We start from the raw sequence: 281,228 nt of genomic DNA on the forward strand, positions 1-281,228 counted from the left end.
CATTCTGGGGAATAAACCAAAAGTTAAAATGTCAAGGAATCTTTTCAGCTGCAGCAAATGTGTATAATGAGATGACATTCACCTTCCATGAAATACACACACACACACACACACACACAAAAAAACAACCTACAGATACACAAAGACATAAACTTGAATCCTTGAATTTTATGCTACTTATTAAAACTTATATCTGTTGACTTCACTCTGCCTTTAAACCTCACCCTGCAGTCGTTAACCTGATATTCTGACCCTAAACCAACCTTTCCTTGGCAGACATCTTTATGTAGAGTTTTTTGGGAACTTTTGACCCCACAAGGCACAATAGACGTAGACGTCTCTCTATCTGTCCCTGTGTTTCCAACTCCTCTTTCAGCATAGACACCTCTCTTAATGACTCGGCACATCAGTTCATTCTGTCAGGAGGACAGAAGCTGAAATATAGATGGACGGTTTTAACGCTAGTGTGTGTATAAATGTGTGTGTGCATGTGTGTCCCTCCTGAGGAGACCAAGTGTTTAACTGGCGTGTAACTTAATCAATATTACAGGGACATTTGCCCCTGTCATTACACTCCAAGAGAGTAGAAGCTTTCAGACTTCCTAATTCAGTAAGACGCATTAGCACTCAGTATTAGAGAAGAAGTTCGGTAAGGTATAAATGGTCCCCATGTTGCATTTAGGGTTGTGTTTGGTTAGTTTTCTTCACTTTTGTGCATTAAAAATCTCCTTTCACCCATTTATTAGGTGTTAAAAGGGTTAGTCCAATACGTATTAAATGAGTAAATGCATTTCATACAGCACATTGTAACACATTTAACATAATAGTAGTATAAACAATACAAAAACTGTGAAAATTTTAATGAAGTTTTGTTTGAATGTGAGATTTATTTGAACTTAAATACTGCACAAACTCTCCAACTTAATCAACACTGACTATTTTGCCGTGAGTAGAGGTAGTAATAATGATCAGAATGTTGCACTTGTCAGGGTTAAAGGTTTAACTCCTACTGGGCCAATCAATGCTAAAAGGTACTCAAAGGCACTTTGGCTAAAAGCATCCACAAAAGAAGAAGGCAAGATCTGAACTTGCGCGATACACTCTGAGAAAGCTTCATAAAAAATCTTCTTTGAAAAGCAGACGGGGCTCCATCCGTTCCCGGGATGGCAGCTGAATAATGGAGAGCATCGGGGTGAGCAGGTGAGAAAAGAAGAGAGTTTGACACTCACACACAGAAATGGACACCATACAAAGGCTGAAAAAGGTAAAAGAACAGAAATAACTGACAGAGCAGCATGTGTATCTTGAAAGGAAAAGAAAAAACGCAAGCGAGCAGAGGGGAAGTGTGGCGTTATCAGGGCGAACCAGACCTCACCAGATATAATGTAGCAGTACAGTAACAGGCAGTATGGTGGAAACCCCATTTGCATTCAATGAGAGGCCTCAGCCAAAACCTGCTGGCTGGACACGCATCCAGATGAGGAGAAACTCACAAAAAAACACCTTTCTTTCCTTATTCTCTTCTGTCACAGACTTCTCTGTTTCTTTGTCTTATCGATTGTGTCATTATCTGTTCCGTTTCCTCTCATTTTTGTCAAAGGCAATGGTTGACAGAGATCTAATGCTACTCTCACAAAGTGGTGTGTGTAACCATCTGTGTATTAAACTCTTAGCGTTGCACCAGCATCTTCTCCTTTCACCAAACTGGGACTCCGACTGTTTTATCCCTGTAGGAGAGAGAGATGAATGGAAGTCAGAGAGGGAGAATGAGACAGAAGAAAGAAACCTCATAACATTTGTGACAAAGAGAGAGATGCTGGGATATAAAAAAGGTGCAGGGGGAAGGGGAAACTTCTGAAATACTGACACAAATACAAACCCAGGATCCAACATTTCAATAAAAATAAAGCAGGGTATGATTTGCCTTAAGGGACACATGATTTGAAGTACTTAACAAGGAACAGTTAAAGGGGACATATCATGAAAAACTCACTTTTTCAGTGCTTGTGCACATACGTTTGGGTATCTGGAGTGCCTACCAACCCACAAACTGTGAAACAAGACAACCCAGTCAGTTTTTTGTGGTCTGCCTAAATCAGAAAACATGTGATTCAACGAGCCATTCAGATTTGGCTACCCTTCCTATGTCACATGCAGGCTCTTTAGAATATATCGCCCCCATCTGAGTATCTCCACCCACGGTTCGAGAACTACCTTTGCAAAAATGCACCATATTTTTCTCGCAAGCCAATCAGTGCAGACTGGATTTTTTTCTCGGGAGTTTTTTTTTTTAACATGAACATGTTCTAGTAGAAACCCAAAATACAAGTTTGAACCTGAGAATGAGTATGCTATGTCCCCTTTAAGGGAAAAACCAGGATAGGCAATGTCTTTTCCACTGTTCCAGCCTGGTCTCCTAAAAAATGAGTTCCCATAAAACGAAACCGCATTGTCAATTACGTTACGAGGGAAATGTAGTTTCTTCCCGTTCACGTTTGTTTTTGACATATCACAAATATGTTTCTAACCATAGTCTGCATAAGTCGACATAGGGATGAGGTCGAGGTGGACGGGTGGGTCAAACAGACACAAGACATTTACCGAAGAGGCCGCTGTTTGTGTCCCATGTGAAACCAAAAGTCAATGTTGACGTATTTTAATTTATGTCCATGACTTAAAGGCAGGGTGGGTGATGTTGAGGAAGTAGCAGGAGTACACTGGATTTGTAAAAATGATCCAGCCAAAAAACCAAGCCCAGTGTTGTCAACTCTTTTCCAATGAAAGCAGCTAGCAGCACTAGCTCCAAATTACCCTAAATCTAGAGAGCAAGTCCTCAAGCTGGCAACACTGACAGCCCGTCCCTTCAGGTATCCCTCCAAATCCACTCCCACGCAATTATCATTATGAACATAAACGTATCAATGAATGTGAACGCAGAACATGGCTATTGTACTCACAGCTGCCAAGCTAGCAGCTTGTGGAAGACTCCGGTGATGCCCAATGAGTGCACAGGCAGAGTGCGTGCAGGTAGGTAGACACGTCCAATCATTACATTCGGGTTTTAATGAAAAGATTGGGAGTGTTTGTTATAGTCCTGCGACAGCCACAGGTACCAGACTTTTTTTTTTTTTTATCAGAGCATTTGATTTATTGATTGCTGTCGGGATGTAATGAGAGTTTCAACTAATATAACAAAAACTGTTTCTAAAATCTTTAGACACCCTGCCTTTAAATAACGTAACAAACATACTAACTTTAAGCCAAACCATGATGTTTTACTAAACCTCACCAAGTGGTTTTGTTGCGTTTTCATTTTGTTAAGTTTAAATTTTGCGTTAACCATGTGTTGCGAGCGTAAAAAAAATAAGTTTCCCTCGAAACGTAATTGAGAATGCAGTTTAGACAGGGATGACTCTCCTTTGCAGAAGGGTTGCATATGTATATCTCTGCTGTATTATCTCAACAGACAGACAGAGAACAATGAACAAGATATGTATATCATAATGTAAGGAACATATCAGCATAATTCCTTTGACTCTGTCTATATATTTGTATAGATAGATAGATAGATAGATAGGCTACTGTGCCATTAAACCAGTGTCTCATGATTAGACATCTGTGAATCTCCACACTGATTACTTACCTAATGAAATCGTTCCTGGTTAATTGAGTGAATTGACTCACCAGCCACAGCAAAACTATAAACCCGATGAGCCATTCAGCAGATTTTAACGTTTCATGACACTTAAATGTTCTTCAGAAACAGATAATCTAAGAATGTAAATATGTGCATATAAAAGCGGGTCTACAGCCATCAAGTTGTTTCTCCAACAGTGTCATGATAGGCAACTATACTCTGGATCAGAAAACCGTGTTTTACTGAAAGTGTCATCTTACCTTGATTAACGATGTACGGTTGCACATTAATTATTATAAAAGAATTGCGTGAACATTACGTAAGTTGCTAAGTGCAGTTCATGAAATGAAGTGGAACGCCAAGGTGAGTCAATGGGCACAAAAATTACATATTTTTTCATCATAACTCTTCTGCCACTATTGTTTCCTAGACATTCGCTGTCAAAAACATGCACTTGAATGTGAGTAATGGTAATAACCCCAAACTGTCTTCTACGAACTGGAAACAGATTCACACCGAGAGAGAAGTGACAACTGACTGCAAATTAGAAAGGGTGATAGGCTGACTGGTTCCAAGGCCTGCGTATTAAGAAATCTAAACTAAAAACCACTTGATGCCACATCAAGGACCCACCAAGGTTCATTTAGCTCAGAGCTGAGAGCAGAACACAGTTCCACAGAGTGAAAAAGAGCTGGGAGCTTATCGAAATATTTTCATTACTGCCTGAGCTCTCTGAGGATTGTCTTTTATGTTATGGATCAACAGGCTTCCAAAGCAAATGAATAGAAGAGGGAGTGTGACTGAGAGAAATTGGAAGGGAGGGAGAAATACACAGTAGAGGGAGAAAGAAACAGTGTACATGTTAATATATTCTGAAGATACACTGTGTACTGCTCACAGTAGGACATCATGCTATCATATTGAGAGGCAATGTCAAGTAGAGGTCAGAGGAACTCTGTTAAATACATGTTCCTTACCATCAGTGCAGATTGGACACAGTCCACCGACAGATTCCCTCACATTCATTCTTAAAGGACTAATGTGTTGCTGCATCTACTGAATGTACATTTCATACATCTCATAGTATTTCATTTTGGTGTTAGGTTAAATTCATTCATTCTTTTTTATAGACTTAACGTAACTAGTTCAGTGTCCGTTCAAAACATGCCTATTCAGAACGGGCCGAATGCTTGGCCTGTGGTGTTGCTGCTTGCAGCTTCCTTGTGAAACGCTCATAAAAACAACTTCCCAGTCAACACTGCACTTCCTTGGGTCCTGAGCAATACACCTGCCATGACATAGTTGCATTACACACCCAAGTTGCAGCTACTCACAGTCAGAAACATCGGTGAAATACACTCTGGTTCACGGGAAACAAAAACACACCCAGGTTGCGGCTACTCACAGTCAGAAACATCAGTGAAATACACTTGACAGTGGTAATTTCCAAATGGGTGTATTAGTCACTTGCTTTGACATAACTACTGCGATTATAAAGTGGACTGTGGATAGATATATTGCCGGTGGTAACATTATTAGTATTTTAAGTTAGTATTAAGTCTTACACTGGGGAAATACCGTCTTAAAAACACACCCAGGTCACGACCGCTCGGGGGGCGTGGCCGTTTGGAACAGTCCGGCTACCGGTTGCCTCCCAGGATTGCTGCTTACAGGGTTGTCGGGGGATTGTGCTCGTTTGGACTGCGTGCCCGTTTGGAACAGTCCAAATGCTTGTCTTCCAGTAGCCTGCCATTATTGCTGCCCGCAGCGTTGTCAGGAGCTCGTGCTTGTTCGGAGCACGTGGCCATTCGGAGCGGACTGATCGGCCCCAAGCGAGTGCTGCTGGCAGCAGTGTGGAGAACCGCTCGTTGACTCCAGGGAAGTGAAGAAGAGCTCGGTTGTAACGTTATCCAGCATTCGAGTAGTGTATATCCAGGATCCAGCAGCAAAAGTGACCGCTGACATCCGCTGACGACATGCTTCATGCTTGTCTCAGTCTGCAGAGCCCTGAAGCCCTGCCCCCCGCTGCTGAACGGAGCACTGTTCGCTTGTTTATTCAACTCAATTCAATTCAGTTTATTAATATTGAACGTGTCCCGGGTCCAAATTGCACCAAATTCGATAAAGCACTCTCTTGGGTCCCCAGCAATCCACCCGCCAAGTGTGAACTAGATCTGATAAGCGGTTCTTGAGATATGTGAAGGACATACAGACATACAGACAGACAGTGATTCCTCGCTGTATAGTTAGATATAGTGGTTATTGCATCAATATCTGTTGCTCACAAAACCACTTTCACATGATTTTAGAAGAAGACCACTACCTACAACCTGATGAACGTCTGCAAGGGTTGGGTATAGCTAGTGATCCTGCTAAAAGAAAATGATACAATTTTGTATTTTGGTGTTTATGTTAAAGAATTTCCATCTTGAATGTATAAGCATGAGGGAACAAGAAATGCATCTTACTGACACTCTCATGGAGATTACTCTGTACTTTTCTATATTTACTAAAACCAATATTTCACAGCTTACTGGAATAATTGAACGAATGAATGTGTGATTAACTGAGAGCTGTTAATCTGTGACACTGTCACATGATTGACTGTGGGGAGTTGTGGTAATCTTACATTTTCATCTATTTAGTTTCACCTCTTTGAGCTTCACCTCTTTGCAAATATAAATATGTTCAAATATACATTTTGATAATAAGAATAATACATTGTATTTATAGAGCGCTTTTCACACGGATTCTCATTTTTTAAAACCTCTCTAATCACATTTTTCTTCAGCACACTGGGCAACGGGATATAAAAAATGTGACATTTATCCCAAATTGACTTTTATTCCTCTGTGATGATTCTGACGTTCTTTGAAATTAGCACATATCATTTAACAGAAATAACAAGATGTGAAGTCTGTAATGGATTACGCTGCCAAAGTGTCCTCACAATGTAAAACTGTTGAAATGATGGATGAGGACCATCAATAGGAGTTTAAACCGAGGACACGCACACACACACACACAAGAAACACTGCAGAGAAACACTTATATTTTTATAATTTAAATCAGCTTACCCAGACACACACAACTCTGGCTGGTGGTTAATTGCTGCCTCATTAAGTCCCTGTAAGTTTGTGATCACTCTATTACTGAAATAGACACAGCGGAGCAATCAAAGAGTGACAGAGTGGAGGATGGATGGATGGATGGATGGATAGATGGACGGATGACAAATGGCAAAAGGACACTCACATAACCAAATCAGTAGAGAAGAGAAGAGCAGAGCGAAATAGGGAGGTGTAAATGGTGCGAGGATGAAGGAGGGGGTGATTTATGATGAGGGGAGGGTATACAGTATAAGATAGTAATGGGTAGTAGAAGAGAAACGGCAACATAAATTCCAAAGATGGGGCAGAGACAGACAGCCAGAGTGACACACAGAAATAGGGAACGGGGATTCAACAAAAAAAAAAGAGTAGCAGTAAGAGAGTAGCAGATCATTTCAGGCCAGCTCGTGCTGTAATACCTCGGCGAGAGAGCCCCCCTGCCGAGCCGGTAATCCCCTGCCTCTACAAAACAGAAAATAGAGAAAAGTTTGAGAAATGGACTAAATGCTGACTCCAGTGCCTCTTCGAAATAAGAGGGTCCAAAATATTATTGGATTATTTATCTGATTTCACAGAGAGACAGGCCGATACTGAGGGTTTTGTTCAGCAAACATTGCACACTCTGACCTGCTTACCGGCGTTGCGTTTGACTATTTCCAGCAAAAAAAAACAACACTCAACAGAGATGTTAGGAAGCTGCACGCATATAATCTACTCAGCAGCACTGATGCATTTACTGTACCTGCTTAGGTGAGTCATATCACATGCATCCTTATATTGTCTGTTGACTTCATGATTTAAATTAATATTCAACACTACCTAAAGAACAATTTTAGATAGAGTCTGACACCACAGCCCACCTAACAGAGTTGGTGACCTGTGATTATTCTGGAGCAGCTTTTTACATAATTTTAACTAGTAAGATACAGACTGTGTGAGGACAACTTGACATTCTTATTAATTAATTTCCCATTTGCATAACTGGTTCAAACTTTGGTTCACGGGAAAAAAAGCACACCCGGGTCGTGGTAACTCGCAGTCAGAAACATTGGTGAAATACACTCTGGTTCATGGGAAAAAAAACTCCCAGGTCGCGATTACTCACAGTCAGAAACATCGGTGAAATACACTCTGGTTCATGGGAAAAAAAATACACCCTAGGTCGCGGTCACTCTGAGTCGTAAACATCGGTGAAATACACTCTGGTTCACGGGGAAAAAAATACACCCAGGTCGCGGTTACTTGAAGTCGGAAACATCGGTGAAATACACTCTGGTTCATGGGAAAAAAAATACACCCAGGTCGCGGTTACTCTGAGTCGGAAACATCGGTGAAATACACTCTGGTTCACGGGGAAAAAAATACACCCAGGTCGCGGTTACTCGCAGTCGGAAACATCGGGGAAATACACTCTGGTTTACGGGAAAAAAAACACACCCAAGTCGCAGCTACACGCAGTCAGAAACATCAGTGAAATACACTCTGATTTACGGGACAATAAACACACCCAGGTCGTGTATACTCATGGTCAAAAACAGCAGTAAAATACACTTAGCTGAGGTAATTTCCAAATAGGCGTATTAGTCACTTGCTTTGACATAACCATCGTGGTTATAAAGTATTGCATGGATAAGTATATTGCTGGTGGTAACATTATTAGCATTATAAGTTAGTATCAAGTCTTACACGGGGGAAATACAGTCTTACTCGATGGGGAAATATTCAGCAGCAACAATGGATTTACTGTACCTGCTTAGGTTAGTCACATCACATGCATCCCTATATTGTCTGTTGACGTCATAAAGGACATTTATATGCAACACAATACCTAAACAACAATGTAAGATACAGTCTGACACCACAGGCCCCCTAGCAGAGTTGGTGACCTGATTATTCTGGAGCAGCTTTTTACATAACTTTAAATGTTAATTAGAGGGGAACACAATTCTGTTGGAATTACTAATTGTTTTAAGATACAGACTGTGTGAGGACAGCTTGACATTCTTATCAATTAATTTCCCATTTGCATAACTGGTAACATTCAGTGCAGTATATCATTGTTATGGTGTGACATTAGGCAGCTCAAGTGCCTCTTGTCCGCTTTTATGTGTGCTGTGGACATGTAGTGTTGGCAATTCCATTTGTAAAGCGTCTGCTTCTCTTCACATGGGGAATTACAGTTATAGGTGAAAGTGAGGTTACGGCTGACTAATCCACTGGCTCAGTTGACCATGGAAGATAAACATTTGCCCCACATGGTCATCACAATGATCGATATAACAACCAGCTGCAGTTAAAGACCACCACGGTGCCATAAATCAAATTAAAGGACATGTAAAGATGTGATGTATTTTGTTCATGTTGAGTTAGATTTGACGGAACATTTGTCGTGATAATGCGACCGTAATCACCGTGATCCTGTGTGATCACGTGTCAGCTGGTTGAAATATTTACAATATTTAGAAATAAATCTCTGCACACCAGAATGTGTGACAGGTGCGTTGTAGGGAAGTACAATCTTGAAAACAATGAGAAAAACTCCCTGCACACTGCCCGCTTACTGCTGTAATATTTCTTAACTAAACGTTTCGGTCCGTCCAACCTTGAAGGTCAGACAGTTGTTTTGAAAATCTTAAAATAAAAGTGGAATGATGAACAAAAAATGGCGTTTGTGTGATTTTAGAGAGGTTTATATGGCTGTGACTTCACCAAATAAAGTGACCAAAATATTATGGAACACAAGTGCGGTGAGCTATTGACCAACTGACAAACTGATTCTTGGCACCAATCTCGCTGTGTGCCACTGGATTGGCATCGCCACACTGTCTACCACGCCTCCTCTCCCACTGTGGCGCATGGGAAGTCACCAAGATGCTGCCAACACCATCCCTTCAGACCCCCTTAGGTTTTTGTTCTTCCTCAAGGCCAAATCCAACTTCTGGCAAGGGGAAATATCTACGTGGCCATGGGGAAGGAGGAGTCATGTGAGTTTGAAGGACACTCTTAAAGGCCTTTAAGCAAAGTTCACACTACAAGACTTTCAAAGTCGTCAGATTGCTGTACTGTTCACACTACACAACTTGCTGTCTTGTAATTGGGAGTCTTTAAGTCATTGTGGTTTTCACACTACATGACTGAGAGGAGACAAGGCGTAAAACACTACAATATCTGTCATCTTTCCATTCGCGAGACTAATTGCTGCTGATGTTGTTGTTGACACGTGTGTACAAAATAGCCTGTTTCCACACTATTTTTGACTATTTATTCCTCTAGGGGCAACAACAAATTTGCTCCGTGTTGCAAATGCAACACATTCCTATTCCTATTGTTACAGGCGATCCCTCCTTTTCCAGGTTTCCCCTCAACCCGTGTCTTGCGTTCTCATTGTCAGTCCCTGAAAGGTCCAGATATTTAGCATGCTAGATATCTGGAATGTGTCTGCGAGGCATCGGCGAACGTCTTTGAACAGTTCACACATGACGCTTGAGCGCCGATGTGCGATTGGCGAGCCAACGCCGATTTTCCTCTGATCTGGGGCTTTTGTCGAGGAGCTCCAAAAACTGTCGGGGAGAGGAAAATCAGGGTTAAAGTTGTGCAGTGTTTACTAGGAATTAGGCTGAAGAGAGAAACAGGTCAGGTGTCACCTGGCAAGCTACTTGTGATAAATGGACTGATCGCATTGCAGCTGAACTACTGTATATTGTTTGTTTTCGAAAGCCCAGAAAACTTGTTAAGAAGCAGTTTTGGTTACAGAGAGTCTGAAATTTTTGAAAGGCAGTTTAGAGTCTAACCAAACAAACAGTTTTTGTGTCACTGGATTCAAGCTTTTATTCAATTAATCAGTTGATAAACCTCAATGCAATTGGGTGGGGGACTTCTGCTTGGAGTGTCAGGGTGATAATATGCACTCTGATTTGAAGAGCAGGATTGCTTTGCATTACGATATTTTTCCATTTTCTTCATTGACAGTTTCAAATTATTTTAGTTTTTGGTCAGTTCCTGAGATTTTGATCTAGTAAAATAAAGGAAATACAAGAATTGTCATGATAGGGTGTTAGGTCACCAACTGCCCCATGATCTTGTGTATTATAAAGTATTAATATTCACACTTCAGTCACTTGGTGAACTCACTGTGAGTGATAAGTTTTGCTAATCTAAGGATAAGAGTTTTGTATCCTTTCCATGCTCTGACCATTTGATGACCCCTCATGCACATGTCATTGAACAATACCTTCCCAATAACAATACAATTGTTTCTCCATATACTGCAGAATAAATGTTGATTATTCAGAGTTATTTTGTATTTGTTAACATTTACTTCGCCCCTAAGGATTTCAGTTGGGATAAACTTTGCCTGAAAGTGCACTCCTCATAATAACAGAGATGGTGATGTTTACTCCATACTGTATGCATAGAATAGTCTGGTTTGCTGCTGGCTATTTCCTATTTGGGTTCTATTGGCTACAAATATTATAGCAAGAAAAACTATTTAATGACTCGATGACTTGAAAAAATTGTTGGTGCATTCAAGGACACTCCAAATTCTCTGTTCTGAGATTTGAGTCGTATGATGAAAATGAGCATTCAAGGGCTATGTTATTGGGAGGACAAACAATAACAAAAGGCACACATGGACTTTGGAATGGAATTTGTTGTTCCTTGGCTGCTGTTTGACACTCTTGAGTCTATAAAGTGAAAAATGGTGTTGATGTCGGTTTGCTTCAACAATATTTTGTTGTTGAAGTAAACTGTTTGCAGACTGACCTCTTTGTGTATTTAACCACTACTGTAAAGAAACACAGCCAGCTGTTTTGTCAGATGAGTCCTTAACTGTGCTGGGAACACAGTGAGGGATGACTCATCTGACAGTGTGTTCATTGCTCTGTATGTTTTTACAAAAATTCATTCACTCAAGTGCATATTTAAGTGTAATAACCAAAACATCCCTCTCCATCTCACCTGCTGATTGAGACTTGAGCAGCTCACTTCACTCTGAATGTCACTCATCTTCCCTCTCGTGTTTGAACAGAATGTTGCACAGTCGATAGTGCAATTAATGATTTAATTAAGTTTTCCACTCAGCAACTGTTGCTGGTGAAGTGGTTTTAATTTGTGTAGACTTCGTCACTGCTGCTCTTGCTACAGAACATATGCCCCAGCATAGTTGGATTTAGCCTGAACGAGAGCTGAAAGGTTATTCTTTTTTTGAATTTCATTCATTTCATTATCAGCTTGCCTCGCTAATAAGGTAAATTTTGGTATATTTTCCTCATCCAAACAATATTCAAATGAGTCTGTCCATAATTATTAGTTATCGTGTTATTATATCAGTTATTATGACCCTAACCCTAAAGAGTTAATTGTTTATATATATTTTGTTTTGTGTTACTAAACAGACTGTTATCCAAGAGAAGCTGAGCCCCCCCGACATCATCACCAATAAAAATTACAAATCCTCAAACAAAATCAAGCGGGCGAGCAAATAGATTTTTGACTGCAGTGAAAATGTTGTTTTTGAAAGGCTAAACGCCGACAAATATGGATTGAAGCAGAATATTAGTTAGACTTTGCTTTTTAGTAGCAAAACAATATATATTTTGAAATAGTTTTATACACATACTTTTGTATAAATCATCCAGTAAGTGTGTTACTGTGATTTTAGTTTTGTTACATGTGCAAATCTAATTTTGACAACTTCGGAGCAGACAAATCCTGGCACACGCCCTGTGATTTTAGTAGATTAAATTGAAATGCCTGCAAACACATCTTCACGATGTATCTGACTCTTAATTACAGTGTGAGTCTGTGGCTTGTCGCTGGGTTTGTTTTACATCATGTCCATGTGGCACGCTATACCCACATTTGCCTCATTAGAATAAAGTAATTTAGCAGCTTCAACAGCTTACATGCAGCTTATCGCCCAAAAGCTCCTTCCTGTTGTTTACCTCATCGTTTGTCCGTTTCCAGGAGCACCTCTGTGAGACGAAAAAAAAAATATTATTTTCTGTTAAATGTGTTCCTGACTGACTGGATTTCAAGCTCAGAGTCATTGACACGTGCCTCAGATGGCGGAGGAAACACATTAACACAGTGGGGGTGAGGTAGCATAATCCTCTAACCTGCCAAATTTATTGATTAGAGATTGTGTCTAATTACTGTGTGACTGTGTGTTTGTGTGTGTAATTCTGTCCTCGCTCAGGTTTTGCATCTATTTTTGGTGAAAATGACTCAGTAATGATGAGAAATGAAATTGGGGTAGAAAATCGACTTTGCTTCCCTTGATTCAAAGGAAGCGGTGCAGTTGCTCTCCAGTGCATAGTGTGCAGAGTAATGTTTTTGGCAATGCTGAGTTATTGGCTTGTGAAAAAAGCATGTGCTGGAGATATGGTAAAGTTTGGGGGTTATATTTTCACTCTCCAGGCTCTCACACCTAGAGGTTTGAATCAAGAGTACGTCAATCATTTTCTCTAAAAAAAATAACAGTGGTTGTACTATGATGGCTCTTACTATATACAGTTATATTTATATATTTTTCTAGATTCTGACACAATTATTTGTAAAAATGAAAAAGAAATATATATAAATACAACAGGTGTTTCTTTTTTTCCATATTGGGATTGGGATTTCTATACATGTTTTAAGGATTTCTTCTTTTCTTTTTCCTCTAACTTGTTATATTTTTGAACGTAGGTGATTCATATTCTGATATACAGTATGTGATGATGAATATGACATGTTTATAAATAACATGTTTGATATTTAGAAGTTTGGCTTTTGTATTACTGTTTTTATGTACTTTTTCTATGTACGTCAAATTGTTAACATTTTGTAGATGTTTTATCACACTGGTGTTTTGGATGAACCACACCTGCCATCATAGAGCCTGTTTGCATCTTGTGCTTTATGTATAAATTTTCAAACACTTTGACCTGACAAAGATCCAAGTAGGATCGAAACATCGTCAATAAAAATATTGGGGCTTGAAGTAGTGTGAAGGCGATACCTTTTTCTTTACTGACACCGTTCTGGTAGCTTTGCATCCACGTGCGAGTATAATTAATCTTCTACAACAAAGTTTGGGGGGTTGACAAAAACACAGATTGTCAGGCCTATGGCCATGAGTGTTTTGCTACACACCTCCCAAAACATGCTTTCTGTTTTAGTGTTTGGCATGGTTTGGTTTTACACGTTGTACTAACGCAAGTTCTACAGCAAAATATCTTATCCCTGGTACAGGGACTGCATACGTCTTAAGCCTTTGCATAAGTCTCGTGGTTTTACTCCGTCTCAGAGTTTACCCACCAATTAAATATTTCTGGGTATGGGTCCACAGTCTCAGACAGCTGTGTTGGTTTTAGCTGATGGGATAGTGCTTATTGTCAATGACAATCTGTCTGGATAAACATCCTCTCATTATCCTGCTGGTCACATGCAACCGCTCTCTTGTACATATAGTGCACATAAACACACCGATACTGCTGGCAGAGCATATGGAAGTGTCAATAACACAGACACTTATGCATATGCCATAACATCTGTCCAGTCACCCTCCAGCACAAGTATAGTAAGTTCCCATCTGGGAAAGATTTTTTTTTTTTTTTATCTAAAGAAAACAGTGTGTAACTTTCTCTTTATTTTGCTTTCTAGGAAAAATCAGATTTTTAAATGGTTTTCTGCAAAGCAATCAAATCTTAATCTTGGCAAGTTTTCCTATTGTGTCCCAAGATAATCTTCTACTAATATTTAAAAAAACAAAGCATCTATTCTTTTTTCCATCTTCTCTTTTATTAACATGGTTTGGTTACCAACTGGGAAAAGTTGGCAAAGTGGGCAAAGTGAGCCAATGTAAATTTGCCAAGCACTAAAAGCACTAAATAAATGACCTGCATTATTACATAATATTGAAACCCATTTCGTAGAGGGACTCTGAGTAAAAATCTAGTTTTAAAGCCTTTATTGTTTCAGTTATTCAGTTACAGTTATATTATATGTCGTGTCTACATGCATATTCCTAAATACATTGGTGCTTAAAGTTATCGCAAACTTGGGCTCAATGGAGGCCCACAGCTCATCTTAGATTTGATAAATATATTTCAAAATACTTACTTGCTGACAATTTAGCCTAGCTTTTTCTTACCTTTCTCTTTCTGTTTGTCATTGTGGCATGTGACTTGTTGCCGGAAGAGACAACATTTTTAATATCATGGGTGAATATTTAGCTAATTTCGACAATATGGATGTGAAGCGAGGTTTCAGAGCGCGGCTTTATCTGAGCGAGATGCACTCTAACAAACAGACAGTCACAGTACGGCACTGTGTCCAGATGCCTTCAGACTTTTTGTAGACCGGACTGAGTTGTTTTCAGTGTTTTGGGTTGTCTGTACCGTGTTTTTACTCCTGTGTTCCTGTACTGGCTTTCCCTCCTTTGCCCATTTACACACCTTCTCTGAATCAGTCTCGTTAGTTCTTCCAAACCAATCAGTTCTCTGCCAATTCCTCGGCCTAATCACCTCATTCCCCTCACCTGAGCTTCTCCACCCATCTCTCCACCTGCACTTCATCCTCTCGTCAGATCAGTTTGTATGTAAGTCCTGTTTTTTATTGTTGGATCCTTGATTTTGTTATGAGAGTTTCAGTTTTGCCTCGCCTGCATTGGAGATTGAATTAAAATTATTTCGCCAAGTTCCTGTTGTCTTTGATCTTCTGCATTTGGCTCCACCTGCTCCACTCTCCCTGACACAGACCAGATGAAGCCAAAGGTAAGACAAATGTTTAATTTCTCAATTTAGGGTTCTTTCCATAATGTTCTCAGCCATGTATTACAACAATCTGAGCCTGTCATGGCAAAAACAAGCACTTTTAGTGGACGTAAAGTGACGGTGCCAGATTGCCCCAAGTGATTACATTACAGCTTGTTTAGCGGCTGGCAGCTGCAGTGTTCTCCCTCAATACTGGACACATTTCAAAAAACGTTGTCACCATTAGTCACTTAGGCACAACAACATGGAGAAATAGGCTTTGAGTTGAAAAATACCGAAGTTAACCTTTAACAAGCCTTTAGTCAAAAGTCTAAGCCTTCCAGTACATATTAAGTGAGTCATTTAGGGAGACTTTCCAGCATTTGGGGTTGTAATTACGAAGAAAATACACATTTTGAGCTTCTTTAAATATGTGACAACTTCATTAATAGAACACCACAGGAGTTCATAATGAGACTGTAATCTTTATCAAATATGAAGGAGGCATACCAGTGTCCCAGCTCAGCTCCATGTTTGAACAATAATGATTCGCTGTCTGTGCTCCTCCTAAAACACAGCATGCTGCAGCCGGCGTCAGCTTCAACCTTTCCAAAATCTCCTGTGTCATCCGCTTCGTAGATCCCCTCCTTTGGAAGCACTGAGAGGGGATTGACACCTGCATATCTCCGGGCCATGATCCAGCCCTATAACTGTATACCTCCCGGCCATAATGTGCCCAAACCCATCAGCCTTGTGCTCTGCATTCTGACACTTCTTTTCAGACGGGCTCGACCTCTCTGCGCACTGCCAATGGTGTACTGACCTTCCCACTCTGCCTCTCAAGTATACTTTTTAGACATCTTGTTTAAGAATTAAAGGCAGAATGACAAGGGTTTTCCAAGAAAACAATGTAGACTCAAACAAAAATAATCCCTCTGAGACATCACTTATGACCCACTAGAAGTGTGTGGCAGTATCTGTATCTGCAGAGAACCTGCCCTCTGCCTGTATTTTCTTATTTTGCTGTGTTTCTGGGCATCAACCTCTATAAAAAAATGGGCCAACTTTCACTGTTGTGTTTACAAACCACATTGGTCAAATTCTGCTCATTCTGCCTCTAATGATGTCCTTCTCTCCAATGGCTACTCTTTTGCCTTAAAAAACCTGCTCTACCTGTCCTCCTCAGGCGACAACCTCCGGTTCTGAAAAGTGAAGCCAATGCGAAAGTGTCATAAACATGCATTCTTTCTAATAGCCAGCAGGGGGCGACTCCTCTGGTTGCAAAAAAGTAGTCTGATTGTATAGAAGTCAATGAGAAAATGACCCTACTTCTCACTTGATTTATTACCTCAGTAAACATTGTAAACATGAGTTTATGGTCTCAATCGCTAGTTTCAAGTCTTCTTCAAACCAGCATGATTTTCATTTAGTAAATTATGGTCCCATTTAGAGTAAAATAGACCATAAAGCAGGGTATGCTTTAGGGCATGGCTACCTTGTGATTGACAGGTCGCTACCACGGCGTTGTCCGTGTTTTCGTCAGCTTAAACCCTTTCACAGTGTGTTTTCATTTCATGAAAGTTAATTGTAACATTTTGGTCGCCTAAAAATGTCTTATTCAGTGTTCGGTTGTATGTAGCTCCACCCTCTGGTTGCAAAAAAACAAGATGGCGACGGCCAAAATGCCAAACTCGAGGCTTCAAAACGGCAGTCCACAAACCAATAGGTGACGTCATGGTGACTTCGTCCACTTCTTATATACAGTCTATGGTCCTGTTATATTCAGTGAGTTTATTTTAGAACTACATTTACTTCTGTCTTGGCGTACATGGATGTTTTGTGGTCACAAATATTATACTATTATACTAGAATATCATTCCGGAGAGCGCAGAGCTTTGCCAAAGCAGGTTTCCTGACGTCAGGCTGAGCGGAATTATTAAAAAAAATTCCCGAATCCGGATCTGGATCGCCATCAAAATCAAATGAATTGTTCATTGTGCCACACCCCACCCCTCCAAAAGATTTCATTCAAATCCATCACAGACTTTTGGAGTTATCCTCCAAAGAGACAAACCAACACACCAACGCCAGTGAAAACATAACCTCCTTCCTAGGCCTTCATCCTTGGTGGAGGTAATAAGGGCATCAAAAAAATTTCAACATTTTTCACAACTGAAATCAATATATCAATCCTTATTTGCAGAGCACACTTGATAATACATAAAGAAGAATAAATAAAGATATAGCATAAATAATTAAATCAGCCATGACAACATGCATTCAACAACATCAACAATTAAAACACTGAATTAATTCAATATATTTTCACTTTTCCTCATATTTAACATACAGTATACAGTGTGCTTGGACATTTCAAGCTGAGCGTTGTGCTGGCTCATCTCTCCCAGTAGAATCATTTGTCATGACAAGCGATCCATCATCTTCGCCAGGCGACATCACCTCTGGGGTTCACCATTGCTCTGATAGGCCCCATCCTCATTTCCCTCTCCATGCATCTACTTTGCAAAATAATGTGTATACATGCTGCTTATCTCCTTCAAATTGCCATACACACCATTCCCAGTTCTGCATCTCATATCATACAAAATGTAGAAACATCGAAGTGCTGGAATGTGAAATAGAGTGTAGGAATGTAGAGGTTTTGAGTTAGTCGATTACTTTGCATTGAATATCTGGTTTAAGAAAGTAGTGTCATCTTTCTTTCTTCAGTTGACAAACGTGTATTTCTCAGACAGGCATGGCTCAAATGTTCTCTTACCATACTGTTATCCATTGTCATTTTGGCCATCTCATTATGATGTGAGTTCAAGTGCCAATATTAGCATTCTGTCCTTATGAAGAGCTTTGCCCTTTTTTATAATAGATAGTGACATGATTCTAGCGATTGGCATCGAAGCTAACGTCAGCATGAGATTAGCATCAGAGGGATGATGGCTTCTGGTCTGTGTCAATATTAGCATTCCCTTGTCTCTGCCGGTGTCATCTGCCGGATAAACGAAAATGCACATGAGCTAGTGTAATAAGCATCTCAGCGAGATGAGTGAAAGGTATTGATCATGAATTGCTGATGTTTGCAGAAGCAATTACCTAACACAGTATGGATCACGACGTGGCATTTTTTGGATGAGACTGCAGATTTTGAACGCTTTGTTTGAATTTAGTATGAATAAGTTGATACATAGCAGATTATTCATGGCATAAAGGTACCTAAAGGACACACACGGGCTCTAACTATGGGACAGTCTCTTGTTGCTGCAATGAAAACTATCTTCTTCCCAAACAAAGTTTTTATACTGATGCCATGAAAAAGTGAAATGGGCAACACTTCTCTCTTCAGATACAATAAACGTATATTGGTGCGCACAAACACACACACTCATACAAACACCAAGAGCTTTAGTAGGTAGTGGTGAAATATAGGTCATTGCTTGCCCACATTCTCGAGAACAGAGTTGAATAGAAACCTTTAGTGACTACCATCCTGTATGTGGTAAACCCTTCCAAATAATGCATAATGAGCTATTTTGCATTAAGTAAAATCCATAACATTCATATTTAACATTTCAACAAATTGTCCACCACCTTGTATGAACATCACACTATTTCCTGCATTTACATGTTATGCATGACCTGCGCGTTAAGCAAGTTGATCGGTTGATTCATCTCTTGCCAGGAGGCAGTTTGAAATGGAGATGGAAAAAATTGTTAGCTGTTGAGATTTGGCCGGTAGTAGATCGGTCCATGGGGACTTGGCTTGGGAACCGGAGGGTCGCCGGTTGGACAACATACGGAGTGTGGTAGCTGGAGAGCTGCCAGTTTGCCTCCTGGGCACTGCCTACGAGGCAGCCTCTAGCTCTGGCATCTCTCCATACATTAATACATGTGTTTAGGTGCATGGTGTGTATTTAGGGCCTGGGTGTGTGTAAACAAAATAATAACAGTTTAAATAATAAAATATACCTTCTTCTTCTATATAACAACATGCCATGTCTGAGCAACTCCCTTACACATTCGCCTGCATGCAGCGCAGAGAGGCTTACTTCCATCTTAAAGGGATAGTTTGGGTGTGTTGAAGTGGGGTTGTATGAGGTACTTGTCCATAGTCAGTATATTACCTAGAGTAGATGACAGTCGGCACGCCTCCAGCTTGGAAAAAACAGACAGGAGTACCGCTTCAGATGGGACCGGCAGCAAAACTTCTTTTAGCCACCTAAAATAGAGGCTCACCTAAAAAAAAATCAATATTCGTTTAAGTGCATGCTATATTTAGAATATGTTCCCACTGTCATCTGGTAATACACTGACTATGGATAAGGACCTGATATAACCCCACTTAAAAACACCCAAACTATCCCTTTTAAGTGTGAAGTGCAGTGTGCAGCTTCTTTGTTAAAAGTTGTGTTTCTAAGGTGCAGAAAAATGAGAAAGGGCAGACTTGAGGGGATAGGTCAAGAATTGGGTCGCAGCAGAAAATGCCCTGCCCGGACTTCATTCTACTTTCACAGACAATCTTTGACTCCACTCAGGCACTCCGACATTCGTGCAGTGTAAATGGATGAGAGGAAATGAATAATTGGGCTCATTCCTCTCATGCCCGAATCTAGCACTTTGCTTCTGCAGAAATGTATGAAGTGCTCCTTATCATCATCAAATCAAAGAGCTTTAAATCGCTCACTGAAATCTTTTATCTTCCCTCAAATTTCTGCCTCCTGAAAAAGGCTGAAAATACCACAATTTATATCCGCTTACTGTCTTGAGTATTATATTATTGTTCTGAACTTCGTATCATACCTGGGAAGATCTGTGATTTCTTAGTTTAGGGATCATTTCCAAACCGGGATTAGATCCCTTTGTTTATAAAATGGTATTACATTGGTTTTAACATCAGCGTCTGAGTCAATGGGCTTCATGCAGGAAACGATATACAAACAAATGGCTTCATTTTTGTTTGTATCGACGATTTGTACTTATTTTGTAAGTACCCATTGACTTCTGGGATTCACCAATGTTTTCTTATTTTTGCTCTTAGATAGGAGAACATTTCTACAGGTGGTCGAGAGCACTCTTTCCAAAAAAATGTTTTGCTTTCACAGTCCCACAAATTGTTTGTTCAACTCAATGAAACAAAAGGTTTAACTTTGAAACATGTGTTTTAGAGTATTTATAATAATTGAATTATTCAATTTGTGGACTAAATAAATACAATTGGTCCAATGATCCCAATTAAGATTAAAAACCCTAGAATAACATTGTGTGAAACCCCATTACTGACGCTCTGGAAAATCACATGTCTACATTGTTTAAGTTTATTTAACAATACCAGTAACACTAATATAAGACTGTCTATTTCAATGCAAATGCCGCCACTTCTTCTTCTTACAGTATTATTTGCACACGGCACAACACCTGCCCCGTAATGTTTAGGAGATGCTTTGTATGCTAATGCCTGCCCTTATGTAGTGTTTAGGGGGTGTTACCCATGCTAACAATAAACAATCGGCCACACGCCTCCAATTTACGATCAAGTGGGATTCATCATTCAGCACACCTGTGTAAGAGTTTTGGATGGTTAAGATTGTTGGAGTTCTCTTATTTTTTTTCTCTCAACAGAAAATATAAGACAAATTTAAGAAAGTGTTGCTGCATGAGGCCCATTGTTCAGTCTTCAATAATTTGGCTGTAGTGATTGTCTTGTCTTGTGTGTCTTTGCTCCCTTTGCTCATTTGACTAAATGAAAATTGGAAAAAATGTGGATGAGCGTAAAGGTAGAAAACAGAACGTTGAGGGTAAATAGAAACAAAAATAAGACCAGGCAGAGGAGATACCACAACAGGACTCCTGGTCTGTGTGGCACCATGCTGTCCTTCGGGTGGCCGGCTGTAAACAAGGGTATTGTTCACCTCTGGCGAATCTGGGTTTTGTAATCTGGGGCAATGGTCCAAAGGGGGACTGACAGAGACTGCCTGTCTGCGAGATATAAAACAGAGCTTTGGAGTGAAGGAGCGTTGTAGTTTAATGCTGATTAGATTAGAAAATAGTTAAAAAACAGACCTTGCCCCTTTTCACTCTCCTGCTCCTCCTCTGGAATCGGCATATGTCTCATGTGTGTTTCGTCTTCCTCTGCTGCCGTCCCAATTCTTATTCCTCAAATTATCTCTCTGCCCCTCTTGTCATGTTGTATTCTCATTCAGTCTCAACACAAATAGGAGTACGATGACTCCAAACTCTCAAGGTTATTTATGAAACTGGATCCCAATCATCCCAACCTGTCATTTTATATGATCTTGTTCCTTACTTTCTTTGGATTCCACTAAAAAACAACCACTGCAGATTCACTGCTGTATTATACTACATGTGTGTTCAATCTTGCACATTTAGAGGGCTAGTTGTGTTGCATTTTTTTATACTGTGACCAAGACTATATAATTATGGCCATTTTCAAACAATGGATAGAAGTCATCTTTATACTATAGTGCTGTGTCCATACAGAAGCACCGCTGAGATCATATCGCAAATATTCTTAAATGGGTTTCTTTTCCATATTCGTCCTCCACTATTATCATGAGCGATAGCATGCATAAAATGGAATGAATGTAAATTGTTCTCCGCTTAAAGAACGGCTTTTAGCCAGGTTTTTCTATTCATGAGAGGTGCTGCGTGAGGTGTAGTACACTCTGTACATTCTTACATGTAGAATGAGCTCCTTAGTTACTCGATGTGTGAAATATGGTCCCTTCATCAGTAGAAGCAGCACACCGTGACACTTTGAGCTCTAGAGAATGAATACATGGTTCAGTGAAGATGTTGCAGTAAAAACTGCATAATGGAAACATATGGATACGCTGCTGGAAACCACTTTAGTTCTTGTTTTTTGGCTCGAACGCTTGACCTTGACAGAGAAGTGCTGTAAAAATTTGACTGATTGATTGCAAGCCAGTATCAGTCTTTCATTTCTTTTATCCTTCTTTTCTGAGAGCGTTGGCTGTGAGCGAAGTGGTGGAAATCCAAATTTTGACATTGTTTACTATGCACTACATAAGTCTGATTTCCAATGAACATGCTTCATCACTCAACAAACACCTAATTATGGATTTTTCACCAACAACAACAGCAATCCTTGTTTTGCTTTCTAACAGCAACTGCCTCGCTTGGTTAAATCCCTTCATTTGAGACTCACGAGGGAGGAAAACGACATTGAAGAAAAGTGCGTGTTTGTGCGTGTGATGCATTACAAGACCTACTTGTAACAGAAAATAAAACTACTCTGAACAATAGTGATATGTGATGTGGAAAAAATCAATATTTAGAAAGCAAAAAGTCACTTCATAAGTTATGGATTTCTCAAAAATTATATAAAGACAATCTCGTAAAGATACGTAGTTACTTATGGAGCATGTAAATTAAAAAAAAACATATTATTCAGACCTTTAAATGTATAAATAATCAATTGTTGCAAGCTTTTCCTTTCTTCAGATGCCCATTTCAGCCTCACAGAGGACAGTGGCCTGCATTTGATCATGTAAATCAATGCACCTGTATGCATGGGAGGATTTGTGGTATGTGTGATCTCTGCATGTTGGTGCATTTAGACCCGTGTGATCAGGTGTGTGTCTAATAGTTGCTCTATCCTTGGGTTTTTTTTTGTGTGTGAACCTTCAAGTTCCATCTGTTCATAAGCCCTGCTGCTGGAGAGGGAATTGAACCGTGGAGAAACTTGGTTGGCAGGTGTAAGGGTCAGAGAAGTCTGCAGTACAGCGAGCGGACTAACTGAGAGACGGGTAAGGGAGGCAGAGCAACAGACGAGCAGACAGTTACGCAATCATGCTGACAGAGGAGGAAAAAAAGAGACCGGTGAAGGAAATGGTCAGCAAATCAGACAACCAAAGCAGACACTACAGGGGCGTGGATGAATATGCAATCTGACTAGGGGTCAAACAGATATTCAGACAGGGTCAAAAGAGAGTGCAGACTTAAAGGTGTCCCGGCCATGTAAAATCAGATGAGCTTGCAAGCAGGGAGACAGGAAGACGTCTGGCAGGTAAAAGCAAAGACGGAAAGTTAGATAAAGAAATCAAAAAGTGGACAGACAGACAGACAGACCGGCAGCCAAGAAGGAAAACGAAAAAGCAAGAAAGACAAAGGCAGTGCTCGGAAAACATTTTCATATATGTTTTTTTAGGTTAAAGTGGGGAACTTCTAACTGGTTATGAAACAGCCTCAGTTTAATACTGATGCCTCTATGTGACCTACATACAGTAAGTAAACAAGACTCTCAGCGAGAAGATTGTCTATTTCAATATAGTTATTCTTAATGCTTGTCATCGGTGCCATCGGGTCCAATTCCGAAACTCTTTGTCACAGCCATCAGTGTTTGATACCTCTTCATAAGGCACTCTTTAGCACCAGTATGAGACTGTCAGACCATGCTGCAGTTAAATGAGAGGTTTCCTAAAGGAAATATGGTGCTCGGAAACATTGTTGTCCACAGGGACTGCCAAAATCAACAAAAAATTCAGGGTTTTATGTAAAAAAAAAACTAAAAAAACTTAAACTTAAATCCCAAAGCCAAGGTTTCCTCATGACGAGACAATGGCATTTATTTTCCCTAAGGGATGGAACAAAAATGTCTCCAGAGAGCTGAGCCAAAGATCTGTCGGAAAGTGTCTAATGTCCTCATGCTTAGCGCTTTTGAAAAAGAAAGGGAAGCCAGCAAGCTCTTGTTTGACGCAAAGCTGGTTTGGTTTTACATAAAATATGTAGGGCCTACACAAATCTCTACACATCTGTATTACAGTTGAGCTAACTGTGGAAGAACGAACAACAAAGTATGTGTGTTCAGATCTGATCTGAGGACTGCTAACATTGAATTTCATGTTCAATTTCACGTCACTGATCAGTTGAACAGGTTAGCAACATGATGCTAAACCTGAATTACAGGGGAACTTTTAACGTCAATATACTAGTCCTATCTGCAATTTTCTTTTCTAATATAGTGAATATAGTTAAGATGCATAGTGAAAAAATTACATGTTCCTTGCTAGAGATAACGCTCAGTCACTCAAAACTAATAACATCCACATGTATTGTGTTTTAAAATATCTAATATATTGTTTGTATAAGCTTTCAGTAGATTGTAATGAGGAAAATAAATGTAATTTGATCTCTTTTAAGTAAAGTAAGTCTCACAAGGGAAGGGTGAAATAAAACCACTCTCCCAAAAATTCAGGCTACTCTCCCTTGAGCAAAAAATAAAAATTACAATTCCCTCCCCCATTCCCCCCATAAATGTTAATACAGTCCCTAAAATGTCCCATGAGTGGCCCATGGGTTGAAAAAACATTTAAAATGTGTGAACTTCCTCCGCTGAGCTCAATTCAAGTGGCGGAGGTAATCTTCAACATTTTGTGTGATTAAACTGTCTTTTCATCAAGAGCTGGAATTAGAATTAACACTCAGACTCTGAAGCCTTTTTGAAAAGTCCTATATGCAGCGGCTGCCTGATATCCCGTTGCTCCGCGCAGTGCAAAAAATGTAATAGCAAAAAAAAAAAAACGGAATTGCTTTTTTGGTGCAACAACAACTATGATGGCTCTCTCAAAGATTCACTCTTAAATCTCACCTTGAATCTTTCGCTCAATGCAATTTTCCCCTTTTTTTTTAGTCCTCCCTCTGTTTGTTTCGTCTTCTTCAATAAAATACCTTTTCTCTTGTATTTGTAATACCCTCGATTCTTTAAAGGGGTTGCAGCTCAAGTAGCCTCTTTCCTCGCCTCTTCACTTGTTCTCCTCTTTCCTCTTCTTCTGTACTTACAGCTCCTCTACCCTTCCCTACCTCCTCCTCTTTCTCCTCCCATAAATCCCCCCCCCCCCCCCCTCCCCCCATTTCCATCTTTACCTCCTATGCTTCTCTTCTCCCTCCATCACCTCTGCCTCCTTCTCCTCGTTCTCCCCCAGGCCCCTCTGGTCACCTCCTCCTCCTCTTCTTCCTCTCCTGTCAAAATTGCCCCTCTCTGTCTCTCTCCCGTCTTTTCTCTCCCAGCCCCATCCAGTGAAGTCATGCTGTATCAGATCGATCGGGGTCATTGATCTTCCAATATCCTGGTAGGCGTGCCCCCTCTTTTCAAGACAGACCATTAGCCAATCATTAATCTAGATCAGACCATTAACCAATCATTAATCTGGGTCGCTATTTAAACCGAGGCTGCTGATTGGGTCAATGGTAACCTCTGACCTGTGGGTAGCAACATGAGGCAGGTCGGTTAAACAATCCTTCCTTCAGCAGCTGTTAATGACCTAATTGGGTGCCCTTAGATATGATTAAATAAAACAATCTTATTAAGAGGAGGTGGCTGTCTAGTTTTGTTCAAATTGGCTGAGCACTTGCACACACACTGTCGTGTTTACATCACTTTAGAGGACATTGCGTTGACTTGCATTAATTTCCTGGAGACTTACCCTAACCCTATAACCGCTACTTAACCTAACCTTTACCGTAACCTTAAACAAAGTTGTCACCCTAAAATGTAATGGTTTACGTTATGGGGGTGTGCATTTTGTCCCCAAAAGGAAGGGGAGTCCCCATAACGTGAGTGTGTTAACAGATTTATGTCCCCAACACATGAGAAAACAGGCCTACAAACACACACACACACACACACTGCAAGCCTTATCTTCAATAAATCTTACAAATCTTCCTATATAACATCTATGCATCAATGTGTTGCACAATTTAAGTTTTGGGTTTTTTTTACGTTTGGATTATGCATGAAAAATGAGCTCATGCTGCTTTTAAAACCTGCCACTCTCTCTACACATGCACTCTATAATTCATACAATTTCCTCCCGGCTTGGTGGTGACTCTTTTTTAAACTAAATTGTGACATATGTGGAGCTTTAAAGCAGCATCATCAGAGGAAATTCTGGCATTTGCAGAATGGTATTTTATGTTGTAACACAATCTGGGAACATGTGTTTAAGAAACACAGTTTAACATGTGAGATTGACCCTATTTTCAAAAAGCTTGTTATTTACTGAACAGTAGAGTCACAGACATCATGTTAAAGGGGAACACCAACATGAGCTAGTCTTTCTCAAAGCCAGAAACCAGAGAAGTAAGTCTCATACTTGTGATGTCATCGGGTATTAAGTCTGGAGCTGCTCCATAGACAATGTATAGGAGACTGAGTTTGAGGATCCAAAGAACGTTTTTTTTCTTTTCTTTTTTATAGCTTTATTCTATGGTAATTGCAATTGTTGTCATCTATAACATCTCTCCCAATACATTGTCTATGGAGCAGTTCCACACTTTATACTCTACGACATCACAAGTTTGAGTTTTACCACTCTAGTTTTTGGATTTGGGTGAGAGTTGTTCACGTTAACTGATATTTTGGACTGTCTTAGACCATAGGAATAACATGTTTGAATTTTGAAAATGGGTGCAGATCCCCTTTTAAATCCACTATAGGTTGGGAGCAATACAGGCGCTGGACACATTTGTATGAGTACAATCTTCTACATTATATAAATGGCCCTTTTACAAAGGTTAAATTGTTACAAGCTTTCGTTGCGACTTTAACAGAAGGGTTGATTTATCTCTTTGGTGGTTTGTTAGGCCAGAGTGCAGTATTGTGTTGCATTAGGCTCAGGCTTCCAGGTGTTATATGCACACATAATGCCATTCGGAACACAATGCACATTTATGAAACTGCAACCTCGGGTCAATAAAGATGACCATAAATCTGAATCTACACCTCTCTGACAGACAGCTTTCACAAATTCTATTCTTTATTGCAAGGTTGCTGTATATGAATGCATTATGGTGTTTCTTGGTTAATGGTTGTCAAGTTTTAGTAGACCTGCACAGGTGATGTTATACTTCCATAAAAACAGCAACTGTAAATTCAACCATATATGCCTGCTATAGCTAAAGTGATTTGATCTGATGCATCAGATCTGCATCCAGGCTCCCCCTCCATCCAACCCAATGATTTGTCATTTGCATTTTCCTATACAGGAGCGTTTTGTTTCTTATGTCTATCCATCTATCTATCTATCTATCTATCTATTTATTACTTGTACATTCATCACCAATCCTCCTAACAGTGTTGAAGGGGGTTGGGTGGGGGGGTAAAGTGAGGACGGGGTTAAATCTCATTGGAACGTGCGCAGAACACCGCGCTCTCGTGCCGGAGGTCTCGCCGGCACAAGTGTCTGTACAGAGGTTGACTCGAACCAAGCAGCGCGCGCGCGCGCTCTGGAAAGCTTCTCGTTGTGTTTACTGTAACAAGAGGGAGAAAAAAAATAAACATTTTTTTTTTATTTTTAAATCTTTTTTCATCTCGAAGTAACGTGGCTCCTGCGCTCTGGATGATAATGGGATACATTTCCTTTCGAAGCCATCAGATGTTTCCAGTGGTGGATTTCACTGTTTTGGAATGTGTTTGATGCGCATTAACGTTTTTTTTTTCTTCTCGACATTTTCCTCATCTGGGTTTTTGCCTATACACGCTCTGCTTCATATTTTTCTTCTTCTTGCCACTGGAAAAATATGTGTGGATTTTACCCGTTTTTTTTATTATTATTCCTGCGACCTGTTTCATTAATCTAAAAGGGCTTGAATGAATGATGCAAATCTTTTGAGATGAAAAACAGCACTTTTGGGGATCGTTTTTTGCTTGTGCGCGGCTCGTGCCCAACCTCGCGCCTCAGCAGCCTGTTGTTGTCAGTGGAGAAACGCGCAACTTTGCCTCGAGCTGGAGCCGGAGTTGGAGTTGGTGCAGCAGCTGGTCTGAGCGGCAGCGGCGCACCAGGGCGACGCGCAGGGTGCCAGGAGGGGGACCGACGGAGCGGCCCCGGTGTTCCGCCGCCGTTCTGTGGTTGGACGGTGCAGCTGTGGAGCACGGATGAGGATGAAGATGGTGGTGATGATGATGATGAAGAAGAACGCAGCTCGAGCAGCAGCAGGCACCGGGGTCTCGCCACCATCATCATGTTTACTGCTTCTGTGCGCTCTCGTCTTTCTCCCGCCGCTCCCGTGCGCTCACTCGCACCCGCAGCCGTGCCAGGTGCTGAAACGCATCGGCCACACGGTGCGGGTCGGCGCTCTGCACGTTCAGCCGCGCGTGCTCTCCTCCACCGGCAGCAGCACCGGCTCTGAGGAGGACTGGGACTCGGACCGAGGTTGGACCGGAGAGCGGCGGGTGCTGGAGTTGGAGAAGAAGCAGGTTAAAACAACAACAAGTGCCGGCGCGCCTGGATACGGCAGCCTCAGGACTAGGACCAGGAGTAAGAGCCAGCAGGCTCGGCAGCGCGAGGAGAACAACACCTCGAGGGAGAACCGCGTGTTCGCGCCAAGAGACTCGGTGCTGCTCGCGGTGGAGGCTCTGAACCGGGCCGGGCTGCTGCCATACAATTTGTCCCTGGAGGTCGTCATGGCTGTCGGGTCCGGGCTCGGAGAGTTGCCCTCCTTCTCCTCTTCCTCCTCTACCTCCTCCTCTTCCTCCTCCGAGAGCGAAGACCCGCTGTCGTTCTTGGAGAGCGTGTGTCACACGGTGGTCGTGCAGGGGGTTTCCGCCATGATCTCCTTCCCACGGAACCGGGACGAGTTCGTCAAGTTGGAGTTCGTCTCGCTGGCGCTTCAGGTGCCAGTAGTCAGCGTTGTGCAGAGGGAGTTTACGCGCCACAGTGAGGTAAAAACAAACAAAAAAAGTTAATCCTCCTAAATTACGTGTGAGCTGATGATTACTGCGCATCTGCATACAGCTGTTGCAGATGTTGTATACAGAAAAATACTGTGACAAGTCAGTCAAATCCAATAACATATGGACAGAAAGCAGTTCCACATAACTAGATATTTTTGTGCCACCAGTGAGGTAATACAAAAAAAAGTTATTCCACCTAAATTGCATGTGAGCTGTTGATTACTGCACCTCTGCATACAGCTGTTGCAGATGTTGTATACAGAAAAATACTGTGATAAGTCAGTCAAATCCAATAACATGAACAGAAAGCAGTTCCACATAACTAGATATTTTTGTGCCACCAGTGAGGTAATACAAAAAAAAGTTATTCCACCTAAATTGCATGTGAGCTGTTGATTACTGCACATCTGCATACAGCTGCAGTGACTGTTGCAGATGTTATATACAGAAAAATACTGTGACAAGTCAGTCAAATCCAACAACATATGGACAGAAAGCAGTTACACATAACTAGATAGTTTTGTGCCACCATTGGTCCACATTATTAGACAGAGGCTGGAGGGGGGAACACTTCCTCCTTGGTCTTTTTCCCTCTTTATCCTCCTCTTACTGGTTTCAAATGAAGGACAGAACACATTCTTTTGTCTTCCTTTTCTTGTTCAGCATTCATTTCACCACTCTTGGTTTAAATTGAGCAAGATTAAGCTAAATTGCTGACACAATTTGTGACACAAGCTGATGTTCTTGCATCAAATTGGGGGGAGTCTGCTGAAAAAAAAGCTGCAGCTGCTTCAAAACTGAGACCAAAATTAAAGGGGCATAGAGGAAGCACACGCAGGCTCTGTCCATGGTGCTGAAATCTACCAATAATAATAAGAAGAAAAAGGGACAGGGTGTCTCTTTGCAGAATAGGAGAAGAGTGCATTCTCTCTTCTGTTATAAACAAGGTTTCCAGTACAAAAACAAATGATTGAAGGCTATATGTGCACCCAGCAGCACATGCCCTGAGGTAAATATGCACAAACAAATACTTTGCTGGGATTCAGCATTCCACAAGCAGAGGTTTGACGCTGTGGAGAGAGAGAGAAAGAAAGAGAGAGCACAACAGTATAGGAAAAGAAAGTTAGTTGGAATTGGAACTCTAACCTCAAGCTGTGTTGACATCTACAGTATTGATCTAACGTCTTTCTTTACAACAAATAAATGATGGACTGCCCTTTCTCAATCAGAAACACATATCATAATCATACATTATGTCCAGATGTGAATCCCATACTTGCGGGAGCTGCTGCAGCAGCACCACCAAGTCTAAAGTCAAATCTCTGACTAGATTCTGGCCTATACTGGTATGTCTGTACAAGAAAAACCCATGTTTGCTGAGCCAACCCATAAGCGAGAGCAAGTTGGATAACCCTTTTGGCATTTGGCCTAGTCCAGTGAATGCACACTGAATAGCACACAAGTCAACTGTAGAGAAAATGTTGAAAGCATTTCACTGCTTTTACATTAAAATCAACATTGTTCTTCCTTACCCATTCTGTTGGGTGTTTCGACTACAGTATATGTCCAGTTCTCTTTTAACTAAACATACACAATTGGCAGGAAAACATCATCATAGGAACTTAATCAGTCAGTATAATATAGTCTGACTCTGCAGTGGTATTATCATGTTTTAAATGGCAATTACTATCATATTTGGCTTTAATCAAGAGTTATCCTTATGTAAAGCCAACCTTTGACATAGTGATATGGCATTTTCTATTCAAATGAACTCTCTTGATATGTCATGTGTCTCTCTCTGTAGCTTATCTTGGTTTAATTGCTGTTGTATAATCTCTCATCCACCCCCAAAACATCAAACGTCAATCTGAAAAAAAAAGTGTTAGATTGACAACCTTTCATCTTTAAAAAAGTGCTTTAATCTTTAAAATGGTTTGGTTCACAAGCTGAGGAACTTTGGGAATGTGACGTGTTTGAAGGCAACGATATCCACATAACACACACAGTAGGTTGTTGTCAGTGCCCTCCAAAAGCATAGCTGTTCCAAAATGATCTAACATTATCTGAATGTGATAACACTGATAAAATGCAGCCACGAGATGTCACATTCTCCCTCCCTTGTTCCATTGCATTCACTTCACAACAAGTCGTTGCCAGGCACTTACCGTCAATCTCAGCCATTTATCCTTTTTTTTTCCAACACTAACTGACGACCCAGATACCACGTGATACCAATGTCATTTGACTACTGCCTCACAAGCCTTGTTAGAAGCGGGAACCAAACGTCAGATATTCCTCAGAGAGGTTGCCCCGATAGCTCAGTTGGTAGAGCAGGCGCCCATATATAACAAGGCTGAGTCCTAACCGCGGCGGTCCGGGTTCAAATCCGACCTGCGGCCAGTTCCGCATGTCACCCCCTCTCTCTCACCCTTTCTAAACTGCCTACTGTCCTATCAATATAGGCTTGAAAATGCCCAAAAAAAAAAAGATATTCCACAGAGATAAACAAAACGTTCATTTTGGACACACCAACATTTTTTAAATGATTCATTCACAATCATAATATATATATTATTTTTGTTTTTCAGGAAAAGCCATACTTATATTTGGCACCTTTCTAAAGGCTCTATATAAAAATAAAAGAAAAATGTTAGCAATAAGACCGTTAAGCAATGGCAACTACTTGGTCTAGGATAGGGAAAGATTGCATTCATGTTTGATGAAAATCAATGATGGATGGTAGAAGTCAGGAAGTGTAGCTTGGTGAATTTCATGGATTGAAATTCATGAAACTCTTGTGCCAAATACTCTTAATTGACGATTGTCTGTAGAGTCTGCAGCTGGAATGCGAGAGAGAGAAAATTAGTTAAGTGTAAACACTCTAAATTAATCACTGGGACGGTTCATCAATAACCATTCTCTGGAAAAGACACCTGCTGAGTGTGTGTGTGTCTGTGAGTGTGTGTATTGGTTTGTGTGTACGGTTAGAAATGTCTCATAAGTACAACTATAGACACTCACAACCACAAAATGATTAAATGTAACTATACACTGTAAACCTCTTTAATTGGGTGGCTCTAACAGGGTGGTTATTGCATATCAATGAGTAGCAGTTAGAGTGTGTGTGTGTGTGTGTGACTTTCCACGCACAACCTTCCTGGGAGGGGCAAAGAGCTTCATTGTTTATTTATTTTCTTTCCTACACACACACAGACACACACACACACACAGACACACACACACACACACACAAACACACAAACACACTCCAACCATTAGTTAGACTGAAGGGTTCTGGGACCCTTGCCACCTACTGAGCTATAGTAACGAGTGTGTGTGTGTGTGTGTGTGTGTGTGTGTGTGTGTGTGCGTGCGTGCGTGCGTTCTAATTTCCTGCCCTGTGCACAAGGAAGCATTAGGCTGTAAGCAGTCAGCAGGTGTTTAAAGTCCAAACTGGTTCTTGGAAGTTAAATAACAGGTACAGATATACTGTATAGCAGACAAACCAATAGACAAAGATCGATACAGTGATGGATGTACAGATGGTTAGTTGAATGGATGGGTGGAAAAATGTACTTGGCAATAGACAGGCAAACAAACAGACTGTGCAGAACTCATGTGTGACTTTTGGAGCGATGGCTTAACTCCCCTCTGACCCAATCTAGTTTTACTGGCAAATCCCGACTGAAGGCTGACAGCAACTTCTACGAAACAGAATTATCAAATTGTGAAACTTTTTGAATGTCTTGAGAGGATCTCATTAGTGTTTATTTGGTGACCTTGTCTGACCTTGATTTGTTTGCCTCTAAAACTATAGGTTGAACAAAGTTCACTATTAAAAAATAATATAATGTACCGATGAGCAACCTCTGACTCTGTATCCATGCCCACATTATGTTACGCAAGTGTCGAAATGATGAGGCTGCATTAGAATTATGGACCAAAATATAAAGCGACCTCGGGGTAAAGGGACTAGGTGGGTTGGGAGTAGGTGGTGAGAGGCTTCGGAAGTAGCAAAAGGTTGAGGATTTAGCATATAAAAAGGACTGAGAGACTCCCGGGGAAAGGAGACTCCCTGGGAAAGACCAGTTGTCTCCGATAGGAGGACCGAGTTTTAAAGTGGAAAACTATCTGGCACCAGAGCTTGAGTTAAATTTAGATAGAGCATCTTCACCCACAACTTGAAGCATTTATATATGCAAATATTGGCTGCTACTTAATCCAATTATGTACAAATGTATGCTTTCGCTTTGCATCAAAATTGAAATGTGTTGCAGATATTCTCATTATGTCGAAGGGCATATGTAAAGTACTATATGTGGAATGTGTGCAAAGTAAAGTACAGATGTTTATGAGGTATACACCATGTTACTTGTTCATTAGATACATCTTTAAGATCTAAATTGATGTATAAAAGCTGTGCAATAAATGCCACTTTTGCTAAACTTACCATGTTAAGCTTTTGCAGACAGCATCAGACAGGTGTTCAATTTTTAGGGCTGTGGTTAGTGGTGCTCTACTGGACTGTGTTAGTTTTTTATCAGCTGCAACCAGCAGCTCTACGGCTCACTCTGTCGTTCGTTCGGACGGTCCACTAAAATGTCCCCACCCTTTGGCGGTCACACTTTTCACCCTTGGAGGCTGGAATTTGGCATGGAGGTCAAGTGTGTGGGAGTACGTGGGTGTTTGTGTTCATGCCAATTGGCAAAAAGGGGGTGCGGCAGCGAGAGTGGCCTTAACAAAAAGGCGCATAACTTCTAAACGGATTTGCATACCTTCGCCAAACTCATGAACCATTTGTCGTAGACTCGTGGGAGGCATCATAGCATTGCCCAGCCCCTTTACGTTAGCCCCGCCCCTTTCATAACTCATAAACCATTTGTCCTAGACTCATGTACTATTTGAATGAATGCAGCTGAAGTGCAGGCTTCCTGTCCTCTGTGACAGAAGAGCAAGGGGGAACACTGGAGCACATGCACATAGAAACACACAACCCATTTTCATCCATGTCAGGCAGACGCTTTGAACCTGACAGAGCTAAATCGGGACTTGTGCCTCGGTATCAGACGCTGAGGTACGTGACAAAGTGGTGGTATTTGACGACCTGAACAGGCTGCACACCCTGCGTGCTGTTATTGGCTGGAGATTACACCCCCACGTGGGGCCCAAACGCTCTTTTCTGACGCCCCAGAAGAGTCCCGAACACAACAAAATAAGAAGAAAAGAGAAAAAAACAGGCAGAGGTCAGGGTCTCCGCAGATACAGACACTGCCACACACTAATCGTGGGTCATAAGTGATGATTGAGAGGGATTATTCCTGCATATTAATCCTTTTTAAGCCATGCCCCCTTTCATAACTCATGAACAGTTTCTTGTAGAAACTTGTGAGAGGCAACATTGGTCTCAGCAGAGAGTTCCTTTTTCGTTTTGCCATAGATGTCAAGTGTTTGAGAGGTTGTGTGTGTGAACGCATGCACATACGGATGTGTGTGCGTACGTGGTTGTGAATTTGTGTTTGTTACAAGTGTTACTAGAAACTACAGTGTATAAAATGTTGCAGTCTGAACATGTTTTTAGCAGGACAGAGTCGACAAAGTGTAAACACTTCATTGGCTTTGGAACAACTTCATCACAGTTACTAAAGCTGTCTCACAATTGGGCCATATTGAACGCCATTAATCAGAATTTGTCAATGTCAAATATAGCAATTAGCACTTTCCTTCTACTCAGCATGCAGCACCTTTACATGACCCACCTTTGTAGTTCTTTCAATAACAAATTAAGTAAAGTCCTGTTCCATGACCATTTTTGTCTAACCTCTGTGTTGGGTGTGTGTGGGTGAGTAGACGTGTTAGCTTTCACGTGCTTCACATATCCAACAGTGAGTTTAGCCTAAGGGGCAGCGGGCTCTGTGATGGAAGGGTGGTAGTAGTAACTCAGAGATGGTTTTTGTAATGCATATTTTAACCGTGAAACAAAACACACTTGTGTTCTTTTCAATTAGATGCTGGTAAATTAATTTGCAGATCACGCTGATTAGGATATTGGGGGTAATTATGTCCTCAGAATCTATCCAGGGATAGCAGATGAATGATTTGCTTTGCTGACAAAGGGGGAGAGTAAGTGGAGTTTCTCATTGTCCCTTCATAAATAACGCTGGCAGTGACATAATGAGGCCAGTAGGATGAATGTATGAGAGCTATGGGTAGGTCTAGATGGTGTTAGGGGTTGAGGCTAAGGAACAATAGTGAAACCCTTAAGATTTGAACATTTTGCAACATTTGCAAGATATATTGTTTTTGTTTTTTTTGCTAAATCAACATTTTTTTGTAAATTATTCAAAGGACGGGACAGTGTTCTATATGTTTACTTCTGCAATCTTGTAAAAACAAAATACCAGAAACCCATTTAAATCAGTTTTCACACTTTCCCCACAATGAATCATCTAATCAAGGAAAGATCAATACCAAGTAATTTATTTGATTTGTCCACTGGGGCTCATGATTCTGCCAGTCCCTGCAGTTTTACCATAAAGCAAGGCATGCAAGTTTCTTCACGTTAAAAAAAACAAACTCACAGCAAATGTATTTGGGCCGCGGAAGTCACAGATTTCTGAAGAGAGAAGAGTGATGAAAGAGAGCAGAGTGACAACAAAGCTGGGATTTCCCAGTTCGGCGAAAGCAGCAGATCTCTGTATTTATGAAAGAGAGCAGGCATCCGCATTCCCTGGCAAATTTCTGTCTGTTTATTTACACGAGGAACAAAGAGGGGGTTACAGATTTTATGGTGATCACAGTGCAGAAGTGCTGGAGCTGAGAATAAATCCCCCAATCCTCCTGGGGGATGAGAGGAGGTGAGAGTCTGATGCCCGGTGGACTGCATTACCATTTCTTTCCCTGAAACAGGACTTCTAAAACTGAAATAAAACACATAGTATTGCGTCTGTTGGTGCTTTTGTCGCAGAAACAACCCATCCGTGAATAGGCTACACAATAAGCAGATGAATAAGAATTATCTTATTTGCATGCCCATTGGGTAGAGTGATTAATGGGATAAATGAAATTAACCAATAGATTAATCTAATGGACTTTTAGTGCAAAGCTTGTGGAAAAGTTGTAAAGTCAATTAAACAGAGATGCTGAGGGCCTTTTAAGTGTGTGTAGTTCTGTGTGTGTTTGCGTGTGTTTGTGTGTGTGTGTGTGCGTGTGTGCGTGTGTGTGTGTGTGTCTGCGTGTTCACGTGTGTGTGTGTTCAGTGTGCACGTGTGTGTGCAGGTGTGTGTTTGGGTGTTTGGGTGACATCACAGCAGTGGTGACATCACAGCAGTGGCGACATCATCAGTGCATGGTGACATCACCAGATGGAACACTGATGGATTAAAGGAGTGGTGACATCAGTTGTGACATCATAAAGGAGCGGTGACATCATAAAGGAGTGACATTCAGGAGAGAGTCCCAGAATCACACAACTGTAGTTGAATCTGAAGACTCGATCAGACGAAACACATCGACTGAGAGAAGCAGTTCTCTCAAGAGAAAGAGGTATGAATTTTATGAATGCATTGCTTTAGATTAAAATTAGCCTCAACATTTAAATGCAGCTTACATGTTAGTTAATAATAATTAGGGCTGCAACTAACGATTATTTTCACTCATCAGACTATCTACTGAGAGAAGCAGTGCATTTCTCTCCAAAAACCACAAAGCATCGACAAGAATTGACCGTAAATCAGCATCATGGTATCATCAAGAACTTCCCAGCCAGAAGCCATCATGCCCGAGTTCAACGTCCGTCGCGCTGTTTCCAAGCTGCTCAACTCCTTCTTTAAGGGGATGACAGCAGATCAGTGGGGATTTTTGAAATCCGGCAGCCCCGACGACGCCACTATGACCATGATGGGAGAGTTGCTGTTGGACATGACAGCGGCCTTGACAAAAGCTTTCCTGAAATCTCTCGGGAGCAGGACCCTGACGTCTGAGGACGACGTCCAAATCAATCTGGGCAACACCATCTCTCAGGGTTTTGCCGAAGCTCTGGGCATCGACGTCTCGGTTCAGTGTCCAAGCTCCAAAAGTTTGACGACATTGATCTCTGAAGAGGTTTCAGAGAGCGTCCGAAGTGCCCTCTCCAGCCCCGAGGGCATAGTTCAGCGCCTCACTCCTCCCAGCAGACTCAACAACATGATTCTGCACGCCTGCAAAATGTGCCAGGCGTTCATCGGCAAGATGAAGTCGGTGTTCTCGCCTCGACCGCGCAAGCAGAGGACCATCTGCGAACAATCAGATGTGGAACCGGAACCCTCAGACGCCGAAGACCGCCATGCGGCGACGCCTTTGTCGGACGTCGTGATTGCGATGGAAGACATCATGTATGTCAAAATCATCATCAAGACGCAGTTGAACGACATCACCGAACCTCTCTTGGTTGACGTGCCGGACTCCGAGTACACGGTGCTGCAGTCTCAAAACTCTCGGGAGATTGAAGACGTCGCAGAAGAAATCGCTCGGAGTATTGCCGAAGATGCTATAAGACCGACTCCGTCGGCGCAGAAGAGCAAACGCTCCAAGAAAAGCATCGGAAGCAAAATTAAGAAGCTTCTGGCAAAGTGCTTTGCCAAAACGTGCATCCATCGCATCGTGGCACAGATGAGGAAAAGATTCCACCGGGGATCCAAAGTTCACAGCCGAGAGTCGGCAAAGTCTCTCACAAAGAAGATTAACGATCTGATGAAACAACCAGAAAACCGTGATCTTCTGGGACTCGGCACTCCAGTCATAAACATTCCCCCCGGTCGTGTCTTGGAGTTCACAAAGGTCTTAAGTGATCTCCTCTACACACATATCACACACGGGCCAGAGATCATCCCCGAGCCGGTGATACGTGCCAACATGCGCGCCGACTTGCAGCGGAAGGTGCTCGGTTTCCTGTGTCTGGCCAGATGGTGGCAGATCTTTCAGTCCGACGACTACGTCGACAATATGAGACACGCCATACTGGGGACTAAACCCAGGGCCAAGAAACCTTTGGCAATCGCTGCACCACCTGCCCTGGAATCCATGACGAAGATTCGTGATGACTATGCAAGGCGAGTGCGGAAAGAAAAAAAAAAAAACTGCGTCGAGGTGATCTTGGAGAGGCTGGTCACGCGGATCTTCAAGAAGGCAAAAGTGACCTGGACCGTTTCAAACGTCCAGGACATCATCCACCGCCTTTTTGAACAAACGTGGGCCGAAGTCGAGGGTCTCGATTTCGATTCCAGCCCAGAAGCATTGGAAAACCTCGAAAAGGCCATTTACCGGGACCTGATTAAGACGTGGGGCAATGCGATGTGGGTGCTAGTGTCCTTGAAAGGGGATCAACCGGCAGTCGGAGAGCGTATCGCCTCAGCCGTCAAAGGTCACCTGATGGCACCACCGAGACAGAGGTGCTGCATGTGCAGGTGCTTCTCTTCTATGCTCACCGCCATGACGAGGTGGTAAGGTGTTTTTTATGGGTTTTCTCCGGGGGCTCCGGTTTATCCCACATATTGTGAATAATTGGACTTATTCTATAGATAAAAAATGTCTTCAATGTGTCATTCATCTTGAAGGAAAAATTGAATTTTTTCTACAGAATGAATGCGAGGGCTTGAGCTCTCAGTGCCACCTCAGTAGTTAGTGTTGTCTACTGTTGTGTTACGCACGGGTTCGATCTGGGTGATCCAGTTCTCCCACAATCAGTGCATAATAATGAACATCTAATTAAAAACAATAAATAATAATATAAATAAATAATATTCATTCATTTCTGCTCATGTCTCTCATCATTTGCTGTAAATATTCAACTCAGACTGAAGTTCTGCTGATTCAGTGAACTTGTATAAAGTGCAAAAATAAAGTACAAAGAAAAGTGTGTTTTGCACACTCTCTTCCATCATATACACTAATCTTAATTATTGCTAATTTTAATGAGTTTACCTGCCTGACTGTAAACATGTAGAGAATTATTGTAAAGGAGAATCAGGTTTCTTTTCTGTATTAGCTCATACAGTCTGGAAATAGCTATTAATATTTAAAACCACGTCTATTCCTGACCGATCAGAACTGTTGTAATTAAAGGTCATTAAACCTTATTTATTATGTTTATATATTTATTTACTGACACCTTCACTGTAAGGTGTATCAAGACATATCACAATGATGGTGTATTGTTTTACTAGGAACATAAATGCACTCTTATTCAATGACAATAAACAAGGTTATTTTAAGGAGACGTGTGTTTTTAAGTGTAAAGATAACTCATACATTTGTTTGTTCAATAAGCCTATAAATGTGGGGGACCACAGCTGTCCACATTCTGCAGACAGGTTCAGGTGAGTTTACCAGGTCAAAAAGTGACCGTGAGAGAGCTGGAAAGCATCTCCATCACTCAAGGCGGAGGGAGCACACACAGTGACGGTGTAAAGATGGACAAAACAATCTAATACAGGAAGTGATTATGTTGATGTTGTGCTTTTATTATGTTGTGCTTTTATTTTATAATGCAGTTAGGGCCCAAACGAGACCTTAGTGTGTGTGTGCAGATGTGTGTATGTGTGTGTAGTGTGCACGTGTGTGTGTGCATGTTTGTGTGTGTGTGTGTGTGTGTAGTGTGAGCATGTGTGTGTGAGTAGTGTGTGCGTGTGTGTGTGTGTGTGTGTGTGTGTGTGTGTGTGTGTGTTAGTGCATGACAGATTGATTGCCTGGGTGACTGGTATGTAGGGTACAGTATGCCAAGGTACACCGGAGCAGATCTATCTGGCAGCTCAGTATTACAGGGATGACCGTGTCAACTGTGAAACGTATCAGCTCTGATCTTCTGGCTTACTGTCATCCTGTAGGTGCAATGCACTGTGTGTGTAGAGTAGGTTTCTGCTCCGATCATAATGGCACTGAAGAACTCAATGGACCCTGTCGATGGTTTCAGCCAATTACCTACAAATCGTACGCATTTTGTATTACTGTCAAACATTTATTATAGCATAGAACCATTTTTTTTTAAGATTAATGTCCAACCTTGTAGAAAGTGAGGGTGAGGTATGAAAATTAGTGCTTAACTTGGTTTAGTCACCTTTATTTCAATATTATTTTCTGTTTTTGGAATTATTATTTTCAGTTGCAGTTTGGTTAGGCTTAGGCACCAAAACTACAATGTTAGGTTTAGGGAAAATACACATACAGTACATATACTTATACAGTATCTATGTGTGTCCAGGTCAGGTGCAAAGTTGTTGGCTACGGACACCTGGTTGCTTGTCTCTGCCATGCTACAGTATATACTAGGGATTTGATGGTGAGGAAATTTTCCCACCGGTTAATAAACTTGTGATAACACTGGTGTTACCGATTACACAGGACATTTTACAAGAAATGACAACAGTCAACATGTGCAATGCGCTTACTTTGATCTTTACCGTTGGGTGGCAGTGTGTCTGGTCCAGCTTTCGCTGCGGGGCCGCAGGTTTAACACGGGACTGCACCCCAGAAAGCGTTGTTTGTGTCCTTTGTGAAACCAAGTCAGTATTGGCTTATTTTGATTTTCTTTTGTTACCTAACTTACATACCCCACCTGCATAAGTTATGTAAAAAACATACTTATTTTACTTAACATACATACTTATTTTAACCCAAACCACAATCTTTTCCTAAATCCAGTCAAGTAGTATTGTTACCTAAACCTAATCAGTTCAAACATACTCATTTTAACCCAGACAGTGATCCTTTCTTAAACCTAACTAGCGTCTGGAAACGATGCTGATGAGAGCGGAGATAGTGAACCAAAACAGTAAAGTTGTGGGGTGAAAACAAATATTTGAAAGTTGGGTAATAATTTTATTTGCTTATCATTTGTCTCCTGGGTTGATCCTCTGATAACATACAGTAGTTATCAATGCAAAAACCAAGAAGACTTGTGAAATCGGTCCTTGCTTTCAACCTTACACAAAAGATAACATCATCTCTGACCTAAAATAAATAAAGGCGATGGACTTTTCATTGCCGATTAGCTATCTCAAGCTAATTTATAGGCTCTCAAAGGTGATTTAACAAACTGAAATTAAATCAAATCAACTGTAGCCTGGGAGGAGGAAAATCAATCTAAAAGGTACTATAGAGTTTGGAAAATGGTCCGCAACAATATAGAGAATAAAGAACTTGTCACTGATGGGCTGATTCATGTAATTGTAAAAACTGCATGGTCCTTTAACAGGATATAGTCTATTGTTGTTCTCTTCTGAAGGTGGTAAAGGCCAATTTAAAACATCACTTACAGAAAGCCCCAAACTACAAGGCAAGCAAGCACTCAGCCTCTTATTTTATAATACAAACTATAGTGTAATAGTAATGTTGGGATCCCGCTTATTTCAGAATCCCAACATTATACCATATGCATATCTTTGGTGAATATACTGCAGAAATTTATGTTGGATATAAAACAGAGCATATCAAGCTTCTCATTTTAGTATCTTTGTAGAGCATTAAGCCATTCGATGGATGGTTTCATCATCACAGCACCTGACTCCACAATGGGACCACACTTTTATCATTCCTGGTCCAGGTGGAAATCACACACACCACTGCCGTTCTCATTGATCTGTCCAGGCCTCATCAATCAACTGATGAATTCATGAATCGCAAAAGCGGAGGTGTGAATTAAATGAAACGGAATTGACCAAGCACAGTGTATGAAAGGCCCAGTTGAGTTTCTCCAGGTTTTAGGTGTTGATTAAATCACAAATACAATACACGCAAAAATAGATGTAGCGTGTTCCTCATGATGTGAATAATGATATTCATGGGAGCAGGTAAGTGGAGGCTGAAATCCATTATATCCAGCAGACTGTGTTTGTTCTCGAGGAACCAAATTGAATTCTAGGGTAGAAAGTAATTCTGCAGTTGGATTTATAACCTTTTCTGTCTTTCTTTCTTTCCTTCTTTCCTCCGCTCTACTACATCTGTTTCTCCTTCCTGGTGCCCCATCTTCCTATTCTCACTCCTCTCTAACCTTCTCCCCTCTTCCTTAATGTTGCACCTAACCTACTCCTCCACCATCCCGCCATTGTCCTTATTTTGCCTTTTCTCCATCTCATTTTGCCATTTCTCGCAATCCCTTCATTCCAAAAAACATCCTCTAATGTTTTTCTCCTATCTCTCTGCCCTTTATGAAATCCAACTGACCTTCACCGACCTTTTGTCCTCCCCATCACTACTTGTTTATCACTCCGGTCACCCTTACATTTCCAATCCCTCTATTTCCTCCTGTTTATTTAACTGTCCCTCATCTCTATCCCAATCCCATATGCCTCAATCTCATCCATGACTTTTACGATCTCTTAAATCTTCCTCACCCTTCTCCGTAATTCCTTTCTTTTCCCTTCCCCCAAATCACTTGCCCATTCACCCGTTCCCTTTTTACAATCTCCCCGCAGAATCCTCTCCATTTTCAACTGGCGATGCGGACTGTGGAGGCCCCGCCATCCCATCTCCTCTCTAACCTGCTGATGATGAATGGCTGGTTGGACTTCAGTATTCTGCTCTGTCAGGAATGGGACATTAGCGACTTCCTCCTCCTCATCAAGAACAATACCCGCTTCCACCTGGGCACTCTTGTCAATCTGACAACCACCGCCTCAACCTTGTCGCCAGCTTCATCTTCATCATCACACTCAGGAGCGGCATCAGGCATCGCAACAGGAGCAGAGTCATCGTCATCATCATCATCATCATCGTCGTCTTTGCCTTACTTCTCCCCCGCTGCCTCATCCTCCTCTTCTTCTTCGTCCACTTCCTCCTCTAAGTCGGACCAGCAGCAAGCTCTCATGCGGCAGTTGGAGCGCCTGAGGGAACCTTCGTCCACAAGGGGAGTGGTGACATTTGGGTGCGAGATTCGCGAAGTGCGGCGTCTGTGGACGCTGGTGAGTCGGATGACGCTCCCGGAGTTTCACTGGGTTTTGGGGGACAGCCAGAATGTGGCCGAGCTGAGAACAGAGGGGTTGCCCCTGGGGCTGCTGGCGCACGGGATCATGGGGTCCCCTTCTCTGGATCACTACGTTCAAGACTCGGTGGAGCTGGTCGCGCGGGCGGTGGGCAGTGCAGCCCAGGAGAATCCTGCCCTGGCACTCATACCTGGGACTACTAACTGTATGGATGTACAACAGAGCAACGGCAGCTCGGGGCAATACTTGTCAAGGTAGGGAACCATAATTTACTATCATTAGAGGCAGAGAAAATATTGTTTTTAAGTTTTAACAAAGTTGCTGTTGTGCAATGATTTGATTGAAAGCCAGACTGAAAAGGTCTACTTATTGAGATAATATGACAATTGATCATACATTAGTTTTTCCCAATACTTTTTCAGACTAAGTAGTTGAAATTGATTTGTAGCTATTGAGTTCAAGTAAATCGCCCCCGTGTGCAAACATTTCCATATGGTAGGTCAACCCAAACTCATTGGAAGACGTTTAAATAGCACGACATTGCAAGGAAATTCTGCGTGCCATGAGAACGCATTTTATGCTTTTCGCAAGTGGATTTAATGCCACGCAGCAAAATTACAATAAGTTAGGTTTAGGCAACAAAACCACTTAGTTAGGTTTAGAAAAAATGTCATGGTTGGGCTTGAAATAAGTATGTAAACTAAGTAAAATACATATGCAAACAAAGTAACAGAAATACGTAAAACACGTCATGTAACTAACGGAACTTCAAAATAACTCAAAATTTTTTGGGACACATACACCAGTCTGCTGGTTGAAAGTCCTGTGTTTGTTGGACCCATCCATCTCCCCATTCAGTGTATTATTTTGAAAAAAAAAAATTCTCATTCAAGAATTGAGTCAAAGCGAATGAGAAAAACTGTAAAATCACACCAATAGAAGGATCAGGCATTGCAATTTACTTGCTAACTTTGTCCGTCTACTGTGTGGAGTTGCCTGGGGATCATACAGTGGGGTTTTTAGATCAATTTTGCTGAAAACAGCTGCCTGTCGCATTCAAAAACCTGGGTCATCTCCACCCAACCGCTCTCACTCTCCAATACTTCCCACCCCTCACACCCTCTCTCTCCAAGGTGCTGTTTGTGATTCAGCTTCCTGTTTCTACTTTATCTCCTCTATAATCCTTTCGTTGTGGGAGACTGCTCTTCTCTCACAACATGCAGAATTTTGGTTTACAGCAATGTCAGTCTGCAACTTGCCACAGAAACACACATTCATTCATACACATCTGCGAAAGGCGCATGCATGCACGAGCACGCAGCGTATTCGAACGCACTCTATATACACTCAGTAACTGCAGCAGTGTGGTGAAAGGATAACGTGTGATGAATTGCATTTAGCAGCAGCGCCGTAATCTGCAGCTGGGCCACTCTACTTTATAGTGCTACAGTAAGATATGAGTGATGGAGAGTGTGTGATCACACACCACTACATTACCATAAGAGTCTGACCTTTCCTACTGAGATTCTCCTCAAAACACCTGAATCAGCAGAGTGATCGTCCCAGGAAGAGGATTATTTGAACGTGATGAGCTTGTTGAGGCTGGAGGAGACTTTTGATTGTGTTTTTTCATTTCTTTGGTTCATTTTAAGCTGATATTAAGTGTTGATTAGTCTGCAAGTGTTTTACATAATATCACCTTTTACCAAGTTTATAAGAGCCCTGTTCCTTGAACCTGTGAAGGCAGGGGATTTACCCATACAGGTTTAGTTTCCACTGTTTGGAAATTTGTCTAATCCAAGCTGTTACACACACCAGCAATATATGATATACTCTGACTAGCCGTAGATGCTGGAGAAAAGGGAAAAGGATGTAGGTTTGTATGTAACTTAGGGCTGCACAATTAATCAAATATTAATCACGATCACGATTTTTTGGCTGCCCACAATTAAATGAACATGATCGACTGCAATGTTTATGTTTAAAATGCATGCTCTGTTTTGGCTTCACTTTTGGAGAGCTGTCATGCCCATAGACTGTATAGAAGAAGTGGACTTAGTCGCCATGACGTCACCCATTTGTTTGTGGACTGCCGTTTTGAAGCCTCGAGTTCTGCATTTTGGCCGTTGCCATCTTGGTCTTTGGCCGTCGACATCTTGGTTTCTGGTTGTCGCCATCTTTGTTTTTGGCCATCCGCATCTTGGTTCTTGGCCGTCGTCATCTTGGTTCTTGGCCGTCGTCATCTTGGTTTTTGGCCATCCGCATCTTGGTTCTTGGCCGTCGTCATCTTGGTTCTTGGCCGTCGTCATCTTGGTTTTTGGCCGTCTCCATCTTGGTTTTTGACCATCGTTTTTTTTGGAACAAGAAGTGACACAAGAGGGTTGAGCTAGGTACACCTGAATGCTGAATAAAAAATTTTTTGGCAACCAAAATGTTACAATTGACTTTGATGACATGTAAACACATTGTGAAAGGGTTAAAGTTCTAAGACAAACACACAGACAACTCCCAAGCCCGAAAGTGTTGGTCCAAGTTGATTTTGCTTCTAGGAGATGCACTGTGAATAAGGACCTTTAGGCGTCTTATTTTGATGCAAAGATTTGTAAATTACCAGAAATGTAGCTCAACATGGAAAGGAAAGCAGCACTCTGTTCATTTATTTGTAAAAATGCAATACAAATAATTTGTCCCTAAAATCAATGAATGAATCGTGATTAATAATCGTGATCTCGATATTGATTAAAGTAATCATGATTATTATTTTGCCCATAATCATGCAGCCCTAATGTAAACTGCAAAAATCCCAAAAATCTGTTTATCATCAGAATGTTATTCCTTTTTTGTAAACCACTTTTTGTAAAGCTGTTGGATTGTGTGGACTGCCCCATCACATTCACGCTACAGGGATTAATAGATGTTGACTTATTGTCCTTTTTCCAATTTTCCGTGTGTCTCTCTAGGTTATAAAGATTGGCGATAAATTGAATCAGGGTCGTGATCATCATCTATTACCATTAAATTCTGTTGTGCAGTCTAACAATTTCAGTGGTTTCCTTTTCTTTCTGAAATGGACCTTAATCTGATTGTGGAGGCAGCGTAGTTTAGTTGTCAGATACACTGAGCTGTCACCTGTATCTCTTTTTCACCTATAAAAGAGTCTGATTCCTGTGGAGTTTCAATGCGGCACCACCTGTGGGTGCAAGGAGTTGTTTTACGTGTTTCTTGTGCTCACCAATAAGCTAGAAACCAGTGTTTTGGTTGTCGCAAATACAGCCATACACTACTCCACACCCTATCTATTGTTTTCTACTAAGCACATGACTGCTTCATTAAGTCGTAATACTCTTCACAATGCCAGAGGGCTCACGGGGCTGGAGACCGCCTGAGGGAGAGAGAAATATATGAATGAGTCGAGGGTGCAGGCGAAAGGTCGGAGTTGACTGTCCTCCAGTTCTGCAGAGGAAGAAGCTGCTATTTGCACATGGAAGTTGCTGAAAGTCAGACATTATATATTTTGAAAGCAATTTTGACTTATTTTGCCTCAGGGCTGACATTTAGACACAGGAGAAGTGCTCGGATACATTAAAGTTTGATATCATTCTAGAATAATGCGATTTTTATTAAGTCAGTCGGGGGACCTGGGGATGAGAATGAGATGGATGAAAGTTTGGAAAATAATAAATTGAATTCATTTGATGAGATTTTAGAGAAGTTATGAAGACCTTCAGGCCCATATTATTTTAATTTTATACAATATTAAAGCTTAAAATCCTGTTTTTCACAGTGCTTACAAGATGTTAGTTTTCCAATTGTTTCAAAATAAGTTATATAATGAAGAGATATTAACATAAGTTAGAGTGATCAAACAGGGGGTGATGTAAGAAGAACCTTTGGTTGAATAAAGGCATAAATGCATCACATCACAGTGCACAACTACAACTTTTGAAACAACATACATTTTCCCTATCGCTGCTGTAATACAGGAAAATAAGTACACAAAGATAATGGCCTAAGGGATATAGCATGGGACATTATATTACAAGAAGTTGTTAGACAAACATTTGACATTGGTGCAGTAGCACGTTTAGGTGGAGGAGTGTGTGAGGCAGTGTGCAGGACCGGAGTGAGTCTCTTTAAGCTCCATTGACTTCAAAATCTCCACCTGTTACCAGCAAATTGCTGTGGCGGCACAGTTCTGCTGCAACAAAGAAAGTCACCGAACTAATTAACTGGTTGTTTTCACCTTGCGAGTCTGTCTGTGTGTGTATGTGTGTGTGTGTGTGTGTGTGTCATCATAGTTAAATGTGGTCCTGGGGACACATACTGTAGTGGGAACCACCACAGAGGTGGTTTTGAGTACTTTGCCAGGTGTTTAGTGCTTTGGTGGGGGGGGGTGGCCCAAGAAAGAAACAAATCATTTTATATACCTAATTTATGTGCAGTCGTTTCATTTCAGCTCAGTGTTTCCTGTAGCGCTAGTTTCTCTCCTTTCTCCTCTCCTTTGGTGTTTCACCGAGGGACAGCGAGACGGCATTCAAACACTCGGCAGTCTGATAACTTGTGGCTCTCGCCTGTTGCTCCGTTTCAACAATGTTAGGCTGCAAAAACTTGCTTGCATTCTGAAATTCAACCGTGGTGCTCTGTCTGGAAATGATGTGACTTAAACCAAGTAAGATAGCAGAGGAGCTAAAAGGTGGGCGCCCCAGTAGCTCACTTGTTAGAGCAGGTGCCCCATATACCCAGCCTGAGTCCTTACTGCAGCGCCCAGGGTTTTAATCCGACCCCCTGGCCCTTTTGCTGCATGTCATCCTCTCTCTCTCTCTCTCCCTTTCACAACTATCACTGTCACTATCAGATTTTGTCACACCCATGCAGGATGCAGTCATGACACTTTATAGGTGTGTAGTTGAGATTAAAATGAAGGCCGAGTTTGAAGTGTTATCCAAGATGCAAGATGGTCTCTAGTTAGACACTACAATTCCAAAAACATAAGTCTAGCAACCTCTATCTAGTCATCTATATGACTTCTATTGTTGCGCTAGTTGTATCTGCAGAAACTGAAATTCTCCTTTACAGGTCTTGTTAACAGTCTCACCAAGATTAAGCTGATTTAAGACAAGGAATCATATTGTCACACAGAATGATTGTTTCTAAAAACACTGATGATGACAAGTTAGCTTAATCCTATTGTGTAAGAAAGTAAATGAAATCAGTGGCGTTATTATAAAACTTGAAATGAAACAATGAAAGGGCTGAAAGAAGGTGAACATCTCTTGTCCACCATTTAGGTCTTGTTTTGAAATCTAGAGATGAAATATGGCATTTAAGAAAACGTTCCCTTTTTCTAGATTAGTTTCTCTCAAAAGCACTGGCATTACATTGTTAAAAAATCAAGTTGGTTAGTCATGATAAACATTTAAACTTTTTCATTTAAGAGCTTGTCGGCTCTTTTCGTCAGCAGTGGTTCCCAATGTTTTGGGTTTCTGGCCTCTGAAAATGAAGCAATGTCTATTTATGGCCTCTTTTCATAGGTTGTGACCAGTAAAGAGCAATATTTGCTTCTCAAAATGTCTGGAAGGTAAAATTCTAAATTTATTTAAAGATAGTTTGTTTATAGATTTGTTTATTTCCTACCTAGTAAATCATCTGTTGAACCCTAAGATTTCTCTTGTGACCCCCACGTTGGGAACCCTCGTCTTACACCCTGCTGTCACTTTCAGCCGCTTCAGACATTTCCATTGCAGTGAGGCGACTGCCTTCGGTTTGGTATTAGAGCTGTGGTATTATGGTGCTTGTTGGATGAGCTCACCTGGAAGGAAGTGCTGTCAATAGTGTTGAAGCCAGAAAGCGATCTGACAGATGAGAAACAGAAAAGCTTTAGCGGTTCTCAAGCTAGACATTGAAACCCTCCGGGGAATCTATTGCATGATTATTATGGACTTATGGTGGCAGCAGAGTCGCTGGCCAAGCAAAAAATCATTCATAAGAGGAAAAAGCTGATGACTTATAGAGGTGTTTGTCATCAGATAACTAGAATATTATGGCAGGTGAGGTATTGTAGAAACCACCAGCTAGGTGCTAACCCACTTCCAGTATGACCAAGCAAGTTTGGAGCCAGATGTTGTTCGCAGGAATCCACACAATTAGCAGCTGCTTGAAAAATGTTGATGTTTGAATGGTGTTAAAACACATAAGTAAAACATATTTTCCATCCATCCATCCATCCATTAACTTCCACTTATCTGGGGCCGGATCATATAAACACATTAACAAAGTAAAATTGTTATTGCCCCAAAAGATTAAAAAATGCTAAAAAAAAGATAAGTAGCCACAAAAAAATAAACAATCAAGATTGTAGATCAAGGCCTAATTAATTTGTACAACCACTACAATCCACATAGCAACTGCACAAAGATGGATGACAAGTTGAAGAGCAAAAAAAGAAAGAAAACAATTTGGCCAGATATTTACGCAGATGTTTTCCTCCAGGCTATGTGGTAAAACAGGTGTGCAGCTGTCAGATAAGGGACTTCCACATGGATGGTGAATATGTAATAGATGGAGGGGGTTACTGGGGAATTTCAAATACAAACGGAGAGTAATTTGAGGTCAAATAAGTGTGTGATCCTCATTAATTAAGGTGCACCAGGCAATGTTGTTATTTGAACAAAAACTCCAGGTGTATCAGACAAGCATGTGAACCCCCCTAATTAACACACAGTAGGTTGGTTATACTTGTCCAACTTCTACCTGTGCTGGTGTTTGGGGGTGTATTTTCTCCATAGAGTAAGTGGTAAATCATAACTAACAGCTCACAGCACAAGTTGAACCAACATTACATGTTTTTCTGCCAATATGAAAATGTGTCAGGTGGCAACCCAGTCGCCAGAAAAAATGTTGGCATTGGACGCTTTTGCAAACCACGCATTGAATGTCAACGTTTCAGAACCAAATATACATTTCATAAATACGTTTCATATCAGCCTTGTATCGCCCTTGCAGATATGCAATGCCATGTGGTTAACATTGTGAAACGATTGGTCAGGTTTAGGCAACAAAACTACTTGGTTAAGGTTAGAAAAAATATCATAGTTTGTGTATAAATAATAATGTAACAACTTACCAACCTTACATAACAACACAATAAAACCATTATAGTTAGGTTTAGGAAAGAACTACATGGTTGGGCTTACAACTTCTAAGTTTGTACAGTGAAAATGACACTGAACATTGTGAACACGGGACACGAACAAACAGCTGATTGTAAACGGTTGTTACTGCAAACGTTTTTAGCTCGATACAGTGACATATTCCCCAGTGAAATGGAATATTTGAGTGGTGTACAGTTACAAGAGAGATTTAAATCAAATCCTTTGCATGTGATTGGACCACTAAAACGTGTGCGGGCTTAGAACGTAGCGCGATACAGAGCTATGTACAGAGGACTGTGGCTCCACACACACCTCCCTTGTCTAAAAGTTGCAAATTGATTGATGGATGGATGTCATGGTATTATTGGTTAAAACTGGTTGGTACTAGCTTACGTAAGCATACGTCACACGTTACAGGAAGAAAAGATGATTGGATTTGGATATAAAAAATACGGATATATTGTTAAATAGGTGCATAGTGTGACCGGGGATGCTCTAAAAGGGTTAAAAAAGCATTTTTTTCATTTTCATCTTTACATTAAAAATAATTCAAAATGCATTTTTCGCTTGTATGTGAAGAAATTGTCAACTTTTAACAATTGAAATGTTTGATAATGACTTAAGAGTGATATGTGTATGCATGTGTGTATGTACTGTATATATGCGATGTATATAAATGACCTCAGTGTATGGAAGATGGATTCTATCAATTCCCAACTGTAAATGGCTTTAAAGGAATCTTGCCAAATCTTTACGACTGCAGAATATGTAAAATGTCCCAAGATCAATGTTCTTCTGCATGATTAGAATATTTATTGACTAAATATGCTGACATAAATAATGTATGGTATGGATGAAAAATGAAACAAAACTAATCTAATAATGTAGAAAGATTAGCATTCCATTATGATAAATCAGAGGTTTAATTATTTTTTATTTCAAATAGGGTTAATAAGTCATCGCCGGCTTTTCTGCTTGGCTATTTTATGTATTTATTATTACTTTCATTCCAATCTCTCTCTCCATTTGCTTTCACAGGCTTTGATCGGGCTGTACCATAGACACACTCATCATCCTGATGGTCACACTACAGATCTGTTTATTATTATTATTATTATTTATCACTTGGTTCTATTTGCTAGCATACGTTTTGGTCATTCATTCAGTTGGTCTTGTGGGGAAAAAAATCATTCAAGGCACATCACTTACCATTATATTTATAAAATAGCACAAAGGGACACTGGAGTATACTGTACATGGTGCAGCAGAGCAATGGCACATTTATAGGAACCCCACTAAAGTGCACACCACACTGAAATGCTACTGGCCTTGGAAGTAACGTGGGGCTAGATTACTGTAGTCAGCAAGCTAGTTAATCTTCAAAGCTATAGGTGTGTAAACCTGATTTCATCACAACTTTTCCCTACATGGGGACCAGAGCTTCCAGACAACACACATCACTATTGTGCCTCCCAGCACAACTTCAAAGCTGTAGCGGTGTAACCCTGTCACCTTTGATGTGCCTTTACCTACATGGGCCTTGTTTATACTGCCAGCCCAAATCTATTTTTTGAGAATATCCAGATTGTATCCAGATAGATTCTAGAAAGTCTGTACAGCAAAAAATAACAAAAGAAAACACATGAAATACGATTTTTGCAAATCTGATCCAAACCACATCTGGAGTTTCCCCTTGCTCCGGCTGGTGGGCGGTGCTTAGTTTTGGCTCGACTGTTTTGAACATGGAGGCCGGGTCACAAACTTTCTCATTTTACAGTTAAACAGTACACTACAAGATGTTTCTGAAAACATTTGAGGCAAGAAATAGGCATTAGAGTAACAGAATATTGATTCACATTTGATCAGCACTGCCTAGTTTGACCGTTTGATCGGAGTTTGTAAGTTTCCCGAGCAATGATTGGTGGTTTTCTTTCGGGTGGTGAAATCTTGCATAAGGAGCACTATAGGGACACACATGAACATGATTTTTTTCACAGATTATCTGTCTCTTGCACTACTGTCATGATACAGTTTCAGTTTTATAAAAACAACTTTTTATCATATTTGCTCAAAGTTACCAACTGCAACTTTAAAAGGGGAAAAGAACAACACGGTGTATGCTATTGCAGTAGTATCTGTATTTCTATAAGCCTATGAGAGGCGCTGATAAGGTTTGCCCAGTAGACTGAGAAGCTGAGGGAGGAGAGGTAAATGGCAAAAGATGTGATAACAAAGCAGTGGAAGAGAAAACGTAGGGTGCAGAACAAGAAAGAGAAAGACAGAGTGGAAAATAAAGAGAGAAAGACATTTTCACGTTTACTGTAAATAACCCCTGGAGGGGCAGATACAGATATACTACAGGGGGCAAAAGTCTTGTATGAACAGATAAGATATACAGTGGCAGGATAAATATCAGAAGCTTATCTTATTAATTTGTTCCCCCACCAGAGACAATCCTTCGTGATAAAAATCATTTTAAAGTGATGGATACCCTCCAAAGCCAAGTAATAGTACCCTGATGTGCCAGCCAGCTGGGCTATAAAGATAGAAAATGCTATATAATAAATGTCCCCTTTGAGGTTTTCTGTACCAATGTAAGTAAAACACTTTCTGTTTGCTTCAGGGAGGGATTGGTCTAACAAGGACAGATGCTCTTGGCAGACTTTTATGCTGCAAAACATGCAGCGGCATGCCCTTATATCTGTATCTTTTCGTGTTAAGAACAAGATGTTTTGACACTAACCGAAAAAACATCTTTTAATGTTGTTGATTCATTTTTTGCGAGTAATATAAGATATGAAAGTTTGAGTGCATTTCCATCCCTTTTCATTCAGCTTGCTTTTTTTTTGCTCACTCACTCCCCGTTCTAGTACGGCCAGTGATGTGAACATGAACACAATGTTGCGGTTATACCTGCATGAGGCTAAAAAATTGTTTTTTAGAGTGATTCATGAGGAAAGAAAACGAGGCGGACGTTAGATTAAGTTAAGTGTCGCTGGCTGCGTAATAGATGTGATTCACCCAGACGTCACTCGTGACTCAAATGCCACCATTTTTCCATTCATGGGGTGGAAATGAATCACGTCGCATTGTATAAAAAGTTAAAGCATAGCTTCTATTTAGAGCGTAGGAGGTGCCATAGCCGTTCCAGAGGAAGTCCGTGTCTTGTTTAACAGTCAACGACCCTGAAGAGAAAACCCCTGAAAATGTGAAAATGTGTCCAACACCTGTCCTTGCATGAGTCATCAGCTTGTTGGACAAAAGCTTTTTGACTTAAGAACTTGAAGACTTTATATCTGCTCAGACAACATGAGCTATTGGCTAGACACCTCACATAAAATCATTTTGAGGGTGTTTTCATGCTTGCATTTTTGCTTTTGCATACATGGAAAGTGTACCATGACAACACACTTAAACTGCTGTTGTTTGAGTAGTTAGGAGAACAGCATATTCACAATTGCATTATTCTTTGAAAGGCACTTCAAAGCTCAATTTCATGTCATTCACTGCAAAATAATAAGTGGTGGAGGGAAGTACTCGGATCCTTTACCTAGGTAGCACTACTACATTGTAAAAATACTAGGGTTCTGAATAGTATAAAAGCTTCATTCGTAACGTCGACATTCAAATTATTATTATTAATGACTTGCATGTAAAAGTCAAAATGTATAAAAAAACAAGATAGATGTAATTTCCAAAATTCCCAGCATGTCTATATCTAATAAAATATTCTGCTTCAATCCATATTTACTGGCGTTTAGCCTTTCAAAAACAACATTTTTTTCATGGCAGTGAGATAAATAAACAAAACTGTTTGCATCGAAAACATTAAACATTCAAAGGCTTCATTTGAAAACCTCAATAGAAGCTTTGAATATAAGAAAAAAAAGACATTTGGTACAGCCCTAAAAGCATTAAAAAAAAGTACTGTAGAAATGTTAAATAAACAGAATATTTTTGGCATCATTGGGCCAAAGTGCTCTGAGAGATAATTAGACTATTGCACCTCCTCATAGCTCTGTTTTCCCGTCACGGGATGAAAATCCATCCTGCGACGGGAGACTTTTGCCAATCACAGGTCAAATCAGAGAGAGCGTTCTTATTGGCTGTGCTCTGGCTGGTGAGCGGTGCTTGGTATTTCCTCAACTGGTCTCAACATGGTTGCCGGGTCACAATCTATTCTCAGTTTACAGCTTAACAGTACACTACAAGGTGTTTCTGAAAACATTTGAGGCGAGAAATAGGCATGAACTTAACAGAATATTGATTCATATTTGATCAGCGCCGCCTAGTTTGACCGTTTGCCCGGAGTTCGCAAGTGATTGACTCACGGTTCTCATAGATGGCAGCTGGACGACAGACTCCAGATCAGCTGGTACATAAGTGTTAATTGTGAAATGTACTTTGTATCAAAAGTAAAAGCATTGATACCATGCCTTGCAAATATTTTTAGTAACATTTGCGTAGTTTAAAGGGATAGTTTGGGTGTTTTGAAGTGGGGTTGTATGAGGTGTCTATAGTCAGTGTATTACCTACAGTATAGATGACGGTCAGCACTCCCCCAGTTTGGAGAAGCAGACAGGAGTTACTGCACAGAAGCAAAGCAATGTACTGCTGTGAACGTGGCCGGCAGTAAAAACATATTTTAGCAAAGTAGTGTAGAAGAAAGAAAGTGTAAAGTATAAAACGATAATACTCAAGTAAACTTTAAATACCTCATTATTCTACTTACTTGTGTAAATGTGTAGGTAAATCCAACCGCTGGAAATGAATAACACAATTACAGAACAGGAAATGACATCCCCATTGTCTCTGCTGCTTTCTCCAGACTGTGAAGGTAATGCAACATGCATGTTTCGGTTTCTAGACCATACCTGAATTCACACAACACCCTAAAGTCGTCACTGGCACAGCAGTCCTGTGGCGTCTGCAAACCGGTCTGATTAGAAGAATTCAATAGTTCATTAATAAGTGGAGCCAATCAGGATCAAGCCCGGATGTAATTAGCACCCTGGAGTTTGGATTATGTGAGTGGAGTGGCTGCAATTTCTGCTCCACAGTCAGCGCAGTCACTCCACTCTGGATTACGCTCCCTGCCTGCTTCCCGTTCATGCATGACAGAAAATGGTCCGTCAAATCCCTTGAAAAGAATTACATGGGAAAATCCACATGTACACTCACGGCACTTATCTTATCAACGTTTCTATCCATGTTTGCTGTAGCATGACATGTCTGCTACACTGGTAGGATAGGGCAATGTGGAAGGAGCGACCTTTGGGTGAAAGAGTTTCTGATTTTTCTAAGAAGCGGCTTTCTGCAGCACGACTCCACTCTGCTGACACAGTCTGCTAGTATTAGTCTGAAATTGTCTGTAACACACTAAAAATCGTATTGATGTCTTGACTAAACACGAAATATTAGCTATTATACAATGTGCCCTTTTAACAGTCATGCAGCGCCCTCTGCGCTGTCAGGAATGTGCAAGAGCGTGTCACTTCACTCGTGTACAACGAGGAAAGAGACACACTCCGCAGGTAGCTTAACAGCTACGAGCCGCAGCGAAGACTCTGACCTTCAGACAGACTAGTTGAGCTGTCAGCTTGACTTAACACCAGTTAAAGATGTAGGAAAGCAGACAAGGTGGTGGAAAATGGATTTTTTTTTTTTTTTTTACGGTGAGCAAGGTGACACGAAAGGGGCATTTTGGTAAATGTCACGTCGTTACCTCCTGAAGGCATATCGGAGAGGTGTTCATCTACCTGCACAAAACGGATGTCGCATTCTTTCCCACATCCAAACATATCCATTCCAGTGTGTTTTATTTGTTTTTTTTCTGTGTGGGAGTGGGAGTGTGTGCGTCTACTCCGGTATCTGACACTCTCAGACAGCCAGTAGCATGGCTCAGTGAGAGAGATGGCGTGATCACTGGACCGCGGCCCATCTCATCCTGTCACACACGAACATACACACACACAAACACACTCTAGACAGCCACTGAGGCCACCTAGATAATACACCTTTCTCCCGGTGCTGGTGTTACACCATTAAATTGGGATTTCTGTATAAACTAACCAAGGGTAAAATACAATCGTACATTTAAGCCCGTAAATCCTGCAGCTACGGAAATCCTGAAGAGTCTGGAGAAGGTGGTTTTCTTATTGGCATTATTGTACAAAAAAAGGCAAGCCAGCAGAAAACTTCTTTAGCAACTGTGAGTCTTGCAGTTAACTTAACTTGTTAGCTTTCTCCATGCATAAAGAAGATATGCTGCATTGATACAAGACAAAATTATTTATTCTAAGGGTCTTGAACTTGAGTACGGCAGTGTTCGAAGTGGGCCGGTACTCACCGGTGCGCAGTACCATCACTCCACTACATTTTACTCCTTGGTGTACCGTGACTTTTTCTTGTGCACTTCTCACAAGCTGCCGGTACTCTTTTCTGCCCTCTCCATATCGTGTTTTTTGGGAGATTCATAATGCCGATTCATAGCGGCACAGCGCCAGCGTTTTTGGCCGTATGAACTTGTGGGGAGCATCTGGACGAGCCGACGCACGGCACGAGGGAGGGGGGTTGAGAACGAGTTTGCTGTAATATTCAATACCATATCCACATCCTTTATGTGAAACAATTAGCGAACAGTTCCTCATAACTTTTTCTTTATTTGTGAACAAATATAATGAATGAAACAGTATTTAAAAGTTTTCTGAATCTGTTCTTTAAGGGCAAACATTTTCAGAAGAATGAAATGTTCAGATAAATGCGGTGATATTTGTTAATAATAAAATAACCATTTAACTAGTAATAACAGTGGTCCAAAATGATGAAAAATTGCATCATTTTAAGTCAAAATATATCCTAGTATCTAATCACTGTGGAAATTCAGAATGTGTCTCTTTATCCTGCTGCATAATATGAAGGAGCATCCTGACTGGGACCTGAATGATACCCTACTATAGGCTACAAATAACACAGGAAAGAACTTTAACTATTAACACTATGAGTAAATATACAAACACACCACCTTAGCCCTATTGTGTTACAGTTGGAATATTATTGGAGTATTATAGGCCTACTATAGAAGATGCATAGCCCAAGTATAATAATAGCAATAAAACCACAGCTGATTATGACTGACACAGTATAGCATGCTTAAAGACATATTGAATAAGAGTATTGGTACTTACTTTTTTTCTATTTCAAGTCTGCAGATTTTGAATATAGACATCATATCCCTGTACATCCCTGTTGGGTAGTTGTGATCACTTTTTTCTCTTGTCTTTACCAGAAAAGCCTGCAGCATTGGTCGTTTGCTTTAATGCCTGCAGCGACACATTTCTACGTGTACAAAAGTCAGAAGTAGTGTGGCGTGATGTTGTCACAGCACAGCAAAGCCTCTCAGGGAGCAGGCCGCGGTGGGTCGATGAGTCAACAAAGCATGTGGCTTTGACAAGGGAGACTGTTCTTTTCTCATTTACTTCCAACGGATGTTAGTTTTTCTTTTTAACCTGTGACCACAATATTTCAGTAACTTTAATTAAAATAATTCTTCTTTTAACCATGAACCACGATTGTTCCCTAATATTAACCAAGGTGTTTTCTTTTCAATCAACAATCTTTGGTCTTTCTTTAGCAGCTGGTTAGATTGTTATCAGGTCATTAAAAGGGCGTTATCAAGCCTCAAAGATGTGGGTCAGAAGGGGCCTGCCAATAGGTTTTATCATCTATTCACACGGATGATCACTGAAAGAAGTAATTAAGGCAGACGACAGCAACCTCTAGTGACTGTAGTAATTATGACAGGAGCAAAAGTCAGGTGCTGTAGTATAAACGGCATGATACTCAATATAGGTTTGAGGTTGGTGGTGATGGATGAGCCACAAAAGACAGGGCATTCACACAGGAGACCGAGGTTTGCCTCCCGTGGGAAACCAACAATGTGTAGTTGTCTTTGTGTTCACAACCTTAAGTTTCACTATTCAAATATAATTATTTTAAGACAAAACACAATCTTTTTTAAAGGGACTGTTTGTAAGAATCAGAATTGCTTGTTAACAGTGACACCTGTGGCCGTTAAGTCAATGAAAGTCAGCGTCGGGTTCGCGCTTGTGCTCGCTCTACATAGTCATGAACGAGCATCGCTCAAAACAGTGAGGCGACACATGGCCAAAAAAACACAATAACACACTATATTTCACCTGCTTGGCAGTAACGTTAGCTGACCAGATGAAGGTCTCTCCATGAATCACTGCTGATCCTAGTGTTGGCTTTTCCTGCTTCAGCCTCCCAACCGCGGTCGGAGGGAGACACCGGCACCCGGTCGGAGACGATAACGTAACTTGCTGCAGAGCCCCGTCTCTTCACAAGACACGGGAAACCTCTGTTGGTCTGGAGGAGCTGCATCATTTATTTCTGCACAAACGTCCACTGTACATTCACTAGATATTCTCAGAGCTAAACTAACTCTTCTGCAGTGTGTAGTGTGCGCACATGCACGTGAGGTGGAGCGAGCTGTGAGTGAAGGCAGGCAGTTAGGCAGAGGAGCAGAGACCCTGGAGACCAAAGCTACGGTCTCCCCCGCGTCCAACACTGTTTTGCAAGACGGGCTTCACTAGATATAACTTTGTAGTTGTTACACTGTAACATTGTAGTTTGTGTTGAAGTCTGAGTCTGAACAGCGTAGCCACACGCATGGGACACCGACCCCGATTGATTTATACGTGTAAGAAGTCACAAACAGTCCCTTTAACCCAATGGATTTGTTGCCTAAACCTAAATAAGCTTTTTTTTTTGTTCAAAACGTGATATTTCAATAAGTTTTATGTGTTAGAACGTGTTGTTTTTAAGTTTTTCTTTCACATCGTAGTAGGTGTAAATTATCTTTTGTCCTCTAACTCTTTTGTTATCCTCCTAACACCACACTCCCCCATTTCTTTCTTTTTCTCTCTCTCTCTCTCTCCCCACATTCCCCTCAGATTTCTATCCAGCACATCATTTGAGGGCCAGAGCGGTCTTATATCCAGAGACACTAACAGCCAGAATGTCATCTCAGAGGCCCATCACTACATCTGGTCCCTCCAGCTGGACCCTCTAGGCCAGCCAACCTGGACCCGCCTGGGACGCTGGCGCAGGGGGGAAGTTCTGATGGACCAGCGGGCCTGGCCAAGCCATCAGGGATCCGGGGGCGGAGGAGACTGGCGCCGATCCACGCGGCTGCACATGCGGGTGGTGACGCTGGTGGAGCACCCGTTTGTATTCACCCGAGAGGTGGACTCGGACGGGATGTGTCCCGCGGGCCAGCTGTGCCTCGACCCGCTCACCAATGACTCTTCGCTTTTGAAAGGGTTTTTCAAGAACCTCTCAGGACGCAACGGATCTGTTCCCACGGACCTGAAGAAGTGCTGTTATGGTTACTGCATAGACCTGCTGGAGAAGCTTGCAGAGGACATGGGCTTCACTTTTGACCTCTATATTGTAGGCGATGGAAAATACGGGGGGTTCAAGAATGGTCGCTGGACAGGATTGGTGGGTGATCTGCTCACCGGCGCTGCCCACCTGGCAGTGACATCTTTTAGCATTAATTCGGCCAGAAGCCAAGTCATTGACTTCACCTCGCCCTTCTTCTCCACCAGCCTGGGAATTCTGGTCAGTACTGCTCTCTTACACTTCTTTATTTCATACCGATTTTTCACTTTTTCCCCAAACACTTTTTATATATCTCTCTTCTGTTATTTGTAGTTGCATGCTTCTCCGCTCTCTGTCAATGACCTTGCCTCAACTCTCTCTGCTTGGTATGCTGCTGGTCAGTATCAATATGGCAGAGTTTTATTACTGCAAGCCCTATAGATTATTGGATTCTAATGCAATTCCCCATATGGGGCTAGACTGGTGAGTGCACAACTTTGTGGGTGACCCTATTACTACAATTACCATACCTAGTCTCACATGTCTGCACAGGCATAGGGAAGATGCCACTACGGTGGTTTATTTACATTAACTGTCCCTTCTATTATCTGTATTTTACTGTAAGTATCTCTCTCCTACACAACTCAAACAGCAACTTTACCAGTAGATGCATTTGATAACACTTCACCGTTGGATTATGAAACAATTTTTTGTCCTCTTAATGCTAGACTTCTGAATTTGTAGCTTCACTGTGTGAACAGTTTTATATGTATTTGTAGAAAAAGGTTACGAGGGGGGATTGAAACATTCTTCCTATCCAACACATTCTCATCCCAAATCATCGCACCCCTCCGCATCACTTTTCGGTCACAGTAAACACATGCTTAATTTTGTGAATTAAACAAAAACACTTGCATAGGATTAGGCAACAAAACTACTATAGTTAGGTTTAGGAAGAAATATAGTTGGGCTTAGAATTACTACGTTTTTAGAGTGCAAATGTGACTTGATGTTGACACGAACGAACCGCTGATTGTAAAGTGAAAGTGAAACGTAACACACGGGACACAAACAGCGGTGTCCTGGATGAAAGCCCTGTATTGCTCTTTATAATATGTCACCACCACAGTGCTTTCCCTGTGCGTTAACTGTTGCTGTAGATTGGTTTACATTGTATTTAATGGAAAACCCGGTGTGTCTCCTATCACCGCTAAAGGCCGGCATCGAACGTCGACTACCGTGACAAAGCCTCGGTATTTGACGCCCTGGGAATGAGAACGGGCTGTCCTATTTAGCCCACTCCCAATTAAATCAATCAAATTATTCCTTCCCATTTCATCATGGTGTGACTTTTTGTGAGACTTGTTTCAGTTCCTAGCTCAAATTGGTCAAACAAGCCTATGTATAATCATTTACTGAGTTTCTGATGAGTAAATAACCCAACACACTGAAACAGCTGTGGCATAAAACAGATCAAAAAGGTGCAGACATACATACTCTCCGATTTCTATCCACACCTGTTTTTGATTTTCCAGTCCTAACCCTAGTAAATCATCATGACATGTCAGAAAAAGACGACACAATGCGAGTTTACTTTGAGCCTGTCAAAAGCAAATTACATCAGTTATGAAAGTTTTTTCTGTGTCCCCCCCGAACCCCAATGCTCAGGTTCGTACTCGCGACACAGCTGCACCCATCGGTGCCTTCATGTGGCCTCTCCACTGGTCCATGTGGCTCGGCATCTTTGTCTCCCTCCACGTCACCGCCGTCTTCCTCACCCTGTACGAGTGGCACAGCCCGTTTGGTATGACGCCACGTGGACGCAACCGCGACCGGGTGTTCTCCTTCTCCTCTGCGCTCAACGTGTGCTACGCCATCCTCTTCGGTAGAACGGTTGCCATCAAGCCGCCAAAGTGCTGGACCGGCCGCCTGCTGATGAACCTCTGGGCCATCTTCTGTCTGTTCTGTCTGTCCACCTACACTGCTAACTTAGCTGCCGTCATGGTCGGGGAGAAGACCTACGAACAACTGTCAGGGATACATGACCCAAAGGTACGGAAATGCGCAACACTGCAAATAACTGCTGATTCATAAGTTGACGTTTAAAGTGTTTGAGCTTTTTTTCCTCACTGGTTTAAAATGGATGATGTCATGAACTTCCTTGCACCAATCAGGATTCAGCAACATTTTGAATCAGAATATGATGACAGATTGGCTTTTTTGGTCACTGACAGTCAAATCTGATAAAACCTGAGTTTTTTGAGTGTGAAATTTGTAATAAATAGAAGAAAATATGGGAAGATATATATTTTTTTAACTTCCGTATTTAGTTATTATGAATATTTCCTACGCTGAAATATGTTTTCAGCGGCTGTAATTTAATCAAAAGACAATATACATTTTTCTTTGCTTTTTACTTTATCAATTCAAATTAAAATTAAGACATTTTTGTTCAAAGATTTAAGGTATTTTTGCAGATTTTTTTTTTCATTTAAGGTTTGAAACTAGGTTTCATTTGTTTGTTCATGTTCAGGCTGTTGTGGACTGTCTCTCTTAAAAAATGTCCCTGATGTACACCTAAAAATAAAACTGCAGACCGGAGGATTAGGTAACTAAACTACATTTTAGAAGAGCCTGTATTGTGAAGTCAGCAAATAGATTATTTAATTAAACCACCTTTTGTAAGGGCAATTGGCGCAAGGCAATCAATGCTTTTTGTCAACGCACCAACTCTCTGGATCACAAGAGTGCAGGGATACTGAGAGTCAGAAAAGAAAAGAAAAGAAACAAATCAGTATAGAGTTTCACAGGAGCTCTCCTTCTGCATCTGAGAATTAAAAAATGTCAACTGAAGAAAAGAGAAACAACAGACTAGAGTGAAAAATATCAATATAAATCAATATCAATGCATTCTGAAGGCATTCTAAGGGTAACATCTGGATGTATTTCTTCTTTCCTGCAGTTGCACCATCCCTCTCAGGGATTCCGATTTGCCACAGTGAGAGAAAGCAGCGCAGAGGACTACCTCAAGAAGAGTTTCCCTGAGATGCATGAGTACATGAGAAGATACAACGTCCCGGCAACACCAGATGGCATACGTAATCTCAAGTATGACAGCGTTATATGTACTGTACAGTCCAAATGCACACTGTACATTCATGGTAGAGTCATCACTGACCGTGGTATCACTGCCATCTGTCCTCTGATAGTTATCTCTTGCTGTCATCATTCCCTGAAAAAAATCTTACACACACGGAAAAAAAAACAAAACTGAATCATCTTTGAAAAGCAAAACAGAAATGGGAGTTACGTGTCCAAGGAAAATCAAAATTTGAAGAACAAAAAATAAATCTGTCATTCCCCACCACAAGCCCGCCTGTTTGCATTCAGATCTCACCCTCCTCTTTACCCTGCCATTGCTGTCATCCTAAGCTGCTTCGACATTCAACTGGCATCCCCGTGGAGCAAAGCAGAATATAGTGAGAAAAGGCAGCTGAATGCAAGCCTAGGCTGGGTAGGACACAATTTGAATGGATGAAACAAGATTTTTTTTTTTTTTTTTTTTTACTGAGCTTGTAAAATGCTGATTAGAGGGTACAAGGGAAAATGTCATCTTTAGAAAATTACAACTGGGAACAAGACAGCATACAAGTGTGCCGCAGTGTGCTTAGGGTTTACTCCCAAAGTGACCAGGCATTAGTTATCATTTACATAATCATATAATACTAGTGCAGTGCCCCTTCGGAGCGTGTGCCAGTCTGGAACGAGCCGATTGCATGGCCCCCAGAAGTTCTGCTTGCAGCGCTGTCGAGAACTGGCTGTTTGTACCCGCCAAGTGTGAGGTTATGCAAAGGGCAGTCAAACATACAATACATACACAGACAGAGAGACAGACAGAGAATGCTTCCTTTATGGTTAAATGATGCTGTTACAGTACCACTTATTGGCACCAAACTTGCCACGGTCACTCAGACACCATATCTACACACCAAATGTGGTTGCAATAGCACAAAGCATTCAGGAGATATGACATTTTGTAATATAAGCACTGCCCACAGCATTTGACTTTGAGGACTAGCTATAGCGAAACTGTATGGAACATCAACAATCCAAAAGTGTGAATTTTTCTTGCTTGGTCCAAAGATGTTCTGTACCAAATTTGGTGACGATTGCTCAAAATTTGTAAGAGGAATATCAAAAAATCTGATTTGGACACAATTCAAAATGGCAGAAAATCAGTCTAGACACAGATGGGCATGGCTTATATGGATAGATTCATCTGGACCCACAATATAGACTCAAAGTCTAATGTCAAAAGGGTCAAAAGTTACAGAAGAATTTTTCAGTTTTCTTCAACTGCCTTTTTGGATTGTACTTTGAATCATGACCAATGATCATATTTTTAATGTTTTATTATTATTATAATAGTGTCACAGTCTGGCTCTCTGCCCTTACATGGAATTTCCATCCATCCACCAATTGCCCTCGGACTTTCCCCAAAGAACGTATATTGCGAAGAAGTGAAAGTCAATTGCTTGTTCCATTGCAACGTCAGCGCCCAGCAGCAGAGCTATGCTTCCGCAATTTTGGACTGAAAACGACTACCAGATGCCAGTAAAAGTGCCTTACAAAAGTAAAAGACAATTATTTCTATCCTATTGCCATAATTGTAATGTCTCTACCAAAATGGCCTGTGTTGAACAATAAAAAATATCATAATTATGCATACTATTACAACTATTTACTTACTTATTTATTGAACTTTTTGCCTGGCCTCTTCCCAGAGGAGCATAAAGTGAGAAATGGACATGAATGGAAGTCTAACTTTTTTCATGTGAAAGTTTTCCAAAATCGATATCTAATAGACCACAGACCATGCATGTAGAAGAGATTGTGCCCTGTGCTTTTGCCCTGTGTGTTAAATAGCCTATAACTACATTCGATTCTGTTTATTTCATGCTACTAGCACTTCTAGTTACTGATCGATAGTAAGTTGTTTGGGAAGAGAGACGTTAATACATCCACCACAGTACAGGCTTACAGCGTACAGCCCATGGGTGTCTTATAAGATAATAAAAGTAATGAATTACAGCCAATATATCCATTATTACAGCTAGCAGGAAGCTATGATTTCCTGTGGGTCTGATTGCATGTTCATTATGCCGAGGAAATTAACTCATACTGGGAATTTGATTTTCTAAAAAAAAAAAAATTATCCTCTGATTTACAGACGTGTCTTTATACATTCATGGCAATTAACTCATTGGCATTTTCTGTCCAAAATGGCGCCATCGCTACCGCAGTACCATCTAGCAGCCATTGTCAAAAAAAGTTTCTACTCTTTGCTTTTATACTCTTTGTTTTCCCTCCTTTCCCCATCACCTGACTGCCCCACCGATCTACACACCTGTTCCCACTTCCTTCATCAGACCTGCAGTTACTTCCCCCTCTTACTCTCCCACCTGTTTCCACTTTTCCCCTCATCAGCTCTCAGTCACTTATTTTTGGACTTGCTGCACCACGTTTGGCTTCTTCCCCTGTTGCCATTCTCCCTCACCACTGTGACAAGTAGTAAAAGTCCATACACTCTAATGACTGCAACACCATTACTTGTGGAAATGTAGAGGTCTGTTTGCAGTTCTCTTGTTTTTCATCCCTGGACACTATGCACCCATAGTGTTTCAGCTTAATGAACATGTCTCACCACAGCAATTCCAGCCTGTCTGCTATATAATTAGAGCATTTGTGAGAAAGTGCACTGACTGGAGCATTATGAGCCACCAGACAACCGTCTTGCCCTATTTTGGCTTGCTTATTAAAGCGGCAGCGATATCGGAAATACTGCTTTTACATGCCTTAATACAGTCTAACATAACATGAGCTCACACCTGAAACAGAGCAATTTATTAGAGAGTCTTTTTAACCTAGGTGCTAACAGGCCTTACCTTGCAATCTGAAGACTTTTCCCTGATCTACCGCAGAGATTCAAAATGAATGGAACTGCTGTGTCGCACATCACTTTCTAATAAGTACAGCCACACCACAGAAATATGCCCTGTCACTATAGTGCAGCTTTTCCATTGATGCCGTCTGGATGCAAATGCATACTTTTACAAGCGTTACTGCAGGAAGATGATGCAGGGAGGCATCATGTTTTAATCATACTGGATATTAATTGATTGCTGTCAAGGTAGTGCTCTGATAAAATACATAACATTAATACTGTACTATATTGGAAAGACCAAGGATGCAAGCTGCAACCTAATTCAACCTGTAATAACGAACAGCCAGCTTTTGGGTAGAATTTAGCAGAGGACTGCAAACACTGTCCTTGATAACAAGCAGAAAAAATAAAGGGAATATCTTGAAAAAGGCTTTGCAGCGTTTGTATCCCAGTAGGCCGTACCTGTCAGTAAAGAGTTGATTTGTAAAAGCCTCGCTGAGAGTGTTGTGAATTAATACCTCACCTCTGTGTAACAGACTTGGAGTGAGGAATGTGAGTAAATTGGCAGAAACTGGCAGACATTTCACTGACATATGGCCAGTAAAAGTATTGGAAAACCAGTGGCAAAAGGTTGAGAGAAGTTTTTTTAATCATTTAGACCCCATATTTAGTGTTAGACGGCCATCTGAAGGGCTATATAACGACGTGTTCTCGTCCGTACTCGTCATATTTTGAGGCTTGAGCAGAAGCCATCCAAGACCTACCAAAACAGACTGACAAAAAACAAACTTACACTCACTATGTATGGTCATAGGTGTGACATGAGGACAAAACTGAGAAAATAATCCTCAGAGAAGCAGAGCAGGAGTTTGGAGTCATTTAAGATTGCGTCTCAGAAGGTTTTAAAGGTTAATTTGCCAGAGGGTTGCTTTGAAATGTCAATCGCAGAAGACGTTTTTTCTCAGTGCTATGGTTACATCTGTCACTACACTGAATTTGGGAGAGTGACTACAGATCAGTCTCAGTCCATCTATCTGTTTGCCTGTCCAGCCATCCGTCAAAAACATCTCAAATGCCACTGATCAGATAGTCATGAAACTAAAGGGCATAATTTTGGTCAACTCTCTTATCTCTTGTGGAATGACTGAGTGCGTGCTTGTGTTGCACCAAAATGTTTAATTAACACAACATGTTGTGTTAGATGACTGCTGTTAGTTTGTTATATATTAACGCTGAACCCGTCAGCACGTTAGCTCAACGCACACGAAAAAGTGTGACATCCTTTTGCTACATCTGCACTTGCATTGCACTTCCAGTATATTTACTTTCTGTGTGTTTACAGGGCTGACCCTCAGAGACTGGATGCATTCATCATGGACAAAGCTCTGCTGGACTATGAGGTCTCCATAGATGCCGACTGTAAAACACTAACAGTCGGGAAACCCTTTGCTATAGAAGGTAATGCATGGAAGACACATTACTATTTATTTATGGTTGGGAGGGTTACTTTAATGAATTCTGATACAATTACTAATTACTTGTTAAAAAAATCAACCCTGTCTCATACAAAATTAGATTCCCATACAACTAAACATTGCTTTCTTAATTCCGTTTCGGGGGAAACATATTTTCTCCTGAATTACGGTCACACTTTTAAACAGTTTTAAGCTTATGGTTAACATTATAAATTGAAACAAAACAAAAAAAATGCAACAAAACAAATTCATTAGGTTTAGGCAGCACAGCTACTTGGTTAGGTTTAGTGAAAAAAAAACATCATGGTTTGGCAAACGGATTTGTAATACGTCAAAAACAAACGTAATCCACAATAAAATCGGTTTCCCTCGAAACGTAATTCACATGCAGTTTTGTTGTATGGGAATGTACTTTTAGGAGACCTATCATTCTTTATTTTAAAATGTATTCAAACATTTTAATCCTGCTAATAATCTTCATTTTACTATGTATCGGTTATCTGATTACGTCTTTTTGTTCTGTACCTGTTAACGGAATACTGTTACTGTGTTTTGTATCCGAATAATGCTGTTCCATGTAATCTGTTACTCCCAAAACCTGTAGGACACAAAATAATACTTATATGTGTCCATCTTTTTGATCAGGGTATTGGTCGATTAACAACATTTTAAATTCCATTTTTTGTTAGTACTGGAAAACAGTAGTCCGATATCTGGCATCACAACAGTATTCACAACTGTGTTTTGTTTTTAACAGGCCTTTCTGCTTGGCTGCAGACAAATTGACCATGAGCATTTTAGGACAGCCTGGAATTTAACAATATCAATCACTCAACATTTGCACAGCAGTTAATCGTCTTGCTTTCAACAGCTTAGATCCTCTTCTGTTAATCTCTGGTCCATTTAGCAAGCTCCTTCCTCCCACTGTGAAGACACTCCCATGGTGCTTGCTTCCATTACAGGCCACCACAGTCCCAGATTCCAGTGTTGTTGTTAATTACTTAATGCATCCTTAAGCCTTCAGGATACAATACCAATCAATCAGTGTACTTCCTACCAAGGCGAGCTACTTCTGTAATTGGCTGTTGCTGATGTTGTCACCCTTTCCTGGCATGCTAAGAAATTCTGAGATTTACTTACAATATTAACTACCTGCTTTGTTTTAGAGTGGCAATGGTGCTTTCTGATAAGAACTGTTACAAATTTGCCAAGACTCCCTTATTTCTGATCAGCTGTTATTTTCCTTTTTCGGTGAAATGATATAATGAGAGCATATAGAGGTGAAGTTAAGGCGAGGGAGCAAAACAAATAATTTTTCATGCACTGGTCAATTTTGAGATTTTGGGCTACTTGGCTTCCATAACATGTTTTTTTATCAGACTAGAAATAAAACATCCAAAATACACTTTTAGGTGATTAATTTACTTAATTTTGTATATTTGTGTCTGTATATTTCTCCTAAATTCACCAAACGTTAGAATTAGATAATGTCTCATTTCCATATTCAAACATACAATTTCAGAAAACTTGTAATACAAAAAACAATGTCTTAAATGATGTTCCCATACAACTAACCTACATTCTGAATTATTCTTCAAGGGAAACGTATTACATAATCTGCAACAACATGTTTCCCTCGGAGCATAATTCACCATGCAGTTTTGTTTTATGGGAGCATAATTTTTAGGAGATAGGGCTGGGGATTTTACAATACATATCTTTAAAGGCCTTTTTCTCAAAATTTGGTTTTCCTCATACTCTGAGTCAGAAATCTCCACTTCAATAGCACTTACATACTCTAAGCTTTCCAGTTTCATTCCTATCTATATTCTGAAGGTTTTTACAGAGGGGTTTGTTCATATATCATTTATAGCCTAATTAATAGAACATTTTATCCCTGAAAACATGAAAATGGATATATTTTTACAACTGTTTTATGGAGTAATAAAAACAGATGTCTAAAACTCCCACTGTTAAAAAACATTTGACTCTAATATGTCAACAAAATGAAATAATAATTTTGAACTTGGCTTTATTCAATGTTCAGTTCTGCTATGAAAATCAACACATATTTAGTTAGATAATGCTTCATTTGCATATTTATTATTAACATATGTTTATTAACATACAATTTTAGAAAATGTTTTTTAATACAAAAAAATATAATCGCCTTAATGTAGGTAATCAAGTGGGGAAGTTTCATGGTGAAATATATTAGTTAAAATCTTTACCCATGTTCACCTGAGGTCTCCCCTTAAAATGATATTGCTATTATGACAGAGAAATAATTGCATTGTGTGTTTGTTTGTGTCCATTGGCAGGCTATGGCATCGGCCTCCCTCAGAACTCTCCGCTCACCTCCAACATCTCAGAGCTTGTTAGTCAGTACAAGTCAGATGGCTTCATGGACACGCTGCATGACAAATGGTACAAGGTTGTGCCCTGCGGGAAGCGCAGCTTCGCTGTGACTGAGGTAGGAACAGAACCATCTGGTATATACAACAGCAGTAAATGTATTGTTTGGTATGATGGAGACATTTAAATAGATGTTGGGTTTTGACATATTGTATGCTGCTATCACCACCCTTGTATATGGTTAAAATATAAAGGGGTGTTTCAGTTGATATCATAGGTTTTTAGTGTTGGGCAAGCATACTAAAGACCCCAAAAAAAAACATTTTAAAGCTGCACTAATCAATATTTGTCTATTAACACTGGATCAAATGGCTATTCATAACGTGAAAAGGGTCGCTCATAACAAAACCAACCCACTACCTTTCTGTTTGGTCTCATAATTATAAATGTATAAAGTGGTAAAATGTAACTAATAGCACCCTGTGGAAAAAGAGACTTATTGTCATAAAACATGAAATAGGGATGCACAATATATATCAGGCCCAATAAATTATCGGCCGAAAATGGGGAAATTATATTATATTATTATTATTCCGATAATGAAATTATAGCTGATCAATTGTCGGCTGATAATACGAAACCAAATTGCTTTCATTGACTATACAAGCACAGCATCCACACATTCCGATGCAGTTGGCGGTGGTATGCACCTTTAACGTTGGTTTGCAATCCGCAAATAAACAAGAAGCAGCAAGAACAAGAACAGCGAGCGCAGCACGCTTGACGTTAGGATGTTTCAACACAATTGCAAATTGCAAAACAATTTTTCTTTATGTACTTTATTAGAAAATAAAAAAACAAAGAACATTAGACTCAGAACTGAAGTAGCTTTCTTGTCACTAGAAGTTTTTTTGTCCTTACCAAGACCTCCCCTTATTTCACCATTTTCCTGGCTGTCAGAACACTTCCCCTGCACTACCTCCATGTACAGTAATTGATTTTCACTAATTCAGACCCCGGCCCCTGACCCTCCAGCTGCTAACCGAGCTGTGTCACCATAACTTCAGTCCCAAACAGCCCGGGCCCCGTGGTCCATTCTGTTCTGCTATTACCGAGCACTTAGCTCTCTTAGCAGCCTGGCCGTCTCTCCGCCCAGATGTGACTCTGGAATCCCCAGAAGTGTCTCCTAGCTCGGTGCCAACTGCACACTCCCTATTATCAAGCATGAATTGAAAACTCACCTCTTCAAAAAAAGGAGTTCATGTCCCTCCTCTGCCCCATCTTCTTCCCCGCATTTGTAATTTTCTTCTGTATTATTTATTTTTCTCAGCTATACTCTGAGACACTTCTGCGTGCAAAAGCATATAACCCTTGCTCATTATGATGTCTAATTAAGAAGCACTCACAGCGTGTGCCTTTGAATGACAGCATTACATAAACACCTAATACATAATGACCGTCTTCTGAGTCTCGTATGAGTAGCAGAAGTAGCACACTGCAGTGCAACAGATTCAGAGTCGCTGAAGTGAACCATTTCCCGCTGCGTAACAGCCAGACGTGTTACAGATGCTATCTACAGTTGCAGACATTTAAATTGCCCCAGGTACAGTCGGTTTTGCAGCATCATGCCTCCACCTGCCTACGCTGACAGCAGAGAAATATGCTTGCAGTATTTTGCTCCAGCCATTTAATTTGACATACAACCACGCGGTGCAGAAATCACAGTATGATAATCATGTGCACACTTCTAGTTCTCATATTATAGATACTGTTGTAAAACAAGGTATATAGAGAGTATGCATCCGTCAAAATGATCACTGGACAGCATCAGAGGGAAATGCCTGTGATATAAGCAATATGAATTACTGACAAGGCTGGCTCAGTTTAGTCCTGCTCAGCATTTTTTTTAGCAATCTTTTATTCCGATGAATGACTGCTATACACCCCCAGCCGCAAGCCTGGGATTCTGAAAAGATGAAAAATCTGATGCATTGGCTTCGGCGATGTCGGCCAAACCCTCTGGCGTCCGTCCAGCTCTTTGTCACCCCCAAAGAATCCGATCCCATTTGAAGTAATAAAATCAATACCAATAAATGACATATTATTCAATTACCTAACATTAAGAGGGCCAAGCTTACCTCTTTTACTTACATTACCGAGAAATAAATTGTGATCAAAGGGATGAAGATTATGAGCGTTATGCGCTTTTATTGAAGATTTTTGCAGCATCTAATCAATGAAATATAGAAGTGAATTAAAAGATCACTTTGAAAAAACATTGTTCTATACGGTTGTATACGGTGAAAAGAGATAGGCGTTGTGTGTGTTGCCAAAAATTGGTAGAATATGTGCTTAAATGTGCTGATCCAAGAAAGCCCTTAACTGTGAGGAATGTTGGAGTGGGTTGATGCAATATAACTTAAGCTAAGTATTAAATTAGATTAATGCCATGTATCCTCAGTAAGCTTGTCTTGCTGTTAAAGGATAATACCACTGTATATTTTATTTGTTTCCTAAGTTGTAAATGTCCACAGCAGTCAGATGTGACGCCGACTACTGTCTGTATTGCCCGACTTCCCAGGAATCATCGGCTCCCGCTCCCAATTTCATTACAGCCAGCTCGCCAAGTCACAATACTGCAATGACGAATTTAATCCATCATGTATTTTTTTTTTATTTTTTTTTTTTTATACCGGCATGACTTTATAATGCAATCATTGCAGCTGCTGCTGTATCACAAGCTGTTCCATACTCAGCAATAAAAAGATTCACATCTGCAGTAACTGCAACAGGCAGCTTAATTAAGAAAAGTGTGATATCACAATAGGAGATGCCACACTTGCAGACTGGTGATGCATCTCTGAGCGGTTTCCCCACATAGTGACACATTAAGAATGGAATGAGTGTCAATTAAGATGTGAGGGGCGGGGGGGAAGTGTGATATCCTGCATCTTATTATAGATGACCATTTCTCTTTGAAAGGCAATAATGAATTCAGTATTGTACACATTGCAGCTTCATTTCACTCTAGTGACTTTACCATGCTGTTACTTATTCAGTTATCGCTTTTTCCACTTTCCATTTTGGTGTTGTTTACTTCTGATAGGAGTGAAAACGGAGTTGAAAGCCAATCCTGAGCAATAGTCTCCTAGCAGTCTTTTTTTTTTTTTTTCTTTTTTTTGTAGAAAGCGTTTACACCCGCAGCTGCAGTGATTGTGGTGTTATAAAGACGAGTTATGGGGGCAAAAAAAATGCACGATGCATTATATTTGTCAATGCAGCGTTTTGTCTATGCGAGCTGTTTTTAATGGAATTTTGAAAAGAGCCAATGACTCCTTGGAGGTCGGCCAAACTTAATAGAGACAGTATGGGATATATATACTTCTGACTGTGGTGAATACATCAATACTTGTCATTTCATGGGAAATAATGGCAAAGAAAAATACAATTACTCTAATGTTATCATTAAAGTGTTAGCTGGAGAAACAATTTTGCACACACAAACCGAAAGCTACTGCCACGCCTACAACTGAATACAACATCTGCTTATGTGAGATAAGGATGCTCACACATACACATGCTGTTCTAGCATTGTTCTCGATTAATTTCCGTATTACAATACAAACATAAAACACAGAACACAACTAAAAAAGACAGTAGATTTCAAATAGCAACATAACATAAGAAAAGTAATCAAATAGGTTAACTTAATGACAATTAGATGTCAGTCATTGATGTGTCATTTGATCATCAGCCCGTTCTCATTCCCATGTTGTCAAATATACGGCAGCATGGTCAGCGGCCATACGCGTCAACTTTATGTGGCCGTAGTTATGGCGCGTGTAAAATAGGAAGTCAGACAATGTAGTATAAAGAGCAAGAAGTCTGTGCAAGGGGGAGGTCGTGGTGGATGAATGGGTCAAAATATACAGGACTTTTACCCAGGAGACTGGTGTTCGTATACTGTGTCAGACCAAAAGACAAGACTGACTTATTTTAAGTTACGTAGCGCACTTAACTTACGTCACGGACATAACCTACTTAGCTATTTAACAAGTGTACTTATTTTCACCCTAGCGACGATCTTTTCCTAAACCTAACCAAGTAGTTTTGTTGCCTAAACCTACCCAAGTTTTTTTTTTTTCTGTAAACACGGAAGTTTATTTTGAAAAGACAGTGTATGCATGTAACGAGCTGAAATTGAGACATGCAAACAGAAGTTTATTTTGAGAAGACAACGTAAGGATGTAACCAGCAGAAATTTGCATGTGCAGACACAAGTTTATACTGAAAAGACAGTGTATGCATGTAGTAAGTGGAAACTGAAACGTGCAAATTGAAGCTTGTTTTGAAAAGACAACATATGCATATAACAAGCGGAAATCGATACGTGCAAATGGAAGCTTATTTTGAAAAGACAGCGTACGCATGTAACGAGCGGAAATTGATCAAATGAAAGTTGTTTTTTTTAAAAGACAGTGTATGCTTGTAACGAGTGGAAATTGACACTGGAAAAGAGAAATGTATTTTGAATAGAAGGTGTATGCATGTAACGAGCAGAAATTGACATGTTTAGACGGAAGTTTATTTTGAAAAGACAACGTATGCATGTAATGAGCGGAAATTGACACATGTAAATGGAAATTTATTCTGAAAAGACAGTGTATGCATGTAACAAAGTTGACAGGTGTAAAACCAAAGTGCAAATCTGACCCTGGAGAGTGTCATAGTTTGAAGCGTAGCACCACTGACCACACTTCCATATTTGACGAGTTTGGAGTGAGAATTTGTTGTTGGCTGTACATATTGTATGAGCTTGCAAAAGACACATACACAGAGCATGGGATTTTTAAGATAAAGGGTTTGATCAATAATTAAATAGATGTTTAAGTTGTCTTGTTATCTGACTGTTTTACCACCATGCAGCACAACCTGAGAGACTTTAACATTGTACTTCCCAGATAGAATTTCTCAGACAAACTACTCCTCCATCAGAAGCAATTGATATGCATCTCTGATGTCTTCTTCTCTGTGTTTTCTTCTTCCTTCTTTCCATCCCGCCACTTTCTTCCCCTGCCCACCTCTCTCACTTACCAACCCCGTGTCCCTCCAGACGCTGCAGATGGGTATCAAGCATTTCTCCGGCCTGTTTGTGATGCTGTGTGTGGGCGTGGCCTTATCTCTACTGACCACAGTAGCAGAACACATAGTGTACAAGCTGGTGATCCCGAGGGTCAAGGAGCCACGCTTCAAATACTGGCTGCACACCAGCCAGGTACTGAACTCGCACACAAATACGCTCATGCATAAACACAGTGAAGCACCCTTTTGGTCATGAGTTGGCAAAAGAACCACATTATAAGCACAATAAGAGGTTTTCTATTTTTTAAGTGAGTGAGTTTAAGTATAACAGAATGTAAAAATAGTCAAGTATGTGTTTCTGTACATTTAGTTTGGAGATATTTGCAGCAAAGTGTACTTAGTAATGCAGTCCATATGTATTTAGACAGTGATATATTTTGTTTCTATTATTCTCTCTCTCTCTTTCTCTTACGTTCCCAAGAAAAAACTAAATGATCGCAGAGAAACATACAAAATCATTTACATTAAGTATGTGACAGCTAATTTGTTGCTTGTTTTCCAGAGACTACACCGGGCCCTCAACTCAGTCTTCATTGATGACAAACTGCCAACTGTCACCAAGCCTGACAAGAGGTACTGTCCCCATCATTGAAGGCTGGGCTCAATTCAATTCAGTTCAGTCAAATAACTCCGGCAGACAAGTACATCACTGTAATATATTAATGCTTAATGTGATTTTTTTATGAATTTGATTTAAGGGACATCCTTTTCCTCCGGCACTGAATGTGAACTGAGCCCAGTTGTGTTGCAATTATTTATAACCCATGTAGTACATTTTGTTTTGACTTGGGAGTTAGGCTCTTTAAAACTCTTGTTACGCAAGGACATATCAGAAGCAGGCTCGCCACTGACTTAAGGCAGCCCCGACATTTACGTAATGCTATTAGCTGATGTTTCCATCCAGTTAGAGGTAAACAGTTGGTGGCGCTAATCGACCTGGGGCGGCTGTGGCTCAGCGGGTAGAGGTTCATCCTTTAATCACAAGGTTGGCGGCTCAATCCCTGGCTCCTCCTGTTCGCATACTGAAGTGTCCTTGAGCGAGACACTGAACCCCAAGTTGCTTTACAGCAGCTCACTGCTCCTAAACGCTTCGGATGGGTTAAATTCAGAGGTTTTAAGAAGATTCTCCAGACAGGTGCCATTAAACCACAGCAGAATAATTAACAGCATTACAAAGACACTAAAGTTTCCATCACACCTTGTCACATTTTGCTTTTATCGATACACCAACTTCACCACCTCCAACAAGCATTAAAACTTTTTTTTTTGTTTTTTTATTTCCAGTGTTTCCACTCAGGATTTTTTAAACTCAAATTAAAAAATGCTCATAAAAACAGGTGGAGTGAAATGCACTTATTTTAACATGCTATGTTCATTTTTGTTATCATGTATTTTTTTCTTTTCGCAGGGTGGTATCAAACCACTGCACCCTAAAATGCATTTTATTTCCCCAATAATTCAAATCTTAAAATGCCATAGCATAAATACATTACAAACAGCTCAAACTAAAAAAAGAAAAATGACATTGATGCCATGCTGAATTCTGGGGTATCACCAGATTATATCACACATGAGCCCATATGTTGTAACTTTCTCTCACACCAAAAAAGTGTTTCTCGCAAAAAAGCCAATTTTCCATACTTAAACCGCCCATTGGCCAAATTATCAGGCCGCGAATAAGTGACATCAATTAATTAATCCAAGTGGCAGTTAAGGGACTCATTTCTAATCAGAAATTAAATAGAATGGTCAGTCTGTTGGAAGCTAATTACCAGTCAGGGAAATAATCTCATGCTGACGTCACGGAGTATTGTTTGGCTCAGTGGGTGAGAGAGGGGAATTTAGTCAATCACGAAAGTTTCTTTTTGGTCATTTTCAGTGTCTTTTTCAAATGTTGAATGGGTGTTGTGACGGTTTATGTAACTAATCTGGACAGCCATTTTGACACCACAACACTGCCGTGTCACTTTGGAGCTTCCTTAAGGCAAGCAGAGTGGGAAATGTATTACTCTTTTTAAGGCCTCTGAGGGGAGATCAAAAACAACCCTCGAGCTTTTGCTGAGCAAAAGAGTTCCATTTCATCTTTCTCCGTTTGATTCCGCTGTACTCTCCTTCACACCTATACCTACTTAGCACCACGCACTGTGGGGACACTCGGGTGGAGCACTCAAAGTGGGGATTAAATACACGTAATAATTATGGAGCTAAGGCCATGTGAGGGATGCCTGTGGTAATGAGGATAGATTACCTGCTGCTGCATAATCAGCCTCATTCAATCAAGCTCCTCTGCATCGCGCCTGCACGCTGTCTGAGAGTCAGAAATTATTACCGTCATATTGTCAGCGTCCCAGAGAAACCCTGTGTGTCAGAAATGTCTGTTTTGCGAGCACTGCACTGAAAAAGGATGATCTTCCCATTCATGTGTATGAGATTTTCTGCTGTAATTGGCTCTAGCTTGGGGTCGGTTACAAGAAAATACTCGTGCTGCGATTACACCTGTTTCATCAGCATAATAAAAAAGGAGGCATGGTGTGGGGAGCATGTGGGTAAAAATTAAATTGGCTTAAAAGGACTGCTTAGGATGGAACCATAACGTATTTCATTTCCTAACCGCGCTAACAAGGATGTGAAAAAGCCTAAAGGCTTCAGAGAAGTGTCTGTCTGAGAGAATTAGGAGCCGTGTCTGTAATACCATGAAACACTCTCCAATGTCCAATTAAGATCTTGTGATTTAGTATCAAATGCTAAGTGTTAAGGTCATGTAGCTTTAGAAAAGACCTTTAACCGACATTACAGCGAGATCAATTGTCACTTATAATAGATCAGTTACAATTCAGCTGCTATACTCTCTTTGATGGAAAAATTATATATGATAAGACCATTGTTCCCACTGTGCACACTTACGGATACCTACTATTTAAGTAAGTAAGCATTGTTTACATCAATTTTCCATTTGATTTTGAAGCAATTTAGCTCTTTTACTATTTCCTGTTGTTTTTAATTAATTTTCCTGATTGCCTTCAGTTCCATGCACATTTATAATATCTGACATTTTCAATTTTTTTTTTAAATTTTGGTCTTTGTTTTGTACACCAATCCAACTGTGTGTCATTCATAAGATAATGGTGCATCAAAATTTCATCCTAACTTGCTATTTAGTACGCCAAAAAAGTGTGAGATTTTTTATTACAGCTGAAATATTAGTATGAAACCAATAGTACGTGAATTGCATACTATTTCTTGTGAAATATTGAAGTACGCAAATGCTGGTCACAATGCAAATGCTGGTCACAATGCAATGTGGTAGTGATGACGATGTTCATAACAGATGTTGACGGACGGCTGTGTAACATCATTATCGCTTAAATTTCTCTTTGCTAGGCATTATATACTTTTGAATTAGTTCAGACTTTATGAATCTCACACATCATAATTTGGTCACATGAGGTTGTCACAGGTTACCATGGTTACGTGTCTCCAACCGGCAAGGAGGCGCTCTAGAAGTGACGACGGAAATTACTGCTAACTGCATCCGAAAATATACATACTAGTGTTTATTCATACAAAAGTATGGCGAATGAGTAAACATATTTACTATGTAGTGCATATTATGCGATTTCGGACCCGCCAATATATACAAAACAATGGAATGTATGTGTTGTCTAGGAAATGGTTTGTATTGTGCTTTTCATTCCTCACTTCCAAGGGCACACACAATTTCCCTCAAGAGTTCAATTCTCGGGCCACCAGAGCAAATCTATAGTGTTGAAATAACTGGGCAGGGATTGTGCTTCCCTGTGTCTGTCCGGCTGTGTAATATTGCACATCATCACCACAAATATTGAAAGAAGTGTAATAAAAACAGATAAGAGCTAGTCTACCGCAAGAAGACCAAATTTGACATTAACATATTTTCACCCCTCCACAGGGTGGCCAAGAGGTCATTTAAAGCTGCACAGACCTGCTGGTGTAGGGATTCAATATCTTGATCAAGGACACTTCAGCAGGGCGCTTGTCTTTCTGGTGCACCTGTGTCCAGCTTGTTGAAAGGACAGACAAGCTCCCTATTCACTGTGCTACAAGCTGATAGACATCTGTACTGACAGATGGGTTGGGAAATACTGATCAGTGGTGAAATATTACATTCGTAATTCCGCAGCATAGAGGACTGCTGCAGGGAAACACGAGCCGTCCTCTTCATAAGCTGCACTGGTTGACATGAGACAGAAAAATATCTGGTGGTTATGAGCATAGCCTTGGATTTTGTATCTGGTTTGTGTCTAACAACTCTAGATCAACAGTAGGTGGCAAGGACATTTGTAAAACCACTGCTTAAGGAGAGAAATCAACATTCATGAATATGTAAATGAAGCACTCTGGTGACCCTGAAAATTGGACGTAGGAGGGACCAGATATCTCTGGAAGTTATGTGGAGGAATCTTAGAAGAGTAAATAGTGTGGAGGAGGAGAGATCTGGCCTCAGGGTTACCCTAAGCAGTGTAAATGACGGAGAAAAAAATTGTTGTGTACATAGGCTCCTTGCTTCTTCGCATACAGAATGTAAAACAAAGAGCTCTATTTCACGTTAGAAATGCAGACGCCCTCTGATGTCACAGAGGAACACAATAATGAGCTTTACATTCAAAACCTTACACGTGTACTTTGTCTTTCGCCATCTAGGAAAATAATGACCGCGTGAAGGACATTGCAGAGTGAATTAATGATTTGTATTTCAGCATGCTTTTCATCTGCTCAACACTGCACGGTGCATAGTTCCCTTTCTGACCTTGAAATCATTATTTTTTTCTTGGAATGTCTACCAGGCAAAAAAAAAAAAAATAGTTGGTGTTTAGATATTTTCCGGTGAAATGATGTGTCTCAATCGTCATGTCCATTCATATCATGAAAGTTGAATGAGCTCCTCCATCTTTCAAATGGAAGTGACGCATGGACTCCTAAATGATAAGGAAATCAAGTTAGAGGCTGGATGGAAGAACAATAATGGAAAAAGGCTTTTTTAGTTAATATGTGGGTAGACTAGAGGCTCTATATTAATAATAAGAATCATCTTTATTTGCATCTCACTTTTCAGAGCAGCCACAAAGTGCTTTCAATATGAATGAACAAAAAACAAAAGATGATTCATCAATAGAAGCAAAAACAATGAACACAAAGCAAAAAAAAGAGAGAAAAAAAACGTCAAGAAGACTCTTTTAGACCCACAATAGACCCATTTTTGTCTTTTTTAAGGGGGTACTTTAGGGTGTGCATCATCTGAAAGCTATGAACCTGAAGATTAATTTCAGATGCAGCTCAGCACTGTGTGTCAAATTGTTCTAGTCATGAATCAGAAATAAACATTACAAATAGTAATTAAATAATGAATTAATTAAAATAAATTGTAAAAGTGTATAAGAGTTTAGAACATTATGATCGAAGTATATGATGGCCATTCCCATGCTCTATTATGTCTCATACGTTGTTGCAGCAATTTTTGGGTTGATACCATATGTTACACAGATTTGGTGCTAAATTTAACAATTTTGTACCACTCAAGGAGTGATACAAATTATCTATAATCCCTCCAAAATACCACATTAAGACATCAAGACCTTAAGGAACACCACAGAAAAAGTCATGCTGTGATTTTGGTGTCAAAAACTCTTAACATTTGGGGATTTCTGCAGGAATTGTATTTTTCAGCGATTGGATGGCGAGCACTTCTGTTGCATAAACTGCTCAGAAAGACCCTTATTGTCAATCTAGCTAGGAAAGCCATCCATCCTCTGAATGCCCTTGGTCTGTAGTTTGTGGCTGTAAAGCATCATGAGGCTGTGATTATCCTAGAGGTCACCACAGGTCATTTTATACAGTGAGGTCAAATTCAGCTCATTGGATCCACAAGCGTCCCAGCCTTTTTTTATGTAATTCTAAGACTATTTAGGTACCCCAGTATGTAGAAATATTCAAATACACCATTTTAGAATAGGCAGAAATAACAGACTTATACTTCATTAAAAAAACTGCATGTTTTTTTTCTTTTTTGCCAAAAACTGCATGTTAGTATCATAAAGTGGGCATGTCTGTAAAGGGGAGACTCGTGGGTACCCATAGAACCTATTTTCATTCACATATGTTGAGGTCGGAGGTCAAGGGACCCCTTTGAAAATGGCCATGCCAGTTTTTCCTCGCCAAAATTTAGCCTAAATTCGGGGCGTTATTTAGCCTCCTTCCCGACATGCTAGCATGACATGATTGGTAGCAATGGATTCCTTAGGTTTTCTAGTTTCATATGATATCTGTACCATCACTCTAGCTCTAAGTCTAAAGACAGTAAAGTCCGTCGGCATCGCAGGTCTCAGAGGGTTAAAGAAAAAAGCCTAAAGGCAAGTCTGTAAAGGTGAGTTTTAGGCAGTGATTTAAAAGCCTGAGTTTTCAACATTCATTGAGTACTCATGGCACAAAAGGCTCAGCCAGCAATTGTTTTCAATCTATACGTTGGCACGAAAACCAGGGACCTGTCTGAGGTCATCAGGCTGCTTAGTTAGAGAACATCTATGCTATAAAGTCTTTACGCTCTAACACCAATGCATCTAAAGATGCTGACACTGGGGTGATTATTTTAAGACTTACGGCTTAAGAGATCTGATGTTAACCACACTGCAAAATATTCTCTCTTTCATTGCAGCCATGATGTAAGCACAGGTGCCTTCTTCCCTCTCTCAAACGGCGCATCTATCACATTAAGATGAGATTCTTTTTATGTTCTTATATTCTGACGTCTCATCCTTCAGCTTAAGGTCTCTTTTGATGTCAGGAGTATCTCATTAGATTCTTCTTGTCACTTCTTTTTTTGTATCACCGGTGAAAACACCTTTGATTTAGAGTGTTCTTCAGCTTCAGTTCGTACAAGGGGAATCGCTCTTCGCTACTCCTTAAATGAAATCATGGTTACTTCTCAGCTTGCAGATCTGGTCCAATGGTTTCTGTTTGAGAGAGGAAACCAAATTTAGGTATTTTCTAAGCCCCTGGTGAGTCAGAACTATCCTATAAATGACTGCAGGGGAGTTGACAGCGAGTGCAGTATATTTTATATTGAATTTGTGCTTTACATATACTGGGTTGTGTTCTCATTTTCACTGATAGGAAGTACGGAGTGATCTCAGGGGCTTTAAATACTGCTTAAAGTTTATGTTCATAAAAAGTTTCTTCGTATTGTACCATAACTCTACCATTAAAATCCAATAGTAATCTGTTTACTTCTCTACCATTCTCATGGATATCATTTTGTCTTCACTTTTCTTGTTTTATTTGTTTGAATAACAATTCAGGATGTGACTCATGACCACTTATATGGCATTTAACCTACCAATGACTCACCAAATATAATCCATTATGTGTTAACCAAAAGATACTTATTTCAATGATAACCACATATTTGGAATTAATTATCTGGACAGAAGCTGCCTCCAGCAAAACATTTCCAGGTCTGGTGAAGCATAAAAGTAAGAACACAAACTGGTATTTTCTCTGAACCCTTCATGACACCAGCCTTGTGTAACATCCAATCGTGTATTTTTCACTTTCTTTTTGCCCTCTTCCTATTAAGTGCTGACTTGATGTTGTAGGAGTTTTTCATGGTCAGTGCAATCAAAGGAATTGATATGTCACTGAGGACAACCATGGCTGGCTGTTTTTTAAGTTTGTGTAGCTTTATAGTGCCAATGAAATACCTTTGAGATTTAATTTATATATAGATATACTGTATATGCAGGCATAGACTGTATATAAGAAGTGGATGTAGTCACCATGACGGCACCCATTGGTTTTGTAGACTACGGTTTTGAAGCCTCCAGTTCGGCGTTTTGCCCGTCGTCATCTTGGTTTTTTGCAACCAGAAGTGATACAAGAGGGTGGAGCTAAGTAAAACCGAACTCTGACATTTTTAGGGGACTAAAATGTTGATATTAACTTTCATGAACTGAGGGCACACTGTGAAAGGGTTAAAGTTGTAAGTCAAATACTCTGACTACTCCCAGACCGGACAGCACCGTGGTAGCGACCTGTCAATCACAAGGTAGCCACACCCTAAAGCATACCCTGCTTTATGGTCTATTTAACTCTAAATGGGACCATAATTTACTTAATGAACATCATGATGTATTGAAGAAGATTTGAAACTAATGACTGAGACCATAAACTCATGTATGCAATTTTTACTGCGGTAATAAATCAAGTGAGAAGTAGGGTCATTTTCTCATAGACTTCTGTACAATTTGACTTCTTTTCGCAATCAGAGGAGTCGCCCCCTGCTGGCAATTAGAAATAATGCAAGTTTAAGGCACTTCTGCATTGGCCTCACTTTTCAGGCTTGGAGATTGCCCACCGTATGCAGGATGATTGAGTTGAATAGAAGGCGAAACAGATGCTGTTTAATGGAAACTGAGGATCACTCTGCTCCTCCATCACTCCCTGGAGCAGCACCAAGAGAAAGGATTTGTCAGGTGACATGTGTTTAAGCCTAGAGAGAACATAACATTAGTGATGCTGTGTCGAACTGACACCTCCAACCCACGGTACTGCTGCTGGCGCTCATTAGCTTAAAGGCGAGGGTAGACCTCCAGTTTGGATAGGAGAGGTTGGCGAGGTCAGTGCTGGTGCTGGAGGAAATTAATTGGACTTGAATTAGATTTCTACCAGTGTGCCTTGACAGTCGAGGTCTTCCTTTTTTGTCTTGAATACTTGCATATTTTTGGGGGGCTATTCATTTATATTCATTTAGTCCTTATTTGCATTATACACAGCATGATCACATCACAATTCTCAAATGCACAATGTTTATTGGATGTACTTTTCTTGATCAACTATAATGGCCATGTTCTGACCAAATAGTTTGGTAATGTGACCATTAGGCTAGCTAGTCAGACCATGACCATGAGGACTAAATAGAGATGCTAAATGCTGCTAAATGTCATTCAAGCCAGGCCGTTCTCATACGCTATTCGTAGCTACACCTACGAAGAGTAAGGCACTGTGATTTGTATATAGCCCACAAAATTAATTTGTATATAATCCACGTAATCGTGAACGAGGAAGTATCAAGAGCGACAAATGCCATGTAGGAAGGAGGTCAGGGTGGATGGGTGGGTCCAAAAACACCAGACTTTTGCCCAGGAGACTGCTGTTCATACCCGTGTGAAAACTGAAGTCAATGTTGATTTATTTGTCACATAACTTCTGTACATAAGTAACGCAACTTACGTAGTTATTTTAACCCAAACTACAATCTTTTCCTAAACCTAACTAAGTACGTGGTTGTGTTGCCAAACCTTCAAGCGTAGTTATTTTAATCCAAATTACGATCTATTTCTAAAGGAAGTAAAAAGTTTCCTGTGAAGATGGAACTTTATTTTGAAAAAAACTGTATGCATGTAAGGAGCGGAAATTTTCACATGTTGCTGGACATTCATCACGTGTTGCTGTTCATTCCTAGGGAAACGCACGAAAAATGAGGAATAACTTTTCGTGAGATGTCACACAAACCGTTGTATGAGGATACGTTGCTCAGGGACACCTGTGAAAAAATGCATTTTTTATTTAATGGCACATTTAGGGAGAGCACTTGTACTGCACCATATCTTGGCAAGCATTCACACTGGCTGTATTCCTCCAAGAATCTCATCGTGAGCCTCTTGACAATAATGTCTGGAACTGCAGTCTGTCTCCACTTATTCTTGATAAAGGTCTGGTTCTCCCTAAATTGCTAATTGTAATACAACATACAGAGAATTATATGTGCACCTACAATTAAGAGTGTAAGCATCATCTGTGTGTACAATAGTTGGGGATAGAGATACCATCTGAGACGTTGGTTTTACGTAGGATTCAATCTGGAAAGATGCACCCAGACGATATGCAATCTCCCTCATGGGCATTCTTAGGAAAAAAAGATGAATTGCCACCTGATATTTCTCTGTGTATCTGTCTTATCTCCAGGTGCAATGAGGGAAACAACCAGTCAGCCTCTTGGAATCCTGCAGAGTCCTCTCACTGCAACAGGCGTCGGGTCCTTCCTCAAGAGATGCAGAATGACCTGGAACGCCCGTCGTCCCAGGACCTTCCTTCGCCACCGCCCCCATCACCCCTGCCTCATCGCCATTCTCTTCCCCTACTGGAGAAACACCTGCCCATAGTGACCAACACTAACGGTCGCTCCGACCTGTTAGGGCGGGGGTTGGGCCAAGGACTGGGGCCAGGGCAAGGGGGCTCAGGACAGGGCATAACACGTTTGGGAGTGGGCGACTGCGGCCCCGGCCTGGGCTTGGGCCGGAACCCGCTGGTCCAGGAGCTGTCAGAACTGGAGGGTCAAATCCTCGCAATCAAGCAGCAGTTGCAGTCAGCCATGAGGAGGAAGCAAGAGCTAGAACAGTGCCAATTAGAAAACCAGCAAGCAAACCAGACTGCACCAAGTCATTCCACTACGCACCAGTCTAACCAGTTTGCTCCATATACCCAGTCCCACCAGCAGACTAACCTACACACAAACACGCTCCCAGAGTTCTGAAGCTTTTCTCCTTTGTTCTGCCCAGAGAAGCCTGGTTAGACATGGGATTAGTTTCCGAGACCTCCGGTATAGGTTCTGGAAAAGGATCCCTTGTCTGAATTTTGGAGTTGGAACCTTCACAGATTTCTGGAAGCTGGATCCTCCGTTAGGCTCAGGAGTTCCCCCGAACGCTGGACTGAAACGTTCTCCAGGGATCCGATCCTCCTCTTTAACTCCAGTAGAACATTTTCCTGACTTCTGGAACGTGAGATTCACTTAGACGAGAGGCATTGGACAAAGGACCCTGAACCAAATCTGTTCTCACTAGCTTGTTGCTGTCACTGAAGAGCTGTGCAAATCGTCCTCTTCTTAACCCTCCCATCCCCCATTTTCTTCACCTCACTGATCCCTTCATTTATTTTCCTTTTACTTCCCCACTACTCCTTCCTCTTGTCCCTCTCATCCCTTCCCTCTAAGCCTCGTCTCTTCACTGGTACAGATATGCTTGCCATGATGATAAGCTTGATCGTAGATATGAAGACCGGTACTTAAGCTTAATGGGCTAATTCACCTGAGTCTTATGTTGAGGCTCATCGAGAGTGTAAATGACCTGAAGTTGAACCCATCCTTAAGTCTTTAAGTTAAGTCTTTATGGCCTTGTGCTGAAACCTTGTATCTAAGAGGGGGGAAGAAAAGAAATACAGGTTGCAGGTTGATTTTACCACCGATGACCTAATGTTTCTGGCCTTTGACAATGCATTAGATGTGGCTTAGGTCGTTTTTTTTCTTATGCGCCTTTTGGGGGATTGGTGGGGCAGTTTTTACAAGTAAAGAACAAAAAAAAAAGATATAAAGCTTCAGCAAAACACCTCTATATTCATCAAAAACATCTGGTCGGCATCTTGTGGTGGATCATAGGACAAAATCTTGTTTTAGGGATCACTGTATAATGTTGTCCTGCACTTCACCGATGCACTTCTAGTTCCTTAAAGAAAGCTGCACCTACAAGTCATCGGTTAACTTGTCAGAGTTTCACTTGTGGTCTGGGTGTTTTTTCGTCTTCATAATGGCTTCGGGGTAATAAACACGGGATGTGAAAAGAAGTAATGCATTAAATGGTAATAAATCCTCTTCAGCCTTTTCAGTCAGGGACCCAAAACAGGACCTTTTTACCCACCGGTGCTTTTGCAATCTCTTGACACAACAAACACATTCAGTTTTTGGTACAAGCCCATTGTTGAATAGTAAAACATGAACATAGACCACTAGTCAAACTCTGACATCTTATTTGAATATGATGATTATTCACGGATGAACACACCGAAACAGTCCCTCTGTGATGAGACCTGTTTTCTTGCATCTTCTGTTTGCGTTTGGATGTGTTCTGTTATTAAAAACTTACCTCTCTTCTTTGCACTTAATTGAAACATTTTTTTTCTAACTACCTTACACATCAATATATTATTTCCAGTGCATATTAGAAAGCACAATATAGGACAGATAGTCTTTCAGCCTTGTGCATCCGTCCAAGTTCAGTTTTTAATTATCATGCCCAGTAGGTGATATGAGGGGAGATGCCATCCCACTTGTTATCAAAATGACCAAAATGCATGCCCCTTGTTAACCTGCCACCCACCTCTCTCCATCCCCTAGTAGCAGAGAGAGTGCAAGGGCGGAGGGGTTGTTTAGTTGAATATGTACATGACTCATTGATCCTTTATCTGACTGAGTTAAAACCTATGGCCCTGACCATGACTCTGAAATATCAGTAGCCTCACTCTGCTGTGTATTGATAAATCCATGGTCGTAGTCGCAGGTGAATGGAATGAACTGCTCCCCCCGCCTGTTTACAAATCGCATTATGCCTCCACAGCCCTTTCTCATTCCCAGGAGTCAAATACCGAGGCTTTGTCACAGCCGTCGGCATGATACTGCCACACAAGGCACCCCTTAGCGACAGTATGAGACACATCGGGCTTTCCAGTAACTACACTGTAAACGCTCAGAGAAAATGCTGTGGTGACGTAATTTTAAGAGCGAGAGAGACACACAGGATGGGTGCTGGATGGGCCCAACAAACACAAAGCTTTCATCCAGGGAGGGCTGACTCAAGCTGTTTTGGTGCCCTAGGTGAATTTCAGATTTGTTAAATGAGTTGAAATTTAATTGAATTGAAAAATCCCGGAAGGTGGCGTCCTAGGCAACCGCCTATATGCCCTATGCCTTAAGCCAGCCCTGCATCCAAAACACTGCTGTTTGTGTTCCGTGTGTTAAGTTTGACATTCACGTCACAATCAGCCATTTGTTTGTGTCCGGTGTTAACGTTTAGTTTAATTTCCACTTTACGAATGTAGTCATTTTAAGTACAACCATGTAGCTTTTTCCTAAACCTAACTATAGTGGTTTTGTTGCCTAAACCTAAAGTGACGCCAAGGGGCGTGACAAAAAGCGGCGGTATGTGACGATTGGGATGAGAAAGTGTTGGCCTCCATAGAAACTGTTTCAATAGACTATTAAAACATTTTCTTCAAGGACTTAAGGGATGTGATTTCACTGTTCCAAGTTTCTAACTCTTGATGAGTCAATGAAACCAGAGGAACAGAACAATGGCTGACATCCAGGGCACACCAATCGAACTATGCATTGAGGATGTATTTGCAGGAATATATTTTTTTTTCAAGTTGGCCATTTCGATTCACCTGCAGTTACTCATTTCCTCCCATCTAACAGATCCATTATGTTTAAAAAAAACAAACCTGCAGCTATATACATAACCAACCCACTCGGTGCTTTGCTTCCCACCTTGAAAAGATATCTGGTTGTTGCACTATTCTTCACTCATATTGCCAGGGGACAGCAATTTGGGCAGGAAGGCGTACTCAGAATAGCCAAGGATGACATTTTAAAAAATACACGGCATGGTCAGACACTGCCAGACACACACACACACACACACACACACACACACACACACACACACACAAACAGTCCCTATCTATTTAGCCAGTGTGTCTGCAGGCTAAGCGCAGGCTGTCACAGCTGAAATGAATACCTGACAGAGCAAAAGAGCGAGTGTACTGGCTGAGCCGTCAGCTTCCTTTGTGTCTCTGTGTGTGTATGCCTTGCTTAGCGGCGACATAAACATCACCGACGTCGCGTTGCGGTCGTGACAGGATGAATCGACAGAAAAAAATCTAAATAAGATGCTGGTTTTTAGCATAAACTATGCTCATTCCAATCACTTAATCTGGGTAGCATGTGTGGCTGAACAGGGGTGTGGTGTGAACAGGAAAGCCCATGCCTCACAGGATGTGAAACTTGGATCATGGGACAAAAAATGAGGGTCATATTCATCTGCATCGGCCAAACATATGGTTTGCTCAAACCTAATCACACTGTTATCCTTACTTGTTCTCAGAGGCGATAATATAAGGCATCAGGCATCTGCTTTCAAATTGCACAAAATAAATGTCAGTCGTGTTTTTTTTTATTCAAGAACAACCCTGAAGGTGTTCTAGTCCTCCCGGAAACTTTCCATTATTGTAAACTCATCGCATCATGCTTGGGTACATATTTGAAGAACATTTAAAGCAACAACGTTTTTGTTTTTTTTCCCCCTGAACTGAGCCTCCTGGGCCCACTGCACCCTCTACTGTACCAATCAAATGTTTAGAGGTAAGGTCAAATTACACTTCCATCCTGCTGATATATCCCTGTTCCCCATTCACTTCAATTGAAACCAGACCGCACCTTTGTGCAACTTTGACCGTGCAATGCATTCCATTGACGGATTGTGCACATCTGCCAATGGAAACACTGATACACAGTGTTTGTAAATGAAGAAGTCATTTTTATAGCATGTGCCATCCCCCTGTTTAGTACAATACAAGCTCGGAACTCATCGGTCTGACGACGGGTAAGCCTCTGGAGGCTAGGGGCTCTATTTCTGGGGTTCCAGTGTAGCCAGCGGATATCTGGGCCAAGACTTCCTTTTCCATGCGCTGCTCATTGTTCACAGTCCGATTAGCAACTTGAGATGCAAGAGTTGGAGTTGGAGTTGAGAGACGACATGTACGATCGTATCGTTTCACAAGTAGCCAGTTTATAAGCTCATTTTAAACCAATAAAATGCAAAATCATCGTCAGACGATACGCCTGTGGGTTCTGAGATTGCATAGCGGCCAATGCGTTCCGCCTCTCTTGCCCTCCTCATGGACTGTTTACCTGCATTCAACCAAAGCCTGTTCAAACATGATTGGTCAATACTACTCGGACTACAAACTTCTCACTTACTTTTTACAGTTTGTGATCAATATTTATTTATTGCCCACATTGGAACCACGGCATCACAACCTTTTTACAGGGCTGAGTGTGGGTCAATTTTGTTCAAGCGAAATTGATGATGATATGTTAATGCGAGCATACCTTTAGGCTGTAGATGAGCCATGGTTTAGGTTCGGTGGGATTTGTATTCAGCAGAAGAATTACTGTAGCGCTGTCTGCGAGGGACAACTCCAGGCCATACAAACATCTAAAAACAAACACAAGGGCAGACATGTTTCCCCACTTCTTCTGACAAGGCAACTTGCAAAAAAAATTAAATCGCTTCCAAATCGCATACTTTTTCTTTTTACTTTTAGTACATGCTGCAGCTGCCCTTACAAAGTACGTACTGTTGCATGCAGTATGCGTACAATTGGGACATTCTACTTCGTCATAACATTGCGCCTTGAATTTTGACCCTCTTGCTCATATACAGTATCTGCTGCGCAGAGGATTGTGGGTCAGAATAGCCAGAAAAGCATGCTGGCTTGCGACCAGATGAAGTAGGACTTTCTGGTATTTTTGGCATACTGCATTTGACATACTATGTATTGGGACATACTAAATCTTTTTCCTGGCATACTAAATAGTGTGGTATTATGGGTATTGAAACACACAGTGAGTAAGACTGACTGCTCTCTGCCTCACTTACTGTATTTTGTATTTCAGTTTGAAATTGAAACAAATGTCTTCGGGACATTTTTTTTTATGATAAGAAAAAGAAAGTCACCGCTTTCATATCAGCATTCTGGCACATAATGAAAAAAGACAAGACAACACATTGTTGCTACTGACTATTTAATTTTGTGGACAAACGAAGAAAAAAATATATATATGTAGCATTTCAAATGAAACACTTTTTTTTGTTTTGAAAGTAAAAAAACGTTCATAATCACAATGGTAATGAGTATAATTGAAATCATGAATATCTATAAAACATCTTGACTTCTCTCTTCATGCTGGGCATTATCTTCCAATGGGAAATGGAGTCACAACATTGCATCACAATCCACTGGTGGGTTGGGGAGGGTGGGGTGGGGAGGGGGTGCCTCAAGGAGGAAAAGTGAAGCAGGAGTCATTAGCCTGGTTTCCATTAAAAAAGGGCTAGCCAGGCCTTAAGTAAGTCACTCAGTTTCACTCCAAAGAGCATTTCTGTCTCTTTTTTCTCCATGTACTTTATAAGGATGTCTTCTACTGGGATTTCAGTTTAAATTTAATTGTACAGCCATACCAGTGAAATCTTCAGGTAGATCTGGCGCAGGCTAGCCCCACTGGACCTCTCTGTAGAAAAAAATCCTATTAACATCACAGTGAATCAGGAAATCGGGGTGAAACACACTCATAGTGAGAATTTCAACCTATTTCACTTTCATTGTGGCTGATAACACGGCACCGCAAGTGCCAAAACCCCATTTTCTGACTCGGAGGATGTCACTGACTCTTCCTTGTCGTTTCCTCCAAAGGGGAGGGGAGGGTTCGTTCCCCAAAACACCTAAACTGATACCAAAACATATCCAGGTTTACACAGCAGGCAAACAGGTCCAAATGGATCATAATAGTCATACAGATTGACAAAAATCTTTACAAAATATGACCTGACACGGTCAGTTAATGTACAGAGAGAGATAATAAAAAGAAGGATTCTGTCTTTTTTTTTCCTGTACAAATGACAAACATCACAGAACAACAACATCGATATTTTTTTTCCATAGCAGATTTTTCAGACTGAGGGGGAATAGATGTGGTGATCGACAAGGCAAGTCACCTGACAGGATGTGATGTAAAACAGAGTGAGTCAGCCGACAGGAAGTGCGCGGGTTTAACACCGTCAGGATAGGCTACAGCACTCGCTCATACAAAAATGTACAAAACACCGTCCTCTAACTACAAACAGCGCACCTTGGAGGGAAAAAATGTCCCGAATGTTTCGAATGGCTTCAAATATCTGGAAAAACAATCTGTGCTTAAGTTTGCCTCGTGATATTGTTGCCACTGTTGCTATAGCTGTGCCTTGGCAGGTTAAATTGAGCATAGCCCAACTAGATGAGAACCATTAGAAACACGGTGCATTTTGTCCCTCGGGGTGAATTAAACAGATATATCAGCAGTGTTTTTTTGTTAAGCATTCGGAGCCACGTGGCATGCGTCCTCGTCATTGTGTCTGGAAGTGCTGTGGAGACGCAAACGTGACCCGGTGCTGCCCCCTTAGTCATGTGACCTCCGTCATCGATGCTGAGTGGTTCTGAAAAATGGACGTGGGAGGAGGAGGGAGGGAGGGAGGGATGGATGAAGAGGGAATAAGGATTGACGGAGAGAAGAAAGAAAGTAGACAGGAGAGGGAAAAGGTGTGGAAATGAAGAGGTAGAGGAAATCATTGTCAAACAGTATCAGGAGTGCTCTGTGTCTGGGGTTCTCTATGTGTTTCTGTGCATTTGGGAAGGAGGACAAGGGGTGTAGTGCAAAATGTCATGCCTGTATGTTTTTCTGAACATGTGTCATTGCTTTATGTAGAAAGAAAGAAAGCAAGAAAGATAAAGAAAGAAAGAAAAAGAAAGAAAGAACACATTGTCAAGCAAATAATGTGATTGACCCTCATTCTATGAGAATTCTGGGAAATGTAAGAAATTACTAATTGAAGCAGGACATGCAAGTAAATTACAACAAATTACAGGAACAGCAAATTACAGTATAGACTGAATTCTGAAGGGGCATTTTTGTTTTAAGCTTACGGTCTCGAGGGAGCTCTGCCAATTAATTGGGAAAGATAATGTGCATTATAGAGATTACGTTTTTTGGGAATCCAGGTTAAGTGTTTTCAGGTACCTGTGCGCTGAGGGTCTCCAGAGGGCTCTCTACACGGGGGAAAGTCATCAGAGGCAGACCGCGGTAGTCTTCGGTTTTCTGTTTAGCTGCTGCACTGTGGACGCCTTTGAAGTTGTTCACAACACATATACCCTGTAAGGCATGAGGACAGTTCAACATTAATAGCAAGGTAGGTTAACATGGAACTGGAACATCAATGATTCATTTTTAGAACGGGGAAAGTTAGCTTCATGAGACATTTTGACTGGTATTATGACTTTTACCCACAACCAGGCTGGGTCCAAATTAGGTTTTTTACATTATGTTATTTGAGATTGAGTTAATTAATCCATGACGACGTTTTCATACTGGTGCACACACAACATCAAGCCGAGTTTGGGATCCGATTCCTCCCTTCGGACAATGGTCAGCAAAGCTGTTTTTTTTTATTTTTCTAAAGATTATCTTGCCAGATATTCCTGTGGTGTGAGGTATGTTGAGTGTCAGAAAGTGTTTTATGTATGCCATCATCCTAATGAGCTCAGAGAGGAGCCACAGTGCTGTTCAGAGGCAACGAGGAACAGGTGAGCGCAATCTGCACATAATCAGTGCTTTTATAAGTAGGAGGGTAGGAGGAAGAACATTTCTCCGTATACCCTGCTACATCCAGTGTATCTAAAATACACCACTTGACGATTAAAGGTTAAGTACATCTAAATAAAGTCCTTTTTTGGCGGAATTTCCTGGTCCTTAGGCTTCGTCATCTGGTGACCATTAAAGTCTGTACAAAAATGATTGCCAATCCATTGAACAGTTGTTGAGATATATCAAGTTAGACACAAGTGGCCGACAGACGGACATTGCCATCCCTATAGAGCAATGCCGCCCGCTAGCATGGCTGAAACTCATGCTTCGATAAAGACTCCATGCACCAAATAATGTTAATAGTCACACTGCAATGCAGGCTGCCCAAGCATTTTACCGGTCTCTAATCTGGTCCCTCAAGACAAATTTCATACCATTGTTAAACGAGAACGTCACTTAATGTCCATATTAAAATGACATTACTTGTATCTTAAATCAGATCGCCTGCCAACCCTCGTGTCACTGTGACATTAGGCTCCAATTAAAAGGAATTAAGAGCACTCCTGAGTTTTTGGAGAGATGTGACCATATTTTTAGCTTCAGAATATAAAGTTTATATGGGTTTTAAAGCTTAATGAAACATTGTACGAGTCTACAAAATGCAGCCATCGTTTAATGCAGTCAAAGGAGATGCTCCGGGGTGTTCATCTTTGTGGCATGGCACTACGCCCAGCAGGCACACTGAAGTGACGCCTTGTTTCTTCATTTATATGTCTGTTAAAATTATTATCATCTACAGTTACTTGTAAAGTCCTTTTTTTCGTCAGGCTTCTTTTAACAGTGGCGATACCACCAAGGTTGCCATATTTCTGTTCTCCTCCATGGACTGGTTAATCAAAGAAGGCAGCCCCAGGGTGAATCTGCCCCCAGGCCAACCATGCCCTCAGGCAGTGGCAAAGGAGAAAATGAAGCTGAAGCGGGGCGATTCTCTCTGCTGGAGGATGCTCAAGGTTTTCTTGTTTGTGGCAGTTCATGGACAGTGCTTCTCTAGTGCTCCCAGACCAAGCAAATGAATCACAGCTGCTGGGCAAGAATCTAAGGACGACAACTCCAGCATCAGTTTCATAAAAAACATGTGAATTCTTTAAAAGAAATGTTTGTCAGAGAGAATCTAAAGTTGATTTCGGATGAGTCATGGGCAAGTCAAAAGTGCACTCCTTTGTACTCGACTCTAGACTGACACTCATTACCTGTTGTTTTGACATGACTGTTCTTATCTACCCCTTGGATGAAACCTACTGTTTCTTTTAAGCTACAACCATCCTGCTTGTTACAAATACATTGGTGTACACTTTCTTTCATGTTTTCTGTTTGTTCAACCGAAGCGCAGGAGACCGAGGAAGACTGCTTTCTTTCCATTTTTTGCGTCTTGTCATCCGTGCTAAGACAGGCTCGGCCAAGTTGTCACAGAACAGAAAAATCAGATCTGAGCTTTTGAAAAATATGTTGCATTATCCTCTTGCAACCTGGTCTCACGGGAAGGCGAATAGCACGATATTACATGGACATTCCACGTATCATAAGGATGCAGTTTAGGCTTTTCGTGTGTCAATTAGTCTCACTTAAGTTTAGGCAATAAAACCACTTAGTTGGGCGTCATGGTTGGGCCTAAAATAAGTATGTAAACTAAGTAAGATATGTAAAGAAAGACCATAACATAAATATGGAAAAAATGTCACAAATGTCACTAAAAAACGTAACTTACAAAACAAAACACCAGTCTCAAACACCGGTATCCTGGTTGAAAGTCGTGAGTTTGTTGGACCCATACTCCTAAGTGGTCTTTCTCACTTTTTATTCTACGTCACTAGCTCTGATCATGGCATATTTACACAGAGCATTTTCATTGCAGTCAGTACAGAATGCATGGCCTACAAATGGCATGCCAAACACAAGAAAGGCGTTCACATTACACACCTAATGCCTTGCACATTACCGTGGCATTCATACACCTTTTTGTGCAAACGAACTGCCATCTTTCCGCAGGATCTAATTTTTATACCAAGAAAACTGGGTCTAGAATGAACTGACTCATGAATAAAGTTTTTAGTTTTCAGATCTGCATGGACTCTTATCCTATGTTGTAACATAAAATAGGTGTCAGACATTCCTGCTATATGTGGCAACTCTACATACCTTAAAAACCTTGAATTTGAGGTTTAGTTTGTAAGCCATTCTAAATGTCAAAGGCCTTTGCTTCTGTCAGACCTGGCAGGCAGTCTGAATGTGCCTCTACTTTGTCTTGGATCAAGTGGACACCTCTGTCTCCAACATCATCCTGGAGCTCAACCACCAAGTGCTTAACACTGATCCCTCAATCTGCTGGCAGAGGACAAACCTCTTGTAACACCAAAGGCAGTAGCTGTTTGATGAGTCCATTCGGATCTCCTCGCTGTCAGCACTGATCGCACGGGGATTTGAGCTATACCCTCTTTCTACTCTCTTTGTACTAATTAATTTACCTTCCCTTAGCAGTCCATCATATCGCCTCGGGTTTCAGATGACAAGACCTTGATAGGCTTCATCAGGACCATTAGGTCAGTGTGTATGGGAGAGGCAACCCTCCTCAGTTTGCCGATACTAAGGTGGAAATGAGCGGGTTAGAAACTGCTGAAGTGACGATTGACTTCCTTGCGTCCGTCTTTCCCCGGAGATCACTGACTCAATGTCTGTCAATTTTTATAGATCAATCATTGAAAGCTAATATCCTTCATTAAAGAGCGGAGTGCTGTGGCTCCTCCTCCTCAAGGTCCAAGGACAAGCTAAGACAAGAAAAGGCACGATTGCCACTAGATCACCCACTCTGTAACCATCTATTCAGATCAAATCCACCAACATCTGAACTCCTAATGCTCACTTTTGGAAAACCCATTTGTACCCCTCATCACCATTCTGTAGAGTTGTCTGTAAATCCCACTGCTGTCACTGTTAACTGCCCTATATGTTCTTAACATCCAACAGGGTTTTAACCATTCATTTTGCACTATTATAGGACTATATCTGCACAGACATGTAAAACTCAGGCGTGCAATAAGTAAGATACAGAGATGTTCAGGCAGGTTTTTCCGTATCTATGCAAATCATTGTCTTCAGCATCTACTGTAGATGGAGAAAAGGTACAACTCTACTCTATGTCACATAGCAAAACAAAAGTATGCTGTGTGATATTGATGATGAGGATGTTGTTGATGTTGATTAGGATATTCATGATGACCTTGATGACGCTGCTGATATTGTTAATGATGATGATGACAAAAAAAAAAAAAAAAATTGGCTTCTATTCACCCTGTGCGTTGCCTCTGTGTACTGCCTGTCGGCACCTGTGTCCGATCGAACTTGAAGCTGTTGTTGGCACTTACTCACGTCGTTCCCTCCTAACTAGATCCTTGCTTGTGTTGTACGAATTCCCAGATGTACGTCGTTTTGGACAAAAGCGTCTAAATGAAATTGTAGAATTGTAGAATATGCTCATATAATTTACATTTTTAGGCAAGGCTCAATAGATGATAATAATGGTCTCTCAGTCGCTCGGCCCACCATTTTGTTCCACACTGAAATATCTCAACAAGTAGCCTATTGGTTGGATTGAAATTTGGTACAGACATACATGGTCTCCAGAGGACCCTATTTAAACGATCTATACCGTATGGCGCAAACGCATTTAGGCCATGTCCAACTCCACTTCTGCTAGTTAAATGACGCATAATCTGAGCACAAAGTAAGACACAAGAGGCGAAAGGGTTGTATTTAATTAATCATAGGCGTGTTTTGGGCATAACGAGAATTAAACCAATCAGTGTCATCTCACATTCCCTTTAAAGGCCAGGTGTGCCTGCACCTGATGCATTGCTATTTTAAATAGAGGTGAGGTTTTCTGTAGTGAAAATGTTGTTTTTGAAAGGCTAAATGCCAACAAATATGGATTGAAGCAGAATATTTCATTAGATAAAACATGTGTTTTGGAAATGATTACATTTTAAAATGCTCTGGAGTTACTGGAAATGTTTGGCTCACACAAATCTGAAACAATCCTACGCAGCCACCACTGGAATCAAATTCTACAAATAGTATAATACTAATAATATTATGTAGCCCAATCTTTCTCTGCAACTGAGCATAAATACCGGGTAGTTATGCCGGTATTGCAGAATGAATAGACCTGAAAAATCTGTTTACTGATTTAGGAGGGCACTCTGTTTACTGTCGCTCTCCATTGAAGGGGGAATTAATGTTGTCATGGCATATTGTGAAGAGAGGGAAGGGACCGGTATGTGTTCGTTGGCTGGTGGACCCTCTGCCTCCGCCATCTCCCAATCCTCTGTCCCATCAACAACTCTATTTGACTGCAATATGTGCAAATGCAACAATAACCTATTTAACTGAGGAGGAAAGTGCTGCGTGTCCATGTGTGTAACAAACAGAGTGTACAACAACAAATGTGTACAGACATTCATGGTTCCCAGACAATGTATCCTAATGACTTTTGGTGAGTTTTCCTATGAGGCTGAGGCTGCATGCAATTCATGTCCCCCTCACACTGAACGATAATAACATTGGTGATCCCTTAACTTTTATCATCAGGTCAGCATTTTATTTGTCCAATATTTAGGTGTATGACAAAAAAAAAAACTGCAAAACAAATGACATTGCCATCAGCAGAACATCTGAGGATTTTTCTGTGTATAAATCCTCAATCTTCCCTCCATGTATCCTCCTCCCTCCCCTCTCTTTCACAATCCTTCCTGCTTTGTAGGCTCGGGGCCCGGCTGCAATTAACATGTAGTTAAGCCTCTGAGACTGTTAAATTCATCTTTTTTTTTGGATTTGTGGGGGGGTTTCCCTTCACCTTCCTTTCACCTCAACCAGTTTTCCGCCCCAACCCCCAAAACAACTTGAGGGTTTCAGCTGTAATCACTACCCTACATTTAAACACTCAGCATAAAATCCCATGCTGACAGAGTAATTTTAATTTTCAGCGGAAGCCACTATTGCTCACTATTTCAAACTCCCTTCAACTTTCTGCTCCCTTTTGGTCCGTCTGCCTTTCACTGCCCTTCCTCACTGAGCTCTTTCAAAACCAGAGCGACTGCTGTAGTATCTCAGCAGAAATCCAGGTGCCGCCTCGGTATTTTCTCTCCTTTCTTCTCTTCTCCCCTTTCCCCCAATCAACCAATGCATCCTTTCCCTTTTCCCTCTCTCTTCACCTGCATCTGAACCTCCTTCAAGCTCAGTATAAACCATGCTTCATCCCCTCCCTCTATCACCTCTTCACGAACTGCTCTTTTTAAGCTTCTTTACCAAATGAGTCTTTAGAAACTCTCTATGTGGCCTCTACAAACACATATTAATGTCACTAAAGATCAATATAAATGAATACTAAAAAAAAAAACATTCTGTGTATAAGATTTTTAAGATATAAATTTGCATTTAAGACATTGAAAATGGCACCAAAACCATGTTGCAGGCTTTGGTAAGGGCTGCAGCCTGAATAATCATTTAATTACTGGTTTGGGTCAGTTCCAAAATGAAGCTGGAAATTATTATTATAATTTGAAAACAAGTCATGACCAGAATCCAACCTCATAATAATCATCTTCTCTTCTCCTCTAATCCCCACTACTCCCACGCTTCCCCAAACATTTCACTCTTCCGTCGTCCTCACCAGAAACAGAGCAACGGCTGATCCCAGTATAAATCCGGCCACTACGTCCGAACAGTGGTTCCGGTACTCCGAGACTCGGTTGAGGCCGGTGAGGAAGGCCGAACAGAGCGTGCCCAGACAGAGCACAGGCTTGGCCAGGCGGCTGGATTTGGTCTTGATGGTGCTGGTGATGTACATCTGGAAAGGAGGACAGAAGGCAGATTAAATCAGACAAAATATTATGCTCTTTACTGTGTCTTTACCTCGCTTTAGGCACACAAGAACAGAGGCAATCTCAAGCAGAGCAACTGCAGTTGTTCCCACAGAAATGGAGTCAAATATTTTACCATTTCATGAGAGCACGAAGCCTCCACTGCACAGCAAAACGCTTCAAGAAAGATGTCAAAAACTTACATCATATGAGCGAAACACCTCTCCAAAACAGAGTTTTTTTTTCACAGAATAAAAGATTAACCTAATAGGGGAACCACTACATATGTTCTCACTTCTTGAACTTTTACCCCCGAATCCTCTTTTTCATCAATAACCTGTCCTTGTATTCCTCTTGCTCCCGCTGATAAAATCTGCACCTCTGCTCTCTCCTTCACTTTTCAGCAGCTGAGCCCCTCCGTCACTCCGATGTCTAACAGCAGCCCTGCAAAAAAGCCATTCTTCACGTCTTGCTCCAGCCAATTTTCTAAAAATGCCTGAACCCACCCCCTACGCTTGTGTGAAACATTCCTCCGCACACTTTCAAGAAATATGAAGTCCCTTCTCGCCAATTCCTCCATCAAAGATGGATGTGCTATGTAGCACAATTTTTACAGCAAATATTCCTTCTTATTCAGAGCCTTTTTAAATTACAAATCTAGTGTAGAACTTTAATCAATCCAGGCTAAAAACATCTATTCATCTCTGATTGTTTCGGTGTTTTTTTTTTACGACTCCAAAATGTGTTTCCACCAAGATGTAAAATAATTACATTCAGTCCCAAATGAGTAACTCTAGAGCCACAAGTGCACTTGACATTGATTTTTAATTAACTGTGCTCACGTTGTGTTGAAAATTTGGTGGAGAATTGTATTTATTTATTTATTTATTTATTTATTTATTTATTTATTTATTTATTTATTTATTTATTTATTTTTTATTTATTTTTTTTCCCACACTGAACAGAGCAACAAATGCAAACGGAAAGCCAAAAAATATTACTTGTGCTCAGGAAAACATTTGTTTATATATTCCAATATATATTTATAATATGCATGCACACTGTTATAGCCTTAATAGCCTTAACTTTATTTACCAATTACATATAGGCTACTTAGATTTGCAACAACTCAACAATTTAGACTGTAGACTGCATAATTAAAGTTGTATCTTTTGATTCAGCAGTTTTAATAGCTGTTAATTCTCTACAGTTTAACTGATGAGTGCCTCGAGGTTACAGACCACATTATTCTTCAAAAAAAGCAACTTTTCTCACCTAAAACCTAATGACAGTCACACATGCATGGTCTTCTATGTCTTCTATCTATATGTGCCAAAGCAATATACAAGCAAATGTAAGAAAACATTTGAGTTCTTCTAGTCTAAAAGGGGAAGGAATAAGGCAGAAGTAGGGCTGTCAAAGTTAACATGATGATAACCTGTTAACGCAAATGAGTTTTATTGCCACTCATTTCTGTAATGCATTAACGCAACTTGCAATTTTTAGGTTGTAGCGGGTATCATTTTTAAATCTAGTTAAGATACTGGCAAGGAGGTTAAATAACGCTCCAAACTTATGCTAAATTTTGAAAAGGAAAAACTGTCATGGCCATGTTCAAAGGAGTCCCTTGACCTCTGACCTCCAGATATGTGAATGAAAATGGGTTCTATGGGTACCCACGAGTCTCCCCTTTACAGACATGCCCACTTTATGATAATCACATGCAGTTTTGGGCAAGTCATAGTCAAGTCAGCACACTGACACACTGACAGCTGTTGATGCCTGTTGGGCTGCAGTTTGCCATGTTATGATTTGAGCATATTTTTTTTTATGCTAAATGCAGTACCTGTGAGGGTTTCTGGACAATATTTGTGTCATGTCTCGTCCTGCTCCTTAGGTTAAGTGTAAAGATTGTTTCATCGCAGCTGCCTTGCTTTCGAGTCATGCATTGGAGTCCTGCCTTTCTTTTCTCTGAGGGTTTACCAGTCGTAATAATTTGTCATTGTTTCGTGTTGTTAATTGATTTCCAAGAATATTATATTCATACATTTGCATAAGGAAAGAATATTTGCCAACTCTCATGTGTTAAATACTTGACAAATCTCCCTTTAATTAAGGTACATTTTGAACAGATACAAATCTGCAATTAATTTGCGATAAATCACGATTAATTCTGGAAAATCATGCGATTAATCACAATTAAATATTTTAATTAGCCCTTGTGAGAAGAGTTTAAAGAGAAAGAATGTTTGTTGAAAAAAAAGAGCATGTAATACCATGCCATATGGTACGAAATACTGCATACAAAACTGCATTATAGTGGCTAGTAGTCATGCACATTCTTCTCACCGTCAGGTAAACAGCGGAGTAAACACTCAGCGAAGCATCCTTGGACGGGAACGATCGGCGAGCGTTTTCCACGACGACGGGGCTCCCGGTGCAGATGTTGCCGTTGATGATGAACTGGTGATTGAAACGGCACTCGGTGCCGGTGTAGTTGGGCTTGCAGACAGACAGGAAGTAGGGCGACAGACCTCCCGTCACCACCTGGCCCGCGTTGACAAAGATGTCTGTGGCGAACAGGCCGAATGCGAACACACCTGCGGCACGCAGACACACGGATACACACAATGAGAATTATAGCACATATAAAACCCCCCACGGCAAAGAAACACCTTAAAAGCTTCACACTCATTTCCGCCTTACATCGTGGTGCAATCACCTTGTATCCGGGGTTAAATTGGTCTGTGGCTATCTGGCTCCCAGCGCTGGCACATAAGCTCCCAACTGTCATTATAAGCAGAGCTAAACCCCAGAATGTTAACATTATTCCCAGAAAAAAAAATGGACTATGAAACTTTGAATGCAAATTCAATTGATTTTGTAATGTCCCATGTTACATAGATGTCAGTAGTTAATATGGAAAGGAAAGAAGAGTGGACAACAGGCAGGGAATGAAACATAAACAGGAAAAAAAGCAGCGTCTAATATGAATGATTGCACTGACACTTTCAGCCCACCAACCCTGACCAATGTCTGCGTCTGCATTCCTTTTGCTGTGAAATATGACTGCTGATTATCTGGCCTGCTTAGCCATGAAATTACTCTGCTTTGTATTCTCATCCAGGGGGGCTGCGGAGGGCTGAGAGGGGTGGGGGGGTGCTAGGGTTTGGTTGCCAGTGAGGGGTACAGGGACACGATTGTGTGAAGGGCATCTTTGAGGGAAATAGAGAGGGGGAATTAGGGTGACAGGAGAGGAGACGAGAAGGGAGCAAAAGAGCGGGAAACTAAAAGCCTCAGTGGTTTCTACAAATACGAGGGGATTGTTCGGGAGCAGACGGAAATATAAATCATGCGAGTTGCCTAATGAATCACTGATGAGTGTTTTATAAATTGAAGGGATATTATTTAAAAGTGAACAATACGGTTCTGATTAAGCCAGTTAAAGTCCAGCAGACGACCTCATTTAACTGGAACAGATAGCAAAAGTCTGTCAGTTTTCCCCAGTGCTACTGGAGCTTTGAGGAAACGTAGCTGTACAAAAATGTAAATTCAAAAGGTTGTAGTTGGAGCTCTTTTAGAGGAGTGAAACAGGTGTGTGGGCTTATAAACCTCCCCTGTAATTATTTTTGTAAAGCAGCCTGATTGTAAGAAAGACGTAGGCTGTATTCAAAACCGCATACTACACTAGCAATACTGATTTGGCCAAAATGTAGCATAGAATATGCAGTATGCAAACAAAAGCTAAATGTACATCATGCCAAAAATACCCGGATGTCATTACTAGTTTGGAAAAAATCTCCAGTATGCATCAGAGCAGTCTACCTCACTTACTGTATCCCACAATGCAAAGCACTGGAATGGTGCAGGCTATGGTCAAAACAACAGTGCGCCAAAAACAGCATGTTTTTTCTTACATTTTTCGTTGCTATTTCATCACTAACTTCACTTCTGAAATTTTTTAGAGCGAGAAATCAATTGTGTTGACTTTGAATATTGGCAGTTTTTACAGAAATTTATGGCAAATTCAAAATTTGCTTTAACGTTTTAACGCTCCATTCTAAAAGTAAAGGGAACCTGTGGTTATCTTCCTTTTTTGGAGTTGAAAAGCTTCACAAGCGCTCGATCGCCAGCCGGACCGTCAAGCTCACAGACCGTCTATACAAAGCAGCAGGCAGTGGTGATGGAAGAGGCGAGGGAGAGAGCTGCCTCCTACAGGGCAGAGAGATAATTGTTGAGACAGCATGACCGTTTTTTAACATTAGTTTTAAACTGACTAGAACTAATATACTCTAATATTTATAGGGATCGTTCCACTGTGTTGTTGCCCCTCGATGATCCTGTTTGTTTTACTTCACCGTGAGCTGTTAGAATAAAAAATCTTTAAGGAGTGGTGGAGCTAAACTGTGCAGCATCCTATAAAGTAAACATTATTGATCATAAACAAAAAAGTAATTTAAGATGTCCAGTGCTTTAAGAGCTTGTTTAAAGGCTAAAGCCTGGCCTAGTATACTGCAACATATATTGATTTAATACTACATACTACTGAGAAACGCAGTAGGCAGGCTGTACTGTTTGTAGTGGTTTCGAATACAGCCAATAATTTATATGTTCCCTATGATCCAACATGTTTGATAAAGATGTTCAAATTCAATTTTGTTCCAGTGGCTAATGCAGTTTTAGAGAAGCTGCAGTGAATGCATCACAGCTGGACTCGATCCCAATTGGCTCCCTTTACGGAAGACTTGCCAGTTTGCTGTATTTAAACTGAAAAGCCACGACCAGCAAGTTTACCGACCTAAGGAGAAGAAGTTTAAATCAGAGCAGATGACATAACCGGTTCTAATTAAGCCACACGTGTTCTCCCCTCGTCAGCGCGGGTTTTCTCCGGGTGCTCCGGTTTCCTCCCACAGTCCAAAGACATGCAGGTTAGGTTTATTGGACTCTAAATTGCCAGCAAGTGTGAATGTAATGCGTGTGTCCTGTTGTCAGCCCTGTGATTGACTGTCAAGGGCGTACCCCGCCTCACGCCCGTTGTCAGCTGGGATCGGCTCCAGCGACCCGTGACCCTTAAAGGACGAGCAGTCACAGATAATGGATGGATGTATGGATATCAAAGTGTAAACTCGAGAGGAATACAGAGCAGTCCAGTATTCTTTCCTTGATACGTATGCTTATTTAGCATTTGTTTTCCCCTATAACATATAACATGTAATGTAATTTTGTTCACACTTGATCAAGGCTGAGGTGGTTGCAACCGTTGGCCAACCGTACACAATGCCTATATGTTGCCAACTGCAGCCCTTGCATCATTTAAGCCAAGTCCATTGTCTACTGAACACACACACTGGCATCTTCGTCATCTTAACACGCATCATCACTTCAGGCTACAACACCTGCCCTACTCCCCAGCATCAATATATACTCTATCTAGTGTTTGCATGGTATGTCAGGTTTGTGCTACAGGCATGTGTGTTGTACTTTTTTTCTCAAGTAACGAACACGGAGGATCGAAATCTGACGATCTAAAAGCTGTAGTATTTGTGGACAACCTCAGGTTTACATGTTAGGGTAGAGGAAAGCTGCTGCCAACTGTGTTAACCTCATCTTCTAAACTCTCATCCTTCACTGTGCATCGACCTGCCTCTGACACCAATGAAAAATGGTTGATCCCGTCAAGTTATTCGCAGGTCGGTGATTGCTCGATGACCCTATCTGTTGGCATGTCGCTTGGCCGTTCTACTCTCTTTCGTCCTCTGTAGGATAAATTAGTCCTTTTTTTACATGATACCAGAGGTGTTTAGATTATGAGCAAATTAATCTTGAACACCAAAAATCGTCAAGCTCTGATTCATCAGGGTTACTGTTCAAAGCTGTTGGTAGCTCTCTGCATTGGAGCTCCCCTCGCAGGTGACTGACAGCACCCACATTCAGCTGTCAGCTTAGCCATGATATACAGCATGTAGCTTACTGGTTAAAGCTTACTGAAAGACTGTGAAAGCCACAGAAATCAATCCTACTGTTGCAGATGCATTGTTTACTGATCCATTAACCTCATGAAACTGGGCTTATATAGTTTTGTACTAAATGAAATAGCAGAAGACTGACTGAATCCAAGACTGAGCTGAAGACAATCAAAAGCAGCACCTTGCAGCGCGACTGCAATATGAATGATGATGTGAACTGAAGTGCATACAGATATGCATTTGAATAATGATGTGATCAGTTAACTTCAAACTAAACTGCACAGTCAGTGAGTGTGAATCTTCAGCCGGTTAGACTATTATCAGGTCATTAAATGTGCATTATCAGTGGTTAAAAGCCTTATAGTTGTTGGTCAGAAGGGACTTGCTACACCCACTAGTAGGTTTCATCATCGATTCACATGGGCGATGGCCAAATGAAGGAAAAACAGAAGACGACAGTCTTTTTATCTAAACTTAACCAAGTGGTTTTGTTGCCTAAACCTAAGGAAGTAGATTTGTTTGTGTTCAAAGCGTAGGGTTTCATTTAGTTTTACAATGTGTTAGAACGTGTTGCTTTTAAGTTTCACTTTCACTTTAAATCGTAGTAGGCCCCTACTTACCCACATCTATGAGGCTTATAGAGCTTGATAACGCACATTTAATGAGCTGATAACAGTTGAATCGGGTGCAATCTTCGTACTGAACTCGGTGAAATTATCCAAATCAGCAAAAGGATCCTCCAGACTCCTGTTTAAACCAATTTTACCAGCATATACAAACTTCATTCAGTTATTGTTATTTTTTACCCTGTATGATGAGTGTATCCCATGAGATACATATTGTAAAATGTAAACAAAAGTGCTACAATGAAATTGAAAATAAAAGTCCTGATTTTGCACCCATGTGTACATGTGAAAGGACCTGCACACATACACCGATCAGCCATAACATTAAGACCACTGACAGGTGAAGTGAATAACATTGATTATCTTGTTACAATGGCACCTGGCAGTGGGTAGGATATATCAGACAGCAAGTGAACATTTTGTCCTTGAAGTTGATGTGTTGGAAGCAGAAAAAATGGGCAAGCGTAAGGATGTGAGCGACTTTGACAAGGGCCAAATTGTGATGGCTAGACGACTGGGTCAGAGCATCTCCAAAAGTGCAGCTCTTGTGGGATGTTCCCGGTCTGCAGTGGTCAGGACCTATCAAAAGTGGTCCAAGGAAAGAAAAACCGGTGAACCGGCAACAGGGTCAGACCCGAGGCTCATTGATGCACGTGGGGAGCGAAGGATGGCCCTAGTTGTCCGATCCAATAGAAGAGTTACTGTAGCTCAAATTGCTGAAAAAGTTAATGCTGGCTCAGACAGAAAGGTGTCAGAACACACAGTGCATCGCAGTTTGTTGCGTATGGGGCTGCGTAGCCGCTGACCGGTCAGGGTGCCCATGCTGTCCTCATGTTATGGCAAATCGGTGTATTTTTAATGTGTGTGTGAGCGTGATGTAGTGTGTTTCTGAGTTGTCAGCTACTGCTTGGTACCATCCACATGAAGGAGCTTAGGGGAGTTTGGACTATTTGGCGTGAAAACTGTCTTACCTATGAAGCGTATGATGCGTCGGATAAGGGGGTTGAGGTAACAACAGTCTCCTGTCACGATGGTTTTCTCCTGGGCTAGGAGAGCTTCCCTCGTCGATTTCATCACGTACATGGACACCTCTCCGATGAAAATCTACACACAAATACACAGAAAGTGCCAGAAACAGGAAGAGATTCAGAAAGAACGAAACAAAGACAAGGAAGAAAAGAAAAAATTAAGTTAGGCATCCCATTAAAGGGCAAAGGGGGACATTTCGCCCCTGTCTAGCCTGTGTACATAAACCACTGTGTCTTAATGCAGCCTTTCTTCAAGTCCATTATTGTGTGGACATTACATCAGGTCTAATGGAAAAACTGCTGCTGGACACACAAAATGAAACTCATTGCCGGCTGTCTTGGGTGATGCAGGCTGCTCCAAAAATAATGTGTGTGTTTATGAGCGGGAGTGTGTGCATACAGTAAGTGCGTATGTGTGTGCACACATGTGGTTTTGGTCTTCGGTTTGTGTGTGTGTGTCGTGTTTGCGTTGATAAAAGAGTTTGTTTTGAGCCCCAGGACAGGTAACAAAAACTCCTGTTTTCCTCCATCCCTCGTGAATGCTTCAACGTGTTCCTGTGAATGCACCTCCAATCTATATCTTTCTTTTGTTGCTACGAGCGGCGAGTGGCTGATTTTGTGATGTTGGGAAATTCGAAAAAACAAAGAAGAAAAGACGGACTGACAGCAGTCACATAAAAAAAATTAAAAATCGTCAGCATGAAGAAGGCTGAATTAATATTTTCAAAAACGTCTTTTTTCCACTGACATAAAGCATGTAAATACCAAATAAAACTCTCAGAAATGCATCATGACAGAAGAAACCGTCTTCTGATGTACATTGACCCAGAAAACATCTGTCTTCAAGGGCAACATAACCCAAAAAAAATGCCTTTATCTTCAAACAGACTGTGACTGTAAAAGGCAGGCAACTTGTATCATGTAGTTTTGTTACAGCTGAGCAGTGGTTGTGACAAATGCATTTTTGCAGAGGCCAAAAAAAACAGTGTAACAGTTAACTAATATAATTCCCCTACAGGCTATAAATCTGGGGTTGTTTTAAAGACGAAATTCATGATCCAAATCTTAAACTCTTAAGGCATCGTGTATATTGCATAATCAAAACAGCTAGTTATGTTGTTTGACTTTTGTTTGAAGCGTGCATAAGCAAACAGACCTACAGTATGCTATGCTATAATCTGAACTATAGGTCAGTTTTGCCATGAAGGGAGCTAAGACGTACCTTTATCTGTCAGACAGCTATTTGCAAACTTTAAAAAAAAACTTTATCAAAATCAGTTCATTTCCATTCAGGTCCTTGAAATGCTGAGAACAAGTGATTTCCGGAAACCTTTCCTAAATGACGACTTTAACATTTCCAAGCAACTAGTAATTGCCTTGAAGTATTTGTCTCACTAGAGTCTGCCTCAGCGCTGAAAAGGTTAGTTACCACTGACTGATCGTCTTATTTCAACTCATGTAATCCCCGCTCTCCTTTATACAAATGCTGTGAAAACTGAACTGACTGAAAACAAGTATCTCCAAATGTAATGTCAGAAAACTGAGGAACAACTTCAACTGAAACTGTGTGGTGTCTGAGCAAAAAATGAAAAGGTTGAAAAGAATCTAATTCTTTGAAGTAATTTACATGAAATGAAAAGAACAGACTTCTGGTTCATCTGCTATCTACATTAATAACACGGACTCATCCAAGAGTGTACCAAATTTATGGGAGCTCAGGTCCGCAATACCCTTGAAAGTCCATACAATTCAGTACCTGTGACATTACAGTGACTGTCCACAGTATTTAGGAGTACCTTTTTTGTATGTATGTGTTTCACCCTGTTCACATTTTTATTTGCTCACTTATTAAATGTGACAACTGTCCTCTGTGGAAAACCATAAATGATTCATGGCGCAGTTTGTTCCATCATACCGACTGCCAAAAGTAGAGATTTATTGAACAATAATCAAGCATGTAGCCTGAGGCAGCAGAAAACTTGTCTTGATTGTTATACTTTACAATCTGTTAATTATGTGTGATAATCCTTTCAGATTTTAGGAAAAACAAATCAATTTGACTAGGGTTTATTTGGAAATATGTAATACAATATAAATATAGTTGGTGGCTAAAACATCCCTCAAAAGTACCAAAACAGTTGGTCAAATAATATCTCCTTAATGATGCACTAATCAATATTTGTATATAACTAATGGATCAAATATAATGTGAAAGGTGTAGTGATGAATCCAACAGAGAATTGTAAAACAATTATGCAGTCACTCTTGCTCTAAGGAGTGTTTAGGGTCTTTCAGCGCATTGTTTTGTCTGGCCCGCAACGTAAAGGGCCAGTGTGTAGCATTTAGGGAGATTTATTATCAGAAATGGAATATAACATTTGGAACTATGTTTTCATTAGTGTATAATCGCCTAATACTAGGAATCGTTGTGTTTTCATTAGCTTAGAATGAGCTACATAGGGAGCGGGTCCTCTTCACGGAGTCCACCATGTTGCTCCGTCATGTTTCTACAGTAGCATAGAATGGACAAACCAAACACTGGCCTTTAGTGTTTATACGTTACCTGAGGGCCACCGTAGTTCCGTAGAGTCAAAGTTGCCACGGTTTTGGAAAGGGAGGAGTGAGCGGGGGGTTACTCGGTTGCAATCTGCAACCACACCAGTAGATGCCGCCAAATCCTACACACTGTCCCTTTATCTGTTTGGTTCACTCTCACTGCTCTCCGGGCAGCTATTTTCAGCAAAAAAGCTCTGACACTGTACGTTTCCAACCTCCCACAAAACTGCTGACAGACAAAGTTAGCGATTAGCCGGTGAACATAGTGGAACATTTAGCAGCTAAAGAGCCAGATATTTCCCTCAGGCATCATTGGAGATCAAAACGAAGCTAAAATGAGAGTGAATATTGAACTTACACTCACTGGGTGGCCAGAAACACGACTCCAAATGAATGCTAATGTTGCTCCATGTCTGCTTGGTAGTGTAAATAGGACACTCTTTGCTCACATTCACATTCACTTTATAAGGTGATAATATGTAAAGTCGGTGTGTTTACAGCTTGTTATGCTTCCCCGAAGTGGAGAAAAAAAAATCAATTAATGCTCCTTTAATGTCTTCTTAATGAGCCTATTATTTTCAGTATCACCACCAAGACACACATAAAAGTTAGTGGAATTAGCCATTAAGGCCTTAAATAGGTATGGAAAAAAATACATTGGAGTTGTTCAAATTCAACATCGTCCTTCTCTGATATCTCTACACCTTTAGAGAGAGTTTATCTTGAACAACTTCTACAGTCAGTCATGGTGGTTACGCTCGGTACCTTACATTAGTCAGCCACCTGTCTCCTTTGGATCCGCACTCGATAGAAAAGAACAACATCATGTTTTCATTATGTTGCGGGTGAATGATGGACTTTCTGATGCCTGTCCATGGATGAACGGGTTTATAGTCGGTTGCATCAAAACGACCCATCTAACCTCTACAGCCTCCCATTGGTCCGTCCATGTGGAACATTCTGAATAAATTACTTCCCCCCTTGCTAATTGGCCAACATCCCAGAGCCCTGTCATCATTAATTCTGATTGGCTGCTTCTCTGGTTTATGGCGCATGTGGCGACGGAGCGATATACAGTGTGACGCCCAACTTTAGCACCTGACACAGCACTCTCAAAGGGCACAATTAAAAAGTTTGGGATGGCATACAGATGGATAAAGAGACTAAGACCACATACTATAAGCCAATGAGAGAGAGAGAGGAAAGAGATGGAAATATGGGAAATGACCAGCAGTGTTAAACAAAAGTTGAACAGCTGAGACAGCATTGAGGAGCTGTGTGTGTGATCAGGGCCGAGCAGGATAAAGGAAGAAAAGATTCATCTTATTAAGATTTATTTGTGTTTTACGTAAAACTAAACACAAAAAAAAATTAAATTGTGTAACGATTAGAGACAAAAGACCATTGCAACGTTTTACCAAGACGTACGACACTGAAGTTGGTTATACTTTCGAGTCAGTCTAAAATTATATTTTCTTTTTTTTTTGTTCTTTTCTTTTCTTTCTTTGTGAAGTAATCAGTGCAGAAGAGTCTGTCAGAACTGCACACAGATGCACTCTAACCAAATCAGCTGTGAATAATACTGTCTGTCACATTTCCTAGCCAATCAGAGCACTCTTCTGGATTTCAAACCAATTTATTATACTCTAGTGCGTGCGTGCGTGTGTGTATATATTCTTGTATATCTATCTTTGTGGGGACCAATGTTTTAGACCATCAAAGTGAGAACATTTTGGGTGGTCCTCACTTCTTCAAAGGCCTGTTTGAGGGTTCAAACTTGGTATTAAAATTAGGTTTCGTTTAGGGTTAGGGTAAGGGTTGGGGTTAGGCAATTGTGATGGTTAAGGGCTAGTGTGTGTGTGTGTGTGTGTGTGTGTGTGTGTGTGTGTGCGTGAGTGTGTGTGTGTGTGTAACACTGTGGACTGCTGATGCATCTGCACACCAATTAGCTACAGGGAGGAAATGCAATAGAGGATGTGTTTTACTTCTTCCATAAAAAGTGACAGTAATTCAAGTTCTACTTCAGACTAACATACCGGTAACCAAACTCAATATTTAGAGCCTGAGAGCAAAGAACAAAGTGTCCCAGATAATAAACACAAAAGCTGGGAGACACAAAGAGGCAGCAGAACAGTAATATCTCATTACAAATAAATGGGTGGCGTGTGTCCAAGAACCAGACATCTTTTACGATCACATCCCAGATGAAGTGACTCTTGAAATCGTAATAGAAAAGAAAGTCTGTTTGGAACCTGGGGTATAAAAATGGGACACATACAGTACAGTGCACTTCTAAAAGCCTTTTCATGGCACTCTACAGTTCTTAACTAAATCTTAGATTTGCAGTGGAGCATTCAACAGAACATAACTTGCGGTGCTCGACCAAGAAAGGGACTTATATGAAGTAAAATTCACACATCAAATTCCATAATGACATCAAGATATTGAGACATACTTCAATGGTGTAGCAGGTAATGAATAAGTCTACCATAACTACATACACTGCTTACACATATGTACACATAAAGTATAGGTACAGTACATCAAATTACAGTTAATGCATAGGAAAGGTATAGTATTTATAATGCTACAGAATAATGTGAGCGATGCAAGTGGCTGTAATGGCACGGTTGACAACTTTGACCTGTTTATCTCTAAAGTTTGTTAATTTTTTTATCATTCTTAACTGTTTTAGAGTTTGTCAGGAAGTCATATCATTGTGAAATTGTATTAATTTGTGAATCAAATGCTGCAATGCGATTTAAAAATAGATTTAACATACAGTACTGAATTGTAACAACACACAGCATGCACAATGAGGAAATATTAGGATAGGATGGCTCATTGGAAAAGGCACATTTAGCTAATTAGTTACATTTGGCTCACACAGATGACAAAAAAGTTGTTGCTGTTTTAGTGAAAATGCCTAATGGACTCACCACACACTCTTTGGCTACAGTTTGTTGGCAATTATATACTGTAGCAGTATATAGTTGGTTTCATTACACAGGTAAATGGGGGGTAAAATAACTACAGCCAACATTTAAAGGCTCAAAATGCAAATTATCATACAATTGCTGCACACTTACACATCTGACAATGAGAAGGATCATGGTGCAATCTAATAATTTAGGTTAACAGTATTTCTGGTTGAACCCATTAGTCAACATCAAATCCCTTTATTGTATGCTCAGCTTACAACTTAAAGTATTTACAGGATTTCCTTTTTAACAACTGACTCCCCAGGTGACGAGTATTAAAGTCAAAGCCAAAGCTGGAATTGATTATTTTAAACACATCAATCTGAACAATCTGAACTGATGTGATGCATGACTGCAGCCCTTAACATGTATGCCCTTCATGAAATACACTGAGGCCTATGGCTGAGCATAAAGCAGCAGCTATACTTCAAACAGCCTGAATCAGACTTCTGTTTCTGTATTCTGGGGATTGACTCGTCTTTTCCTTCGCATATGGTCCCATTCAAACGTGAGAAAACAAATTATAATATTAAACAGACATGCAAACAGTCTTCGGGAGGTGTTCGGAATATCTTTGACACAGGTTTATATTAATGAACTGACCCAGGGGGCCCAGAGACATATGGCGCCTTGATGGGTTGGTGTGCTGGGTTAGATTCAACAAGCATGGAGCTACACTGACACCTGGTGGCTGCATGTTGCTACAGCATTTGAATCAGCACTGCACATGTAATACTTGCCCTACATTCTTCCACAACTGTCACTGAGCTTTTCAAATTAACAGCTTGGACATGTCTAATATATTTGTTGGTCATTAAGTGTTCAGAAAAGGGAATATTCACACAAGATATTTTTGAAATGTCCTCGTAGGTAACACAGAGTGTAATCAATAACACTAATGAGGGCTGCACTCCGCTGTGTTGGCTCAGTGACATTGGCTGACTGAGACATAGAGCCATCGTTAACGGTTTTAATTACACTTGTAGTGTCTCCTGCTATGACAAGTATAAATACCTGCAGTGAAAAAGGTCCACTGATGCTATTAGCTACACCTGTAGCTCTTCTGCAATGACATATCAAAATGAATGTATGTCCCAAATCCATACTGCTGCACACATAATTCTATACAGTATGTGCTTCATACTGATTGTCATAGTGTGACTGTTTTAGCAGTAAATATACAAAACAACAAGAAGTGACACAAGAGGGTGGAGCAACCGAACGCTGAATAAGACAGACCAAAATGTTGATATTAACTTTCATGAACTGAGAACACACCGTGAAAGGGTTTAATTTCTAAGACGAAAACGCGGACAACTCCCAGACCGAACAACGCCATGGTAGCGACCTGTCAATCACAAGGTAGCCACGCCCTAAAGCATAGCCTGCTTTATGGTCTATTGGACTCTAAATGGGACCATCATTTACAAAATGAACATCATGCTGTATTGAGGAAGACTTGAAACTAGCGATCGAGACCATAAACTCATGTTTACAATGTTTACTGAGGTAATAAATCAAGTGAGAAGTGGGGTCATGTTCTCATAGACTTCTATACAATCAGACTTATTTTTGCAACCAGAGGAGTCGCCCCCTGCTGGCTATTAGAAAGAATGCAAGTTTACGGCACTGGAGCATTGGCTTCACTTTTCAGACCCCAGAGCTGCCCACTGGTCACTGACAATTAAATCTCACAAAGAGGCTGCAACACGTCTTTCTTAAGTATTAATACCTTTTTTGGAGTTGTTTCACCATCACCTCCCACAATTAAATATATTTTTTTGCAGCTCCTCCATTTCCTTTAATATCCTTTGCATTGTGGGAGAATAGTGTCCATCAACAGCACAGTCGAAGATCAACCATAATTTAGTATTCTTTATGTTGTCCCTTTTTCCAATGTGAATACACCATATACTCAAAATGTGCTTAGAATTAGTGTGTTGTTCTATTAAACAACAGCTGTAAAAGGACAGAGTGACATCAGCTACATTATAATTATAGGCACTGAGTCAAAGGCGACTCTACTCCCTGTTGATGTTGAAGAAGTTTCACCGATGCACGGGCGTCCTTTTCATTCAGCAGAACTAAAGGAATAGTGAATGAATGGTTCCTTCTAGCACTGGGAGCTATACCGTGGCCTGGATGACTCAGAATCTCCATGGACGTGCTGTTTAAGAAATCACACCGTAGTGCAGGAAAATGTTTGTTCGTCATATGCAGCTCACATACACTTCTCCTTGAAGACTTTCACTTGTGCATTCAGCGTGATGTTTTCGTGGTGCGAAACAAGCAAATAACCTGTTTTAGAGATTGTGTAGAGACGGTGTAGTAAGTTCAAAACAGAGAGCCAAAAGTTCAGCCTGTGAAATCGGTACAAAACTTAAAAAGATGTGAAAACGGTCTTCAGTCAGACATTGTGCTTTGCACATTTTCTCCCATATTTTGAGAAAGCGGAATTTACCAAGGATATAGGGACAACTGCAGGTTACAAAGATGCATGACTGAATTTCTATTCTGCATTGATGGCTTTTTTAAATCAAATATAACATATTTAATTCAACCCTGAAGTGACTTTATGTGCACTTACAAACACTTTCACAACAGTAGGTCATGTTAGGCTAAGTTAGCAGCATATTCTAACTGTAAATAAAGTCTGGCAACATTATGATACTTAGTGGAGTAGTGGTTATGTCGTAATTACATTTTTGGTGGTTGTAGTTTATTGAAAAAAAACATCAATAAGAAGGTTTCAAATGTGAAAAGCTGTAAGCAGAGAAAAAATGATTGCTCTTTCAGAGAGATAGAGCGTGAAGAAACACATTCATGCCACATCTGAAACACAGATAAAATAGGTTTTTACTCACTATAGTGGTGGGAGCAGCAGCCACCACGCAGTACAGGATGAGAGGGGGGATGAAGCTGGACTCCTCCGTGCCCGGGTAGGGCTTCATCAGCTCGGCGTCGTTGCAGAAGAAGCCCTGCACGTGCACGCTGAACAGGTCCGTGCACTCCATGTAGTAGGCCAACAACACCGTGCCGGACATGATGACGAGCTGGAAGAAGAACATGTTGGAGAGGGATAGAGCGAGAGAGTAGAGGAAGTTGAAGAAGAGGAGAAGAAAAAGAAGAACGAGAAGGGGGAAAGGTGGACTTGTTAGTTGTATATCCAGCGCACTGAAGGCTTCCTCCTATACTCAATTCAGTTTTCAGTGGTTAAAAATTTCCCTAAATGATTTGTTTTGCGGCTGATCCCGCTCCTCTCTCAGCTGTGACGTTTCTAACAGGTTTTAATACATAACAACTGCATAAATCCTAAAAATAAAACATCTCTTTTCCTCTCTCTCTCTCTCTCTCTTTCTCTTTCTCTTTCTCATGCTAACTCCTCGTGTACAAGCCCCCCCACCAGCAGCACCACCATCACTTACCACCTCCACTCCTCCCTCACCCCCTCATCCTTTTATCCCTCCAACATCATCTTTTGTCTCTGGCCTCTTTTCGCTCTCTTTCCAGAATCGGCTGCAGGCATTTCTTTTTTTTTTTATATATATATATATATGGTTTCCTTAGTCACCGCTAACGAACCAACACTGTAATATGAAATGTGAGACATTGCACAGCAAGGCATTTAATGTGGTTTCTGAAAATCAGCTGCATTTGTGTCATCCAGCCACTTATGTGTTGATACTGGCGCCAACCTGCTGGCACTATGATCTGGTATTTATATCAAAGGAAGGTGATGAGGTGTTTGTCTACATTTTAAATTTAGAGACGCTGCCAGATAGAAGAAAGGTCCCGTAACGTCACCGGAGGTGGGAGGAGTAGGATATCTTAGTCAGGCAAAAGTACTGCCAGTAAATAGAGACATTTAGTTGGGAGGGTATATAAGGTTGTTAAAAGTATTATTTTAGCTTTTATTATTTTTTGTGATATAATTTCTGTAACCCTTTTTTGTTATTTTTTTTTTTAACCTGGTTTTGTTTAAGATTTGTTGTGTGTCCTTTTATCCCATTTTTATTATTATTTTTTTTAATTTATTATCCTTCCTGTCTACCTTGTCGTATGTCACTATGGTGGCTCACATCTTGAAAAATAAAATTAAAACAAAATTTAAAAATTTAAATGTAGACATTAATCACATAAAGGTAACATTAGGTGCTACTCAGCTGTTATGATGACGGTGAAAATGTGAAACGTGATAAAAGAACAGAATAGTAAGATGCTTCATTGATAGATTCCCATTGGAATCAATAAAGTATCAGGTTATAACAAATAGATAAGACACAGATTTGTTTGCTGAAAAACTGCTAAATGTTTTTTAACATCATATACAAGTGATAGTAGTGTTATGAATGGTTCCATGTTCTTTAAACATGGTTAAGCCAGCCATTTGTAATACACCTCCCCAACACCAGGTGTCACTATGCTACCGCAGAAGGATGAGTAACGCTTCAAAAGGAGGACAAACACAAATGTGTCGTGTACAAATCAAAAACTACATTCCATAACCTGCTGGGACAATGTTAAATATTAAACATATTCAGCAAACTAGAACTGTTACACATTTTATTGATCTTATCTTACAAGGAGCCAAGACATCACAGACAGCACAACTGGATATTTGGCTAGATCATTTACCAGTGTAATTATCAATAACAAAGAAAAACAGCAACTAATTATGGGTCCCATAATGGAATAGAGCTTTCGGATCCCAATTTTACCCCAGCTATTTTAAGATGACTTGTTGTTTCTGTGGATCCATAAACTGTTTGCCTTCACTTAGGGCTTCAAACTAACAATCCTTTTCATTGACGATTAATCTGTCATTTACTTTCTGGATTAATCAATGTTTGGTTTACAAAATGTTAGAAAATGGTGAAAAAATGTTGTTTCCCAAAGCCCAAGAAGACCTCCTCTAATGTCTTAAATCAGAGAATTTAGGCTTTTTTTTTCTTAAAAAATTACTCAAACCGCTTAATCGATTATCAAAATAGTTGTTGATTAATTTAATAGTTGACAACTAATCGATTAATCGATTGTTGTGGTGACTCAGTTGCAAAATGAAATGTTACCCAGAGTTTCTGTCAGTTTGGGGATATTAGTGTACATGCATGTCACAGTTATGTCGTGGCAACTTAACATCACTTTAGAGTGATGAGAGAGGCAACAAAATGGACAAACACAATATTTGTCTATCAATTCTTCTTCTCTTCCCTTCTATCAAGTGAGCACCCTACAATGAGCTACATACAGCCTTATAAAGTGGTACAAACAAACGATAAAAAACATCTCCGTGCCATAAAACACAGTCCTGTACCAGGTAACCCCCATATAAGCAGGGAATAGTAGCATCTTCCACAGCAGACGTTTGACTTGATGACTCAGGGTCAATTTCTGCTTTCCCCATGTTGTTAGTTTATAGAGTACCTTCACACAGACCCATGCCCTGTCACACACAGACACCCAACTTCATTCACTATCTGCAGTGTTACAACTTAATTTCATTTTAAAGCTTACAACATTGGTTAGATTTCATAAAGATTACATTTCATAAATCTTTAACACCACAATTCCCATGACAGTTAAAACACATCTGTTAGATCAGCTGTCAATCACAAGTACACTTGAGCCAGTGTGGTTTTTGTTTGCTGGTTGCTATTTCTGGGCTAAGAAAGACAAACTTTTCAAAGTGAAAGGATGGTTGTTTTTGTTGGCTTTGTTCTACTGAGCCTCGAGCTTGGCTAAAAAGTATAGCACTACTCAACACATTCTCCTACAACGGTTTGTATGATATCTTACGAAAAAGTCATTCCTCCTTTTTTGTTCGTTTTCCTAAGAATGTCCAGCAACACGTGTCCATATCCGTCCGTCACATGCATACAGTCTTTTCAAAATAAACTTCCATCTTCACAGGAAACCACTTCCTTAGGTTTAGGCAAGAGAGCTACTTAGTTAGGTTTAGGGGAATGTCGACTTGGTTAGGATTAGGCAACAAAACCACTTAGTTAGGTTTAGGAAAAGATTGTGGTTTGGCTTAAAATAACACCGGAAGTGGTTTCACTTATGTTCTGTGACAAATAAATCAACGTTGACTTCTGGTTTCAGACGGGACACAACACTGGTCTCCTGGGTGAAAGTCCGGTATTTTTTGACCCACCCATCCAGCCCGACCTCCTCCTTATGCGACATGTGCCACTATTTATATTTCCTGTTTGACAGTTACGTGGATTACATATGAATTGATCACGTGGGATCATACTTGCTTCCCCCAGTTTCAGAGACTTTGTTTCCTGCATTCTGATGACTTTAAAATAATGAAAATAACAAAATAAGTACACTGCAACAGCATTTTTATGTTAAACTTTTGATTTCATTTTTAACTCCCAGGGAAGAACACTGAATAATTCACCCGTCTGGTGTGAACTTGGCTTGTGAATCTCTATCATAAACTAATATTCATCAGTTTTTATTCATTTTTTGCACCTGCTACAGTATTTCTTTCTCTTAGTTCTCTCCATTTCTCTTTCCTTCTCTCACTCACTGAAGGTCCTTTCAGACACAGCTTGACAACAGCACTACCGAACTCTAATACTTGTTATTTCCAATGGTTTGCACCGCACCACTACGGCTTTTTGCTCGTTGTGGCGAGCGAAACTTAAACATGAACTCAAACTGATGTGTCGCGAACAGTGGGGATTATACACACTGTTCAGTTCCAGAAACAGGCTAAGACTAGAAAAGGAAAAAAATTTAAAATTTGCCATAAATCGGTATAATAGGGGAGAATTGTGACCCCGGGAGGAATCCAGGAGAGGGCTGTGAAAAAGTTAGCAAGTATGCGTAGGATATACATGAATTACAGCGCATTACTTTTTGTTAGTGTATGAGACCAGCCTGCGCTACTACAGTACTATTGGTATATGCTACAGTATACAAAAACATTCATTTTGTAGCAGCGTAAACAGTAACCGCCTCATGGCTTTCCCAGAGTCAGACACTACAATAAAAGTAAAACACGCTAGAATTGTTTTAATGAATCTCAACAAGAGATCCTTTCCAATCAAATCAGTTGACCAGAACTAACTGGTATTTAATGCAAAGCAATTTTATCCACTGTAAAATATGGAGGGTGTGTGAGCCAGACTGGACAATATGACCAGTGGGGTTCAGACAGTGAAGGCAAGAAAGCCAGGAGAGAACTGTTGGCAGATCTAGTCTTGTGACAGATGGCCATGCGGAGATGTCCAGGTGTGTGTGTCTGTGTGTGCTTTATCGGTTTCTATGCCAAATTTTTTGAATAACACTAAGCTAGTTAGCGATATTTATCCTGTTATGACAAAGGTACCCTGCCGTGGAGAACATTTTTACACAGTTCACGTACATCAACAACTACTGGTATGATGAACCATTATTGGCTGCACCCCATACCTTGCCACATCATGGTTAAATACTCATTAATAAAGGTAAAGTGAAGCCAATCATACAAAAACAGAAGTTGTCAGTGTTTCAAATTGTGCAAAAAAATCCTCTTGCTCCTTCATCTTCAAGCAACGTGTTGGCAAACAGCATCCGAATGATGAAGACAGACAGATAGGGGATAATTTCACGTTGTTCCGCAAACATGTTCCAAGCAGACTAATCGGCTAAAACATTATTCATAGGTCTCCTCTGAAAATATGTAAATTCCTGCGCTTGCAGAAATGCCATGTAATACCTTGTGGGATCACATACAGTACGTAAGGATGTCAGATTTACAAGGAAATACCTGAAAAGGGATTGGACAGATTAATAAGAGGGGTGTACACTACTAGAGTATACATGTATCACTGTGATTTCATTTACTTTGACCTTCACCTTATTTGCATTTGAAAAAAAAAAGCTTGCCTCAAGCTCAATCACAACCACATTTGTATTCATCCACCAGCCTGGGCTCAGCAGTATAGAGCCTGAGAAGTTGAGGTTGCTGGTACGAAGCATTGAGCTGGTCGGGCCAACTTCCCATTCATCCCAATCACACTCTCTCTTCTAGATCTCCATAAAAGTCATATTTGCTCCTCTCCATCACTCACCCCGCCTCCTTCTACTCTCTCCACATTATAAATCATAGAAAGCCGTAAACAAGCAGTGAGCTATTAGATATGATGAGAGTCATCGGGCTGTGGCAAATTACCAAAACAGGCCACGAGAGACAAGCAATTTCAGCTTGTTCAGCCTGATCTTACTTTCTTGTCTTCTCTTCTCTGTCCTGCAGTCTGTAGCAGACCTTATACTTGGTTCAGGCCTATACGTTTACTTCATTTACTCAGGTACTGCACTGGAATACAATTTTGAGGTACTTTGCTTGAGTATGTCCATTTTGTGCTATGTACTTTATACTTCTACTCCACCAAATTTTGGAAATACTGTACTTTGCACTACAATGCTTTTATTTTGACAGCTTTACTTACGACTTACTTTGCAGATTCTGATTATTAAAATATAATCAACTGATAAGTGATGGTATTTTATTGTGAATTAAACTACCTATAGCGGTATAAGTAGTTGAAATTAGCCCCACGTGAACTGGTTGCTAGTGATGCTTACACATAAATAATTATAATCCAATACGATACATTATTCTGAAATGGGTCACCCTGCATAATGAGTATTACTTTTGGGTACTTAAAATATTTTTGTTGATGGTAATACTTACTTCTGTACTTTTACTTAAAGGGCCAGTGTGTAACATTTAGGGGGCTCTATTGGCAGAAATAGAAAAAAATATCATATGTATTCTTTAGTGTATAATCACCTGAAAATAAGAATTGTTGTGTTTTTGTTAGCTTAGAATGAGCCGTTCATATCTACATAGGGAGCGGGTCCTCTTCACTGAGCCAGCCGCCATGTTATACTGCCATGTTATACTGCCATGTTTCTACAGTAGCCCAGAACGAATCAAAACACTGGCTCTATAAAGGGCCATTCGAGTTTCACATTTTTGCGTCAGCCACCGTCCGACACGCTTGGCACATAGGAGAGGTTTCAGTAGGTTGCAATCTACAACCTCACCGCTAGACGCCGCTAAATTGTACACACTGCACCTTTAAGTAAAATTTAGAATGTACGACTTTTACTTGTAACGCAGTATTTCTACACTGTGGTATTTTTTACTCAGGTAAAAGATCTGAGTGCTTCTTCCATCACTGACCAACAATACCGAAATGAAAATAGTGGTGCAGTGTAATCCCTGGAGGCCGGTAGCCATTTCTGTGACTTTTTTTATGAGCTGGCTTTTATGTGACAGTTCTACACCTGGACAAGTGTCCCTTTCTCTGTAAAGCATAACTTGTGGCTCTATTATATTCCCTCCCCAGCCGGCGTCATGCTGCATTAGCTGTTTGAAGGGCAGACTGACAAGACTGGCTGTCGTAAAATGCCTATACAAAGTTACTGCAGCATGCTATTATCCTTCTCCCTTGGAGGGTACAATTCACCTCTTTTACTCAAGATTCGGGCAGGGCATTTTGGTGCAGCCATCCACCTCTGTTGAGTTTTAACATGCTACATTTCTCAGTGCCTTTGTGTAAGTATATCACTTCAGAGGACACGAATTTCCTACTGCCACCATTTATGAATCAATTACTTACAGGCAAAGAAAAATATCCAGTGTGTAGGATTTGGTGGCATCTAGCGGTGAGGTTGCAGATTGCAACCAACAGAAAACTTCTTGTGTGCCAAGCATATAGGAGAACTAACGCAAAAACACAAAAACGTGAAAGGCCCTATCTAGAGCCAGTGTTGTGTTTGTCAGTTCTGGGCTAGTGTAGAAACATGGCAGCTGGGAAAAGGACCCGCTCTGTATGTAGATATAAACAGCTCATTCTAAGGTAACGAAAACTAAAAAAGACAGAAATCCCCCTCAGGAGCTGGTGGAGACCAAAACAAAGCTAAAAAAGGAGAGTGAATTTTCAATTTTCAGGTGTACAGAAACACCACTCCAAATGAATGCTTTTATTGCTCTGTGTCTGTCGGATTTGTAGGCTAAATGCTGTTTTAACAGTTTGCAAACACGTTTCCCACTCAACTTTGTAGGTGGTCTTGTGTCAATTTGTGTTTTCAGCTTGTTGCACTGCCCCAAAGTTGCCATAAAAATCAATTAATGCAGGTTTAAAGCGAGACAATGTAACTTTTAAAAGAAGAAATTAGTTTATACATTCAAGTTTGGTCTGGTACGACCAGTATAGCCTATGGCAGCTAATATTAGCTAATGTTAGCAAACCATGTTGTTGAATAAGTAACATTAAGAGTCCAGCGTCTCCTGACTAAATGACTCTACTTATGGTACTATTAAACTATATTTTAGCATTTACCCGTGACCAAAAAACAACATAGTTTCCCTTTAACTCGGTAATGTAAAGGGTCGATTATAAATTTCTATAGTTTGTCGTAAGAGTTACAGTTTGTTTTTCCCAACAGATTTAGAACCACTTGATGATATCGCTTTGTTGTATGTTTGTGAGTTCTTCCGACACAGCCAATTTCATCATTATAAAAATCCAACCCTAATTAAATTTGTACCCATCCCTCCCCTTCTCCATTGCTCCCAATCTCTTCCCTTCTTCATCTCCTTCACTCCAAAATCTTTTTACTGTCAGTCGCACCGCCCATCTCCTCCCTCACACCCTGAAAACAACCAGGAAAATGTTATATAAATCCAACGCCAAGACCTAGATTTTCATTTCACTGTCATGTTGCGTTAGTACACCGGCAAGACAAGACTGACAGAAATGGGCATCTTAGTCTGGCTTGCCCGGATTTAGACCGTGATGCTACACTTCTGTTGTCAAACTTGTCTTTACGTGACACAGAAGACAGTTTCTGTTTTTTTTCTAACTTGTATTCAAAAAGCTGGTTTATAATGATGAATAGTCAGCTGTTAAATGTAAGTCTGACCCCCAAATCAAGACATAACATTTGTCTTTTGCAGTCTTTACTGAAAAGAAATTACAAACCACTGTATTAACTAACGTTTAAAAAGAATCCCAGCGCTAATCTCTTGATCCAGGATTATTAATATGTTAAGATAAAATATATATATTACAAATGTGCCCCACATGCAGTGTATTTATATTCTGTGTCTTATTCTGTGTCTTATTCAATATACTTTTCTTTTAAAGGTCACCTGTCTCCTATTGGATCAAATATAACTAGTTTGTAATATTATACTTTTATGAGGATATTTCTTTCTTAGGTGAAGTTTAACTCGAAGATTACCACATTATTATCTATTTTCTAAACTTGCCAAACTCATAGAAATCATAGCTTTCTGCAAAGACCTGCCCTACTCCGTCTCTGATTGACTAGTACTCGTGGCTGTCTTTGCAGAATTTGTTAAAGTATAACTTCACCCCCACGTCTGAGCCTAAGTCCATACTGTAATTTAGAAAAATACTAAAAAGTGGGCAAGGCGCTGAGTGATGAAAACACTTCCCTAATATGAAAGCTAGCCTGGAAAATAACGATATGGGGCAGTGAATTTGATGAATATACTGTTCATCAGACCACAAATGAGACAAGAATTAGCTGGCTATGGCACACTGATTAACAAGAAAATGTAATTAAAATTGAAATATAAGATCTCCTTGTGCTGTCATAAAGATGACCTATACACTTATTTTCAGGGGCATAGTTGTATTTTGTGTTTCTATAAGAACATTAATGTTTAAAAACTGCTTTACTTTTCTCTTACCAGCTGTTATTGCAGCACCTCATGTCACCATCTGTCTGAAACGCTCTGTTTGAGCTCCTGTTGGCCAAACTAGCCGCTATAGGCAGGTATTATGCAAATGTGTTACTTGATGACATCACCACTTTACAGAAGAAAAGGCGGGACTTCAATCAAGGCATTTTGGGCAGTTCAGCAGCAGTGTTTCTGTGGGGGAGAGTAACTTTGGGCTTTGTAACTCTGCAGACCTTTTACATGCACAAAAAACTGTATGATGCACTAAAGGAAAGGGGGAAAAAGTAGAAAAGCATAATAGGTCCTCTTTAATAAATCTGAAGTTAGACACACTGATTGTGTCCGAAAAATTGGATAACAACTACAGTACATATTTGCTGAATAAGTCAATCTGGCATCTAACATTTTTAGTCAGCATGTTAAAAACAGTGATTATGTTGTTCTAAAGTGAGTCTCATGGTACTTTCAGACAGCTGTTACTCTTTGTCCCCCGGGGAGACATAAAGCCACACACATATTCATACCAGTTGGATACTGTCCCTGTCGGCCTGACCTGCATGGTACTCCTACTCTCTGATGGCTTTGCTGTGTGTGGGTGTGTCTTTCAGGATCTGCTCCCTGCCCGAGTGATCACCTGCAAACAATCACCTGCCCAATCAAGCCAGCCAGGATTTCCTATTTAAGCCTCAGTCTCCCTCTAGCCGTCGCCAGATTATCTTGTGCTCATGCCAAGCTCGCAAGCCATTTGTTCAAGCTTTGTTTTTGTGACCTGTCAGTGACTTTTTACCCTGTTTTCAACAAGACATTGAGGACTTTGCTTAGCCCTTGCCTGTACCTCTGCGTCACTGCTTAACCTTTTTGATTTTTTTCTTACTTCTGCCTGCCCAGTCTTTGCTTCTGCCTTCATTGTTTGCTTGACTTGTTGTCATGAAAACTCTCTAAAGAGACTTTTGTGTTGTCTGTACTTTCCACTGTGTTCACAGTGAAAAAACACATGAAACAATGATCAAGTCACCGGTGCTTTCAAATCTGATTTAAATGATATCTTGTGGGGTCCCTGATTGAAAAAATGTGTGTCACAGATTAAAAATTCCCCCAATTTCAAAAGACAGAATCACAGCTTCCCCGCACATAAATGACTATCTACCTCTCCTCTCCTGAGCCTCCTCAAGTCAAAGACTCCAACTGTGGCCGTCGCAGAATGCAGGCACGTTTCCTGTCCAAGCTTAATCAAAACTAGCAGGTTTAATTAGGCTCTGTGCTGTTCCAAAAACTAAATTTAACACGTGATTCCCCAGATAAAAGCCCCATATTTAGAATCCCCCAAGTTAAAAAATCCTATTGCGTCAGTGCAGCCAAGAAGGGAGAGACGGAGCGACATCAAAAACAAACCGCTCCCTGCGGAGATGTGTTTTTTTTGTTTTTGAAATAATGACAGCCCAGAACATTATTACACCACACTGGTAGAGGAGATTGGGCGAGATAAAAGAAAGAAGGTTGACAGTGAGAATTTTCACAAAATGATCGTGAAGAGATTGTTTCCTTACAGCCTGGTGCGGGTGGTGTTTTGAAAAGATTTCACTAGGACTCGCTAAACTTTTTCATTTTTGTACACAAAACCTGAGAAGTCTAAGTGGTCCTAGTTAGATGAATGAATGCCTGGGGCTCTGTGTATTACATAATCTCATCCAGGGGGAGGAAGATATATCCGTTCTCTCCTCATTCTTCACGGCTCACCTCCACAGCTCTGCCTTTAATTAATTTCTCATCATTTTTGCAACCTTTCACTTCCTTCCCTCTATTGTACTTTCCTCATCCTCTTCTCCTCCTCCTCCTCCCTTGTGTCCCGTCTTCCTGTTGCACTAATCTAATTGTTATTCCCTTTCATCTCATAGTGCACAAATGGCAACAACAGATGATCATCTTGAGGTTAAGTTACATGACTAAAATAAACAAATCACCATAAATAAGCATTCTCCCTGTCACACTGCCTCTGGCTGCTGGAGCCGCACCAATCAGGACGCTCTGTTCCGGTCACATGACGGCACTGTCCCTCTGCCTTGCTCTTGCTCGTGACAGGCAGGGTGAGTAAGATAAAGAGGGTGAAAAAAAAAAAAGAGAGAAGAAGAAACAAAAGGAGCAGCGGGGGGAAAAGAACGAGGGGCACCGAGATGTAGCGATGGAGAGGAGGATAAAGGAGGTGAAGGAAGAGGAGAAGCTCCTGTGACACTGTGAGAAATGGGAAGAGATGAGGGGAGAGATTGAAGGGAGGGGCGAGAGAAGAGAAATGAGGCTGCGAGGATGTGACAGAGACATCAAAGAGGGAGAGACGGAGAAAATGGGTAAGACAGGGAGGTATAGGATGCCTTTGAGAGCGGTCTGTGAGGAAGAGGAGGGGGAGTGATAGAAAACAGAGTCGTGAAAATTAAAGAAAGCTCGCTACTCAATGGGCTATTACAGCGTCTCTCTCAGGAACACTCTGCCTATGCTCTGCTGCAACATGGAGAAAATATATACATGGTGTGATCATTTTCTTTTTATATTGAGACTAGGGCTGTCAGTTTTAAAGCTAGAGTGAAGATACTGGCATCATATTAAACTCCAACACCTATGGAATCCATTGGTACCAACCTTGTCATACTAGCTTGTCGTGAAGGAGGCTAAATAACGCTCTAAACTTAACATTTTGGCGAGGAAAAACTGTCACGGCCATTTTCAAAGAGGTCTCTTGACCTCTGACCTCAAGATATGTGAATGAAAATGGGTTCTATGGGTACCCAAGAGTCTCCCCTTTACAGACATGCCCACTTTATGATAATCACATGCAGTTTTAGTCAAGTCAGCACACTGACACACTGACAGCTGTTTTTCTGTGAGCGTTTCTGGACAATATTTGTCATTGTTTTGTGTGAACTTTCAGTTGTATCATATAATGCTGTCATTTTACACAATTTCTGTACAATCATTTACTAATCCCAATAATTATTTCAATCACTTTGGTCATTATAAATTACTTAAATGAGTTGAATTGCATGTGATTGTGCTTATATACACATTGGGATACATGTTACACATGTTATTAATCCTAATTTCAACCATATAAAAGCAGCACTCCTGCAATTTAGTATTACACTTCCATAAAGATGGCAGACTTGTAAGAGACAGATAAACAGGAGTCGAGGCAGCAGAGGCCGAGATATTCTGACTTTTAACCTCCAACTATGCATCAAAAACATTGGATTCTACATTTCTTATGCTACAATGCATTTTTCGTTTGACCCTCCTTGTCAGGCAAACACTCATGTCCTTCAAACTCAATGTAACGCAGGCTTTTCTGCTAAAAATGGGTCATCTCCAAGCTCAAGCTGAGATAACCCTGATGACATCATCTGGGTTATTTTTCAGACATTTTCGAGAGGTCCCTACAGAGACACAGAGTACATTATACAACTGTTTTCACAGGCTGAATAATACTCTTTGTGATGAGTCAACTGAACTTAAAGGTCCCATATTGTAAAAAGTGAGATTAGCATGTCTATTATAGTATAAAGCAGGTTTAAGTGCTATTTAAATACTTTGAAAGTATTGAAACGTTCAATATACGGAGAAATACGCACAGCCCGTATTCAGAAATTGTGCGTTTGAAACAAGCCGTTAGGATTTCTGTCCATTTGTGATGTCACAAATATACAATATTTAGATCATTGCATGGTTTTAAACGTAAAAATTCTTAATGTGTCCCAGTTTATTTCCGGTTGCAGTGTATGTAAATAACAATAGCTGACAGGAAGTAAACATGGACCCAAACTGTTACAATTCTGTTGAAATTAGCTAAAACGGAGCGTTTCAGACAGAGGATAAATACAGGCATATTCAGGCAGACAGTATGAGGAAAATAAATGTGTTTTTTTTACATTACAGCATGTAACATGTTCTAGTAGAAACACAAAATTCAAGCATTAACCTGAAAATGAGCACGATATGGGATCTTTAATGTGTAAAATCGGTGGAGTGTCCCGTTAATAAGAGACTTGAACTGAACCTGTCAGTTTGCAGTTCAGTACATTTTGAGCTGACAACAACAGATTCATGTAAATATGAAAAATAAGGGGGTGAAAAGGGAGAAGGGTATAAAACCGTACTCATGATGTTTATTGAAGAGGGAGAAATGTTCTTATCCCATGAAGCATTGTGAACAACATGTCAACATTTCCCCTTCCTTCATCTCCTGAGGGGTGATCACTCACTGATGGGATTAAGTCACATAACAGCCATTACTGGGATTTTAATTTTCTCATCAGACAGCCAAACCATGGCGGAGATTCATCAATAACCAATAACGGCTGCTTGCTGAGTCGCTTCATTCTGGTCTGAACAACTTTGACGATGCACCCGTTGCTATGGTAACAGACTAGCGAAGTCTCCAAAACAGATTTTTAGATATCTGATCATCGAAATGTGATTAGCTGATGGTTTCATCATAAAACAAGGAGGACATTTCTTGTGTTTTCAGCACTACTGTGACATCCTGGATAGAGTTAACCATCTAGATGCTGAACTGGGAGTGTGGTCACCAACGTAATAATGTGTTACCCATTAAACCCCCCCCTCCCATTAGTTACACATCCTAATTAAACAAATTGCACAGCCATGATTAGCGATGTCCAACTGAGCAGTTCATGCTGAGTTCTAGCCAAGACACTTGAAAGCTGTAAATGAGCAAATTGCTGTACAATGATGACAGGCTGTCCAACAGCAGGACTTTCTATAGAAGATGAAGCACTTTGATGATGAATCATGTCACAATTTAAAAAAAAAAAAAAAAAAACATTTTACAGGAGGATGGTGCTTGAAATGTTTCTGTATCCACTGTGTTTCTTATGTTAACACATTGCTGTACAGGGTGATTTCTTCTCACATGTTCTAACCTAAAGTCTGGCCCGAGTGGGAGTCAAAGTGACATTTGAATTGACACGAGTGGGTTTTCTAATATGGGAATCATAGCATCTTATGTCTGAGTAAAGGTCTTTGCACACCAAGTCCGTATTTTTCGTAAGTGTTTTTTTAATCCATCATCAGATAAAATCCACAAAAACCTTGCACACGGAGTCCGATGCATTTTATTATTCTATTTGTTGCAAAAATTCACAATATAAGACAAACTGAATTGATCACATGTGCAAGGTTGGCCGAGAGGCTAAGGAACACAAACTAAGAAAAGATTCCAGCTAGGCAGTCCACAATCTAGTGCAGCAATATGTACAGTGCAGACCCGGCCGGGAAAATAAGTTAAGAAAACTATGTTTGCAAAAAGAAATATAAAGAATGTTTTGGCTTTTGACGGATACGAAAAAACATAGAAAATCGAACCCGTTCCAAAAACCTGTGACGGACGAAAGTTTTGCATTCGGTGTGTAAACGGGATTGACACAACGTGAGGTCGTATTGATTTTTAAACGTGTGACAATTCTGGATACAAAATACGGACCATGCAAAGGCTTTTATTCTTCTTCTTCTTCTTCTTCAAATAAGAATAGACCATGCAACATGTACCAGTTGTTAGTTCATTTCTATTTCTATTCCTGAGTGAGACTGAGAGAGTTAAGTATTTTTCAATCATTCTGAGAATAGCCCGTACCTGATATATTAAACTTGTGATTTGTCAAAAACTGATCTCCCTGGCTCACCCGCCTGTTATTTCTAATGCAACGAGGTGTCGCAGAGCTCAAGTGAAAAGTCACATTTTAAGGTGTCAAAGTGATAATTAGAATAGAAATAATCTCACGACGTCCTTGTTCAACAACACAAAGTTGCATTTAAATAATTGACATCTGACGAATCAATAACTGGGGGAAAGTCATGAGTTAATGTCTCAGATGTGTATAAAGTTAGTGCAGAACAATAACGTGATTCTTACATAAGAAGTACTGAGGCGAAAAATAGGCAATACCCCGCAAGGCTGCTCCAAAAAGCAGCAAGGTAGAAAGAACATCATGATTCAAAGGGGGGAAATGATCACATAAAATAGTCCCATTTCACTTATCTTGGAGGACAATTATATTCATTTAGAGTGTGAAAGAGTCTTACAGTGGAAGGCTGTCAGAAAATGTGACACAAAAGGTCAGTCAAAAAAAAGGCCTGAGATAAAAGAAGAGGCGTGAACTCATCTGAGGCTGTTATGTAGGATATTTCCTCCGAGAAGCGAGTGAGTGTGAAAGAGAGCGAGAGGGAGTAATACAAGGCGTCCTGAGACATCTCTCTGATTAAGGACTTTCAGATGACATGGTAATTAAATATGGAGGAGCAGAACAATTCTTACACACACACACACTCAGCTCATTCCAACACTTTACGCTCTGCTTATCTGTGTATAATTTACCAGAAGAGGTCATTTGCTAATGGTTAAATTGTCACACACACACAAACCCATCGTGTGCGTTCCCCACAAACCAGGATTAAAATTCACACACAGCCTCTCACCTCTACGAAGATGAAGCATGGGATGATGGAGTAGCTGCGCAGCGTGTTGTTGGACGCCATCTTGTCTCCTGTCGGGAGACTTGTCCTCTCGGGATTCACGGCAGCTCACTCTGCAAAAGACGGGAACATCAAGTGTCAGAGCTCATTACGTGATAATGACAGAAATGAAGCGATGCCATTTCTACCTATTACACTGGATCTATGTTGATATTAGGGGCTACTCAGTGAAATGGGAGTATTGATGAGAACCACTCTGAATATTGACCGATTGAAAGTGTTTTTTATTTATCACTGGTTATTTCTTTGTGTAAGACCTGATGACAGTTAATTGAACTTTCAAAAATGTCAGTCCATGCATCTTAATAAAGACTGCAGACTGGCAAAACAATGGATGAGGAGAGCTTCTCTTTCCTATCAGAACTATACTAGCTTTAATTTACTCTGCAAAAAGATGATTTGATGACAAAATAACTGCTTCTAGGAAGCTGACTTGGAAAAGCACATCTAGCCCTATAACCATCCATCTATTCAGATTTGATACTGGGTCTCAGTGGAAGAAAAAGCCAAGCAGAACAGCTCAAATTAGGGCTTCAACTAACGATTATTTTCATTGACGATTATGATTATTATCTCAATTATTCGATTAGTTGTTTGGTCTATAAAATGGTGAAAAAATGTCGATCAGTGTTTCCCAAAGCCCAAGACGACGTCCTCAAATGTCTTGTTTCGTCCACAAGTCAAAGATATTCAGTTTACTGTCATAGAGGAGTAAAGAAACCAGAAAATATTCACATTTAAGAAGCTGGTATCAGAGAATTTTGACTTTTTTTTTCCTTAAAAATGTACACAAAACAATTAATCGATTATCAAAATAGTTGGTGATTAATTTAAAAGACAACTAATAATTAATTGTTGCAGCTCTAGCTCAAAGAATCGGTTTCCTTGACAAATTCCCTCTGGGGGTCCCAAGAACTCTCAGAGCAGCTGGAAGATAAGATTCAATTTGTGATTTGTGTCTCACTGTTGGTCTACCCTACCCTCGGGTCTTCTTCCAGTCAGTTGTGCCCACAAAACCTCCAAATGGAGGTGGACATGAGGCTTCCCTAATAGTTCCAGTTAGGGCTGCAATTAATACTCACTGTCATTATCCAGGCCATTCTCATGTACTGTTCGTAGCTATACCCTACGAAAAGCAATGCACTGTATATATCCCACAAAATCAATTTGTATGTAGTCCACGTAATCAAGAACCAGGAAGTATAAAGAGCAACAAACGCCGCATTGGGAGGAGGTCGGGGTGAATGGGTGGGTCAAAAAACACCTGACTTTCACCACAGGAGACCGGTGTTCGTAGTCCGTGTGAAATCAGAAGTCAACGTTGATTTATTTTTTTCAGTTATTTTAACCCAAACCACAATCTATTCCTAAACCTAACTAAGTACTTTTCTTGCCTAAACATAATCAAGTTGTTTCCTGTGAAGACGGAAGTTTATTTTAAAAAAGATTGTATGCTTGTAAAGACCAGAAGTTGACACATGTTGCTGGACATTCGTACGAAAAATGAGGAATAACTTTTCATAAGATATCTTTGTTGATTATGTTTTCAATTTCTCTTTTAGTCTAGAAAATATCAAAGAATCGTGAAAAATGCCATACCGTCATAAGGTTCCACAGCCCAATGGCTTGATTTGTTTGAAAAATTACAAAAACTAAAATGTATTCAATTTGCAATGATATAAAACAGCAAATCTTCATATTTGATAAACTAGAACCAGAAAATGTTCAGCATTTTTTTCTTGGTTAATGACTGAAAAGGTTAATTGATTATCAAAAGTGTTGGTGACCAATTTTCTCTCCCTCAAAAAATGGATTAATCGACTAATTGCACTACTTCCTGTACCTTGACTTGGCTCACCATCTGCAGATTCAGGTTTTGTGAACCATGGTGGCAAAGACTGGCTAGTTCCCTGATGTAGATTAAACCTCTACAAAAATGACTTATGAAAGTGTCTGCATTTTTTAACAGCACTGAGTCTAAACTTGCCCTGAAGAGTTGTTGTAAACATATCAGATTTTTCAGAACAAAACTGAATTCAGAGACTAGCAGAGACTGAAACTACACTGATAGGCGCGATCTCAAACACAGCATCTTAGCTTCTAATTGTCACAAACAATACCACAGCATTTCCCCCATAGAGAATTAGTGAGAGTGGGAATCAAATAGAAATATGGAGAGAAAAGAAGAGGAGAGTACTAGGAAAATGAAATTGCTGTGATACATTTGCTTTTCTGGCTCTAGACGAGGCTTGTCGCTCACTCGTAGCATTGTTTTCAAATGCTGAGAACCGACAGTGTAAGTGAGAGGTGTTTTGCAGTGCCAGTGGGTGTAGATTAGGTGGGTTTTGAAAGTGTTTGTACTGGAAAGCCAGAAACGCCAGTATCTGCTGTAGTAACTGTTGATTTATTGGTTTTAATCAACAAAGCTATGACCCCCCGCAGATATTTAATGGTCATAATAAATGTGTTGTGGAGCTTTAATCATGCTTAATTCCCCATTAAATAGTAATGTTGTGGCTGATTTGAGCTCTCTCTCTCTCTTGCTACTGTGCAGTTGCGACTGATGAAAGGCAGCGAGTGTGGAGAGGAGGAGGCTTGTTGTGGAGCCAAGTTGGAGAGCAAAGGAGCATTGGAGCGTTTCAAATTCTAACATTTCTTTTACCAACTGATGTTTTTTTTTGTACTATTGGTAATGCATTGTCCTTGAACAACGGCTGCTCATTTCAACCACAGGAGAGACGATCAGGCCAGGTTCGGTTGGATTTCGACACACCATATTTCTGCTCAAATGATGACAAGATTGCCACCTTTGTTGCATTTTATACGTAACGACGTGGTTCTAAATAGCAGTTCACAGACTATAAAAGATTTAAAGAAGTCGACCTCAGAGTTCTGAAACATAGACTTTTGTTTGAACAGTTATTTGAATGACTGAGGGAAAACAGTTTGCATTCGTTGAGCTGTACCAAATAGTTCGAAGCTTCAACCATAACGTTGACATTCATATTCTAAATCAACATTCGAACGCTAAACGCAGCTTCTTTTTTTTTTGTGGTGGCTGCGTAGGATTGTATCCGACTCATGTGATCCAAATATTTCCAATTCCAAACCTCTAGAGTGTTTTTTATCTTACGAAATATTCTGCTTCAACCCATACTTGTTGGCGTTTAGCCCTTTCAAAAAACACATTTTCATGGTGGTCAAAAACTGTTTGCTCTCCCGCTTGCGGCACATATAGGGAGGCACGCACCGGCGAGTTAAATTCATTAAAGAAAGTTCAGTAAAGAAACTATATCAGGGGGGTAGCGGCACTCTGTCAGTCATTGTGAAGAAGACAGACCCCGATTTCCTCATGTGCTCTGTCTATTTCATTTTACGCATTAGTCAAGTTAACTAACTTTCCTAAAAGAATAATAATCTGTTGTTTTTTTTTTTCTTCAGATGACATTAACAACATAACTAATAATGTTTTGAGAATAAATAAGTAAACATTTTGCTATGATGGTTGTGTCTTATACAGTCGTTTATTCTTGGGATCCCCAGGAACCCCAGTTGGTAGTGTTAAATATGTTGGTAGGATGAGGGTTAATATATTGTGATTGATGTAACTGTGATTTACTCTTATTGACTCTTTATTTCCTTTACATTCATGTTGAGAGAAGAGGACTTGGAATTGGTGCATAAAAATTCAATTAAGTGTCTGACTCTCAAAATCTCAAACTCCCCCGCTTGATTTGTGTCCCCCGGGCACTGGGCCAATGGCAAGTTGTCCCTTATTTCTCCACAATGAAGGTTGCAACCCTACTTGATGGTAACTACCAATTAAGGCTGTTGCTGCAATTACTGTAACCCACTTCTACTCCTCCTCAATTACTACTTCAATTACCATCCAACAGCCAAGAATTAGTGTTAAAGCAATAGTATGACATTTTGGGAGATACACTGATTCACTGCTCGCCGAGAGTTAGATGAAAAGATTGATAGCCTACCGCTCTCATATCTGTCCATTAAATATAAGGCTGTAGCCAGCAGCTGGTTAGTTTAACCTATAGCTTAGAGCCACAACTGGAAGCAGGAGGAATCAGCTAGTCAGTCAGTAAATCAGCAGGTTACAAAATCCACCTAGCGGCACCTCAAAAGGTTGCTTAGTAGCATGTTATATGTTTAACTTATATTATTTAACTTCGTTTCCTCGTCAATGGATTTCACACAGTATGATGTGGCTGTTTGATTGTGAGGAAACTCCATAACCTGTGATTTAATACTGACATATAAACATCACTAAATGATTTTGCTCAAACTCTACAGCAGCTGAACTGGGAGTATCTTGATGTTCATGTACAAATGTAGAAAAATATGAAAACGACTGTAGAGTAAGTTGCTCTCTACAGTAGCTAAAGTTGCTACATATCATGAAGAATGTATTAAGCTCTGTTTATGAAACTGGTCATTGTTGATGATTTAGGTATGCAGTGACAAGCAGCAGTAGCGACACAAACTTCAAAGTTTCCTTCTGCTACTGAACGCCTCACAGGAAGTTCCACTGACAGAGGAAAACACTAGTGAAACTCTCATCCCGATTCCAAACCAAACACTTCAATTTCGCTGAGTCATTGGACGAAAGCAGACAGTGATGCCAACAGGTCTAATCAGTCCCTAAGTGTCTGTCCAAACTCATTTAACACTCAATCCGGGCTAATCAAGCCGACACTAGATGGAAACAATCTGACCCTCAGTCTGTCTCACAGCTCTTCACACAGCAAAAAAAAAGTCTGTTTGTGAAATACAAATCAGCACCTGCCGTCCTGCCATGTGGTACTAAAAAGTTTTAACACCCGTGCATGTGCGACTTGTAATGACAAGAGCTGCAAGAATTAAGACTTAATCTTATATACCGGCAAAAGATCGATGTAAACATCAAATCAACTACAGAGCTGGTAGAGACTCGCTGTCCCGTTCAAGGACGCTGCAGCAGAGTGGACAGCTGTCAGGTGAGGTTGAATTAAGGTTTTCCAGTTGATGGATGGTCTCACACTTCACTAAAACTGCGAACACCCACATTAAAAAGTCTTGCACGCCATGTAAATTTAATTGCTTTCAGTAAATCCATAAAAAAACACTACTGCTAGACATCCTTGCGATGCGTCTCAGTGCACATTAGCAGTGTAATCGGCTTCCAGTGACTTTTCAGATTATGGCAGGTAGGGAGGCATCAACCGCAGAGAGGAAATTGAGTAGTCATGTCTGTAATGTGGTAAAAAAAAAAAAAGTTAAATTAAATGACCATCATAATCACATTTACACTGTTGTGCTTTGCGATACTCCCAAGATGTGTGGCGGTTTTTTAAATGTTCTCCACTACCACCAACGGGAGTTAAATTATTCATCATTTCTGCAGCTTGCTCCACTGAGCTATGCTTTTATCAAGCCAGTCAAATGGAAACAGTTCATGTAGCCAACTGTGATTTTTTATCTCAGTGGATAATTTGATTTGTTTGAGTTGTTCCCATATTCTACAGCATTATTCCCTGTTTCTACAGCGGTAATGAACAAAAGATTATAACTGCACAATGGGATCTAATATGATATGATGCATATGATATAACAATGAGAATGTACAGCTCAGCCTATGATGCACAAGGCAAACACCTGCAAGCATAGTAGTTGATAATGAAAAAAGATATATCCCGACGTAAAGCAAAAAAATATGAGCAAAAATCAACTGTATTAATAAGCACTTTTTTGAAAACAATACAAAGGTACATTCACACCTGACCTGTTTGGTTCGATTCAAACAAACTCTGCTGCGTTTGCACATTAAGTTCAGTTTGTTTAGGCCAGAGTGAAAGCTATTAATCAATTGGACCAACACCACTTAAAAAGATGGGTCTTGATCAGTAGGAATTGAAGCCAATGCTGAAGTGCCTTAAATTTGCATTCTTTCTAATAGCCAGCAGGGGGCGACTCCTTTGGTTGCAAATAGAAGTCAGATTGTGTAGAAGTCTATGAGAAAATGATCCTACTTCTCACTTGATTTATTACCTCAGTAAACATTGTAAACATGAGTTTATGGTCTCAATCGCTAGTTTCAAGTCTTCTTCAATAAAGCATGATGTTCAATTTGTAAATGATGGCCCCATTTAGCGTCAAATAGACCATAAAGCATGGTATGCTTGATTGACAGGTCGTATTAGAACTTAAACCCTAAAAAATGTCTTGTTCAGCGTTTGGTCATAATAAGCTCCACGTTCTCGAATCACTTGTGGTTGCAAAAAGCCAAGATGGCGACAGCCAAAATCAAGACCAATGGGTCACCCAATGGGTGACGTCAAAGTGACTGCATCCACTTCTTATATACAGTCTATGGTCTTGATACATTTCCAATCTGACTCCGGTGCGGTGTGTTTGTGGAACCACAGGATTTTGTTGTAGTAGAAGCTAGGTTTTAGCATGACTGAAAAGCTAAATTATTAATTCCTGATCATGGTAACTGTCAAGGAAACATTATGGATTAGCAAATGTAAGTTATTGCCTTTATTCAATAGTGGACAACCAAGAAACGACCAGGAACAAGTGGGTAGAGCGAGCGGGATGGGGATAACATGCAACGAAGGTCTAACTGGGGATGTTGCAATCATAGTATACAGCAAACAACCATAGATTTTCTCTGATCAATAGCAAAGTGTTACAGTGGTAAAACAGAAGAGTGCTGTGCTTGTGCTTGCTTCATGTATTTTGGCAGTTCCTCATTATAAAGTCGGTGAAACAAGCAGCCACACAGCTGTTACAAAATGTCTCTTAATCATCTTGTTTCTACTTGTCCATTATTATTTAGAAATGAACCAATGGCATATGAGGTTCAGTTGCATTTTCGACTGAAATAATCAATAATAAGAATGAAGGCCTTTTTCAGCATTTTTTTTGTGCGATTAATTTGCATGTCTATATATTTTTAACTAATTAAATAACTGTTGCTTTTGTCATGAGTACTTTCACACGGAACGTAAATATTACGCGGCCAAAAAGCAGCGTACTTTTTTCCGAACGAGGTTGATTTTCTGAGCTTTCGCACTGCAAATGAAGGCATCAACCAATCATATTGTGCAGAATTATTAAGTTGCCACTATATTTTAGGAAACAACAACATGGAGGCTCCGTGGTTTGAACCAAGATGGCAAATTGTATCTGTCCTTTAAACTTTGACAAAGGCAACACAAACCAGATCTATACCTTCCACAATAAAAGGCCTACATTTGTGTGTCGTTTATTCGTCATGCCCAGGGTGTGTAAAGGCTTTAAGCACAAAACAGACCAGTATGTCTCTTTAAATGGACCAACTGAACCAAACTACAGATTAATGTAAGTGATGTAACACTAATGGAAATATGAATGTACTACCAAAGAGGCCTATTATAGTGCAATGACAACCTACAGTCATGTATGAATGCAAGAAGCCATGCTAAATCGTAAGATATATTTTATTTTGTAGTAACATGACTAGAAATAGAGGCTGCCTAAAAAGTAGACCTTAAAATGATTGGCAAGTATCGTCTTTTTGATGCTCAGTGGCTACAAACCTTAAATCTTTAGAGACATGTGGTCTATTTAAAAAAAAAAAAAAAACACTGCAGTGTAAGCTGTTATTTTGCCTTGTTCTGTGGGCCATGCTGCAGAGGGAATAAAACTGGCAATTTGACAGTTGGACTGTGAGCTTGATGATTTGACTGGGGGCTCTGTGACAGCTGATTCAAATCAGAAAATTTAAGGGGGCCACACTCAATGTCAAAGAGTTTACACCACATTCACTTATTTTCTCACTCGCCATGAAGAGCCTCGCAGCTCTGAGGAGTCACGGCAGCGCTGAACAATCGGACCTCGTCACGGTAAAGTCTTAACATGATTTCTCTTTCTCTCTAGCCTCGAGACATGGCGGTTTCAAAAGAGGTTCCAAAGATCATAACCAAGGAGCGTTTTTCTTCCCATTCCAAGAGCCAGTTAATTACAGTCAGATGAAAGGTGATCAGATCGTCTTCCCAGAGGCGAGCTCATCAAACGAGCAGCCTACAGGCCTTGTCAGGATTCATCAGTCTCTCCTCTCCACTCAGCCGGCCTGTGATGACTTTGTCTAGACGTGACTGCTCTCCCTCTCTGAGACGGCGAGAGCCGACTGTGAAATATTGAGCCCACGAATATCATCTGATTGACCATCTCCTGGTCTCCAGCTGAGTTGTTCTGGCTGACTGGGACTAAACTGTCCCAATGACAGAGTTGGTGATAGAGAGCTGGGGAAATATTACCCTCAGTTACACCGGGCCTGTTCTCTTCTCTCCTTCTGTATTGAGCGAAGGAGCATCAGTTATTCAACTATTACAAATGCCAGAGTTTTGTTTCAGAATTTGAACAGTTTAGATCTTTGAACCAAGCTTAATGGTCTATATGTTTTAGAAGAAACTAGTGCTGACACAAATAAACAATTAATAATCATATTCATTTATCGAGTCGCTGATTTCAGCTCGCCAAATGCAAGGATTTACTGCTATTGAACTCTGCAATAGAAATGGTCCGCCAGTGTCTACATTGATATTTTTGCTTATTATGATGTAATTTCTCTAAGTATATTCAATTGCTCATATTCATATATCTGTACAACCTAAATAAGGCTGTCCCGAATACCATTTTTTGGGCTTCGAAGCTTCGGTGAGCAATATTAAAAAAGGTATTCGCCGCACTACCACACAAACATGCACCTCTACACACTCTGAACTAACAGCGATATCTGTCTTAGAATAACTAATAATGATTCATGTTGAATATGAGTAATGAATAATGTTGGATTATTCCTTATTTCATGGGCTATTTTGGGATTTATACTTTATTATTACACTTATGTAAAAAACAAAAAAAAGCTTTCAAATACGGATTTGGAGTTCGATTAATATGGCAATGGTCGAAGCTTCGACGCGTTCAGGTCAGCCCTAAACTTAAGCTGAGAAGTAATGTAAATCAATAAACCATAAAAATGGGTAAAAGAATTGAAATTGTGCCATAAATAAAAAAAAATTAAAAAATCTGGCATGTTTTTTCCTAAAATGTTACTAAAGAAACACACAAAACATATTGATCTAAAATATATCTAAGTGTAGAAACATGAGAGATATGCTCATTTTAATGAGCAGATCGAGTGCAAAGGTGTTTTGATCCACACGTAACGTAATGCAATGACATCATCACAAGCGTACAACAGGATGACGTGAAAGACAGAAAAACTAGCTTTCCGCTGCAATAAGAATGAAGGCTCTAGCTGTTATGTTTTTTTATTTTACATCCATTTAAGCCAAACAGGATCATGCAAACAACGATCTTTAGCAGACATTACGGGGCAATACTCAACGGTGCCAATAAATGATCGAACAGTTAATCAAAACATGCATCTATAAATCAAACTGCGCATGACCACCTACAAAACCGCAAAATGACATTTTTACAACCAATGAAATAAATCATGTTAATTAGTGAGATTTAGAGATGGCAGCAGGCTTGAAAGGCATGAGAGTGGTATTGATATTGTCATGTAATTCTTGGCAAGAAAGTAAATAAGCATATTTCCTAAAATGTCTAATTATCCCATTTACTTTCACACTGAATGATTCATCTACTATATTTACTAATTATGACTCAAAAAAATAGCATGCATGGCCAACTTTCGACTCGTCTGCAAAAAGACAGAACCACTTTCGATGACACTCATTGTGACTGGACCACACAGACTAAATGCATGTATATGTATAAACCACTTTAATACTAGTAATAGTAATATCACCTTTGCTGCTTTCCTAAGGTTGATGTAGAAATGGTTATCATGATTACTTATCCACACAGCACACTAATTGATGCTATTTTGAGATTTAGTTTTTTTTTGCATGAAAACCAAGGAACAAGTTTTGCTGGGAAACACACCAACTCAGCATTCCAGTCTGCGTCCAAATCTACCCTACACTGTTGTGCCTTTTTATTTGACTACAGACAAATCATCGGATTTTGGATGCTGAAAACGCTCCTGCTGTCACCAATGGATTGTTTCTCACATTTAGACCATAAATCGCCTTTTCCACAAGACTTCTTCCTGAAATCATAACACAGAAGTGCTCTCGCTCTCTCTCTCTCACAGACACAGAGCTGTCCCATGGCTGCCACTCTTGCCAACGGAGCATCTTTGTTGCTATAAATAGTCGGTTTTCATACTTCCCTTGCGGCTTTCTTACATGGGAAATCAATTTCTCTGTAGAAAACAATAATAATGGCTTTTCTCTCTGAGCATTTGTTGACAAATCAGTGCAACTTCTGACAATGCACATCCAGTGCATTTGCGCTGCTGTCTTGAAGAATATCATTCCAGACTTTGTCACATAGAACCGTGTGTTAACATGAAATAACGTTGTCGTCTTTCCTCTCCTATCTTCCCTCAGATCTTAACATCAGAGAGGACAGTGACTCACGGCGGGATAGAGCGAAAGCAAACGGCAGCGTGAGAAACAGAAAAGACACGAGAAAGACAAACAGAGGAGAGGAAAACAGACAAAATGAGGCGTAAATCATGTTTAAGAAGGTGGTTCATTTTGGGGGAGAAGAAGCTTTGCTATACCTCTTCTGGGACATACTGCTTGTCATTTTCACTAGGAATTAGAGACAAACTCTTAATGGTTTCTCTTCTTACTGGCAGCCACAGTTCTTGGCGCCTCCACTTATCACACCTACAGTACCATATGCACACATGAAAAGTTATATTTAGGGTTGACCGTACAGTATATGGATTCTAAAGATCTATGCTTTGTCTTATATTTTCAAACTGAGGGTGCTCATACTGTAGCTTATACTTAATTTTGTCAATTACTTTGCAAAAAAATCAATTACCAGTGCAATTTACCCTTGTAATATGTTACAAATGCATTATTATAAAATGCCCTGAGACCTACTGTTGGCAAAGAAAACGAATTATACAGAAAATATGATTTTTACAACCTCACTTTTACTTTTAATTCACTTTCACCTGAGTGATACTGAGCTTTTAACTTAGTGAAGATGTTCAACAACTTTGTCAGCATTAGCAATCAAGTCTAATTAACTCGCTGTGTTGACACACATACGGTGCAGAAGCAAAGCACTCATTCGTCCCCCACAGAGACGCCGCAAGTTCAAGCCCTCGAATTGGTCGCGCATTCCAACAAACACAATTAATTGCCAGTGTTCGGGTGTGGGAAGCCAGTGAGGGATCACGTAGAATGAAATTGAAGCAGCAGAACCAGGGAGATCGTTTTTATCATTCTGCCTTGTCAAAGCACACCCAAATCTCTGACTAAACTGTTAGCAACCAAGTTGCATTGTGGGTAATGCAGGCGCCAGGTTTGGGCAAGGAAGAGGAATGTGTGGGATTAAAAAGACAATATTTCTGGTTTGGGTGTGGGAAGCCAGTGAGGGATCATTAAAATCTAAAATGAAGCAGCAAAACCAGGGATATTGTCTTTTTTATCATTCTTCCTTGTAAAAACACACCCAAATCTCTGACTTGTTAGGAACCAAGTTGAATTGTGGGTAATGTAAGCGCCAGGTTTAGCCAAGGAAGAAGAATATCTGGTATAATAGAGACAATATCTCTGGTTGTGCGGCATTGATTTATTTTTTTTTTTAACTGTTGTTCGGGTGTGGGAAGCCTATGAGGGATCATAAAAATCTAAACTGAAGCAGCAAAACCAGAGATATTGTCTTTTTTATCATTCTTCCATGTCAAAACGCACCTAAATCTCTGACTTAACTGTTAGCAACCGGGTTGCATTGTGGGTAATGTAGGTGCCATGCTTAGACAAGGAAGAAGAATGTACGGAATTAAAAAAAAGACAATATCTCTCCAGGAACCATTGATTTTGAAAACATACATATTGGAAACTTGCTGTGTGTCTTTAATACATGTTAAGTGATTCATTTCTCACTATAATAATGAAAACAATGCTAACCACAGTGAAGATTAGTATCACTAGATTGTGAGGAATTTTTTGTCTTTCTGACAGAAAGCTTACAATATACAGTAGAGGACACACAAATGTCAAACGGAGAGACGAGATGAGATCAGAAACACAACAAAGTCGACAGTAAAAGATCAGGAATATCCTTTTAGAAAAGAATCAAAACTTCTCAAACTAAGATAGAAAAAAGAACATTTCCCCAGAGAAGAGAAGCAAGACATGAAGAAGCAGCTGAGGAGATATTAAGCTCAGATACTGCTAACCAGTGACTCATACAATCTCAAAAGTCTTCAAACACATATCTGTATTTCCACATATCAAGGGTTTGCCTCAGCTGCTGGATGGAGTTTCACCCTCATGTCCTTTTTCCACATTTGTCTCTGAAGTTTGTTTTAGCTCATCGCCACAGCCTTGATCATTTTTGCTTCAATGTCATACCTCTGTCTGCTCTTTTTTCTCAACTGTACAAAAAAAACTGTCAAATTTCATGATCACCTATACTTCATTATCACTATTGAATATTCTGCTATTGAATAAACAGTGTGGTGACACCTTTATGAGGCGTTCCTGTTCACTTTTGGTTTGACATTCCTTCTCAATACAATCTACTTTTATTGAGTTATTATTGATTCTTCATAGGGACGCTTAAGGCTAAATATGTTTTATAATATTGTATTTCTTCTAAATTAAATGCTATACATTCATATTAAAAATCAACAGTTCTGGTTAAGCTCATGCAGTGAATTAATGCTGCAGGAAAAGTGGTTGTTGCTTTGCATCCCAACAAATGCCATTAGTAAACAACTGCAAGTGCTTCAGGTAAATTTGCATATGTATGAATGTAAATTCTCAAGTTGGGAAAATGCATTTCCAAGAGTCCCCCCAAGGCCTCTGTGTATGTGTGTGTGTGTTTTCACTCCGTGTGTTGAATGCTGAATGATGCTGTGCAAGTTTTTTTTGTCATGCTGCCTCGTAACATCTCCAGATTTCGGTCTATACTTAGATCAAACAAGCTCTTGATCTCTGAGTGTTCAGCTTTTTTTTCAGCCCTGTAACACCCATCAGAACCATCACAGCACCGTCCTCCCCCTCTGAGATTTCTCAATATTCCTACAATATCATGCTAGTGCAGCGTCTATTCATCCTTGCAAACATTTAATTCAAAAGTACATCTGTGTTTGTACTGTTGCTGTGTAAAGATATGTTGAAAGGCTCTTAGCCTTACTCTTAACCTGTTGTCACTTTATGTCTCTAGAAGACACACAAGTTTGACTTGTTAGTGCAACTGTCCCATAACAGATAACATTATAATCCATATAGTTAAAGGACACTTCTACAGATAAGACCACCACCAAACGTTTGCCGTAATCTTCACAAACCACTGATTCGTCACAAAAAGACAAAAGCAAAGTTCTGAAATCGACAATTTGGATGAAAACTATACGCAAACACTGACACAGCAATGACACTGAAAAGATGAAGAGTAATCTTATAAAGTCGTCCATCAAGTTAAAGTTTGTTGTTTCTGTGTTTGGTTTGTGGTCCCGTCTTAGATGCTCTCAATTTGGACTGAGTATCTTAACCGTTATATCCAACTGGATATCAAATCTCAATGTTTTTTGGTACTGACGCACAGAGCAATGAAAAATGTCGAGTAAGTTTGCATTAAATGCCTAATAGACACACAGTCTTTTTAACATATTCTTCAATCAAACATAATTTTATAATTTCCATCTGTAATTTTACCAATTTTTGACTGTATTTTAATGAGGCAAAACTATTTTTCAGCTGCAACATTTAACATTTGACAATAAAAGTTTGACTCAGCTGGCCTATCGACACTATTAGCAAAAAATTTCAAACACGTACACCTCAAAAATATAGAATACAAACAGACATGGATTATGGATGTGGTGCCCTTGGGTGCCCACACTCTGTGTTCGCCCCCCTACTCCCACTTTACATGTAAAAAAAGGCAAATTTTCTACGGGGAAAGAAAACCATAGATTTACATGAAATTATAGCTAAAGCACAGGCCAGGCCCAGCGCCACGAGAGGTCTTAAGGGGGCTTAGGCTCTCAGTTATATATATTTTTTTGGCCCCTCTGTTCATGCTTTATGTATTTACAGTATAGAAAAATAGCAAAAGCTGTTTATTCAGAACCATGGACAGCGCTGTTTGTTGTATGTAGATGGTGCGTGTGTAGGAGCGGCGCTGTTCAGTACTGAAACGAAGCGGAGGACATCGATAAACAGACAGACAGAACACGTCACTTAGTTTGGTGCATTTCGTGGTTGTAAATAGAATTTTCGGCCATAATTCTATGGAAGTTTTTATTGGACTTTATTAGTTGTAATTCACAGAAGACATTCCACAAATGTGTACCGTGATTTCCAAATATTTCACTATCCACAAACATTTGTGTTGTGTAAAGTCACATCCACAAAAATAAAAGGCGATTTGCAAATACGCATAACTTACTCTGTAAATACGTATTTTAAGGTTTACATGTAAAGTGATATTTACACATTTGTGCATCTTTTTCTACACGTGAAATGATATTTGCGCATTTGTGGATCGCTTCCTGTGGATTTATGGGCCACATGACATTTGTAACTTTCCTCCTGTTTGTTTACAGAATTGTATTTGTAATTGTAATCTGTGGATTACAACTAATAAAGTCCAATAAAAACTTCCATATAATTTCTCGGAAAGAGAGAGATACAAGCCACAAACAGCTGTTTCTACGCACCTCCCCCTGCCATATCAGTTGAGCAGACGTTGGCTTCCCTGCCAGCGCAAATGTTAACTTCGCTGCTAGTGCAAACCTTAGTTTCTGAACAAAAGAGTTTGCGATCGCAGGTACATTTTGAATCGTGGCTATGTGCGGTGTTTGATTTTCTTTTTCTTTCTTTTTTTCGTTTAGAACAACCGCTTAATTGATACCTGTTCATTTTTCAATTTGTCTGATATGATATAACATTTTTTCTGTGAAGTCCACTGCGTCATTGTGGACTACTTGACTGTGATTTGCAGAAATACCAGGTTTTAACAGAATAGACAGACAAAAAAAGGTGCCAAGCATTCAAATTTGAATTTAAAAATTTGAATTTCAAAGTTATGAACGAAGTTTGGAACTAACTCTTCACCAAACTGTCGTGGTTTACATTATTAAATGTGATGCCCTGATATTTTTCGGTGTAAACCCAAATTGGCAATGTCTAATTCCTTCTTGATATGGTCAGTTACCATGTATGTTACCATGTAAAAATACACACCCGGGGCTCTGAGCCAGCAGGGACATTTGGCTACAATTTCAAGTATTTCTCCTTTAGCTCCAACTCCCATTAGAACTAATTATATACACGAGCTTGGGCTGAGAAGCTCACGGCGTATTCTGGCAAGCTACAAATACTGGCTGTATTTCTGTCCTCGAGCCAACGACATACCACTTTTCCCTCAAATTAATCAAGCTTCCTTGTAAATATAGATGTTTAGCCACATTAGTTACTGTATTTGTATGGCTTCTGGCAAACGGATCGTAAATATTCATGAAGTGCCGCCAGCGTTCCCATTCTTCCTGCTCCTCTCTGACACCATATCACCTGTATGTATCAGCCTCCTTATAGATAAAGGGAGGGCCAGTCCGTCTCCAGAGGCAGGCCTTATCTCACCTTAGGGCTGAGCATTCCCAGGAGACTTCATGGTGACAGATATATTGTCCAATCATGCTCTAATAACACTGCCCCCACATCTTGTGGTAATCAAATTACCTGCCATCAATGGACCTTGGAAAGGGTTTATGTGTGTGGCAGTCTGTATGTATGTGTGTGCATGAGATCAATAGCCATGTCTCTGGTGTGGGAGTGGAGGAGGAGTTAGATATCAGACATCAGGTCAGAGGTCAGTGCTTCCTGCAGCCTCACTATTATATGGCTGACTGGTGGTTTTTTAACAACGTAAGGCATCTGTCTGTGTCTCCCTGTCATTATTGTAATTTGTAACACATTTCAGAACAGCACCTTATGATTTTTTTCTGCCACGTGTTAAGTCCATATAGCAGCTTTGTGTGCTCCATAAGGCAGCAAGAAATAACTGAAACGTTTGATTGTAAATAGCCAGAAAAGGCATTTTTCTGTATCCAGTTTCCCTGAGCTCTGCACTCGCTTGTGTTCAGTTCAAGAGGCATGTTACATTTCACTCGCATGTTTTGATTCATCCCTCGTGATGTGACGAGGTAATCACACACCAGAGCTGAATTTCATTTTGACAAAATCTCATGGGATGCTGCTCCACTCTGTTGCAAGCAACCTTCTCGTTGTCCTTCATTTGGAAACATAGGATGACAAGACGAGCATGTTTTGTAGCTTTATGCTAAAAGCTGGGCACGATTGTGTCAGAGTCTAAAATCACACAGATCACGGCACAAAGATTGCAAATAGACAATTTTGAAAACAATGACATAAAAATATCCATTAATGTTTTTCCAGGACCAAAACGAAGCATCCAAACTATCCCAAAAGATAAGCACAAATGGGACAAAGAAGAGTTGTACGAACCAGGAGTGAAATAAAATATCGACACACCTGAGTATGCAAAATTATGATTTGTGATACTGTATAGATTCTCAAAAACACTATTGATTTTTAAGTATTAGTTAACATGCAAAGATTATGGCAGACTGCACAAAAAAGTAGTGCTATGATGTTGGATGCTACAGGGACATAAATAATGGGATAAATGCAAATTCTTGCCAATACACAGCTCTAGTACGAACAGGTAAATGGAGCCAGTTTACACAGACTATAGTGACTGTGGTAGCCCATAAACAACTATAGATCCAAACTGTATCCAATACACTGTAATAAACCAACATTAGACTAATCATGACTTTTCACAGACTAAAACAAAATGTATTTAATCATTGTTAAATAAAACAAGACTAAAACTGACAATAATAAAATGACTGAAATGTCAGCAAAACTGACACATTTTTGTCAAAACACAAAGTTCAAATCAAAACAGCCGGTTAGACTGTTATCAGGTCATTGAATGGGCATTATCAGTGGTTATCAGCCACAACGATCTGGGTCAGAAGGGGCCTGCTACACCCACTAGTAGGTTTTATCATCGATTCACATGAGGGATTACCGATAGAAGGAAGACGACAGCGACAGCATGGAACTATGGGATGGAGGTTGTGGGCAATGAATGGGAATAAAACACAGCGCTTTCAGTTCGGAGGCCGGGGTTCGCATCCTGTGTGAAACTGCATTGTTATCTTTGTGTTTACAAGCGTTAAGTTTCACTTTCACTTTACGAAAGTAGTTATTTTAAGCCAAAACACAATGTTTTTCCCTAAACTTAACTAAGTGGTTTTGTTGCCTAAACCTAACAAAGTTGTAGTTTTGTTGCCTAAACCTAAACAAACTGTTGTGTTTGTGTTCAAAACATAACATTTCATTCAGTTTTAAGTGTGTTGCTTTAAAGTTTTGCTTTCACTTTTACAATGTAGTAAGCGTAGTAGGCCCCTACTGACCCACTTCTATGAGGCTTATAACAACGAATCGGGTGCTCAAAATCAGGTGTTCAAATTGTGACATAATAATCACAATAATGATATGGATAAATATGATGAAACATGAATTATGACAACAATAAGAATCATGATTAGTTAAATAAAGGCTGATGTTAGAAACTGAGACCTCACATCAGAATTATTGACGTTGCTGATGATGTCACAGGCGAACGTCACTACAGTATATCACTGACAGGGCATGATGATGTCACTGTGACCTCATCCTGTTTTGCAGTCTGATTGGTCAAAAGTGACATAACCTTTCAACACACACTACAGCAAAACAAGGCCTTCGGTATGAGTATAGAATGGGACCTTTTACACATGCACTCCTGTGGGCATTCACTTCTCTTGTATGCGAGACGCATTTGCATACTCAAACCTTCAACACACACACTGTATAAATTCACACTTGTGCCGCTATGTATAAACGGCATGGTGGTGGGTTTGTGCCAAGAGGATTCTTCTTGCGTTCGGCGGGCCCTGCTGACAGCCAAGGAGAGGCTCACATGATGCCCAGCCACCTGCCACCCGTCTGCTGAATAATACCATTCGCCTGCTACAGTATACTACAGGGACGAGGATGAATACACCTGTCAAATATAAACACACACAGCACAAATGCACAAATTCACAGGTGCCCTGCTACAAATAGCTGGTAGAGATATGCACCTCTCTGGGTGGGTGATACTATCAGCCAAGGGACTCGAGGAGGATTCAATACAGATGGCAAAATGCAGACGGGCAGGAAAAACAATATATCCCCACCTCTGTGAATGGAAGCAGATAGGGAATACTATCCAATAATTAGAGAGATAGACAATAGATATGGGCAACACTGACTTCTGCTATATCAGGTAGGGCTGGGATGATACACCTATCTCCCGATTCGATACTATCACGATACTTCGATGACGATATGTATTGCGATTTTTAAGTATTGTGATTCTACAAGTATTGTGATTCGATATTGTGATTTATTGCAATTTTTGTGAACTCTTTAAACACTAGACCATGGGAAAAAGTTGAATCATACACTCCTAGGGACTTTTACTTTGGAAAATATCTAAATTAGTACAGTAAAAATGTTTGATTTTCAGCATGTATGTAGTCAGAGATGTCCTGAAGTCAAATATATCATTAACATTGTCAGGAATTATTTATAACATTTTTTCCAGCAACCCAAAAATCAAAGAATAAACACATTTGCCTCAACGGACATTGCCACACGTGTATACTTTCTCTGACTTCGCCAAGTCCGTCGCTAGCTCTCCCGTCAGCTCCATTCTCTCTATACATCCACGATCAGCTCCATCCATTTGAATGCATTTAACATAAATGTCAGTATATGGGTGCTCTACAGTTGTGGCATCGGCTGATTTGACCACGGAGATGAGAGTGATGGTTGGCTCGACCGCACGTTACCGCAAGACGACAACGTTTCCTGTCCATGACGGAGTTAGCATGCAGCTTTAGCCATGATGTCTAGCTCTGCTTTTTCTGGCAATGTGTGAAACCCAAAGTGTTTCCATACTTTAATGGATGTGTAGTGTTTGGATTTAAAATGTGAGAGTGCAGGTTGTATCCACATGGACCCTCCACCGTTTCCTACTTTCTCATTGCGGCCGGTTTGTTTTGGTTGACGGATACGGAACGGATATGATGTCACGTTACTCAGACTACAACAATAAAAGCGGTAACTTTCTTCTACCTCCACATAGACTCTAATGAAGCAAATATATCAATTCTGGCATTAAAAAAATGTATTTCAAAATCGTAAAAAAAAAAAAACACGATAAATAGGTGAATTTTTTTTGTTTTTTTTCACCCCTAGTATCAAGGGTCCAGTATGGTCACTGCTGGTCTGCTGAGCAATTCAGCTCATCTGCAACACCTCTCAACTGGACTCAGCAAATAATTAAATTGTGTCATTATCCAACCACAGATGTTTTTAACTGTATTGTTTGATCTTACAGTCAAATATATTATCCTCATGCATTTTGACCTTATTATCCAGAGAGCAGCTGAGGACCAAAACAGACATTAATCCCAAAAAAAAGCCCTTCCTTTACATCAGAAATAGGATTTTATTCCCATTATGTTTCCTTTTTAAGAGCACTATAAGAAGATGAAGAGGTTTGTCTCCTCTATTCCAGTTCTCCAGCTATAAAGGCCAAGCCTGCACATGCCATGCACAGCACCGTTCTGTGAATATGATGATAGGAGAAGCAATCAGAAGAGGAGAGGTAGGATGATGACACACTGAATTAACAACCCTTATACCGCTCCATACAAGGCATCTTAACAAGCATGGCATTTCAGTCTTTCAGTGATGTGAAAAGCACCAACTGCGCCGTGCATGTCTATGGGAGGAGGGGGGGGGAGGATGATGAGATGGGCCGAATTTTTTTTTTTTCCTTCCTGGACTGAAGACACACATTTTTGCTCCTCAGCAACGAAGGCAAAACATTTTGCACTAATGTTTGGTTTTTCTGCCATAAAAAATGAGAGATGCGCAGCACTAATAATGCTCATATTACTGGGCACAAAAATGCACATTTGTAGCTGGGCGTAAATAAGCCCTGGAGGGCGGTCACTGTTGCTGCTGGAGACAGGTGTCTGTCTAAATACCGATATTCTCATTAAAAAACACTATTCTCCACATCTTTACGCACTGGGATCGTTTCCATCCAGAGCTTTGATTCCGTTCATATCTATCTATCTTATGACTTGATTACGGTCCGAACTTGCCTCAGCAACAGACAATAGCTGCACAGTTCCTCTTCTATTTCTCCCCCCACAACACAGCATCTCTCTCTCTCTCACTTACCGCGCTGGGATGAAGCAATATTCCAGAAAAAAGGCGAATCCATTAAAAAGGAAAATAAAGGAGGAGGAAAAAAAGGAGGCGAAAGGAGGAAAACCCTGTGAGCGCTCCCGCTACTACTCGTACTATCTTACTACTCCTCCATTGGGCTCAGCGGAGCTCTCGGGTTTTTGTGATGGGGATCACGCAGCGTGTGAGCGCGTGAGAGGCTGGATGCTGTGCCTTGTCGGAGGGGGCGGGGACAAACACGCGCACTCGGGTCCAGTGGAGCGTGCGTAATTTTGTGTAGGGGAGTGCAGGGACCTTGTGTGTTACAAGCAGCAATATTCCCAGCCAGCCTGCCCTATAGACCCCCAATTCCAATAGGACACACTACTACCCTCCTTTCCTTTCCTTTCCTTTACTCCAGAGAGGCTGCTTTGTGGCTTTTTCAATCCTGCTTCATATTCATGATGGGGCTTCACACGTTTTTACAGTTAGACAGGCTGAATGGCTGCTATATAGCCTAGTTACAGAGTGATTTCAATATAAAACCATTTAAAATTCATATTCAAATGTGTTGTTGTATTTGCCCAAAAATGTTTTTTCATGCAGTTTTCCATCATAATTTATCTCAGGTAGACAAATATGGTGCACTAAAAGTCTCTCTCTCTCTCTCTATATATATATATATATATATGTAATAATAATAATAATAATAATAATAATAATAATAATAATAATACTGTATTCAAGTCCAAAGATACAATTTTGTAAAATATATGTATATATATATTTATTTATTTTTACAATTTATTTTACAAAATTCGAGTACATTACTGTTTTACTGATTACTGTCAAATTTGTATATATATATATACAAATTTGACAGTCTAACTGAGATAAATTTATGATGGAAAACAGCATGAAAAAACATTTTTGGCAAATATAACAACACATTTGAATATGGGTTTTGAATGGGTTTGTATTAAAATTACTCTGTAGCTAGGCTATATAGCAGCCATTCAGCCTGTCTAACTGTAAAAACGTGTGAAGCCCCATGAATTTTATTGCCGTCAAATATATATATTTTTATATATATATATATATATATATATATATATATATTTGACAGTAATCAAATGTACTGTAATCAAGTCCAAAGATACAATTTTGTAAAATTGCAGACAAGCAAAATAATAGAAGAAACCCCAATTGTTAAATCTAAATGAAGCACTTACTCACAAAACAACTACAGTGAAGTGATTGAATGACACGTGACAAAAAAAGCAATATTCAGATATTAATAAAGCTTTTACAGGCTGGTTTTATGATTGGTTGATATTTGTCCAACTAACAGTGCAGTAACAGCCAAGGCTAATTTGTTAGAGACCAATGTGGTGGCGCCTTAAAATGCAGTTCCTCTAATAGCCACTAGATGTTGGCTCCAAGACAGTATCAGAATGTATTGCAATCAGTGGGCAACCTCCGGGTTCTGAAAAATGAAGCCAACACAAAGAACGTATATCAAAGAATGTAGAAGTAAAGAGGCGAAACTCTAGTGCTTTTTTTGACAATGGCCGCTGGGTGGCTCTGCAGTAGTGCTGCTGCCATTTTGGACTGAAAACCAAAACAACCACACTTAAATAAGCCTCATTTAAATCATTATGTCCTAAAAGTTGTTAAATTAATAAATTGTCGAATCCAGAGTTATTTTCCTCAGGATAATGATGAACACGCATCAGATCCATCAGATCAACTGTAAATCCCTTTGTTTTTAATTGACTTGCCTGATTAAATAAAGGTTAAATAAAACAAATAAAAGACCGCCAGGACTGCACCACCCTGCATGTTCATATGACATATCCAGTTCTGCCAAATTCCTGCTAGCTGTATGCGGCCGTAATAATGGATATATTGGCTGTAATTCATCACTTTTATTATCTTATAATGCACCCATGGGCTGTATGCTGTAAGCCTGTACCGTGGTGGATTTATTAACGTCTCTGTTCCCAAACAACAGCTAACGGCCAGTAGCTAGTAGTGTTAGTAGCATGACGTAAACAGAAATTAATTTAGTTATAGGCTATTTAAGACGCAGGGCAAAAGCACAGCACACAACCTCTTATACATCCATGGTCTGTGGTCTATTGTACATCGATTTTGGAGGTCCTTGACATGAAACATTTTGAGATCGTTCTCACAATCTGGATTTTTCTAACTTCCATTTATGTCCATCATTCACTTTATGCTCCTCTGGGAAGCGGCCGGGCAAAATAGTTTAATGAAGGGCATGGGCAAAAACCAAGATGGCAATCGACAGCCTAAATGCCAAGGTCGAGGCTTCCAAACAGTCCAAAAACCAATGTGTGACGACACAGTGACTACGTCCATTGCTTACATACTGTCTATGATTGCAATGAGTCATTATGAAAGAAAAAAACACAAAAGACGATGAATTTAGATCATTTTACCACACACTTGAGGATTTAAGGCTCAGTCCCATCTCTGTCTCCCCCCCTTTTCCACCATTGAGTCGTCGCTCTACCTCATTGCATGATAGCACAGCTTGTCTCAAAGTCTAAATCTGCGGCCCCACCTCTGCGACCCGGCTAGTCGTAGCATTAGCACGGCGAAACGCTCTACTGCCAAAACTGGGACAGACACGTCAAAGCGCGCCCATCTCTGCTGCAAGAAATTACTGAAGAAACACTGGTGTGTTCAGTGATCTAGATTCTGGGAGCACGCTACATTACACTCTGCGCTCAGACTCCCCCTCTTCCAATCCTCTGCTTTTTCAGCCTAGTTCTTTCAACTACCTCCCCTCGTCTCTCATCGTGTGGCCTTCGGTCACATTAATCAAACTGAGCAGAAAAACTGATGCTACTGTAAAATCAAGAAAAGTGCAGTCAGCACAAGTTATATTTAACAGTATAGCGACGAAGTGGTCTGAAGATGTGGTGGATGAATTTGGGGGTGTTGTACTGGATATTAATGGGGGCAGTAGTAGCCTAGAGGAAGACAATCAGGCTCAGGACTGGAGGGTTGTGGGATATAAATAACCGCCACGGTACTCTTGAGCCATTTATGTTACCTCTAATGGCTCGGGGCATCTGTCTAGTTGCTGACAGCAGAAGACTGTGGATGTATCCGTCCGTGCTGAGGTAGTTAATGTGTGAATGTGAGGAAGGGTGACATCAGCCAAGAGAAAGCATTGACTTCCAACAAACTCTAAGGTAGAATTTTGAACCCAATCTGAAACTGACCTTTGAAAGATCAGACACGTATAAATAGATTTTGATTAAACGTTACAAGGTCCACTCAGGATAGACCTGAGGATAATTGGACCAAAAAACTGGTCTACCTGAACAGACCCAATAGAGGGTGAACACCAACACTGGCTGCAGCAGAAGAAGTACTCAGACCTTTAATTAGGTAACAGCAGATATAAAGTACTATTGTGTAAAATCACTCCAGTGCAAGTTAATTTTCATTTTAATCTTACAGCAAATGTGTTTAAGTACCAAAATAGAAGTTGTTAATATGCAGAAAACAGCCCCTCTGGGTGCTATGTTATCATAATGGATTATTGTTATTGATGCAATTTGCTGTTGTAGTAAGTTGGGGTGTTGGTAATTTGATCTGCTTCATATACGTTTGTGTAATAACGCACCATGTTTTAAAACTGATCATGTGTTTTATTTATATTAAATATATATACATATATTCAAAATTCTAACTATGGATGCGGTGAAGTAGAAGTAATAAGTACCATGCTGTAAAATGGAAATATAGTAAAGTACAATTACCTTACAATTGTTCCGAAGTACCTGACTAAATGTACTTTGTTACTGTCAGTTTTCAGTTCAAACTTCCTGTCTTGCCTCCAAAAAACAGATGTTACCCTGTGGAGATTATGACGATTATCATGCCATTAGAGCTGCATGATATAATCTGCTCAGGTCCACTCAGGTATTAGACATATTGATGCACAGATCCAAGACCTGTGGTAACACAACGGGCTCCAGCCCGACCCCACGAGACTGCATGTTATTTGGGCCAGACTGATGGACCTGTGATTGCAAAATTTGTGAAATTTGATCTAATGGATAATTGTTTTGTCTCAATCATAGACTGTATATAAGAAGTAGACATCACCAACTGGTTTGTGGACTGCCATTTTGATGCCTCGAGTACGGCATTTTGGCCATCGCCATCTTGTTTTTTTGGCTGTCACCATGTTGTTGTTTTTTTTTCAGAAGTGACACAAGAGGGTGTAGCTATGTACAACCAAATCCTGAACAAGACAGTTTACACAGTTTTACAGTTAACTTTCATGAACTGAAATCACACTGTGAAAGGGTTAAAGGACAACACCCAAACCGGACAACGCCATGGCAGCAACATGTCAATCACAAGGTAGCCACGCCCTAAAGCATACCCTGCTTTATGGTCTATTTGACTCTAAATGGGACCATAATTTACTAAATGAACATCATGCTGTATTGAAGAAGACTTGCAACTAGTGATTGAGAACATGTTTACAATGAGTGAATAAATCAAGAGAGAAGTAGGTTCATTTTGTCATAGACTTCTATACAATCAGACTTCTTTTTGCAACCAGTGGAGTCGCCCCCTGCTGGCTATTATAAATAATGCAGGTTTAAGGCACTTCCTCATTGGCTTCACTTTGCAGACTGGGAGGTTGCCACCTGATTTCAATATGTTTAAAGAATTTATTGATTCCAGATGATTTCAATTCCTGACATGTGTTATGCTAATTACTAAATATGTTGTGTTTTTTTTAACTGACTGACTACTGCATCTTTTCAGGACTACTTTGCCTTCTTCTAAAATACTGTGGGTGCACACTTGCTAAAGCAGTAGACAGTTAGTCTAGGTGACATGAACTGACAACCTTGCTCTAGTAATCCTGTTCTTCTACCTCTGGCTATATGTGATCACTTCATTTCCTGTGATTTTCATGATGTTGCTCCAGAGGAGGAGCAGTAGTGAATCGTCTAGAGGAAGAAGCCACATTAATTCTATTAATGTCTCATCAGCGGTGGGGGGGTCAGGGAGTATTTTGGAAAGCTCCGGTTCCCAAGGTTCTGACGTGGGTCTGCCGTGGGAAAGAGACTCATCAAGTTGTTTGTATTTACCAATATTTTCATGGCACTCTCAGCTGACACTGTATGTTGATTGATAGGACACAGTCAATGTGATATGCAGTTGCCTATTCTGCCAGAGAGTTTGTGTGATATAAAGCTTATACTGAAATGTGTTTTTTTTTTATTTATCTTTATTAATTAAACCTTTCGGAGGTAGTAAACTGTGTACCCCAGCTTTAAGACATTTAGGTACCAGCATCTCCAGTTTTTCTGCATCACAGTTCTTTGAGTTTAAAAGCACAAGGCGAGAACTCATCCGATCAGCTGCAGTCTTGCAACTGTTGAAAAGGCTTTTGAACAAGAAAAGAGGTCAGATGAGACACAAACAGCTCCATAATGTTGGTATGTCAGTGCGTCTTGACTCTTCAGACGTTGAAGTAGATAGGCTAGATTCCTGCACTGATACATTCTTGTTCTTTCTTGTTTTTACATAATGATGGTTGGGTGATGATTTGATAAAGAATAACTTCCATCCAACCATTTAAAGATTAGCTGAATTTACAGTAACTGCATTTTCCTATCTGACACTTGCAAAAACAAAAGAAGTCAAAGATTAAACTGAACAGTGTATGTAGGAGTCTTCTGATTGTGTTGAAGATCCATAATATGCACTCTTTCCCTGGGGACTACACACACACACACACACACACACACACACACACACACACACACAGAGAGAGAGAGGAATATCAGCTTTCACTACATCCCAGTGTGCACGCCTGTCATCTCATATACTGTACGCCTGCTATTCTCTCCATCTGCCAAAGAAGCTCCACACAGACTCAACAATGCAGTGCCGTGTTACACCAATCTGATAATAGAGAGTGCAATAAAGCATGTTAGTGAGGGGAACACAATAACAAGATTGTGTTTTATTAATGGCCGGGCCTATTGATGTATAGTGCTATACCAAAATCAAGTAAGATCAGAGTCTAAATAATGATGAAATATTTATAAGGCTGATCTAAACTTTAGATGACCCAGCTCTACTACCTGGAAAGGTACAACATGGAAAAGAGTGAAATATTGGAGTGGATTTGTTCATATTTAACAGATATATAGTTTAGAGAATACTATAGATCCAAGAAGCATGGATTTATCAATACACAGCAGAGTTAGGCTACTGATATTTCAGAGTCCCTCTAAGGGATGGAGAGGGGGGATGGCAGGTTAACAAGGGGCATGCATTTTGGTCATTTTGCTAACAAGGGGGATGGTAGCCTGGTGACACAAAAATGGCAAATGAATGACATTGTAATCGCAAGTCATTTTGTGTGCAATATGAAAGACGTTCTTGCTTTTGGAGTGTCATTTGTACGCCACGTAGTCTCTATTGACTGCAATGTAAAAGCATCTGCATAAATTTGCTACGCTCAGAGCTAGCGACGTAAAAAATAAAAAGCACCACTTATGGTGGGCGTATAGTGGGGAGGTGGATGGGTCCAACAAACACAGGACTTTCAACCAGGAGACTGGTGTCCGTGTCCTAAAGTGTTGTTGAGTTGAAGTCGCGTTAGTGATGTTTCTGACGTGCTTTTTAGTGACATTTGTGACGTGTTTTCCGTACTTCTGTTGTTTCGCTGCATATTTTACTTAGTTTACGTACTTATTTTAAGCTCAACCATGATGCTTTTCCTAAACCCAACTAAATGGTTTTGTTGCTTAAACCTAACTTAGTGGTTTTGTTGCCTAAACCTGACTGCGGATGTTACGTGGCATAAAAATGATACGCGAGACCGTCCTCATGACATGCTTGTAATGTCGTGCTATTTATACGCCTTCCCGTGAGATCGGGGCGAGAATGGCATTCCCCCTCATCCCCTCTCAAATCACCTACTGGATATAAGCATGTAAAGGCAAGGCAGAAACAAATACAAACGATTGCTGACAGAGAGACGTGCTTGTATTATGTCAAGCAGCAACCTCCGATGCTGAGAAATTAAGCAAACATGGAAGTGCCAAAAACTGCAGTTCCTCAAATGGCCACTTGAGGCTCCAAAAGCTAAATGGTGTCTCCATGTTAAAAAGCCCAACCTTACAGCAGAAATAAGCATGTTTACAGCCTGGTACAAATGGTTTTGGTCTCTATAGCTAATTTCCCCGTTCATGACAACTGTACGGGGGGTGGATTTTTATACAATTCACCCGTTTAAATTACATTAAAGCTTAAAGTTAGGCATAATTGAGGGCGTGGTCGCTTTGAGCGACAGATGGGTGCCGTCTCACGTCGCTAGCTGCTCGCTGTCTGCTCTGCTGTGTCACCCGGGCTCGCCTCAGCTCCACCAACGATCTACCTCTTTGCCCATTTTTGACGACAATTTTTCACTTCACTAAAATCAACACTAACCTTGATTCTCCTTTACAAAAGTCCTAATTTACCTAAGAATATTAACCATAACCTTTTTTTTTGTGTCACAAACCAGTGAAAGTGGTGTGTTTTCATACCAATTCCACATAATCCTATTAGTGGCAGAAGAAAGTCATCTTTACATCCACAGCGTGTATTCTCTGTAGCCTCTGCTCATTTCACTACATTTTGTGAGGCGAATGATAGTCACACTCCAGATCTCCCTCTTCAGCAGTTTGCCAACTGCCACGACTCCTCTCTCCGGCACTCAGTTAAGTGTCTCAGTGGGTTTCAAAAGACTCTTCCTCACTCTTTCTCCTCAGTGTACTCCATCTGAATAAGTGCTACTATCTACTTATTGATGATGGAGCTTCAGAGTCGCACTGAGACTGCTGTGTGTGTGTGTGTGTGTGTGTGTCTGTGTTTTGTGTGTGTCTACGGCCCCCATTATTCAAGAAGCTTATTGATCGGAGGGTGTTTGGTTTCTCGGCGGCTCCTAAGCGGTGGGCTCGTTTCCATGGTAACCTAACAGGCTGGCCACGAAGCACCGGCCTTGGCTGTGATCAATGTTGCTGGAGAGACTCGCAAACAGCCATTCACACACATACATGCACGCACACACACACACAGCCCTTAGACCAGACAATGAGGTTTTATATGTACTACTGTCTGTTTCCAGTGCCACCCAGAGATTCCCCTTTTCCTTGACACTACTAGAAGTAATGCACATTAAGGAACAGAGTATCACTTTACAGTGGCCTCACTCCATTTCATTAAACTATGTAGGCTATTAACTTGACAGAAAGTGCTGTACTGTAAACACAGCTGCTCACTTTAAAGGGAATATATTCCTTCAGATCTGCTAAGGTGGGTTTTTTTTTTTAGTTTTAAAGGGATTCTACAACTTTTTGTTCGTGATTTTAACAGTATTCATCTACCAGACTCACCACAATCTTCTGTTATTTACACTTCCATCTGCTTCGCTGTCATCTTTTCGACTCTCGGGGGGTGGGGGGGCTCCAGCAGCTTTCAGCGTTAACATCGAAGGTGTTTTAGTGTTCTGTGTTCAGACAGAAATATACACAGACATGAAATTGACATTGGCATGTGCACCGAAGCAAGATTGTCAGTTTGTGACCATTGCAAACTAACAGGGAGTCCGAAGAGATTAGTTTGGTTGACCAATCACAACAGAGTGGGCCAAACCGACCAATCAGAGCATAATGAGAAGCTAGTATGAGAAAAATAAAGCGTTTGTTCTAGTAGAAACTGCAAAATGCAAGTATGTACCTGAAAATAAGCATAAGGTCCTCTTTAAAATCAGGTCAAAGAACATTTTTTTGAAGGATACAATACAATGGGCATCAAGTACCACTTGATAGGTAGAGCATGGCACACAATTATTTTATATTACATTCATAATTGTAAAACATAAAACAGTTATCTGACCAAAATATATTAAATATGTTACTATTATATTTTATGGTGTATTTCATATTATAGCCTACAATGTTGGGCAGTAAGGCATTACTTAGTAACATGTCACAGTAATATGATTCCATTTTTATTAACGAGTAGTGTAAGGGATCACGATATGAGGTGATCTGCAAAGATTTTGTCTCTTTGCGTTCAGTGGATACACTGGTCCGGTACGTGTTAGCTTGATGCAGGGGCTGGATGAGCACAAAGTTATCTTATTTAAAGTTGACCTTTTGACCTTTTTCTTTTTATCTTATTTATATGTTGCCTACTCTAAGCTGTCTTGCTAATATTAGCCACGGGTAAGGCTGCATTCAGGATGTGCTGCTGCATGCAGTCACTGGGCTAGGCCAGCTATTGATGGTCAGTAAATACCACCAAAAAAGAATATTTGCCTGAAATGGAAATGCAATCAACCATATTCATGTGTATGCATTTTATGCTTATTGCGCAACTGAGATTTGAATCATTAGGGATAACTAGTTCTCTGAAAGAAAAGTTCACAAATGTATAAAAAAAAAATAATAATAATAATAATAACAAAAAAAAACAAAAAAAAAAAACACGTCCACACAGCCTGTATTGTGTAGGAGTCATGCTGGTCTGCTGCTATAAATAACTTGGCTCAGGAGGTTGCCATGGCAACCAACAAACTGATGCCAGGGTGGGAGCGCTCAGCTCCTTGAAGAGAAAAAGCACATTCAATGGAGGGCCAAGCGGCGACAAAGGAAAGATGTAAAAGAGAAGAGGAAGGATAGGGGCAGGAGGAGGAAGGTCGGAAAGGATAAACCCGGTCCCTGGAGATGGAAAAGAGTCAACAAGAGAGATCAGAGCAGAGAGGATACAGAAGAAGATGAGGGATGAGAGGACGAGGAAAAATGTAGAAGAGGAAGAAGAGAAGGAAAGATGGGTGACAGAAGAGAGAGGGGAGTTGAGAGTGAGGGAAAAGAGGACACACTCTCTTCAGTTATTATTACTGTATAATATCTGACATGTTATAGACATTATCTTATATAATTCATACAATTTGGTCAAGAGCTTCAAAGCTAAGAATTGGTCTGTATGGTTTCGGGCTGGGCCTCTTTGTTCCAGTTAAAGAAAAACAGGAAACTGCCTAGGCTTTTTCGGTCTCCTGCCGAGGGTTAGATTAGAAGATTGACACCACTCTGTTAATTGTCTGTTCATTATGAAGCTGGAGCCCAGGAGATGGTTAGTTTAGCTTAGCATAAAGACTGGAAACAGGGGGAAACAGCTGGCCTGGCTCAGTCCAAAGGTAGCAACATCTACAAAACACCTCTACAACTCATTGATTAACATGTTATATATCTTTTGTTTAATCCTTACAAACACTGGAGTTGCGGTTTTGTGTAGGGTTATGTGTATGACCATTTCTTTGCTGGGAGCAGTAACTTCCTTTGCCATCTCTGCTCATGCTTGCCTGGTAACCGTATAACTCTCAGCAAGAGTATCCCAAAATGTCGAACTATTCCTTAAAGTGTACGTCCAACTCATGGGCAAGTTGTAAAGTAAAAGACAGGTGACGAGCCAACATGTTGTCATCCCAACTCTTTGGCGTCACTTCATTTTTGGCATCGAAACCACTATAGTTAGGTTTTGGAAAGAAATACATGGTTGATCTTAAAACTACTACGTTTGTACAGTGAAAATGACTTTTTTGATACTTAAGTACAGTAAATATCAGACAAAGCCTTTTATTCAAGTAATATTCTAATAGATGACTTTAACTTCTACTAAAGTCATTTTCTGGTTAGATATCTAAACTTTTACTCAAGTGTGCCTTTCGGGTATTTCATCCACCACTGCCTGATTGTAACATGATGAACAGGGGTCTCCTGGTTAAAAGCCAACCCTACTGCACACCCGGTGTGTCTCTTTTTCGCTTTTTAACCACGTCACCGCACGTTTACTGCCGCGGATGGGTTTGCATTATAGTTGAATGGAACGTTTCATACCGGCGCTAAGGGGTACCTTGTGTTGCGGTATACCTAACACCAATGGTGGTTACAAAGTCTCAGTATTTGACTAGCTGGACAAACACCTTCACTTTAAATGTTCCTATGAAGCTTAGGCGAAAGTTCAGACAGGAAGACCCTCTTCATACTCTTTCATTCACAATCTTTCTGTCTCTCTTATATCTACTGGCTCCTACTCTATCAGCTGACTGTGGGTGATTCACTCTTAGATAACCAAACAGATTCTGCCACGCTCTCTCTGAGCCAATCAGATTGTTGGAATCAGATTTTAAAACTGTTCTTCTCTCTGCTGCTGTCAGTCGTCGTTTCAGTGTGGCTCGATGCAACCCGCCTCCACCCCATCACTTCCAGTCTTCATCATATTCAGTACCCAGGCTTGCTTCACATCCTTTCATTGGATCTTCAGTACTCGCTTCACCACCACCACCACCAGTGTCTAGACTTTGCACTATTCTTCTTATCATGCATTATGTAATAAATGATTGTTCAATCTACAGTATACGGGGTCTCTCCTGATTGAAATGAACTATCAACAGACTATTCATTGATTTACTTTTTACAATTTATATTTAAACACAATGTGCTTGCACTAAACAGAGGCTCTGTCCCATTCCACTAACCCCCCCCGACCTCCTCCCCTCGTTTGGCCTTGCAGGACAGATGCTGGTGCTGACCTCGACTCTTTCCACCTCCAACTCCCTAACCCGCACAACGGCTGTCTGGCTTAATATGTGGCGCACCGCTGTGTGAACCGACACTAATGCTGACATGAGGCTTTAACAGGATCACAGGGGAAGGAGGAGGGGGGGGGTCGTGGCTGGGAAGCGAAAGGGTGCAGAGGGCAGGATTGATGTGCGAGAGGGGGCGATATAAGGGAGAAGGAGATGTTTAAATGAGAGAGGAGGGGGTTAAAGGGGAACGAAGGTGCAGAATTTACGGTGTATTTGAAGCGAGGAGAGCAGCGAGGAGGGATGATGGGGAAACAGACCGGGGACGTACGGGGAGGATGTGGGCTTAAGGAAGAGAGAGAAGGGGGTGCAGAAGGGAGGATTAGCGAGGCAAGACAAAAGCCCAAAGCTGTGGAGGGAGCAGGCGCTTTTCATCTGCATCAGCCATAAATCATCACACCCATTCTGTGGTATTTTCCTTGTCCTGCTTCATTCCGTGTTTATCTGTTTGATCATAAACACAGCTGGTGGAAAATCCTCTCTGTTGTGTCGTTGTCTCTGCTTCTATACATCTCTCTTCATCCGTCAGTTTCTTTCCATTTCGTTGTGTCTTGCCGTTTCTCAGCTTCTCACCCTATATCTCTCTGCTTCTCCATCTCCATCCTCTTTCTGCGTGTATCCATTTGAAGACAGTGAAAGGGAGATTTCCCCAGAGAAATCCCACAAGAGTGAAGCCGTTAAAGAAGTTTCTTCTCTTGCAACACAAGACACAAATAACATCACAAAGTTTTTGCTTCAGAGCCGTGATAGTTTTCAAACAGTTACAGAGTATGGGTGCAGACGACTATTAAGTCTGACATTTCAAAAGTCTGGTGCTGCACTTGAACTTACATCCCAAACTATGGGATGGATCAAGGCTGGGCTGCAACCAGTTCTCATCCCAACTCATCACACAGACCTACTGAGGCTTTGTCAGACCCCACGGCATCACAGTAAACACATGCTTAATGTTGTGAATTAAACAAAAACACTTGTTTAGGATTAGGCAACAAAACCACTTGGTTTGGTTTAGGAAAAAACAACATGGTTAGGCTTAAAATTACTACGTTTGTACAGTGAGAATGTGACTTACACAACATCTTCCACTTTCTCCCCTCTGCTAGGTGCTACAGAACATGCCAAAGACACAAGAACAGTTTCTACCCACAAGCCATCACTCTCATGAACACGTAATCAGTCATACACTGTTAATAACCCTTTGACATGAAAATATCCACTGCTGCTGCTATAGATTATAATTCTTATAGTCTTTATTTTTTGCACATTTTTAGATTATAATTTACAGTCTTCAATGCACATTTTTGCACATTGGAAAATATCATCTCTCACTTTATGTACATATTGTAATATGTACATACCTGATACTGTAAATATAAATCCTACTCACTGTACATACAGTATAAAGACATCTCCACATTTACATGCTGTACAGAATCATCCAGTCCATGTACTATATCCATCCGGTGTTTATTTCTTTCCACTATTTGTATTGTTTATAACTCCCAAAACACTTAACTTGTTTATAGACATTATATTTTCATCTTTATTCTATTTTTATTTTTATTATTGTATTCTTTTATTCAGTTATTTCTATTCTGTGTAAGTACATTGAGAGAGCTGCATAAAAAACAGAGTCAAATTCCATGTATGTAATGTATATACTGGGCGAAATAAACCTGATTCTGATTCTAACTTGACGTCATGAGCGAAGTGAAAATGAAAGTAAGCACAAGGGACATGAACAGCGGTTTGTTTGTTGGACCCATCCACCTCCCCTCCGTGACAAAGCCTCTGTATTCGACGCCCTGGGAATGAGAACGAACTGGATGGATTTGATCTAGAAGAATATGCAGTCTAGATTCTTTTATTTACACTCCTTGTGGAATGTGTTAAGTGCTCAAAGTGGGACAGGACTTTCCTCTATCCTTCAAAACAAAAGAAAACAGCACATTTTGCACCACGAATGCCAGTGTTTGTTTTTTTTAGAGCGGATGCCACATTTACAAAACATGTTTAATTACAGATTTAGAAAATAATGAATAATTCACACTGAAAGGAAACTGAAACATGAGCCCAATCTCGTTCACTCTCGGGCGTTACACAATGAGTGCGAGGCTTGACAAAACAGAGCGGCCCAGTTTTCATCTTCATCAAAATGAGGACATTTAAAAGGCCAATGATGGGGATGCTTCGGGCTTTCCTCATATGAATGTTTTGTATGACCGTCACAAACAAGTCACAGGGGTTAAAAAAGCAAAAATTAAAAGTAAAATGACGACTCTCACTCACTGAAAATAGTCCACTCATCCCTATTTTCCTATATTGCAGATCTAAACCTCACTGACTCTGGGTTCTGTGTGCGGTGAAGATGCTCAGACGTCACCACTTGAGGTGAACAATTTGAACTGAATGGGAGCAGATGTTCCCTGAGAAGCACGGGGAAGCATGAATGGGGTTATGATGCTGCTGGAAGAGGACTTTAAATGGTTGCCATGGCAATACCAAATTAAGCTATGCATTTTGAGTTATGAAGAAAGTAATTGACAAACGGAACAATCTTTGAGGACTTCCTTTGACTGATTTCATTCCCTAAAGTGTAACACTCCATTACAGCTCTTCGGGCTGAAATTTAATCTCACCCTCAATAATTTACATCTTAATTTAAAACCCAAATCCTAAATCTGCAGCCTTCTTTAATAAACTCACATCCTATGCTTTAACCTCACCTCAGGCAAATTAATCATAGTTCTGATCTCATCCGTAAACCCGCAGTCTGACCCAAAAATAACTCCATAAAATGTGAGGATGCCCTCAAAAACGCAGATTTCTCTCTCTCTCTCTCTTGCTAGGGCACTGTCCTCATAAGTATGGAAACATACACACACTTTCTGACATACACAAACATGCATAAATACACAGACTGTCACACGCTTTACTGCGATTTCATACGCAGGCCTTAGGGTGCTCTCTGAGAAACTCTGCGCCATGTGGTCTGACCTAAACGATGACAGGGGATTAGGCCGTACCGTATACACACATGCTCACGGTGCATACACACAGAGGTGAGTTGCCTATTTGTGTGATTAAATCAAGTGTCGTGAGGTGGAGGAGGCGGCATTCATCTCCATTAGAGACTCAGATGGCTGAGAGCTCCGTGTGACTCAACACACACACAACACTGAGGACACAGAAAAGCAAACACATTAGTAATGGAAGATGCTCTGGGCACTGAAGTGTCCAAAAGAGAAATGTAAAAATGCGAACATATCCAAATACTTTGTATTTTTGCGGAGTTTGTTTGATTATTTGCTGCATCGTAAGTGCCCAATGGGCATGAGTCCCACGCAGAGGATCTGGACTGTGATAAAAACTATACCCTCCACACCGAGGATGTAATTTATTGCCGGCCAGAGAAGAAATGCGTTGCCCATGAGGATAAATAATGTAGACTTACATCTGCAGGAGATAAATAATACAACATACAATCTTTTGTTTCCTCCTCTACAACCTTTTCTTCCCTTCCTCTTCTCTCGTGTTTTGTCACCTCTCCTCCCCTCACACAGAGTCTCACAGGTCAGTGAACACAGCACAAGTACAAAATGCGATGCAAATTTAACACCTACCCGTCTGTGCATAAATATCCTCCGTGCCGTAAGATTCATGCGTCGCAGAATAGAATAGAAAAGAATAGGATATCCATTCAGCTTATATTTTCAGTATAGCCCTGATGCAAAGGTCACTGATGTCTCATAAAAAATGACTTTGTCGTCATAAATGCAGTGAACTGATATGAGCATGTCTGATTGCAGCAGTAAATTATTTGTCATTATTTTCAATCGTACACACATTGATGCCATGCCGCTGACATTATAAATGTCAACGCTGCGGTAATTACATTACCGGAATGTGAGAGGGGTGTAACATAATATGCATGGCCTGACATCACTGTTCTGTTGATGCCACTGAAACGACTACACCCCGGAGACATTTTGCAAAAGCCTTGCAAAGAAAGATCTTGCGAGATTTAAGCCTGGAAAGCACACGCTTTCCACGCACAAGATATACAGACAAAGACAAATACATTTTGACATCATTTGGAGCCAGAGTCTGCGCAGTAGTGATCGGGGGACTGGAGCCGCGGTATAGAGGTCTAGCCCACACAACCGCCCGAGCCAATCACGAAACGAGCACGGCCGCAGCTTGTTAGCGTGAGCCACCTAGCTGCTACGTTAGCACCACGGCAGCTGTTTGGCTAGAAAAACACAACAACTAACCGTAATATCTCTATAACCATATTTATGATCAAGTTGACACACGTTCTATTACACAGACTTGTGACGGTTATGGAAAGTTAAAGTTACATCTCCTCTCTTGTACAATTCCCGAGCCTCCGGTTGTCAATCATGACTTCTCACCCCCCTTTTTATAGCATCAAATAACGAATTAAAATGAAATGTATCAGAAAAATTAACACTTGAACTTACATTAGGGTGATAAAAACTACCTAAAATGACAGAAACCATCTTTGGGAGAAAGTTATTTGACGTGTACTTTGGCCCATGTCCCATCCACTAACATGGAGGAGGCAGGATTTATGACCTGTACTGCAGCCAGCCACCAGGGGGCAATTGAGATGTTTTGGCTTCACTTTTGAGGAGCTGTCATGTCGTTTATCTTTGTATACAGTCTATGGGTTAAACAGGCTGTTTAAGATGTAAAATGAAGCATGACTCAGCAATTGCATGGCCGACAGTACCCAAATTTATTCTGAAACTGATTTCAGTGGATGGTTTGTGGGAAATTTTTGATATTTTGATGCAGCATCACAAGGTGGTGACGTCGATGACACATTTCCATCAGGCATTATGCCGGCATCATGCTGTATGTACTCAAAAATGTGCAGATTTGAGTCATCTAATTAGCATAAATTTAACTTTTTCAACTTGCTGCCACCCTCACCATGTGACCTGTCACAGTCTGGCACTCTGCCACAGGTCATATGACTTTTTCCTTTTTGTTAAGACCTTGTGTTTATCCTTTTAGTGGTTTATTAGTTCTGTTATTTGTGATTTTGGTTTCTTGGATTTGGGTTTTCATTTATATTTCATTCATTCTAGTGTTTCCTGTTTTGTTTTGAAATTCAATCCTCCTGTATCATGTCTAGTTTTACTTCTTTGTTTTATCGCCTTTTCGTGATTTTAAGAGAAATATAAAAATGTGAACATATCCAAATACTTTGTATTTTTGCAGAGTTTGTTTGATTATTATTCTGCATCGTATAAGTGCCCAATGGGCATGAGTCCCACGCAGAAGATCTGGACTGTGATAAAAACTATACCCTCCACACCGAGGATGTAATTTATCGCCGGCCAGAGAAGAAATGCGTTGCCCATGAGGATAAATAATGTAGACTTACATCTGCAGGAGATAAATAATACAACATACAATCTTTTGTTTCCTCCTCTAAAACCTTTTCTTCCCTTCCTCTTCTCTCGTGTTTTGTCACCTCTCCTCCCCTCACACAGAGTCTCACAGGTCAGTGAACACAGCACAAGTACAAAATGCGATGCAAATTTAACAGCTACCCGTCTGTGCATAAATATCCTTCGTGCCGTAAGATTCATGTGTCACAGAATAGAATAGAAAAGAATAGGATAACCATTTCGCTGTCAACAATTTTCGTGATTTTCTGCCCCGCCCTGATTTGTTCCACCTGTGTGTAATCATACTGGACTCCTTGTGTATTTAAGCCTGTGTGTTCCCCTATTTCGGTGTCGGTTCGTCGTCGTGTATGCATTGTCTGTCGTGATCATCTTACATATCCTGTGTTCCTTGTGTCTTCCGGTTAGTACTTAGTTTAGTTTTTTCAATGTTTTTTCCTTTGTACTTTGTACTTTGTTCCTCGGCCTAGATTCTTAGTTTCTGATTTCCTGTTAGATTACTTTTTACCACCAGTGACCAGCTTTTTGTTAAATCTACCTGTCTGCCTGTCTCTCTGCGTTTGGGTCCACTACTTAAACACTAAAACCTGACAGTACAAACTGACCAAGACACAGAGGAAAACACAGGCTTAAATACACAAGGAGTGTATGACCAAGTCGACAACAGAAGCCGCTCCAAGGAAACAATGCAGGAGCTAGTTTTACTGGTATGAGAACCTGGAAATATACTTCAACAGCTGTGAGCAAATATACTGTATATATATATATATATATATATTTTTTTTTTTTTTTAAATGGCCAACAACATTTAATTGTGCAGTTTAGACCAACATGTTCTCATCTCAACTAGTTACCAGGGCTTAAAACTACTACATTTGTACAGTGAAAATAACACTGGACGTTGTAAACATGGGACACGAATGAACAGCTGATTGTAACGTGAAACTTAACGCACGGGACACGAACAGCGGTCTCCTGGATGAATGCCTTGTGTTTGTTGTTGTTGTCTTTTTTCTATCAGAGCATCTGATTTATTGATTGCTGTCGGAATGTAAAGAGAATGACAACAAATATAACAAAAACATTTTTGAAGAAGATTACCAACCCTAGCTTTAACTTACTAGCTTGATTCCTAGATTGTGTCATATTGCTATAACTTAATCGCTCTGCTTTATGTTACAACCCATGCAGACTCAGCTGTAGCACACTGTTTGAAAGCACTTTTATTGTGACTATGACACTGTTATGCATCACGATAAATGTGACATCACACCGCTGCCTTCTCGGCTTTGCCTGCGTCCTTTAAACACGCTTACAGTCTTATTCATAAATTTGGATGACGTGCGCAGTGACTTACTGTGAAATCATCATGCGTTAGAGTCAGTCTTACACTTCGACACAGAGCTGTTTTAAAACATTAAAAAAGCCTTTCATTTATGGCTCGATAATGATCTGTTGAAGTAATTCAATTAAAAATAAACCAGGCATACCTGGAGCCAAGCTAATGTTCTGCCAAGCTTTCTCTGAAATCTCTCCTCTCTGTGTTTTTGCAATCCTTTGAAGATGAGCCGTACAGCAGAAGGCTGGTGTTCTGTGTTAATTACAGCCTCCTCCAAGTCCTTGTAGAGTGCCACTCTCCCCAAAGCAACCACAGACAACTTCCTATACTTGTAATGGGGTTTGGAAATTTAATATAAACCTGTTTCTGCAGGAAGGAGACAATTGATTTGTACTTTCTGTCCAACTGCACCATGATATGGCTGCAACATGCTGCGCAATATTTCTTCTTTGCTTATGACAAGTTAAGTCCTAATGAGTTAAGGGGTTTCCTGATGATGTCACACTGATGATGCAGAAATCTTATTGAGTGAGCTTTTGATGAGACATGTCTTTGTCTCTAATGTGACATCAAATTGACGTCAAAGCCTTTTGAGTTCAAATAATTACAAATAATACACATACTGGTGAAAAGGTACTGAAAATGAGTGTTCTTATTTAAAGGACATTGGAAGCGATTTGAGGCAGAACAACAAAGACATTTTCTTGTCCGTGAGGATTTATGACAACAAGAGGGAAGGAGTGGGAGGTGCAGCCTAAATTAGGGGAGAGAGAATCTAAGAAGAAAGGAGAGAGGATGAATAAAAAGTAGATATGAACGCAGGGGGATCCAGAGACTGAAAGAAAAGGATTATGCAGGCAGCAAAGCGGCGGTATTATGAAACTGTATTTTTGCAGCTGTGGCCTTGGGCAACGACTTGAATCTATTAGGTCTAACGCCCGAGTTGGGTCAGCCAACTGAAGAGCACGCACAAAGATGGAGAGAGACTTACATGCATGTACACCTAGCAATCTCCCATACAAAGTTGTTTAAATCACCATCACATACATCAAAGCTGCAGCCGTCCCCATACCTTGTTTTGGAAATCACTTTCCTTGAATGCATTTTTTAGTAGAACAAACACTGAAGTCACCAGGGAATCAAGCGTTTAGCCCTGAGGTTTTCTGTAACATTTAGTTTAACCTTTCTTTATGGCGGGTGTGTGGACTGATTACCCTCGCTAGGGCTAGGAACACACAAACAAATGTATTCATGCCTTAGCTTAGAGGAATCCAAGCAGCACAGGAACATTCCTCTACTGTCAGACACACAAAACCACCAATGTAAAACAGCAGGAGGTGCATGTAAGCTTACTGTTGTCAGCATGAATGTATTAAACATTGATTGAAGATTCCAAAACATCAGAGACCAAATTATTGCACTCATTTTTTGTAAAGGTTCTGTATGGCATGCCACGTGACCCGTAGGTCAGATCCTTTGGGATATTTGAGAGTTCTCATCAATGAGAATATTTTTCCACCTGTTTATATCCACCTCAGTTGGTTTGTCTCATTGTCTCACGAAGCAGCCAAACAGGATTTTCTTCATTCATACGTATAATACTAGGACTGACTTTCTCTACAATACAATACAAGAACAATGCCTTTTTCTTTACAGGTCAGCCGAAACACAGGGTTTTCACCCAGGAAGCCGGGGTTTGCATCCTGTGTGAAACCAGCAACATGTAATTGTCTTTCTATTCACAAGCCTTAAGGTTCACTTTCCCTTTTGAAACGTAGTTATTTTCAGCCAAAACACGTTTTTTCCCTAAACTTAACCAAGTGGTTTTGGTGCCTAAACCTAAGGAAGTTGTAGTTTTGTTTCCAAAACCTAAAGTTTTGTTTGTGTTTAAAAAAAAAAAAAACATGTTTCATTCAGTTTTAGAACGTGTTAGAACATGTTACATTTAAGTTTCGCTTTCACTTTTACAACGTAGTAGGCGTAGTAGGCCCCTACTGAGCCACATCTGTGGTGCTTATATAGACCAATAACACATATTTAATGGCCTGATAACAGTCAAATCGGGTGAACAGGTGCACCTTTCTTTTAGCCCCAATATCATGTTTAGAGCTATTTAAGATAATTTTTATTGGGTTCCTGTGTTAAAACAAGCCAGCTGGAGCTAGCGTTTTCAACCAACTCATGAAGTTAACTTTAGCTTAATTAGCTGGCTTGCTACAGCTTATAAAACATGCTGGAGACATTTGTCATTTTATCTGACAAAATCAACGGCCACTGATGTAAATCTGCCCTCGTTATCATTGTAAAGTGCATAATGTGCCGTGTAATTAGGCCTACGGAAAGCTAGGCATAGGCATAGCAACAGTAACTAAGGGGGAAGGGGCCTAGCGAACAGTCAGCGAATGAAAAGAAACCTTTATTGCCCTAGGGGATTTTGCGCAAAGAGCATTAAAGACTACATAACATAATCTATGTGAAAAGATGTCTGCATATGAATGCAGAATTTGTAGCCAACCGTTTGTAGTCCAAGTGGTACCGACCAATCACATTTGAGCAGGATTTGGTTGCACGCATAAAGAAAAAGAGGTGTCTGTGTGGAGAGCAAAAGAGGCGGAACACACTGGCCGAAATGCAATCTCCGAACCCACCGGCCATCGTCTGGTGACAATTTAGCTTGATATTAGTTAAAAAGAAATAAACTGTTAACTGAGTGTAAACTGGCTACTTGTGAAACAATCCGGTCGTAGAAGTCGTCTCGCAACTCCAACTCCATTGTCGCGTCTCAAGTTGCTAATTGGACTGTAAACAATGACCGGAAGTGGGAGTCTTGGCCCGCATATCCATTAGACCAATAGCCGGTGGGTTAGGAGATTATACCTATGACTGGGATCTTTGGGATTGTTTCTGTGACAAAAGGTGAGGGGCAAAGTGAAGCTTGACTGTTAAATTTGAAGATCTCTACCACAGTGATCCAATATATACATCACTTGGCAGCAAAGATGAGCCAATAGCTTTTGATAATTTTACTTATGAGGACCTTTATACTTGTAAGGACCCTTATGGACTCGTATATCCGTAACCGTAACTGTCACACCTTCATGCCATGACCCTAACTTTAACCTAAACCTAATTACTCAACCCTAAAAAAACAAGTCTTCACTATCAAACGCCTCTTTGCTTTCCAAAAATGTGCTCACTCTCAAGAAACTCAAGATATCTGTAAAATGCAGTGGCACACACACATTTGATAAACACCCCAACAATGCTACCGATGCAGAGGAACCCTACAACTGTGTGTGTGAGTGAGATTTTATGCTTGCTTTGTCTTCATGTGAATACACTGTGTGCATGTGTGCAGGCATGCAGTGGTGTGCTGCTCTCCATTTTAATGGCAATTCCAACAGAGCCTTTCCCATCTCCCCGTCGCCATGGCAACCGAGCGGGTAAGCGGCCACGTTTGTCTCGGGGGCCCTGGCCTTCTTTTGCGTGCCACAGCTGCGCACACACACACACACACATACCAGGACACACCCAAACAGAAATCACAATTATAAATACATAAAACCCACAATACCAACATTTACTCCTCGATGCACAGACACACACACACACGAAACTACATTCTGTGTGCGCACACAGCCCCGCCCCCTCCACCCCTTTGAGCACAGGGTTCTCCCCAAAATCCTTCCCACACGCCTCCCCCTCCTCCAAACCAATGCTTGGGATTTCCCAGTTAAATGCAAAAAAGGGCTTTCCCAACTGTCCGTCCAATTACAGGAAGCTCTATAATATCTCTCTCTCTCTCTCTCTCTCCCACACATATACACACACACCACCCCAGTGCTCTGAACCGAGCTATTAGCATGGTCTTTGTATGTGTCTACTGGAGCTGGCTGGCCAGTCAATGGGCTGGAATAAAAAATTAGCACTCCCTGATGTTTTATTCCCACCGTTCATATATGAATAAATGTTGAACGCAGCTGGGCACTGATGATGACTAATAAAACCTTGCCTTGCACTGCACTTCACCCCACCTCGGCCTCGCGTATAGCCAGGCCAAGCACACATGGTCAGTTTTCTGCTAGCCTGAAAAGCATCGTCAAGAATCAATTGAGCACAGCAGCCACAGGCTGAACCAGTGAACTCAGGAGGGGGGTTTAAATGACTGGAAACTATTAAAGAGGACCTATTACACTCCTTTTCAGGTGCATGCTTGTATTTTGGGTTTCTACTAGAACATGTTTGCATGCTTTAATGTTCAAAGAACACTTTATTTTTCTCATATCGACTGTGCTTTGGCACCTCTTTTCACCCTCTGTCTGAAACGCTCTGTTTGAGCTCCCAAAAGGCCGAGTCTGCTCTGATTGGTCAGCTGGCCCACTCTGTTGTGATTGGTCAACCGAACTAAACTGTTTGGACTCCGCTCCAGCTCCGCTATAACTAGCTTTGTTTGAGGGCGTGCAAAATGAGCCGCTATAGGTATTATGCAAATATGTTACTTGGTGACATCACCGCGTTACGGAAGAAAAGGCGGGACTTCAAGCGAGGCGTTTCAGATAATTCAGGAGCAGTGTTTCTGTGGGGGAGAGTAACTCTCTTTGGTGTGGACTTTGGGCTTTGTAACGTTGCAGACATTTTCATAATAATAGATAATAGGTCCTCTTTTAAGCATGAGATCAGTTATTAAAACTAGGTATTGTAGATATACAATGAAGCCCAATTCTGTAATGACACGGCCTATTCCTGGTTTTGGCAGATCGTTTAGGAGAAACTTGAACAGCCATTATGACTTTATAGTGCGAAAACTGGAAGCAAAAACCATCAACAGACAGACAGGAAGTTGTGCATTCAGCCAAACAGGTTCATGTTGATGTCTCACTTGTCAATCACCTTGTGGCAAGGCGAAAATTGTGGCTTTTGCAGGCATCTATATCTGATATATTTGGAGATGGAGGAATGAAGGAATGAGAATCCTCAGCTCCCTCCAGAATCGATACATGCAGCTAAGTTTTCATCCGACTGTCATTTCTGTGACTTGGACTTTCATCTGTTGGATGATATGGTTCAATTCAGGGTCAAGGAAATTGTCTGTACTTAAAGGTACAGTGAGTAGTATCTGGTGACATCTAGTGGTGTGGTTGCAGATTGCAACCAACTGAGTACCCCTCTTCTCACTCTTCCCTTTTCAAGACTGTGGTAACGTGAGCCGCAGAGTGCAAAACCGCTGTAACGCCGTTTGCCTCGCTCAGAAGCCATCCTTACCATAATAACACTACTTTAGGAGCAACGGAAGTCAAACGGCGGCTGGCGGTACCTCGGTTTTGCACTCTGAGGCTCATGTTACTACAGTTTCACAAGCGTGTTGGAGAACTACGGTGGCCTTTAAGTAATGTAAAAATGTGAAAGGCTCTCTTTAGAGTCACTGTTTGGTTTGTCCTACTGTAGAAACATGGCAGAGCAACATGGCGGACTCCTAGAAGAGGACCCGCTCCCTATATATATATTAGGGGTTATTCTAAAGTAACGAAAATGCTACAATTCTTAGTTTCAGGTAATTAAATACTAATGAAAACATAGCTACGAATATGCAGCCCAGTCTCACAGCAAAGCTTGTAATAGACCCGCGTGTAATATGCACGTCTCTGTGAGGCAAAACGGGACACTGACACACTGTCCTGACAGGCGGGTTTATTACGCGCTGTTTGGATAATGTCTGAAATGCATTGAACTGTCTGTTTAGTTTATGAAAAGCTGACATTAAGTAGAGAGGAAGGTTACAACTGGAAATACTGTGAACTTTGAAAAGCCTCTGACACCTTAATGTCACATGATGTTATTTCATCCAACACTGTCACTGTACATTTATTTCATATTTTGATGGCAGACCGGGCATTAATACCAAGAAGCGCAGATTTACCTGCTGCAGAGAATGGATCTCTTCTGTTTAATATTTCATTTGTTTTAATAGCTTTGCACTGACAATGAGGATGTCATCATGCTTCATCATCACCCAAATCCTGCCCAGGATGTTAATGAATTGTTTATCACCACCAGTGGCAAACATGCGTATTTGAACAACTGAAGTGGGTCACATCCTTGTTGGTTGTATCAGAGTTTATGTTGTTTTTTTGTTTTGAAATCTTTGTATGAATTTTAAAAAGTATTATTATTATAATTTATTGTACGGTAAAATGGATTTGTACATGTTAATGTCAATAAAGAAGTATAAAAAAAAGATTTCTGGCTTTCTGAACTGAATGACCTAAATACAGGATGTAATATTAACCGTGTTGTGTTGCGAAAATTCACATTTTGTGATAAACATTAAAGCATATCAACACTTTTTTTGACTTATTTAAAGCTCTTTTCGTCCCCCCGTGTAAGGAGATGTCAGATACGTGCTGTAGTAAAAGAATTTGGAGCACTTTTGAAGTGGGTCAGAGTAAATCCCAGTTGTGGTTCCTGTGGTGGGCCTATCGCTGGTTTATCTAAGCTGACAGACTTTCTGGATCAACGACTAAAACTCACTGGAGCATGAACCCTGTCTCTATCTGTAAATGTGTCTGTCTACCTGTCTATCTATCTGAACGTGCAGGAATCTGAACCGGCAGCGTTGCTGTAAAGACATACACAGCCTGCAAATGTGTATAGTCTGACACGAATGAAATAGGTGTGACAGAACATATGGACACATGGAATAAATAGTAGATGAATCAGTGTGCATTCAGATGGACGGGCAGCATGCATTTTCAAAAACAAACTGAAGAGTTGTGAGCACTATAGCAGAGAAATCAGGTCCTTTTAAATGTATATTTTTAATAAAATGTATCAAAATGTACTATTCAAGTCAATTTCTTTACGTTGCAAAGACATTAGCTGGTGAAAGACTGAACAAAACTGGACTGTGTCTTCTCTGCCTCCACTAACATTCCCTTTCCTATACTGTATCAGTTAAACCACACACATAGAGTTATGGCATCAGTGTTGATATACATCATTATCAAAAGCGATTATATTCAAAGTAGTTACAGTGATCTTCTAAAAGCCTTAAAATGTATAATTGAAACATGTTACCTCCACTTTTAACTCTGACAAGCAGTGCCCTCTACTGGATGTCCCCTAGTGGTGCAGTCACTGTAGTATTCCCTATTTATCATACATTATTACTGTAGACAATGTATGCAATATGACCTGCATTAATTCACATGCAAAACATTTTATAGAATCCCAGCAGAATTACAAACAAATGCAGCTTTTTTTCCCCATATAAATCTCAGCCTCTCTTTTACCACTCCTGCTTCATAATCTGCATCTTCAGAATACATTTATGCACATTTCTTTTTCACATTGTTATTTGAGTGGTTTTGTGCAAAAAAAGAAACAAGACAAAACAAAACAACTGCTTCCAGATTAAAGACAAAACACACACAATTTGATATAATCAAGCTTGAGTATGTCGGACATGTTTCATAATTCTGCAAGAATCAGCCCCATATGTTAAATAATTTAATGACCCTATAGAGATTCAGTAGGGTCATTGCTTTCTGCTCTATGTCTATTTTGACACTAGTAGTTACCGAAGTGTACATAATTTCAAATGGCTTTATAAATCCACAAGATGGCAGTATACTCCATACTTTAAAAACTACCACCCTCATCATACTGGATTACACACATAGTACATTTTCTATAGGCATGACATACTGTACTGTGCCTGTAGTCTAGTGAGGCACAATTAGGGCTGACCCGAACGCTTCGGAGCTTTGTCCGTTGCCACGGTATTCAACCTCCGAATCACTATTCAAATGCTTAATTTTTCATTTTTTTCATTTTTTTTGTATGTAATAATAATGTATAAATCCCCAAATAGCCCATGAAATAAGGAATAATCCAACAACATTATTCTTATTCAACATGAATTATTATTAGTTACCTACGAATATTTCTTGCTGAAGCTTCAAAGCCCCAAAAAATGGTACTCGGGACAGCCCTATAGGCACAATACATGACTTAATGACTTGAGGTCTGACAACCTTAAACATTATTTAATTGAACTGTGCACAAATTTGCCAAATACATCAAATTAAAACTTCTGTTTTTTTCAGAAGTTACCCACATTTTGAGAAAAATACTTCCTGATCAAGTCAGTTTATGAGGATGGCGTCATCTCAATTTTCTATTATTCAACATCAGAACAAGAATCCACTATATCCCACAGATCTGGGATGATGATGCACTAATTAACAGACATGGTTAGAATATGTACTTTAACCATATGACTACGCAGCAGGTTGGGATTAGTGTTGGTGTGTGTGAGAGAGAGAGAGAGAGAGAGAGAGAGGGTAGAAGGTTCATGTGTGATGCCCATTTAAGGCCGCTACCTAAACCTGAAGAGCAGCCTCAGCATAACTGGCATACCACACGATATGATAAGCATGGGCTCTTCCGTGAACTGTCAGGAAGGCAGATAAATCAGGATGAAACAGTCTCTGCTAGCGTAAAACATCTAAATGTGTGACAGCCAGGATTGTGAAATGTCTTGGCACTTTAAGAGATGTGACCTTCATTTTGTCCCTTTGAGCCTGGGAGTGACACGCTGTCTGCTCCACTGCTGGTACAAAACAATAAACACTCAATCCAAACTAGTTTCGCTGTTAATATTGAGCTGTTCCATTACTTTTTTCTGCACATTTTCAATGAAATTTGCATTGATTTGTTGCTTCAAAATGAAAATAAAAAGAATGTCCGATTAGTCTAATGAATGTATAAATATTTTAAGTACACACTTAATGTTGGACCTCTGCCATGCACACTTACACTGATTCATTCCCAGGCTGTCCACAACAATAACTGTAAAGAGAAACATGCTGAAATGTGTAAGGCAACAAGTTCTCTGCGGACAAAAAAACAGGAGATGATAGGAGGTAAGGGAATAGAGAAGGAAGGAAAAGAGAAGGAGAAAAAGTAGGAGGGGAAAAAGGGAATAAAAGAAAGCAAAGTGAGGAATGCAGGGATAGAGAAAGTGAGAAAAGAAGGAGGGGAGGAAGGGAAGAGAAGTAAACAAAGAGGGACGGAAAGGGGGGATGGAATAAAGCAGAGATAAAGACACATAAAAAGGAGAAACAAAGGAAAGGCCAGATAGACAGGGGGAGGAATAGGCGAAGGCAGGAAGGGCAGAAAGGCGGATGGAAGATGAGATCTCGCTTTCCCTCTCCCCTCCAGTCACTGCTGCTAAATACTCAGCCAGCAGGTTATAGACCCAATAAAAAGTCTGCTGAGCTTCTTGTTTGGATAAATAAGTGAGGCAAGCCCCCGTAGACTAAACTGTTCTCACTACTTACAGTAGCAACGGGATTCTTGTCTTGACTAGCATCGGAGTGTTTTCAGAAGATAAAATCTGTTTGTAAAAATTAGGTGGCGTGCCAAATACCGTCAGCCAACTCTCGACTGCAAGTGTCTGTAATATCTGTGTTGCTTCAGTTCAACATGTGGCAGCTGTTCCTCTTTGTATGTTTGCCTCATGATTTTTAAAGCCAGCTCACACTGCAACCAGGAATGTGTTACCTTAGATAGTTAAGAGACTGATTATCATACAGTATATCCAGTCATGGTCACTGATTTTGTGGATGGTTCGCACTAGTCTGTAAAAGTAAATCATCATGGATACTCCGCACTTGTTATCTTTCAATGTACTTCTACTGCTCAGAATTCAAATCTCCCTTCAAAGATTATTTATTCGTCTGAATCCAGCTGTAAAAATCAGGCATGTCTGACATTAACACAACAGCTCCGACTTGCTTGGATGTGGACGTGGAGGATTTGAGTCTGTCCGTAGTGACGTGCCCCAATTCTTCGCAGACAAATGCAGACTCTCGACAATCTTGGAAACCAGTCGTCATGGTCAAACCAGGATTGTGAGGGGATTAAGGGAGTAATTTTTTGGTAATAGTTTTTTCGAAAAATCACACATCAGTGCGCTGACTGTGATGCTTCTTTTAAGCTGATAAATACTGCTCAGTATCATTCAGTTCAGACATCCATCCAGTTTAAAGTTGCAGGACACTGTGAGCCCAGTGGCGGACTCAGGCTGTCTGAAGGGCAGGGGCGAAAAAAATTGAAAGGGGAACCAGCGCGCAGAATTTTTTCTAGTATGTAGGGGAGCCTGTATGGCACTGCATCGCATCTTCTTAATTTTAAGGGCAGCTTAGAGGGCACTCCACTCCACAGGAAGGGCATCCTAAAGGACACCTCACCACATTTTCTTTAATGGAAGAGACTGGAGGGGCATCCTAAAGGGCATTTCATCACATTTTCTTTACTGGAAGGGCACTTCCTCAACGTTTTCTCCACTGGAAGGGCCCCACAGAGGGCAATGCATCACATTTTCTTTACTGGAAGAACACCCAAGAGAGCAATGCATCATGTTGTCTTTACTGGAAGGGCACCCATAGAGGGCACTTCGTCACATTTTCTCCACTGGAGGAGCACCCTAGAGGGAACTTCATCACGATTTCTTCATTTAAGGGCATCCTAAAGGGCATTTCATCACATTTCCTTTACTGGGAGGGCACCATAGAAGGCGCTTCCTCACGTTTTCTCCACTGGAAGGGCACCCCAGAGGGCAACGCATCACGTTTTCTTTACTGGAAGGGCACCCAGAGGTCAATTCATCACATTTTCTCCACTGGAGGAGCACCCTAGAGGGAACTTCATCACGATTTCTCTGTTTAAGGGCATCCTAAAGGGCATTTCATCACATTTCCTTTACTGGAAGGACACCATTGAGGGCATTTCCTCATGTTTTCTCCACTGGAAGGGCACCCCAGAGGGCAACACATCACATTTTCTTTACTGGAAGGGCACCCAGAAGGCAATTCATCAGATTTTCTCCACTGGAAGAGCACCCAAGCAGGCACTTCATCACGTTTTGTCCATTTAAGGGCACCCAGAGGGCAATTCATCACATTTTCTCCACTGGAGGAGCACCCTAGAGGGATCTGCATCACGATTTCTCCGTTTAAGGGCATCCTAAAGGGCATTTCATCACATTTCCTTCACTGGAAGGGCACCATAGAGGGCATTTCCTCATGTTTTCTCCACTGGAATGGCATCCCAGAGGGCAACGCATCACGTTTTCTTTACTGGAAGGACACCTAAGAGGGCACTTCATCACATTTTCTCCACTGGAAGAGCACCCAAGAGGGCACTTCATCACGTTTTCTCCATTTAAGGTCACCCTACAGGACTCCTTGTCATGTTTTCTCCACTGGAGGGGCACCCCAGAGGGCACTTCATCATGTTTTATTAACCATACGGACATCCAAGAGGGCACTTTTACGGCATTTTTTCAAACATGGGGGCACCAAGGAGCCCCCTGAGTCCATGTGCTGGAGCCTACTCATAGAAGATACACTTCCCCCCCACCCTTTTTAACAATAGATGGGTTTTTGAGTATCCTATCTGCCTCTTTAAATGAATCCCTCCTCAGTCTCAAAGGGGAAAGGTTCTCAGGGTAGCAGCAGGGATGAGGCGTGTTGGCCACTCCTTTCATTATACTGTAACTCCCCCCAGGGCTCTCTTTCTCTCTCTCTCTCTCCCTGCTGTCTCCTTGCCATCTTCTGCTCTCTATCCCGCTCTCTCATCTCGACTATCTCGTCCACCTCCCCTCTCTCATCTCCATCACTCTCGCTCCTATAGTTACAGCATCTTCTTACCTCATTCTCCTCTCTCTCTCTCTCTCATTAACATCATCACCTGCACATTTATACATACAAATATACACCAGTGACTTCTCTCTCTCTCTCTCTGTCTCTCTCATACACACACATACAAACGCACAAACATGCTTACACCCGTCCCCTCCTGCCGGCAGAGCTGGGCTATGCAAGAGCGGCAGCAGCAGCAGCAGCTGCTCTGACACACTCTGGCGTGACAAACACACCGAAAAGGCAGGAGGAAAGAAGCAGGAGAAGATAAGGAGGAGGAGAGGAGGGAGGAGGAGGAGAGGAGGAAGAGGTGGACACAACACTGTCAAAGGGACAGCGGAGGACAGGAGGAGGAGAGGAGGACGAGGCAGAGGAGAAGGAGAGCAGAAGGGTGTTGCAGCCATGTCAGACACACCTTTGCAGAGGAACGGCACAGCAACGGCGCCGTGAGTAGATGCTCTCTATCTTTTATATTTCTATCTCTATCTTTGCCTCCATCTCTCCTCTTCCTTGCCTGCATCCTCTCCATCTGACAGGCTGGGTTGTCATGGGAACGGGAGCTCTGTCATGGTGAGGCTGCTGCTCAGTCATGACTGGTGAGGAGACCCGCCGTACACCATGTACACTCCTCTCCTCTCATCTCTCTTTTTTTCACTCACCCTCTCTCTCTCTGCAAACCTCTCACCTCACCGCACCACAACCTTTACTCTCTTGCTCTATTTTATTCTGTCTTCCACTCTGTCTTGCTGTGTCTTCTACTTGTCCTTTTTACAAAATCAGTCCTGCACTCCTTCCTCCTCATTTTTTCCTCAACATCTCACTGTCCCTGTTCTTAACACCATGCTGCATACAGGATGTGTGAGTGTGGCATGTTTTAGCATAGTCAATGTGGAGGCTGCAGGCTTGGGCCAGCCTCTGTGTTACAGCACAGTCCGCCATGCTGCAGACTGCTTCTTGCTTCCTGTGTGTGTGTGATTTGTGTATCTGTGTTTGTATGCACGCATGTGTGTTTTCATGTATTTCTCTACTTATGAGAAACAAAATGCCGATTCAAACGCAGAATAATTTCAGATAATGAAATTAAAAAGTCACACAGTGACCTCTCATTTCTGGCCTTTTCATGAGCACAGCATGAAAATCAACCAAAAAAAAAAAAGACGTGCAACTTGTATTTGCATTTGTGACTAATAGTCATAAAATCACAGCAAGACACGTATCAAGCAAACACTGGCAGTGTGTTAAGAATCGTGTGTCGTTGGTGGGTTTTGGGATTGAAAAATGTTGTTGTTCAGATGCTGACTGTCAAGTCTTTTGATGATGTGTCCCACAAGTACGAGAGATGCACAAAATCAGCAGATTTTCAAATCAATCTGACCCTTCAGCAGCATTTCCAGGCAAAGAGGATTTATATTTTTACATTTTTAAAAGGATGAAAGAAAACAATACAAGAGGAAAATAAGAAAAGTTTATTTTTACATTTAACACTTGCAATGATGAATGCACTTGCAAATAACAAAGTAGACCAAGATGTACACCATAGGCCTACTTTGGTGTTTCATTTTTACCTCTTTACTTAAAGGTCCCATATTGTAAAATGGGAGATTTTCATGTCTTTTATATTATAAAGCAGGTTTAAGTGCTTTATAAATACTGTGAAAGTATCAAAGTGCTCAATATACGGAGAAATACACACAGCCCGTACAGTAAATTGTGCATTTGAAACAAGCCGTTATAGGATTTCTGTCCATTTGTGATGTCACAAATATACAATATTTAGACCATTACACGGTTTTAAACGTAAACATTCTAAATGTTTCCCAGTTTATTCCTGGTTGCAGTGTATGTTAATGACATCAGCTGACAGGAAGTACACATGGACCCAAACTACACATGGCCAGGCAACGCAATTCTGTTGCAATTCCATTGAAATGCACTAAAACGGAGCATTTCAGACAGAGATTAAATACAGGTATATTCAGGCCGACAGTATGAGGAAAATAAAGTTGTTGTTTTTTAACATTACAGCATGTAAACATGTTTTAGTAGAAACACAAAATATAAGTATGAACATGAAAATGAGCATGATATGGGACCTTTAAGATTTCACAAAACTTGTTTTTCTTTTCTTTTTATAAAAAAATCATTTAAAAAGTAATTACATTTTACAGCCATACTGGCCCCAAAAATAAGTTTTCTCTGAAAAATTGTTAGTAAATGTGATGGTCTTTTTATATATATATATATTCAAAGACAAGACATCTAGGTGTTACTGTTGCTTTAAGAGAAAGTTGCATTATGTGTTGTTTGTAGCCTTAATGTTGCTAGGTTAGCGAATTTTACCATGTTGACACAGGCAGGTGTCACAGTCACGTTAAAAGATGGTGAGACCCGGATGAAAGGTGCTATAGCAGTCAGAGAAAACAGTACTGTGGTGCCAGAATTTAGCTCGCACAAGTGCAAGAGTTGCTCAAACAACATGACTGATACTCCCACTGAAGAGAGCCCACACACAGGTGAGATGTTTACTTTTTGTACCGTGTGTCAAACTTTAAACAGGAGAGAAAGCTTCAACAAGGACTAGCTAATCCATATATTCATTATGCAAAGGAAATTCTTAAAACTCTGACCATTTTTTGTTGCACCTGAACGCGCCTCAATCAGCTGCTGTGTGACTAGGTGTGGAGAGAAGAAGTGACAGTGATGCTGCACAGATACAGGAGAGTGGGAGCTGTTCAAGCTTTGTGGGTGTACAGTACTGTGTTGTATTCTACTGTTAGTGGAGAAATTCATATGGCTGCTATGCAACAACACAAAATTCAGAAATTCCTGACTTAATAGCTTTTCTTTTTGATAGTGTAGAGGTGCTGGTGGATCATTCCTTTGAAATCCAGAAAGGCTAAATATATATATAAAGTACAGGAGAAGCTTGTGGTGTCAACTACATTTTCTATAGTGCTGCACTTCCAGGTCTGGAGAGACTTATCACATCTGCAGCTATAGCTTTCCTGCTAAACATCTGTCTGTTTTGGGGGCTTGTGTAACTTAAAGTGACAGTAGGCAGTATATTTTTGGCTTCATTGGGCAAAAACTCCATAATAACCTTTCAGCATATTGTAATTCAAGTGTTCTGAGAGAAAACTAGACTTCTGCACCTCCTCATGGCTCTGTTTTCAGGCTTTCAAAAATTTAGTCCGTGACATAGACTTTGACCAATCACAGGTCATTTCATTGAGAGAGCATTCCTATTGGCTGTGCTCTGGTCATGTGACCAGAGAACTTGGCGTTCCTTCAAGGCACCTCAACCTGATCTCAACATGGATGCTGGGTCACAAACTTTCTCATTTTACAGCTCGTAAAATGTGACTGGTACTTGCCTTTACTTTACCAGATTTCACAAACTAGACAGCGGCGTCACAAACTTTCTCATTTTACAGCTAGTCAGAACACTACAAGATGATTCTGAAGACATTTGAGGCGAGAAATAGGCATTAACGTAACATAATATTGATTCATATTTGATCAGCGCTGCCTAGTTTGACCGTTTGGTCAGAGTTAGCGAGTGATTGACAGCCGACTCTCATAGATGGCAGCTGGACAGCGGACCTCAGATCAGCTCTGACTGCTTGTTTTCCTCCGGTCTGTGAAATCATGCAGATGCCGTTAGGAGCACCAGAGGACACAGAGGACACAGAGGACACAGAGGACACAGAGGCACATGATTTTTTTCAGGTTACCCGTTTCATGTACTACTGTCACGATATAGCGACCGTTTTATAAAAATAACTTGTTTTAATGATATTTGCTCCAATCTCGCCTACTTCAGCTTTAAACTAATAACACAGCTTGTGCATTTTGCTATCTCCTTGTTCAAGCAAGGTAGGTAGGGATGCACCAACCCGATTTTTTTCAGTCCCGATAGCGATACCTGGGCTTTTGATAGTACTGATCCAATACCAGTGTTTAATTAATAAGCTGTATGCCTCACTGTGTGGAAGTGACTGGGATCATTCTTTTATGTGTAAGGCAACATCAGACTTGACTTAAACATTGCTTTCTTAACATTGTAAAACAATATATAACAATTAAATACAAATTTACTGAATTATTTATTATTAAAATAATAAATCGTACACCAGTAACTTGGTAAAAAAAATCTTCAAAATTAACAGGAATTACAATTCAAGTGTTAAGCTTTTTAATGCAGCAACAAATTGGTCAAAACTTAAACAGGAATTAAAATTCCAGTATATAATGTATATAGTATATAAACATAGAATTGAATTGGATAGATGGGCCCTAATGTCACCGATATACCCGATCCAGCTATTTGAGTCAATATTGGCCAAATATCGGTGCATCCCTAAGGGTATGTTGTTATTATAGTGATCATTCAGCCTGTGCACATTTTGGCTCTGAAAAGTCTAATGGATGTTGCAGATTAGGGGATGCTGAGTTGTCAGCTGGTTTGAGTGATAACCAACTTGTTCTGTTGCGACTCACCTTCAAGCTGAGAGTCTCAATCAGCTGTCGGACAGGCAGTTTGAGTGACAGGTTCGGGAGTGATTTCTGCGTTCCTCTGTCAGAGCCGCACCCATGAAGCAGAGCAGTGAAGCATGAAGCAGACCATGCCTTACTGGTGCATCAATAGTTAATGTTATAATTGGGGGGAAATGAGACGGTGCTGTCGTGATTCAGTCGGTCTATCACATCCTAGTGTCTTCCCTTAGCTCTGTGCTTTGGGCTCATTTTTAATCAGCTCTCTCTCTCTCTCTCTCTCTGGGTTGTCCACTGAATCAGCAGAAAGACGAGGTAGTATTTGTGGTCATGCAGAGCGCAGACACCACAATGGCAGATGGCCCATTCTCTGCAGCTATTTATTGCACACTCAGGGAAGTCTTACAGGAAAGACACTCTTAATAGTGATGGGATAAATTGAGCAGATCCAGTTTTACAGAGTGGCAGCCTAGCAAGAGCAACATTTCAACCACCATATTTATATTTTTTTCAGCTTTTATTCATTGTATGGTTTCATTTTAAATAAAAGTATAGTTTTAATGATGGTTTATGAATCCATTAGTCATTTATCAACTAAAAATATTAGCTAAACATTTTTAAAAAAAATGTCTCTTTGGCTGCTGACTGAGAAATCGTGAGTGTTTTTATTATGTTTGGACTTTCAATGAATTTAATATTTAATCAATTAAGCAAAGAAATAATCGGCAGATTGATTGATAATGAAACTAATTGTTAAATCAAAGCACACTAGATCTCCTTTGTGAGCCACAGGAGAAAGTTGATTCATAGAGTACATTTCTTAGCAATTCAATGCACTTTACAGAGTGACAAACAATATCAAAATGTTAAAACATAAACACAGATAGACAGACAAAGAAATACACCAAATGAATAATCAGTGTGTCAGCATTTCCTCAATATCTATGCACAACAGTGTGGGTCTTTTTTCCCTTATCTCCACTCCATAGAAATGAAAATACCAGAACATGAATTGTATATCGTGAATACTGGATAAGAGGAGATGTGCAGAGGAGGGGGGAAATAATGTCATTGAGAGAAAGAGGGAGCAGAGAGAACATGCTGAGGTGGTGCTAATCTGAGTGTCTGGAGGCCAGGACATCTGCTTCTCATCTAACATGCATCTCAGGATAAAAACAATTACAAGCTGCATGTGCATGTATGGGCATACATGTGAATTCTTCTCTCTCAATATAAACTCATCCGTAGAGAAATAAAACAATAGGCTGAACTGACACAGAGGAGGCAGCTCAGTTTACTGTTAACCAGTACAAGACCTAAATTGCCATCCATACTGTGAGGAACTAGGTTAAATATGATCAATTCTTCTGTTTGTGGGCAATAGGAGAGGCTCTGTTTGCATCTACAGAATGCAACCATCCTGAGCTAGTTTAAGTTTTTTTACAGGCAACGCAGGGATTGTTCACTGCTTTGGTGTTACTAGTTGTTTGCTGTAATTTAAACAAAACACTAATATTTCTTCAGGGTTTACCATCAGCTTTGAAAGTTAACAGTTCTCGTAGTCTTTACAGTAGGGTTGTACAATCAATCGCGATAATGATTTTGACTTCACACATGAACATTGTCAACTGCAATATTACGTTTAAAATGTGTGCTCCGCTCATAGAAAACTAAGGCTGACCCAAATGCTTCAAAGCTTTGACCGTTGCCATGGTAATCAACCTCCAAATAACTATTTGAATGCTTCATTTAAAAAAAAAAAAAAAAAATGTTTTTATATTTTATATATAAGTATGTAATAATAATGTATGAATCCCATAATACCCCATGAAAGAAGGAATAATCCCACAACATAATTTGTTATTCATATTCAACATTAATTATTATTAGTAATTCTCTGACGGATATTGCTGTTTGTTGTGTGTAGAAGTGAAAGCGGTGCTCTGTTTATTTAAATGTGAAAGTGCAATAAAAATATGTTGTCCCTAAATAATCAGGACAAATAATCATGATCTTAATATTGATCAAAAATAATCATGATTAACATTTTGGCCATAATTGTGCAGCCCTACCGTAAAATAAAAGTTAAAACTGGCTTTTCGTGGTTGTAGCAGACTGAATTACTGAAATAGATTTGTATCAGTTGAAAAAAAAAAAACAGGAAGAGCTGATATCTAATTAGTTGCTGAAAGCCAGTGACTTCCAAAAGTTCAGCCATTACCAACCTTTCTCAGCTAGACTCACTTAGACAATTGCTTTTGTTAAATTTAAGGCCAATTTTACTGTGGAAAATAAGCATGCTTAGAAGTAATAAGGACAGCAGTGCTCATTTTTAATAATTCTTAGTTAAACTGTGTATGCAGACAGACAGACGGACAGACGGACAGACAGCTGGAGAGACGGACAGACAGACAGACAGTGACAAACACACCCAAACACAGCTTTACTTCCCGCAGTGATGTATAAAATATGAATGAGATCAGGTCTGGCACTCACATAGCCAAAAATATGTATGTTTTGGTTGATTTTTCTGTCCCCTTCTATGCTCTCTTTCTCTCTCTCTCACTCTCACTCTCACACACACACACACACACACACACACACACACACACACACATACAATAAGTCTATGCAGCAGAGGCCGGTCTGTACCAGATCCGTGTGTTTCAGTTATTTTGGGGAGAATTGAAATGTGGGCGTACTAAACTCAGGAAAGGCAAGCAAAGGAGATGGACGCATTAACATAACATAACATATACACACATGTTAACACACATGCACATTTTTCTGACTTACTTTCTTTGTCCATATTTGCTCATTCCCTCCTGCTTACTCTTTGCATGTTGTTATATTTCTATGTATGTGTGTGTGTGTGTGTGTGTGTGTGTGTGTGTGTGTTTTCCTGCCTTTGGTTCCACATCTGGAGGCCATTACCTCTGGGCTGGGATGGGGGGGGGAGGCGGGGCTGGGCTGGCTGTGCAGTGAGGTCATCGCGTCGTCGTGGCGATGCAGAGGAACAATGACGCTGTTGTCTCTAACGACGACCGACCAGCGTAACTGACGCCAGAATTAAGGGATTGAAAGGGGGGAGGGAAGGTGGCGGCATTTTAGGGGGGGGCAAGGAGAAAGTTAAAATGTTGGGGTTCAAAAGTGGGGTGGAAAGGAAATCAAAATAGAAAATGTTCGAATGAAGTAGAATAATGTTAAAGTAAGGAAGAATGCTTTGTAATGACAGTGTGAGCAGCCAACATAAAGATGTGATTGGTGTAAATCCAGATCAAACAGAGACAGGCCAGACGTCTTGGACTTGCTGTAAAGTCCGACAGCTGCAGAGCTGAGCTGCATAACATAAACTATATGTTACTAAACCAAACAGGTCACGGTCTAGAACCTGCATGTCCTCACGTTAAAACTGTACTGTAGTCATGTGTTTTAATAAGGGCGGGTCCCGGGATGAAACAGTCCAAATTTTATTTTTTGTATCTTGATGTTGAACCTCAGTAAGCCTATAGTATTTTTAACTTATGCCTTAGACATTATCTAACAGAGGGTTTTGTCTAGAAGGTAACCCCCAAGTTGCAAAACTCTCACAGGGTGGTTCAGGCCAGGCATTGACCTCTAATGGTTAATGTTAGGCATTAACCTCTAATGGTTAAGGTTAGGCATTGACCTCTAATGGTTAAGGTTAGGCATTGACCTCTAATGGTTAATGTTAGGCATTGATCTCTAATGGTTAAGGTTAGGCAATGACCTCTAATGGTTAAGGTTAGGCATTGACCTCTAATGGTTAAGGTTAGGCATTGGCCTCTAATGGTTAAGGTTAGGCATTGGCCTGTAATGGTTAAGGTTAGGCATTGACCTCTAATGGTAAAGGTTAGGCATTGACCTCGAATGGTTAAGGTTAGGCATTGACCTCTAATGGTTAAGGTTAGGCATTGACCTCTAGTGGTTAAAGTTAGGCATTGACCTTTAATGGTTAAGGCCAGGCATTGACCTCTAATGGTTAAGGTTAGGCATTGGCCTCTAATGGTTAAGGTTAGGCATTGGCCTCTAATGGTTAAGGTTAGGCATTGGCCTCTAATGGTTAAGGTTAGGCATTGACCTCTAATGGTTAAGGTTAGGCATTGACCTCTAATGGTAAAGGTTAGGCATTGACCTCGAATGGTTAAGGTTAGGCATTGACCTCTAATGGTTAAGGTTAGGCATTGACCTCTAATGGTTAAGGTTAGGCATTGACCTCTAGTGGTTAAGGTTAGGCATTGACCTCTAATGGTTAAGGCCAGGCATTGACCTCTAATGATTAAGGTTAGGCATTGACCTCTAATGGTTAAGGTTAGGCATTGACCTCTAATGGTTAAGGTTAGGCATTGGCCTCTAATGGTTAAGGTTAGGCATTGACCTCTAATGGTTAAGGTTAGGCATTTACCTTGAATGGTTAAGGTTAGGATAGATCGTTGGGCAGCAAGCCGCACGTTTTCGCAACTTGGAGGTTACCTTCTAGACACGACAGAGGACAGAATACTTAAAAACGTAATTCTAAATTGGGAAAATAGCAATTTACATGTGTGTGATATGTTAGCATCTTAGCAAACAAATTTGACCTTAAAAAAAACCCTCACAATTATAGCTCACCAGTACCCCTTAGTACTACTACAACAAGCAAAGCCTGCTAGTTCTGCAAATGTCAAATGAGGAAATTCCAAGAAATCATAGCAAACATAAACCTGCGTGAATTTTATTTGTTTGGCCATTGACATATTATATCACCATATAAAGTTGACATGGTGAGCAAACATTTGCATATTTTCATATCCAGCAGACACGAAGAAACATTGATTTGAAATTTGAAAATGGTTATCTCTCCACTTCATGAATGTAAGTTCAATATCCATTCTGGTCTCAAGTCTCGAGGGAAATATCTGGCTCTAAATGCTTCACGTTCACCAGCTAGGCGCTAACGTTGTGCCAGGCAGGTTTAGTGGTTTATCAGAACTTTTTCACTGAAAACAGCTGCCTAATGTGGCTGGAAACTCTGCCCATGAGAGCTGCGAGAGCGAAGGAAAACAGAAGTTGCAGGGCCATAAAAACCAAAAACAATGAGCTGAAAGACGCTCAAACGTTCTACAGAGCTGAGGGGACAATCCTCTGTGGGTTCCTCACTACGAGCGACACTTCTCACATACAGTAATTTCACACATTGTTTAAATATAAATGTTGATTACTGCAGCTTTAAACAGTGTGCATTTATTATTTTATTTATTATTTTATTATTTTAACATTTATCTTACCAGGACGCAAAAAAAAATTGTGCTATCTTTCTTTATTAAAAAAAATAAATCCAATGCTGCACTAAAAGTGTCAAAAAGTCCTGTCTTAGCTGAAATGATCAAAGAGCTTTAAACTGAATTAAACTGCTGCATGGATCACATGTGACAGCCTATAGGTTGGTAAACTTAAACTGAAACAAAAACTAGGTGTTAAATAAAACGGATAAAGTCTAAACTAAATCAAAAATATGTTTTTTTTCTACACTTAAATTATTTGATTATGAACTGTTGAACTTATTTGAATAGGTTTTGTTAGCATTAGACACTGTTTGACACTGTTGATATGAAAAAGTCCACTTTAGAGAGTTGCAGCAGATAAAAATGTCACCACTCCTGAATCCGTATCTGCAAAAAGGCTTTTCTATGTGCAGTTTGGAAACAATATAACAACACATGGAAGATAATAGCTGAGGGCTGAATATGATACATTTTTGATTTATTCAAGTCTTTCAGCTGCCCGGTGGCTTTACAGGACAGATACTCTCCAGCTGCAGTTATTTATTATACAATTTTTTTTTCTCTCTTGGAGTAATGCAGTGGCTGTTATGTCAGTGTGTGTTTTCGTGAGAGTGTGTGTTACATGCTTCTGTATTCCCTAAAGAGTCGACCAGGACTGCTGCTGCTGCTGTTTCTCCTTATAAGGATGTCTGCTTGTTGGAAGAAGGGATTGAGAAAAAAGGAGAAAGAGGAGGACGGGAGGGATTGAGGAAGAGGAGGAACGAAAAGGGTGAGGAAGAAACAGATGGATGGAAGGGATGGACAGGTGGGAGACGGAGAGATATGGGAGGAGTAGGAGGGAAGGGGGTCAGGAAGGAGACAAGGAGAGATGGAAAGAGAAAGGAAAAGGGAGGAAGAGAAGGTTGGAGGAGTGAAAGAGGAAAGAAGACAGAAGGAGTAAGTAGGGATGGATGGCACAGATGCACCATGGGAGGTATGTATGTAGGGAAGGGAGAAGTTGATATATGGAGGAAGGGATGCGGCAAAGTAGCGAGGAAGAAAGAAAAGAGCGAGGAGAAAGTGTTGGGAAAAGTAGAGACAAATGTAGAACAGGGCAGCAAAGGAAAGAGAGATAAGAGGAGGGAAAGAGTAAGGAAGGATGGAGAATGAAGGAACATAAATGTGGGAAAAGAGAGAGTGAAAGGGAAGAGGAAAGTAAGAAAATAAAGTAAAAGGTGTAAGAGAGGAGGCAGGAGATGAATGGATGAAACCCAGGTGAACCTTGAGAGTTAAAATAGGGAGAAAGAAAATTGGGACACAGTTAACAGTGACCCATTTACACACACTCTTTTGTCTCTGTGTGTGTGTATGAAGGTGTGTCTTGCCTTTTAAATAGGTGTTTTTTGCAAGTTTGTATTCAGAAAGACGTCCCACTGATGTTCATCTGCATACACCAACTCAACAGAGTGACACAATTATCGTCCTTTTTGTTTTTTCTCTACCCTGCTCCTGTTTGTTTCTAAAGTACAAAGCTTCTATTGATGTCGCTTTGAAAGGCGCCGGAACAAATGTACGACCAGAGTGACCAGAAATAGAAGCTGAAGAGTCAGCTGTGCTGTGGGATTGTTAGTGTGTGGGCGACGACATCGCTGCATGCAGGCTCATAGAAATGTATTAAAAGATCAGAATATCTCTGAATGATAGTAACATGCTGTTTGCAGGTTTTTGAATTTTGTCTCTCTTCTTAAAGTGAGAGGAATATATTGCATGACCCCCATACTATGATAAAAGTATGTAGTGCAGTGATGGCCTGCTGGCAGCAACAATAGCACACAGTAGCATAGCAATAGTTCCTTGAAGCAGCAATTCTTTTAAACTAAATAACTAAATAATGTGTGTGAAGGCTAAGATGCTTGGAGGAGTCTGTTATATCATAATGCAGTGGCACCAATTGGTCAGTGAGTTCTGTCCCGAAACCAGTTGGCAACGTCCGGGTCTGAAAAGGGACGCCAATGTGATTAAAATGCCGAATTTGACGCTTCAAAACAGCAGTCCACAAACCAATGGGTGATGTCACGGTGACTACGTCCACTCCTTATATACAGTCTGTTAGGGGTTTAAGAAAATATTGCAAAAATCATTTCAAATTAATTTGCAAATATATGCACCCTCTCGGTGTATGTGCCCTTTCAAAGTAGTGCTATGATGTTGGATGTTTCAGGGACTGTGATAAATGCAAATGCAGACCCCACTGTTTAGATTGCATTAAAAAAATCATCTTTTTTACTCTGATTTTATGCATATGGCAGTGTGTTCTTTATACTATGCCAGTTTTCCTAAAATTAGATTTTAAAAATCGCAATATATCGCCTTACTTACTACAGTATTGCAAAATATTGCAATATATTGAATCGTAACACCTGTATCACGATACGTATCGTATCATGCCACATATTGCCAATACACAGCCTGGCAGTCTATGCCCGAAACATAACAACTAGGTTTCTTTTTCAAGTGTAAAGTCCTGCTATTGTCTCTAGAGACTTTTTTTGTGGTTGAGGAATGATATTTCTGATATCATTTGTGTCAAAAATGCAGAGTTTAGACTATCCAACATTGTGTGACTGTGGTAAGCAGATTTCCAGTTGTGAGCCAATGGAAATGCCAGTGCCAATAATTACCTTGTATATTACATTCTTGACCATTTTTTGAAAGGGATTTGCCAATAACTTACCACTAAAATCCGTCAAAGGAACAAAATGTGAAAATTCCGTTAATGACGAAACTAAAAGTGTTTATTTTTTTTAATCCCACCTTCAAAAAATAATAATATCTACCCTCCGTATAAATGTTTATTATAGTAGACTGCTGCTATAAGCACAGAATTGTGCCATCAATGTTTGTGATAGGAGGGAATAGTGTGTATATTGATCTACTAATTTATCTCAGAAATCAATAAACCTAAAGTGAAGATAAGAAAAAGTAAAGCTACTGGACAGAAGATAAAGGGTAAAAAAAATATATAAAAAAGAATAATTTAGTCTTCAAACTCTTAATGTTCCATTTCCCATTGTCTCTGCTCGGCTTTCAAAATATGACAAATTACTCCTCTGCTTCCCTTTTTCCTTACTTCGGCAATTTTTACTTTGCTCTTCCTCTTTCGCTCCCTCATTCCCTTTTCTTTCTCCCCCTCCGCTTACCTTCATTGCCATCACTTCTCTCTTCCTCCCCTTCCCTCTCAGCTGCTCCTCCCAGCTGTTTAATCACACATGGCTCATACCTAAAAAAGAGAGAGAGGGAGGGAAGGGAAGGGAAGGAGGGGACAAATGGGAGGAGAGACAGGGAGTGCAAAAGAAAGAGTGGCTGATAGTCAGAGAGAGAGAGAGAATGCGAGCGGCGGTGCTGTGTGTGAGGCACATGGCCAGTGAATGAGAGATCTTTGCTTCCACTCAGTGCGAGCTCCTTCTCCTCTCTACTGGTTGGATTACCGCTGAGGAAGGACCCCGTCTGGATACTGCTCCTCCTCCTCTTCTTCTCCTTCTTCTTCCCTCTCTCCTCTATACTTCCCTCCCCTGTCTGCCTCTCTTCTTATCACTCGCTGAAGGACTCCAGCGCTCAGTCTTCCCAGATCTCACGTCTCTTTTCTCCTTTCAACCCTCCCCTCTCCCCTGCTTCCCCCCCTTCAGGATGTCGTGTGAGGAGGCTCAGCTCCACAAAGAGAGGCTGCAGGCCTTGGCGGTAAGTCACAGTGTGTTTAAAACTGTGTGTTTTTTTTGCTTTGACCTTTGGTCTGTTTGTTTTTTTTTTGCTGTCTGTTTGTCTGTGAGTCCCTGTCTCACCTTGACTTCATCTCTTTCTGTCATTCACAGTACAATATCTAGCCTATAACTGTCTGTCTGGCATCTCAGAGTTCATGCAACTCTTCCATTATAGTTTCTTCTTTCTCTCATTCTCTGTTATGCTCTCTCTTTGCCTTGTCACATTATTCATTTGTGTTCCATTCACGTCAATTCAAACACATGTAGAGGGCGGGAAAAGGTGTCTCTTTGCTCCATACCAAAGTGGAAGTTCATTGAACTTTGACTAATGAATTCCTATGACGTAAACACAGCAGTAGACGTGCTTTACATCACGGTGACCCCTTGGCTAAAGCTTCAGTGGTGGTCTGTCCTGGTGTTTTATAATGCTTCAAATAGAGCTGCAACGATAAATCAATTAGTTGTCAACTATTAAATTTATTAAAAAACTATTTTGATAATCTATTTATTGGTTTAAGCATTTTTTTAAGAAGAAAAAAGTCAAAATTCTCTGATTCCAGCTTCTTATATGAGAATATTTTCTGGTTTCTTTCCTCCTCTATGACAGTAAACTGAATATCTTTTGAGTTGTGGACAAAACAAGACATTTGAGGACGTCATTTTGGGTTTTGAGAAACACCGATTTTTTCATTTTTCAACATTTTCTGATATTTTATAGACCAAACAACTAATCGATTAATTGAGAAAATTGCAATTGTTAGTTTCAGCTTCCAAACAAACTGGGAAAAGAAAGTTCGGAAACTTGTGTTTGGTCGATTATTTCTCTGTTGTTACAATGCTAATTGGCAGTGTATTTTTACATCGTTGGAAAGCCTGTTTATTTGAACTCTCTATCAGTACCAAGGAACAAACAAGACATCATCCAATCATCCAATCCACCAAACAACTCAAAACAAGAGTCAATACCAACAGGAGAATACACTGTTTACCATTGACGGAGCATTTTGGAAAATCTTTCTCGGGCACTACCCACATAATCAGCTGTGCTGCTCATCCCACAAATGCATGATCCTTACAAGTTGGACATCATTGCGAAGGTAAATAAACAGGCTTTCCAACGATGTAAAATACAATGGCAATTAGCATTGTAACAACAGAGAAATAATCCACCAAACACAAGTTTCCGAACTTCTTTTTCCCAGTTTATGAACTCATAATATAACGGAAGGTGACGATTAATTGGCTCCATCACCAATACAATCCAGTGCTAATCAAGGTGATAAAAGCTAAATTAAACATTGTTCACAGCATGTTTGTTTGATAATCACGATTGTATCAGTTAAATTAAAGAAGTGAATAAGCTTGATGTGTTGGGAGCACTGCAGCGTGACATCATAACCTCCCTACACCCATTTTTTGTCACACAACACAAAGTGATTTTTGTTGCACCGATTGTATAGTGTACTTTATACTCCCTCGCCACCCCTTGCGCCCTGCACCGCTGCTGTGTTTCTCTCGCTGTTCGTTGCTGCTGTGTCAGCTTTCATCTTCTTCCATGTCTTTTTTTTGGGGGGGGGAAACCAACTCGGAGGAAAGTTGGTGGAAAATCTGCTCTTTTTTTTTTTCCTTTTTGGCCAGATGTCTGAGGTTTTTAGGTGTATGGTGCTTTCCCAAGGTAGAATGATCTCAGCTTGTGAGGTGGTCCAGAATACGTTTCGCCGTTCTGGTTCACGATCACCACGAAGAGGCATCTGTTGGAAAGTGTGTTGGCTCGGTACTGATAGGACTTCAGAGCGAACAGTTAGACCAGGATTCACTATGGCCTGGGACTAAATTTGGCGCCAGCGAGCAACCACAGCATACCACACACACTGACGACGCACAGAGGCACAGGAACACACACACGCACACATTCATACACACAAGTGGGGTGAACAGCAGCAGCAGCAGCAGATGGAGAAACTATTTTGGCCACGTTGAAACATGGCAGCCATACCAGGCTGCATGTACTTAAACCAGTCAGCCACTTAAGTAAAGAAAGAGAGTGGAAAAAGTTCTGAGCAGAGAGAGGAACAAGCATTTCTGTTTCTTACATCACTCTTGCATGTGTATTTGGCAAAACAGTACAAAATCATTGATTACGTTATTGTGTAAATGAGTTTTGGTTTGATGCACCGGGCCAAGAAAAACAACAAATGTTGCAGAATATTCCGGTGGCAGCTGTCGTAACGCTACAAAGAAACGCTCTATCGAGTCTCTCTTTATCAGAGAGATCCGACTGGAAGCGCAGACAGTTTTGGCATAAAGTAAAGTCAGTCGTTGAATACGTAAATCATTAGAGCCTGTTTGTCTCCTCCGAACGAGCATCTGTCTCGTCTCAGCTCTGTGTGTGTGTATATCAGAGACAATAAGGGCACTAATAGCTTTCAAGACCTACCAGGCACTTAAATAGAGAAGGGTTACTATTACACTAATAGTACTAACAACTCTCTGAGGCAGCTAAGCGCTGTGTAAGCCACGGACTCCAGTGTAAATACAGAAGCTGGACAAAGTCTCCCCGAGCATCTCAAAGAGAAGGGGAAGGATTTTTTTTATAAAAACCTCTTCTGACTGTCAATCAAAAGCATTTCCTAATCCGGCGGCAGCTTCAGCACACCAAAAACACTGGATTTAAGTTGTTTAAAGTGTCCTTAAACTTGTCTTCAACGAGGATTAAGGCCGACAATATTTATAATATATTTATGATATTGTTTCTGTCTGACTGATGCTGTGAATAAGTATTACTGAACCCCTGTAGAGAGGTGTACAGTGCCTACACACACACTCACGCTGTCTCAGGTCTGCAGCTGACATGCTAATGATTTCATCAATAAATGATACCCTGAGACCTCATCAATACTTTAGCGGATCTCGGGCCAAATTGGAAGCTTCCGCTAAAAATCCGAGCCAAGTGTTGGACCAGTCACCATCTCGGTATCTGATCCGTGTTAACACAATCTGACGCCGATTTTAATTAACATGTCATCTGGACTTTGATAGTTTGCCACGCTGTATCTATTCTTGAAAAAAAAATCACTGTCAGGTAGCAGGCAGCTGTCATTATAGTGTTAATTTGCACACAGAGACAGGTCTATGTGCGGTGTGGCTCATGAATAAAGCATGGCACTAATGGCCGTGAATCACCAGGCCTTTTTTTTTTATAGCTTAGCAGAAAGGACGACATACCTATCTGCTCAATCACAGCACTGGACTGAGACTGTAGTAGTGGGAAATGACGGAATTCATTCACTAGGATATTTAAAGGAACAGTGTGTAACATTTCGGGGGCTGTATTAGCAGAAATTGAATATAATACTCATAACTATGTATTCATTAGTGTATAATCACCTGAAACTAAGAATTGTTGTTAGCTTAGAATGAGTCCTTCATATCTACATAGTGAGCCGGTCCTCTTCACAGAGTCCGCCATGTTTCTACAGTAGCCCAGAAAGGACAAACCAAACACTGGCTCTAGAGCGAGCCTTTTGCGTTTTTACGTTACCTGAAGGTCACCGTAGTTCTACTGAATCAGCAGGAACATGAGCTGCGGAGTGCAAAACATCGGTACCGCCTGCCGCCGTCTGACTTCCATTGCTCATAAAGTAGTGTTATCATGGTAAGGATAACCTCTGAGTTCCACCTGACCACGGTTTTGCACTCGGCAACTCACGTTACCGCAGTCTTGGAAAGGGATGAGTGAGCAGAGGAGTACTGAGTTGGTTGCAATCTGCAACCACACCACTAGATGCCACCAAATCCTACACACTGTCCCTTTAAAGTCTTCTTTACAATTGCTCAAAACCCATTATAAAATGGCTCAGACAGTGTGTCTGTCTGTCTTGTGATTTCATTCCTACATATGTAAAAAAAAATTCTGTACAGTGAGTACTTTTCTATTTCTTATTAATTATTGATGGAGCCAGAGAGCAATGAACCCTCAGTGGCATCCTGGACTATTTATTTTACAGTAGTTTAACTGCTGTATTTTTTTCCCCATCATACCTTGTGTTAAACTTAACTAAATTGAACATGGCTAAGATGGTTCTCTTTTGAGATTTGTGAGAGTTAGTCCCATCCAAATTGAAACTGTACTGTACTGTACTTAAGTACAAATAAGATGTACTTTACTTGAGTATTTTCTTTTCATGCAACTTTCTAATTCTACTCCACTACATTTCAGAGAGAAATAGTGTATTTTTTACTTACTACTACTACTAGCTGGTTACTTTACAAATTAAGATTTTTACATACAAAACCTACAAAGAGCTTCTTAAATATGATGCCTTGTTATAAATTAAACTATATCAACAGTATGTGCAGGTACAGCTGAAAAGATCAGTCGATTGACTTTAAAGTAAATTGTTCATTCAAAAATTACAAAAATAATGTGTGTTTCCAGCTTCACAAATGTGAGGATTTGCTGCTTTTCCTTTTAATTATTTAAAACTATTTAAATATTTTTTGAGTTTGGTTCAGTTTTTTGTTTTTTTTTACTTTCAAAACAGTTTCTTGATTATACTGTACTTGCATACTTTTAATTAAGTAACATTTTCAAAGCAGGACTTTTACTTGTATATGTATTTTTACATACGTAAAAGATCTGAATACTTCCTCCACCACTGTTGATTGGTTTGTTTTCTACATAATTATAGGACTTGGTGCATTAATCATTCGGTACAACAAAGGGTGGGACATGTGCCAGTGTTTAATCTAAGAGTTGATGAGTCAATTTGCTCATTTGTCCACCACACATGCAAAACAGACAAAGATTCCCACAGTCTGATAGTGATTACGGCCTATCAGCAGCCAGCGGTGCAGGTTTCCATGGCTACTAATTGGTCAGATTATGGTACAGTTGTGATGTCATGTTGTTAAATCCAGACCTGTAATTGGTGTGTTATTAACATGTAATTACAGCCGCCGTCGGATGGAGCGCAGCCTGGTCAGGGTTACCCCGAAAAACGGATTACGTGTGTGTGCATAATGTATGTGTGTGTGTGTGTGTGTGTTTTCTGTAAATGTGTGTGTGTTCACCAAAACCCCCCGCGTGCGGTTTAGAGATCAGCCAATCAACGGCGAGCGCTTCAGCTTTCTAATTAGCTGCCGCCCGTGTGGCCTGCAACCGCATACATACGGCATGGCAAAATACATATACAAAAGTTTATGTGAGTCCGTCTTTGCGTGCACTCATTCACTGACTTCTCTGTAGTGTCGGTGATATGTTTACACAGATGACCTCAGCCCTTTGGACTCTTAGCTACCCCCCCAACACACACACACACTGAAACACACACAAGGCCGCAGATCGTCTAGTGCCAAGTCTAAGGGGAATTAGGAAGTGGTGCATGAGGAGTGAGATGACCATGGTGGGAAAGACATAGAATGAGGAAATGACAGCTGCTGGCACTGGGAACAAAGACCGAAACTGTCGTGGAAACAGAGATTGTTTCATCGCAAAAAAAGACACCCTTCAGCTCAAAATCTAAATTGTCTATCTTGCTGCTTTATGGGCGTTATTTACAATCCTGCAAGACTATAATATGCTATTGTGAGTTGTTTTATTTCCAGGATTCGACCACAGGTTGATTTCTTTGGGTGAAGTAATCGGTGTAACTCACCAGTCAGTGTGTTCTGGATCCACTTAGTGAGGTCTAACAGAGGGAAGTGAGTGGGGCAGGGTGAAGGTGAGGGGGATGCTATAGCCTACAGACCTTGGCATGCTGAGATTTGTGGCTGTGGCATGCAGCGGAGGGCCGGGGTAATGGGCTGCGTTAAGAGAGGTAAATAGAGTGGGGGGCTGGGCTGCCTGCAGGCATGTGTAGTTTCAGTTTGTGCAGTTTACTTACTCAGAGACTGACATATTGGCAGCATTTAACCCTTGAAAACAATACGGACAATATTGATTTAGGTTGCCAAAATGCCGCCACTATTGGTATTTAATAATAACTTAAGGCTGTGACCACATTTTTAACCCACTTACACTTTTTTCTGTAACTTAAAGTTGTTTCTCTTCTGAGGTTCTTGTTACTGTGAGTGCACACAATAGGCTAATATAAAACAATTCAAACATTTTGAATGCCTTGAAGGAAGAAGAAGAAGCAGTTCTTACAGGTTTCCAATTGATGATTTGTCACAGATTAGCCTTTAATTCTATGCCATCTTCTTTTATTTGCAGCAATTTTATCTTAACTACAGCACACAATGCAAATTTGATAAACTGTTGGAAACTGTAGGAGAGTGTTTGTTCCCGCGTCAGTTATTTGTTCACAATCAAACACGTTTGACTAAATCAGACGCATCCCTGTAATGGCGTTCGTATGCTTCATCTGAACACAACTTTCCAGCCCTGGATAAGTGAATCAAATTGGTCCTGCCTATATATAACAGATGTTCGCCATCTTTTAAGCTTTTGTTTAGTATTCCACATGGGATCTGGTTTATTTGGTTAAGTTGACTGAAAAGTACGAAAGAGTAGAAACATTCCGATGCCATTTTTTTCCTTCCCGATACCGATTCTGATACCTGAACTTGCGGTATCGGACGAAACCGAGTACCGATCCGATACCAGAGTGATAAATATAATATCTTCGTTGCTTTTGGGCTATCTTTTCGTATTTTATCTCGTCGTTGGAATGCGGTTTCCAACATTTGCTGCTGCAGTTCGTCCTTTTTTCCCCTTTACCTTGGTGAAGTCATCATGCTCTTTTGTTTGATGCGTCTTTGAATGTTTTTATAAGATTGCTGGTGTTGAAATTGGCAACAGTAATGCCACTCCTCGAAACGGAAGCCTTACAGACTGTACATATTGACGTTTCACTTGTTGGATTTTCCACTGTGATAAATTGCCAAATGGCTGAAAGTTCCCCGCTCTGACTACCGTTATACTGTCCACTAGCACCGCACTGTTGTTTGCTATCGTCACGTGACAAACTACCTGTAACCAGTTCGTCTTCGCTGCTGTAAAACAGTAGATGCCAGTGGCAGCCATGATACATCCAGAGCAACGGCACAGTGAAGGCTACTGTTTTGGAGCGGCAAAGAGGAATTGATTTCTGGTTAAACAAGTTGATTTTTTTCTGATACTGGTATCTGGGGGCAATCTAACAACAAAAAATGGTTTTCAGATTGCCCCGTTCTGCTCCATTAAATTGGAAATACTGTATATGCAGACAGCACAATGACACAGCTATTGGTTTAGGATAAGTCACTGGAGTCACTGAGTCAGTTTCAGTGTACATTAAGGTCCGATTGCTCAATAGACTTCCTGAAGTAATGTCTTATGTTTTGAATATCTTTCAGAGTTGGTTTTGCCAAATACCAACTGAGCCGATTGGATCCCGGAGAGGCAGCAGTGGATAGGTGGTTAGGTACTTCAGCACTTTATGGGGGGTGGAGGAGTGTACTTGAGGCAAAGTCATTTTAAGGGGGAAGAGGAGGTGTGGTTCGTCGGGTAGCAGGGAGTCTGGGGCACGCCAGGCATTACATGCCGTCTAAAATTAGCAGCAGCTGTCTTGGACCTACTGGACATTCTGGCGTTTGTGTTTGTGTGTGTGTGCGTAAGTGAGTGGGGGTAGGGGTCACAGAGACTTGGAATGCAGCTCTAGTGGGCACTGCTGGTTTTGTCATTATCATCGTGACATTTGAGCTGCATTGGATAGTAAACAATGCAGAGTGAGAGGACAGAGAGATACTGTAGAGGACAGTGAGACTGGCATGCAGCAAAGGTAAATTTAGCCGATACGACTATGAATGCAACGCAATAGTTTCAGTATTGATTCAGTAGTGGCATTGTTTGTCGACTCATGAAGCAGGCGTCAGGAGACTATAAAAGAGTGCAACATGTTTTGTTTGTGTTTGTGTACGTCCATGTGAATGAAGAGGTATGCGTACTTGTGTCTCTCCTCAATAAGGACATGATGAGTATAGTTTCCACCTGCTGCTATCGCATGACAATGGCATGCAAGACATTTTAGCGACGTGCTAAGTTTGCATTTATTGACGCCACCATTAGCTAAGGAGTTACCAGGTTAGCGTTCCTTATCACATTAGATCTAACAAATTAGCATTGTCCGAGGAGGACATCACATTCAGACAGTCAAAATGGACATTCACACTATAGGCCTACAGGTGTTTGCTGCAACTACTGATTATTAATTGATTTTCTGTAGATTGATTTTTTTTGTTTCAAGGCTAAATGTATGCATTCACATTATAGGTATTGGCTCATGGTTCGTAAGTGCAGAATCAAACCACAGGTCCTTTTCAGTCTCTTTTCTCTAAGCGTTCAGGTATGGCAGCCTGCTGAATGGAAGATGATCTTCACTGTGAGATGTCTCTGCTGGGTGTGTTGGCATGTGCAGAATGTGACCCATCTGATCTGCAGCTCACTTCTGTTTGCAATCATCAACACCAGAAGAACTTTAAATCCAACAGAGTTACATCACAGCTTTAACACATTATAGTCATGTCTGTGTGACCTCACAGCCCAGACGCCGGGAAAAAAATGTTTGCATTCTACGTTTCTGCAAAACGCAGATACGTTGAATGTGGACCTTTTTTTTCGTATTTTTTTTGTATTTTTTTGTATTCATTTTTTTTTGTTGTCCAGAGAATGAGACCGTTTGAAATCTTGGAGGCTTGGACCCTGGTATACCTGCTGTTTGTATGTCTAGTTCTGTTGGTGTGTCCATGCGAAAATGATGCTTGAAAATATGAGTGTCAGTCCTCTTAAAGTGGCAGTAGGCAGTATATTTTTGGCATCATTGGGCAAAAATTCCATAATAACCTTTCAGCATATTGTAATTCAAGTGTTCTGAGAGATAACTAGACTTCTGCACCTCATCATGGCTCTGTTTTCAGGCTTTAAAAATCTAGCCCGTTACAGGAGACTTTAACCAATCACAGGTCATTTCATGGAGAGAGCGTTCCTATTGGCTGTGCTCCGGTCATGTGACCGGAACTTGGCGTTCCTTCACCAGATTTCACAATGGCGGCGGCGTCACAAACTTTCTCATTTTACAGCTAAACCGTACACTACAAGATGATTCTGAAAACATTTGAAGCGAGAAATAGGCATTAACGTAACATAATATTAATTCATATTTGGTCAGCGCTGCCTAGTTTGGTCGGAGTTCGCGAGTGATTGACAGCCGGCTCTCATGGACAGCAGAACTCAGATAAGCTCTTACTGCTTGTTTTCCTCCAGTCTGTGAAATCTTGCAGATGCTGTTAGGAGCACCGGAGGACACGGAGGCACATGTTTTTTTTCATGTTACCTGCTTCATGTACTGCTGTCACGATATAGCGACCGTTTTATAAAAATAACTTTTTTTAATGATATTTTGCTTCAATCTCGCCTACTTCAGCTTTAACACGTGTACTGCTAAACAATTTGTTAAGGCTGATAACATTATACTAATCTACTACAGGAAACCACCTAAAAAAAAACAAGGAGTTAGGTTTATTTGGGACGTCAGATATTGACTTTTAGCCTATTAAATTCTGTCTTTTCCGGTAGAAGGAGAGTGAAAGTTCATTGTGCTGAACTTGAGTTCATAGGAACTGTAATCAGATACAGTACGTTTTGACCTCATCTCCACTGCCAAAATGCTTAACCCTGTAGGATGAGAGGTTACTAGATTCTGTTTAGTCCGTATGACATTTGGTTGGCTCGTGAAGCTAAACTAACGATGTGACAGTAAAAGTCTCCAATGGGTCATAGCCATTTTAAAGATTGAACACATAATTCTTTATTTAGTGTCCAACATTTTGGGATGGTGTCAGCGGTAGTGGGAAAAGTGATGTCCTCTGTATAAAAGCTAAGCAGCAAGCCAAGTGGGGCCAAACACTCAGTGAGTCAGAGTGTGGGAAGTCGTGAGTGTGTCGCCAAGAATGTCAACATATTTTCCTGAGGAGGAGGATGAGTCCTCTCCGGGGGAAAATACAGTGAACAGAGCCGGGCTCGGGGGTCGTTCTCCTGCCAATTCAACTGTACAAGGCTTTCATCTTTTTATAAAGTTTGCAGTTTCAGTTGCAAACGCAATTTTTTTGTATCCTGTTCTCGCAGACAGTGGCGATCCCTCCTGCTAATTAGTGTCTGTTTCGATTTGAGAAGTGATAGCTGGACTCATGAACTGATCCATCACTCTTTCATAGGAACTCATATGACCCCCAGGGAGCTGAATAGTCCTGCAAAGTTAAACTCTTATCACTGAACCCCAATTCAAGCCAACATTTCTATTAATCCAATTTGTATAACTGCAAAAAAGAATTCTGATGTTAGAATTGGACATTTTGTCCATACACAAAGTGTTATGGTCGAAGATATTGTGTGAAGACATTGGGATTTTGTTTGAGAGGAACATTTTAAAGTTGGCTCCTTGTACATGACTTACGTTTTCATGATTACTAAAACTGGAGTTTTTTTCAGTATTTGATATGACTTCCTTGGCATTGTCATCGCCAGAGTCCATATCTGGGATATCTGGATCTCTTGGAAATCCTTGAGGGAATTTCAGGAGGGAATTCCCAAAGGGAAAACTTTTGACGGTGCTTTGGGAACAATGGCACTATTAATTCACATGTCAATATATTTTTTTTATACTGCTGTTTTTGTCATGAATGCCTTCACACAGAATGCGAATATTGCACGGCGAAAAACAATGTATTTTTTTTTTTTTTTCAGAACAAGGTTCATTTTCAGAGCTTTTGCACTGCAAATAAAGGCATCCACCAATCACGTTATGCAGAATGGTTTGAATTGCGCCTATATTTATGAAACAACAACACGGAGGCTCCGTTGTCCAAACCAGGACGTGAAACTTTATTACTCCTTTCAACCTTCTTTCAACCTTTCAGACCAGATCCACTCCTTCCGTTCTGACCTTTCACAGTAAAAGCCCTAGACAAATAATATCCGCAGGCGAGTATGCCGTATTTTAGTGTTGTTTATTGTGTGTCCGTGTAAAGGCGTGAGTCTTGACAAGTTAGACTGTGTTCATACAACAGCACTACAGCAACGCAATGGTTGTGTTCGTCAGAGATTTTGCTAATACTAAGTCTCAATTAACGCCAGGACACCACACAGTGGCAGGATTGTACTACAGATTTCACAATAATTGTCTTCTCCGTGTGAGACAGAAATGGAAATTGCTGAAAAGTATGCTGCAAGGTATCATACAGTACCTGTACTGTATGTTTGAATGCATTTGATTGGCTAGTACAGTGTGTTGCAAGATTATGTTGCATTGCGCTGCAAAGAGCCACTGTCAGCTTTTTTTACCACACTCCCCTCCTTTTGTTTAGTGATTGTTCCACATCCCTCTGCGGTGGGCACCCCCACTGCGTTGCCTCAAGTAATGAATGTGGAAACTGAGTTATTTGTCGCAGAGCTGTTGTCCTTTAGGACAGTTTATTATCAGCCTCTGATATAAACTATTAGATGTATTATACAATACTGTGTTTTAAGCAGAGAATACCCATTCTACGCAACTTGCCAGAGGGGTAGTTGATGTTGATATTGTATTAGTGTCTTCTATCTGTGCGTACAAATTTGTGCCTGTGACTGTATTTGCTTTTGTGTGTTTCGGTGGGTGTATATTCGCGTGTGTGTATTTTGCCCATTCCTCGACCACATGTACTTAACAGTCCTCGACATCTGGTGACCATATCTCAGCTCGGGCTCTTTGACTGTACCTCACAGGCCATGGGAACTGCTGCTGTGTAGGCTGCTGTGGTGTGTGTGTGTGTGTGTATGTGGGTGTACATGTGTGTGTGACGGAGAAAGAGAGAGAGAGATGACCTCAGGTTTGGTGCAGATGTTTTCACAGCCTGTGTGCAGCTTTGTGACGTGTTCTCTGAGCACGAGTTCTACTCTTTTCCATTCAGTTATTTAGGCCTGTGGTTTTCGTGTTCGGAAGGATCTTTGTTTTTCCTGATTTTTATAGAAAGATTAGATCTGTTTAAACGTATTTGCACACTTTTTTGTGATACGCATCAAAAAGTTGTGTCTATTTCTTCCAAAAGACACTCGCTCACTATGGGTTACCAGAAACGGGGTCATCTGGCGATTCTGAACAAGTCCTCTTCATACCTAAATGACAAAATAGGGGTTCCCCTATAGCTTAGGGATAAAGATGCAGACCGTGAAACACAATGTCAGGTGCTTTGTTTGTATTCCCATCCCAGCCTCATTTCCTGTCATCTCTCCACTGTCTGTAATAAAGGCTTAAAAAAACCCAATGTGACCATTATAACAACACTTCATGTATGAATTATTTTTGTTATATATGATCTTTTTCTGGGATGCAAAGAGCAGTTTCCGGTGTCAAAGTCAGATCCTTTGAATGCCCAACCTTCCACCCAAGCTTCATCCCTATAGGGTAGTTGCCATCACGCTATTGCCTTTGCTTCTGAGAGGCAACAGTCATTATTCACACAACCACAACCAAGTTACGTTCCCATACAACAAAAATTATTAATGAATTATTACAGATTGTTTTTGATCACAAATACGTTAATAATGAAGGTCCGTGGAAATCCGCGTAGGGAGAAGGTCGGGTCGGTGGATGTTTCAACAACTATTGGACTTTGGCTCAGGAGACTGGCTATTCATGTCCTGTATGAAACAAAAAGTCAACCTTATTTTAATCATAATGTTTTTTTTTTACTAAACCTAAAAGTTTTGTTGTGTTTTGTTTCAATTTCGTATAGTCATTTTAAGCCAAACCATGATGGTTTTTTTTTACTAAACCTAACCAAGTAGTTTTATTGAGTTTTTTTGTTTTGTTTCAATTTTACAACGTTAACCACGTGTTTGCGACTGTTTAAAGCTGCAACCATAATCCAGGAGACAATATGTTTCCCCCTCGAAACGTAATTGAGAATGCAGTTTAATTGTACAGGATCAGAATTTTGTAGGAGACAGGGTTGCCACAACGGGTCGCTTGTCGGGAAAATGTAAACATATGCCATATAAAGTGTTGCAACAGACAACCGATGCTGTCTTTTTTCTGGTGAGAACAGACTTCCAGTAAAAACGTAAAACAAAAATGTGGAGAAATGCTGATTTTAATGCAGATCAATTCTCGAAGTAAATATCTGTTAAATAAAACAAGCAGCGAAACAACACTTACAGTGGAAATAATGATTTTGCACAAGTCCGTTTTACTCAGAATTTATTTTTCTGTAGCAATATTTAATTACATTTTCTCATGTTTTCTATTCTATTCTTTGTTTCTTCTATGCCATGTTGTTCAGCTCCGTCCTTTCCGAGACGTGGTCTACCGTGGATCCACATTTTGGGGTTTTCCCTGATGGTTATATTTAGCCGACAGGAAACGTCCCAGAAATCCTTGTTCTGCACCCACTGAGAGAGAGAGAGAGAGAGAGACACTTACACATCTACAGTATCTCATGCCCTTCAGCCCCAAGCAGGGTTGTACTGGGACCTGCTTTGTTTATATTCCCAGGCATTTTCATCAAAGTGAATTCAAAGATAGTGACCCCACATTGCCTCAGTCTGTTCAGGATTTTTTTTTTTTTTTCAGTTTCAAACCTCCCACTCACCATGCGCCTAGCCCGGCCTCCGAACATCAGCCTCATTCATCTCCACATGAAGTTAAGGATTGTTCTCCCCACCTCAAGTTCAACCTCAGCGTCATTTAGAGGCTTCAAGGCCTAATCCGTCCCCTTTAGATAGCCTGTGACCTCTGACCCCTCACAGTCCTCGATAAGCCCTGACTTTAGACCCCTCTAATGCTTCATTTCTTTGCACCCGGGTGATCATTTTCCTCCCTGAGTCAGTGTAATGGGATTTTGTTGTTGCACTAACCATGGAATATTTCATTTTTGTTTTTTATATATCCTTTCAAAAACATATTCTTAAATAGGAACCCCAGCTTTAGAGTTGCAGCCTGTTTATATATGTTAATGTCTGATTTTCCTCATTACTCTGCTGTGTTGTTGAAACCATAGACAGAGAAGAAACTTGGATTTAGCTATGACATCACCCACCCAGTAGACTAAACAAGACTGCATCAGTTTAATTTGAGTTGGACATTATAATGTATAAGAATCCATTAAGTCTCTGCTCACCTTTAAATTGAATGTATAAAAACCTTAATTGGCCCGGAGGGATCTCGTCTTGCCGATGATGAGCATCAACATTAAAACACTCAATCAATACACCAGCCTGCATTAGTGCATCATCGCGCTCAACTTTTTCAACTCACTCAGTGTTTTGTTTTTTTCCCGGCCAATAAAAACAAAACTACTGACGGTATAAATCTAACCTGTTCTGATTTTCTTCTCTTCTGTTTTTTTTTTTTGTCTCCCAGGAGAAGCGAAAACGGCAAACTGAGATTGAAGACAAAAGAGGCCAGCTCGATGACCTGGTGGTACAACTACAGCATCTCAAGGTCGGTTTGTTTGTGTGTTTGTGTGGGCGAGGGTGTGGCACGCGCATGGTTAAGTTGTGGTTCATTTCAAAGGATATGTAACCACTGTTCCTATGGTGGTAAGTTTAGTCAATTATAACTGACCACACAGTCAAATGTTAGATGAACTTTGTGAAGGACTGATGTGTTGATAAATCCGCAGCTTCTGAGAAGTGCTGCGCCAGAGCGCAGTGCCGTTACACCTTGATCTCACTCAGCAGTGTCAGTAATAGAACTGGTTAAAGGTAAAGCTCCTATGTCTGTTTATATATATGACACATTCTGTACTTGTGTTATTTACAGCTGGCCTGGATAACATATTTACTGTTTGATCAACAACTGGACTGAACATTGCAAAAGTCTGGGCTACTGTATGTGAGAGATAAGAGAGGAAGCATTGCTTAAGACTCAAGGTAACAGTTAGTTTAAGGTCAGATATTGAGTTTAGGGTGAGATTAGAATGAGGTCAGTGTAGAGGTGAAGGTAAAGTAGGGAGTTCAGGTTAGGGTTACAGATTGGAGACAATGATGTTGCTCACAAGAAGCTTTACAAATGTGTGTGTGACACTCATCCATCTCCCTTAATCCACTCAATCCCTCTTTCTTTTTCTCCTAAGCACAGTTCTTGCCTTGACCCCTAAATGTCATATAGAGAGTTAAAGAGACAGAGTGCTCCAAAAGATGCAACATATGCCTTCCTTTTTGCAGTTTTGTTCTATGCTGCTTTTACATGCATGTGTCTTTAATTACTTGCGAGCACGGATAAATGTGTTTCTGGCTGACAGGTAGCGGCTCATTCCATCGAAACATCCAAATCCCTGAGCTCCCGGTGTGCAGGACTGTTAAGACTTTCCCTTGGCCAAGCAGAGCAGATTTGGCTGTTTTCTTCTTTCCACAAAAACACTCAAATCCAAACACGCATAAACATACCCCCCCCTCCACCTAATAATTACTGCCAGCCGCTACTGGTAAGCCAAGATTGTGTTTCAAGTAAACATTGATTTGACGTTCAAGTGCGTAAACGGGGAAACAAACTGCTGACAGATTGTGAGTTTGAAAAAACACGAACAGGTTTTTACAGACATTAATTTATGTGGCGTTCTTGAACCTTTCAACCAATGAAGAGTCAGTCCCTTGACCTCGCACACAAGCTCAGAAAAACACATGACCGGCCCCGTCAGGTGGAGACACAGCAGATATAGGCATCCTATACATTTTGATGACTGATGCGCCATGTGACGCATCTGAAAATACATTTCTGTTTCCTCATATTTTTAGAATATATGCGTAGAGTAAATGTGAGTTGCACTTTTTGTTCGTAAAATCCCGCAGCCCTAAATGCTGCCCAGATGCAGGGCAGGTGGGGGAAACGGCTGTGGGTACGCCATTATACTACAAATATGTATGGTAGCCAGTTTTAATATTTGCAATAAAAATACATTCCATTCTCTAATTAGAGCCTTTAAACACACTTGGCGTGAACAACTCCTTTAATAAATATGTTACGATTCCTACATGCTGCTGTTTCCAGCATTTAACACCCACTTGTGGAAATATGGACAAGAGAGTAACATTGATTAAAGCCATGCATGCACAGTGTGTATTTGGCGCGCAACCATTAGATGAAGGTTAAGCCGTATAGTACGTAGGTTTGAGTTCATATATCAGCTGCAAAACATACATTCAAACTAGTCTCACTGGTCAGGTTAGAACTGACCCAGCACTGCCTAGATTTGAACCGGAAAAGTTTATAATTTTGCAACTAGAAATGTTGCATCAGTAGATACATATGACTTTTACATTTCCATGTTTGTGTGTCTTTGTGGTGCTTTGTGGAGTTTTCTTTTTCTTTTTTTTTACCTGGTTTGGGTTATTCTACATGGAAAGTAATAATCATAATATGATGCTAACTGATGACATTTAAACCCACTGCAGTCACTACACTTTACCAGCTTGTGTTGTTGTATTCAATCAATGCTGCAGTGGTGGAAGAGAAGTATTCAGATCCTTTACTGAAGTAGAATCACTAATACCACGCACTGAAAATACTCCGCTACAGTAACAGTTTCTGTACAGTACAGAAATATGCTCAAATCATAACATGGACTTGACTATGACTTGCCCCAAAACTGCATGTGATTATCATGAAGTGGGCATGTCTGTAAAGGGGAGACTCGTTTGTTACCCCATAGAATCCATTTTCATTCACATATCTTGAGGTCAGAGGTCAAGGGACCCCTTTTGAAAATGGCCATGCCAGTTTTTTCCTCACCAAAATTTAGCATAAGTTTGGAGCGTTATTTAACCTCCTTCCTGACAAGCTAGTATGACATGGTTGGTACCAATTGATTCATTAGGTTTTCTAGTTAACGCGTTATTATCGCGTTAACTTTGACAGCCCTAGTAATTACATGCTGCATTTTCATAACTGATAATAATTCAGCCAATGTCCAGTTAAAAAAAAGCTTTTGTGTTTTACACACTTGATGCCTTTTGTTATTATTATTATTATTACTTTGGACATTTTATGCCTATTATTAGATAGCTGGCTATAGGGGGATGACAGGAAGTGAGGGGGGGTGGAACAGTTCATGGTTAGTGCCTTCACCCCCCAGGCCACCAGAGCGCCCCACTTGGTGTCTGGTCGCTCCTTCCTGCAGCACAGGAAATGATGCAACTTTCAGCTTTTTATCGATCCACCATAGGTGAACAAAGAAAGGCGCATCACCTGCAGATCTCAAAGTCAAAAGTCCAAAAGAAAAAAGCCTCATTAGTTATCATAACTATGTGAGATTGTCTGCGTCTCGTATCTATTCCCTTTGTGCTTCCTATGCTCCCCAGGGACAAATTAAAAGAAGAAACACATATCATCTAAATGCGCCCTAACCCAAACATGTTGCTCTGTCATCCTCTGAGCTAAACAGGGAATGGAGCCCCTACAGAGCCGGTGTTACAGCCGCTCTGTTTAGTTTTCTCGCACACAACACCAACAGGCTTGAACTCCAGATGTAATCAGCATCTGGTCACACAGTCCCATTTAATGGCCATTACCTCTGAGTGCCACACAGCCAGGCAGCATGAAGCAGGCTTTGTAGTCTCCTCTCCAGAGACGTACGTAGTGGCCTGGGAGAGGAAATGGAGACTGGAGCCCAGAGATGTTGATAAGGACCTCTTGGCTGCGCGATTCAGGCCTCTCAGAATGGAGGCGTTGATTTTGAGTCTGGGACCATGTAAACATCAGGATGATTTCAGACGGAAAGATCTACCCAGCATTTTCTGTCGAAGCCTGGTCTCCTCAGTAGATGTTTGATTTTCTCTCTGGAAGTTATGCATGCATATCTGTTCAAAATTTCAGTTTATGATGAATAGCAATAGACCTTCTAAATCTTCCCTTTGAGAGTCCAGCTCAGAGCGGTTGTGTGTCAAAGCTCAACAGGAAATGGAAAGTCTATTAAACAGCGTGAGAGAGAGCAGAGAGCGGGCTGGTTCTCAGAGGAAATAACTGGTCAATTATTTGACACAACTTTATTTAACACTGTTTGGTTGACTGCTGAAATGCCCCAGAAAAAACTTTATTTACATAGCAATGATGCTTCTTATCTTTGCAGGGTGGTACTTTATTGATAAAATTCCACAGGGGGGGTCAGAGGTCAAGGTCAGCTACAGGCCAGCTGGTTGAATAATGTTTTCTTTGCCTCACACACACATAGAATAAGAAGAAGCACATTCATTCAGTGTAGTTGACAAACAGGTTATGCAACCTAAGTTTAATTCGAAAATAATTCTGCCTGACAACTCTGAATGCACATGATCTGTGTGAGGTGAGCTTGGCTTATGTGGGTGTGCAGCAGACACAAACAAACAAACAAACAAATAGCCCAGCTGCCTCATTCTGACAGAAGGTGGTAAAATGCTTTGGAATAAATTCTGCAGAGCTCATTGCATGTGTGTGTGTGTGTGTGGGTGCTGTTAATTGTCAGCTCTACGACCTAGAGCCAAGCAACAGTTTGACAGCAAACATCCAAAAGGTGAAGCTAAGTGTTCCTGCTCGACTCTGTTGTGGTAACAAAACAGAGTTGCAGACAGAGACGGGACATTGGAGACATAAACACACGCATCTCTGGCAAACATTAAGGGAAATGCAGTAACCCGTGTGTGATGAGATGATTGGAACTTTGTTGTTTTAGTGTATTTAACGCACCGTGATGCAGACAGATAGTTTAGAGATCTAAATCTAGATTGTACATCTTGTTAACATGAACATTGTGCTTTTATCAGCTCATTATCAGGACATTTGTGTGTGTGTTTGACAAAGCTGCAGACAGAACTGCTAGAAAGAGAGAGTGAGAAGAGGCATTAATATCATTAGCTTTGTTAAATGTCAATGAACAAGGCCAGATAGCCACAGTTTCTCTGGCTTATTAACATCAGACGAGTCCATTAAAACAGGAAAGAGGTAGTGTAGAAGTATGGGGGACAGAACCTGTCGAAATAAAAAAAACAAATAACTCAATAAATACCACCGCCAAAATCATAAATAAATAAATGACTTGATAAATAACTAAATATGCCATTAAAGGAACCAAAATAATATTAAAAATGAATGTAGCCATTTATTGATGGATAAAATGTGACATAAATTGGTATTTGTTTTAATTTGTTTCTTTATTTATCTTTGTATTACTTTCCATCTTCTATTTCATTTTATTTATTTAATTATTTTATTAACTTTTAAATGTATGTATTTATTTTTTTATTTATTTTAGATTTAGTTTTACATTTATTCATTATTAAATTGTATTAATTATTTATTTCTGCATGATCTTCCCATTGCATTTCCCCCCTATTTATTTCCCCAAAGTTATTCATTTAGGTACTGTTTTCTTTATACATTTCCTTTTAAATTTCTTTGTGCATTTATGCCTCATTCAATGTGTGTCATGGGGTCTTTAGGAGTTTATAGATGGACTATATGCTAGCCAGCTAGTTATTAGAGAGGAGAAGGCTTACATTATACGTTATCAGTATATATTGTTTCCCTTTCCAGAGAAGTTCTACCTTTGAGGAATGATTGTGTAACAAAAACTGCCATCCATCTCATCACACAGAATCTAAAAGAAAAGCGAATGTGCTAAAGTTCAAGAAAGACACCCCTTGTTTGTGGATGAACAACTCCATAAGACTTTGTATGACACCAACATAAACATAGGCCAATGTAAGTGTGTATGCAACAAGATAACTCGCTATATAACACGAATTACTGCGGTCCTCTTGGCCTGATGGCATTCACGTTTAGCAAAGAGTGTTTTCCTAGTAACAGCTGAGTTTAGAGCCTATCCGTGTGCATGTGTGGGCCTACGTGTTTATTTATTTGTTGTAGCTGTGCTTGGCAGTCATCTCACAAATCTCTCACAAATTAGTTTCCATAATGGAGGTCCACTGGTTGTTAATGATGTCTAAGAATATCACAACCAGGCAAGAAAAGAAGTGCTATTTGAAGAGAAGTATAGTGTTGCTGTAGATCTGTAACAGTCTGATGGGGAAGAATTTCCTCTAAATATGAGTTGCTGAGCTGAGGAGGAAGACCTCCAATATGGCTACCAGAATTATGTAACATCACCTAACGTGTCTCTGTTCCCTCCTCAGTCCAAATCCATGCGTGAGCGATGGCTCCTCCAGGGAATGGGAGTGGAGGAAGAGGCGGTGCGGCGGAAACAGCTGGAGCAGGATGAAGAACAAGGAAAGAGGCTGGAAGACATAATACACAGGTACACTAATGGACGCCACGATGTTTAGTCTCCATGCTAATTTTGGCGTTGCTGATCAGGTCTGACGTACAGAGAGACCACAACAAAAGTCGACACATCTGTTTTTGTTACTACACATCTGCTTCTCCGTCCAACACTGTGTATTCGTCAGTTTTGACTGAATTGAGTTGGTTTGACAGAATCAGCTGTTTGGCTTTCCATCTAGTCTTAAAGGGATAGTTTGGGTGTTTTAAAGTGGGGTAGTGTGAGGTACTTATCCATAGTCAGTACATGTAGATGACGGTTGTGTACGCTCCCAGTTTGGAGAAGCAGGCCAAAGTACCAGCACAGGAGCAAAGCAACGTACCTTGCCGTCAGACAGCCGTTTCCGACGGGTAACTGAAGCCGTTGTATCCATCTATGCTCTCGCCAAAGCCACCAGATTCCATTGAAAAAGCCTGTAATTGTCCCTGGTAGAATACTGAGGTACGTAATACACTGACTATGGATAAGTACCTCATACAACCCTACTTCAGAACATCCGAACTATCCGTTTAAATCTAGTCCTCAGTTCTGAGCCTGGCACAGATTTAGTACATCCTATCCACATGTTCCAAATTGGAAACACTAAAACAATGCGACTACATCGGTAACATAGAGTATGCACTGCATGTGATGCTACAAATCAAGAAGTGGGACACTAGATGGCTATATCAAACACTGACGACATAAGCAATAGCATGCTTTAATTACATCAGCCATATTTGAAGCATCGAACCAGAGCCCCAGTATAGAGCTCTAATTTTGTGCGACTATATGTGGCTCGACACAAACACACTCATAGTGTACAGTGGTTACAACACACACACACACACACACACACACACACACACACACACACACACACTGTAACTGGAGAAGTATTGGAGATGTGGGGGTTTCTGCAGGGCCGCTCTGGAATCTAGCTGTTCTGTAACCTTAGAGCAAAAATCTACATTTTTCTCGTGCACTGGTGTGAAAACAAACACCAAGAGCTACTATACACATCTCTAAAAACAGATACGACAAGAGCCGACAGGGAATGAAGAAGGACAGATGACGAGGAAAATAAAAGGTGATATTATAGAAAGTGAGACTTGGAAGGGAGAGAACAGGAGAACTTCTAAAGTAGAAATAGAAAGATACAAGTGAAAGCAGCAGGGCGTAAAGGAAGAGAGTGAGATATTGAGAAGGTGGAAAAAGGTGTCAGAGAGTGATGTGATGCTGTGGGCACTTCCTGCGTTTGTGTCTCCGGGAGGAGCTTCCTGATTCCCATCAAGCATTGCTGTGAGATAAGTCACTCATTCCCCCAATGAAGTCGGGGCATGAGATCATCATTGCTATGAATAAAGTGCCAGCCAGCTCTTGCCATCCTTGCTTTGTATACTCGGCCGTGAGTGTTCTTCATTTGCAGGGTGTGAGAATTGTCTTCTCCGACACAGAACAAGCATTTCAGGGTGATGTTTTTATATTTTTTATATTTTTAGGAGCTGTCCACAGGCAGTATGACGGAGAAAATGAATTAGATTTATCCTGAAGTGATGAATTAACAGTGAAAGCTGATGTGAAATTAAATGAATGTGCCCACACGTTCCTACATCAGCAGTATTTCTGTTTGTTTGCATATCACCACATATGTGTTCATGTACTGAAAAAGGTGTGAAGATGTTTGGCTGCGGCCCTGGAAAAATGCTGACTTTGCCAAATAATGTATGCATGGACAAGAACGCCCTTGAAAGATCATACAGGAAATTAAATGTGAAGAGGAAAAGCCTCTAAAATGGGATTTTTCCCTGGTGTGTTTTTGGCAAGACAAATAGCGAGAACACAGCCTAAAGCAGTAGAAAACTACTGGCACCGTGCAGCAAAGAGTAGAGGAAAATGTGACACAGAATAGTGGAGCGGAAGGCAAGGCAGAGAGAACTTAATCAGCAAGCATGCAATGCAGATTTATTATTTTATAGTCCATGTGTTCAAGTGATGGAGGGATCAAAGCAGGCTCCGTAAATTTGGCTCGTGGAGAGGCTCCGGGGGTCAATTTGGCTCCGCCTCCTCATCTATCAAATCTGTACATGAAAAGAGACTCTGTTAGTCAGCAGCTACTGTAGCTTATCACCACCAGCGCTGAAATAACATCAACATCATGCGGTCGTCACGAACACCAGGATAACATTCGCTCTGGTGTAAACAGAACAGCTGTGAATGGTCAAAGAGAGAGCATTGTAGACCAAAGTACAGTTGAGATTGTGGAGCCGCTTTCGAGTGAATCACTTCATTCAGCTGCTGTTGAATAGACTTGCTGTCTGATAATCATTTTTCAAAGAGGGGACACGATTGTAGTTTGTGGTTTTGATTACTTATGAAAGCAATTAAAACCACAAAGATGACTAAATTACCATGCTACGCTGTCATGTGTTTTTGGTCTTGAGCGCACAGTGTGGCCAAATCCTTCTTTATTTATTTATTTAGAGACAGGCAGCAGACAACCAAGTAAAGTAATACAAAGTTTAAAAGTAAAAGTCTCTCATAAAACTAAAGCTTCAGTATGCAAAACCACAAAACCATCTATCCACCATTGATTAGAAAAATGCTTCACTTTCCACGTAAATGTTTGACTAAGTTGGTGGATGCTTTGTGATACAACTGTCTCTGCATATACTGTACATCAGTTCTATCCATATTATATCCATTATCATCTTAAAAACCAGCCACACTCACACGCCGTATGTTCTGCTTCACTGGTTCCCGACCTGGGGGTCCCAACCCCCACTAGGGGTCGCCAAAGCTTCATGAGGGGTCGCGAGGCCTTCTTGATTTTAAGGGGTGTAAGACAATTTTTTTTTTTTTAAATATACAGTTGGCCTATATCTCAGCAATTTAATTTATTTTGAAATCTATTATTATTATTATTATTATTATTATTATTATTATGTAATTATTATTATTAGTGTTCTGAGAGAAAACTAGACTTCTGCACCTTCTCATGTCTCCGTTTTCAGGCTTTAAAAGTCTAACGCGTGACTGGAGACTTTGGCCAATCACAGGCCATTTCAGAGCGAAAGCGTTCCTATTGGCTGTTCATTCAGCGGAGGCAGCTGTCAATCACTCGCGAGCTCTGATCAAACGGTCAAACTAGGCAGCGCTAGATCAAAATGTGAATCATTATTCTGCTACTGTAATGCCTATTTCTCGCCTCAAATGTTTTCAGAAACATCTTGATTGGAGTTTGTGAGTGATTGACAGCTGCTCAGAGATGGCAAGGCTCCAGATCAGCTCTGATTGGTTGTTTTCCTCCGGTCTGTGAAATCTTGCCGATGCCATTGGGAGCACCAGAGGACACAGAGGCACATGATTTTTTTTCTCAGATTATTATATCAGGATATAGTGACCGTTTTATAAAAAAATAACTTTTTTAAATCATATTTGGTCCAATTCTACCTACTGCTGCTTTAAGGAAAAAGTTTGGGAATCACTGTTCTAGTTCCTATTCTCCACAGACCCAAAGTTTTGCAAGGATCCGATAGCCTGGCATTTTTCTTGCGTGTTTATGCATACGCAATGCAGCAGAAGCCATTTTCTACCAGGGTCTCAGATGTGTCCTGAAACATTGCTCAAAGAGGAGCTCAGCTGTCTGGGATTAAATCCTCAAGAAAACAATCTTCTCCGGTGGGTGAAATAAAGTCACAGAGCACATGTGTGGGAGTCTTAAGGAGTGCCTTCATTCAGACAAATCCTAAACCTGAAACCCTTTTAACTATTTTACACAAATAACCTTAAAAGATCAATCTTAGGAGGGTCTAAATTATGAAAGACTTTAAAAAATTGTCTTTGAGTGGGATGTCATGTTGTGAAGAAGGTTAATATGTTTTGAACGGGAGGACACTGAATGACAACCCACGCCTGTGTGTATGTGCATTTCAGACAGAGGGTGTGGCATCTATAATTACACTCTGTGGGACACCATCCCAGAATATCCCACAACCCGGGCAACCAGAGTCCTTCCAATACTGATAGGGACAGAGGTGAATAGTTGGGACGAATGTGGACACTGCGTTATCTGTGTGTGCTTGTGTGTGTGTGAGAGACCGAGAGAGAGTGGGAGACTAAAGACGTATAAACCTGGATTAGGGTGGAAACTACACCTACCTCAAGCATTTCTAAAATAGATTCCTCTGTCTTGTAAAAGAAAGCACAGAAGCCTAGTTGTCTTTCTCCTTCCCACTTTTATGGCTCCAAGACTTAATAACTAAATGCACTGGTGGACATTTTAATGACAGAAAGTGACAAAGACGAGGCGGCAGCTCTTTTATGGACGCTCGTATCGTTTCATGTACTGGAGGACACATAAATGAGAGTGAAAGAAAAGAGGAGGAACAGCTGTGTCTGTCTTCGGAGGACAACCGTAGTGCTACTGTGCTTTAAATGCATGACGAAAAAAAAAAAAAAAGAACAAGCGTTCCTTCAAATTATCCATACGATTATGCAAACCTACTGGAAAAAACGCATAAAAAACAAAGACATGAGGACAACAGCGGCGTCTTTGTGTGGTGTTGTAAGTGCTGCCTGCTGTTGACCAATCACATAAAGTGAAGGGGGGGAAAAGGGCGAACAGTGCAATCTTTGTACAGGCTATTTCATACACATACCTATTGAGCCTGGAGAGCACAGACAGAGAAAAAGAAAAAAATAGAGGCAGTCAGTCAGTTTCCCCCTGTCGTAACCCAACTTGAGGGAACACACAAAGCGACAGAGCGATGAAGAAATAGCAGCCATTGTGTGCATGAGAAGACGCTTACTTTGCAGAGCCCGGGGAACAAACAGACAGAAATGAGAGAGTGTGGCAGCAGCAGTGGTGCTTTTACAGATATCCCTATCATTACATGGACAGGCTAAGTAAACAGAGAGAGGGATCCAGACAGCAAAAGGCCCTCTCACAATGTGGCACTGACCCGACCCGAACCGTACCCACACCATGCTACTTTTGGATTATTGCTCGTTTCATTTTGATGTAGCCATCATTGTAGGGGAGCGGTGTGGGGTTTTTTTATCCGGCGTGCCTTGCCAAAGCTGTAGGACAACTCGTGAGGGGAGCCATTAAGAGAAGTTTTGTTTTGTCTTTTCCAGAAATCGGAAAGTGTAGGATTATTTAAGACGTGCAAGTTTGTATTTCAGTTATATTTTGCAGCTTTGATAAAAAGTGTGCCACTGCAGCAAGATGAGCCTATGCATTTGCAATACATTAAGCCCTTCATGTATTATATTCAGTGGGCAACTATGTGTCTGAAAAGTGAAGCCAATGCTGAAGTGCCTTAAACTTGCATTCTCTCTAATAGCCAGCAGGGGGCGACTCCTCTGGTTGCAAAAAGAGGTCTGATTGTATAGAAGTCTATGAGAAAATGAGCCTACTTCTCACTTGATTTATTACCTCAATAAGCATTGTAAACATTAGTTTACGGCCTCAATCTCTAGTTTCAAGTCTTCTTCAATACAGCATGATGTTCATTTAGTAAATTATGGTCCCATTTAGAGTAAAATAGACCATAAAGCAGGCTATGCTTTAGGGCGTGGCTACCTTGTGATTGACAGGTCGCTACCAAGGCATTGACCGGTCTGGGAGTTGTTTGCGTTTTCATCTCACAGCTTTAACCCTTTCACAGTGTGTTTTCAGTTCATGAAAGTTAATTATAAACTTTTTGGTCACCTAAACATGTCTTATTCAGTGTTCGGTTGTACTTAGCTCCACCCTCTTGTGTCACTTTTGGTTGCAAAAAAAACACATGGCGACGGCCAAACTCGAGGCTTCAAAACGGCAGTCCACAAACCAATGGGTGACGTCACGGTGACTACGTCCACTTCTTATATACACTCTATGGTATTTACCTATACATAAACATACCTAAACATATACTTATAGTGTATGTATTTCATAAGCCCTGTTTCCACCAAGAAGTTCCTGGTAAATTTTAGTCCTGGGACTACTTTTCAAGAAACTAAAAGGTTCCTTCAGCCCATTGTTTTCTGTTTTTCCATACTGTAGCGGTCTAAAGACCTGCAAATCAAACTAAGAGAAATGCTCTCCCCTCGTCCTAAAGTGGTCCTTAATCGATACTAGAGTACTTCCTTTTTTATGTTCCAGGGAAAAGTTCCTGCGGTCGAAACAGGGTAATATTTAGTTACCCCAATCTTTTTAACTATATTAATAGGGACTGTAAGTAGGGTCTAAATCATATATAATATATCATAATAAACAAGACTTACCTTTGGGGAGAGCCAACTTAGCTTTCCCCCCCTCGGCCCATCTAACCAGCTCTTGGCTAGAGATTATGACTTTTTATGACATGCTATACTATGACTTTATGACTTTTTTCGTCGTACTATACTATGACTTTTTCATTTATTTTTTTCAACATAAAATACTATGACTTTTTTATGACTAATTTGATACACTATACTATGACTTTTTATGACATATTTACCGAACAGACATGAGAGTGGTATCTATCTTTTCATCTAACTCTGCAAGAAAGCAAATAAGCGGATTTCCCAAAATGTCAAACTATTCTTTTACATTTATTGGTATCATATAGCCACATATTCATACAGTGATGTCTTTTCTTTTTTTCCTGTTTATGTAGACTATGTGTACCAAGACTATTAATCTTAATTTCCCTGCTAAATCCTGCGGCTGCAGTGACCTTATTTCTCTAGAGGAAATCAATAAAGTTTCATCTAATCTTGTCTAACTATCAATCAATTACTGTATCAGACCAGAAAAACCTCTGTTCTAAGATGTGCTGCAGATACAAATGGAGACTCTGTACAGTACTGTAGGATACATGAGGTCCAGCAGGCAATCTGGCAGCAGCTAACTATACTTACTGCAACAAGCCCGTTGAAGTGCCCTGTATCGTGTTACATAACGTTCTAAGAATATTTGTGTTTTTCCTCACAGTGGCAGTTTGAGAGCACATAGTTTTTAACTGACCAGAAAAAAAAAGTGCGAGGCAGTCCTCATTTCTAAGCTTATCAGAAGTGGTGAAAACAAACTGCAGACTCCTAAATTGTACCTAACAAAACTGCTTCAAAGTCATTGAATTTGACACAGTTCAGACCAAGACACTGGATTTAAGAGCATGACACGGCAATGATTCATGTTGGACATTGTCTACTGTAGATACAGTCAGATCTGTTTCAGGTCAAATGTTACAATAAACTTGGAGTAATAACGCACTTGGTTCATGTTCCACATCTCCAAAAAACAAAAACATTTAGCATGTGGTATCCATCTTGATGTCAAAACAAATCTGTGTGTGTACAGAGGAATGAAAAGGTGCTCCGTCACGGCCATTTGCTTGAACAAAAAAACACAAATGTCTTGCCAATCCTTGGGGACACTAAAGGAGTGTTTGTGAGCTGGCTTTTATCTGTGCACGCCCTCCTTTTGGGTTGATTTTACAGTCTTATAATATAAGCCTATTAAACTGTTGCTCTCATTTAAAGTCAGTCCAAGCGAGAATGTCAGCTACGTGCATAAAATACTCAGTAAATTCCCTGGATGGACAACTTGCATTAGACCCTAAGGGTGCATTTAGTTTGAAGCTAACTAAATTTCAAGTTCCAAGTTTGCTAGGTAAAGATTTGGAGTAGATTAGACTAGAGTAATGTCTACCTGAGCAGAGAATGAAGTCATCTCCCTCTGTTTGTGTTGTAATTCGAGCTTCTCTATGCTTTGTTTAATTTAGCACCTTTACTGTTAGAGTAAAGACCCTGACACACCGGCCGATGGAAAGTTTGGGGCCGTCTGTGAGCGTCTGTCGGCCTAGTTTTTGCCGTGTGTTCCGCACCGTCGGCTCTAGTCTGCCTGTGTCAAAGTTTTTTTCGGACGATTCGGAGCACGTCGGTGAAAGAAGTCTCTCAGATTGGCTGTTCAGCTTAAACGAATCAGTGCACGAGAAGAGAAACAGAACAGGCGGCCTTCGTCGCAGCTAGTTCTTTGATGTCGTCTAGGTGTGTCTGGGCCTTAGCGCTCATGATTGTGACATTATAGGGTTAAGATGTATTTCATGAGGGATGAAACCAATTTTGATAATTGATTAATCACTTCAGTTGTCTAATGTAAGCATTTCTTGGTTCCAGCTTTTCCAATGTGAAGATTTGCTGCTTTTTATCTGTTTTCATACTATTATAAACTGACTTCACCTTGAGCTTTTGCTATTTTGTCGACTTTCCATAGACTAAACCTCAAGTGATTAAGTAAAAAATGTTTTACAAAAAGATAGATAAATCAAAAAGAAAAAAGCAAGATTCAGAAATCACTAATATTTACATAGTTATGCTTCTTTCATGGGAGTCTCCCAGCCTCAGAGCATACAGTGCTTTCAATGTTATGAACAGAGGCCTTTAAGTGTAATACAACACCGCTTCTCAAGGACTGAGCTGGGACTCATAGACAGCTCTTCTAACAATCAGATACTGGGATATTATTATTCAACCCTCTACTGAATGTGTTATTATTAACACCTGCCTGAGTCCGTTCACTATGAGAAGTGCTACCTTAGCTGTATAAGTGCATGTAATAACAGAGGTGAAACATAACAGAGTGCTACTTGTTTGTAAGTACTGACATTCATAGTTTTACTCCTCTACATTTCTAAGGGAAATATAAGACTACAGCATTTATATCAGTGGTTCCCAACCTGGGTTCCCGGCATCCCTTAGGGGGCACCAAAGATCACAGAGGGTGCACCAGGATTTGTCTGCTCTGAGGTAGTCAAAATTAGATTTTCTCATGTATAACTAATATTATAACACACTTACAGGATAATTTATACAAAGTCTGTATATAAAACTATTTAAAAAGATATATATTTTTTGATACTTAGAAACAAAATCTAACAATTCATATTTGTTGGCGTTTAGCCTTTCAAGAACATCATTTTTTATTTTCTCTCCCGCTTAACGTGGCGGTCTACCAGCAGTCTGACAGCAATATAAATTATATTTATTTAAGCACAATACCCAAAAAGCTATTTTGGCTCTAACACTGTTATAGTAAATTAATTAAGTCGTTACCAAACGAAATATCATTTTATGTATCTACATTCGCTTGACGTCACCACTTTATTTATGTTGACAAAAATGACAAGTTATATTCATTAAAGAAAGTTGATTTAATAAAAAAATACTAACTAATATGATACACTGAATCACTGTATTCAAATTGAGGATTTTGTTTGAGGATTTGTAAATTTTTTAGGGTGATGACGACAAGTAGGGGGGCTTCAAGGAAAGTAGGTTGGGAACCACTGATTTATATGACATGTATCTGATCTTAAGTATATTATAACACAGGAAATATTAAATTATAAGCATATTAAGCCATGGAACTTCTGCTGCTACTTCTAATGGAGTACTTTGAGTGTATAGATTAGTATCCATTCTGCTTGCCCTTGTCATGTTGCCTACAGCACAACATGTACTTTGCCTCATTGTATACCCTTTAAACTGTAAATAATGGTAGAGGTTAAGACTTGGTACAGAGATAGAAAGATATGTATAATTTATCTTTAGTTTTGTGTGAGAACAAGCACGGTAAATCATTCATGATAAAAGTAGGAAGGAACAAAGAACCATATGCGCTCCTTATCTGTTTTTATGTCACTCTTCACATCCTGTTTGTGATCTGGAAGGCAGATCAGCACTCGGGATGGAAACAGGAAGAAGCAGACTACCGTATGACAGCATATTATATTATATTGTGTCAATGTGCCTGCGTGTATTAAGAGGACGGTTAGGGACAGATTGCAGATACATGATATACAGCTCTGATCATTGACTTTGACTGATGAGCTGTAGGTTGTGTGTGTAGTAATATGGTGTATTGTTCAGCTAAGCCTGAAATGTAAGCCAGCAACTTTAGTAAGGGCTTTTGAAGATGTTGGCACATAATGGAGTGTCAGTGGCCTCAGTGTTGACTTTCCTTTTGTTTAGCTTCACCATGATTCATTGTGCCAAATTGTGTTTATTGATTTTGAATGCGGTTGCGGTTGAATGCGGATGCCACTGATGTTCATTGGCGTTGTCGTGTTAAATGTGATAAATCTTCACAAATCAAAGCTGCTCTTTTTTGGAAAGCTTTAATGTGATCTGTGAAAGGCTAGTGCTAGAAGAAGTGGTGAAAAATGAGCCACATCAGAGGAGAATTTGTCAAAAATGAGCAGTATATAAACATTTAATACATGGTTTATAACTCATTATATTGTAAGCGGATATAAGGACATTTTTTGACATCAATTTGTCATAGGGCTGGGCGATATGGCAAAAATCTTCTATCATGATATAGGTCATTTCATATCTCTAACGATATATATCGAGATATTGCTTGTTTTCTAGTAATCAAATAAATAAATAGTCTATATGAAATAACCACATGGTAAAGCATAATTCTGTATACTCCTGTGTGAATTAAATACTATTAAATTAAGAGTATTTTTTTTTTTTTTTACAGTTTTAAGTGAAATTATAGAGAGAAAAAAGAAATAAATGCACACCGAGCCTATATTGCGATAGAAACAATATAGAAAAATATATACAATAGACATTTTCATATACATCGTCATATTGCCCAGCCCTAATTTGTCAACAATTATAACTTCTCCTGTGAAGACATATTTTACATTAATGCATCTGTGTTTGACTATGTTGTCATTCATTATCTGTTTATCTACCAGCCCCCACAGAAGGAGTTATAGCTGTTGACAAATAAAAAATTGTATTTGCTTACAACTACATTATTATCATTAAAGGTTAATATACTGCTTATAAATACTAAATAACTTATAAATTACAATGAACCCAGTGTAGTTTTTCTTTTTCTTTATCTTAACTGAGTGTGACAGGAAAAATGAGCAGAGAACAAACTGCCCTATATAGATTTAAACTTCAGCTACTTCCCTTCATGGACTGCTTGGAAAGACGATGGTTCTTAGGCTCCGCCCACTGAGGCTTTCCTCAGCCAATCAGATTGTTTCATCCTCCAAGCAGCTCAGTGTCTTGAAAGCATGTTAGAAAACCTCCAGGAGAAGAACTGTACCTAGACAGCTCCGACACACACACACACAGCACACATACATACAGTATCATGTATAAATAAATCCAGTATGTGGTTGGACTTCCTCTCTTCTATTCTGTCCGTCTCTGTATCTCTCTGACAGTCTGTGTGCACATCTTTTCACATGCACAAACTACTCACACATCCACCACACACACAAAACCAGATGTCTGCTCTTCCTCCGTCTGTATGATGTGGAAAGCAGTTGCTGCCCACCCAGGCGTACCCATGGCAACAGGCCTGCGGTTGGTTGACAGGGCGGGACGGTGACATCACCGCTCTCTTTCAGGATTGCCACAGAGATAGTAACTCAGCCAGACGCAGAAGTATAAGGAGAGGACGAGGAGGAAGTATAGAGGGGAAGGAGGGACAATGTGAGGTCATGGCCTTCATGAAAAAAAACACGTAAGCCACCCTGCAATAAAAAAAAATCAGGTTGATTAGGTGTTTAATAGAGGTGTAGTTCTGCAAGTCTAGACTTCTCTATAGCTGTTTATATTGTGTAGTATTTAATTATGTAACATAGTGCAGGCCCTGGACTATATGAGGAATAAAGAAGGTAGAGACACTGAAGGAACATCTGGTGCTATTAATGTGTTTGTAGACTCCATTCATAGTAGGATTTGATACCGTACGAAAGGTCAAGAAAACAATCCATCCATCATGTTATTTCTTTTCTTCCTGTGCTCACAGTTTTGATCACCAGAGGGCGCCAGATACAAATATGAGTGGTGCCAGGATGTTTCTCTTTGCTCTTTTGCACATGAGCTAAAGACCATACAGGGGTGGTAGACACATTCAAAGACACAGTGATCTAATCTACTCAAATAGTCCTAAAGGAAATTTTTTAAGCTTCATTGAGAGACGTGTTGATCCAACTTCAGAATATTTTTTTAGGTTGTAGTTTGCCGTGGATTGCATTATGAGGTATATATTATTTGTGTACTGTGCAACTATTTGCCTTCCTCATTTCATACTCACTTAGTTTCTACCTTAGTTCCTACCCTTGTCCATATCCACTTCTTACAAACCCTTTCTACCTTCTGTCTTTGCTACTCAATATTTTATTTTTATAGTGGATGAACTCATCAGACACAGTATGAGTCCCTACAGGAGTATAACAGTGATATTAGAGTGTTTTTCATTAGCTGTGACCGCTCGTACTCACATAAAGGATTTAAATTAGATCATAAATTAATTTATAATCACACGAATGACCCGTCTGTGAATATTCCTAACATTTGTCTTGTAGGATATTCCTTATAATGCGGGGTTAGTATTGATGTAATAGGATGAGGAAACCTATGTCCTCCTCCTGTCACAAATGTCCTGTCTTGCCCATTTCGGCATGACCTCATGCGGCTTACAGGAAGCAGAAGTAAAATCCATTTCCCGCCAGAAAGGGAAAAAAAGGAAATGAGACAGGGAGGAGCAGGGAAGAGAAGCCACATGAGAGGCAACGGGGTATAGACATTTGTCCTGAGAAAAGTGAGGGTAAAACAAAAATGCTTGCACTACAAACTGACTGTTTACCTGCATTCAACCAAAACCTGCTCGAACGTGATTGGTCAATATTACTCAGACTACAAACCAGAACACTTCCGCTACCAAAATCTTGTCCCGTTGCTGAATGCAGAATCTGTTTATAGAGTTTACTACACCACAGACTGCATGGGTCGTGGCTGCTACGGTGGTCGACCAGTCACACGTTGCATAAATCAAAGAATGCTAGCAGTGATTGGCTGCGAGCAAAACCATACAAATTTTTTCTAGATCTGAGTACAAAAAGGATCGAATGCAAGTATTGTTTGATTGGAGAAATTACCATACTACTTGGTACTGTTTTTTTTTCGTTTGATACCTTAGATATGGAATACTGATACCCAGCACTAATTATAAAAGACAATACACTCTGATAAGATGCTGGCTCTCTTCAGAATTGAGGCTGTTGTTAAAATAGCATTTGTGTATTTGTTACCTTCTTGGCATAGCAAGACAATACATTGTTGTTTTTGAACGCATGTCCTTGAATCGTCTGATGTGAAGTTAACACTGAACCCTACTGAACTGTGCTGATTATTTTGATCCAGACAATGGCTTAAGGTTACAGTTGCATAAGGCCGATTTTATGATAAGACACTGCTATGCTCTGTTCAGTTTTCCGATGCAAACAAGATTACATATCTAAAGTAGGCTAGTGATAACGTTCTGCAGAGACAAAAACGCATCCAGACAACAAAAGCTTTACTTCTTACTGCAGAACAAACCTACTATCATGGCTCCAACCCAATACACCACAGCTTCTGCAGTGTGCATGCTTACTGCTCTGCTGCACCCAGGTCTCTCTTGATCTCGATGACATTACCTGACTAAATACATGTTATACCGTATAAATGATAATACACCATTTGGCTAAGATTTCTGAGGGCATGTATACGAATGAAGAAGGGTCCTCGCAGTCATCAAAGCTTTGTAAATAAGTATTTCTGGTGGAACACAGTACAGTCTTCAGGTAGCTGTATAACATCCAAACATCACACCGCTGAAGCTGAACTTGAGTAGGAAGGAACACTGGCAGATGGTGAAGTGATGAGTGCTGACTGTGTGGATGTGTTTTGTTAAACCTCAGCGATCAGAGCCAAAGCACCAGTTTTTTTTGGCAAACGTTATAGACACAATCTTTGATTTTTGTTTGGGCCAAAAATCAAAAATGTCCTCCCCTGCTCACTGTTGATATTTCTGTAAACTCAACACATTTGAACTTGGCCTATTCACGCGAACAACCTGCACACTGTGTGTTCCTCTAAACTGCTTCAGATAAACTGTCTCTCAAATGGTAAACAGTCCGGTCAGGACAGCGTGTACTAGTGCTCGTTCATGGTCACTGACGCTGATATGAACATATTTTGCGGCATTGTTATGAACCTCAATGTCTCTTTTACACACGAGCGCTCACACACACTGACGCACAAAATTCCTTGCGTCCCAGTTGAGTGTATTCTGAAGTATTGTGAGTGCTGGCAGAGAGCGAGGAAGCAACCCTGGTCCTCCTCCCTGACTGCTTCCTAGTATTGTTGCTACATCCATGTCTTAAATGTCCACGTGAGCATGTGTGTGTGTGTGTGTGTGTGTGTGTGTGCATGTGTGTCTACAATGGCTTATTTAGGTGCAGTTTCGTGAATGGTAGTGATGTCTTGAGACTGTCCTCGCCAGATAAAAAGGCAGAACTGATTGTATGGGCATTCTTAGGACTTCTTAGACTGCAATATTGGGCTGGCTGCTTGAAATCACACTCAGAATTCAGCTCCGATCAGGATTTAGATGGTTACTTAGACTTAGACTGCATATCATGACGTCTCACCCCCTTTTTTATGGCATCAAATAACTAATTAAAACCAAACTTTTCAGAAAAATGAACACTTGAACTTACATCAGCGTGATAAGAACTACCTAAAATGACAGAAACCATCTTTGAGAAAAATGTATTTGATGTGTACTTTGACTTTTTAGTTCGACACATGCCCCATTTGCTAACATGGAGGAAGCTTTATGACCTATACTGCAACCAGCCACCAGGGGGCGATCAAGATGTTTGGCTTCACTCTTGGGGAGTTGTCATGTCGTCCATCTTTATATACAGTCTATGTGTCAGACTAATCTCAATGAACAACTCGATCAGGATAAACTGCATACTGAATTATTGGGTATTGATCGCCATATATGTCACATTCTACTAGATTTGTAAATAAACAATGAAGTTGCCTCAGCAAATGTTAACGTTTATTTATTTACTTTTTTTTCTCTAAGCTCTAAAACCATTTTTTAATTTGCAATAGCCCAATTAACTATTAGACTATAACCTGCTGATGGAGATTTTCCCATCAGACAAAGCTCTCGCCCTGGTGGCTGTCCATTTTAGTTGCCGATCTCCCTGTTATGTCTGGTCATTCCATGTGTTTGGAGCATCTGGTTTATATTCAGATAAGATTTACAGTATATGCTTGGAAAGGCTGGTATAAATGCACCCAGGAGACACTGAGAAGGCACTGAAATGTGATGGCTTAAACCAGGTGATCTGAGACATATTTTAAACCAGATGTTATACTGGACAGTGTGGTGTGAATGTACATGGCAACAAACTCCTTGTTTCTGCAACTTCTTTCCAATATAATGAGAGGAAATGTCCTCCTGTATTTTTTGTGCTTGCAGGTTAGAGTCTGAAATCGGTACACTGGAGAGTGAAGAGTCTCAGATATCAGCCAAAGAGCAGGTTCTACGGGAACGTCTGAAAGAGACGGAGCTCTCGATAGAAGACCTGCAGAAGGTATGAGAACATGAACGGTCCAGAGCCTTGTATGAGCTCTTTGTGGTGCTTGGAGAGTTACAAATTGCTGGCTTTGAAAAACATATGCTAATACTGAAATCATTCTGACTAACTGGTTGGTACTGACATTACAGTACAGTCTGTTATCAGTTTCTTGTTTAAAGGAACAGTGTGTAACATTTCAGGGGATCTATTAGCAGAAATGGAATATAATCATTCATAACTATGGTTTCATTAGCGTATGATCACTTGAAACTAAGAATTGTTGTGTTTTCGTTAGCTTAGAATGAGTCCTTCATATCTACATAGGGAGAGGGTCCTCTTCACATGTTTCTACAGTAGCCCAGAACAGACAAACCAAACACTGACTCTAGTGAGAGTCTTTCATGTTTTTTTACGTTACCTGAAGGCCACTGTAGTTCTCCGACACGCTTGTGAAACTGTGGTAACGTGAGCATTAAAACCGCGTTACCGCCAGCCACCATCTGACTTCCGTTGCTCCTAAAGTAGTGTTATTATGGTAAGGATGGCCTTTGAGCTAGCCGAACGGTGTTACCACGGTTTTGGAAAGGGAGGAGTGAGCAGAAAGGTGCTCAGGTGGTTGCAATCTGCAACCACACCACTCACTAGATGACGCCAAATCCTACACACTGTCCCTTTAATTACATTATAATTGCCATGTTTTTTTTTTGTGAGAGCAAATAAAACAGTGAAAATGACATGGAGTCTTGTATAGACTTTGCTGCTAATTAAAAACACTAGTGTGCTGCATATAAAATGAATGACCTTTGTGTTTACAAAACAGCAGTTAATCTTTAACTGCATTGTAAAGCAATGACTAGAAATGCACTTGGCAGGCTGCAATGTTAAAGGGGGGGCAGCACTCAAGAAGTCTTATCATTGAAATTAGCTTTTCAAACATAACTGGTTACTTTTGAAGTAGAATACTGTCTCTAATCTAGCCTTATTCTAGCGTTATTACAGAAATTAGTGTTGATTCTTACATGATTTCCAAGGAACAAAGCTCTGAAATATCATGTCATTATTACATATGTACCGTACTCTGTTTATAAATAATAATATTACATAAAGCCTGCAGATCATGATTATTATACAAAATCAAAAAAAAAAAATATCCCCCTGCTATGGCTCATATGGATTTTTCTCCTGTCTGTCTTTCAGAGTCTGATGACCCAGAACCGAGGTATGACACACACACACACACACCAAAAACGCACAAACACACCTCATTGGGATGGTGTCCTCCCCTGAGTTATTGTTGTTTCCTAGCAGTGGGGTCCCTCTCTTTCTATTTCACTGTGTGTGTTTGAGTGTGTGTGTGTGTGTGTGTGGGAATAATAGTCTCGCTGAGGCAGGAGGGATGCAGGCCAGAGCACGCTCCTGACCCCCCACCCCCAAACACACACTCAGCCACGCACACGTAGACATAGACATACCTGCACAATAACACACACATGCACCAAAAAAAACGCACGGACAAACACACACACACACACAGAACCGGCTCAGCGAGACTATTGAAGCTCACACATACACACAAGGCCATGACTCTGCAGCCTGCAGTCGCTGGCTTTATCCCCCCCCCTATTCACCAACAAGCCCTGTAAGCCCCAAAAGCTTTGTTCCCGCAATCACACACACACAAACACACACACACACACACACGCTTCTGCTGCATAAGCACTGAACCTCAGGGGTGCTAGAGTTGCCGTGGACACAGAAACAGAGAGATGAGTAGAGTTGGATGGTGTGTGTGTGTGTGTGTGTGTGTGTTTGGAATAGGGGCGGGCAGGGTCACTCGGGGGTGTGGTTAGTTTCCCTGTTGGGGGGCTGGGCTGTGTGTGTATTTGTGTCAGGGTGTGGTTACACATCACTGAGGTGTGTACGTGTGTGTGTTTGTGGCCTCTAACGTCCCTCTGACCATGTGTCATTCCCCCCCCTCCTGTGCTCCTGCTCACTAGATGCAACTGGCTGCATGTCCGCCCCTCTCTCGGACTGCACGGACCGCGATCCCGACCACGTCGTCCTGGCCACGCAGCCAAGGACTGGCCCACCTGCCTCTGGAGAGCACGCCATACCAAGACCTGGTAAGACAGAGGGAGGGCAGAGATGAGGGAGGGAGGGAGGGAGGGAGGGAGCGAGGACAGGAAGATTTTGGGCCGCAGCCAAGTTGGATTATAACCAGGACAAACTCACGCGCACATGGAGGGCGGACAGGCACGGACACGCACACATTCGCACGAACCGAGTGAGATCTCATACGGACTTTAACAGTTACACACCGATGTGTGCTGAGAATAATATGCAGCCAATACAGACCTAAACACACACACTTAACCAGTGTGTATCCACATACTATACACTGAATGCACATGCACATCAGGCACCAGATCAATATTTGAACTGACTTTGGAGAATGTCCAAGTTCATGTTAGTAATACTTTCAGACAAGACCACAACTGCAGAATCAAAATATGTAACTATATATAACTAATTTGCATTACTTTTAGTCTCTGTAATAGTATTACAATATTTTTTTTAGTTGCAGACTAATCAGTACTACAGTAGTGGATTAGTAATAGTTTTACTCTTGATATTTCTATTAGTTTTAGTCTTTACTCTTAGTAATACCAATACAGCTACTCTTGTTCAAAGTTCATTATCTTAATTGTTTTCATTGTTGTCAGTAGTGCTGACTTTGCGGTGGGGGGATAGCTCTACAAAATAAAAGCTCAGCATTTGGGGCAGCGTGTTAGACAGTTAGACACTTGTGCTTATAACTAATCTGCAGTAAAGAACTAAAGCTGACCCGAATGCTTTGAAAGCTTCAACTGTTGCCGTGGTAATCGACCTCCAAATCAGTATTCGATAAAGTATAAATCCCCAAATAGCCCATGAAATAAGGAATAATAATTATTCTCAGACAGATATCACTGTTTGTTGTGTGTAGAGGTACGTGTGTGTACAGTAGTGCGGCAGCGGCACTGTTACATTGGAGATGGAGACAGAAAGACAGACGAACAATGCCTGCTGTGCCGCGTTGGGAAGCTTCGAATGCCTTCGAATAAAGCCCAAAAATTTGTATTCGGGACAGCCCTAGTAAGAACAGAACTAAACATCAGGTATATTAGTAATAATTATTATTATTATTATTATTTACGCAATATTTACTCTTCAAAATTAACTGAAAAATATACTTTACTGCAGAAGCACATGTTTTTATAATCACTACATTAAGTGTCTTCAAGAGTAACCATGTGAGGACTATTTTCCAAATCATTGCAGTCTTCAAAGAAGGTGATTACTATGCAGTAGTTGTCACTAATATAACTTGCTAGATATCTTATCATCTTAATTGCACAAAATGCCTGTAGTTTACTAGATAGTACCATTTACAGTATACTAGTCCTCACTTTTTAATGATTAGATTAGACACAGTGAGGGAAAGTTAGGTATTTGTATTTCTTGTTCACTCACCTGTATCTGTGGTTTGCATCTCTAAAGGAGAAAGATAAGGTCATGTTTTGTGTTTTATTAATTATAAGAAACTTACAGGATATTGCAGTTGCAGCTATCTGTTTTTCAGAGAACACTGTGTCTCCATCCTCATGCTTCACTCCCTCCACTTTTTCCTCCCATCACCCCCCTCCCCCACCTCCTCCACTGTTTCCTCCCCACCCCTTCACTTTTCCTTAAAACCCTTCTGCATCAACCCCTCCCACCTCCCTGTCTGTCCTCCCATTCAACCCTTCCCCTCCTAACAGCACTGTTTGCCATGGAGATCAACGTGCAGCACGACCCGCAGACCGGCGAACAGCGTGTCCTGTCGGCCAACCGCGTGAGCCCGCTGGACGCGGCGACGCGCGGCGTCAAAGTCTACGACGATGGCGGAAAAGTGGTCTACGAGGTCACTTCCTCCGGGGGCGTGTCCACCAGCACCATGGAGAACGGGTGGAGCTGCGCGCAGGTCGACCAGCTGATCCAGCGAGCTGCCAGGCCTGTCGCACACGGAGGAGATGCCGGCAGGGGTAATGTGACGGTGACCCCGGCTGACCCGCCGCAGGCTTACATTTCCCCAGCAGATGTGGACGATCTGTCTCCACCCTCCTGCGCTCCGCCATCCATTCCTTCAAGCCCGCCAGCCCAGGTCATCCTCCAGAGGGAGACCCAGCTCGGCATAATGCCCCCCTCTGCTCCCATTACGACCCAGCCCGGCTCCTCAGCCCAGCCAGGCGGCGAGCTCACCGCCCCGCCGCACGCCAGCACGGAGTACCCAATCACCATGGTTTTCCTCGGCTACCAGGACGTTGAGGACATGAGCGAGAGCAGGCGGCTGCTGGGTTTCGACGGCGCCGTAAAGGCCGAGGTGGTCCTGATCGACGAAGACGACGAGAAATCGCTGAGGGAGAAGACGGTCACCGACCTGTCCATCATCGACGGCACGGCGGCCGACCTCGTGTCGGGGCGGCCGGCCACGTCCGAGGGCGCCAGCACGGAACTGTCATCTGACGGCCGTGAGCCCGACAGCACCTCCTCGCCCCCCGCCAATCCCGACGCCAGCGCGGCCCCGCCGCCCGGCCTCACCCCCGCCACAGGTACAGACAAGAGGAAACGCTGCGAGTGCTGCATCCTCATGTGACTGAATCTTCTCCCTCTTCCACCCTTTTATTATTACCCACAACACCCCTCTCTTCTCCTCTGTCTCTGGATGGTTACTAACAGAAGCCCTGCCTTCCTCCTCCTCCTCCTCCTCCTCCTCTGGACTTTGATCGGCTGGCACACATATGCACGCACACACGCTCTTGTCAGACCTTTGACTTTTTACTCAGTCACGTTATCACCGCTACATCTCAGCTCTTTCATCACCCTCTCTGTCGACACGGAGGCTCCGCCCTCACGCCTCCCGTCTCCTCAGACAACACAGTATGGTTCATACATTCAAATTAAGCTGTTGTCACGCTGCCATAGTAATGGTAAAAACAGATATTGTTGTTGACAAACAGTTTAAACCAGGTGATATAAAACTACTCTCAGTGGTCAATAAGACTTTACGGACAATCAGACACAATGCCATGCTGTCTAACCAAACAGTACGTCTGGACAATCAACCAGATCACAAGCCAGTTTATAAAACATTCAAAAAGACACACACAGTCTCAGTCATTTTTTTTTTTTAAATCTCTCTATTCAGTCACCTCCCACTTCCTTTTCTCTCAACCCCCGTGCTCGACAGATTCTGTCTCCAAGCATACACAGCAGACACACATAAACAACTGCACACCCAACCTACGAACTCAAAACAACCCCCTTTCCTTGTACAGGGGTGGAGAGGAGGGTACTCGTTGCCTTGGTTTCTTTATGTGCCTCTTCATTCTTCCACATTGATAGTCCTAACAAAAAAAAAATAGAGATTATTTAGATAATTAGAAGTTTCTATTAGGCTTTTTATTTCAGTTTGCCGTTTTTTTTTTTCTTTTGTTTTGAAATTTAAAAGACCATTGAATTGTTGGGACGCCTGTTTCCGTGGGAAACTGAGGTTTTTGACATTGTAGTTAGTAGTAAACAGGACTCTCTCTCCTCATCTCTCTTTCTCTCTCTCTCTCTCTCTCTGTCGTTTTGTCCATTAACTCCAGCTATTCCACTGCTGAGGCCATTTCCTCCTATTCTAGTACTTCCTAATCTCAGCAGCCAATAAGAAGCAGTGGAACACCTTTTGGCAGCCAGTAGGATCTATACAGCCAACTTTTTCCAGTGCGTCCAGAGAGCACAGGAAGCTAACGGCAGCTTAATGAGTACACTCTGGCAGCGAAGGAACAATATATTTCCACCTATGAAAACAAACATGGGTTACTACCACTAACAGCAGGGCACAATGTTTTGAATACTGGATATCAATACCATATTACTAAATTACTGCTGTGCTCAAATGAGCTTTTAGAGAAAGATTATGTGCAATTCATGTTCACCTTTTTTGTCCATTAAAAGTCACTCCATCGCTGCAGAGGGCCCACCAGAGATTCATTATGCTCTTTACAACTCAAAGAGACGGAAAACACTGCCAGCTCATGCTGTAGTCGCCAACCAGGCCCTCGTTTACAAAGGGTGCTGCAAAATAATGTGGCCTGGGTGTCATTATAACATCATGTATATCACACTGTAGGTCATTTACTTGGCTGGTTTTTCAGAAAAAAAGCCCTCAAAAGCAGTAATCATCCTCATTCTGTTGAATGATAATGGATGCTAATGGAGAAGGTTTTTGCTTGATTTCAAGTGTCTTTGATGGAATAGAGATGATGGCGATGCTCATTATTCATCTGGTGAATAGATTGTTTTGGAGAGTTAGTGACTACACTTTACGCTACAGAAAAAAAGAAACACCTGTTGTGATGGTACATGTCCACAGAGGGGTGTTTTTTATCGCGAGGGATCGCCTCGCTCGCCAGCATTGGACGCTTGATGGGCTGCCACTAGACACCTGATTGGACGAACGCTTTCCCTCGTGGGCTGCTGCTGCTCCCAGCTTTCAAACTTGAACCAATGGGGCGGCTCGTTTGGAAACTTTCCTTTATTATACTATGAAAATAGTTCACCGAAATGTGTTTCTAAAAACATTTTATGCGAGAAATAAGCCACGCAGTTGCTGAAGCTGTCTTTATTTTAGATCTTGATGCTTAGTTTAAAGGTTTCTAGGGAGTTTCCAAAGGCGGCGAGTCGCGCCGGACGCCTCTAATTTGCATAAAGTAGCCTAGACCTCATTTTTATGTGAATGAGGAGCGGCCAACGTGACGCCCCGTCTCTCGAAATCATGCCGCAACGCTACCAGAATGCATTGCACGGCTGCTTACATAGACAATGAATGGGAAGCGTGGAAAGGACGGAGGCTGTGGACAGGTACCATTAGAGTGAGATCAATAAATTATATGCATCGCCCAGATATGGGATGGAAGAACACGTCCGCACATTTACAAAGATGCTAGAGAGGCTCTTCAGATCATCCAAATGATGTGATTTAGTGTTGTTTGTGTGGCTCAGGTGTGTACCAAGTGGCCGCCATGTCCTTGGCTCAAATCCAGCCTGGGTCTTAATGTAATCAATTCACATCGAAGCGTTTTTTATTCACATCATGAAAAAACAAAACAGAAAAAAGTGGCATTGACATGAAGAGCCTCAAACAGCCTGTGTGCAGCACTTTTTCTTTCTCTCTCTTCGGCCATGTGTTCTATGCACTGTGTGTACTAACTCTGATAATACTCATAAAAACAATGAAGGACAGAAACGATATTCCTTGGCAACAAATTTCAAGCATTGAAAGGTCTCTGGCTCTGTGCACAGCCATACAATCCCACCTTTAAACTGTCCCGTCAGTGCCGAACTGTATGTCAGGCCTTCAAACATACCTGCTTTAGTGTGATTGGCCACTGCTGCTGTCAGTCAGTCCAGCTGGCTGTGTGATTGGCCGCCACCAGGGCCCCCCGCCGGGGTCTAGTTTCCTGTGTAGATACAGAATGTAAATATGCTCTATATTCTATTTAGTGATGATTTTATTTTCCACATCTATATAGAGATCTAGAGATAATTCTGATTATTATGGGTACTAGACATTGTTCTGATGTCCCACGATGCCATATGACGACCGTATGAGTGCATAAACGCGAGCTCTGTATATTTTCATTCTCTTAACTTCACTGCTTTGCTGTGTGTAATCTCACAATTAACCCCCACACAACTCTTTCCCCTCTCCTGACCACCACCACCACCACCTTCTCTGAACTCTTGTCGGCTGCTGCCATTCCCAGACGGTTGAGGCATCTGATTTTCAACATTGTGCAGAAGCAGAATCTTAAATAACCATCCAATTGGATTTGCATGGTAGCCTATTAATTACAAACCATTCATTTTCCATTAGTGCTGACCTTTTTCCAAAGCACAGTGCACGTTTTTACACCGAATCCCTCCAGGCAGCAATTGATTTCCATTCATTTAAGTAAGATATTAAAATGAACTAAACTTGATTTGCTTGAGACAGCTTTGACAGTTTATCAAAGCTAGTAATGGTTGAAATTCATCTGCAAAATAACAATTTGGCTGCATAAAATAGTTGCTAGCAAATTCACATTAGCCTTTTCAGCATGTTTATTCTGGGTCGTGTCCAGAAGGCAATACGCAATTGCGAGAGTTTTTTGCAAATGTTTGCAATTTTTTTCGCAATTTGGGGGATACCTTCTCGAAACAACCTTTATTCTGTTGGTTCAAATTTACCTCAACCTTTGGGGAAAAAATTAGTAGCAGTTATTTTCCCTAATTAGGTTTTCCCCATAGACTGTATATAAAGATGGACGACATAACAGTTTCCCAAAAGTGAAGCCAAAACATCTCAATGGCCCCCTGGTGGCTGGCTGCAGTATAGGACATAAAGCCCGTCCCCTCCATATTAGCGAATGGGGCATGTGTCAAACTAAAAGGCGGGTGATCTTGATACCACGGCTCCACCGCACGATCACTACTGCGCAGACTCTGGCTCAAAATGACGTCAAAATCTCAAGAAGGCAGTTCCCGTATCCGGGATATTTTGGCTTTGGCTTTGGAGGAAGTGGAGACGCGTCGTTCATCCTTATATATACAGCCTATGGCTTATCTGCAGACTGCAAGGCTTGTGCAGGCCGGGGGCAATTACTAACGTTGTCCTCTTCAGCATCCCAGATCTGCCAACAAAAAACAAAACAAGGTGTAAAGCACACACGATGTGCAACAGAGCAAAGAAGCACTTACTGTTCGTACCTACAAAAGAATCACAATCTCAAAACACATTAAAAAAAGAAAAGAGTAAGGCTGAGTCAAAGTTAATGGAGCCTGACCAATCCAGTTAGCCTGTGTGGGTTTGTGTGTGCGTGTTTTTGATGTTAATGCGAGGAGCTGTACGTGAACAACAGATTTGTCGAGTTTACCAGCCCCACTGCCAAGCCTGCAGTACCCCTCTGACTCTGTAGGGGTCTCTCTTTTTTCCTGTCTGCCTGCCCTCACGGTTGTATGGACTGTTAAAACAAAAAGGAGCCATTTTCTATTGTTCACACTTCTCTCTCTCTCTCTCTCTTTCTCTCTCTTTCTATGGGTATGACACACTCACTCTGTCACATTATCTCTCTCTCTCTCTCTCTCTCTCTCTCTCTCTCTCTCTCTCTGATGTCTGTATCCTCTCTCTATCTTTGGTCAATAAAGCTGAGTTTCTCCAGTGCCCTCCTGCCGTCTCTTGCTTGTTGTTCTTTCCATCTGTCTCTAACATTCACTTTTTTCATTGGCTGCTGACAAAAGAGATCGCAAGCTATCGTTACTGCACCCCTATCTGTTATAATACCCACTGCCACTAACAAGCACACACATATTTTACACTTAAATTTAGGTAATAATTTGTCCAGACTGTTTTTCAAAAGTCACATAAGACAAAACAAATAGTCAGGTAACGCTATCAATCACTGTCCGGTAACATTATCAATCACTGTTCTTCAAAGTTGCACCACAAATGAAAGTCAATATAATAAATACAACCTTTTTAGTGTCATTTATTTAAACCCAGTCAAGCCAACAAACAAACTAGAGCAGGACTAAGGCCCCAGTCATAGTGGGTTGGAAATTACATACTGTACAGCTGTACCTCAGGATATATTGACAGTATTAGTTTCAAAATATTTACTAGATTCAAGTAGCACATGATGTATTACATGCTTGAAAACCAGCCAAATAAAACACTAATGGCATGCAGACAATTTCAAGCCATAAATATAGATTAATGTGATAAATATGGCCTAATAGGAAACAACACAAATGTGCTTGTAGTCGCATACTCACTGTGAGATGCTCTGAAACTTTAATATACAGTTAGTAGGTTAACTCTCATAACAGTTAAATTGCAACATTGTCTGTTACTACTAGACATATTTTAAAAAAAGAAAAAGAATAAAGGATGGACTCGAATGCAGTGCAGAGTTCTAACGTAAGCTCTCCTTCAATATGACTAGCCAGCTGCTCGTGAGAAATGGCTCTAATATTACTGCAACATTCCTGTAAGGACTCATACTGTGTCTGCAGCATCTTATGAGTTTACACACTGCAGTAAATATGGAGTAGGTAGGAGCATTGGAGGGTAAGGACTTTAAGTATTTAAGATAGGAGAGCAATGGGAAGGTGGGGAAGCAGCTGGCAATGAAGGAAAGAAAGTAGGAAGATGCGAAGGTAAACAGCTAGATATATAGATGGCTTGATCAGTCTAGATAGCCCCATGCCCTAGTTTTGCAGGAGCCCTGAGGCGCCCCCCTGGTATCAATACCAAGTACTGCAAGAAATCATGACTGAAGCACTAAAACATATTGTATGAGACTCCCACTCATTCATCAGCACACTGCCTGAACACGGTCGTGTTCAAGGACACTTTCAAGAATAACATTCACATATGATAAATGGTGAACAGTACATGCAATACACTATGCACACATGCACAGGACATCTGAAACCATAGATAGATATAGAGATTACTTTAGTACAATTGTACAAAATCAATCATCTTTTGATAATGTGCGTGTATCTCAGATGACGGACTGGCTGTTATGAGGGTAGTAACACAAACATGATGCACACTTCCCCCAGAGGACATAATACAAGGTGAAAAATGATTGTATTGCAGACGTCATGACAACCAGCATCTGAAAAACAGGACTTTAACACTCACTTCCTGCTCAGAGGATGGGTGTGTTTTCCGTGATAATGAGCACTAATTAATTTATCTTAAGACAATGACAGTCTGGAGTCTTTAACAGGAAACCATGGCCGCAGATAATTATTACACCCTCTCACACACACACGCACACACGAGTCACACTGTAAGCATGAATCATAACATTGTGATTCAGACTGCTCTAGGCCACATCTACAGTATCTCACTTGCACTGATGTAGTTCAATGAAAGTGCAATAATCAGAATCAGAGTAGAATAATACAACTCACTTCATGGCCTTGTAACATTGCACATGAATTGTGGTTTCACTTCTTTACATTCATACAATGGAATATAAAACTTAAAGGGGACCTATTATGCCTTTGTGCTTTTTCCCCTTTTCTTTAGTGTGTTATATAGTTCATTGTGCATGTAAAAGGTCTGCAAAGTTACAAAGCCCAAAGTCCATGCCAAAGGGAGTTACTCTCGCCCACAGAAACACTGCTCCTGAAATGCCTCGCTTGAAGTCCCGCCTTTTCTTCTGTAACGTGGTGATGTCACCAAGTAACACATTTGCATAATGCCTGCCTAGTGGCTAGTTTGGCACGCCCTCAAGCAAAGCTAGTTAGAGCAGAGCTGGAGTTCGAAATGTTCGGTTGACCAATCACAACAGAGGGCCAGCTGACCAATCAGAGCAGACTGGGCTTTTCGGGAGGGGGGGCAGGAGCTCAGACAGAGAGTGTTTCAGACAGAGGGTGAAAAGTGGTGCTGCAGCACAGCCGGTATAAGAAAAGTAAAGTGTTTTTGAACATTAACGCATGTAAACATGCTCTAGTAAAAACCCCAAATACAAGTATACACCTGAAAATAAGCATAATAGGTCTTCTTTAAAGCAAAAAAGAATAAGCAGATATCTTTTCTGAGGTGGTAAATGAAGATGCAACAGAAAAATCTGCTGAATTGTTGGATGTACAGTGATCCTGAATTGCAACCTATATTGTGTCTCATTTTCCTGGTATCCTGGGAGTAACTACTACCACTGCTGATGCTGCTGCCACTACTACTACTACTACTACTACTACTACTACTAATACCATTCCCAATACTGTCACTTCTATTCCACCAGTGGTGGAAGAACTATTCAGCAATAATGCAAGTAAATATACAACTTAAAAAAATATGTATTATAAGACATTGTTATGCAGAATGCCCTGTTTCAGAGTGTTATGTTATGTATACTGCAATATAATTATTGTTTTTTTTTTTGCTCATGCATGAATTTTTAAAGGAACAGTGTGTAACATTGAGGGGATTTATTGTCAGAAATTACACTTTTAATGTTTAAGCAGCATTTTCATGTCGGGTAGTTTCATCTACATTTTATAAAACTTTTCACATGTTTTGTGTTTTGCAAAGTAACTACAGCTGTTAAATAAATGTAACCAAGAAAAGATTACAATATTTGCCTCTGAAATGAAGAAGAGTTGAGGTATAAAGTAGCATAAAATGGAAAAATACAAAAGCAAATGACACATACCTTAAAATACTGTAAATGTGCTTTCCACTACTATACCACCACAGTTACTGCGAAGTACTGTGACAGTGGCAGTAGTAGGGTAGTAGTATTGTAGCAGTGGTGGTATGGTAGCTGAAGTAGTATTGGCGGTGGTAGAAGTAGGCCAGTATGAACCTATTTTGACAGATTCATGTTGGTATTGTCACAGTACATAGCAGTGTTGTTTCTTCATCTGCGGTGAGCGTGGCTATCAGGAGGTTGAAGATGATAAGACGAGATACGGAATCAGATGAACTTGACTCCTTGAGTTGGAGCAGGGTCACTGAAGAACAAGATAAAAAAAGATCAAGATAAAGCAAATACAGCCAGAGATTGCAGCCAAGACTTAAGATTTATTATCTGTGTCATGTGAAGGTCACCCACAGGTGCAGATGAATATGAAAGAAGATGATGATTAACAATGATGACAATGCTGACAATAACTCAAATCTCGTTTTATCATAGGCTACGGCAAAACACCAGGGGTTACCGTGACAACGGCAAATGGATATCAAGCTCCCATTCCGAGCAGGCATCCTCACACCGCCATGGTGAGTAGTCTCTATCATCCGTGTGAATGTGTCCAAGGGTATTGGAATACAAAACTATAAAGTTACGAAGGGCAGGATGAGTGTTTCTCCAGATATTCTACACATGATGTACTCACACTTTTGTCAGAAAGCTTAGTTTGACATCAAAAGAGTGAGGGGCTACATCAGGGCGCCGTATGCCAGGAAAGCTTTCATGATGCGGTTATAAAGAGGGGGCTATTTGTTCACCTTTTACAGGGGATTACAGGTTTCCAAGTGACCATTTCCATAGCCACTTTTTTTTTAGCACTTCCAGTTCCCTCATCTGAAAGTCAATGGGTTTTTTGAATGGGTTTTTAGTTAGATGCCTGAAATAAGGTCTGTGGTTAACACAAGCTCAAGAGATTTTAACGTTTAATATTCTACGACATAAATACATACATACCCCACTCGTGAATTTTGAAGCCTTTATGTGTCTTAAAAAAGGCGGTTGCTTACAAGTGGCTAAATGAGACATCACGCCGACTCGTCTGCCTTTACAGCCTCGTTGTGTATATTCACGCTCATGCGACCGTGCGTGGCGTAGTTCGTTTATAGCCTAACGTTAGCTTTTTTTCTTCTGGCGATTGCATGTCCGCTTCAAAAATCATAACAGTGGTGTTCATTTGTTAAGATTATCTTGCTGAACAAAACGTGTAAGCATCATAATTGTGTGTTTGCCACAGAGCTTCTCTTCAGCAATAATCCAAAACCCAATGGAAAAATCCCTTTGGCTTTTCCCATTGGAGGGAACCGGGGCGACGCTAACTTCCTGGTTAGCCTACAAAAATGCGTCATGCCTATAGCGCTCTATTTGTTTGACTGTTGACTGTTTGACTGTCTACTATTTTTCTTATACCTCAATAGAAACAGTGAACTGTTTGTGCTGAATTACATTTGCTAGGGGGCATGTTTGGAATGCCTGGCTTTCAGTCACATTGTTTCCTTACAACAGGTGCATAGTTGTTGCTGCTGCAGTGTCGCTATAATATTTTTAGAAGTATGTTTATTTATGGCACTCGTTACTAAATTTAATATGACCTTACTGTACCTTGTGGCATTTTATCTGCTGTTGTATCACTATAATATGTCTAAAGGGAACATATAATGAGTCTGTGGTAATAAATAGTACATTTATAGTGACTTACTGTACTTTGGGGCATTTTTATCTGATATGGTATCAATTTAATACGGCACTGTGATATCCTTACAGGGAGTTCTCTCCAGTCATGCAGTCTAGTGAGTTTCAAGTTTATAGTGACCATATTATTCCCATATATGCATTAACGCGAATAGCGGGCTCATTTTTAAAACTAGAGTGAAGTTCCTGGTATCATACTAAACTAGAAAACCTAAGGAATCCATTGGTACCAAACATGTCATACTACTAATACTGTAGCTTGTCACAAAGGAGGTCAAATAACGCTCCAAACTTACGCTAAATTTTGGCGAGGAAAAACTGGCATGGGCATTTTCAAATGGGGTCCCTTGACCTCTGACCTCAAGATATGTGCATGAAAATGGGTTCTATGGGTACCCACGAGTCTCCCTTTACAGACATGCCCACTTTATGATAATCACAGTTTGGGGCAAGTTATAGTCAAGTCAGCACACTGACAGCTGTTGTTGGGCTTCAGTTTGCCATGTTATGGTATAAGCATAGCCTTTTTGACGACCTTAACATGCTCAAAAAGTTGTTAAACTTGGCCATGAAAAATTTGATTTTTTAAGGGTCTCGGGCTTGGGTGTTGCAAAATGGCTCGCTAGCGCCCCCTAGAAAATTGGAAAAATGGAGCCTCTTGCTCCGGTTTCACCAACAAGTATGAAATTTGGCAGACAGATGTAACATGTGGAGACACACAAAAAAGCCTCTTGGAGGTATGCCCAAAACTCAACAGGAAGTCAGCCATTTTTAATTTAATATGCGATTTTCGCCCATTTTTAGCGTTTTATAGGTCGTGTACTTTAACGAACTCCTCCCACAGATTTAATCAGATCGACTTGAAATTTGGTCAGGACCATCTTAAGACCTTAAGGATAAAAAAGTGATTCAAATGGTGAGTTTTCACTGAACGACATAACCGTGGCGTGGTGGCCATTTTGAGCCATTCGCCATGAAACAGGAAGTTGTTGTAACTCCACTGTACATAGTCCGATCTGCCCAAAATTTCTCAGGAATGATGGTGGTCCACTCCTGAGGACATGTACATGCAAAAATACACTCATAGCCCCACCCCAAGACGTTAGCCACGCCCCCTTTCATAACTCATGAACCGTTTGTCGCAGAGTCTTGTGGGAGGTGTCATTGCGCTCACCAGAGTTTCGGTTTCATCGTGCCTGGCCGCGTCAGCCGACGTCTCGCCAATCTCCCCGACGCGCGGGGAGGTGCGAGGGCCCGTTCATCGCTGCTTGCAGCTTTAATTGTCATTGTTTTGTGTTGTTAATTGATTTTCCAATAATAAACATACATTTGCATAAAGCAAGCATATTTATGCCATCACTCCCATGTTGACAAGTAAATACTTATTGTACTTATGTGCAGTAGCTACTGGAGTAAATGTTTAGTTCCCACCATTACACTGCCTGTTCTGGAGTGTTCTGAGTTTGTTTTTGTGTCTCTGAAAATGCCACCTGAGCACATTTGACTGAGGGGAGGTGGAGTAGAGCTGGAGGTGGAGGTGGTGTGGTGAGACAGAGAGGTGGGGGTACAGAAGCATAGCTGGCTGGGGCTGCAGTCAGATTGTTGTGCAGCTGAATAAATGAATGAATGAAAGGCAGTACGGTGGGTAACCTGATCCTCATTGTGCGCGCTGGCCGGCTCGCTCTCTGATTGTCTCTGGAACGGGACAGAAAACACTCCCGGGACCTCACGAGCTCTGCATTATTCAGCACGCGTGCCTAGAGAGAGAGAGAGGAGAGAGAGAGAGAGAGAGAGAGGAGAGAGAGGAGAGAGAGAGAGAGGAGAGGAGAGGAGGAGAGGGAGGAGGGAGCCGCGCTGTTGGAAAAGCTGGCGCGTAAAAAGGAGCTCAATGTCATCCCCAGTCAGAGCCGGTACCGGTATTATTAGAGCCACAACGACACAGAGCATCCGGTCCTCTACTTCTCCTGGTCCGGTTGTGTCTCTATAACGTCCTGCAGCCGCTCAGGTCCACGTTTCTTCAACAAGGTGAACGTTGAAGAAGAAAAAGAAGAAGGAGAAGGAGACATCTGAGAAGTAGCGGTCAGCAGGTCGGTTACGCATCCGCCGTTAAAACCCTAATCCCCGTTATTATAGCCGGTTCAGCTCCGGAGGATCAGCACTGCTGTGTTGCTATAGCTACACATCTCTCTGCACACACAGGTAGAATTAAAACCTCTTTAACTTTAAGGAAAACTCATATTCAATGTGATTGTGCGTAAAAGTGTACAGTATAACGTCATCTTTGGAGATGGAGGGTGTGTGTTTTTTTTTTTGTGCATGCTTTGCAGTGTCATGTGTGTGTGTTTGTGTGTGTGTGCTGCTGCTGGTGGTTAACATAGACAGCCTGTAATTACACTGATTGGCTTTACAAGTGGTGAGGACACAGGATACTGCAACCTCCTCCTCCTCTCCTGAGACAGAGAGACAGAGAGACATGCAAAGGAGGTTAGTGGACCAGACTGCTTGCTGCAGTATAGTCTCTGTACTCTCTGTCTCTTTGTGCTCCTCCTCCTCCATCCTTCTCCTCCTCCTCCTCTGCATCACTTTAACCTAGATATAGAAATGACCTTAACCTGATTTGCATCATCCACATACTGAATGACTTGACAGAGAGACTTGTCTGATGCTTATATGTCCCTCACTAAAACACCATTAACTGGATTGTTTTGCTGTTTACTTGCGTTGATTTAGTCCAATTTTCGTATCATAATGGCTCATTATGTATAGCCTAGTGTTCATATATCATTATTTGTATGCTCTTGTAAAAACCCTAGATACAACCACAACACATGGTCAAGTGGCAGTGCACATACTGTAATTTCAGCCCCACCCCTATACCCAAAAAGCAATCACTGTTTGTTGCGTTTTCAATATTAACATTTTAAAAAGTAGAGGCATTCAGAGCAAACCACCTGAAGCCAGTCTTCATTTGTTTGCTCCGGATTTGCTCGTGGCGAGTTTTCAATGGTCCTCTTCTTTTGCCTGGTATAGCTGTTGCCAAGCAACTTGCTTTTGATTTCTTTGATTGCAGACTGTGTGTGACAGTGTTTAACGAGGGATGGACATTGGCCGATGGGTGTTTAGTTTACCGGAGACATTTTTCAGTTTAAATCTGATCATGCTTTTCTTTGTAGCCCAATTGTTCAAATTATTTGCTGATAAATAACCCATATTGGGTCAGATCGGTGATCAAATACACTGTGATCGTTCACTGGAGCAGTTTGCGTTGGTTCTGGGGGCTCACTGAACCCCCTAGAAATGCATCTTTTAATATTTTTATAAACACGGAATTATTGTAATGATGAATAATGTTGACCTTGTTGTGTCTACTTATTGACAGAATAAGAAACCAACAAGATAAGAAGATAGATTTGTGGTCTTTACTCATAATAACATTGGACGCTCTGTCCACACTTAATCCGTTAAATATGCACTTCCTGTTACGTCGTGTCAACAAACCGCGTATAGCTGTGCGCTCGAGATCAGACTTGAGACATAGGCTAACCACTTAAAAAGATGGGTGAGTAGGCTAGTACTTGCTCTCTTCCGGCGTTTGTACTTTTTAAACATAAAACACGTTTTGTATTGTGAAATTGACTGTTAGATGACATTACAGCCAACATCAAGTATAGGAAACTTTCAGGCGATTTCCAGCAAGCTGCCACCTTATTTAGGTTTTCGTAGTGAAATGAGGAAGTATCGTCATTTCATCTTCATGATTCCGCTGTTCCTCGTCCATTGTGCAAGCGAGTAGAAACTGGGCGTCCAACAAAAGTTCAGCTCAAAACGTCGCCGCGCTACGTCGCTCGTCCAATAAAAAACAATGCAATCAAACTCAATTTGTTTTGGTGACACTCGCGACTTTCAAGTTCAAACTGCGCCTATTTGACCACTTATTTAAAAAATGCACACTCATGGTGCATAAATAGTCCGGTTAAATACAGTACTCCCACCAAATGTTGTTAAAATCACCCAAGATGAAGAAGCTGGGGGAAAAACAACTCAACCTTGACCCTGTTTTCCCATCACTTCAATCAAGCTGATTGATTTTACTTCACTGTAGAGTTCCTGACGTTTTGCTTGCGTGCAGCTGACCGGCACAATATCAGAAGAGGTGACGCAGCCTCCGGATATCAAATGTGTCTCTTTGAACATTCTTACAGTTGCTCCGCAAAGAGATTTCTAGTTAATCTTGGAACAGCTTTTATTTATTTTGCACACAGCTTTACAACAGCAGTGCTCGTAAGACAGGCAAAGACATCCTTCTGGCAAGAAGAAGCAAGGAGGCAGCATCGAAAACCATAGCTTCAGATCAGTTCATCTGCATCTTTTTAATCAGCATGACTCATTTAAGAGAGGTCAGTGTGTGTTAAATCACCATTTTTAGGTCGATTTTTGGAGCATCCATCAGTAAAACAAGGCACAATAGCTCCATAGTGAAGCCACTGATGAGTAACATTAAAAATTGCAGGGTAAACTAAGTTGTAGGGGAGGTTTAAAGGTGCTATTGGTAACATTGATAACATTCAGCCACTAGATGTCGCATTCTCCCTCCCCAGTTCCATCGCATTCACTTCACAACAAGTCGTTGCCAGTCACTTACCATCAATCTCAGCCATTCATCCGTTTTTTTACCACACTAACTGACGACCCAGAGAAATCATGTGATACCAACGTCGTTTTACTATTGAACCAAACGTCAGATATCTTCCACAGAGATAAACAAAACATTAATTTTGGACCCGCCAACATTTATAAAATGATTAATTCACTATCATAATTTTTTTTTTTCAGGAAAAGCCATACTTTTATTACCTTTCTAAAGCCTCCGTGGATGTGTTATTTAAAAAAAAATCTGTTTTTATTGTCCACACTCTCTTTAGAATAGCTTTTGTTTGGTCACCATTTGAAATTGCCAGCTGATTCTAGAAATAACGAGGCAAAGCAGCAAACTGCCAATTCAGACTGTGAGTGTCTGCCAATACCTCTGCTGGGCCAGGGGACAGAAAACTCACAGCCAGCTCTCCATTTGATTAGATAGTCAATGACAGGAGGTACCTGCCACATACTGAATGTCCCACTGAGACAGTCAGTGCCTGTTAGCGTAGCTGAAGGTTTTTTAGCGTGTCTGGTGGAAGTGCATTTTCCGTCCCCACCCCACCTCGGCACCGTGGACTGTGAGAACATTGACAGGAACAACACACTTAGCAACGATGTCTTCTTCCTCCAAACCTCTCCCTCTTCCCAGAAAGCACACAAACACACACACATAATCGCAGGTTACATAACAGCTGGTGTGGCTGACGATGCTAAAGCTTGGCGTGCCGAAAGGACACCGGAGGTGGAAATGGGATTGAAGGAGGGACGGGATGAGAGAGGCCGACGTGGCGACAAGAAACAATGAGTGCAAGGAGAGATAAAGGGCGGTGCAGGTGTGTGTGTGTGTGTCGGGGGGGGGAGAGAGGTGGAGCGGTGAATGTAAGGCGAGAGAGGAAAACGTGGAGGAGGGTGGTACTAGTAGGAAGTCTGTTCAGCCTCACACAGCTCCCAAGTGTTGTTGACATTAACTGGCCAATGGCCTTCCAATGGCCGATCTGTTGATGGGCCTCCACTGGCCGCCTTCCAGGAAGAGAGTGATACTCTGCCTCGTGTTATTGGATGAACTCCCAAACATTACAGTCAAATCAGCGCTGTTCAAACGGACACTAATGTCATTGATTGTGGTTGTGATTGTGCCACATTGTGTGTATGCAGTGTAGTGTGTTATCAGCTGACAATGAGTGGACAGCATGAATAGGAAAAGAAAACTTGCGGCTTGGGTGTTTGTCATTGGAAATCATGTGAGTGCGCCTCGGGCCAGCTATTACACTGAGCCTTGAAAATGATGTTCCCAGCATCTCAACAAAGCCTCCTCATGTTTGTGCGTGTCTGATATATATATAGCTGGAATTCAAAGTAGTTCTTTGGGCTGTGAATGACACTTTGTGGCTATTTTTGATTTCCTCATGGGAAAGGATGACAGCTGAAAGTGATGAAGGTACACAGCAGTGTGCGTCTGCCTAAGTGCTTCTGCTTTATTTCTCACAACTTCTTTGATAATGCAGTAAAAAAGAGAAGTCACCTTGACACAGTAAAGAGAAGAGCACATTTGAAGAGGTGGAGGCACTTTTCAAAAGTGCCTTAAAGGCCCTTTTCATAATCTTAAACTGTTAAAAGTTTGGATTCTTCATAAATAAACCAATCATCATGTCATAGGAAAAGGAAATAATGGAGTCTTGGGCACAGGTGCTGTGATTGGGTATCCAATTAGAGATGGGTTTTTTTTGTATTGCCCAGGCGACAACCTCCAGGTCTGAGAAGTGAAGCCAATGCTGAAGTGCCTTAAACTTGCATTCTTTCTAATAGCCAGCAGGGGGCGACTCCTTTAGGACGTGGCTACCTTTGCGATTGACAAGTCACTACCACGGCGTTGGGGGTCTGGGAGTTGTCCGTGTTTTCATCTTAGGACTTTAATCACAGTGTGTTTTCAGTTCATGAAAGCTAATTGTAACATTTTGATCGCCTAGTATCGGTTGTACTTAGCTCCACCCTCTCATGCTGCTTCTGGTTCCAAAGAAACCAAGATGGCGACGGGCCAAAATGCCAAACTCGAGGCTTCAAAACCGTAGTCCACAAACCAATGTGTGACGTCACGGTAACTATGTCCACTTCTTATATACAGTCTATGGTATTTCCTGATAATCCAACTGAATTGCAATGTTGTTTTTGTTTTCACTTCATTATTGAGTCTAATGTCGTGTTTATTACTGCTGATCAGGAGTGACGGTCAATTATATTTTCACTTGACACAGAAGCTACGGTAGAGCAGTTAACTCATCGTTAGTCAAATCAGTCAAAGAAATATGTCATCGTATAGACGCACTGATCTCATCCATGCTTGTGGATAACTTCCTCCTTCTCAATCCTGCCTACAAAGCTCAGCTAAACTATTTGGTTTGGTGTATCCATCTAGTTGGTGTTTTACCGCCATATCACTGTATGTTGAGACTCATTCATGTTGAAAATGATAATGAAAGAAAAATGCCTGAATCGAGCACCCAACAAGGTCAAAGAGTATTTCTTTCATCACATTCCATCTTCCATCAAAGTATTTTGTCCAGTGTTTTTGGTATTTGTGTTCCAGAGAGGAAGAGAACTGAAGGGATGCAGGAAACGCAACAATACAACCCAGCCATGTGATGGCCACCATTACACAACCCCCGCCACCCACTATTGTCTGCCACATCCACCGACTATTGTTGCATCGTGCAACAGAAGTCATTCATTTAACAAAGCAACAAACCACCTGCTATCACGAATATTGTGTTCACAACAAAGACGCACACAGACAATGAAAATGCAGCTCAAAAACACAGGGACATAATTCAGGAAACTGCCTTCGAACAGAACATTTCTAACTTTTAAAACCCGCATAAATTGGCTTCTACTTTCCTGACAGAAGCAGAGAAAATTGATTGAATACTAAAGTAGAGACTTGATCTGTAGTTCCGGGAAATGAGGAGGGAGGTTGACCTCTAGTGTCAGGCCTTTATCTCATGACACAGTGCTGTGTTTTGGTGGTGAAAAGCCGCAGAAGCCTCTGCATCACATTCCAGCGTCAGACAGGAATGTCAGAATGCTACTTGGGCTTTAGGTGTTGTGAGTGTGTGAGGGGTGTTTTCATTTCCTTTTCCATGTTGAGCCCAGCCGAGCCGTGGACCCTCAAAGTCGGGGCATTTTTAGGAAGTGAGGTCATGTAGGCCAACCGTTACGTCTCCAAGGGATCAAGAATTCAAGAATGTTTGATTATGGTTGAGGTTCAACCATCTGTTTAGTATTTTGTCAATGGGAATGACTCACAACTATCAACGATTTGGAGGATATTTCATTTCATTGCCTCAAGAAAAATCTTCCTTTGGGATGAGGCAGATTTGACAGACAGATTTTCAGGCAGTAGAGCAGGATTGAAAAGATAGTCCTGAGCAGACAACGAGGGTACAGCTCTCACTTTTCACCTTAAAGGAATACTTCACCCACAAAATGACCAGGTGTCAATTACTCACCCCGCGTTACCTTGAATTCTGGAAGAAAACTTTGTTTTTCTCACATTCCTGCTAGCTGTATGCGGCTGTAATAATGGATATATTGGCTGTAATTCATCACTTTTATTATCTTATAATACACCCATGGGCTGTGTGCTGTAAGCCTGTACCGTGGTGGATGTATTAACGACTCTGTTCCCAAACAACCGACTATCGGCCAGTAGCTAGTAGTGCTAAAAAAGTTTAATAAATAAATAAGTAAGTAAGTAAATACTTACAATAGTTTGTATTTTTTTATGGTTCAACACAGGCCATTATGGTAGAGACATTAAAATGAAGACAATAGAATAGAAATCATTTTGTTTTACTTTTGCACGGCACTTTGAAGGCGGACGTTTTACTGCCCTCCGGTAGCGTAGCTCTGCTGCAGGGCTCTGACGTTGCAATGGAACGATCAATTAACTTTCACTTCTTAGCAAATATACGTTCTTTGGTAGTGCGCCCGCACAAACGTGAGACCGTTTTGTGCGGAAGTGTTTGAATGGGTTTCAGCGAAGATGCATGTGTTTGAGAAGTAACGAGCATACGACTGGATAAACAAGACTTGGACTACACACAAGTTGTGTGAGAGTTTGTAAACAGATGTTTTGATATACTCAAATTCATCAAGACTTTTCAAGAATTTAAGGCACCTAGGGCTGAGTAATTGATATACAAATGATCATGTGTGTGGGTGAAGTATTCCTTTAAAGACTCCTGTGGGTTGTTGGGAAATACAAATCAGTAAGTGAATCAGAAGATGATTACAACACTTCACCACAAAACAATTCCTGGAATGTGCTAAACATCACGGGCTGTGTAATGTAATGTGAGGGGAGTTTACTTTAGAGGTGAGCTAAAGGTTAGCACTTTGATTTTGGGTTAAGATAATAAAGGTGCTATAGAGGTGAAGTGTGTTGGAGCTGAACTAAGTCTATGTATGTATCTTCTCAAATATGGCAAAAACAAGCTTTATGTTTGATATTTCATTTGTAATAATTTTGATGATATGCTCTTGAGGAATTTCCTGGTGGTGAATCAGTTGAGACATTTTGTTAATGCTAACATGTAGACAAGCAAAGACAGGAATATCTGAAAGTGCTTCCTATTAAAATACATATAAATATCTTTATTTTCACTCAGAATGGTGTCGACCACAAAATGGCTTCTTTATTTCAGAATTGTATTGAATCCATGCTATTCCGTTGAAACCACAGAATATAGCACAGATGGGGGGGAAAAAGAGTATTCTCTAAATAAATGGGTAATAATTGGCAGGCTCAGACATGTTTACTGTCACCAGGCTGTTTTCTTCCTGTGTGAAGCATCCTTCCTCCTGCTGTCTAAATACGGCAGGATAATGAGATAGTTTCTGGAAATAGACGGGTGATTAACACACATGCTCTTCACAGTGGGTGTGTGAGAGCCAGAGCTGAGCTAGTTAATGCTATAAGCTAACACTGGGAAGAGATCCAGTCTCTTAGGACAACAGTGTTAATATGCCTTCTAGTCTTTTATATGCTGCTCAGACTGGGTCAGATATGCAGCTTCAACACGTATATAGACGGGGATGTTATTTCTTGAGAAAGTGCAAATCTGAATATTAGGGCTGTCAAAGATAACTCAATAATAATGTGTTAACGCGAATTGAGATTATTAATTAACCTCTTAAAAATCCAACAGGCCACTGATCTTTCAGAGTAAATAACGCTCCAAATGCTAAATTTTGGCGAGGAAAAAATAGCATGGCCATTTTCAAAGGGGTCCCTTGGCCTCTGACCTTGAGATATGTGAACGAAAATGGGTTCTATGGATACCCACAAGTCTCCCCTTTACAGACATGCCCACTTCATGATAATCACATGCAGTTTGGGGCAAGTCAAAGTCAAGTCAGTTGTTGCCTGTTAGGCTTGAGTTTGCCATGTTATGATTTGAGCATATTTTGTATGCTAAATGCAGTACCTGTGAGGGTTGCTGGACAATATTTGTCATTGTTTTGTGTTGTTAATTGATTTCTAATGGTAAATATATACAAACATTTGCATAAAGCAAGACTATTTGCCCACTCCCATGTTGATAAGAGTATTAAATGCTTGACAAATCTCTCTTTAAGGTACATATTTGAACAGATAAAAAATGTGATTAATTTGCGGTTCATCATGATTAATTATTGACAATCTTGTGATTAATTGCGATTTAATATTTAAATCAATTGACAGCCCTACTAAATATCTAAAATATTTCAATTTAGAGCTGTTATTATAAAGCGTGTTGGCATTGGCATGCAATCTAAATGTGCTGCATTTGACGCAACGTGTTATCATCATCGTGTTATCATCGTGTGTTTCTTGTTCTAAACCTAACTATCTGCCATGAGTGGGAGCGAGTGTTGTGCCGTAATGCAAGTAGCTAATCTAATCTCTCTCCACTCTGACTCAAACAGCGTATTTTAAGGCCATGCTGCTAACTTTGAACTGCTGATATGAGCTAATTGTAGGCAACATAACATCAACAGTTATGGGTGTTGCCCATAGTCACACTAATGTGTGATTTGCTGATGATGTTAATGATGCATGATTGACCACCCTGGCAGGCTTAACGCATCGCCAGCATAAAGAGGCAGCACGCGGTTGTGATATATCTGATCTTGGAAAGGAAACTGCAAAAAAAAGCTACTTTGCTTTTATATACCATTTTCTAATTTTGTGTGACACTAATGGCCTCTTTTCACTCTAGATAAAATCCACAAAAAAGGCTTACATGTTAGCTTCTCTGACCACAGACCTGGAACCTTTAGCCCATTGGCCTGTTAGCCTCACTGTGTGGTCTCCGCGCTAAGAGTCCTGTGGGACAAAATACTAAAATGGGCCGCCTGATGCTGGGAACGGATTACAATTATATGCTCGGTGGCTTTTTTCTTCACTCACAAGTTCACATACACAGAAACAGGCACGACCACATTCTCTAAAACCCTCAAACTCAGCCATCCATGTGTCCCCTCCGACCTCCTCTAGTGACGATTTGTTTCTTCATGTCTGTCCTTCGCTTATTTCCCGAACCATCACCCCGTTATCTCTGTTTGTCTGATTCCATTGAGGCGTGTCTTTTATCTTTTCAGATTCAGTTCAGAGATTACCTACAGTGTTTGAGTAACAGACCTATTTAAGGCTCATGAAGTCACAACAATAGATGAACCAGAGAAGTGCTGTTTCTTGCCTGTAAGACTGGAACCATTAGTCACTATAGGGTGATGCATTGAAATGGTTGTGGTCATTGAATTGTCATATTCACTGCCTCTATGCGTGTGTTTATGTGTGTGTGATATATAGATATGAAACAAAGGGAATGCTAGTTGACAGCAAGTGCTGTGTAATGCTGAATTAACAGCAGGAGAGAGCTGGACTGTTATATAACCAAGGGAGGCTGAGGAAAGGAAAGGAAGGGAACACAAAAGTTTAGTCATTTGGTCGTGACATTTTCTTATTCCTGCCATAAGTGGACAATCACAGCTAACATTTCAGACAGATACTTTCAGCATAGCGGCAGTAGAATTTAACACAAGTTTATCTAAAAAAATCGAATAACTAAGGTCGGATTTTAGTTGGGGCTGTAACAATACATCGATCTGGATCGACATATCGATTCAATGATCAAAAATCATCGATGTAAAGTGAAAAAAATGCTACAGATCATCTTTAAAGGTGCTTTATATATACAGATCATTAGTATAGCAGCAAATAACAATTTGCTCTATTTAAAGATATAGTGGAGTAATGTCTAACCGTGTGTTGTAGGGATGGGACAATATGTGATTATATCGTGGATTGTGATAAGAGCTGTCACAATAAGTAGATTATGGCGAATTTCCGGGATAATCAGGAATATTGTCACGAGTGACTTGAGAGAGGGATTATTATACTATCAGTATACATTGTTTCTTTAGGAAAATGCATTGTATAAAAATAAAGGAATTATCATGTAAGAAAGAGCAGACTCACTCTATATTTTTTAAATATCCTTTATTTATGCAGGGAGACCTTATGATTTATGATTACCTTATTTAAGATTGATTGTTTTTCACTAAAAAGGATGTTCACTAAAAAAAGAGCGAGTTCCATCCAATAAAAATATTTGCTTCTTAGGTTAATTGATTGCAGTATGTTTTAGTGCCATTTTAAGCATATTTTGATGATTATTGTGATATCATATATCGCAAATATTTTGGCCAGGATAATCGTGACGTGAATTTTTCATATCGTCCCATGCCTAGTGTGTTGTAATTGGAGTTTCTCCTTGCTTTGTTGACATAGCCGGACTGAAATTCCCATGGCACATCTCTGTCACGATTTCCGTCCAAGCGCACCTCCTTCCTACACATCCCAGTAATAAATTTGTCAAATCATATTAGCTGTGTGGGTCCCTCAGAACTAAAGAGCAAATGCAAATGTTTGAATCTTTTTTTTTTTTTAATACCTACATATACCTACATATTTTATGTATTATACAGTATTAGGCTGTGTTTAATACAGAGTTATAGTTCTGCAGGCCTCTCTAACCATGTTACTCCTCATTTAAGATGTCCGGTCCATTTAGTTGATTGGATACAAATCAAATTAACTTATTACACTTCGTGCCTCTATAGCTGTTTCTTCATTCCTGCTGGCGCAAGTCAGTAAAATACTAAAAATCCTTTATAGTCAATAACGTGTCTCTAAGTAGCTATTAGCAGTGTAATCTACAGAAAAATAGTAATCGTTGCACCTCTGCTGTGCATATAGGGGTCTTAAACAGAGCTTATTTTGCAACAGTGACTAAGTCACTGCACATTAACTGTCACATAATACACACACAGTGCACCATTTCGCCGGGCAACCAGCCCAGCAAAGTACAGTTTGTTTTACTGTCACAGTATGAAATATTATTATACACTCAGATCTGGGCTCCGGCTAAAGAAAGCAATGCAGTCGGTGCTTGAGCTCAGTCCAAGACATAACTCTTCAGTGCTGTTGCTGCTAGACTGTGTTTTGTCCCAGTTAGTCCTTGCACTTGTGCTGGGAGTGTTAATCTGGCTCTCTCTCTGTCCGTGTGCTCGGAGAGTGGTCACACTCTTTGACTACAGACCCTTTCTGGTTGGTTAAGAAGTGCCCTCCATCTGTGAGCAGTGTGTGGAGTGTGGAGTCTAGCATTAGTATTCAGCCTTCAGAGTCTCAGTGAAGCGCCTGCCGGGGCCCTTTGTTGTTGTTTCTTGAAGGGGTCTTGAGGGGTCTGGGGTTGTGTGTGTGTGTGAGTGGCGTCATGAGAGGCTTGGAAAGGGACACAAATAGCTGCAATGTGTCCAGACTTGCAGTGCATTCCTCTGTTAACACTCAAAAACTCAAAAGGCTTTCTTAACATGATTTCAGTCTGGTTTTGTTTTTTGTTGTTTCAAGCTCTCTGGCAAAGGGTAGGTGAAAATATCGCATTCATTGTTATTCATTTGCAGGGCTGCAATTATGCTGTCACTGCGCTTGTGTGTCTGTGTATAAAGCTGGGTGGGAGATACACAGTAGACTCATGAGCCTTATTGTGCTTGTGCTTTTTAAACAGGGATGGACATTGCTGTATTGATGCTGTACTGCTTGGCTGTGAACCATTTGTGGGTTTGTGGATGTTGTTTCAACGCTGCTAACAGCGAACCATTCATTAGTTTAATCCAGGTCTTAAATATTTAAATTTAAGGAAAGACACCCCAGGAAAAAACATAGTTTTTCATGCATTGGTAAATATTGGCAGTTTGGGCATATTGGGCTTCCATAAAATGTTTACATTAAGACTAGTGGAAAGAAATCATCCAAAATACACATTTAGGTGTTTTACTACACTTCGTTTATTTGAATAATATTTAAATAAATTAGCCCATTTCCAAACACAGTAAAGAAAATATACAATGTTTTAATGCTTTTTTTTTTTTTTTAAATTAGTACGTCTATTTTGTGTTAACTTGCTGATTTGGTTGTTGTCTTTCAGTCTATTAATTTTGCCAAATGTTGACCCCAGTGAACTCGCCGTCTGTGATTTTGTGTGTGTGTTCTAGTGCAGGTGGCCAAGAGTTTTTTTGGTGTATTTCCTCTGTTGAAGGCCATTTCCATGGATACAAGTTAGCGCCCGCTTCCTGGTTTCCTGTTTAGATAACCTGCAAGCTGTGATAGGCTTTTATCCAATCAGTCGCTTCCTTTCCTTTACTTTGCAGCATCATTTGTTTTAAAGTGTCCACACCACCCGTCTTTAAATACATTGTCACTATCTTCATCATCCAACGACACTTGAGTGGTTTTAAAATAACTGTATGAGACTGAAGGATCTTGAGAGGGTGTTGCTCTTCACTGCAGGCACTGCTGAACTCGGCAATTGGCAGCTTTTATGCGAAAGGGATTGCTTTTTGATTGGATTTTACGGCGTGGAAAAGCACTTACACTATGTCCATAGTTGAATTCACTTGAGGCAGTTAGACTGTACAATAGATCAGTGGTTCACAGCCTATTTTCCTTGAAGCTTCCCCTATTTGTATCTAAGAAAATCCCAGCACTCAAAGTGAGCAGTGATATTGTTGTTTTTGAAAGGCTAAACGCCGATAAATATGGATTGAAGATTATATAGATGAAAACACGTTTTGAATTTTGGAAGTTATTACATCTGTCTTTTATTCAATACATGTTGACTTTTGGACTTTACAACGTGCTGGAGTTATTAGAAATGTTTGGATCGCACAAGTCTGAAACAATCCTACACAGCCGCCAGATGATTGACACTTTTCTCCTCAACTCAGACATCATAATGAACCCTTCCTTCCTATTCTGGAAATATCAAATGTCTCCCAAATATTTACAAAAATCTGTTTTTAAATAGTATTGAAGAAAGGAATAGTACCGTGCATGTGCAGAATCATGCTTCATTTGAACACTGTTAAAATGTTGTACTTTCTCTAATGTACAACGTTTCAAAATCCCAAGGCGACATCATTTCTTTTAATTTCCTCAAACGGTTCACCACCTTCTGTATATCTTTATTAATTATACAACACCTAGTTTTAACAAGGCTAAGGAGTTCTCATCCCATGTTGGAATTGTGAATATTTGGCTGGGCTAAATTAATAAATGGTTGTTTGCATACTTAAAGCAAAGAACGTATACTGCCAAGAAGTGAAAATCAATTATTCATCAGCACCCAGCGGTTAAACGGCAATAAAAAGTCTGCCTACAAAGTGCCGTACAAAAGTAAAACAAAATTAGTTCTATGCTATTGTCATATTCTACCGAAATGGCCTATGTTGAACAATAAAATATGATAAATGTAATAAGCGTTTTCAGTCCAAAATGATGGCAGCGGCTGTTGTCAAAATACAACTGAGTTTTGTCTCTTTGCCTCTATACTCTTTGCCTAATGTGATACTTCGAAAACGTACAGTATATTTTGAATATGACACACTCTTCTTTAGGCTTTAAAGGGGACTCTGACAATATCCCAAGCTCGCTCCTTAATGGAGGAAAGGCATAATATCCTCTCTTCTCTAAATGTGAAGCTCAAGATCACATGCAAAACCTATTTTGAATTATTGGAGATTTAATAACCATCTCTCCCATATGATGTTTGACTGAATGTCCTGTTTCAGTCCATTGCATTGTAGACACCAATGAAATGCTGCCGCTGTGACTTCAAACATGCCTGACTTTTGTTGCATCATTTCTCTCCCATATCGTATGCAAAAATTAATGATTTAAATCGACACACAGATTGCATACCCTGGAGCCATGCAGGACATGGCCTAAATTACTAAAAGAGTACTGATTGTATGTGATTTACAAGTTGATCATATGTTTCTGTTGTTACTCATGTAAACACCTTGGTTTCTTACTGTATGTGCAAAATCGTGAGTGTGTGTGTGTCTATGGACATTTGGGTCTTTCTGGCATGCTGCGATGGTTAAACGTGTCATTCGTTTCGTTTCTGATCAATCATGATCAACTTCCATGATATAAGACTGCTCTGGGCACTACCCTTTATTGATTGGATAGTGTTGACCCAGATGCATGCGATCACACATGTAGACACGCACATGAATAAGCCGTCACATATAACTCCTGCTGTCTCTTTTTCCTCCGTCTTTCATTTTCTAACAAAGTCTCTTTTCATCACTCACAGCTTGTCCGTTACTGGACCCCCTATAGTTGTTAGCTCTTCCATCTGTAAATCACCAGCACTGGCGTAATGATCATCACAAGTCTCTTTGTATGTTACAAACCCATCCAGGAATTGAACTCCCCAGTGCACATGCAATAATTAGGTTACTGTCCCAGTTTTCTGTGACCGATTTCTCTTCGTCGTACGGCTCAGAGTTATTTCTAGCCTGGGAACTCACCAAGAAGTTGTGATTTGTCATTTTAAACAGGGACACTCCAAAGGGACGGGGGTGTTAGGAATTTGCTTGAGTGGCACAGCTCAGATTTAATTTCATTTTTATTTTTGTCAATGATGTTATCCAGACAATTTCACAGTTGGTTAGCAGGGACAGCTACTGTTTGTCGCACTCTGACAGGACGCACAGCCGTTAATGGGCACATGCTGGTCTTCCTTTGCAGCCACAGAGAAGGATAACCTCTCTGACCTCTGGACCACCCTGCTGTTCTCAACATACCCACTGATTTCAATCAGTTTTATAAATTAAATAAATAATTTCAGGGGCATTAAAGCTTAAGTTTGTTCAAGGTTTCATTTTTTTACTTTTATTTCGGTGCAGAATTTTTTAAGAAAAAAATTAGAAAGGTGATATTTCAGCTCTGGTATTCAAAGAAGACATTGATTAATAATGATTGTGCTTTCTGTGGCTAGTGTCTGGCAACCTCCATGTGTACAACAACACCTGGTTTGGTTTCTTGTCGTCGACACTAGGTCAACTTTTCACAGTAAGTGAGGAGGCAACTAGCTAACTGGAGCAAAAGTAATGCCGAGGGAAGAGGTAATAAATCATATTATATTATACATATCATATCATATCATTTCCTTTTTAGAAATACAACTTTATAGCACTAATTGCTTGCCTTGCACAGCAGCCGGATTCTAGCGATGTCACGAGATAACACAAAAAAATCACGGGATCACATATCAAGTTATCAAATATCAACTTCAAGTAATGCGTTTGAGGCCGGCAAGCCAGATCAAGGACCAATCAGCATCCTGTGAGGAGCTACAGGCGTGGTTTAGGTGTGTGTGTGACGACACAGAGAGGTCACTGTTAGTTCTAAACAACAATGGTGGCTCCTGAAGAGATTAGCGTGGATGCTGCAATCGCATCAGTTATATCAGAACTGGAGAGTATTTCTTCATTGAAGGAAGAGCAAAGAACGGCACTGACCGTTTTCTCTCTTCTCCCGACTGGCTTCGGCAAGAGTTTGATTGACAGGTGGTTCATCCAATCACCTGCAAAGGAATTTTTTTAAAGTGCCTGCCCTTTTCCAATCAGTTTCCAATGACGGCTATACTCAGATGGTTCTGTGTAAAAAAAAAAAAACATCTGGCGGGTCAGGGTAACTAATTGCTGAAATGCCTTCTGACATCGGTACCTCTCTCGTAGCGCCACCCTCCATCATTTAGCAGCCGCTAACACGATATTAGAGCTAATTGCTCCTGTGAATTCGAGGAAAGTGTTTCCACAGCATCCTGATGTAGTGCTTGTGAGCGGAGAAAGTGAACCATGACTCAGGTCAGCTCTTGTTTCCACTGGCCTGATCCTATGACCCAACAGGTACACACTCTCGCACACGACACCAATACAAATGAGTGGCATTAGAGTCTGAGACGGAAATAAATTGATTTATTTGTGGGTTTGCTCTTTTATTTTGGCATTGACGTTACCAATAGATTACTTTTTTTGATAAGCCAAATAATTACAAATATTTCTACCATTGAGTTTTATTTTTGTCATTAAAGACAAGACTCTGAAACATTATTACGACTAGCCTTTTACATGTTAAGTCTCCATTAATAAGTAATAAGTAAATACTTTCGTTCTTTATTAAAAGGTGAATACAGCTACCGCCTCATTCACATGGGACTGAGTCAACAGTCCCCTACTGACGATGACAGAAGAAAATACCATTACCTCCCTTATCACCTCCTCCCCCTTTCTTCAGTCATCATCTCTTCATCATCGCCTCCGTCCCCTCAGATTTTGACAGGAGCTGCAGGTTAAAGGGAAAGTGGGCGAGCGACATACGAGAGCTCGGTCTTACACAGGAAGGGAGGAGTGGGGAGCCACGGTGTGGATGTTTTTGGTGTATATGTGTGTGTGTGTGTGTGTGTTTGTACGAGGGCCTGCACAGAAGGGGTCTTTGTGGGTGAGGGCATCTGGAGAAACACACTCACATACACCCACACACACACACACACATTTAGCCCATGACATCACAGCTTACAGAGCAGCCGGGAGGAATGTTGCTGAGAAAGGAGAGGCTTTGTGGAGGAGAGGAAAGAGACGGGAGGGGAGGAAAAGGAGGAGAAGAAGAGGAGGAAAAGGCTTGGCCAGGGAAAAGTCCGGCACTCCCACTATCTGGAACAGGACGGAGCGAGGCTGGACTGGAAGTGAACAGAGCTAAATAGGAAAACAGATAAATGCTTATTGGAAGAAGTGGTGGATGATATTATAATATTGCAAAACTGAAAGGAAGCTTGTTTTTAAAAAATCACACCATGGATTTACAGATATCACTGAAATAGAGTGAGGTGAGTACCAACCCTATTCAACTTTTTGGGGTTGTATGGCAGTTTTGTTTCGCTGTTTAAGGTCTTTTTATGGAACTTCTGTATTTTAGTTTGATTTGATGAGAACGCCAAATATGACATGACATGTTAGCCGCAGAGGACAAACGAGAACTGGAATACCATAAAGGAAAAAGAGGAGGAAGTGTCAGAATAGACACACAAATAGATGTGTTTCGTATTAGATTTATGTCAAAGTTCAGAATCTGTTGTTGTCGCTAAGGTTATCCAGATGGGATGGCATAATGTTGGGAGAATTGAACTGCACACTTTAGCCTGGAGACCCCATGGAGCGCTCTCTTCTGGCCTTATGTTTATGCCAACTGTCAGCCCACATGTCTCTCTGTTGATATTCCTTACCAGTTAATCCACTATGTGTCAATTTAGTTTAGTCTGTCAATGACGTAACACCACTCTTATCAAACACCTCCAAACTGTCTTAAGCGGAGGCTGAAATCATGAATAAGTACCAGATAGCACTGTTTGGCCTGGGTTCACAATCCAGGCTGTTTGGATCTGAGATGCTAAACCAGCAGCAGTCTCCAGTTACTATACAGGATCGTATTTAGCCAGGAAACAGAGCCGGGAACGCTGGCTGCACTGGTTACACACGAGCTTAGTGTGAGTGTGTGTGTGTGTGTGTGTTGAGGACGTTGATCATCAGGCTTTCATTTTTTTACATTTGCCATGTGTTCTGGCTACAGCGTGGTCAAATAGAAGCCTATGACGCGGTATTATATGGAAAATGGGTTTGTGGGAGACGTCAAGGTTGTGTGTTTACTTCCCGTCAGGGAGTATTCATGTTCTGGTAAACCCCCCAGCGTCTAAGGCATGCAGCCGAATGTGTGTATGTTTATGTGTGTGTGTGTGTGTGTCTGTGATTTTTGTGCATCACAGTCAGAGCGTAAGCATTTCCAGATGTGATGAGAATGGCGACAGGCGGAGAATGAGACAGCATTTAGACAGAGCATACAGTAATAGTTGACTCAGATAGACTCATGATTGTCTTCCTCTCCTCGTCATGACTTTCCACTGAACTCATTGATTCCCACACTTTATAACATTAACCTTCACACTCCCAGTTACATTAATCTCTACTCCTGGGTTAATTTATTTTCGCAACCTAATTTTATCTTTTAGAAAACAAAAAAAACCTGACCCTAAAATCCTCTTTTGCCACCCCATTATGTTTTCGGTTGTCAGTACATCCGTCCGTCCGGTCCATTATCGTAAGTGCGATATCTCAGGAACGCCAGGAGGGAATTTCTTCAAATTTGGCACAAACGTCCACTTGGACTCAAGGATGAACGGAATAGATTTTGGTGGTCAAAGGTCAAGGTCACTGTGACCTTACGTCCGTCCAATTGTTGTGATATCTCAGGAACGCCTTGAGGGAATTTCTTCAAATTTGGTACAAAAGGTTCGCTCGGAATCAAGGATGAAATGATAAGATTTTGGTGGCCAAAGGTTAAGGTCACTGTGACCTCCCAAAACACATTGTTGGCCATAATTCAAAAATTCATATTTTAATCATGACAATTTCACACAAATGTCTAAAAGGATAAAATTATGAAGTGATGACATTTTGGACAGACATGGATGTAAACTGCAACTTGACTCGTTGGCGAAGGCATACAGCCACGAGGCGGTAATTCTACTTTTCTAATCTGACCTTGGCTCGCTACACCAAATTTAAACCAACTTAATACCAATTCAAGTCTCTAAAGCCACGTCCTCCTCATCCTAAAATAGATCCGCGAATTAGGCAAGACTGGTATAATATCTTAACTTTCTATCCTTCTTTGGAACAAGCCAAAACACAAACACAGCTGACACATTATGATGGTGAGGTTGTGGGACCGTTAGGACTATTTACACTATATTTCACAATCATGTAACTGTTGCATAGACATTTATGTGTATTTACGTGCTAATGGAAACTTAACTGCTGGTCCAAGAGTAATAAAGCATTGGGATGTTTTCAGACATTCAAACAAACCGTGAAGAAATTTAGCTTTTTCATTACAGCTACATGATTTCTTTCTGCACTTAACACACACTCAAAAATGCTCTCTTACACACACACACACACTTAGCTCCTTTAGCTGGCCAGGCGGGGTGTACAGTGTCCCTCACCACAGGTATTAGTGTCCGAGCCTTGAGGACAGCTAGTTATGCCTGGAATGTCTGTTCACCTCAACGAGAGTCAGAAACACACACGTGAATACACACCTCCGATACAAATACACACACTTGAAAGATCGCACTCACACAATCATGCACTGCTGCACAGCTACAGTCACACATACACACACACACACACACACACGCACACACACACACACACACTCACACACACACACTCCTTTTATCGTCTGTGCTTAGCTGAATAGCATTGCATATGAGACATTCCTGTACAATAGTACTGTTTTCCTGAGGCAGTAACAGGATATCCTCCACCCCCCCTGTACTGTCCTGCCTGATGGACACACACTCCTTCACACACACACACACACATTCCTGCACATGCACGCACATACTCATGCAGGATACAATGGTCAATGTTACAAGACAGAAGACCTCGTCTGTGTGAGTGTGTAAATGGAAGTGACATCTGGTCCTCACATGGTCGCTAATATCATTAACTGGGTTAAAAATCATTAGAGTGTGGGAGAGTGTGAAGAAAACAAAGAAACTGGAGATGAAAGAAGAAAGGAGGAAAGAATACTGTAGTTTAAACATGGTCAAGACTGAATGGATTGACATTACATTTTATACAGACATTGATGATGCCCAGAAGATGAATCCTAATGATTTTGTTGAGCCTCAGATTTTTCATCTGGCGTCACCAGCAGCTCAAAGTTATCACTTATCTTGATATCTTTCTACTTCATTTTGTCCCCTGACTTTTGTTTTAGCGCCACAATGAGGTTGCCATGAAAGTCCTCACCAACGTTGCATGGATTGCAGTAAAACTTGGTACACACATTCATGTCCCCCATAGTATGAATTGTTATTGGTTATCTCTTAAAGGTACAGAGTGTAGGATTAAGCAGCATCTAGTGGTGTGGTTGCAGATTGCAACCAAATGAGTACCCCTATCCCTTTCCAAGACTGCGAACCGCCGAGTGCAAAACTGTGGCAACACGGTTCGCCTCGCTCAGAGGCCATCCTTACCATGATACCACTACTTTAGGAGCAACCGAAGTCACACGGCAGCTGGCGGTACTGCGGTTTTGCACTTTGCGGCTCACGTTATCGCAGTTTCACAAGCATGTCGGAGAACTACGGTAGCCTTCAGGTGACGCAAAAACATTTAAGGATCTCGCTAGAGCCCGTGTTTGATTTGTCCGTTCTGGTATACTGTAGAAACATGGCGGAGCAACACGGCGGACTCCGTGAAGAGGACCCGCTTCCATATGTAGATATAAAGGGCTCATTCTAAGCTAACGAAAACACAACGATTCTTAGTTTCAGGTGATTTAATGGAAACAGTAACAAATATAGGAACAGTGTGTAACATTTAGGGAGATCTATAGGCAGAAATTGAAATCATATTAATAAGTATGTTTTCAAACTATCTGCATTAATGTCTTGTCTTCTATCTTTTTGATTGGTATTTTTGTTAATAGGTTGGTTTCCTGTATCGTTTCTGACACGAAGTAGCAAAGTTGATGTTGTTTTGCATTAAGACATCATAGATTGCAACATCAATAGATTTGAATTGGAAACTTGTGATGTATACCTTTTAAGAGAGTGTGTTTATTCTGTTTTATATATATATCCCACACTTCATGAGACAGTATAAGCATGTGACTGAGCCGGATGGGTCAGCAAAATGCCCTCAGAGAATGTTTTGTTTTCTCTCAGTAGAAACAGGAGACTATGAGGGAGGAGGAGAGAGGACTGAAGGCAGACAGGGTTGTTGAGGAGGAGTGTGCTGCTTCAGTATAGACAAGAGAAGGCTTTTTTTTATAATCCACCATGTGACTTCACTGACCACTGTTTCTTCACTCCCAACATTGCCAGAGAGGAAGCAAGAGAGGAAGGAAAAGACGCAAAGAGGGAGTGACAGGATTCAGCAGAAAAGAGGATGAGGACCAAGAAATTGAAAGGGAGAGAATAGAAAGAGGGGTAGATAAAGAAAAAAAATAATCCAGGCTTAAGGCTAAACCGCCCTCTTTATGTTGTTAAATCATACGCCACATATACAGTGTTCACATCAGTAGAAATGTCCGTGAATATCATTAAATGGCAGTGTGGCAGTGTGTCTGAGTGGATACAAAGCGAAGACATCCTCCTTATGGCTGGCTGTGGGTGCTTTAACTGAACAGTGAACCAATTCACTGAAGTGGTCCTCATTAAATCCCCCCCACACACACAAAGGCGGAGGTCAACAACCCCTCTTGGAAGTAAACACACCTTGGGAATAGAGGTGTAGTTGGCACAAGGCAGTAAAACAGGAAGCCAATAGAGTGTGTGTTAGTGGCCTCTGTAGAAACAGACAGGTCAGTAAAGACAGGAGTGTGTGAATGTCGCTACTTGGATCTGGAATGTGTCGAGTGGATGGTTCACAAAAGTAGAAGGTCACAGGTTTGATCTCTGCATGCCAATGTGTCTATACCGACATGTCTTTTAACCACTCAACCCCCATTTTTACATCTCTTTCCTGGGAAAATCACACTCGGCAAAATGTCTACCACAGTTGATAAGTAAATTAATATGGCGGTAAAATATGTGTTATAATTTTTGTATTATTTCGGAATTTTTTTTAAAGTGTTCTATAAAATGTAAAATAAATGAATATATAAATATATAATAAAATAAAATAGAGTTTTGGTTCTGAAAAATTAGGAAAATAAAGTTTTCAAAGTTCCAAATTATTGCATCATAAGGCTGTAACATACTCTTCAGTGATGATATAAGTATTATATTGAGTAACTGTTATTCGTCAATATTATAATTAAATCACTGGATACCACTTTTTATGAACTAAAGTATGTTTTTTCATAATGTTTGCATTGTGTTACGGTACGGTGTTACATTGTATTACATTTTGACAACTTATTTCGTCATCTAGCAGTTATACAATTAGTTTCCACAGGCTGTGTGAGTAATTCAGCAGGGAGATTTAGGTTTTAGAAGATAATATTCCCTCCCCACATACTAACCACTGATGACGTGACCTTGAGAACTATGGAGGACGGAACCTGTCAAAATAAAAAATGAATAAATAAATAAATGACACGATAAATAAATATATATGGCATTAAATGTACCAAAAATAAATATAGTCATTAATTAATTGATCAAATGTGACATAGATTGATATTCCTGTTTTAATTTGCATTTTTATTTATTTACCTTTGTATTAATTCCCTTATTTATTTATGTATTTATTTTTATACATTTTTAAATGTATTTATTTATTTTTTTGCATTTATTTTGTATTTATTTAATGAGCAGCAGCAGGCCGACAACCCGCTGTACAAACCCGGTCATTTATTTAGGCAGGTTCCGTCCTCCATATGGCAATTAATCCAAAAACACACCAGTGACGCTGCTCTGTGAACAGCTGAGGTCGGGGAGATAGAGGGAGTGAATGTGTGTAATGTGAAGCAATCAAAACTGAAATGTATTTAAAGCTGAAGAACCTGGAGTATCCGACAACTCACTTGCCAGTGATGCACTTAACAAGTATTATGTTAAAGTGTCAAGTGATGCCAGATCCTGAAATAATAAGAAGATCAAAGCTGTTTTACTCGACACATGCTGTGAAGAGGAACAGGCAGTTTCGATAATCCCCACCCGCAGTTCCTCTTTCTCTTCTTCTACAAACATTTATAAAATTGATAAACTGCCATCTCGCCTGTCAGTTTGAGGATGTGGTCTAAATGTGAGGCTGGAAGAGTTACTGTATCTGATTTATTTGCCAAGTATTCAGCACACTGATTCATTCACAGAAGCTCTTTGAACAAATATATGATAGTTGTCATGGAAGATTATGTTTCTGTTCTGCCATAAAGCAGCAGAATGTGAGTTGGTGCCCCTTAGTGGTGGGAACCGGTCAGAACACACTCCTGCTGCTGCTGCGGAGGTTTAACTTAACACACTACTACTGCAATGCAGACAGACTCATGTGTGTGACGTCTGTCTGTATAAGGTGCATGTGTGTTTTTTTTTTAAGAGATTAGGTAGTCTAAACTCTGAGGAAAAAGTAAAACAGCTTTTAATCCCTACTTTGAGTAACGTTTTTATTATAGTGATCAGTGTTACAGCCTCTCCATGCATTATCTCTGAACCCCCGTGTCTGCTTGTTTGTTTGCAGAAATCGTGGCGGGCTGCCGAGGATGTCAGTGACACAACACCGAGAGAGCGAGCCCTGAAAAGCGTCAGTTTCCAGGAATCGGTCAGCGTTATCACTGACAGGCCTGCAACCATGGAACTGGAGAGCCAGCAGATCCAACATGGCTGCCTCAGCAGCCCCAGTAACCGAGCCCACAATGCAGTTGGTGTGAGAGTAGAGACTCCTGACAGCGAGGTGGTGCAGGTATGTAGGTTCTCTGAGCAAGACCCAGCTCAAGTTTTCAGTTTATTCTTATATTTATACTATAGATATACTTTTCAGCTGGGTCGGCTCCAGCCCCCCCTACGACCCTGAATAGGATAAGCGGTTACAGATAATGAATGAATGAATGAGCACAGAATGACAGCTATTTGATTATCTGCTGCTTCTACAGGAGATCCGCTACTTGGACCAGGTTTTGGACGCCGCCTCAGAAACACCCACCAACGGAAACTCCTCTCCGTCAGAATTCACCAAATCAATCAGCATCGATGGGAACTCTCCTTCTGTCTGCGTGTCAGCCTCCCCTCCTGTCAATCACCAATCGGTTGTTGTGGAAGGCCCGAGACAGACCACGTTCCTCCAATACGAGGACTCCGGCGTGAGGACCAACGGCCATGTGCAGGGAGAGGAGCCGGGGAGCGGCAGGGCGAAGTTTGAGCTGAGAGCGTTTCAGGAGGAGAGACGGCCAGCGAAGCTCTTCACCCCTGGAGAGGAGCAGCATGTCAGGGTGACGAGGAGACGACCCTCGGGGGAGGTAAGCGGCTGTTAGATGATGATAGATGTTAGATGTATCAGCTGTAACAGATACAGCATTCAGACACACAGTAACAAAAACAACCCAGTGGTAATGTTCTTGTGAATCTAGGCTCTGTATTTCTATATAGACAAAAGTGTTAATAATAAGAGTTCTGAGGAAGGCTCGTAAATGCAAGAACATTACAGTAAGTTAAATTAAGCTTAAAGATTAAATGTTAAGCTTCAAATGATTGATTGATAGTATTAATACTTCTCGATCCTTGTCTAAAATGAGTCCTCCTTTTTATTGTAACAAGTTTATAACCAGAAGTTTATCTTGAAGAAAAAGAACATAATAGCTGAACTTTTTTTTTTATATTTTGTTCTTGGTGAGAAAAATAAGACTTTTAAAGGAACAGTGTGTAACATTTAGGGGGATCTACTGGCAGAAATGGAATATAATACTAATAAGTATGTTTTCGTTAGTGTATAATCCCCTGAAAATACGAAATGTTGTGTTTTCGTTAGCTTAGAATGAGCTGGTTATATCTACATACGGAGCGGGTCCTCTTCACAGAGCCGGTCGCCATGTTTCTACAGTCGTCCAGAACGGACAAACCAAACACTGACTCTCGATAGGGCCATTCGTGTTTTCAGGTTTTTGCATCAGCCACCGTAGTTCTCCTACAGGCTTGGCACACGGGAGAATTTTTAATTGGTTGCAGTCTGCAACCTTGCCGCTAGATGGCGCCAGATCCTATAAACTGCACCTTTTAAGAAAAAAAAAAAAATTATTATTATCATATAATTAGCCTACCGACAAATATATGACTTTCACTGAAAGTTGACAAGAGGGTTTTGAGAATCCAGCCTCAGCATTAAAACACAGGTCTGAAAAACATGAAAATGTGTTGAAAGAGTCCCAGAGTGTTGACTTAAAAATACACAAAAAGGTGCAGTATTAAGTTATATGTTTGTACTTTCGTAATCTACAGTGTTGTATAAATTATGACAGTTTATACTGTACTTACCACGACACCCTAGCCACGACACATGATACGACAGGTTAGCTGTGGTTCACATTTTCCTCAGAGATAAAGAAACAGTGATGACAAGTGGAATCTGTTTTAAAATCAACCAACTGAAAAATAAATCAACTGGAAAACAAGATAATAAGTGGAGTCACACTGCTTATGAACCTCTGATCTGCCATGGGTATGACATGGCTTGCTCAAGGGCAATACAACTGGTTGGTGAGGCAATGGAGCATTGATTGCTTGTACCTCATTCGACCCTACTGACAGACACTAGTATGAAGACACTAAATATGCATACACACTTTCCCCTATCTTTGTCAGCCAACATGTCATTAAAAACCAGTGCTAATGGGAAGTTATTGGGAATGCTCTTTTTATGAATATTCATATCTTCCTTTCTCCTTCTTTCTCAGGCTCAGGAGCTGGAGCGCGAGCGTCAGGAGCTGATCAAAGACCAGGCGGTGAAGAAAAACCCTGGGATCGCCTCGCGCTGGTGGAACCCTCCAGTGGAGGTAGCCTCCCATTCAATCCTTGTTTTTTTTATATTAACTCCATCGACTTCCTCACAAACTGACTGATCGGTCTTTTTTTTTGTTCATTCAAGGTTCCTTTGGAAGACCAGCTGGACACAGAGAAGCTTGAGTCTCTCAAGAAATACCAGGAGAGGAAACAGCAGAAACAGGGTCACCCTTATGCATACACACAGGTAACACACACACACACACACACACACACACACATAGGACTAGTGATGCAGGATATGAAGATGATGTTCAACTACTGCAATCTACCAGTACAGTGGAAACCGCTTATATGGATCAAAAAGCTTGGGACAGAATCACTCCTATACTTATGCTGTTTAAATAATTTACTTATAGTAATCAAGTATTTCGCATATAGTGTTCATTTTAGGTCTTTTCATACATGACAACATATGGAAAAACATTTTAAAACTACTTTGGACTAACATTAATTGAATATTTGATTTGTTTCTTACTTTACTCCCTTGATACTTTGGATATGGTTATAATAATCATCTGCTTATAGTGATCAATTTGACCCGGACAGACGCGATCGTGTTAAGCGGTTTCCACTGTATTAGATTTGAGGGTGATCTTTGTTGTTGTTGTTACATTTCTGTCTCACCGTTCTTCTCTTTTCTCCTTTGTATTCTGTCCTCCCGTCTCTCTCTATTTGCAGCCCCAGGTGTCAGGTCCCCCCACAATGGTGACCTTTGACCCAGAGCTTAACAGGAAGGAGGACATCGTGGAGGAGCAGATCAACTTCTCGTCCGCCAGAAAGCAGTTTCTGCAAGGGGATGCAACCAAGAGGGACGTCGCTCCTCACTTATACTCCGCCAAACCCTACTCGAAATCCAGGGGCAGCCTGGGGAGCAGTGACATATTTGCAGAAACCGGAGATGGTCATGTGAGCTGGTCCGATGAAGGAATTGCGGCGGAATTTACTTGTGCACGAGCTGTAATGACAATCCTGCCTGATGAGGAGGAAGGGAAGGGCCATTACCATTCAGGTTTTCACCCAGAGGAGTCTGACTCAGGATTGGACGAGTTATCTGTCCGTTCTCAGGACACGACCGCGTTTAGCTTGGATAATGTTTCCGACAGCGGGGCTTCGTTTCCGCCTACCCCGCTGCCACTTACCCCGGTGTCACCGCCTACCCCCCAGCCCACCACGCCAGTCAATGGGCAGAGAAGTGGCAGTCCGACAGAAGACGAGCTGGAGTACCGCGCAGGGGTGCTTGTCCAGAATGCCATCCAAAATGCCCTGGCAGCTCAGGATGAGGACGAGTGGCAGACATCTGAGTTGAATTCTTCACAACTGAGCACCCCCGTGTCTCCATCCTCAACTTCCACAAGTAGCCCAGTGCCAGTTTCTTCCTCTCCTGTGTCTTCTGGTGGAGCTCCCAGCCTCCAGTCCCCTGTGTCCTCCAGTCCTGCTCCATCCAACCTGTCCCCTCAGCCAGACAGACAGCCAGAAGTAAGAGTTTCCCATGAGCAGCCAGACAGACAGCCAGAAGTAAGAGTTTCCCATGAGCAGCCAGACAGACAGCCAGAAGTAAGAGTTTCCCATGAGCAGCCAGACAGACAGCCAGAAGTAAGAGTTTCCCATGAGCAGCCAGACAGACAGCCAGAAGTAAGAGTTTCCCATGAGCAGCCCTCCAGTCCAGCAGAGCAACCACAGCTCCAGACGCCTTCCCCGCCTCCTTCTCAGCCAATCTCGCCACCACAGAGACCCAAGTATGGAGGCCCCAGGATCAAAATCCAGTCCTCTTACGCCAGAGCCCTCGCCTCCTCAACCCCGGCTCCAGCTCCGGCTCCTGCCACCGCCACAGCAGCTACAGTTCCCAGGCCAACCCCAGTCTACCGTCCCCCTTCTCCACCAAGCCCGGAGAAACCAGAGTTCAGCTACTTCAGCAAATACTCCGAGGCGGCCGAGCTGCGTAGCACAGCGGCGGCGGCGCGGGGCCCAGAGGCGGAGGCGGCCAGCGGCCCGTTCCGTCTGCGCTCCAAGAAGCAGCGAACTTTGTCCATGATCGAAGAGGAGATCCGAGCAGCTCAGCAGAGGGAGGAGGAGCTGAAGAAACAGAGGGATGAGAAGCCTACTGTTGTTGTCCGCAACACTTCCAGCAACAGTCTCGGGCCCGTGAGGACGGGGATGCGGCAAACCAAGATTTCCCCAGCAGATAAGATGAAGAGCAACAGCCTGCCTGCTAGACTGACACTGACAGCGAGGACAGCGCCAGGTTAGTCACTACTGTATTGATTCACAAGGGTGTTTCTCATTGGTCCCTGTATGAGACCTAGTACAAGGTTGTTGTTGCATTAGAACTAAAACAAAACTAAATAATTATTTTAGATAAATCTCAGTTAGAATGAAATATCAAACGTGTTCAAACGTTATCAAACGTGTTCAAACGTGTTCAAACATGTTCAAACGTGTTCAAACGTTATCGAACGTGTCCATGTGTTTTTCTGTGACGTGCAGGAAAGATCGAGAAGGTCCGACCTGCACAGCCCGTCTCACCCTCACCCTCAGAAGGAGCCCTGTCTGACGCCGGCAGCGAGGACTCCGGAGGACGACCCAAAAACTACATGCAGACACTTATGGAAGACTACGAAACACACAAAGTGAAGAGGAGGGAGAAACTAGAGGACAACAGTGTGAGTATTTGAACCTGGAAAAACAGATTAGCAGAGAGAAAGGAAGACAAAACACAACAAATGTTTTTTGTTTGCAAATAAAATAAATCAGAAATCATACTCTAAATAAATAAAATGTAAGTAACTAAAATAACGTGTAGAAGTTCTTGTTGAACTTCTGGCCACAGAAGACATGCAACAAAAATGTATCTCAGTGACAGTGGCCTGAGCTAATACTGTGTAACACCGAAAGGGAACTTCCCAGCCTGAAGCAGGAAATGAAATTGAAAGTAAGTCTCAGACGCTGGGGGATTTTGTCCTGACTCAGAATCTTTTTTTTATTTGGTGTTATCTGAATATGTCTCTTAATGCCAGACTATCCCTGGCAGTGTGTCATTATTCAGAATTAGGTCTCTCTTGAGAAGAAGTATTGAATATTGGCAGACTAAACTGTCTATATAAAAGTCTAAATAGAATCATTGGCTTACATGTTGGAGAAAAGTTACAAAACCAGAAAATGTCACAAACAACAGTTTCACTTCTCCACCTTCTCTTTTCCTAATAAGCACCACACACCCCATTTAAAGAGGACCTATTATGCTTTTGTGCTTTTTCCCTTTCCTTTAGTGTGTTATATAGTTTTTTATGCATGTAAAAGGTCTGCAAAGTAACAAAGCCCAAAGTCCACGCCAAAGGGAGTTACTCCCCCCCACAGAAACACTGCTCCAGAACTGCCTGAAACGCCTTGCGTGAAGTCCCGCCTTTTCTTCCATAACGTGATGATGTCACCAAGTAACACATTCGCATAATACCTGCCGAAGGGCTAGTTTGGCATTGAAATTTTTAAACATTAAAACACGTAAACATGTTCTAGTAGAAACCCAAAATACAAGTATCGACTAGAAATAAGCATAATAGGTCCTCTTTAACATTAACATACTGTACAAGAAAAGATACACCTTACATTACATTACACTAACAGATCACATACTGCAAAAAAAGTATGACATTACATTCATAGTTATCATGCTTCTTTCAAGATATATAACAGAACTGATCTTGAACATGCAGCAGGGTTGTTGTTACCTGCTGCTGCTGTTTTTGTTGTTGCTGATGTTGTTGTTATTGTTTATCCATGATGTCATCACATGTGTTGACTATTTGTACTGTTGCTTCTCTCCTGCTGGTCGGTCAGTATGCCCGTTTGTTGCTGGCTAACGAGGTAACCACTGAGGTACCTGTCTCACCTCAAACCTGTTCACTCCATGAACGGCCTTTACTGACAGACCTGGGTCAGACTAAACTGAAAACTCTTAGAAAAAGTAATACATTCCCATCTACAGGTATATTTGGAGAGGATTATAAAGGCAGTTGTTTTCATGATTGTTATCTCAGTTCAACATAGAGGGAAGTTCCCAAATCTTACTAGACTAGTTGCAAGAGTGGAGATTTCCACTGGCAATCTATTGCCACAGCATTGTAGATGAGTCAACAGCAAACACAAATGATGTCACTTTGCTCAGTTTCCCAGATAAGAAAGTGATCCAGAAAATAGAGATGGGGATGTATTATTTCAGTTTGAAACCGGGACCGGGAGGATTCTGAGAAGGAAGCCTAAAAAGTTTTATATCTGATCCCAGGTCTGCTTGTGGTCTCACTGCATTACTGTTCAGCTCTGTGGTGTTGGTGCTGCATGTGCTTGTCCATGAATTTGGTGTGACCTTTGACCCTACCCTTCCCCATGCACATTTGCTCTCTGTATATAACACATATTACATACAGCACCGATTAAAATCAAATCAAATTGAATAAAACAAATAAAAGATGCGCTATTTCAAAATATTGGAAAATAATTAATAGCTAATGACGTTAAAGGTATAATATGTAACAGTTGACGGATGCTGTTTGTGAACACACAAAGTTGGCCACACCTCGTCAGCTCAACGATCGAGGGAGGGAGGGAGAGAGAGCAGCGATGGTCGAGCAAGCTATAGAGTGACTGAAGAGAGAGAGCGGCGTTAGTGAGAACAAAGCAGCGAATCACAATAAAACATTATTTTCTAATTGTTTCCCAGCTGTTACGTTCTAAAACACACAACTAACTCCGCACTCCTCCGCACAACTCAGTGGGAAGGTGCCGAGTTGCTGGATTTTTAATGAGCGCAGAATTCCTGTCTGCTGGCTCAGCGCTGCTCTCGTCAAACTACAGACACTGGAACACATGCAGATAACACAAATCATCCCATTCCTGAAATACCGCCGATTTGTATGCGGAGACTTCTGCCTCGGTATCAGAAGCTGAGGGGCGTGACAAAGCGGGGGCATTTGACCACTTGAACGGGCAGCAGCCAGGCTGCACACCCTGCGTGCTGTTATTCGCTGGGGGTTACACCCCCATGTGGGGCCTAAAGGCTGTTGCCTGAAGCCCAAAAGTGTCCCGAGTAAAGCAAAATAATAAGAAAAAAGAAAATACAGGCAGAGGGAAGGGGTCTCTGCAGAAACAGACACCACCACACATTTCTAGGTGGGCATAAGTGATGATTGAGAGGGATTATTTTCAGTCTATACATTGTTGTTTAGTTCATTCTTGCATATTATACCTTTAAACAAATCATGATGCCTTTTAAAATATAAAATAAAAGTGTACAAAATTTGGATCAAATTATATTTTCTACCAAATTGATATAAAAAGGTATCAAATATAATATATTATCTTCTTAATATGCAGCATGCTTCATTCAAAGAAGCACACAACTGTTTAAAAATATGAAAAAGAAAGCTTTTCTGAGTTGTTACATGCGATGGATGTCTCTGTTGGGATCATCATCGACTACAGTAGCAGGGTTCAGTGTTTAAAAAATAATTTATTTTCATTTTTGTAAGTCATTTCCTACCCTCAAATCTACTCCAACTTCAACCTGGATTCCTGCTCACAAAGAAATCTCTCCTGTGTGTGAAGATGTGTCTGTAACTGTGTGTGTGGTGGTGTGTGTCTTGGCATGAGTGTGTGAGAGGGACGGAGCGTAAAAAAAATGGAACAGTGTTGAAGCATGAAACTTTCCCTGAAATGGAAAATGTAGTTTTAATGTCAAATACTGCAGGTGAGCTTCGTTTGGTGGTTTATTTTGTCTCCTCTAGAGCAGGACGGTTTAACCAAGCGCTCCCTCAGTGTTTGACATACACTGCATGCCATATTAAAGTCACTGTGGTGTGTTTTGTTGTGATCGTGTTGCCATTATATCAACTTGAGCTTTGGAAAAGCATGGGTTTTTATCCGTGAACGGTTGGCTCACGCTAACAATTACGTTGCTCTGATGGACTGTTTTGTAATTGACAGGTTCTGGAGGCCACCCGCGTCACCAGGAGGAAGAGCGACATGGCGCGGAAGTGGGAAGCCGGTATCTACGCCAACGAGGAAGGACAGGAAGGAGAAGAAGAAGAGGAGGAGGAGGAGGAAGAAGAGGAGGAAGAGGAGTAAAACAGCTCCTTCCAGAGACAGTTAAGGGACAGAGTGGAAAGAAAGAGGAAGATGAGGATGAAGAGACTTGAAGGAAAGCAGCGAGGATCAGGAAAGGAAACAGTATTTATTTTACTAATAGTATTCTGATGATCACATCGACTCATCGAAAGAGATTGCGTCAAGTTTTTTGGACCTGAGGATTGAAGGCCAACGGTATGTTAGGTGACTGTGAGAGACATTTGAGGTGTTGAGGTGAGTTTGGTGGGAAAAAGAAAAAGGTCAGTGATGCAAGAGACACTTTGAAAGGGTTTTTATGGTGGTTTAGGAGCACTGTTCAGAGGTGTATTTGGTATTAAAGGTTTTTACTAGTTGGTAGACGCTGAATGACTTAAATATTCATAGGATTTTTCATTTGCCTGTAATTTTTTTTATTGAGATATGGGCTGAGACCTAAAGATTTTATTTTGACTGGTTGCCTGAGACTTTGCTGATGATGGTTTTGGCAATGGGTGCTTGAAAATAACCCCAATCATCTTCGAAATGAGTGCTTTTCATTACCAACAGGAAAAGAAAAAAAAGATGCAAACGACAACTTCTGACTGAACGTTGTTCAAGAAAGAAACAGCGAGGCCCTAATTTCTGTCATTTCAGAATTATTTGATGATGCTGCAGGAAGGTTGCCATGGGCACTGAACCGAAATGGGACCCCGGAGCATCACTTTCAGAGCTTGTAAAGTTTTATCTTCTGCATCCTGCAGTGCCACAGTACAGATTTAAAGACACATTATGACATGTCGGCGGGAGCTTTCGCAATCCTTTTCAAGCATCTGTATGAAATCTTAAGTGCCGACTTTGAGGGTCCTTGAACTGCTAAATGCTTGCGAGGAAATGTGCAAAACTAGCATCGAGGTTCAACTTTGCCTTAGACCGCCAGTGTTGGATGCACGATACGTATGATGTATTTTATCTTCTCCTATTCTATATTGCTACAGTTTCTGTAGATCTTAGAGAAAAACCACATTAGATAGAAAGCCTGTCTATAAAACACCACTCTTTCAGTGACTTTGTGTCCATTAAGTGACGGACAGACGGGGGAGGAGGAGGGAAGCTAACTGCGGGTCATGTTTGCGTCACTTCAGTCAGTGTGTGTATGAATTAAAGGGCTGGGTCGGGGGTTTTATATTCTAAGAATCACTTATTTTACCTTCGCCGGCTACGTCGCTTTTGTTGACCTGTGCTTTCTGATGTAAGCAGTCGTTTTCGTGTATTATACTGAGGTAGGACTGTGTATTTGATATATATGAACATGTATGTTGAGATTCCAGTGGGCGCAACAAAGCCGTGTATCTACTATACCTTGCTAGCTGAGGATAAAGTTTGATGAAAAATATTGAAAAAAGCTTTTTATAAAATGTTGTTATACCAAAACCGAATGTTGTTATTTAGAGAAAAACAGTCAGCCGACGCTTTTAAAATCTATTTAAGATTGTGTGCATGAAAAGACACTCCACTCCGAACCTAAAACAAGCACACAGCAAGCAGCGAGATGAGGGCAATTGACTATCATTAAAGGAACAGTGTGTAACATTTCGGGGAATCTATTAGCAGATATGGAATATAATATTCACACCTATGTTTTCATTAGTGTATGATCACCAGAAACTAAGAATCGTTGTGTTTTTATTAGCTTAGAATGAGTCCTTCATACCTACATAGGGGGTTTTACGTTACCTGAAGGCCACCTTAGTTCTCTGATTCGCTTGTGAAACTGCGCAAACGTGAGCCGCAGAGTGCAAAACCGCGATACCACCAGCCGCCGTCTGGCTTCCGTTGCTCTTAAAGTAGTGCTATTATGGTAAGGACGGCCTCTGAGCGAGGCGAACGGCGTTGGTTGCAATCTGCAACCACACTACTAAATGTCGCCAAATCCTACACACTGTCCCTTTAACAGTCCGCACCTACAGGCTTGAACGTCTGTTCATTTTGTATGTTAATATAACATAACGGGAAGATTTGTGCGTTGGGGTTGTCAGTTTTTTTTTTACTAACTATATCGTGAGCTTTGATTTTGCAGGACGATGCGATTTCCTGTTTTGCTAAATGAACGAGGAATTACTGCAACACAGGCCTCTATGAGTGTGGTGATGCTGTGGATTGTCAGGAAGCGAGGTTCAGCTACGAAATGAAAACAACAAAAAAAAAAAACAGTAATAATGCCTGGAGCCTACAGGACTGTCTTTAAATGAGAAATTTAAAGTAGAACCACTTTAACTGAAAAGTATCAAAACGATTCAACTTTTCGGTCTTTGTTAGCTTGTTTATTGAAGCCTTTGAGATTTTTTTCTTTCAGCATTACTGTCGGACGTCGGGAGGATGGTTGAGAAAGATTTCTCCGTGAACCGCAGGTCACAGTTCTCGATCGCCGTATCTGCGAGCGTGTCCTGTTCAAGTGTCTTTCAGCCAGGCAGTGACCTCTTTTGTTTGCTCACTGAATAAAATCTTAAGAATTCAAACTGAGATAAACTTGCACAAAAAGATAAAGAATTTGCGGGACACATACCAACCCTTGACGATAATGACTATTTTATTTATTGGTTTAGTCCCACCCTGAGTGCAAATGATCTGACTCTTCTCTCTGAGGGAAATGTAGTGCCAGCAACCACCAACCAGATGTGTGTGACGTGTCCACTTTCTCCTGAAACAAAAAACCCACATCGGTTCCAGAGAATTATCCTCGCTCTTGTTTTTCTAGTGATAATATATAAAAATGAGAAAAAGTATTTAAAGGACCAGTGTCCCTTTTTTATGAGGCGCAAATGTTGTTGTGGTGCAGCGGAAAGCGTGTCGATAACCACAGTTGCCACGGAGGTACAGTGTCACTGATGCTGATATGAGATTCATTTACAAAAAAAGGTATTTTGATGCATTTCAATGTGAGGAGATATTAGATTTTAGAGGAGCTTGAACAGACTTTTTTTAAGGATGAATGACAGATACAGATCCTTTGTGATGGATGATAATTTTACAGTGGCCTATTGTGAATGCCGGCGGAGCGTCTATACTGTATCTAAGCTTTATTCACAGCATGTTTTGAGTTTTAAGCAACAAAAGCAAAATGGCTTTGTCCCTAGTTTACTGTAGCTGCTGCAACACATTGTAAAACCTAAACGTTCACAAACACACTGTCCTCATTCCACCTTTGAGGGACACAGTCAAACCCCTGACTCATTTTGAGTTCTCATTAAATACTCTATAACACGTTTGGAATGGTTACAGACATCATGCACACGCAGAGGAGTTCTAATCGTGTGATTTATTATTATTATTATTATTATTATTATTATTATTATTATTATTATGCTTTTGTTGTTTGAATTCATGGTGCAGAGATGATTTATTTATCATTTTTAAATGCTGGCTTGTTTTATCCTGCAGAAGCGCCCGAGCTTCAGGGTGGGACTCACGCTGTCTGTGTGTGCGTGTGTGTGTGTGCGTGTGTGTGTGTGTGTGTGATAAAGCAATC

General features: G+C 40.7%; 4 protein-coding genes and 1 long non-coding RNA gene across 13 annotated transcripts; 3 read left to right on the top strand and 2 right to left on the bottom strand.

The window, feature by feature from the left end:
* Window positions 1-2,403: 2,403 nt before the first annotated feature.
* LOC119478669 lies at window positions 2,404-12,101 on the bottom strand. Its single transcript, XR_005204481.1, has 3 exons — window positions 12,089-12,101; window positions 3,200-3,204; window positions 2,404-2,481 (listed from the first exon to the last, which is right to left on the bottom strand). It is a non-coding gene; the product is annotated as an uncharacterized LOC119478669 (long non-coding RNA).
* Window positions 12,102-27,718: 15,617 nt separating this feature from the next.
* grin3a (glutamate receptor, ionotropic, N-methyl-D-aspartate 3A) lies at window positions 27,719-86,582 on the top strand. Its single transcript, XM_037753678.1, has 10 exons — window positions 27,719-29,196; window positions 42,654-43,414; window positions 59,287-59,956; window positions 61,385-61,768; window positions 62,679-62,824; window positions 67,003-67,118; window positions 69,457-69,608; window positions 74,604-74,765; window positions 75,135-75,205; window positions 84,629-86,582. The coding sequence occupies exons 1-10, from the start codon at window positions 28,411-28,413 to the stop codon at window positions 85,194-85,196; spliced, it is 3,816 nt and encodes a 1,271-aa protein (XP_037609606.1). The 5' UTR covers window positions 27,719-28,410; the 3' UTR covers window positions 85,197-86,582.
* Window positions 36,629-39,107, top strand: LOC119478741. Its single transcript, XM_037753677.1, has 2 exons — window positions 36,629-36,750; window positions 36,868-39,107. The coding sequence occupies exon 2, from the start codon at window positions 36,946-36,948 to the stop codon at window positions 38,686-38,688; it is 1,743 nt and encodes a 580-aa protein (XP_037609605.1). The 5' UTR covers window positions 36,629-36,750; window positions 36,868-36,945; the 3' UTR covers window positions 38,689-39,107.
* A 3,697-nt stretch (window positions 86,583-90,279) lies between the features above and the next one.
* plppr1 (phospholipid phosphatase related 1) lies at window positions 90,280-150,836 on the bottom strand. Of its 2 annotated transcripts, none has more exons than XM_037753359.1 (8): window positions 150,634-150,836; window positions 130,151-130,260; window positions 114,819-115,007; window positions 106,361-106,493; window positions 101,147-101,397; window positions 98,608-98,784; window positions 92,322-92,453; window positions 90,280-91,740 (listed from the first exon to the last, which is right to left on the bottom strand). In XM_037753359.1, exons 2-8 carry the CDS (start codon window positions 130,208-130,210, stop codon window positions 91,708-91,710), a joined length of 975 nt encoding a protein of 324 aa, XP_037609287.1. In that variant the 5' UTR covers window positions 130,211-130,260; window positions 150,634-150,836; the 3' UTR covers window positions 90,280-91,707. The 2 variants fall into 2 exon arrangements, with proteins under 2 accessions (XP_037609287.1, XP_037609288.1); XM_037753360.1 differs by lacking the exon at window positions 90,280-91,740 and adding an exon at window positions 91,759-91,999.
* Window positions 150,837-180,752: 29,916 nt separating this feature from the next.
* Window positions 180,753-277,859, top strand: LOC119477775 (A-kinase anchor protein 2). Of its 8 annotated transcripts, none has more exons than XM_037751890.1 (18): window positions 180,753-181,259; window positions 194,258-194,309; window positions 208,705-208,785; window positions 214,449-214,570; window positions 229,908-230,022; window positions 231,205-231,226; window positions 232,005-232,130; window positions 233,808-234,638; window positions 242,769-242,854; window positions 269,292-269,513; window positions 269,704-270,066; window positions 271,498-271,596; window positions 271,689-271,790; window positions 272,285-273,089; window positions 273,129-273,848; window positions 274,091-274,266; window positions 275,441-275,479; window positions 277,583-277,859. In XM_037751890.1, the coding sequence occupies exons 1-18, from the start codon at window positions 181,216-181,218 to the stop codon at window positions 277,721-277,723; spliced, it is 4,146 nt and encodes a 1,381-aa protein (XP_037607818.1). In that variant the 5' UTR covers window positions 180,753-181,215; the 3' UTR covers window positions 277,724-277,859. The 8 variants fall into 8 exon arrangements, with proteins under 8 accessions (XP_037607818.1, XP_037607820.1, XP_037607815.1 ...); XM_037751892.1 differs by having other exon boundaries at window positions 273,207-273,848; XM_037751887.1 differs by having other exon boundaries at window positions 272,285-273,848.
* Window positions 277,860-281,228: the final 3,369 nt, after the last annotated feature.

This window comes from Sebastes umbrosus, chromosome 19 (genome assembly GCF_015220745.1).
Source record: "Sebastes umbrosus isolate fSebUmb1 chromosome 19, fSebUmb1.pri, whole genome shotgun sequence".
Lineage (NCBI taxonomy): Eukaryota > Metazoa > Chordata > Actinopteri > Perciformes > Sebastidae > Sebastes > Sebastes umbrosus.

What these genes read in the sequence shown, in the direction of transcription:
- plppr1 (XM_037753359.1), bottom strand. Translation starts at nt 130,210, where the DNA reads ATGGCGTCCAACAACACGCTGCGCAGCTACTCCATCATCCCATGCTTC. An exon ending in CTGCTGCTCCCACCACTATA is followed by an intron (nt 106,494 to 114,818) that starts GTGAGTAAAAAC and finishes ATTTGTGTGTAG; the next exon opens with ATTTTCATCGGAGAGGTGTC. An exon ending in ACGCATCATACGCTTCATAG is followed by an intron (nt 101,398 to 106,360) that starts GTAAGACAGTTT and finishes TGCGTGCCGCAG; the next exon opens with GTGTGTTCGCATTCGGCCTG.
- LOC119478741 (XM_037753677.1), top strand. Translation starts at nt 36,946, where the DNA reads ATGGTATCATCAAGAACTTCCCAGCCAGAAGCCATCATGCCCGAGTTC.
- LOC119477775 (XM_037751887.1), top strand. Translation starts at nt 181,216, where the DNA reads ATGTCAGACACACCTTTGCAGAGGAACGGCACAGCAACGGCGCC. An exon ending in AACGGCACAGCAACGGCGCC is followed by an intron (nt 181,260 to 194,257) that starts GTGAGTAGATGC and finishes CCCCCCCTTCAG; the next exon opens with GATGTCGTGTGAGGAGGCTC. An exon ending in CTGACAGCGAGGTGGTGCAG is followed by an intron (nt 269,514 to 269,703) that starts GTATGTAGGTTC and finishes CTGCTTCTACAG; the next exon opens with GAGATCCGCTACTTGGACCA.
- grin3a (XM_037753678.1), top strand. Translation starts at nt 28,411, where the DNA reads ATGAGGATGAAGATGGTGGTGATGATGATGATGAAGAAGAACGCAGCT. An exon ending in AGTTTACGCGCCACAGTGAG is followed by an intron (nt 29,197 to 42,653) that starts GTAAAAACAAAC and finishes ATCTCCCCGCAG; the next exon opens with AATCCTCTCCATTTTCAACT. An exon ending in ACTGGCTGCACACCAGCCAG is followed by an intron (nt 74,766 to 75,134) that starts GTACTGAACTCG and finishes CTTGTTTTCCAG; the next exon opens with AGACTACACCGGGCCCTCAA.